General features: G+C 45.0%; 1 protein-coding gene and 1 long non-coding RNA gene across 4 annotated transcripts; both read right to left on the reverse strand.

Annotated features, from left to right (window-relative positions):
* Nucleotides 1–53,768: 53,768 nt before the first annotated feature.
* LOC144766731 (uncharacterized) lies at nucleotides 53,769–55,904 on the reverse strand. Its single transcript, XR_013597902.1, has 2 exons — nucleotides 55,801–55,904; nucleotides 53,769–53,956 (listed from the first exon to the last, which is right to left on the reverse strand). It is a non-coding gene; the product is annotated as an uncharacterized LOC144766731 (long non-coding RNA).
* A 26,546-nt stretch (nucleotides 55,905–82,450) lies between these two features.
* ZNF217 (zinc finger protein 217) lies at nucleotides 82,451–225,932 on the reverse strand. Of its 3 annotated transcripts, none has more exons than XM_078652053.1 (6): nucleotides 225,349–225,932; nucleotides 210,793–212,489; nucleotides 188,144–188,269; nucleotides 185,636–187,171; nucleotides 149,146–149,276; nucleotides 82,451–84,440 (listed from the first exon to the last, which is right to left on the reverse strand). In XM_078652053.1, the coding sequence occupies exons 2-5, from the start codon at nucleotides 212,210–212,212 to the stop codon at nucleotides 149,167–149,169; spliced, it is 3,192 nt and encodes a 1,063-aa protein (XP_078508179.1). In that variant the 5' UTR covers nucleotides 212,213–212,489; nucleotides 225,349–225,932; the 3' UTR covers nucleotides 82,451–84,440; nucleotides 149,146–149,166. The 3 variants fall into 3 exon arrangements, with proteins under 3 accessions (XP_078508179.1, XP_078508180.1, XP_078508181.1); XM_078652054.1 differs by lacking the exon at nucleotides 225,349–225,932 and adding an exon at nucleotides 224,232–224,364; XM_078652055.1 differs by lacking the exon at nucleotides 225,349–225,932 and having other exon boundaries at nucleotides 210,793–212,503.
* Between the last annotated feature and the right edge of the window lie 62,426 nt (nucleotides 225,933–288,358).

Here is a 288,358-nt window from a genome sequence, read left to right on the forward strand (position 1 = left end):
AAGAAAGACCACGTCCGCCTAGACAAGAACAAGTTTCACAGACTTCTCAGCCACAGAATGCACAACAGACAGTTCCAGCACCGCAGCCTATTGCTGCAACACAGCATGTTACACAGCAGATGTACCAGAATGCACAGTCCGAGTATCCAGAGTATCAGCCATATTCATGAAACAGCCTAGAGAGGGAGGTAGGCTTGCCTCTCATCGAGATACCTGTAGATCAAGAGGGTCCCTATGTTCATAGTCAAGTACTAGGGAAAGACAGAAAGTTTCTGATTGATACAGGGGCAAGTAGGACGACCATCAGTCACGCCGAAGTTCCAGGGGCTCCGCTCTCAGGCTCTAGAAATGTTTCCCTTGGATTTTCAGGAATGCCTATTGTAAACGAGATATCTAAGCCAGTTACTCTAGAAGTAGGTCCATTGTCCCGCACTACTGATCTGTTACTTACAAAGTCATGCCCAGAAAATTTGTTAGGTATTAAGACACTGAAAGAATTAGGTGCAGTTATTTGCTGCTCCCCAGAGGGAATACGATTGTTCCTACGTGACTTCAAGGGTCACTATGTATTACGAGATTTTGATCCGAGATTGTCAAATGTCCCGCCGCATCTATGGGCGCAAGGTCCGACTGATGTTGGTTATATGCAAATCACACCCCATCGTGTGACTCTCAAGCCAGGTGTAGTCCTGCCACGAATCAGACAGTACAGATTGCCACCTGAGGCTGTAGCAGCCTTATCCAAAATTATTGACGAGCTCATCGTTCAAGGAGTTGTTGTAGAAACTGACTCCAATGTATGTAATTCTCCGATCATTCCCGTCATGAAACGTACTGATCCAAATGCACCTCCAGTATATCGATTAGTGATTGACCTTCGAGAACTCAATAAATGTATAATTCCCCAGTACCCAGTTGTCCCAGATATTTCATCCCTATTGACAGCCATTGATTCCGAAGCCTCATTTTTTACAGTCATAGACCTCAAGAACGCGTTTTTCAGTGTCCCCATTCATCCAGACAGCCAGTTTCTTTTCGTTTTTTGTTTAAATGGAAGGAGCTATATGTTCACACGAGCTCCTCAAGGTTTCACAGAAAGTCCTAGTATTTACAGTCAAGCACTTAAGAGACAACTAGACAACATTCACATGCCAACTGACACTGCCCTGCTCCAGTATGTTGATGATCTACTGATCACAGCCCGTTCTGAACGTGCTTGCGAGCGAGCATCCCTTACAGTCTTGTATTTCCTTGCCGAGATGGGGCACAAGGTGTCCCCTTCGAAGCTTCAATTCTGTGTCCAGCAAGTGATCTACTTAGGCCACTTACTGTCCAAGTGGGGTAGGCAGTTGACACCAGACCGTATCCAGTTAATAGCGAGTCTTCCTCAGCCCAAGACACAGAAGGAGGTACGTGCTTTTATCGGCCTTACCTCTTACTGCAGACAATGGATTCCTCAGTATGCATTTCTAGCCAAGCCACTGATACAGTTAACGACACAGGAGGCAGCCGTATCGACTGTCCTCCCTTGGACATCTGAACATACACTTAGTTTCAATGAGTTAAAGAAAGCTTTATGTCAAGCTCCTGTTCTAGCTACACCGAACTACAGTAAGCCTTTTACACTTTTTGTCACAGAACGCGAAGGTACAGCATTATCTGTTCTCACACAAGATCAAGCAGGACAATACAAGCCCTGTGCTTATTTTTCGAGCACACTAGATCCTGTAGCCCAGGCTCTGCCTGCGTGCCTCAAGTCAGTTGCAGCCACAGCACTAGCTATCAGACAAAGTGATTCCATAGTGTTAGGACACTCCTTGACAGTACAAGTTCCACACTCCGTGGAAGTTCTTTTAAACCGAACACAGACTCAGCACTTGACAATTGCACGTTTAACAGGTTATGAATTGACACTGTTCCAGCCACACATAGAAATCAGACGCTGCAACGTTTTAAATCCTGCTACACTGTTACCATCAGTTAATTCAAATCCTGCCACACACGACTGTGTGGAAGTAGTTAACATTATGACAAAGCCAAGACAAGATCTGACAGATATTCCATTACCAGATCCCGACCTGACACTTTATGTGGATGGTTCATGTATGAGAACAAGTACAGGAGAACTAGTAGCCGCGTATGCAGTGACTACTGACACTGAAGTTATAGAAACACATCGTATTGACACTCTGTCTGCTCAAGCCGCAGAGCTAGTTGCTCTGACACAAGCCTGCATTCACGCCAAGAACCTGAAAGTCAATGTTTACACAGATTCACGCTACGCATTTGGAGTCGTACACGACTTTGGAGTGCTCTGGCAGGAGAGAGGTTTCATGACTTCTCATGGAACCAAGATTCAGCATGGTCTCCTTATTCAGGCTCTGTTAGATGCCATACATTTACCGACATCTATTGCTATCATGAAGTGCAAAGCACATACGAAAGTTACTGACACTATTTCTCAAGGTAATGATCTAGCAGATCGCACAGCCAAGCTTACAGCACAGACTCCAGACATTTCAGTTAACCCGACACAGACACATATTCCAGATCCGACTACATGTATGACAGTTAAGGACCCTACTCAAGATGTCATAGATATCCAGTCACATGCTACTCCCGATGAAATCAAGAAATGGTCCGAACAAGGAGGGGTCCAGACAGATCAGGGATGGGTAACGAAGGGAAAAGCCACATGGTTTCTCCCCGACTCTATGGTTCAAGTCATTATCAATACCGCACATAGTCCAGCACATTTAGGAGAAAAAGCTATGTTGGATAGTATCCAGAACATTTGGTTTAACAAGCATTTACGAGCTGCAGCCAAGCAGAAAGTCCGTACCTGTATGATATGTTGCCAGTTTAATCCAGGTAAAAGTGTCCCGGTGGAACAAGGTGGATTCCAGCCCCCTGACCACCCTTTTGAAGTCCTCCAAATGGATTATATTCAGATGGAGCGATGTCGAGGTTTCAAGTATGTCCTTGTAGTTGTATGCGCTTTGTCCAGGTGGACAGAAGCATATCCAGTCCCAGATTACACAGCCGCGACCACTGCCAAGCAGTTGGTTCGTGAATTCTTCCCCCGTTACGGACTCCCTAGGGTCGTATATTCTGATAACGGCCAGCCATTCTCATCTGAGCTCATGAAACATATCTCCCTTTTGTTAGGGTACCAGTGGAAGTTCCATTGTGTACGCCATCCTGAAGCAGCCGGTCTAGTAGAGAGACATAATCAGACCCTGAAAATCCGTATTGCTAAGATTTGTAAAGAGAAAGGTGTGGACTGGCTAGTAGCTCTGCCAGTCGCTTTATTTTATATGCGCATGGTCGCACATTCCAGATCAGGTCTGTCCCCGTACGAGGTCGTATTCGGCCGCCCCCCTAATATGTGGGGTACACCTAGACCTCGAAGTATTACCGATGTTTCAAGTAATATGCTGACAGATTACCTAGCTTCCTTGATGTCTGCCCTACACTCTTGTCGTTCACAGGTTGCTGCCGCATTTCCAGACAATACCGAGGTGGCACCGCATGAAATCGTTCCCGGATGCATGGTTCTTGTGAGGAACTTTGATCGTTCAAGTCCGCTGGAGCCCCGCTGGAAAGAACCCAAACAGGTCCTCCTGGCCACCCGTACTGCCGTCAAGCTGGAAGGCAGGAAGGGCTGGGTCCATTTGTCACATGTGAAAAGATTTTTTGGATTGAAGTCTGTTACCAAGAACATTACCGAGGATTTGAAAGACTGCCAAAGTACTATTCTTAAGGACTGTCCCGCAAAAGACAATGATACTGAACCCTCCCTGTTAGAGAAAACTCCGCAACAGGAGTATAAGCTCAAATTAAGGTCTAGTAAAATAAGTCAGCCAGTTTGATTGTCTAAGTCCTCCCCTAGGTGAAACGGTTAGACCGGTTTCTGACATGTATAAAATAGACCCCCAAAGTGAGAGAGTTAGTCAAAACTCAATCCGATGTATCGTTTTTCTAAGTTTCATATTGTTTTTCAGCCTTATGTTTACCTGCACAAGTTATGCATTTTATTTGTATTTTCCAGTTCCTCATGTAAATAAGTCTTCTATTGTTACAGTAGAGCACACGTTTAGTGATCTGCCTCCTCATGAACTATCTTATCGTCTTGCTATGCGTAATAATTCCTTTATCCGCATGTTACATTATTCACACCAGACCAGCAATGCCACTAATTGTTGGGTGTGTGGTCGACTCCCCCCTTTCCAGACACCGAAGGGAGTTCTGCCACTCTTTCCTTATCCATTTTCACATAACGGTTCATGTGGAGCATGGTCCACGTTAACGTCATCCTCAACAGATATGTCTTTTCTTAACAGTACATGTTTTCCAGACAAGCAAGGTCTTCCCCACAGAACAGGGTTAGATCTAGAAAATGAAGTTTATAATTTAGGTAATTATTCTTCGGATTTCATGGTCCTGAATGTTCAGTCTGATTCTACTCCAGACTACCCTGCTACATCAGTATTACCAGTCAAAGGTGAATTATGTGTCCGAAATAATGGTTCCGTACATGTAGGCCATAGTGATTGTACTACTATTGTCAAGTATAGTGACAGTAGGAAATCTATTTTCAGAGCTTCACGTCATTCTTATTTTGTTTGTGGTCAGACCGCATATGTTCGTCTGCCCCTCGAGTGGGAGGGAACCTGTTACATTGCCTTCCTACTGCCACCAGTTTTTCTAGCCCCACCTGACTATCATAGGAATTCCCACCTAGTACATACTAGACACAAGAGAAATCTCCCGATTGTCGATTATACTGAAACTGCTCTAGAGCAATACATAGATATCAATAAAGGTGTCTTCCCCTATTTAGGTACTGTTGTAAATAGTAAACTGATACGTAGATTAACGAGAACCCTTGAAGCAGTAGTGACTGAGACTACTTCTGCTCTAAGTAATTTAACCGAAGAACAATCCTTTATGAGAATTGTCGTGCTCCAGAATCGTCTCGTCCTTGACGTCATACTGGCCGATAGGGTCGGGGCCTGTAGAGTCATCGGATCTAGTTGCTGCATTTTCATTCCTAATAACGCGCCGTCTGTTTATTCAGCCATAACCAGACTCCATAAAATTGCCCATATGTTACACCAAGATCCAGGCACCTGGACATGGTCCGGTTGGTTCTGGAATATGATTTCCGCCTGGGGATGGAAAGTATTGTCATTTCTAGGTATTGCAGTAGCGATCATATTCAGTTGCTGCCTCTGTATACAATGTGGCCCTGCGATTTGCGGCATTTGTGCTACCTCTTGTATTCCTAGTCCCAAGTCCCGTTCTAAATCCCGTTCCAAGAAAATTCGAGACGAGCAAATGATACTGTAGCAAATGATAGATGGTATCATGAATATTGATGTTTCCTGATGGAAACGTAGTGACAAGGAGGGAATGTGGAAAAGTAAATTTTGCCATGTTCTGTGTCCCTACGTGTCCCCCATCTTATGCTATGTGTGCATGATTAATATGCATATGTATTCCCCATGTTCGATTAAAGACGCAATTACAGTTGTGTCCATCTCTAGTATGCCAGTTTCCAGTTCTCGTGAATACTACGAATATTAGGCCTATGTAAAGCTACGTTGCCACGTTTCTCAGTGTGCACGTGATTTCATTGAAAAGTCCCCGTTTCTAGGCCTCAAAAGGGCCCGGACACCAGATTCAGCTCCTGTCTCCTGAGCCCTCGCTGAGGAGCGATACAGCCCCCACCTGTATCCTCGACCCTTCACTTACTTCCTGCCTCACAGTGCCTGGCTCGGCCTGGCTCTGCCTCTGAGTCTGCCAAGAGTATGTTATGATTCTAGTTATCAGTCCAGCCCTCCTTCTCTGCATTCCTAAGCTACTGAATCGCATCAATAGTTTCCGTCATCGTCTAGCCTTTACGTCTCCATGTAAGAGAAATACTGCATTTAATGGTCATTTAATATTCTTCATCACGCACTACATGTAGAATAATGCATGCTCCAGTCTTAGAGTCTGTTAGCCTCTCCCCTCCTGACTCTTAGTTTATATCAACATGTTCTCTAAACATTAGATACTAGATAGGGTTTAGGTACATGTCGCCCTGACTCTCCAGACTCCAGTCTCTACTCCTAGCACAGAGTTCATAGCCCCCAGCTTCTCCTAGTAACACGTCATTGTCAGTTTGCGCGCACCATTAGGTTAGAGGTCCCGGCTCCTTAAGTAGCCCCCTCCATGTTTCCGCCCCATATATGACATATTCTGTTACGTTTACATCACATGTCTATGTACACGCCTCTTGTTACACCCACTTTCACCCTTATCTTTCGCGACTGCTATTGACCACACCCACTGCTTCAAATTTTTGCACAGGTTCTATCGCACTCCCTTGCATCTTCATCGCCTGGGGCTCACTCCCGAGGACTCCTGTACGTGATGTTCTGCACCGGCTGGGGACTTCGCACATCTGGCCTGGCTCTGCCCTAGGGTGCAGGTGTTCTGGCTGGAGGTCTGCTCTACGATCTCTGACATTAATGGTGCAGCATTGCGTCCGGACCCCCTTCTTTGTCTTCTAGGCTTCGTTAAACCTTGCCCTGACGCTTCACACCAACTGATTTCGATGCTCTAGGTGCTGGCGAGGCGCAGGGTTGCTATGTGTTGGGGTCGTCAGCCTGCCCCTGCGATTGCGAGTTGGCTGGAGGATGCATCCCGTTGTCAGACGTTCCTTTCTGAATTTTGGGACCTGATGCCTACTAGATATCGAATTATCGACATTTGGGGCCCCCTGGTCGCCTACCTCCTTTCCTGCTCATCTCTTAGTGGGGCTGCCTCCCCTGCGCTCCCCGCCGGCTCTGGGCCTGCGGCGGCCGCGGTGGTGGCCAGCCCCTGACCCCCTCTCTGCTCCTCCCCAGCGCCTTTGCTGCCCATGGATTCCTCCCGACATTGCCTCTCCTGCGTTCCTCGCCGGCTCCGGGCCCGCGGCGGCCACCGGTGCTGGGCTGTGCCGAGCCCCTAACTGTTTTCTTCCCGATTGTCCCTGCGCCTCTACCCCCGGAGCTTTCCCTTCCCATGTATGCCCGCCTGGGAGAATCTGTTCCTAAGAAGCACTGCACTGCCAAGATATTGTTTCAAGATTCTATTGCTGACGTTTTTCTGATCATTGTGTTTTCTATGACTATGTTGAAATGTATCTTGCTATTTAACACTGTGTCTCAGCATGGAACTTCTGTCTTGTATTGAACTGTCGTATTGCAACTTGAATAAAAAATTTATAAAAAATAAAAATGAAAATAAAACAATTCTGTAGGTCCAAATAGAGGCCAGCACAAGTGTAATGTGGGGAGTAAGTTGTTTGACTCATTGTTGAGGTAGTGAGAAATGTGCAGGCGTGGGAAGAGTCGAACAGGGTCTCTAGCCTCTGGTATTACTGGCATTGAGGAAGCGGCTGAGATTCCCAATATGGTTGGTTATGTCTTAGGTATTTCTTAGCACAACAGACTAGTCACGTAACGATGTCTCCTCTGAGGCACATCTGGCACAGGCAGTCACCATGGTACCGACATGGAAGGGACCGGAGCAAACCCTTTGGCCAGGTCGGTCTAGACCAGAGTCGGCACGAGACCTGGGCAAGTATTATGGGTCAGTCAGCACCAGGGAAGGACCCACAGGCTGAAAAGCTACTGGTGGCCCTTGCAGGCTGGTCAGGCCTGAAGGTGTTCTAAAGGGAGCTATTAGCGTCAAGAAATTTGAAAGATGGCCTCTATGAAGGCACCCAATCTGCAGGGTTTGTAACTAACATCTGCTTCCTGCAGTCACTGCAAGGCTTGAATTCTTTTTTGGGGGGGTGGGCATTTTTCCTCTAGGGTACACTGCCTTGTTGTTTTGAAATCATCTTGAAACAAACAAAGTTGAGAGCTGAATTCTGAAACCACATTAAAGAGTGAGAAAAGAAAGAAACTGACATCAGTGTACAGGGATGGCACCTATATGCTGTTTCACTCAGATACTTCTGGACAGCGCAAACCCATTCCTGATTCAGACAGCACAAACTTATTCTGCATGGAAGATATTGCCTTAATGATCTTCAGATCCAGGCTTGAACCTGGTAAAAAGCTACAGGCGAGGAATCTGCAGTTAGTCATATCCATCACAGTATACTTTCAGTAGTATTGGATTGCCATTTTCATTATGGTTGGAGACACAAATATTCCTTGTGCAAGGTCTGCAAACCCAGGAACCAATGCAAAAGTGGGCTAGGAATAGACCGAAGCAGCAATAACTCCATGACGACAGTAGTCAAGTCAAGTCAAAAGATTATGTTTATTTAGATAAAAATCTTTAAACAAGTGTAAAAGCATAGCTGCATGATTAAAAATGTTCTACAAAAATATAGTAACAGTCATTACAAATAACAATATTTCACTAGAATTTAGAAGACTTACACACATTTTATACATCTCTTATAAAACAATTATTAAAACAACCTTTTTTCTCTGAGACAAGTTTATATAAAATATTTTCAAATTTCTTTGAATTACTCCTGGCTATTTTGGGGATTCTGGACTACTTTTATGCATTTCCCTAAAGCAATGGCGATTTCAATTGAGGGCATTTCTGTTAGAAGGTTGACCGCCTGTGCCCTTGTTCTTATAGCATATTTTAGGAATATTGGGCGCAGCCACAATTTACGCTCTTCTAATATTATTAGGCAGTCAAGAATGATATGCATCAAATCTCCTTTGGTGCCCAAATTACACCTGCAACACCCTTTGTGATCTAACATTTTTAATTTAAAATCTTTATTTATTAGCCACGGGTTGATCCCAATTCGCATCCTTAATATCTCCTGTCTATACCAGCGATTTGGTAGAATGTCTAAGTAGGGGAACCAGTTTCCCATTGACCATGAGTGCATCATAAATTCTACTGATTTTTTCTTTGCAAGGTATCCCATGTCAATTTTTCTGGATACTTCTTGCCCTTTATTTTTCAGGTCACTCTTAGTACACACTATTTGTTGGGTCTTTTGGCACATCTCCACCTTTAGTCCTTCACAAGCCTGCATCATTATTTCCCTACAAGCTTTTGCCCATTTTAGGTGGTCACTGGTTTCGATCTCTTTCCTACACCACTGTGCAATTCTTTGCCCTTTTGTATTTTCCAATCGTTTCCAGAATCTAATTAACGCAACTTGTACTTCTACCCCCCAAGACTTAGTTCCTATTTCCATTCTTATGGCTTGGATCATTGAGGATTGGGGTAGAGATAAAAGGCTTTTCAGGCATTTCCTTCCTCTAGGTCCCAGACTCCTTTACCGCTCAAATAAAGGATTTCTGCGCCGTAGAGGATTTGTGGGGGTATCATTGCATTAAAGGTTTTTAATAATGGACGGTGTGACATATCTCCATACTCCCGATTAAACATTTTTATTCCACAGATTGATGTATGTGCTTTTGCTTTTTGGGCTTCCAGATGAGTATGCCAGTTTAATGTTTTGTCGAACCATATACCTAGGTAACGATATTCGTTGACCATTTCCAGTTTAAGATCACCTAATAACCAATTAAACTTAATTGCCTTTTTACCAAAGCATAAGATTTTCGTCTTGTCTAAGTTCACTATTAAAAATTTCCTAATGCAATATTCATTAAAAGATTTCAACTTTCTTTGGAGGCCGATCTCTGTCTGGTCTATTATTACCAAGTCGTCTGCATATAAAAGGCAGGGCACCTTTTTTCCGCCCATTCTGGGGCTTGCACTACCCTCAACCTCTAAACAGGCGGGTAGATCTGACAGAAATATGGAGAATAGCTGTGGGGCCAAAACACAGCCCTGTCTCAGACCGTTTGCAATTGGTATTTTTTGTGTTAATGACCCCTCAGTATCTCTGATTACCTGAGCCCAATTGCCTCGATGCAATTCTTTTATTATTGTCAAAAGGTCTTTAGGGATATTTCTCTTTGTGAGAGTTTCCCACAAGCAGTCCCGATCTACTGAGTCGAACGCTGCTCGGAAGTCAACGAAACAGCAGCACAGCTTGCCGTTTTATTCCGTTGACTTCCTCGCCATTGCCCATATTGCAAAACCATGATCTATCGTGGAGTGCCCCTCTCTGAACCCTCCCTGTTCCGTGGGTACAATTGAAAACTCCTCGACCCATGCGTTTAGTCGGTTTAGCACAATTTTTGAGAATACCTTCTCTCCTACATCTAGAAGATTAATCAATCTGTAGTTTTGTGGTTTGTCCATGCTGCCTTTTTTATGGATTGACCTAATTACTGCGCCTTTCCAGTTCGGCGGCATTATGCCTTCTAGAAGTATTACACAAAACATATGGGCAAAGAATCTTGCCCACCACTTTATCTCTGATTTTAATATTATTGCAGGAAGATCACCGGGGCCTGCCGCACGGGTTAGTTTCAGTTCTCTTATTATGTTTTCCACTTGCTGTTCATTGAAATCTAATTTAAAATCTTCCGATATTTCCTGCCAGGGTTGGGGCTCTGTATACTCTTGGGGATCTCGTGCCCTGTCGGAATAGACTGAAGCAGCAATAGCTCCATGACAATAGTAATAGTAGGCTGTGGAAATTTCACTAGCTTGTTAAGCTTTGCTGCTCCCCTCAGAAGAACCTCATGAAGGTGTTGATGTATTCTACAAGCAAAGATCTTGTTGCTGATGTATGCATACATAATGTATAAGAAGAATTGGATGAATGAGGTCTGGAAGTAAGATTGAGACCTTTTATGTCTTCCAAGAGAGGATTGAGGAACACTTGGTTGGGTGATTCAGAGCAGCAGAACAAAACAAAGGATGCATTGGCAGCAGAGGCATCTGCCTAATGGGAGGCATATCCCCAGCGAATCATGAGTGATCTGGATGAAAGGGCCAAAGGAACAAGAGGTTCCTAGATAAGATCCTCTGGATGAACGTTTATAGCGAACCCAAACGAATACTGGTCAGCTGTAGACCAGAGGTGGGCAACGACAGGCTGAGCCCTCACCGAACAGGTCAGTCAGTAAGGTAGGGGAAGACTAGAACCCCGGACCTCCACAGTTAAAGTCTTGATGGCAATGATAGTGGTGGAGCAAAAAAGGAAAAGTGGCCATAAGGTGAATCTGAGAAGCCCAATGCCATTGACTGCTTCAATGTAGATCTGCTTGATAGCAAATACCTAAATGTTGATCATGAAGTAACAAACACAACGAAAAGCCTAAAACATGCTTATTATGTCAAATGAAGATCAAATAAATCAATTTTGAGAAGGAATCCTCAAGAAATAGGAGGGGGAAAACCCAGACGTGTTCTTACAGTCACGCAGTAGGAGCCAGGGAAAAAAACTAAAGCTATAGAGTGGGGAAAAATGCCACTACTGTGCATTCTGGGAGATGAAATCTCCAGGCTCCTTAGTGAAGCAGTGTACATTATTCAACATTGTGCTCTTTACACCTGAAGACCCCATTTAGTTTATTTTTCCCTCTATCATATGCAGGTTTACAAGTTAGTCCTAACATTTATTACAGTTTCTTTCAGATGCATTAATGGCACTTTGCTATCAGACAAAAATGGCAATTCCCAGAAAGAATTCAGAAAATGATGGCCCAATTATACCATGAAGGTGGTACCTGCTGTTTGGAATATTGCAATGTTTACTACAAGTCCAGGACAAATTATTTTTGTTTGTTTTTGCTTAATGAAGATAAAGTATTCCAAGATCCCCACTCGGTGGCAAGTACATTCTACATTTAGGAATATCAATGCGCATATTAAGATGCAGAACTTTGCAACTCCCAATATAATTGTGGTGACTGTTTCTTACGGTGTCCTTTGCGGTTACATCTCTAGCGTCTCCATATGGGCTCCCAAACCAGTGTATGATTAATCTGTCCTAGTGGTCAGTGTGGGTATTGGATTTTTTAAATCTCTAACCTTCAGCATATTCCCCCTTGTAAAATACCACTTCATTTTATGCTCTGCAATAGCAAACAGATCTCTATCACACCCTTATTAATTGTAACTACAATTTCGTGATCCACTCTTGTATGGGTTACGTGTGATCTGGCCAATATTATCATGATACCATCTGTAGGAAAGAGCCCCTTTTTGTATCGTCATTCCCTCCCCCACACACACTTTTTGCTCAAAATGCTGATAGTTATGCCCAGACCTCAGTGCCTGTGCTCTTTCCCAAAAGTTTTGTTCAACTTGGTAATCCCAAATTGGCAAAGACTATACCCCCTTATAAGTCCCAAGTATATGGTACCAGGGCTACCCAGTGAATGTTTGTGCCAGCCTGGGTAACCCATGCAAACTACTGACAGCAGGCTTCCCACAGTAGGTGCACTGCAACCTACTTTAACTTGACTGAGCCATCACCATGAGTGGCACAGTCAAGTGCACTATCTCCAATATATGAAAGGTACCCCAAGGTAGGCCTTCTCAGCCTAGGAGGCAGCATGTAGTATATTAAAGGTGAGGGCATAAGTGCAAGCCTATATGTTCTGGTTGTGGAGTTCCCCATTGGAAACTACTAAGTGTTAACTGTCCATAAGATAACATGGGCTGCCAACTGGGCACTCGAGATTGGCTGTTCAATGATGGTATCACTAAAGCACACGTTACTACTTGTGTAATGATATATCTGTAAGAGACATTAGTTAGTGATAGATTCCTTACCTTAGAATATTCCCCAGGTTTCAGACTGGATCCGGAAAGTTTCTGCTTAGCCGTAACCCAGCGTGCCAGTAGGTGGCGTCGTGTGGCTCTGTGTCCTTTACTGGCGTCGTAAGCGCCGGGATGACGTCACGGAGGCTACTTAGGCGCCACCCATGCACGCTGACGTCAGTTCTGTATACGACTTTCCGCGCCGAAACGCACCCATGCAAGATACTGACCATTGGTGCATAAAACTAGGGCCCTAAAAGGGGATGACCTTAATCCTAGTAATCAGTTCGCAGAACGGGGAGGATGGGTGGGGCGGTAAGAAATCTATCACTAACTAATGTCTCTTACAGATATATTGTTACACAAGTAGTAACTTGTGCATCTGAAAGAGACACGTTAGTGATAGATTTCTTACCTTAGAATAGATACCCCAGCAATACCAACCCCGGTGGTGGGTCTGCGAACAAGATTACACCAAACAGTCACGGAGCACAGAACGGCCAGAGAAGCCATCTCTCCGGACCTGACTGTCAAGGCAGTAGTGCTTGTTAAACGTGTGCAGCGAGGCCCATGTAGCTGCCTGACAAATGTCCTGCAAGAGAACGCCACGTCTTAAGGGAGTAGTGGCTGCCGTTGCCCTGGTCGAATGGGCAAACAGCCCCGCCAAAGGCTCTGTTGTATGGCGTTTTAGATTCCAAATGGATTTTCCTGATTCATGCCTTATATAGGTACAATTCACGTTGCCCTTGTATAGGCATAGAAATCAAGACCTTATTTAGGCATAGCCCATGCTACCCAAATACAGGCATAGCTACTTCCACCCGTTCACCAAACGTCACAACGATTTCTTGGAAAACCAGCTTAAGCCGTTAGGGACTTGATACTTTCAGGGGGTTGGGAGTGCACCAGACACGCCCCAACGTAATTACCTCTTGCATGATGGTTCATGTAGTTCATTATTTCTCGCTCGATTCAATTCAAAGTGTTCATAGCCAGTGCTGTATTATTAGTTTCAATTCGTATCCCTAGACACGTGTTTCATGATTCCTCAATCGTCAGTAGGGAAAAAAAGCAAAGTTCATAGGTTGCAGGGCATGCTGCCTTATCTCTCAGGACCAGTTCCACTCACAGCATGAAGGCGCAGGCTCCCGAGCTCGTCAGCTCACAGGAATTTGATACTTTCAGAGGGGTGGGAGCGCACCAGACACGCCCCAACGTAATTACCTCTTGCATGATGGTTCATGTAGTTCATTATTTCTCGCTCAATTCAATTCAAAGTGTTCATAGCCAGTGCTGTATTATTAGTTTCAATTCGTATCCCTAGACACGTGGTTCATGATTCCTCAATCGTCAGTAGGGAAAAAAGCAAAGTTCATTGGTTGCAGGGCATGCTGCCTTATCTCTCAGGACCAGTTCCACTCACAGCATGAAGGCGCAGGCTCCCGAGCTCGTCAGCTCACAGGAATTTGATTCTTTCAGGGGGGTGGGAGCGCACCAGACACGCCCCAACGTAATTACCTCTTGCATGATGGTTCATGTAGTTCATTATTTCTCGCTCAATTCAATTCAAAGTGCTCATAGCCAGTGCTGTATTATTAGTTTCAATTCATATCCCTAGACACGTGTTTCATGATTCCTCAATCGTCAGTAGGGAAAAAAAACAAAGTTCATAGGTTGCAGGGCATGCTGCCTTATCTCTCAGGACCAGTTCCACTCACAGCATGAAGGCGCAGGCTCCCGAGCTCGTCAGCTCACAGGAATTTGATACTTTCAGGGGGGTGGGAGCGCACCAGACACGCCCCAACGTAATTACCTCTTGCATGATGGTTCATGTAGTTCATTATTTCTCGCTCAATTCAATTCAAAGTGTTCATAGCCAGTGCTGTATTATTAGTTTCAATTCGTATCCCTAGACACGTGTTTCATGATTCCTCAATCGTCAGTAGGGAAAAAAAGCAAAGTTCATAGGTTGCAGGGCATGCTGCCTTATCTCTCAGGACCAGTTCCACTCACAGCATGAATGCGCAGGCTCCCGAGCTCGTCAGCTCACAGGAATTTGATACTTTCAGGGAGGTGGGAGCGCACCAGACACGCCCCAACATAATTACCTCTTGCATGATGGTTCATGTAGTTCATTATTTCTCGCTCAATTCAATTCAAAGTGTTCATAGCTAGTGCTGTATTATTAGTTTCAATTCGTATCCCTAGACACGTGTTTCATTATTCCTCAATCGTCAGTAGGGAAAAAAAGCAAAGTTCATAGGTTGCAGGGCATGCTGCCTTATCTCTGAGGACCAGTTCCACTCACAGCATGAAGGCGCAGGCTCCCGAGCTCGTCGGCTCACAGGAATTTGATAATTTCAGGGGGGTGGGAGCGCACCAGACACGCCCCAACGTAATTACCTCTTGCATGATGGTTCATGTAGTACATTATTTCTCGCTCAATTCAATTCAAAGTGTTCATAGCCAGAGCTGTATTATTAGTTTCAATTCGTATCCCTAGACACGTGTTTTATGATTCCTCAATCGTCAGTAGGGAAAAAAAGCAAAGTTCATAGGTTGCAGGGCATGCTGCCTTATCTCTCAGGACCAGTTCCACTCACATTGAACATTTTGAGAACTTCGAACTAAAACTAAGAATACTGAACTACAATGACCATGAGGCAATGGGGTAAATCGGCAAGGACATGTTCTCGGCTCTCCCACCCCCCTTTGTGTTGTATAAAATGGCTCCCGCGAGCCTATGAGCTGACGAGCTCTGGGAGACGCCCGTGCACACCGGGAGTGGTAATAGTCCTCAGAAGACGACGGTGGCATGTCAAGCAACCTCTGCAAATATTTTTCCCTACTGATGAAGGTATTTAACCAGAAACACGTGTCTAGGGATATGATTTGAGAATACACGGGCACTGGCCATGAACTTTTTGAACATTTTGAGAACTTCGAACTAAAACTAAGAATACTGAACCACAATGACCATGAGGTAATGGGGTAATCCGGCAAGGACATGTTCGCGGCTCTCCCACCCCCCTTTCCGTTAGGGACTTCCCCTTGCTTGAATATTGATTTCTCCAAGAACTCAGTTAGTTTTACAATGAACAACTATTCCCCAGAGGTTCATTCATGACGTTCATATGCCCGACTTTACGTAAAACATGGCATTCCTAAACACCTTCAAGGTATACAAATACCTTCAATTGCTATAGCAAGGTACGGTGGTTCGGAGCAGTTGCCCGACACAGCTCGCTACAGCAAGTGCCGAAGGAAGCAGACTCTCAAGCTGACGCACAGATCAGGAAGCTGCCCTCCTATGCTGAGAAATCCAGTTCCAGTTTTTCTGACTCCCCTTGCGGGGTGTTGAGAAATCGAGTCCCGAGACAGAGATACCAGACCTCCTTCATTCTAAGGTATGGAGCTGATTAGAACCTAGAGAAACCTTTGGTAGATTCTTGGCAAAAACTAAACCTATGCTAAAGACCATACTTACTATACCCACATACTAGACCTAGGTTAGGTACATTGGGGTAGGCATATTTTAGAGGCACCAGTTGAGTATTTTAGCCTGTGTTATTTATGTATGTATTTTTATAAGGCTTACAAACCATACAATGCTATTACAGTATTATTTTATAATGCTATTCTCGACGTACACATTATACTTTGCATTCTGTCTAACAATTGTAGCAGTTCACTTCTCTTGCATGAGAAAGACGACTGTTCAATAACCATTTTATTGAAAATGCCTGTCTCTCTATTTTTCTGCAACTCTGTAGAAATGAAGCATGCACGATTGACTGAATAAAATAGTTATCTATTGTTTCCACGACTCTGAAGATAGTTATTCCAGTAATAGGGAAACAAAGTGGTCATGTTTATGCAGTTGTCAGAAACTAATCCCTTCTTGTGAATCCGAGAAAGTTTCTAATGACTTCTGAGCTAGCTGGCACTCACAATTAAGTTTAGTATATTCGATAGAGACCTATTGACCCAAGTCCTGCGTCAAATCTATAGGATATATTATTCCAATGCGCAGAGCCTATTAGGAATATAGGAACTACACTACATGGCGCCCAACGTTTGGTAAGGCACGAATTTAACGCTAAATACTAAAGTAACTCAGTTGTGCTTTTCTCAGAGACCCCTTTTTCCATAATACTCCAATAGACGTCTGGAGTGGGTAAAAGGATAATATCCGCCATAGCTGAGTAGGACGAAAATCCTACGTATTAGCATTTTGGTTTGTTCAAGGTTGAAGGATACAGTGTTCCAAAATATTGTGCACCTTATCTTTGTTTCCTTGAAGCTTGCTCTACAAACTTTCAGTCAACAAAATTTCGAATAACTGCAACAACACCGAGAACGGTGGAGCTGCGGCTGATTCAGCCGATGCAGCTCTTAACTTTTCAGGTTTCCAAGAAACCGACGATGATGCTATAATCATTCCTCAAAATTTAAGGAGAGCCATCACTATAAAACTTATAAAAAATGACCAAACATCAAGAAGTGGTAGGGCAGTTTTTGTGATAGAGGCACATAAATATCACCAGATAGAGGTATTCTATTCTTGGATAATCTTCCCTGAAGCAAATCCAGTAACAAATGTGTTTCACTTCTACAAAGAAGATGAACCACCAACGGAATACATTCCTTTCGAGGATATAGAACTTATTCTAACTTACCAGGAGCATGCGCTCTGGTTTAAAGTCACCCTAAAACATATAAATCACATTACCAGGCTTGGTCCACTAGGTAGACCAGGAGCAACGTGGCTAGCTTTAGCCAGCTACAGACCTGACCCTGAAGCAATGTCGGATGAACAATTACTTAGTAATATAAAAAATTTGATAGAATTATATAGTTAAAAGATCTTTACTAAAACAACTCCTACTCCTATTAAAAAGAGGTGGGAGAACACTAAAACTTCTAAAGAGAAGCGTTCGCAATCCAGAGGTACGTCTCCTCAAAAGGAGCCCTCTGAAAGGAGGTATAACCTCAGGAATAGGGATAATTTGAGAAAACCTGATAGATATCAAGATACCGATACACGTTCCTCTCGTACCTTTCAGACTTCGTCACAGAAATCCGAAAGAAGAGGACAGTCAGAACACAAGGAAGAACGCGTGAAGTCCAAAGACAATCAACACGTTCAGAAAAAACAAGAAACATCAATTCACCAAAAAGAAAGTAGCAGGTCTAAAAATCAGACATGCCGCGGATCTTGAGGACACAACTCAAGAACGGGGAATGGGCTCAGACAATGTTGGACAGTGCAGCAGAAGTCACCATAGCTCGCAAGAACTTGAAGGATCAACTGGAGACAGTGGACTTGAATGAATTCATTCAAGTTGAAACTGCAGATACCAGGGTTAGTTGTCCACAGAAGTTATATGACATAACACTCCGGATGAAGGGGGACATACCAAGAAAAGTGACAGTGCTCTTTTGGGAGAGACTCTCTAAGGGTTATGACATTCTTCTAGCTGAACAAGACTGGCCACCACAATTTGTCAGGGAGTGCCCACATGGCAAAGACATCATTATGCCAGCCTTCTCCAACCACATTCCAATTCATTTAAAATATACTTATGCCAGGAAATGGGCAGTGGCCCAAGCTCCTGCATTATTCACAAATCATGTAGGATGGGATGAGGATTCTCCTCACCATAAAATCCAGTTAAAAAATCAACCAACTGCACAAAGGCAATATCCAGTTAAGCAAGAAGCTAAAAAACAGATCAGGGAGATATTAGATCAATTTGAATACCAAGGGGTGATTGAAACATGCACCTCGTCCATGAACAATCCTTTGTTTCCTGTCTCCAACCCAGACAATGCATATTGTCTAGTTTTGGATTACAGACATTTAAACTCTTGTTGCAAAACTGTTTCAGTACAAAATGCACACAGTGCAGCATTAATGAATAACATTTTGTGCGTAAAAAATATAAAACCACATTAGATATTTCTAACGGTTTCTTCTGTCAAAACATTGCACCAGAAAGTTGGTAAAAAAAAAGGAAGTAGGCCGTTGGTACCAGCATCTTCTCGCGGCAGCAGATAAGAAAATTGAACGCCTATATCTGGTCTGGGAGAAGTACTTGCCGAGTGAAGACCTGGAAAAGTTATGGCAAGTATCTTTGGAAATTTTATACCCACTAATTAAATCTGCTGCACTCAGGAAAAATCATTTCTTCACACTGCACAGGATATACTGGTCCCCCTTGAAGCTTGCCAAAATAAGGGGAGGTGGAGAGGCTAATTGCACAAGATGTGGAGCCCCGAACGCGGATGATGTTCACATCTTTGTGGCTTGTCCCTGGTTTCAAGAGTTTTGGGGCAGTGTGGGTAAGACATTGTCTGATCTGTTGGGCATGGAGGTCGAGGTAAGCCCCTCTCTTATTATTTGTGGTATTATATTGAAGCCTGATGGTTTGTTGGTTCTCGGGGCTTTGAGAATAAATTTGTATACTACCTCATCCTTTTGGCAAGAAGGGAGATCTGGGTGGAATGCGGTATGATATTTTAGAGACTTGGATCAAAAGGTCAATCAGAATAGGGCGGATGTGGGGTTGTTTTGGAACCTGTTAGATGGTACTGTCGGTGTTTAATCTATCTGTGCTATCCTAGGATTAGACCTCTTGGTCAGCTACAGATGAGTGGTGAGGCCGGTGCCACTTAAACACCATCAGCTGAGTCTACACCCTTTAGATAAAACAACAAGGGTGGTAAAGGTTGAGAGGTTGTTGTATCTATGGAGGTCATATGAGGATATACAAATTTAAAAACAGAAAGAAGGTATTTGACTGCTTTCTCAATTATGGGGACACAGCATCACTTCTGTCGTCTCCCTCAGGGATTCAAGAATAGTCCTGGGTTATTTTCAGTGAGAATAATAGAGTTACTACAAACGTATGATGACGAAGCCTTATCATATGTGAATGACATCTATCTGACAGATGATGACTAGGATAGGCACATGAACAGGGTGAATACAATTATATTGGGATTCGCCGCAGAAGGGTACAAATTCAATTAAAAAAAATCTAGAATTGCCCATTTAAACGTCCTCTTTCTAGGATATGAACTTTCAAGTGAAGGCAAAAGCCTGGCAGCAAACTTTCTGGAGAAATGTGCGCTGCGCCAACCTTCAAAAACGCTGAAAAACGTAGTCGATTCTAGGTTTCCTGAATTTTGGAAGAGCTTACATTCAAAACTACACAGAAAGGGTTAAACCTCTCTATGAATTAATCAAACCTGATTTCAACTCAGGTAATTGGACACAAAAACACACAGAGATTTTGCGTTCATTGCAATCAGACATGTTAGTAACAAAATATGTGCAAACACATGTAAACATACGCAACTTGGTGATGAGAATCATTCCAGGACAATGCGGATTCACGTACTTAACTTTTAACAAAGGTGAAAAAGTACCAATAGCTTAGAAATCACACTTGTACATACAAGCAGAAATGAAATTCACTACAACAGAAAAAATTCTGACAGCGGTTCAAACTGCAATAGCAAAAGAGAGAGCCCTCGCACAGGGTAAACAAATTATGGTCCTTACACCTGTACCTACCTTAGAAGCAGTAACAAAGTGAGCATTCCAAATGCAAAAGCTTTACATCTGAGACGGATATAATGTGTTAATTATCTTGCTGCAACAAACAAATAAGTTTTTGATCCATATTTGAAAAGACAAGCATTTCTACAATACGAACAAGAATGTCCTCTGCCTGCTGAAATTCTGCCTCTAGAGCAGTATGAATGTATAATTTATAGTGACGGATCAGCTTAACCCGCTACGGAGGGTAAACGAGCCTATAGAGCGGCGTGCGCGATCGTTAAAGGTCGTTGGCGCGATGGCAAATTCCAACCAATGGTCACTAAGATTCAATCTCTAGGAGATTGTACAGCTCAGCGAGCTGAACTACAAGCATTCAAAACACCTCTGCACGCCTGATCCTCGTCGTACCACGCCACAGCCACATCACCCCTCACCTGAGAAACCTGCACTGGCTCCCCGTCAACAAGAGGATTCCCTTCGAGCTCCTCATCCACGCACACAAGGCACTCCACAAGACCGGCCCAGCCTACCTCAACAGACAACTCTTCTTCTACATCCACAACCGCCAGCTCCGTTTTGCCTAACTCGCCCTCGCCACCGTCCCTCGCATCCGAACAACCGTCGGGGGCAGATCCTTCTCCCACCTCGCCGCCAAGACCTGGAACACCCTCCCACTGAGCCTACGACAGACCCAAGACCTGTTGACCTTCAGGAGGCTACTCAAGACCTGGCTGTTTGACCAGTAGCGCCCCCCCTTTTTTTCCCCCAGCACCTTGAGACCCTCACGGGTAAGTAGTGCGCTCTACAAACTTTTGATTGATCGATTGATTGATTGAGCCATCAACGTGATGACGTTCACGTTTCAGGGACTTCATTGGCTGATGAAGCAGCGAAGGCAGCTGTGCAAACGGCTTCCGTAGCTTCAATCACTCATTCAAAAACAAAAATAGACAGCAAAATAATGCTAGCTATCAATGCTTCAAGCAAAGACAGTGGTAAAATATTACCGAAAGGCTTTCCACTTAAATACTCGTATATAACTGATGCGAACAATGTTCCATTTGCTCGAATCCCTGGAGTGGGGGAGAGTAATTCCAAACATGGAACATAGATTAGGACTAATATTAGCAGCACATGAAGGGCTTGCCTCTGCACATGCAGGTGTTTCTGCCGCAGTATCATTATTAAAACAGAGATACTGGTGGCCGCACATGAGGAAACAAACCAAAAACTATGTTTTAGAATGTGAAATAGGCCAAAAGATGAAAGTCTCTACTGTCAAATGTCCTGCGCAGACGCCCCTGTTAATTTCAGATAAACCATTAGCTTGCGTTTACCTGGACCAGGGATGGTAACTATAAATATATCATGGTCGCAGTGGATTTGTGTTCAAGGTTCATTTGGATGTGGCCTCAGCGCTCGGGTGAGGCTCAAACTGTTATAAAAGATTTGCGAGTCCTTATCGGCACATACGCAGTCGACACGCTACATTCTGACCAGGGTCTTGCGTTTAGCTCTCGAGCTTACAAGGAGGCCAAGGCCAAATTGGGTGTTGCATTGCGGTACTCTAGTCCTTTCCATCCTGAGGGAAATTCGGTAGTGGAGAGAAAAAAACAAGACATAAAGCAGTCTATAACAGCTAGGCTATTAGGCTCGGGTGACGGGTGGGTCAAACATCTAATAAGTGTCCATAGTAGTCTTGACAATCTGCCAAGAAGTTCTTTAGGGGGTATCACTCCATATGAAGTCCCTTTTGGGACCAGAATGTTAGTATCGGACCACAATTGTCAGACATCAGTGGTAGACCAAAAACCCTTTGATATCAAAGACCGTTTGGCTGTTTTACAGGACTTAAATGAAATAAGAACGAAACAAAGTAACGTGTTCCTGAAGCCAACCACCACTGAAGAGAAACCGACCGTCCCAGCAAGGCATGTCTGGATTTCTAAGCTTGGGGATCTAGTCAGAGAGAAGATCGTGGACAAGAAGGAATTTGGGCCTTCTTACAGACAACCAGTACCTGTCCTAGCAATCCATGGATCAAGAACAGTATTACTGACGCCCCTTGCTGGTAAAAAGGAGAACAGGTTTGTGCCCATCGATGTGGTCAGACCACATCAGGTGGCCGATCATAAGCAGTAGGTAAAGTGGACTCCGCCAACGTAGCAGAAGCCCTAATCTGGCTACTATCCAAGAGGTTCAAACTGAGAGACTCATCACCTTTGAAGAATCTGCAGTGCGAAATGAAGGTCTATGCAACAAAGCCACGGAACTTGTACCTCTTGAGCCCCAAATAACAGTTCGTCAAGAAACACCTGTCTACAACGAAGTAGCATCAGACTACACAAATGTAACACGTGATCAAGTGGTTCCAGCGATTTCAACAAATCCTGATGCAATTCCAACAATTGACAGAACTGCCTCTGGCTATTTCATTAACTTTGATACGTTTTCCGAGGATCCCAGAGAACCTGAAACAAAGCCAGTAAAAAGAACTTTCAAATAACAAGCAACAGACCTTTCTCATCACTTGGAAAGGACATATCTGGTTTCACCATGGATTGAACTTTGGATTGTGTTGGGTGTGCTTTTTCTTCTACTTTGGTTGACTCTGGTAATAACTTTGGGAATGCTGATAAATGGAAGATATGTTAAAAAAGACATAGCAGGTAAGAACATCAACTTACTACTCAAGCCACACAAATCATCTCATCGTGAACAAAGAGACTTATCAGTGAACATCACAGCCGTTCCTATACCTGGTGGTGTATCTTGGGACAGAACTGACTGACATTTTTGGCCCGTGGTAGCTGTTGAAGAGTCAACACCAGTTCAAGATTTCCTTGAATGACTTTGTTTAATCTAGTACCTTTTCCGATGATTGGGACTTCGAGACTGTTAATAATATGATGTCAGACTTAGAAATGTCTGCTGTATTTACATATCATGAATACTTAGAAGGTTCATCAGACTATGAACAAATGTATTGTTATAATCACTATGGTCATCATTTCTTGCACAGAACTGCAAATCCTAGAAATTTATTAATCTATAATCAATGGGAACATTGTCCTAAATCACCAAAGGGTAGCTCAAAAACATTTTTGGGAAAATGTCCATACTTTTCAGGTTTAATGTTTCTAATCCAGAATCATTTTACTTTAAACATGTTAATAAGACAGGAATGAAAAGTAGGTTGACAAATGCCAAGCAAATTTATTCTGCAGCCTTTTATGCTCAGCTGTCTTCACTAGGTTTCGACTTTTGGACAGACAAAAACTGTCAGGGGCACAAAAGATTGGCAGGTGCAGGGGATAGAAGCTTTATTTAGAGTCTGCATCATCCCAGAGCAAATTATGTTTTTGAACGACACTGTCGAACAGACATCTGTTCTTGGGTTAGGCAAGATAAAAGACCTAAACATACTATTTTGCATAACAACAGAACTGATCCAGATTGGAAAAAATGGTTAATCTGGCCCACAAACACCTGTCAAGATAGATTCCTGAATAAAACACGGGGTTCAGATACACTAGGCCAGATCCAAGATATGTTCAGAGACAGCATCCAGGAATAGTAACAACATGCAGTGTAGGGAAGCTGTGCCTTGAATGGCTACATAGATCCACACTAAAGGATGTAAAACAACACTTATCTTTACTTAAAGATGGCGCTGATCTTAGGGAATTCTTGCTAGGACCAAGAAAACCGGGTCATAGACGTTTTATATATGCTGGTATCTATGCTGCCTATAATGAAGCATGGAAGATTACGCAAGCAGAGACTGCAGAAAGAATACGAGAAATTGATCATATTAACTTAGAGAAAAATCTCTCTGTAGTTGACAATGGGTTAACGACTGTCGTCCAGGATATATTCTTTGGACAGCATAGTATCCTTTGCCATAGACATCATAGAACAGGACTTGGTCATGTTGCAACATGGTCAGTCGCAAATACTCTCTATCATGCTATTAGGCTGGACGTTACAAAACCTTTGTTCAGGCTATGTGCCTTGGCGTTTAATCAATACTACGTCACTGTTTTCAGAATTCAGTCTCACTGATAAACAGATCAAACTGGCACAGAGGAAAGCAGACTATACGGTGCTGAGCATTGAACAACTGGAAAGATTGAACAAAGATGGGCCTCTGTTAACTTAATCCAGAGGTCCTAAGGGATATGAGAGGGTATATGGAGTATGTCCTCCCTAACAAATACTTTATAACAACAAATACTCCAAAGGAGACCTACTCTGAGACCCACTGGATCAATGTAGGTAAAAAACCTATGAATAGGGTGAGATTAAACATAAACTCACTAGGGATGTGTATGATATGCTACCCATATCTATGTAATGGGAGGGGGCAACACTAGTTGTTTTTAGTTACCCTCACACACCCTAGTTGTGTCATGCTTCATCATTGGGTCACCCAGACTCCTATAGGTCGGGGTGGGCTCAACCACAGTGTTGGGAAGCTCTTGTGATAGTGAAGGCAAGTGGATATAAATAAAATACCTAAATCAGACCCCAGGTATCCCTTTATTCATGGGTCTGGTTGGGTTGTTAAAAATGAAGTAAAAATGGGTCCTACAAGGATTTTTATGGTCCTATGACCCTAGTGATGTGCCGACATGTTTCAGTCCTAAGGTGGCCATAAAGGTCCCGGACTTTCTTCAGGGCAAGAATGAGTTACCCCCTTATGTGTGGGGATATTAAAGTGGGGGCATTCCCTACTCTATTAATGTAGCGAGGGAAGAGTAGCTTCTCCTCGTGTTAATGTATTGATAGTGTTATGAGATGCCAGGCTCCATCCAAATTAAGTTGGGCGTAGGCTTCTCAGTCAGCAAGACAACGGGGCATGCTCACATATTGTGTGGACGCTCCCTACCGGAAACCAAACTGTCTCACCTCCCAACTGGAAAGATTGCCATTAACTGTCGCTGAAAAAACAGCCACAGAATGGATTATACACAGTACAATCACTCTGCCTGTTACAATTTTCTATTTTCAGCATTGCCTAAAACATATACCAGCAAGCACATATGAAAGGTTGGGTAAAGAATACATCAAGACATCCTGGGAATTGCCATACACACAGATGTTGGAGTGGGGGAAAAGAAGTGTTTCTTAGTCGTAAAAATTTTGAAAACGCACTAAGCGGTTCTCTCCTTTGTCAGGGTATTAATTTACTTGGGGCCTGCGATGGTTTATTTATTTGCAGGTTTGTACCGCGCTGGCTTCACTCCCGAGGGAGTATCTCCGCGCCTTTGGCTGCTACAAAAGAGTTTGAGAGAGGGAGTCTTTAAAGCTGTTCTAGTCTAGGTTTACTGTTCAAACAAAAAGGTCTTCAACCTTTTCCTAAAGGGGAGATGGTCTACACATAGCCTAAGAGATATAGGGAGGCTATTCCAGAGAGAGGGGCCAGCTATTGATAGAGTTTTGGTTCCATGTCTGGCCTTCTTAGCTCTGGGTACACACAGAAGACCTTGTTCACTTGATCTTAGTGTCCGAGTAGGAATGTAGGGCGTGAATTTTGTGGTCAAGTATGCGGGGCCCATACCATGGAGGCTTTTGTGTATGATGCAGCATACCTTAAATTTTGCCCTCTGTCTGACAGATAGCCAATGCAGTTTAGTCAGCAGGGGTTTGGAAGGCGTGCGGGGAGGAGCATTCAAAACCAGGCGGGCGGCCGTGTTTTGGGCTACCTGAAGTCTGTTCATGACTCCCTCATTTGCTGACAGGAGCAAGCCGTTGCAGTAGTCCAGGCGACTCAGAACGAGTGCCTGGACCAGTGTCTTCCTAACTGCATCAGGTAGGAATGGGAAGATTTTCCGTAGCATGCCAATAACATGAAAGCATGCTCCCACCACCTGGTTGCCATGTTGTTTGAGGGTAAGCTCCTGATCTAAACGGACCCCCAGATTCTTGACAGTTTGTTTAGGTTTGGGCACTGGGCCAAGATCTTGTGGCCACCAATCTGGGGTCCAGAGCATTTTTGCCTCACCAAACATCATGACTTCCGTCTTCCCCACGTTGCACTGCAGGTAGTTGGAGGACATCCATCGTGCCACCGCTTTCATGCCCCTGGAGAAAGAGTTTCTGACCTCGGGTGAAAAGATCTTAAAAGGGAAGAGGAGTTGAGTGTCATCTGCGTAAGATATTGGGATAAAACCATATCTTCTCATGATGTTCGCCAGGGGTGCCACATAGATGTTGAATAAGGTGGGGCTCAAACAGGAGCCCTGTGGCACCCCCTTGGTGATCTCAACTTCCTCTGACCTGTATGCACCCATAGCTACTTGTTGGGTGCGGTCCTTCAAGAAACTCTTTAACCATGCCAAGGCTTCCTGCTTTAGGCCGATGTTAGCCAGTCTGGTGATCAAAATAGAGTGGGACACGGTATCAAATGCCGCAGACAGATCCAACAGCACCAGGACAGCAGAGTAACCCCTGTCCTGGTACATGTGTAGATCGTCTGCGACTGACATCAGGGCTGTCTCCGTGCTATGTCTGGGTCTAAACCCGGATTGGGACTGGTCCAGTACTTCAGTGGATTCGATGTATTTAGACAATTTGTTGTTCACATGTTTTTCAACAATTTTGCCCAAAAACGGAAGCAGGTTCCTCTAACAACTTATCCTGCCACCTGCAAGGTACACCAGCTGCAGTGATTGATCCAATTTTTGGACAGCTTACCTCATGTTGAGCGATCACAGCTGCTGTGGCATTTTGCCAGGTTTACCTTACCTACTAACTGTGTCAGCCAGGGTCACTTGCTGTATGAAAGTATTGTTTCCAAAAACCAAGGCAGACCGGGAGTCTCCGTTGTGGCCTTCACTGAACATCTCTTCTATACGAATTGATACTCTAAGCAGAATGAAAGCCATTCTTTTACAAAAAACTGTGCCACTGACCTCGGCCAAAGAGATCTATGATCTGCAAGTCACAAGGACGTCTGCAGAGATACATGCCCTCTTAACTACAATTTGCCCTATACATTTCTCGGAAATGTTAAGTCGTATCTTAAACATGTCTGATACAAGTGGTATTGTACATGCATTTAAGACAGATTTTTTCGGGACTATTAGCACCTTTTGAAGCAGTCCTAGGAATATTTCCAAGCTTCGTGCACTCTGTTTTTGGCGGATTGCCTCTCATTTTGGGACTTGCTGCAGGGATACTATTTCTGCCCTTACTGCTTTGATATGGCAAGCCAATCCACAAGCAACACCCTGTTCACCATGGAGACAACTCTACTGGCGATGAAGTGTCTTGAGCGCATCGTCAAAATTTTGGGACTACCTCTTCTGAGAGAATTAAATATCCCATGGTTTCTGTCTTTCAGACCAATTTGGCAAGATTGAATCTTACCTGTTCTACGCTGGCTGCTATGCGGGGAAGAATGCGTGCTAGACACATGTCTGACACTCCCATTAGTCATGCAAACAGATGTTGATACTTTGCTTGAACCAGTAACGGCCCATGCACTGTGTTGTCCCCAGCGGCTACCAATTCTGATGACGGCATTCATTGAGATCTCACAGACGCAAGTTGCTGACGGTGAGGTACGAAAGGAAACAGGCACAAAGGTATCGTCCACTACGAACATTGCTTATGCGACCAATGCTGACAGCGATGCTTCACATCTAGGTGCGGTTGATCTTCATAATGAGGTAATCCAACTCTCACCTACAAGGGTAGACAAATTCTTTACAGACTTAGAAGATTTGATGTTGTCTCCAAACATTAATACTGACTTTTGATTTCGCACAGTGTTCTAAGAGACTCTGAATTCGACCTTAATTTTTTCAAAACAAAGTTCGAACTTTGGGACTCTTTTTCCTATGATTAATTTTTTTTCTCCAAATTAGTATTTTTATTTTTTTGGGCACAAAGTAATCTGCTTAAAGTAGAACTATTCATAGAGAACTAGAATTCTTTTAAACACTTCCAAAGACAATATTTGACCTTGTCCACATAACAGTTTTTTGTATTCTGAGATGAAATGGTTTCAGCTCTTTTTCTTCAGTATTTACGAGCCATTTCATAAATGTATTTTAGTGATTCATTCAGACAGCATTTACAAATGTCAACTTTATGCTTAGAATGAAACATTGCTTTGAATGTGTACAGCACCAATGCGCTTTTGTGTACAACCAGTACCATTGCATTTTCATGTGTTTTGGGTGGGTTTCCGGTCCTAGGAAGCTTGTTTCCGGTCCAGGGAAGGCATGGCTTGGCAGGTCGAGCTGGACTGTTCCAATGAGGCACAGGGTCAGACTGATTTGCATATGACCATGTCTGAACTGGGGTGGCAGAGTGGGCTAAAGACGGGTGATGGATTAAACCCAGATCTGTTGACTGGTGTGAGTGTTTGATTGGTTCAGATGCTCCGTCCATCACCACCCCCTTTTCAGACCCTCCAGGATTTTGCAATTTTGCGGTTTGCCGTGAAATCGGCACTTTTGTAAAAATGCAGCGATTTTTACAAAAGTGCCAGCGAAATCGGCACTTTTGTAAAAATGCCACGATTTTTACAAAAGTGCCAGCGAAATCCAGATGTCCATTACTACATCCGTGCTGCCCGTGACTTTGGACCCTTTCCACGAACATGGTTGTTTCTGCTGGGTGTTTAGTCCAGTCAGAGAGTGTCATTTTTGGGAGTTCGAGTTCTGGAGCTCTGTAGAGTGACTGGGATCTCCCAGAGGCCCTGTAATGGAACATTTACTGCAAAATGGCACATTTTCAACAGTTACCCTTGAGGTTGGAGTTAGTGGGTATCATCTATCTTGTTCTGAACTTTTATTTAACAATCTAATACGTTCTAGAAATTATAGTCCTGGATCACTTCGGATGAACCAAAATGAGCAAAGAACATTATTACAGTGGTTTCTAAAAAGCAAGCCCAGTACTTGAATCCATAGGCCACATGTCCCACCCCCATTAGATGGAGCACTTTATGTGTCAGCCTCTGTATTTTATTTCTTATTTGTTTGGGTTTTGGGAACAAACACAGTCCTGGGGTGGGTGATCTGAGTGCTAGAGTGACATAGAGTCCATCAGTCTAGTGGGACTCCTCAGAGCCGGTCAGCTACATGGAAGGCGCTGTATAACTGCACATATTTGTTTGTTCATTCATGGGTGGGGTGTCCTTCAGCGCGTCTGCCTAAAGACACACCCACAAATCTGGCATTTCGTCCCCAATTTACCCATTCACAAATCTATCTCCACCCTTTACTTTGCCTTCCTTCGCTCCTCCGGGTCTCACTCTCTCCTCTTGGTTTTGCCAACTCTACAGCAATCCTGACTGGCAGAACTCTATGTGCTGTGCTACTCCAGAGATCTTGCTCTGCCAATGCACCTCAATCCATACTTCATTGGCCTGTGCTGTTTCCATACCGAGATCAGCATACAGATCTCCCAGTGCACCTCAATTCATACTGTAAGGGCTTCTTTATATTCCACTTTTAAGAGCCACATACTACAGCTCCCATCAGCAGGCCTTCCATTCTAGTACTGAGACTCACACACAGCTCAGCCAGTGCACATCAGTACTGGCTGACTGCTAAGAACAGCACACCTCTTAACCAATGCCACCAGTCTTAATTGTAATGTTTCATTTCTGATACCCACAAAATGTACACTATGCCAACACACACCGTTTCTGATTGGTAGTACCCATGTACTGGTCCCGTAGTGAGACACAGTGCAGCCAGTGTACCTCCTTCCCGGCTAATGGTGCCTGACATTAGTCCAGTGCTGAGACTGAACCCCCACTTGTGTGTCTTGATTCTGGTCTACGGCGCCCCTTTGTGTACTCGAACGATGCCCACATGGACCCCTACAGTCCAGAGACCTGTCTTCGGGGGACTTTTCATTTTGACAATATGGTATTAAAGATTTGATCACATTGACGTGCAAAAGGTGTCTAAAATTAAGACCCTTCACTGTCCGCCATTTACAGCTCAGTGCCAGGCCTTAGGCGCAACAGGGAAGACTTTTGTGAGAATGTATCGGCGAGGCATCCCACATGCAGTAATGTGGGCGAAGCAGAGTGGACAGGGAAGGTTGGCCTTGAAGGTCTTCTGTGATGAGCAGGGGCAGTATCGACCCAGACACACCCTGCAGGAGAACTGGACATGGATGTTACAAAAACATCGTATGTGCAGACCTGGTTTTATAATACACGCACTAAACACAAAAAACTCAGTTAAACCATATATATTGCAGATTAGATTATGTTATGAATGAGCGCCATTTTACAGACCCTCCAGGATTTCGCGATTTTACGGTTTGTCGCCAAATCGGCACTTTTGTAAAAATGCCACGATGTTTACAAAAGTGGGCGCGAAATCGGCACTTTTGTAAAAATACAGCGATTTTTACAAAAGTGCCCACTAAGATATGTGTTTTTGTTGTAGGAAAAACTGCCAAATAAAATACCGCAAAATTGCCACTAAATTTCCATATTTGTGCCGCTAAATTTCCATTTTCGTGCCGCTAAATTCGCTAATCCATGCCGCTATATCCTGTAGGGTCTATACCGCTTTGTTCGCCATAAGTTGGCAGGGTATGCTCAGACGTGAGTCCCTTGCTCACTTTGCCTCTGGATTCAAGCAAGCCTGGCTGAAGACATCTGAAATGCCAGAAACCGGTCCTAGGAAGCTTGTTTCCAGTACAGGGAAGGCATGGCTTGGCAGTTCGGGCTGGACTGTTCCCATGAGGCATATGAACATGTCTGAACTGGGGTGGCAGAGTGGGCTAAAGAATGGTGATGGATTAAACCCAGATCTGTTGACTGGGTGAGAGTGTTTGATTGGTTCAGATGCTCCGTCCATCACCACCCCCTTTTGTACCGCTTTGTTCACCATAAGTTGGCAGGGTATGCTCAGACGAGAGTCCCTTGCTCACTTTGCCACTGGATTCAAGCAAGCCTGGCTGAAGATTGCTGAAATGCCAGAAAACGGTCCTAGGAAGCTTGTTTTCGGTCCAGGGAAGGCATGGCTTGTCAGTTCGGGCTGGACTGTTCCCATGAGGCACAGGGTCAGACTGATTTGTATATGGCCATGTCTGAACTGGGGTGGCAGAGTGGGCTAAAGAACTGTGATGGATTAAACCCAGATCTGTTGACTGGGTGTGAGTGTTTGATTGGTTCAGATGCTCCGTCCATCACCACCCCCTTTTCAGACCCTCCAGGATTTTGCGGTTTGCCGCGAAATCTGCACTTTTGTAAAAATGCCGCGATTTTTACAAAAGTGCCAGCGAAATCGGCACTTTAGTAAAAATGCCGCGATTTTTACAAAAGTGCCAGCGAAATCCAGATGTCCATTGCTACATCCGTGCTGCCCGTGACTTTGGATCCTTTCCATGAACATGGTTGTTTCTGCTGGGTGTTTAGTCCAGTCAGAGAGTGTCATTTTTGGGAGTTCGAGTTATGGAGCTCTGTAGAGTGACTGGGATCTCCCAGAGGCCCTGTAATGGAACATTTACTGCAAAATGGCACATTTTTAACAGTTACCCTTGAGGTTGGAGTTAGTGGGTATCATCTATCTTGTTCTGTACTTTTATTTAACAATCTAATGCGTTCTGGAAATTATAGTCCTGGATCACTTCGGATAAACCAAAATGAGCAAAGAACATTATTACAGTGGTTTCTAAAAAGCAAGCCCAGTACTTGAATCCATAGGCCACATGTCCCACCCCCATTTGATGGAGCGCTTTATGTGTCAGCCTCTGTATTTTATTTCTTATGTGTTTGGGTTTTGGGAACAAACACAGTCCTGGGGTGGGTGATCTGAGTGCTAGGGTGACCTAGAGTCCATCAGTCTAGTGGGACTCCTCAGAGCCGGTCAGCTACATGGAAGGCGCTGTATAACTGAACATATTTGTTCATTCATTCATGGGTGGGGTGTCCTTCAGCGCGTCTGCCTAGAGACACTCCCACAAATCTGGCATTTTGTCCCCAATTTACCAATTCACAAATCTATCTCCACCCTTTACTTTGCCTTCCTTCGCTCCTCCGGGTCTCACTCTCTCCTCTTGGTTTTGCCAACTCTACGGCAATCCTGACTGGCAGAACTCTCTGTGCTGTGCTACTCCAGAGCTCTTGCTCTGCCAATGCACCTCAATCCATACTTCATTGGCCTGTGCTGTTTCCATACCGAGATCAGCATACAGATCTCCCAGTGTACCTCAATTCATACTGTAAGGGCTTCTTTATATTCCACTTTTAAGAGCCACATACTACAGCTCCCATCAGCAGGCCTTCCATTCCAGTACTGAGACTCACACACAGCTCAGCCAGTGCACATCAGTACTGGCTGACTGCTGAGACCAGCACACCTCTTAACCAATGCCACCAGTCTTAATTGTAATGTTTCATTTCTGATACCCACAAAATGTACAATGTACACTATGCCAACACACACCGTTTCTGATTGGTAGTACCCATGTACTGGTCCCGTAGTGAGACACAGTGCAGCCAGTGTACCTCCTTCCCGGCTAATGGTGCCTGACATTAGTCCAGTGCTGAGACTGAACCCCCACTTGTGTGTCTTGATTCTGGTCTACGGCGCCCCTTTGTGTACTCGAACGATGCCCACATGGACCCCTACAGTCTTCGGGGGACTTTTCATTTTGACAATATGGTATTAAAGATTTGATCACATTGACGTGCAAAAGGTGTCTAAAATTAAGACCCTTCACTGTCCGCCATTTACAGCTCAGTGCCAGGCCTTAGGCGCAACAGGGAAGACTTTTGTGAGAATGTATCGGCGAGGCATCCCACATGCAGTAACGTGGGTGAAGGAGAGTGGACAGGGAAGGTTGGCCTTGAAGTCTTCTGTGATGAGCAGGGGCAGTATCGCCCCAGCACATCCTGCAGGAGAACTGGACATGGATGTTACAAAAACATCGTATGTGCAGACCTGGTTTTATAATACACGCACTAAACACAAAAAACTTAGTTAAACCATATATATTGCAGATTAGATTATGTTATGAATGAGCGCCATTTTACAGACCCTCCAGGATTTTGCGGTTTGTCGCCAAATCGGCACTTTTATAAAATGCCACGATGTTTACAAAAGTGCCCGCGAAATCGGCACTTTTGTAAAAATGCAGCAATTTTTACAAAAGTGCCCACTAAGATATCGGTGTTTGTTGTAGGAAAAACTGCCAAATAAAATACCGCAAAACTGCAGCTAAATTTCCATATTTGTGCCGCTAAATTTCCATTTTTGTGCCGCTAAATTTGCTAATCCATGCCGCTATATCCTGGAGGGTCTGTACCTCTTTGTTCGCCATAAATTGGCAGGGTATGCTCAGACGTGAGTCCTTGCTCACTTTGCCTCTGGATTCAAGCAAGCCTTGCTGAAGACGTCTGAAATGCCAGAAACCGGTCCTAGGAAGCTTGTTTCCGGTACAGGGAAGGCATGGCTTGGCAGTTCGGGCTGGACTGTTCCCATGAGGCATATGGCCATGTCTGAACTGGGGTGGCAGAGTGGGCTAAAGAACGGTGATGGATTAAACCCAGATCTGTTGACTGGGTGTGAGTGTTTGATTGGTTCAGATGCTCCGTCCATCACCACCCCCTTTTGTACCGCTTGGGTGGATTTTAACACATCATGTTTAGATATGTTTAACGTGTTTAGAATTTCGTAATGTCGTACATAAGAAAGTGGAGTGGGTGTTGTATGGAGTTTTAGATTCCAAATGGATTTTCCAGATTCATGCCCTTATATAGTTACAATTCACGTTGCCCTTATATAGGCATAGAAATCAAGCCCTTATTTAGGCATAGCCCAAGCTATCCAAATACAGGCATGGCTACTTCCATCCGTTCACCAAACGTCACAACGATTTCTTGGAAAATCAGCTTAAGCCATTAGGGACTTCCCCTTGCTTGAATATTGATTTGTCCAAGAACTCAGTTATTTTTACAATTAACAACTATTCCCCAGGGGTTCATTCATGACGTTCATATGCCCGACTTAATTGTAACTGCGATTTCGTGATTCACTCTTGTATGGGTTACATGTGATCTGGCCAATATTATCATGATACCATCTGTAGGAAAGAGCCCCTTTTTGGATCGTCACACCCTCCCCCACACACACTTTTTGCTCAAAATGCTGTTTTACAATGAACAACTATTTATTCCCCAGGGGTTCATTCATGACGTTCATATGCCCGACTTTACGTTAAACATGGCATTCCTAAACACCTTCAAGGTATAAATATACCCTCACTTGCTATAGCATGGTACGGTGGTTCAGAGCAGTTCGACAACCTACTTGCCCGACGCAGCTCGCTACAGCAAGTGCCGAAGGAAGCCGACTCTCAAGCTGACACACTGATCAGGAAGCTGCCCTCCTCTGCTGAGAAATCCAGCTCCAGTGTTTCTGACTCCCCTTGCGGAGTGATGGGAAATCGAGTGCAGAGACAGAGATACCAGACCTCCTTCATTCTAAGGTATGGAGCGGATTAGAACCTAGAGAAACCTTTGGTAGATTCTTGGCAAAAACTAAACCTATGCTAAAGACCATACTTACTTCTTCCCACGTACTAGACTTAGGTTAGGTACACTGGGTTAGGCATATTTTAGAAGCACCAGTGGAGTATTTTAGCCTGTGTTATGTATGTATTTTTATATGGCTTAGAAACCATACAATGCTATGACAGTATTATTTTATAATACTATTCTCGCTGTACGCATTATACTTTGCATTCTGTCGAACGATTGTAGCAGTTCAACTCTCTTGCATGAGAAGACTGTTCAATAAACCTTTTATTGAAAACGCCAGTCTCTATTTCTCTGCAACTCTGCAGAAACGAAGCATGCACGATTGAGTAAAATAGTTATCTATTGTTTTCACTACTCTGAAGATAGTTACTCCAGTCCTAGGGAAACAAAGTTGTCATGTTTATGCGGTTATCAGAAACTAATCTCTTCTTGTGAATTCGAGAATGTTTCTAGTGACCTCTGAACTAGCTGGCACTCACAATTAAGTTTAGTATTTCGATAGAGACCTACTGACATAAGTCCTACGTCAAATCCATTGGATATATTATTCAAATGCGCAGAGCATATTGGGAATATAGGAACTCACTACAGCTCCTTCTTGGCCAAGGAGTAACATGCTTTGATGCACAAAACGACCCACTGGGAGATGGTCCCTTTGTGCACAGCCCGACCTTTTTTGGCACCCATGTAGCCAACAAAAAGCTGATCATCCACCCGGAACTGCTGTGTAAGCTGCAGGTAGAATGCTAGCGCACGTTTTGGGTCCAGACGGTGGAGCCTCTCCTCTTCCCTGGAAGGATGCGGAGGCGGAAAGAAGGTGGGCAAAGTGATTGTCTGCCCAACATGGAAGGGCGTAACAACCTTTGGCAAGAAAGGACGGGTCCTTAAAACCACTTTGTCCGGATGAACAGGAAGGAAAGGAGGTTTGGAAGAAAGGGCATGGAGCTCACTCACTCTTCTGGCAGAGGTGATAGCAACCAGGAAGGCCGTTTTTAGAGTGAGAAGACATAAGGGACAGTTATGAAGGGGTTGAAAAGGAGCGCACATCAGAAAAGTCAAGACAAGATTCAAGTCCCACTGAGGCATTATGAAGGGCATGGGTGGAAACGTGTGCGTAATGCCCTTCAGAAAACGGTTAACAACCGGGGACTTAAAAAGAGAAGGCTGATCTGGAAGCCGTAGAAAGGCAGAGATGGACGAAAAATAACCTTTGATACTGCCCAGAGAAGAGCCCTGCTAGGCAAAAGAGAGAAGGAACAGAAGAACCTCAGAAAGAGGATCCACAGTCTTCGCTGCACACCCCGCCACAAATCTGTTCCAGCTGCAGGCGTATACCATCTTAGTGAAGGGACGTCTGGCTGCCAGAATGACATCACAGACTTCGGGAGGAAGATCGAAAGGTGTCAACTGTCACCGCTCAATCTCCACGAATGGAGGTGGAGGCTGGACCGGTTTGGGTGGAGGACCATCCCCTGCTGCTGCGACAGAAGATCCTCCCGAAGAGGCAGACTGATCGGGGGATTGATGCTCATACCAAGTAGCTCGGAATATCATACTCTTCGAGCCCAGTACGGAGCCACAAGAATGACTTGGGCCCGGTCGCACCTGATCTTCAGCACTCTGGGCAGAAGTGGCATAGGTGGAAAGGCATACAACAGATCACAACTCCACTCTCGCTGAAAAGCGTCTCTGTGCGAGTGCCGCCTTGGAAACTCCAACGTGCAGAACTGATGACATTGCACGTTCTCTACCGTGGCGAATAGATCTAACCAAGGCTCTCCCCACTGCCGAAAGAGACCTTGCGCCACGTCAGAGTTCAGACATGATTCGTGATCCAACATGCACTGGTGGCTGAGTTCGTCCGCGCTGGCGTTCAGAGAACCTGCCAGGTGTTGAACCACCAAGGTAATGCCGTGATGTTCCAGCCATGTCCAGAGGCGCGGAGCCTCCTCACATAGGGTCCAGGACCCCACCCCGCCATGTTTGTTGCAATACCACATGGGGGTGGTGTTGTTTGAACACCTGCACTGCATTTCCCCGGACAGAGGGAAGGAATGCCTTCAGTGCAAGCCGGATCGCCCGCAGCTCCAGAAGGTTGATATGGAGCCGGGACTCCGCAGGAGACCAGAGGTCTCTGATCTCCGCCTCACCCATGTGGCCTCCCCATCCCAGGAGGGACGCATCCGTCACCACTGTGTGCTCAGGTTAGGGAAGGGAGAGGGATCTGCCCCTGACCCAATCGCAGTTCATGAGCCACCACTGCAACTGTCGTGCAGCGCCCTGCAAGATCTGGACGTGATCGGACAGGTCTCCCTGATGCTGTGCCCACTGGAACTTCAGGTCCCACTGCAGAGCCCGCATATGCCACCTGGCATTTGTCACCAGCAGGATGCAGGATGCCATCAGGCCCAGTAGCCTGAGGGTCATCCTGACAAACCCAGGATAGAGGCTGAAAGATCGGAATAATAGCCTGAATATCCAAGACTCACTGCTCTGGAGGATAAACCCGAAACAGCGTCGAATCCAGAACCACTCCGATGAAGGGGAGCGTCTGAGTGGGACTCAGGTGCGACTTTGGCACATTGATGGAGAACCCCAGCAAATCGAGGTTGGCCGTAGTCTGGAGGTGGGAGACGACTGCCTGGGGCGAGCACACCTTCAACAGCCAGTCGTCGAGGTAGGGGAAGACTGACACCCCTGACCTGCGCAGATGAGCTGCGACCACCACCATCACTTTCGTGAACACCCGATGGGCGCTGGTAAGGCCGGAGGGGAGCACGGCAAACTGGAAAATGCTCCTGGCCTACCATGAACCGCCAGTGGGCCGGCAGGACAGGGATGTGAAAATAAACGTCCTGCAAGTTCAACGCTACCATCCAGTCTCCAAGGTCCAGGGCAGTCAGGACTGGAGCCAGAGTCAGCATCTTGAACTTCTCCTTCCGGAGGAAGCGATTGACGTCCCGGAGGTCCAAGATGGGGCGCAAGTCCCCCTTTTCCTTCTTGGGGACCAGAAGGTAGTGGGAACAACAACCACTCCCTACATCCTGATCTGGAACGCACTTGATGGCCCCCTTGGCCAGGAGGGCTGTGACTTCCTGACGGAGAAGAGCCAAATGATCCCCCGACATGCAGTGGTACCAAGATGGCATGGCCAAAGGGGAGGACAGAAAGGGGAGCAAGTAAGTGTGGCAGATTATCTGCAGCACCCATTTGTCCAATGTGATTACGCGCCAGTGGTGGAGGTGGTGACGGACCCTGCCTCCTACCGGCTTGGGGTGCAGCCTGAAGCTCGGATTAGGAAGGCTTAGAGGTGGAAGCAGCGGGGGGTGGAGGACGACTGACCCGCTCGCTGGTTACCAGACCTGTCCCTGCGGAAGCCACGTCCTTGGCTGCGCTGATGCTGGCTCTGCATAGGCTTCGTGGAAAGACCCAAGGACTTGGCTGTGGCCCGCGAGTCTTTAAAGCGCTCCAGGGTATTGTCAGCCTTGTCGCCAAAGAGGTGAGAGCCATCAAAGGGCATGTCCATGAGCGAGCTCTGAACATCAAGCGAGAACCCAGTAGACTGCAACCTGGCATGGCGCCGCAACGCCAGTCTTGGAAATCACCCTGCCCAAGGAATCAGCCGTGTCCAGAGCACACCTGATGGCAAACTTTGCTGCATCCTTGCCCTCCACAATCGCTTGGGAAAGGACGGCCTGAACCTCTTCAGAACACTGAGGCAGGACCTCTGCTAAGGAATCCCACATGGCGGGGGAGTAACAGCCCAATAAGCAGGCGGTATTAACCAACCGCATCCCCAAGCTGGCCAAGAACAACCTCTTGCCATACTGGTCCAGCTTCTAAGAGTCCTTATCCGGCGAAGCCATGGGAAAGGCACTCTGCGAAGTCAAGGCCTAAATGAGAAGGCTCTCAGGCGTTGGGTGAGTGGCCAAGAAGGCAGGGTCATCAGGTGCCAGGTGATAACCCCTAGCAACGTTCTTATCCACCGGTGCCGACGCCGGCCTCAACCAAGTGCCCTAGAGGACTTCTGTAAGAGCCTCAATGAAAGGGAGCAGTGAGGTAGATGCCGTCTGGAGCACCTCCGTAAGGAGGTTGATCTTAAGGGTCACCGTAGGGAGGTCGCTATGGAGAGCCTACGCAGCACCATAGTGAAGGAAGCGCCCTCCGCCATAGTAGGCGGAGGGGAGGCAAACCCCGATTCAGAAGGCACCTCAAATTCACCCACATCTTGAAGGTCATCCACCCAATCCTGCTCGGAATCACTGCCGCACAGGGGGGTCCTCGGAGCCGTCCCAGTAGACGAGGTAGTCATAGCGTCATGGCTCCGCACGCGGCGCGGCGGGACGTCACCGGAGCCATAAGAAGTCAGCTTGATGACGTCAGTTCCACCCATTTTTTCCATGCCACTGAGGCAAAACAGGCGAACCGACCATAGAGACAATGCATACACAGTACACAGTATTCACACAAACACACAGTGTAAAGTGAAATAGGAAATCAAGGAAAGAAAACATTTCCTATAAACCTAACAGGGTCATAACAGAAGCAATATAAATTTCAACATGAAACAACCATATTAATCAATACCTCTTTAAGGTATAAAATGGTGGACAATGAGGAGGCGGGTGGGTGGGTCAGTGAGGATTCCACAGGCAGATACTGTATCCACCAGAAAAAGCGTTACCAAAGGTAAGTAACTCGTTCTTCTGATGGATACATCTGCCTGTGGATTCCTCACCTTATGAATAGAATCCCACAGCAGTCCCACTCCTGGAGGAGGGCGTCCACCCTTCTATACCAAAAAGTCTTGTAAAACAGAGCGAGCAAAATGGCCATCCCTCCTCACCTCGCAATCTAAGCAGTAATGCTGCGCGAAAGTGTGGAGGGAGGCCTAAGTTGCAGCTTTACATGTGTCCAACACAGGAACACCTCTAGACAATGCTGAAGTAGACAATTTGGCCCTGGTGGAATGAGCTCTAATGCCTAAAGGAGGCTCCTTACCGGCCAGGAGGCAAATCTTGATGCACAAAATGACCCATATGGATAAAGTGCGCTTGTGCACCGCCTTGCCCTTCATACGACCAGCATATCCAACAAAGAGCTGGTCATCTTGACGGAAGTCCTTTGTTCTGTCCAAATAGAAGCTAATCGCCCTCTTTGGATCCAAACAATGAAGTCTTTCCTCCTCTTTGAATGGGTGAGGGGGGAGGATAGAAAGTAGGAAGGGTAATGGACTGACCAAGGTGAAAGGGAGTCACCACCTTAGGCAGAAAAGCAGCCCTGGTCCGGAGTACCATCCTTTCAGCATGTATGGTCAGAAAAGGAGGCTTTGAACTCAAAGCCTGAAGCTCACTCACCCTCCTGGCCGAAGTGATAGCTACCAGAAAGACATTTTTAAATGTCAAAAGCCTCAACAGACAACTATGCATAGGTTCAAACGTAGAACCCATTAAAAAAGTTACCATCAGATTCAAATCCCACTGGGGCATGATAAAAGGAGTGGGAGGAAAGTGGTTTGTCAGCCCCTTAATGAATCATAAGACTATAGGAGACTTAAATAAAGAAGGCTGATCAGGTAAACACAAAAATGCTGACAATGCCGACAAATATCCTCCGCGGAGGGAAGGGAGAAAGGCCTTGAGTGCCAAACGTATCGCCCGCAATTCCAGAAGGTTGATGTGAAACAACCTTTCCTCTAGAGACCAAAGACCCTTGATCTCCAGATCCCCTTGATGTGCACCCCACCCTAAGGTAGAGGCATCCATTTTAACTTTGGTCACTGATGGAGGAAGATGAAAGGACTTTCCTTGAGATAGATTGCCCTCCACGCGCCACCAAGAAAGATCCGCTGCAGCTTCTCTGGAGATCCTCACAGACTCCCTGAGATCTCCGTTGTGCTGATACCACTGCCTGCGGAGACACCACTGGAGCGCCCTCATTTGCAGCATGCATGGTTGACCAGCAGGATGTAGGAACCGAACAGACCGAGCAGGCGAAGAACCTTCATAACTGGAACAACCGCTCCATTGTAAAACAAGGGAATAATTTCCTGAATGTCGAGAATCCTTTGTGGAGGAGGCAAAGCTTGATACACAGTGGTATCCAGTACCGCCCCTATGAACAGGTTGCGCCGAGAGGGCACCAGGTGAGACTTGGGTTCATTTATCAAAAAACCCAATTTGTACAACAGCTGGATTGTAACCTGCAGATGACGACGCACCATCTCTCGGGACTCTGCATTCAAAAGCCAGTCATCCAGGTAAGGGAAAACCGGGATTCCTGACCTCCTGAGATGGGCAGCAACCACTGACATCACCTTGGTGAAGACTCGAGGTGCGGTAGTAAGACCAAATGGAAGGACTGCAAACTGGTAATGTTGTGATAAAACCGTAAATGGGAGATACTTCCTGTGAGACTTCAGGATTGGGATGTGGAAATAAGCATCCTATAAGTCAATGGACACCATCCAGTCCTCTTGCTGCAGTGCCTGAAGAACTTGCGCTAGGGTACGCATCTTGAACATCTCCTGCTTGAGAAACGGATTCAAAATTCTGAGATCCAGGATTGGACGTAACCTGCCATCCTTCTTGGGAATCAGGAAATACCAGGAGTAGCATCCCTGACCCCTTTCCTGCTTCAGAACTACCTCTATCGCACCTTTCTGTAATAGGGTAAAAACCTCCTTCTGAAGAAGAAGCAAATGATCCTCCATGCAAAACCCCTGACAAGGAGGGTACGGAGGGAATTCCCTGAAGGAAAGGGTGTACCTGTTTTCTACAAGATCTAAAACCCAAAGATCTGAAGTTATTAATTTCCAATCTTGTAGAAAAACGGTAAGCCGGCCTCCCACAGGACCCACACGATCCACCATGGTGGATCTAGGGCTGCTTTCCTGCATTACCAGTAGGGGTTGGGGAAGCAGAGGAGGAGGAGGAGGAAGAGGAAGGCTGCCATTCGGCTCCACAAAGGCGACCTCTGACTTTACCCTGTAGCTCTTATACAAGGGATTTTGCTACTATTGTTGCTGAGGCTGCCTGGATCCACGAAAAGAAGTATTCCCAAAGCCATGGTATCTTTTAAAACCATAGTCTCTTGAGTCTGCAGACCTAAAGATCTTGGGGTAGCCAGACGGTCTTTAAATCTCTGCAAAGCAGAGTCCGCCTTTTATCCAAAAAGCTTGGCACCATCAAATAGCAAGTTAAAAAGTGCAGCCTGCACGTCAAGAGAGAATCCCAAAGATTTCAACCAATGTGCCTCCTTATAGCAATAGAAGAGTGCATGACTCTGGCAACAGAATCCGCTGTATCCAGACCAAACTGGATAACCTGGCGAGCATCTGCTTGAGCATCAACCAACACCTCACTCAGATTCCCCTTGTCTTCCTCAGATAACTTAGGAAGAAGCGGTTTCGCTGAGTCCATTAAAGCGTGAGCGTACCTGCGCAAGAGACAAGTGGCGTTGGTAGACTTTAATGCCATACTGGCTGAAGAAAAGACTTTCTTTGCAGACTGCTCCAACCTTTTAGAATCCCTATCCGCTGGAGCCTGCGAAAACGCACCTGATGACTGCTTCGAGCAAGAAGCCTGCACCGCCAGACTTTCAAGAGAGGGTCAATAAGAAAGGAAAGCCGGATAACCAGGAGCAGGTCTATAGCTTCTCGAGACGGACCTCGAAACTGCCAGAGCCAACAGAGGATTGCACCACACCTCAAGTATAGGCTCTGTAATAGCATCATTAAATGTCAAGAGAGGCTCAACCACTGAAGGAGAATGAAGCACTTCAGTGAGAAGGTTAGGCTTATACTCCGCCACAGGAAGCTGTAAATACAAACGTTCCGCAGCCTTCCTGATTACTGAATGATATGGAGCAACATCCTTCGAGGGAGAAGCCTTTTCCGAAACAAAAACACACTCTGTAGAAGTGTCAAGCCCACTTGCTTCACACAAGTCTTCAAACACATCCTCCGTGTCATAAACTTCTCCTTCCTCCAACTATTTTTCCAGATACAGCTCTTTTTCCAACAACCTCTGCGCCTCTCTCCTCGAACGCAACTTTGGTTGCGGCATCAGCGGCGCCACACGCGGCATCGGCAGAGTCACACGCAGCATCCAAGGCTGTGGAATCAGCGTCGAAGGCGGATCCATAAACGGAACTGATCAAATCCGGGAAGCTTCACGGGATGGAGCCGGAGACTGTCCGTACAGCATCGACATCCTCGGAGCCGGAAAAGACCAAGACGACGTCAATGGCATGAACGTCATAAAGGGGGCTTGAGGATACCGATGAGGCACACCCAAATTATAAGCCAAGGGACCCATGGGACCGTGAAGGTGCTCCAGAGGGGTACGAGACCTGGATCCGAGCATGGTACCTCAGGAGCCGGAGCCGCTGAAGTCACAGGAGGATCAACCGGAGCAGAGGGGACCCTCATCATTATCCACCGGATTCAGGGGTGAGAATTTCAGCGTCGCAGCCTACTCTGGGGCCCCTTATAGGAAGGAGAATAAGCCGGAGCCACCTGAGGAGATACTGAAGGTGAGCGAGAAACAAAGTCCTTTTCTTGACGTCGAGGAGCTGTAGAAGGCGGCCTCGACACCACAGACTTCAAAGATTGGCGTCGAGAAGCATGTCTCCTCTTCTTCTTGTGTTTCTTCTTGGGAGTCATTTGACATCGAAGAACTAGATTTTGACCTTTCTCAACTATTCTTTTCTTTTCTACCTTTGTCCATGTAGAGTTTGGCTTCTCTCTCCTTTAACGCCTTCGGATTCATCTTCCAGCACGAAGAGCATCCCTCGACGTCATATTCCGAAGACAAACACAAAAGGTAATCCTCATGCGGATCAGTAATCGACATAGTGTAGTGTAGTTCCTCTAGTCCCAATAGGCTCTGCGCATTGGAATAATATATTCAGCAGTGTAGACGTAGGACTGAGGTTAACTAGGTCTCTACTGACTATATTAGACTTAAGTTTTTGCCAGCTAGCTCAGAGGTCACTAGAAACTTTCTCGAATAAGCGAGGAGGAGTTTAACCTCCCTGGATGGACAAGAAGGGATTTAGTTTCTGACAACCATAAAACATGACAACTTTGCTCTCCCTGATTAAGAGTATATCTCTAGAGTCGTGTGAAAACAAAAGACAGCTATTTCACTCAGTCAAAGGTGCGTACGTAGTTTCACCAGATTGCAGAGAAAAGAGAGACGGGCGTTTTCAATAAAGGTATTATTTATTGAACAGTCTACTTCCTCATGCAAGAGAAATGAATTGCTACAATTGCAATACTTATAGTAAAGTAAAGTGCGTACAGTAAAAGCAGGATTATAAAATAATACGGTAAAAGCATTGATATGGTTTCTTAGCCATATGATACTTTAAAATAGATAAAATATATACATACATATATACATTGACTAATCGTACTCAACTGGTGCTTCTAAATACGCCTACCCCGGTGTACCTGACCTAAGCCTAATATGTGGGAGAGAGTAAGTAAGTAGCAGTTTAAGTTAAGTTTGTTTTGCCAAGAATCTGACTCAAGAATTCTCTGTAAGGGTTTAGTCAGCTCCGTACCTGGGTAATAGAAAGCAGGAGGTCTGGTATCTCTCTCTCAGGACTCGATATCCCAGCAACCCGCAAGGGTAGGCTGGAAACGCCGGAGCTGGATTTCTCGGCAAGAGAAAAGACAGCGTCTTTCTCAGCGCATCAAAAGGGAGGGGCAGCGTCCGTGGGCTCTCGCATCAGCTGGGCTCTCGGAAGTAGATAGCTGCTCTGCTCCAGATTCACCACCGTGTGTTTGCTTATTTTTTTTTGAAAATCTGTTTATTAGCATAGTGGTCAGAGCAACAGTACAGAATTGTTATTTTATGATAAAACCAGCAGTAAGCGTGCTCGTCTAGGCTTAATAACAGCAGGTATAACGTACATTTCAATTTTTGTTGTAGTTCCAAGAAATTGAACAGACCCCTTGAGAATAGATAAACTCCCTCCCGCCACCCACAAGAATCCCACCCAGACACTCTCACTTTACGTATGCATACATCAGTTAGTACCCGGTTGCGCTCACAGAGCAGATCTAACCATATATGCTAATTCACACAATCAGTCAGTGACATAAGCAATAGTATCACGGGGTATTCCGTATCATAGTCTAGTACATCCCTTTTGTGCAAGGTACATGGAGCGCACCAAGTGCAAGACACATTTCAGTTTCAGTTTACGGGTATCTAAGCATTAGACTCATCATCATCACTCCCAGCTTCGAACCTCCCCAAAATGGTGAACCAATCCAGTGAAATCGGCGTTTTCCTAAGGCCCCTGCGCTCTTCACGCTGTAGCACTTCACCTTCTGCTTTGCCCCAACGTAACACTTCCGTTTTCCACAGTTCAGGGTCAGGTGGCTTGGGTGACTTCCACCTCATTGTAATGGCACGTTTCGCAAGTAGTATGGCTACGTCCGTAAAAAATGTGTTGCTACGCTCCTCTTTCGTGCTGCTGGGTTCAGACAGAGGAGAGCATATTCCAATGTGAGCATGTGGAGTAAGGCACCTGCCTCCGTGAGCGAGTCATTAATAGTGGTCCAGTAATAGCCTAGTTTGGGGCAGCTCCACAACATGTGTGTCAGTGATGCATCATCTACAGCGCATCTAGGGCACGCGCCGAGTACATTAGGGAACATAGCGTGCAAACGGTGAGGCGTTAAATACGCACTATGTAGGACCATTAGCTGCATGAACTTAAATTTGGGGTTCCTAGCTACTTTTTTGGGAAATTGAAGGATCCGCTCCCATTCCTTGTCCCTCAGTGGCCTCCCTATATCGCCTTCCCACTTAGTTCTGAGAGGCGACAGCGAAATTGCTCTCCCCGCTCTGATACCAACAGTGAGCCATTTAGTCAGATGACTTCCCGTCCCCATGAGATACTGCATTGACAGTAATGGGTTCGTGGGCGGTTCTATTCCCTCAGGCGCCCACCTCCCTGTAATATTGTGCCAGAGGCTAGCATGCATGAGGAAGGAACCCCCGGGGACCTCATGGGCGGTCCTGAAATCGTCAAAGGACAGCAGCTTCCCCTCAGCAAAAAGGTCTCCTATATGTGTCACACCAGCGTCGCGCCATGGTACAAATTTGTGAGTCGTGACCGGCCCCGACCCCAGGGGCATACCCAGTAGTGGAATTGTGGGGGCATACGATGACATCGGAGCTGTGTAGTGCGTCGCTTTCCGCCAGTATTGGACTGCTCACCGTGTGTTTGCTTAAGGCAGTGTTGGTATATTTATACCTGAAAGGTGCCGGGTTTGACGTAAGGTTGGACATAAGACGTCAATAAAGATGTCACTAAGAACTGGCCGTTCTTACAGTGCTTTACAGGAGTTCTAGGACGAAATCAAAACAATAGCAAGGGGGATTTCCCAGGTTGCTGGAGGCTTGGTTTTGTTTAGAGAACTTGGTGTGCTTACTAGGGGGCCGGAGAAGTAGCCTTGCTTAATGTGACAGCATGTGCTACGACTGAATTATGGATATGATTATTATGCAGTTGTATGGATATTATTGATTATAGCCGGACAAGGGCATAAATTAGGAATATCGATTCAGGTTTCCTAGATAACATACTACACCCACTCCACAAATTAATGTCCATCATTACTAAAACTAAGCAATAGTAAACATAAAAGTTGCACGTGTATATCAACCCACCCCAAAATACATCTTTGCATTTGAAATGGTGTATGCGAAATACATGAAAATGATTATAGGTACTGTACGCCTTTCAAGCAGTGTAATCATTCATTAAAAAAGGATGCATATATATATCAGCATGAATGATTTGCGAAATTTACACATGAAATGGCTCTTAATACAGAAAAAAGGTGCGAGACCATTCCATCACATATAAATACAGTTGCTGTAAATGTGCTAGAGGCTGACGTGATATATTGTCTTTAGAGTTCCTAAAATAGAAGCTCTGTTCTCTAAGAATAGTTCTACTTTAAGCAGAGTACAAGTGTCATAAAAAGGTAAATATTTTGGAATCGGGAAAAAATTATTTCGTTTTTCAGGGGAAGAAGAAAAAAATAGTTCCAAATATTTTCAGTAGCTTTTGTTTTTCAAAGCTGAAGGCCGAATTCAGAGTTCAGGGAACGCTGTGTGCTTGTTTGCTTTAAAGTTATTCTTTCTGTTCAGGGGCGAACATCATTTCAGACAGACTTTCAAAAAAGCAGTTTACCGCTTCAGGTGAAAGTTCGACCAAGTTGGAAAATGCTGCAACTGTGCAGTCGTGAGAATGATTGCTATCATCGATGTATTGATCAGCATTGCTCACAGAAGGTCGTACCTGGTTGATGCTGCTCTCATCTTGCACTTCACTACCCTTTAATCGCAGTGGTGAAGTTTCCACGAATGACGTCATCAGGATAGGTAACCGCTGGGGAAAACACGATGCATGAGCCGTTACAGGACTTAGCAAAGTATCTGTATCCAATGGTACTTCTGATTGTAGTGTGAGACAGACGTCTAACACGCATTCTTCTCCGCACAGCATACATCTTAACACAGGTAAGATACAATTCTGCCAGATGGGTCTGAATGAAAGAAACCAGGTCATATTCAGATCTCTTAGCCGGGCTAATCCAAGGACTTTAGTTATGCGGTCCCGATAGCGTATAGCTAGGATCGTTTCTTCCATTGTTGCTGGAGTCTTGTCTGTGACATGGCTTGCCATAACGAAGCAGGAGAATCAAAAATAAAATGCCTGCTACGAGTCCCAACAGGAGTGGTAGGCCGCCAAAGACCGAATGGACAAAATTAGGAAAGATGCCCAGGACTGCTTTGAAGGGTGTTAACAGTCCCGAAAAAATTGTCTTAAATACCTGTGGGATACCATTCGTATCGGACATGTTTAGGATTTGGCTTAGCATTTCCGCGAAATGTAAGGGGCAATTTGTTGATAAAAGTTTATGTATCTCTGCCGTTGTCCTTGCAACTTGAAGATCATACGTTTCTTTTGATGACATCAAGGGCACAGTCGTCTGTAGAAGAACAGACTTCATTCTGCTTAAAGTATCAATTTGAATAGAAGAGATATTCAAAATGGGCCAAATTTTTCCCTCCCTGTCTGGAGTGTTGTTCGGATACAATACTTGCATACAACAAGTGACCATGGAAGAAACGCTTACTAGATAAGCTTTTCCTGGCACCAAGCCACAACATCTGTGGTCCACTATTAGAATGTAGCTCCCGTTAGAAAGCCGTCTAAAAATGGCTCTATTCGAGTTGCAGGTGTGCCATGCTGGTGGCATGAAAGGTTATTTGAAGTCCCCTCACAGGCCCCATGTAGGTTTATACCCTGACACAGAAGTATACCACTTAGTGACCTTTTACAATTATCACCACTAAGAAATACATTCTGTCCTTTTTCACTATAACATGTGTGTGTGTAAGGTAATTTCCATGTTGACTTAATGTATTCTTTACCCAACCTTTCATACCGGCCTGCTCGTATATACTCTTGGCAGAATTTAAATTGGAAAGTAGTTATCGGAATAGTTATGATTCCGTGTATTATCCATTCAATGACAGGTCGTTCTGACATTGTCAATGGTAATCTCTCAAGTTTTTCAATGCTCAGAATTGTATATTCCGCTCCTTTTTGTGCCAAGCTGATTTGTGTATCAGTAAGGTTAAAGATGGAGAATAACGACGTTGTGTTGATTAAACGCCAAGGCACGTAGCCTGAACGCAGATTTTGTAACGTCCAGCCAAGCTGTACAATAGAACGTAGTTGGGACTGACCGTGTTGTAACATTAGTAAGTCCTGTTCTATTATATCAATTGCAGATGATACAATACTGTCCAGTGAATATATTCTGGAAGACAGAGTCATTAACCCATTGTCCACAACAGAAAGTGATTTTTCCAAATTAATACGGTCAATTTCTCGTATTTTTTCTGCTGTTTCAATGTGTGTTTCTTTCCAAGCTTCGTTGTATGCCGCATACATACTGGCCGCTATGAAACGTTTTTGACGCTGTTTAAGTGGTCCCATTATGAAATCACGCAAGTCAGCACCTTCTTTAAGTAAAGTCAAGTGTTGCTTAATTTCTGCCAGTGTGGATGTCTGTAGCCATTCGAGGCAGAGTTTTCCTACACTGTATGTTGTAACTATCCCTGGATGTTGTCTCTGGGAGTATCTAGGGTCTGGCCTGGTCAATTTGAACCCCTGTATTTTGTTCAGGAATCTATCTTGACAGTTATTTGTGTCTGTGGGCCAGATCAACCATTTCTTCCATTCAGGATGTGTTCTGTTTTGGTTAAAAATATAGGATACGTCTATCTCAACATCTATAGTTCTATTACTGTCAGGTGTTGGTTTTGGAATAGACGGTTTATTTAGGTCTTTATTTTGGCTAGGCCAAGACAGGTTGTCTGTTGAATGGTATCATTCAAGAATATAATTTGTTCTGGGATCATGCAGGCTCTAAATAATGATTCTATACCTTGGACCTGCCAATCTTTGGTACCCCAGATGGTTTTTGTTTCAATATTGTTTTTCCAAAAATCAAAACCAAATGTAGTCATTTTTTCAAAAAGAAATTCTGAATAGATTAATTTAGTGTTTGTCAGCATGGTTTTCATTCCTGTCTTAATTAACAGTTTGAAATAAAACGTTTCTGCACCACTTGTGTTAAACCCTGAGAAGTATGGGAATTTATCAAAAAATGTTTTTGAACTGCCTTTTGGTGGAGTTGCACAATGTTCCCATTGATTATAATTAAAAACATTTCTAGGTTGAGCAGATTTATGCAAATAATGGTTAGCATAGTGATTGTAGCAGTACATCTGTTCATAATTTGATGAACCCTGTAAATAATCATGTTCTGTAAATTTTGCTGACATAACTAAATCTGACATCATATCATTAATACTTTCAAAGTCCCAATCATCAGAGAATGTGCTCGGTTTTACAAAGTCACTTAATGAAACCTTGAATTGATGTGGATACTTCAAGAGCTCGACCGGGCCATAAATTTCATTAACTGTTTTTTCCCAAGCTACCCCACCGGGTATTGGATTGGCTGTGAAATTTACTGATGATAGTTTTCTTTTCTCAATGTGGGATGACTTGTGTGGCTTTAGGACCAAGTTGATGTTCTGACTTGCTGTGTCCATTGTATTATATTTTCCCTCAATGAAATGTCCCAAGCACAGTAGCATGATGAGCCAATGCAGGAGGAAAAGTACACCTAGCACAAACCAAAATTCAATCCATGGAGAAATCAAATAGGTTTCTTTGAGTTGATGAAAGAGTTCTTTTGCTTTGTCTTTAAAAGTCTTTGTTTCTGTTGGCTGTTCCTCAGGTTCGCTTGGATCCTCAGAAAAGTCATCGAAATTGATGAAGTAGCCTGATGCAGTTCTGTCAATTGTTGGAATTGCTTCCGGATTTTCATTTGCTTTGGAATTTTCTTTGTTTCATTAGCATAGTCTGAGGCTACATCGTTGTAGACAGGTGTTTCTTGACGAGCTGTTGCAATTTGGGTTTTAAGAGGCATAAGTTCTAAGCATGGGCGGATTTTGCGGATTCGCAATCCGCGAATTTGCGGATTTGCGTATTCGCGGATTGCGAAAATACGCGAAATCTGCGAATTCTCGCGGATTAGCGGATTTTTGGGGGGTGTGTGTGTTCGCACGGGTTTCTGCAAGTTCGCGAGGGTTTTGTACTATTTCGCAAATTGCGAACTTACTTGTCGGGTCGCCAGTTTAGCGAACTTGTTGTTTCTACGTGCCCAGCCTGTTTGCTAAGCTTTCTTCATCACTGCCACCCTCTGTCACCACTGGCACTCTCTTTGGTCACCCATGCCACCCTCTGGCTCACCCATGTCACCCTCTGTGTCATCACATCACCCTCTAGTTCACCAGTGTACATTATTGGGGCAAAGCAAAGCACTGCCATCCTCTGTCAACACTGGCACTCTGGTTCACCCATGCCACCCTCTGGCTGGCACACCCATGCCACCCTCAGTGTCATCACAACACCCTCTGATTGACCACTGAGTGAACAAACACCTGCTAAGTGCTTTAAGTTTTGCAAACAACAACACCTGCCCTGCCCCAACTGACATTAATGAAGGCTGGCACCTGCTTGTCTGCTCCCTTTCCTTTTTGTAGCAAATGCAATGTAAATAATTTTTTTTAACAGGATGCAATGGCATACTTGTAACTATTCTGTGACTGTCAGAGCAGGGTCACACAATAGTTGCAAGTAGGCAACCGGATTCTGGAGGGCCCCTTCAGGAAGCACTACAGGTAAATGGTTACAAATGATGAGCTCGAACTTTTGCACCTGCTCGTTCGTTTTGCTTTTGCAAAACTCGTTTTTCGGTAATTTCGCCCTATTCGCGGGGCGCGTCGTAGTGCGAACTAGCCCGTGGAGGCCGCGAACTCGTGCGAGTTACCTCAAGGTTGAGTATGGGCGCCGCCATTTTGTTTGCGTGACGTATTTCCGTTTCCGCCCGCTAAGTGTAATCTCGCGCGACTCGCGCCTTGCGAATACAAGTTCGCACGAGTTCGCGAGAGAAATCGCGTGCGAACTTACTTACGCGCACGTGATCGGGCCGCCATCTTGTTTTTCATTCATTCCTATGTGTCTGGGTATGGTGTTTCTATCCTCTCTATATCTCTGCCATCCTTTGCTTGTTTTAATATTTTTTTGATCTATTTAACTTATTTTCTATCCCTGTATTTTTCTAGATCTATATTTTTGTGTTTTAGGCTACTTTTGTTTACTTTTGAACTACTTTTTTAAACTTTTACTTTCCTTCTTCCCTACTCTTATTCTTTTTCATTTTGTCTCTTCTTTACTGCTCACACCTGCCCAGAACATGGTCAAGACAGCTGTGAAGCTGCCCAAGACGGGCACCGCAGCCCGTGCCCGGCTCCCGTGTGGTCGATTGAGGGCGGAAATGGTGGTGCCCCGGGAGATTTTCAGCCCTGAGGAGGTGGGCGCACTTGTTTTTTACGTGCAGCGCCGTCTCCCCAGGACCATCGCGGCAGGCGGCAGGATTGCTGCTGGTTACACCAACAGCCAGGAGCGACGGAAGCGGTGGGGGCAGGTGTGCCGGGCCCTTTTTAAGATCCCGGGGGTCCAGCGCACCTACAATCAGGTCACCCACCGCTGGACCGACATCCTTGACCGAGAGCGTGACCTGCTAGACGTGCTGGGAGTGGAGGTCCCCGGTCTTGGTGAGTAGTAGTAGCAATTTTTTCATTAATATTTCAAAATCTTCTGTGCATTTCAGGTGCACTGTTCTCCTTCTCTGTGCCGGTGCCACTGCTTATTTGTTATCTATTTTGTGTTCATTTAATTGGGCTGAGTATGAGTGTATTTTACAGAACTGCGTAATGCTAGACACAAAGGGGCAGATTTACAAGCCCCTTGTTCCACGTTTACACTGCCTTACCTGACGCACAGCGACGTAAACGTGGCGCATCCCTGCGAGTCATGTACAACGTGATGCATCTAAGGAGATGCGCCACGTGAATGCCTGGGCCTGCGCCTCAATGGGTGCGTTCCCACGCAGGGGGGGAGTGGGGGGTGGGGGGTGCCGGTCAGGCAGATGTGTGCCTCGCAAAAGTGCCTGCGTGAAATCTACAAGATTTAACGCAGGCACTTCCGCGACGCTGCTATGTCAATTCTTTATGCCTGCTTGCTTGAAGCAGGCGTAAGGACTGATGCGGTATGTAGAGTATTGGGCAGCCCTGAGCACTGCTATAGTTGCATTGCGCCCGCGACGCGACTCTAGAGATGCGCCCCTATTTCGTCACGAGATGCGTCACGCATCTGCCTACCCTTGCGCCAGGGTTTGCCGCATTGTAATAGCGGCGCATCTGCCGTGACGCAAGGTTAGTTTTGCGTTACGTATTTGTTCTGGTGCACATCTGGAGGTGTCCAGCTCAGAACTCGTAAGTATGCCCGTAAGTGTCAGATTAGCAATTACCTGCGCATCCCTGCAAAGTGTGTGGCACGGCAGCACCACCCATGGTGCGCCGTATTTACAATGCGGCACACCATGGTCCCAAAACGTCACCGAAGCGTTACGCATCGGTGCCGTAAAGGCGGCTCTTTGATGGAGTTGCGTTGCAACGATGGCGCAGCTCCAGCAATGCTGCGTCAAGCCGTAAGTCTGCTTCATGCAGGCGCAGGGTTTCAGTGACGCATCATTGTCCTAAATGACTGATTGAAATTTTATATATTCCCCATAGCCACTTTTAGCATGCGTTCCTGCGCAGGAACGCCCTCCCTTGCGATGGAATGCTCCCTAATGGCGCAGGGTTTTAGAATGGGATGCATCTCCCATATGCGTCACGTTGTTAATATACGCCACACCATGGCGCCTCTCTTGTGGCGCTGCGTCACAAAATTGACGCAAGAATGGAGCAAAAGAGCTGCAAGGGGCTTGTAAATCTGCCCCTAGAGTAGAGGCTCAGGTGCAGTCCTTCCTTTGTAGCCCTCTTTTTGGATGAAATAGTAGGTTCTTGTTCTTTCTAAATGTTTGATTTGGTTGACAAGGACATCGGCAAGCAGCAATCATCAATGTTTTCTGTTATTTCTTTCATGTTGTACGTCAGGTCCGCCCAGGGGCAAGCGGACCGAAAAATCTGATGCAGCAGTGGCTCCAAAGGAGGAGGATGCAGGCCAGGGCGGCGAGTGCTCCTTTGCTGGCCCCAGTAAGTTTTCATTTAAATATAGAGGACCTATTGTTGTCCAAGCATTCCTAATTTAATTGTTTCGAAATAGGGTTTAGATAGGAGCAAAATCAATAATCCAACTGTTGCAGGGACAATTCTCCACAAACCGAACTATGGACAGCAAAGACCAGAGTAATAATATTTCAGAGTGGCGTGTTTGGCACACTGTATAAATAAACCTGGTAGTGTCAGCAGCACAGACTCCTCCTTGCAAAAATTGCAAAACTTTTCGCTCAGTCACTCTAGTCTGGACTCTCTGGAGGACTAAAAACCACAGAGTCAATTCAAGTTTAAAAGCTTTATTAAAAGTTTAAGTAAACACATATATGAAAATAAAGTTAGTTGGAAATGGAAAAGTGCTTGGTGCTGAGTTGATGAGTACTGGATTGGTACACATTTCTTGTGGTCGAGCCGAGCTTTCACCTGGTTTGAAGTTGATGTTCCTCTTGTCCTTAGAAGTCCAGTTTCTGTCTGTTCAGAGAAAAATAGTGTGTGTTAAAATTAAGCAAGCATTCAACAATTGTGACAAAAAAAATGAAGCAAGACAACAGCTTTCCCTGGAAGGAGGGACATTTTTACTTTAGACTAGAGTAGACAGTCAATTAATTTTTCTGTTGTTTTCACATTTTTTCATTCATAGACCAAATACTAGTGGAGTGGTGTAATCTAACATTCTTAAATCTACTTTGTAGGTGGAACATCTGGTGGCGGGGCCAGCTCAGATGTGGTGGTCATCAGTGACTCGGAGTCCGAGGGTCAATCTGGGGAGGAGGCGGCGCTAGAGGAGTCGGATCAAGAGCAAGAAGTACAGACTGTGAGGAAGGAGACAGTGGCGGTGGCGAGTACAGGTAAGCTGGATCATGGAGGTACTATCTGACTCTTAGATAGGATATGATGTGTATTCAGTGGTGGCCCAGTGACAAATTACAATATGGTAATTACAGCAGGCTGGGACCGACAGACAGATGGAGGCAGAGACAGAGAGAGAGGAAGACAGAAGGAGAGAGAGAGGGAGGGAGCCAGAGGGAGGGTGAGGGAGGGAGACAGAGAGAGAGAGACAGCGAGGTAGAGGGAGACAAAGGGAGACAGAAAGAGTGAGACAGAGAGAGAGAGAGAGAGAGAGAGAGAGAGAGAGGGAGGGAAACAGACATATCGCCTGGGCCTGGTGCAGATGATACGGTTGCTGGTGTGGTTAACGGCTCAGAGGAAAAATCACTCACTTCTGCCAGATCTCTTTCATATGAAAGAGCACCAAACCAAGGATACAAGTGAGTTGTGGGAAGGGAAATGGTGATTCAAGCGCCCCTCCCTGCGGACGCCCATGATACTGGCCTGAATAGTTTTGTACTGCCCTGGCTAGTTGCTAGTTGTACTGTGACACAACTTCCTGCTGAATCATTTTGTGTTAATCATATTCTTAAAGAGCATTGGTTACAGATTATGTCTTTCTTTCTTCATGTAGTTGGCAATACTAAAACCTCCAAACCAACGAGGAGTATGCTGGCTGTACTGGCCCGGCAACGGAGGCTGGAAGCAACTGTTGCTGAATATCGGCGACTGGTGGAACTAGAGGGGGACGACACGCACTCCAGTGCATCAAACCTAACAACATCTACATCCTCCTCTGTTACCCCACGTTCTACCGGTAAGCACAGTGCTCCAGCAAACCGGAGCCGTGCCGGAAGACGCCACCGCCGAGCAGCAAAAGCTGCACCTCGCAGCACTGTTAAAGGTCGCTTGCGCCGTGCACTCCGCAGAGTGTCCGACCTAGAGGCGGAGGTCCAGAAATGGACCAAATATCAGAATGTGGTGGAGGGCCTCCGCCTAGATCAAGCCATCCTCCAAGAAAAATATGATGCCCTGGCCCTAAAGCATGATGCCCTGGAGGCCAAACTTAACAGCTTGCATCCATAGAGTGTCCCTTGCCCCTGTTTTTGAGACTTTTGGGGGGTGGGAATTGGGAGTTGGGTTTTTTGGGGACTTTTGAGGACTATTTATTTGTTGGGGTTAGGGAGGGTCTTGCGGGAGATTATTTTGTTAGGGATATAAATATACTTTTTCAAACTTTATCTGAGCATACCTGTTTTTTTACTACTTTTGAGCTGGGTGGGTGGTGGTTTTGCAGTAATTTCATTTAACTGAACACTGTCATCGTGTTGGTTCACGTGCAATAGGCCAAATGTTTTCCTAAGTAAATGCCTGTCACAGAGTTTGTTAATTCAAGAGCCCTAGGACTTTGCTGCTAGTACCACTGTCACTCTCTCGCCTCTCCAAATACTCCATTATACTACCTCCCATCCAAACGCTTATCTTACCTGTAATTTGTGTTTGAGGGCTGGCTCCACCTGGAATTCACAGAGTCCTAACGCGTTCTGCAGCAGGGCCACAACTGGAGTTTCCCGGCGTGGATTTTCTGCAAATCAAAAGCAATCAACATTAGAAATGTGGTAGCGGTGCTGACACAACCCTAAAACCTAGAAGCCCCAGAGACAGCACCCCTGAGACAGGCAAGCGAGCAATATAACGCCTACACGTTCACGTGCAATAGGCCAAATGTTTTCCTAAGTAAATGCCTGTCACAGAGTTTGTTAATTCAAGAGCCCTAGGACTTTGCTGCTAGTACCACTGTCACTCTCTCGCCTCTCCAAATACTCCATTATACTACCTCCCATCCAAACGCTTATCTTACCTGTAATTTGTGTTTGAGGGCTGGCTCCACCTGGAATTCACAGAGTCCTAACGCGTTCTGCAGCAGGGCCACAACTGGAGTTTCCCGGCGTGGATTTTCTGCAAATCAAAAGCAATCAACATTAGAAATGTGGTAGCGGTGCTGACACAACCCTAAAACCTAGAAGCCCCAGAGACAGCACCCCTGAGACAGGCAAGCGAGCAATATAACGCCTACACGTTCACGTGCAATAGGCCAAATGTTTTCCTAAGTAAATGCCTGTCACAGAGTTTGTTAATTCAAGAGCCCTAGGACTTTGCTGCTAGTACCACTGTCACTCTCTCGCCTCTCCAAATACTCCATTATACTACCTCCCATCCAAACGCTTATCTTACCTGTAATTTGTGTTTGAGGGCTGGCTCCACCTGGAATTCACAGTGGGGGACTCGTCAACGTTAAGTAAGTTTCTTCATTGTGCAGAATCCAGGCATCAGCATTATGGGTAATGGATAGGGTGAGTCTGGAGGAGGAGGACTCAGGATAGACGACCAGGACTGAGTTCGTGTCAACTAACTGTTGTGAACCTGAGGAATGCTGCGGCATCAAAATCAAGACAGTTCTGTTGATGGGCTTGTTGTTTTATTGGTTGATTTGATTACAGTTTTGTTGGGAATGTGATGAAGCACTTGCTAAAGAAAGACAGACACACAGGAATAAAAGTGAATAAGGAGGACTATTTACAATTAATGAATGAATGATTGAGTCATTTTCAGAACTCGCTGTCAGGGAAGCAGAACTCGTCCTCATACTCTGCTAAATCATCAGTCGGGGTTACTTCTGGTAACTGAGGAGAACTTTCCTCGGGTAGGGCGGTGTCCTCTTCTTCCTGCGTGCATTCTCGTACTCTGTAATCTGGTGGTATGAAGTGCTGGTTCATCTTTATCAAGGTGAGCCGCTCCACATTTGCGGGCAAGAGGCGGGACCTTTTGGAAGTCACAATGCCACCAGCAGAACTAAAAACACGTTCTGAAGACACGCTTGCGAGTGGGCAAGACAAGTAATTGATAGCCAGGTTGGTGAGCTCTCGCCATATTTTTCTTTTCCCATGCCAATACGCCAATGGGTCCTCTGTAATATTGACCTCTGTTGAGTCATCCAGATAGGCCTGCACCATTGAAAGAATGTCCTCCCGGATTCCTGTACTTTGCACTTCTGTGTCCTTTCTAGGACCAGGAAACCCTAGCTGAGTTAGCCAACTCGCTTCAGACATATCGCATGCGCCTGGTGCAGATGATACGGTTGCTGGTGTGCTTAACGGCTCAGAGGGAAAGTCACTCACTTCTGCCACAGGCACAGATGGTGAAGTGCTTTTTTGGGACGCCTGATCGCCTGCTGATTCACTAGTAGTACTGTCTTCTCCTACAGTTTCCTTCCGCTCTATTTCAAAACGAATGGCTGACTGAGCTAGCCAACCTTTGTACTCTGTAACATCCGATGTTTCAAAAGGAATTATTACTTTGCCAAACAATGGCTTTTTGTAACGTGGATCCAGAATAGTAGCACAAATGTAGTGCTGTTGTTTCTTGATATTTACAAGCCGTTCATTGCTAACTAGGCGTTGTAATAATCTCTGCGCCAACTCATGTGCTTCGTTCTTTCCAACGTCCTTTAATTGTGAAGACACCACCTTGACTTGGTGCTCGAGCTTCAGCAACAGTGGGATAGCTTTGCTCAAAGAACAGTCCTCCCTGCTCACGTCACGCGTGAAGACCTCAAAAGGCCGAAGCATGTCTGTCAGGCTTTTAACTAGCTGCCATTGCTCCACCGCTAGCATCATTCCTGTCGTATCACCACCCAGGTTGTAGAAATACTCATTGACTACTGGAAACAGCTCATGCAGACGCTCAAGCATGTAGAAGGTTGAGTTCCAACGTGTTGCCACCTCCTGGATAAGTGCTTTCACTGGCATTCTACGTTCATTTTGCTTGCGCCTCAGCTCCTTCCGGGCCTTAAAAGAATGGTTGAAATGTGTGCATATTCTTCTGCAGATGGTCAGTGTTTTGTCGACTGCAAGTTCTTTTTTCAAAAAATTTTGCACAACAAGGTTGATACAGTGCGCCAAACACGGCACTCTGAAATAGAAACCGTCCTCCATGGCCTTAACTACATTACTGCCATTATCTGTAGAAACATAACCAACCTTGCAATGTCTTGGGCGCAGCCATTTCAAGACCTTTTTGTTAAAGTCAGCCAAAATGTTGACTGCAGTATGACTTTTCTCCATGCCAAACATGGCTAATGTTGCATGTTTATGAGCACCCTTAAAAATCTCGACCAAGTCACCACCTGCATTTATCTGTTTAATAACCCCTGAAAAAGAGACCCAGTGTGCAGTGATGCACATGTAATCAAGGGCTTGGCAACTGGTCCACATGTCTGTTGTCAGGTGTATAGTGTGAACAGCACTCTTCTGCAAAGCTGCCCCCACCAACTCAAGCACCTCTTTGTGTAGTGCTGGAACAGCAACCCTGGCAAAATAGTACCGGCTAGGAACCTTCCATTTAGGGGCCAATGTTGCCACGAGTTCAAGGAAACCCACACCTTCGACAAACGAAAAAGGGAGAAGGTCCACCGCTAGCATTTTTGCCAGCTTAGTGTTATAGAGGCGTACAGTTGGGTGGTTGCGTTGAAATTGCGCATCTGAGGAGAACATGGCTGAAATGGTGCGCTGGACAAATTTACGGGATGATGCTGATGCCTTCTTGGACCCACTTCTGATCAGTGTTGACATTTTCCGCATTGGTGTGTCTCCCAGACTCTCAGTGTGCCTGCTATGTGTTACGGAGGGTGTGGTGCTGCAAGGGGTACTGGGTGCAACCGGACACATGTCTGACGCTTCTTCTACCTCCCCATCATCTTCAGATGAAACACCTACTATGGGTATATTTTGGCCACTTGCCCTTTGGGATCGCTTTCCCTTGACGTTTGCTAGGTGCGGAAACCATTCGACAGCGTGCTTTCTTTCAAGATGACCTATCTGGCCTCCGGTTCCATAGTTGGTACCAGTCTTACCACGGCTAACGCTAGTCTTACAAATGCAACAAACGGCTATGTTATCATATTTTTCATGGACACTAAAAAAGTTCCAAACTGGGGACTGGAAACTTCTGGTTTTGCCGCACGAGGTGATACTGCTGCCAATGCCAGATGAAGCAGTGGTGGATGAGCCTTGCAGACATCTACTGGGTTGTGCAATTATTGCAGCAACCTTACTTGAGGGAGTCGAGCTGGATGGAGTCCCCCTCTGGGGAGAAAATATGGGAGCTGTAGGTTTTGTTGAACTTGTGGTACTACTTGACTGCGTTGGTGGTGCTACCAGTGGCACGTCGCCAGGGTCACGCTCAGCATGACGTCGGGATAGGGTGTAAATGTCTGTCTGCTGCATGGCCGGTGTGGCTGGACTGACATGTGTGATGACTAGGTCATTGCTGTCATCCTCTTCAACAACATCAGAATGCACCACTTCATCAAGTCCGACGTTCGGATCCATAAGTATGAGCTTTCCGGGGCCCTTCCTTTTACCATGTGATACCTTTCGCAGCTCATGGTGTGCCTCCCTCTCAGACGTCAGAGATGGTTGCCAATCTAGATCCACATCATCATCTGATGGAGCGGGGCTTGAAGAGGAACTTCTACACACCCTCCTTGATCTTTTCCTTGCTGGGGAGCTGGGAGAAAATGAATCATCAGGAGGAGTGGCTTCGTCTTCCTGACATGATACCCCGGCTCCAAAGTCAATTTCCTCCTGTGCCCCTACTTCTGGAAGAACAACCATTGTGGGCACTTGCACCGCTCCATGGCCATCTTCACTGACCTCTACTTGCAAGTCTCCATGGACCTCTCCTTCTCGGCCTTCTCCTTCTCGGCCTTCTCCTTCTCGGCCTTCTCCTTCTCGGCCTTCTCCTTCTCGGACAGCTCCTTCTCGGACAGCTCCTTCTCGGACAGCTCCTTCTCGGACAGCTCCTTGCGCATGTACTTCTGCTTGTACTAGTAGCCCATGCAGTTGTTGTTGCGGCTTTGGTTGTTGAATAGTACTTGTGAGATGAGTTAAAACCTGTGTTGATGGCGTGCTGCTACTTTCTTGCGATGATCCAACATCACTGGTCGTTGGTGATTCAACAACTAAACAGGCTACCTGTGCAGCACTCATGGTGGGCCTTTGTTTTTTTTGTTGTTGTTGCCCAAAAAATGTCTTGGTTGAGCAACCAGTCGCCTTGGTAAGTGGTGCCACTTGCTTCTTCTTCTCCTTAGTAGAGACATCTTTCTTGGAAGAGGACCTACGGGCACCTCTTTTTGGAGCCATCTTCTTCAGATGTCGGAACAACAGGCCGCAGCAGCACTTCTTCCTGGCACTGATGCTCAACGATGATGCGTAGTTTTGTGCACCTAAACGCAAACGAAGACAGAGGAACATCAGTAAATATAAATGTTGCATATGTAGCGCTTGAATAAACAGTTAGCAAGTAGGCATTTATGAATACACACGTGCACACCACACAATATGGAATTTTCAAAATTAGGATTTGCTAAATTTTTGGGAAACAGGAATTTAACATTGATCCAAGAGAGCACACACACAGAGGGTTGTGCTTTCATGTACCCCTGACTCCGCCTGGGCACAATGGGTGAAAGCAAGGCACAATGGGTGCAGGCCTATGTCTCAAAGCTCACTGCCTGCCTTCAAAATGGCCGCTTGACCCCCCCATCCACATGGCCAGGACCATGCCTCAAAATGGCCACCACCAACATAGCCAGCACCCAACCCCTACTCCAAAAAGTGAAAACACACAACACAAATCAAATCACCACAATCCAATGCCATCCATCCATTTTCAGAAGGCTTATGCTGCCTGCTGGTGGTTTTCCGGTGCAAAATTGCAGTTTTTACAATTTCGCGAGTGCGAGATTGTTGCTTCACGGCGCGAACGTGGCAAAAACCCGCAAAATCCGCGAACAGACCGATTCTGGGCCCCCCTGGGCATAATGGATGACATCAGAGCACAGTGGGTGCAGGCCTATGGCACAAAGCACACAACTTACAAATGGCCCCTAGACCCCCACCCACACGGGACCAGACAATAAAATGGCCCCCACCCCCATAGCAAGCCCCCAACACCACCCCAAAAAGTCCTAAAACACAAAAAAATCAGCACAATCCAATGTCATCCATGCCCTGGCCAGAATCATGTTAACAAAAATAATTTCAACAAAACAGTTGTATCATCCATGCACCCATAAATAAGCCTGGTGGTTTTCAATTCATGTGCAGCAGAATTGTAATTTTTACAATTTCGCGAGTGCGAGATTGTTGCTGCGCGGGACACGAGCAGTGCGAACACAAGCAAAAAAATCCTCAGCTCGCGAACTTGCAGATTTTCCCCCCAAAAAAGTCGAAAAAAAAACAACACACACAAAAATCACCACAAACAAACAACATCAACTTACTTCTTTGTGAAATCAAAATTCGAATCCAAAAGTAATCCAAAAGGCCTCAAATCCAAATATCCAGCAGCAACCACAAAAAGTAATCCTTCCCAGTCAAGAATGATCGAAAAGTGGCCAGGAAATGGAGGAGCTTGCTGGACAGGAACAGGAAGTTGGAGACTGGGGCACTTCCTTCACCCCACCCCTATGGGAGGAGCTTGCTGGACAGGAACAGGAAGTTGGAGACTGGGCCACTTCCTTTACTAAGTAATTTTTGTACTTTCGCTAGTGCGAGATTGTTCCTGCCCGCGCCGCGGACCGCGAGCAGCGCGAGCAGTGCGAACACAAACAAAAAATCCGCTTCGCGCGGATTTGCGTATTCTCGCCGCATCCGCGAGAGTTCGCGGATTGCGGATTCCCCGAAAATACGAAAAATCCGCGAGCGTAACGGATTTTACGCCCATGCTTAATAAGTTCCATGGCTTTGTTGCATAGTCCTTGTTCATTCACTGTAGCTTTATCAAATGTGATTAGTCTCTCAGTTTGAACCTCTTGTTTTGTAGCAAACTTTGGCGTTCTGCTATTTCTTGGGAGTCCACTTGGCCTACTACTTATTATTGGCCACATGATTGTGGTTTAACCAGGTCGATGGATACAACTCGGTTCTCCTTTTTACCAGCAAGTGGCGGTAGTACAACTGATCTTGTTCCGTTGACAGCTAAGACAGGTACTGCTTTTCTGTAAGAAGGCCCAAATTCCTTCTTCACCGCGATCTTCTCTCTGACCAGATCCCCAATCTTTGGAATCCAGACAGGCCTTGCTGGGACAGGTGGTTTCTCTTCAGTGGCTGTTGGCTGTTGTTTTAGCTTTACGTTGCTCAGGTCTTTTCTTGTTTCATTTAAGTCCTGTAAAATAGCCAAACGATCTTTGATATCAAAGCATTTTCCTTCTACCACTGAAGTCTGACTATCAAGGTGCTGGATATGCATTCTAGTCCCAACCAATAGTTCATACGGACTGAAACCTTTTAGAGAATTTCTTGGCAGATTGTTAAGACTACGTTGGACACTTGTTAAATGTTTGACCCACCCATCACCCGTACCTAATACCTTTGCCGTTATAGATTGCTTTATGTCTCGGTTTTTTCTTTCCACAATTCCATTTCCCTCAGGATGGAAGGGACAAGAATACCGCAATGCAATTCTCATGCTGGTCATGGCCTCCTCATAAGCTCGAGAGCTTAAAAGCAGGACCCTGGTCAGAATGTAGCATGCCAATTGCGTATGTGCCGATATAGACTCGCAAATCTTTTATAACAGTTCTGGCGTCAGCCGAGCGCTGGTGTCTACATTTTAAGTGAATCTAGTCTTAAATAAAATACATTGGGACGCATGTTTCCTGTTTAATCATGCATATAGATCGCCTTATGCTTTCTATTAGGTGTTCTGGCACTATGTCGGCCGGTTCGCCACTGCGATCTCTGTTGCAGTTTTCACAATTTTTTGCAAATTTGTGATTATCCACGCTCATTCCCGGCCACCAGTATTCTGATTGTAATTCTGTCAGAGATTCTTTGATCATCTGATGCCTTAGACCTAATCCCATGTGTGTTTCTTGTATTAAGAAGATTCTCCTGTTCGTGTTTGGAATCACTCTATCCCCCACTCCAGGGATTCGAGCAAAAGGAACGGAGTTTGCATCGATTATGTATGTATAATTGAGTGGATAATTCACGGGTAGTGCTGCACAGTCGCCTTTTGAAGACGTTTTTACCGCCAGCATGGTTTCCCCGTCTATGTATTTTTCTGAACGCTTTTTTGTGGCTACGGAAGCCGGCTTAGTTGCTTCCGCTGTGGCTGTTTCAGCCAATGAATTCCCTGCAGCGTGAACGCCATCACGCTGATGACTCAGTGTATGGATCACGTGAGTCTTTTGTAGTTCTTTCTTCAAAAGAACTACTTGTTCCCAAAGCGATTTTTGCTTAATTGTGGCACCCGTGTCATCTTTGTAACCGTTTTGAACCCATTTCTGCAAGTCTTCATTGTATGATTTGACGCAGGAATGCGAATCGCACACTATTAGTGTCGGGAATTCGTGATCGGCAATGTCGAGCGCCAGATTTAAAGCTATTAATTCAGTTTGTTGACCTGAATTGTCTTTTACAGATTGTGACATTGTTACCAGTGGCATCAATTTACGTCCGCGCCACCGGCATTTGACAACCTCGCACGTAGCGTTATAAGCTTGTTTTTCCCAAACTGAGGGTTCTGCATAACTGTTTGTGTATATTACGCAGGCGTAAAGTTGTATGGGCAGAATGTCATCAGGCAGAGGATATACTTTTTCATATGTTAGATATTTAATTTTTTTCATTTCCGGGTCAAAATAGTATTTCACTTTTTCTGTAGCAAGAGAATTTCCCCATTGTATCCATTTTGGATCTAATGCCACCGTAGTTAAATTACATGGGCTTGTCAATGCCTCGAAGGCTGATTCTGCTGTTAAGACAGTAATCCGTCTGCCTTGGGCTTGGGCACTTTCTTTTGCTACAGCTGTTTGAACCGCATTTACAACATTTTCCGCAAGACTGAATGTTTTTTCAGTTTGTGAGTACAAGTGTGATTTGTACGCTATTGGTACCCTTTCTCCCTCATTAGAGGTCAGGTACGTGAATCCGCATCTTCCTGGGATGACTCGGATTACAAGGTTGCGTGTATTATCGCGAGTTTGCAATTTTGTTTTTGCTAACATGTCTGTTTGCAATGATCTCAACATTTCTGTGTGTTTTTGAGTCCAATTGATTGGTTTAAAATCTGGTCTTATTAGTTCGTAGAGAGGTTTAACCCTCTCTGCATAATTTAGAATGTAAGTTCTTCCGAAATTCAGGAAACCTAGAATTGATTGTAAGTTTTTCAGCGTTTTTGGTGCTTGGATTACAGCGCATTTTTCTAAGAAATTGTCTGCCAGGCTTTTGCCTTCACTTGATAATTCATATCCTAAAAACAGGACAGTTAGATGGGCAATTAGTGATTTTTTAAAGTTGAACTCGTAACCCTCTGCTGCGAACCCAAGTATTATGGTGTTCACTCTTTTCAAGTGAGTATCCAAGTCATCATCTATTAGATAGACGTCATCGACATAAGAATGCCTCATCATCATACAGTTGTAGTAACTCTGTTACTCTTGCTGAGAATAATCCTGGACTGTTCTTGAACCCCTGTGGGAGTCGACAATTTTTCTGCGAGCCCATTATTGAGAAAGCGGTCAAATACCTGCTTTCAGGTGCAATGTTTTCACAAAAGAATCCATTAGAGATGTCTAATGTTGTTTTGTATTTTTTGCGCACGATGTTATTCATTAGTGCTGCACTATGTGAGTTTTGTACCGCAAAAGTTTTGCAACATGAGTTTAGGTGTCTGTAGTCCAAAACTAGACGATATGAATCGTCTGGCTTGGAGACAGGAAACAAAGGATTGTTCATTTGTGAGGTGCATGTTTCAATCACCCCCTGGTATTCAAGTTGATCTAAAATCTCCCTGACCTGTTTTTTAGCTTCTTGCTTAATTGGGTACTGCCTTTGTGCAGTTGGTTGACATTTTAACTGGATTTTGTGAGGAGGAGAGTCCTCATCCCATCCTACATGATTCTTATATAATGCAGGAGCTTGGGCTACTGCCCATTTTCTTGCATATATGGATTTTTTATGATTTGGAATTTGATTTGAGAAGGCAGGCATAATCATTTCTTCGCCATGAGGGCACTCCCTGACAAACTCTGGTGGCCAGTCTTTTTCAGCTAAAAGGATGTCATAGCCTTTGGAAAGGTTATCCCAAAATAGACCCCTTACTTTCCTAGTCTTATCTCCCTCTATACGTAATGTTATCTCGTATATTTTATGAGGTTTGCTAATCTGGTATCTGCAGTTTCCACCTGAATGTATTCATTCGTGTCCACTGTCTCCAGATGATTCATCAGGATCTTGCGAGCTATGGCCACTTCTGCTGCGCTGTCTAGCACTGTCTGGGCCCACTCTCCGTTTTTCAGCTGTGTCCTCAGTATCCTCGGCATGTTTGACTATTTTAATGCTGGCTACCTTCTTTCTTGGAAATTGTAATTTTTTACTTTGATGAGCAGGATCTTTGTCTTTGGACTTGACGTGCTCTTCCCTTTGTTCTGACCGTCCTCTTCTTTCCGATTTCTGCGCGGAAGTCTGAAAAGATCGAGAGGGACGTGTATCAATATCTTGATATCTATCAGGTTTCTTTAGATTATCCCTATTTCTAAGGTTGTATCTTTTCTCGGAGGGCTCCCTCTGGGGAGACTTGTGTCCTTGGTCCGGAGATCTTTCTCTCCGCCGAGGACACCTTCCTCTGGACTGGAATCTTTTTTCTTTGGGAGTGGATTGTTTATTTCCATCCCAGCTCTTTTTTGGAGTGTTTAAATTATTTTTAATAAATATTTTTTCAGTATTTTCAGTTAGTTGCGGTTTTACTGGTTTCCCTCCCAAACTATCTCTTCCTAGTTCTTCATAGGATTTTTCTATGATTCTGGCAAGTTCAAATGGTTGTTCTGCTATATCTGTTTCTTTCAATTTCTGGAGGAATGTTATATCCTCCGTTGCCAATTGAACCAACTCTCTATATGCCTGTGTTAATTCTTTTATTTTAACTAAGAGTTCTTCACTTGACATTTTTTCAATGTCTGGAAGTGGTGTGTAGCTGGCTAGAACCGGCCACGTTGCTCCTGGTCTACCTAGTGGACCGAGCCTGGTGATGTGATTATTATGTTTTAGGGCGCCTTTAAACCAGAGCAGGTGCTCTTGGTATTTTAATGGGATTTCCACCTCCTCGAAAGGGGTGTACTCATCCGGTGGTTCCTCTATTTTGTAATAGTAGAATTCATGTGTGACAGCGTTTGCTGCTGGAACGTTTATCCATGAATAGAATACCTCTGTCTGCCGATATTCATGTGCCTCAATTACAAATATGACTGTACCACCTCTCGATGTCAGTCCATTTTCTATAAGTTTAAGAGTTATAGTTTTTCTTATGTTGACCGGAATGAGTATTGCATCCGGGTCACTCTGTAGGAGACTTGTGTCATCCTCTAGGAGTCGAGCTGCTATTCTAGCTGTCTCCCTTTCTTCTTCATTTTCTGACATTTTTACTGACAGAAAGGTTTTTGTTGCAGATCAGGTTTTCAAGGAAACAAAGATTAGGTGCACAATATTTTTGAACACTGTATCCTTCAACGTTGAATAAACCAAAAACTATACATAGAAATCTCTTCCTACTAAGTTCTGGCGGATTTTAACCTTTGACCCACTCCAGACGTCTTTGGAGTATTTACGGGAGAAAGGGTCTGTGTGAAAAAGCACGACTGAGTTACTCTAACGTCTTGCGTTAGATTTATCACCTTACCAAACGTTGGGCGCCATGTAGTGTAGTTCCTATAGTCCCAATAGGCTCTACACATTGGAATAATATATTCAGCAGTGTAGACGTAGGACTGAGGTTAACTAGGTCTCTACTGACTATATTAGACTTAAGTTTTTGCCAGATAGCTCAGAGGTCACTAGAAACTTTCTTGAATAAGCGAGGAGGAGTTTAACCTCCCTGGATGGACAAGAAGGGATTTCGTTTCTGACAACCATAAAACATGGCAACTTTGCTCTCCCTGATTAAGAGTATATCTCAAGAGTCGTGTGAAAACAAAAGACAGCTATTTCACTCAGTCAAGGTGCGTACTTATTTTCACCAGATTGCAGAGAAAAGAGAGACGGGCGTTTTCAATAAAGGTATTATTTATTGAGCAGTCTCCTTCCTAATGCAAGAGAAATGAATTGCTACAATTACAATACTTATAGTAAAGTGCGTACAGTAAAAGCAGGATTATAAAATAATACTGTAAAAGCATTGATATCGTTTCTTAGCCATATGATACTTTAAAATAGATAAAATATATACATACATATATACATTGACTAATCGTACTCAACTGGTGCTTCTAAATACGCCTACCCCGGTGTACCTGACCTAAGCCTAATACGTGGGAGGGAGTAAGTAGCAGTTTAAGTTAAGTTTGTTTTGCCCAGAATCTGACTCAAGAATTCCCTGTAAGGGTTTAGTCAGCTCCGTACCTGGGTAATAGAAAGCAGGAGGTCTGGTATCTCTCTCTCAGGACTCGATATCCCAGCACCCCGCAAGGGTAGGCTGGAAACGCCAAGGCTGGATTTCTCGGCAAGAGAAAAGACAGCGTCTTTCTCAGCGCGTCAAAAGGGAGGGGCAGCGTCCGTGGGCTCTCGCATCAGCTGGGCTCTCGGAAGTAGATAGCTGCTCTGCTCCAGATTCACCACCGTGTGTTTGCTTAAGGCAGCGTTGGTATATTTATACCTGAAAGGTGCCGGGTTTGACGTAAGGTTGGACATAAGACGTCAATAAAGATGTCACTAAGAACTGGCCGTTCTTACAGTGCTTTACAGGAGTTCTAGGACGAAATCAAAACAATAGCAAGGGGGATTTCCCAGGTTGCTGGAGGCTTGGTTTTGTTTAGAGAACTCGGTGTGCTTACTGGGGGGCCAGAGAAGTAGCCTTGATTAATGTGACAGCATGTGCTACGACTGAATTATGGATATGATTATTATGCCGTTGTATGGATAATATAGATTATAGCCGAACAAGGGCATAAAATAGGAATATCGATTCAGGTTTCCTAGATAACACACAATAGGTTTAACACATTCTCTGCAAGGTTTAAACCCGGACTTCCTCAGAACAGACATCGCTACAAAGAAAGGAAGAGATACAATAAAAGACAGAAAGTATCCAACGAAGTATGGAGAGTCCCAGAAAAAAACGTTAGCGTCGACAGCGCGGAAAAAAGGAAACTGACATCATCATGGCGACGTGGTATTCTTATGGCTCCGGTGACATCATGCGGAGCCGCGTGCAGAGCCATGACAACCTCGTCGGCACGGAGAGCTAGGAAACATTTCTGCAGAATGCTGGCGCAGGGGATATTCATAAGGTGAGGAATCCACAGGCAGATGTATCCATCAGAAAGCCCTCCACCTGCCCCAGGCACATTGGCACCCAGACAGGGGGGACATTAGCTATGCAGGGAGGTGTAAACCCCTAAATGGCTAGCCACACCTCCAAAGTTAGCTGCCTGGTCTGTAAACCAGTTTGATTTCTACCATCTTTAGGAGTGGTAGAATAGAGTTCTGTGTAGAAAAGTTAAACTACATCCCCAGGTGTGGTCACCTCAGGGGCAGATTAACACTGGCAACTAGCTCCCACACGCCTAAATCTAGGATTTTAAGGACACCCCTTTGAAATCAAATCCTCAGATCTGAATAACTTGCATTAACGAAGGAACAGACCCTGTCAGAAGGACCCATGCACTCCCTGGCAGAGGGACCATTGTGGAAGCCTGAAGCACCCTCCGACCCCTGGACTAGTGGCACTAGTCCCCTGCAACCTGTAGGAAAATAAACTGTCCATATCGGACGATTAGTTGGCCATTGGGCCCTCCGTGGGATTGTCCAAATCCAGACGGACTAGTGCATTGTGGGAACTGTAGTCCTGCCTTCCACAAAGTTACAGGTAGCTACCGCGTTCCCTGGGACCACCGGCATCAAAGTTACTTTTCGCACTACTTACACCTGCCAAGGTTTGTTGGTCGCCTGTCCGACAACAGACCACTTTACAAGACACTGCATTAAGAGGTAATTCCATTCGACATGTGACCATCGTCAACAACCGGAATCCATTTGCATCTTCATCCCCGCAGCATCATTTCAGTGGTAACAGCAGCTCTCCTGAGCCTCCGTCTGTACCATGGATAGAGAGGACAGATCTGCACCTGGGTTCCATGGGCAGGTAAAATTGAACGGACTGTTGTGGATTGGAACCGGGACCCAAATCACTTTTACCCTACAAGGGTACAACATAACTCGTCCTGCCAATGACGGATTGTCACTAGTGGTTTTTGTCATTGACTGCAATGTTATTTTTTCTTTTTTGCATTGATTTTCTATTGCTTCTAAAATCTATAACTCAGGTTATATGCATGCTATTCAGTTTGATTTGCTGTCTAAATGAGGATTAAATTACTATATTTTTATAAATTGGTGTCTGATTTTTCTCGAGTCATGTCAATTACTTATCGCTCTTGTTCATACTCTGAAATGCTTAACACATGTTCCTCTAGTAAAGCCAGACTGCTCTTTGCCACTCTACCAGGACTGAACTATGTATCTATTAGTGTGAATCTAAAGACCATCTTTGGGGTATTGTGATAGTATTACATGGTGAGGACTAACCCCCACACCACAATACACCAGTTTCTTACACCATCATTCCAATAATTCTCAATATGGTACTCACTGTCAGTGTCTTCACGTAAAAGTAAACCTGTTACTGCAATGGAGCCATTCTTTTGCATGGGACGCCTTTAGTCTTAACGGTGTCCAATTCTGTGTTAAGAAATCCTGCAAAGACCAGATTGAGTACAATTTCTTCACATTGAGAATCCCTACCCGAAAATGGTATGTAATCCGTTTCTTGATCATTTGGCATTGTTGGAATGTGTTTAGCTTCACTAATGCAATTGTCTAAGTAAGGGTCAACACAAATCATTGGCATCTAAGAACAAGTTAATGAACTTTTGTAACGCCTGTGCATGTTGATAGGTGGCGATTGGCTGCGCGTCTTCTGTGGCGGAAGTGAAGTGTGCAGCAGCTAAATACTCACCACCCCAGGGTGGTGCCATTACTTTATTTCTTGACATTTTTGTACCAGAAGCACAGAGCCACGCCAGAAGGCTGATGGACCTGTGTGCAGATACTAAGGATCTACAGGGGCATTTTAATTAGAAGAATCTCATTCCCAGAAGCCGAGAGTTTTGGGAGGGTCGGTAAGGAATCTGCAGCTAGATTGAGTGTCTACCCAATAAGGCATTACCGATGGCAAGTAAGGAATTCATCTGAACGACCTCTAGCCACAGATTTCTTACCTTAAAATAGATACCAAAGCAATACCTCCCTGGATGCAGGACTGCGAACTGGTTCAGACAACAGTCCTGGATAAGTTCGGCACGAGGGACCAACTGTCAAGGCAGTAATGTTTTGTAAAGCTCTGCAGAGAAGCCCCCCTAACAGGATGACAGACGTCCAGGACAAAGACTCCACTAGATAACAGTGGTTGCAGCCTTGGCTCAGGAGATATGAGCCCACAAGCCTTCAGGAGGTTGCTTCATGACCAGTGCGTTCAGACCTTAATGCAGTGCAAAAAAACGATGGATTTGGGCCCAGATCTTTTGACTGGGGGAGTGTGTGACATTGATCCACATTCAGTCCATCACTTGTTGTTTTTTGCAGACCTTAATGCAGAGCACTGCCCATTTGAAGATGGTCTGTTTCTGCACTGCTTTTCCTTTTTTCACTCGGGTGAACTCAAAGAGTTGCTTATCCACTTGGTATTCTCTGGTATGATCGATGTAGAACAATGCTCTTTGGGCCCAAGTGATGGAGTCTCTCTCTCTTTTTTTAGAGTGTTGAAGTGGAGCAAAGAAGGCCAGCAAAGTGATGCTTTGGACGACGTGGAAAGGTGTCAACACATCTGGCAGAAAAGAGGCACGAGTGCAGAGAACCAGTTTCACTCGGAACAAATGGTGTATGGAGGATGTTCAAAGAGCGCCTGGAGCTCGCTAACCCTTCTAGTCGAAGCAATGGTCACCAAGAAAACGGTCTTGATCATTAAGCGACAAAGAGGGCAGTTATCAAAAAAGCTCAAACCCAAGTTAAGGTCCCAACAAGGCATAATGAAGGGTTTATGTGGAAACCTGTCAAAGTCCTTCCTGAAAACGAGTCAAAACAGGTGACTTCAACCGGGAGGACTGACCTGGCAAACACAAAAAAGCTGAAATGGCCAAAAGATACGCTTTAACTGTGCCCAAGGTAAAGCCTTTTGGGGCTAAAAACAAATAATACCTTTAGACAAAGTGCAGAGAGACGGTCAATATGCACAGCAAGCCACAAACTTGTCCCAATGGCTTCCAGTATCTGTCAACTGTCACTGCACAATCTCCATGCAATTTCCACGCATGTAGGTAGAGCCTGTGCAGATTTGGGTGGAGAACCCTGCCCTGTTGCAGCGACAGGAGATCCTCCTGAAGGGATAGCCCGACTGAAGACTGCTGCTCATGCTCAGGAGTTCTGGATACCACACTCTTCATGCCTGATCCAGAGCCAGAAGGATGACTTTGGACTGCAAGTCCGGATGATCGAGGGAGAGGTGGTACGGCAGGAAGGCATACAGGAGTCCTGAACGCTACTGAAGACAACACAAGAGCCGCTTTGCAAACTCCAAGGTGCAGAAGTGCAGACACTGCATGTTTTTGTCGCAGAAAAGACCTTGCACCACCTCCGGATGGAGGTGCCAATTGTGATTCACTAGGCATCAACAAATGGGTTTTTCTGCACTTGTGTAGAAAGAGCCCGCCAGCTGTTGCATGACCAAGAAAATGTTAGGACATTGTAGCCATGTTCAGAGATGCTGGGCCTCTTGACACCAGGTCCATGACCACACCCCACCGGGTTTGTTGCAGTACCACATGGAGGTAGTGTTGTCTGTGAACACCTAAACTAACCTCCCCTTGATGGAGGGTAGGAAGGCTTTTAATGCCAGGCAGATCTTCTCAGCTTTAACAATTTGATGTGAAACTGAAACACCGCATGAGACGAAGGTCCTCATCTCCTCCCCCAGATTGCCGCCCAAACCACAAGGGATGCATCTGTCTTCACTGTGAAGTAAGGATGGGGAAGTGTGAGGCCTCTACCGCTGACAATTGTAGTTTGTCAGCCACCACTGCAGGTCTTTTGCAGTTCCCTTCGATATCTGAACCAGGTCAGAGATTTCCCTGATGCTATGCCCACTGGAATTTAAGGTTCTACTGAGAAGTCTGCATATGCCAGCGGTTATGGTTCACCAGCAGAATTCAGCAGGCAATGAGACTCAGCAGCCTCACCAAAGTCCAGGATATAAGCAGAAACATCAGAATCACAGCCTGAATATCCTGGACTTGTCGCTCCAGAGGGTAGGCACAGAAATGTATTGCGCCCAGAATGGCTCTGTTGAAAGCAAGTGCCTTGGAGTAATCAGGTGTGATTTGGTAATGCTTACAGTAAACCCCAGCGAATGCTGGAGGTGGGAGACAACTGCCTGGGGCGAACTCAGTTTCAACAGGCCAGTCATCAAAGTAGGAGAAAGAATTGAACCCCTGACCTCCGCAGATGGGCTGCAAACACCACCGGGAACCCCGGAGGGGTGCTGGTAAGGCCAAAAGGGAGCACAATGAACTTTAAGTGCTAATGGCCAACCGTGAACCGCTACAATCCAGTGTCCAGGGCACCCATAACCTAAGTCTATGTGAACATTGTGAATGTCTTTCAGTAAGTAGCTGAGAGGGCTTAGGTCTAATATAGAATGGAGGTCTGCATCATCCTACAGCCTCAAAAAGAAGCAGGAATAGAAACCACAACCTGCTTCCGATGTCAGCATCCTCTCAATAGCTCCTTTGGCCGAAGGAGCCTGTACTTCCTAAAGTAAGAGGGAGAGGTGGTGCTTCGTCAACTGATTTGAGGATCATGGATTGGGTGGCAGGGTTTCTGTAAATGGAAGGCCATTACCTAACTAGACAAGATGGAGCACCCAGTTGTCCAAGGTGATATGCTGCCATCGGGGCAGATGGTGCTAGATCCTGCTACTGAGCGGTTACCCATGATGGAGAAAGGTCTTATTAAAGGGGTTGGATACTGCAGTTGTCGCAGGGGAGGGCTAGTGTAGTGACAGGGCAGATTGCTGGCCTTTTGTCCCACAAGGCTTGTTGGCAGCCACAAAAGGACTGGGGAGTCTGTTGGCCGTGGTGGCTGGGCAGAAATTACGTGGCTGGTATTCCGACCTGTAGTCATAGAAGGCAGAGTGGGGCTGGTGTGGGGCCGAGGAGAGTCTCAAGGACCATGCGATGGCCCTGCTGTCACTAAAGCATGCCAGTGAAGAATCTGCATTATTGCCAAACAGTAAAATGCCTGAAGGGCATGTCCATAAGGGATGCGTGGACCCCCCCCAAAAAAATCCAGGTGGCCTCAGACGTGGCAATGAAGTATGACCAACTAAGCAACCGCTCTACTTAGTGAGTCCATTATGTCTAGCTAGTGAGTCGGTTGTGTGCAGTACTCAGCATATTGTGAACTTTGCTGCATCATTGTCTGGGCTAGGATGGCTTGGGCATCCTTAGACACCATAGAAATAACTTGCTCAACAGTTCCAAACTCTGCAGGACCTGAGTGAGGGCTTCAATAAAGGGGAGAAGAGGTTCAGGGGGAGCTGCCCTAGGTTGAGGCACATCTGTCAAAACAGTCTTGACTGTCACAGAGGGCGGTGTAAAGTACAGGACTTCAGCCGCCCTACTCACCAGGATGGCAAATAAAGCCCCTTCCTCTGTAGCTACACTAGGAGGAGAAACTAGGCAAGGGTCAAGAGGTACCCAGACCACTGGATCTGCTAGTTCCTCATAGCGATTAGCCTCTGCCAAGGGCTCTTCCAGGGAGACGAGATAACGATGGGGATCCTCAGATCTGCGCCAATCATTTTCCCCATAAGGCATGTCAGTAAAGGGAAGTACTGTCCCAGTCCCAGATTATCTTGGGCCAGTCAGTTGGCATTGGAAAATGCTGGTCTGGCTCCATATTCTACCCAGGCATAACTAAGTACTCAGAGCAGTCAGGAGCATGTGCGACTGAAAAAGACTCTGCGAAGGCTGCAGACTCACAACCAGAGCCGGTCTGGATACAGGAACAGATCAAAAGGGCTCGATTGGTGCCGAAGGCAACCCTTTCGACTGAAATTCAGTTTTATCATATGCATACCCCGTGGGACCCAAAGGCGCTAGAGGTTGGTCTATTCAAATAGGAGGTGCATGGCATCATAAAATAATTTTAGCTGGCCGCGGGTCGCTCGGCTCCCCAGCTAGAGTATGCGTCCTTGAGGTCTAGAGTAGCCAGGAAGTCGTTTTGTGACGAGAGGAAGGACTTACTGGAGTGTAACCATGTCAAAATGGTCTGACTGTATGTATATGTTTAGCGGTCTGAGGTCTAAAATAGGCCTTAGTGAGCCGTCCTTCTTTGGGATTAGAACATATAGAGAGTAAACCCCCTTGTTTTGCTGGTACAGAGGAACTAGTTCTATTGCACTTTTTTCTAGCAGAGATACTACTTCTTGCTTTAACAGTGACAGGGGCACAACGGATGGAAGTATTAGTGATATTTTTACCTTCCTGTAGAAGATCATTAGCCCTGTTTTTGTATTTGTCTGGTAGGTGCTGCATTAGGGACTCTAGTTCGTTGTAATGTGCCCTGTCGTATCTTGCCAGCAAGGCTTGGGTGTTGGCAATGCGCCAGATGTTAGCTGCTTGTGCCGCAGTTCTCTTGCCAGAAGCGTCAAGGAGTTTAGATTCTTTGGCTGGTGGTGAGGCTTCACCTGTTTGGGAATTAGCACGTTTACGTGCATTGGATACCACTAAAGAATCTAATTGTGCCGGGCCTTTAATATAAGCTGGGTCTGCAGGGGCAGCTTTATATTTTTTCCAGGACCCTAGCTCTAGCGGGGTCTTTAAAAACCTCTGTTGCGTGCTTGATGACACCCTTAAACATTGGTAAGATGGCCGTAGACCTTTGTGTGTTGTCAAAAGTGTAATAGGAAGTCTTCCTCCACTGCATCAGTGGATAAGTCCACCCCATGATATTGTGCAGCCCTCTGGACTAGCAGGTTAAGACCTATGGTGTCCTTTGGTGGGGAATGTCTGGAAGGAAAGACATCATCCTGTGGGACATAAGGCACATCAGGGGTGTTGTAATCATCCCATGGATTAGGTGACTGAGGGGGACTATTAGTGTGTGTGGTGGGTAATGTGCACCCCCACCTTCATAATCAGAATCTGTGTGTACATCATCGTCTGGGTTAGGAGATGGTGTAGGTGAATGCTGTGGTGGAGGAGGTGTATGAGTAGGAACAGTATGGGGAGGCGGAGGAGAAGGGACCCTTAATGGAGAGGTTGCAATGTCTCTTCTTTGCAGGGGGAGGAGGTGCTGGCGCCTCAAGTGGTCTCTTCTTGGAGCTGTGAGTGAATTGTCCAGTTTTGGAATCCTTTACAAGGGTTTTTTTGTTGATCTGGTGTAAAAAGCTCTTGTGAGCCAGGTAAATCCTTAGGCGTAACATTTTTCGGCTCCGTAGGCTTTTTAGGCATCGAGTCGGCAGTTGGCTTAGGAGTGTGCCCTTTCGAAGTGTCTTTTATGGGAACCCGTTTTTTCGGTTCCGAGGGTTTTTTCGGCTCCGATGCATGAGAGTCTGGAGCTGTGGTTGATTTTTTACTCGGCTCAGAGTGCGGTTTCGGTGTTGACGAACCGCTGCCAGTCTTCGGCATCGTATGCTTGGGTGTCGAAGCAACGGTCGAGGTGGAAGAGGAAGATGGCTTTTTCTTCGGTGTCGGTACTGGGTCGGCACCGAAGGTGAGGGTGTGACGAAGCCTTTTTAGATGGTGTCGAGGAAAGGGTGGGGTCGACGGTCTTACTTACGACCCGTTGAGCTGGAGTTACCTCCTCGACGTCGGAGTCTTCGGCATCTGATGATCCGATACTCTCTTCAGCGTGCTGGTGTTCTTGTACATCGTCGCCCTAATCGAAGATGTCGTCGGGAATCGGAGCTGATGAGCGAGCCATAGTTCTTTGAGCTCGTCGGTCCCGGATCGTCTTTTTGGAGCGGAATGAGGCACACGCCGAACAGTCTTTGGCCTCGTGCTCCCGTGAAAGGCACAGGTTGCACACCTCATGTAGGTGTGTGTGGGGAAACTTCGACCCACATTGAGGACACTTCTTGAATGGCGTCCTTTCCATGAGCCAGAAAGTGAGGCCTAGGTAGGCCCGAAAGCCTTCGTCGACGACTGGAATCGAAGACTTCGAAGTTAGTTGAAAATCGCGTGGTAGATCGCGATTGAGACAATACCGCCGAACAGGGTGAGGATTGCGTGCCGAAGGAAATCTGGTTCCAAACCGGAGCGCAGGAAATACATCTGAGCCCGATGGAGGAAAAAACCAATCTGGGTATGGAGCCGATGCCCATGCGCAATGTGGTCCTAAGGAGGAGTCACCTATCTCGTGACTTCCAAAGAACTTTTCAGGACAACAACAAACTGCAAACATCCGGGCCCAACACTAGATGGCGATCTATGCATAGTGTGTAATCTGCAGCTCATATGCCTCGAACAAATCTTTTGATAACATTTGAACAGGTTAGTCAAAAAAGGGCTGAAGTAGCTCTCTCCAGGTCTTTGCTGATGGTGCGAAAATAGAACTGATGTCAAAACACTAGGGTGGTGCCTGGGAAACATCCTCAACAACGACTCCAGAACGAGTTCCGGAGTCATGAAAGCCGAACGACGACTTGCACGAACACCGACTTAGCCTGAACCACACATGTGTGTGGTTCAGGCTAAGACAGTCTAGTGTTTGTTCAAGTCGTTTTTCGGAGGAGTTTCAAAACAGGAACAGGTAAGAGGGGTTAGTTTCTAGGTGTTTGGGGGGACATGTTAGTTTTTAGGGGATGTATTTGTATAAAGAAATAAAATAAAATAAATGTGAGTGAGGTGCTATGACAGATGAGGGGCGTCGACCTGAACACAAAGTGAAGGTAAATAAAAAATATATTACAAGAAGTTTTGTCACAGTAGATGTCTCACACAAGGTTCAGCTCAAATCACCATTCCATGGTCTCTAGTCCGTATAGGATTATATGACATGCTTAAAGCAGTGGCAAATTTGGAAAATCGCGCTATTGAGGGAGGCCAGCCCAGGACTTCATGCCCAGTATTCTAGCTAATTACAGAGTGTTGCTTCTTGCTCTTTAATTGGTGTGCAAGACCTCTGGCTCTGCACTTCAGGACTATAATGGCCACCACAATCATGGGGGCAGCTCAGAATTACATGGACGTAAGGACTCTACTAGAAGAACAAGTTGCATACCTTGGTAACGCTCTCTTGCAGAAACTCCATATAGCCATAGATTCATCACGTTTTGAATATTTCCCAGGGATCAGACTCGATCCTTAAACGTTTTTCCTCTGTGTGCCGGAAGGTGGTGCTGTGTGGATTTGCATTGACATTTCTGCTCAGGAAGCGACGTGCGTGGGCCTATAAAGGTGTTCCTCCCGAGTGCTTTTGAGACTATCTGGGTCTCCAGACATGGAGCCCCAAAAGCAAATTGGTAGGCCAGTGTGCAGATGACTAGCCTTGCTATCTTTATAATGTATAAAGTCCAATCACAGAATGTTGACAATGGGAGGTACACAGGGTCTCTACAAGAAAGAGCACTTAAGAAGGTAAATAAATTGGTCTTCTTATATAGACTTCTGGTGCACATTTCTCACCTTTTCAATATACACTAAATCAGTACCTATTTGGAAGCTGGTCTGCGAGTAGAAACAGAAAACCCTGCATGACAGAGGGCAAAATGCCCCTCTTGGGAAACCTGACTGTACAGACAATAGTGGCTCGTAAACATATAGAGGTACACCCATGTAGTCGCCTGGTTAATGTCTAGGACAAGGACTCTGTGTGCTATCGCACTGTTGTCAGCTTGGGCTCTGGGAGAATGAGCACGATCCAGCAGTAGATGGTCCGCTTTTGCCCTGGTTTGCCCCACAAAGAGCGAATAGTCCACCCAGTGGTCTTTGGTAAGATTGATACAAAAGCAGAGCTCTTTTGGGGTCCAAGTGATGGAGTCTCTCTATTCCCTTAGGGTCGGCAGGGTGATGGATTGGCTGACAACTTTAAGCAGAAAGTATGCTTGCATCCGCAGAACCAATTTTTCTAGGAAGGTGGTGTAAGGCGGAGTGACAAAAACAGCCAGAAGCTCACTTACCCTTTCTACTTGGAAGGTAGTAATAAGAAACACAGTTTTGGTGGTAAGTAGCTATAAGGGACAGCTGTGAAGTGGCTCAAACGGAATACACATCAGATAAGTCACAACCAGGTTAAGGTTCCATTGGAGCAAGACAAAGGGAAAAGGTAGAAACATTGCAGCCCTTTTAAAAACCACATCACAACCAGAGAAACACGCATGGATGAGCGGACAATAACGCCAGGCGGGCCAAAAGATAGCCCCTAAGTGTGCTTAAAGCAAGACCTTCCAGGGCAACAGACAGAAAAAACTGCGAAAAGTCAGACAGTTTGGCCTGAAGTGGGTCAATCTGAAGAGTGCTGCACCAAACCACAATTTTGCTTCAATGACAGGTCTATACAGTTTAGTAGAGGGACACCTGGCTGCCATGATAACATCAACCACCTCTAAGGAAGGTCGAAGGTGTTCCGCTGTTGTTGTTCAGTCTCCACGCATGAAGGTGGAGGTTGCAAAGGCCAAGGTGAGAATCCTTCCCTGTTGCTGCGACACTAGGCTCTCCTGCAGGGGCAGACGGACCGGAGGACCTATGCTGAAACCCAGAAGTTCTGGATACCCTACTCTGTTCCGAATCCAGACACACTAGGATGACTTGGGGCCAGTCTGTCCTGCTCTTCTTGAGAACTCTGGTCAGAAGTGGTATAGGTAGAAAGGCATACAGGAGTCCAGAGTTTCACTGAGGAGGAACGCATCTCAGAGTGAGAGACACTTTGGAAACACCAACGTGCAGAAGCGCTGCACGTTCTTGGCGGGGGCAAATAATTGAGTCCAGGTTCTATCCATTTATGTGGAAAAGACCTTGCACCACATCTGGCTATAATGCCACCTGTGAGCCACTAGTTGCTGATTTTTAACTTACACCATGGTGGCATTCAGTGAGCACACCAGGTGGTTCGCCACTAGGAAAATTCCTTGGGATCTAGCCATTTTCAGAAGCACAAGGCCCCCTGGCACAGCGTCTGACACCACCCCGTTTGCTGAAATACTATATGGCGGAAGTATTGTGCATGAGCACTAGCACCAGCCTCCTCTTAATAGATGGCAGGAAAGCTTTAAGCGCCAAGCAGATGGCCATCAGCTCCAGAAAACCGACAGAGCAGGGACTAGAGTCCTCTGATGTCCACCTTTCCCAGGTCGCCGCCCAGCCCACAAGCGATGCATCGGTAACTGAGGTTAGCTCAGAACAGGCATGGGAAAGAGGGTCTGCCACTGACTTAATCGCGAGCCAGTAGCCACCACTGCAAATCTTTCAGTCTTGTCCAAAATCTGGACATGGGCAGTTTCTCTTGATACTGGGCCCACTGCGACTTCAGATCCCATTACATAGCCTGCAAATGCCGCTGGTCGTGCTAGTCCAGCAGGATGTAGGAGCCCATCAGTCCTCAGAGTCAACCACACTGAAATCCAGGACCGAGGCTGAAAGATCCGATCATAGCCTCAATGTCCTTTACTCTCTCCTGTGGGAAAGGCATGAAACCAAATCATATGCGGAAATGCTCCAATGAAGGGGAGCATCTAAGGAGTCGAGTGTGACTTTGGTACGGTGATTGCGAACCCCAAAGATGACAGGAAGATGATCATAGCCTGGAGGTGGTTGATGTATGCCTGGTGAGAAACCACCTTCAGCAGCCAGTAAAAGTAGGGGAAGACTGGCATCCCACACCACTGACGATCAGCTACTACAGTCATCACTTTTGTGAACACCAGAGTGGCGCTGGAGAGACCAAAAGTGTGAACAGAAAATGCTCCTCTACCATCATGAATAGCAGGCAGTGTCTATAAGCCAACAATATGGGAATATAGAAATAGGCATCCTGCAGGTCATTGCCACCATCCAGTCTCCAGGGTTGAGGGCAGACAAAACCTGGGCCAGGGTGATTATTTTGAATTTCGCCTTCAAGGGAAGGCATTAAGCGGGTGCAAATCTAGAATAGGCCAAATATCTCAGTTCCTCTTGGGCACCTGAAAGTAGCAGTAATAACCACCACGTTCTTCTTCTGGTGCTGGCACAGTCGCAACCCTTTTGCACAAGAGAGCTTGCACTTCCTACCGCAAAATAGAGACATGGTCCTCCATCAGCTGCTGGGCGGATGATGGAATGTGCAGCAAAGACAAAAGGAATGGTAAAGTATAATCTTTGGGGACAACTTAGGACCTACCTGCCTCACGCGATTGCTTGCCAACCTGGATAGAATCACTGGATTCTGCCTCCCACAGGGTGGCTGTTACTCATTAACGGTACAATGAAGAAATTTGATGGGAGGGTGTGCGAGGGGTGGTGGACAGAGAGGCATGGTGTTCTTGGCCGCAGGTGCAGGGGGCACCTCCGCCTCTCCTGAAAAACTGCTGAGTTACCTGCTGATGCGGGACAGGCTGGTGGTAAGAGACGGTTGGGCAAAGCCAAGAAAGAACTAGTGGAATTGGAGTGTTTGCCAAGACTGGGCAGAGCGAGCAAGTGGTAGTGTACTCTCCTTGAAATGTTCAAGAACAGAGTTGCCCTTGACTTCAAACAGGCGTGTCTCATCGAAGGGCATGTCCATTAGGGAGGACTAGATGTCGCCAAAGAACAGAGTTGATTGCAGATACGTATGACCACGAATGGAAACCATGGTCCCTATAGCTCTTTCATAGCGGAATGGAATAAGTGTGGAGCCGCACAACACTACCTTCTAGCACAGAGGTACTAGGAAAAAAGTTTTCAGATCCAGTCGGACGCCTGGGGATCAGTCAAAAGGTGTGGAATCCGCAGGAAGAAAAGTGTCTGACAATAGCTCTTTGCTTTTCCAACTTAAAGCCATACAAAAGTATTACAAGCAAAACAACATGATAAAGCTTGCTGCAGTATAGATAGATATAAAATAAATTTTACTTTTCTAGACCATAACAGTGTCACTGACATCAAATGCAGATTAGAATTTATAACTTGAAAATGTTGGCATGGACAATTGATTTTTGACACAGAACTGTTCAGCTTGTGAGGTGAAAAGGCTCCACCCACCCAGTCCCCACCCCAATCCACTGAACTTATATATGCTTAGCATCAGTGAAAATGTGGAGGATGATAGGCTGAAGTATCTGAGCAAAGTTCCTATGCTATGCGGTTGGTCGATAGGAAAAACTGTGTACACATGGTACATAAGAGGGTGCATGATTTGTGCTTGATTTCTTTACAATTTAACTTTGCTATATCATCAAATATAAAAGGTAGGCAGTTGGGAGAATCCCATAGACCGGTCATTTCCTGTTATACAACCAATAGTTCCACCATTTACTAGTTGGGCTTTCAGTAATTATTGTGTCCTTGAAGATCTCGTTCCCTGCTATTCTTCACAAATCTCTAATTACCCTAAATCCAATATGGCTACTCCAAACATCTGTTTCAATGCTGTGTGAAAGTGGTCTCTTCTGAGAATTGTGATATCAGACAGTGGTGTTTTCAGCTAAGTATACTCGTGTTGCACTGGTCACACTAGACCATAAAATGGGGACTGTGTTGCCTCTTAAAGGTACATTTCCTGAATAAATAATTTGACAATAGAGTTATTTTGAAAATGTGTTTTGGAGTCCAGCACATGTGTTGCAATATGGTAGAGAGTGTATTAATGTCAGAGATTCCCCCCTATAAAGGGCAGCTCCAAAAGTTGTAATCATTGGATCAGACTGCCTTTCAGCCATCTTTCACTTAATTTTCACCTATTTTGGTATTCAGTCTTATAGAATACCTTTTGCAGTTTAAGAAACTGCATTAGTTTTACATTTCAATCATAATACATTCATGTTTAAAAAACACAATAAATCACAAAATTGAAAAACCTGAAATTTATATTTACATTCATATACACAAACACGTCCCTACTGAATTGACATACATCAAAAATTAAGAAAAATTGTCTACGGCATGAAAATCTCAAATCATTGTGGAAGTATATAAATACAATCAAAACAATAACTTGCATCTTTATACACTCAGTATTTACCAGAAACAGAACAGTAGCATTCCAAAAGTTAATACTGATGAAAACAATTATGAAAAACAGGTTTACAGAACTGAAACAAAACCTCCCGTAACATAAATCAATACTCATAAAGGAGTATGTTGTTTGGGAAGATAAAAATGTAGATTCTTAGTAGCTGTAAAAAAGGGAGAATAGGATGCTACTATTAGGTTTGGTATTTTCAAAAGATTTACAAATATTATTAAATTCACAATATTCATTTAAAGAACAGCCAAAAAACATATCAAGCATTTTCCCAGTGTATTAATCTCTGAAACACGGTATACAAAAGTGCAAAACCCCCAAAACAATCATTGGTATATACACTTGGCTCAGCCTATGAACAGGAAAGAGGCTAATCTAAATTATGACAAACTAACTAAGGGCAATAAAATATATGGCTATCTTCAGTAAGATATCGACATCAGGTTGCATTTAAAGGGGACAGTAAGAGAAGGCTTATCATTTTTGGTACCATATTGCATAATTAAAGTATTTTCAATTAGCTTTGCTACTTGAACTCTTTAATGTTTGAAAAATAGGAGTATGCAAACCAACAGTGCAAACTAAATGCTCCAGTGCCAACAAGTGAAAGAAATCTTTCAAGGTCTTCGAGAAACAAAGAGGCACTTAATCGTAGCAAACCCATGGTGGACCAGAGATACAAATGTTATTGCATTTGCTTATCAAAACCATGGTGCTGTCATTTTCAGACCAGTAAACTGCATAATTTGTTAATTATGCTATGTTATGCTATTTGTTAAAATGCAATGTTATTGCATTTGCTTATCAAAACCATGTTGCTGTCATTTTCAGACCAGTAAACTGCATAATTTGTTAATTTAGTTACAACATGAATTGAGTATGCAGACCTTAAGACTTCTAACTAAACTTGACCTTTTTTTGTTGAAGTGGAATGTAAGCGAAAGATGTACCGAATAGCAAGTTTTAAGTTTAAAAGCCAAAGCACTGTCAAGGGTTAGTGGAGTGCAAATTAATACATACAATAGGAGTACCAAAATATACATTTCCAAAATATTTGGCAAGTTTTATCACTGTGTAATGCACCAAATCGGTTTGCTCACTTGCTTTGCACACATACGCTTGATTTATTTTGTATGTCCACAGATGAATAAATGTAGCATGAATCAAAACAGCACACTAAAATAATGACGAATGTGTCGAAAAACATTCAATAACTATTAACAGTGTCAACACCTGTAGGTGAACAAGCTTTCAATTTAGAAACACCATACCGTGATAAACGCACAACATTGTGCTACGAAGGGGTTCACATCAATGTTTTCAAAGAAAACAATGTATTAAGAAGTGTCTTAATAGTATGCAACATGGAATGAATTTGGAAACAGTCTGCAAAAGGAAAAACATATAATTCAAGAGAATAAAAGTAAAATATCAAAACCTGCTCAAAATATTTGAGATAACCATTCACAAATCATTTTTAAATTATTCTGATATTTATAGTTACCTGAGATGCATACAATATATTCTTTCAGACAGTTTATCAGCAGCACTCAAGTACAAAAACACTATTTGCCTTACATTTGGTCAATTATAAATAAAAAGTCTGTCGAGGAAGGCCCTTATATACTCAGGAGTAACATCTCAGGAGCTCAGAACACCATTTATTGCCATACGGTAAGAATTTCAAAATATAGATTATAAAACTGTAGTGTTCTTCAAGTGTAGAGTACAATCACAGCTTATTTCTTGAGTTGTCCCTCAATATGCCATCTTGAAGTTCAGAACTCCTCTGCCAATACTCAGCATCCACATGCCTGAAAGAAAATACATTGATCAGCTGGAAATATTACAATGGAATAAATCATACTTTCCCACGTTACTCTAAAAGGCATGCAACAAAATCCAGTTTTGTAAACTTGCATGCAAAATAGTTTTTCATTCATCTAAATGAAGAGTAACTACAACTTGGTCATCAAACTGAGCAACCACTTCACAAGTGTACGCTGGCATCAATGACTGACTAATTGGATCTATGGCTCGCCAGGAACCCATCGTTCCCCGACTGTGGCAGTCAGGGGCAATGTAATATGCAGGTGGTGCCACTGCGGCACCGCCATGTATATTACAAGTTTTACGACAGCCAGCAGTTTCATGGAGGTCTTTCCTCCATTAAAAGGCAGACAGTGCTGAAATGTGTCCCTCAGTCTGGGGATGCATGCAGTGAGGCACAATGTGTGCCCCAGTGTGTGCATTCACGCAGTTTCCTGTGCAGGATCCCCGTGTGGTGTTCCCACAGCGGTGCCTCTTTCAAAAGGCACCACAGCCTTTGAAAGACACACTGCAGCTGGACCACCACACCGCCTTACAGCACACCACAAAATAGGTCGGAATTTGGCTGGCGGAAGGGACCTTTAGTGGAGCGGTGGTTGGCACAGTGGTGCCACCGCTCTGCCAAAAGTCGTAATTAGGCCCTGAATATCTCTGATCATTTTCTACATGCTGAAACACGGCTTGAAGGCAATTTTCCTTTCAAATATGTTACACAGTTTATAATTGGAAAAAAGGGCAGAATATGATATTTTCATACAGGCAAATAGAAAAAAGAAGGTAAAGCCATTATCTAGATTTAATACACTTTTAACTCTTCCGCCAACAATTCAAAAGTAGGAAATGTTACAGGTCTTAGGGAGGAACTCTGCACCATATCCAAGTAAGGCTTCTCCAATACAAAGAAAGCAGTAAAAAGGCAGGAAGGCTCAGTTCATTTTGACAAGATGATGATTTTGGATGATAGGTCTACAACACTTGTACAAACCAATGCAGATCAGAATCTGCAAGATAAGCAAAGCGGTAATAGTCACACAGTCTCCATACATTGTTGCTCAAAATCGAGAATAGTGATCTTTCCACCAAACCGGTATTTTTTTTTTATCTGTTCTGTCATTTCCAAATGTAAATGCTCTCAAACAAGCACAACAGAGCGTGTCCTGTGTATCTGCAAGGGGACAGTGTCTTCTAGTTAGTATGCACATGCAGAGGTATGGTGGAGGTACATCATTAGACAGAGAGGGCAATAGGCCATGGACAACAAAAGACCCTGAAGCAGGCTTTCCATCTGGGTAATGGAGCTTTGGAGAAAGAAGCTCCTTAGGAGACGTATTGCTAGAGGATCCACAGCAGAAACACATAAATCTGCTAATTGGTTCCCAATTGAGGATACAGCAAGACCCGATATGGAATCATTTTGAATGAAAAAATAAATTACAATTTGACTGCTGAAATCTTACCACCACAACTTAGGATGCCATCACACCATGATTCAAAATTTTGCCAAACCTGATGAACAAGTTACTTCCCTTCGGTAATGCATTCTCTCGGTCATGATTTTGCGGTCACCTATGTGCCGCCCAGTCGCGCAGACGTCAGTTTCTTTTCACTTTTCCACACAAGAAACGAATAGCTATGGAGTGAACTGACTTGTCGGGGTCACAATTAGGGCCCTGAAATGGGAGCAACCCTAGCCCTATCAAACAAGTCCGCAGATTGGAGAGGCATGGGTGGGCCAGCAAGAAATCTGAAGCTAGATATGGTATCTACCAGATAATATGTAACTAAAGGTAAGTAACTTGCTCATCTGACGGAGACTTCTAGCTTCAGATTTCCTTAACTTTGAATAGATACCCAAGCCATACCATCCCAGTAGTGGGCTGCAGAAAGATTTTCTACACTAAAAAGTCCTGCAGGACCTACAGGTGAAATGCCCATCCCTGCTGGCCTGACTGCTCAGCAGTAGTGCTTGACAAGCATGTGCAGAGACGCTCACGCTGTTGCCCGGCAGATGCCCGGGACTGGGACACCCTGCGCCAATGCCATGTTCACAACTTTTCCCCTGGGAAAATGGGCCCATAATCACTAGGAGGCTGATTCCTGTCAAGGCATTAAGAGATTTTAATGCAGGTCAAGACCCAGCGCGAAATGGTTAGTTTCTGCACTACCCAAACTTTTGTAGCTCCCACGTAACCCACAAAGAGTTGGTCATCCACCCGGAACTCTTGTGTGGTCACGGTAGAATGACAATGCTCTTTTTCAGTTCAGACGGTGGAGATGCTCCTCTTCCTTAGAGGGATGCGGGCGAGCAAAAAAAAGTGGACAGCGTGACCGATTGACCCAGATGTAATGGGGTCATCACTTTTGGTAGGATGTAAGCATGGGTGCAAAGCACCATCCTATCCACAAAAGTCATCAATTAGGGAGGCTTGCACAATAAAGCCGGTAATTCACTTACCCTCCGGGCAGATGTTGTCTCCACCAGAAAGGCTGTCTTGATGGTAAGCAGTCTGAGAGGACAGTTATGGAGCACACAAGAAATGCAAGGACCAAATTAAGGCCCCACTACGGATTACAAAGGGACTAGGTGGAAACACATGTGCATGCCCTTTTAAGAATCTAGTTATAAAAGGGGACTTGAATAAAGAGGGTTGGTCTGGCAGCCGCGAGAAAGCAAACCAAGCAGAAATGTAACCATTGAAAGTACCCAAAGCAGAGCCCTGCTGGGCAAAGGTAAGTATAAAGAGGAGAATATTAGACAAAGGAGCAGAAAGAGGATTGGTCTAATTTTTAAAAAATGTTTGCCAATGGCAGGTGTATACAGTCTTAGTGGAGGGCCACCAGAATAACATTACATACTTCGTGAGGAAGGTTGAAAGCGATCACTGTCACTGCTCAATCTCCACACAAGGAGGTGGAGAGCTGACAAGTTGGAGTGGAGGGCCCTCCCCTGCTGCTGCAACAGAAGATTGTCCCTAAAGGGCAAACTCATCACAGGATCAATGCTCATTCGAAGAAGATCTGAATCTCTGGGCCCAGTCCGGAGTCACAAGAATGACTGTCTCGGTGGTTCTCGACCTTCTTCAGAACTCTGGCCAAAGTGGTATGTGCAGAAAGGCGCACAGGAGGCCTGAGCTCCGCTCTCAACGATAAGAGTCGCCGAGCGATAGAGGTCTTGAAAAACTGCTGACATTGCACGCTCTCTTTGGAGGCGAACAGATCTAACCAAGGCTCTCCCCACCACTGAAAGAGACCTTGAGCCACCTCTGACTGGAGATGCCCTTCGTGAATCGATGGGCATCGACGGCTCAGTTCGTCCACCCTGGTGTTCAGAGACCTGCCAGGTGTTAAACCACCACGGTTATGCCCTGCTGTTACGAGACGTCCAGAGATGCAAGATATCTAGACAAAGGGTCCACGACCCCACCCCACCCTGCAGTAACACATGCACATGGTGGTGGTGGTTGTGGTGGTGTCCGTGAACACCTGCACTAACCCCCCTTGACAGAGTGAAGAAATGCTTTCGAAGCTAGACGGATTGCCCAAAACACCAACAAGTTGACGTGGAGCCCAGACTCCGCTGGAGATCAGTGTCCCCTGATCTCCACCTCTACCAGATAGCTGCCCAATCCCAGGAGTGACGCATCTGTCACTACTGTGAGATCTGGATCGGAAGGGAGAGGTGTCTGCCTCCGACCCGATCGCAGTGCATCAACCACTACTGCAGGTCTTTCACAGTTCCCACTGAGATCTGGACCACAGAGATTCCTCTGATGCTGCGCCCACTGAAACTTCAGGTCCCATTGCTGAGCTTGTATATGCCATCTGCCGTGATTTACCAAGAGGATGCAGGAAGCCATGAGTCCCGGTAGCCAAAGTCATTCTTGCTGAAACATCAGTATCAAAGCCTAAATATCCTGGACTCGCTGCTCGGGAGGATAAGCCAGAAACTCCACTGTGTCCAGAAAAGCTCAGATGAAAGGGAGCATCTGAGAAGGATTAAGGTGCGACTCTGGCACGTTTATAGAGAACACCAGTGAATGCAGGAGGTTCGCTGTAGTCCAGAGGTGGAAGACAACAGCTACCAACTGCCATCCTCTTGGTAAACACTTGAGTGGCGTTGGTAGGGTCAAATTAAAGCATGGTGAACTGAACGTGCTCGTGGCCTACTGTGAACTGCAGGTAACACCTGTGTGTAGGCAGGAAGGAGATGTGAAAATATGCATCCAACAAATCCAAGGCTACTAGACAGTCTCCATGGTCTAGGGCAGACAAGACCTGAGCCAACTTGAGCATCTTTAATTTCTCCTTTATGAGGAAGAGATTGATCTTAGTTCTTATTCGGTATCAGTAAATAACGCAAGTAGCAGCCACTGCTTACTTCTGAAATCAGAACCCATTCTATAGCTCCCTTGACCAGGAGAGCTGTAACTTTCTCTGGGAGTAATGATAGAGGATCCTCCGCCAGCCTTGCGTGAATTAGTGGTAAAGGAGAAGGAAAATAAAGAAAAAGAAGACTAGCCTTCCTGAATGATCTGCAAGACCCATTGTTATGATGTTATGGACCTTCAGCGTAGAAAATGGTATTAAAATTCTCCCTTTGATTGGTGTAACATGGCCTTGCAGAATCAAACTAGGAATGCTTGGAGGCTGCGGATGCAGAGGGCTAGGTAGCAGACGACTTCTGGATATCACGGAGGTCTGAAGGATTAGTTACTTACCTGTAATCCTAGTTCTCTTCCAGGGGTATCCTCATCAAAGTCATAAGCATTAGAATATTCCCGCCCATGTGCGGGACCCCAGAAACACTATATTATATGTGCCCCACATATATATACTCATATATATATAAATACATATATATATATATAACATGCAATAGCAGCCAATAAAAACAGAGCTGAAATATGCTGTGTAGAATTTCCACCATACATGTAACAATAATAAGCATTAGAAACATGAGAAACAACACAAAGTTTGTTTTAGAAACTGTTTTAATGCTCAGAAAGCAGTAGAAATTCTTATAACTCACTGGAAGCATAGAAAGCTCCCAGGCTGCATTGCAAACACACAGTCTAAAAAGACTGAAAAGCTAACCTGTAGCTACATAGCAATAAACTGACACCGTGCCTTTAAGGCACTCATGACCCCCAGTATCCCATCATGCCTCAGGGGTGACAGTTAGGTCAGTTGTTCTTTTCGGAGACTGAAAATAAACCCAATAACAAATAGGTTAACCATATCTCCTTATTAAAGAATGTCCTTTGCCCGGGGAGGCGGGAGGGTTGCTTATGACTTTGATGAGGATACCCCTGGGAGAGAACTAGGATTACAGGTAAGTAACTAATCCTTCTCTTCCAGGGGATCCCCATCAATGCTCATAAGCATTAGAATAGAATAGCGAGCCTCACCTCATCTCCCTGCGGGCAAAGGAGTAACAATACAGTAATAAACCATATTAAGCCTAGTATTCACTAAGCTTGTACAGGCCGTAGGCTACCCAAATAGATTCCTCAAAGAGGCTTGTCCTACTAGAGTATCGGCCCTGGAATCAGACTCGAGACAGTAATGTCTCGTAAAGGTATGAACTGATTTCCAAGTCGCAGCCTTGCATATCTCCGACATTGGAATGTCGTGCAAGAAGGCTACTGTAGCGGCCTTCCCTCTAGTGGAATGCGCTTTGGGTGACTGCAACAAAGGCTTGCCTGCAAGCTGATAAGCCAATTTAATGCAAGAGACAATCCATCTCGCGATGGACCTCTTGGCCGCTGGAAAACCTGTTCGCATTGAACCATAGTTCACAAACAGTTGATCCGTTTTCCTAATCCCTTTGGTCATTTCCAAATAGAACTTGAGCACTCTTTTAAGATCTAAGGAGTGAAGTGACCGCTCGGCTGGGGTCGTAGGATTTGGAAAAAATGAAGGGAGGGAAATGGACTGATTTATATGAAAATCAGAGATGACTTTAGGTAGGAAAGCTGGATGAGCCCTTAGGACTACCCTATTGTGATGAAAGATAGTGTATGGTTCTTTCGCACAGAGAGCTTGAATCTCGCTGACTCTGCGAGCAGAGGTAATCGCCACCAAAAAGGCCGCCTTCCAAGAGATGTTGCAAAGAGGCCTTGTGGATGGGCTCAAAAGGTGGTGACATTAACCTGGATAGCACCAGGTTTAATTCCCATGGAGGAGAAGGATTTCGCACAGGGGGATACACTTTCTTCAACCCCTGGAGGAAGTCCTTAACCACTGGAACCTGAAAGAAAGAAACCTGATCTGGAGATTTTCTGTATGGTACTATGGCTGACAAATGCACCCTAATAGAAGCGTATTTCAAACCAGCAGTAGCTAGGGAAAGGAGGTATGGCAAGATGACGTCCTCCTGTCCTGTAGTCGGATCAAGGTGATGATCCCTACACCATAGGAAAAACCGCTTCCACTTAAACGCATAGGACGTTCTCGTGGAAGGTCTCTTAGCCTCCTTTAAAATGTTCATGCACTCAGGAGGCAAGTTCAAATGTCCATATTGCAGGACCTCAGGAGCCATGCTGTTAGGTTCAATGATGGGAGGTTGGGATGCATTATCCTCCCGTTCATTTTGCTCAACAGGTCCGGCCTGCAAGGGAGTCGTCTGTGTGGACACACAGACAGATGTAGAAGGTCCGGGTACCACCACTGCCGCGGCCAATCCGGAGCTATCAGGATCATTTCCATGCTCGACCTGCAGAGCTTGGAAACTACTCTCGGAATCAGAGCCAGGGGAGGAAACGCGTAAGCGAACGTCCCTGACCAATCCATCAGCAGAGCATTCCCCTGAGTCCCTGGCCGGTGAAACCTGGACGCGAAGGCGTGGCATTTGGAGTTTTCGTCGTCTGCAAACAAATCTATGGCTGGATGACCCCAGCAACGAAAAAGCTCTTCCACCACATCGTCGTTTAGCACCCAGTCTGGCTGATCTTCGAAGTGCCTGCTGAGTGCGTCTGCTTTTACGTTCAACTCGCCTGGCAGGTGCACCGCCACTATCGTGAGGCCTCGAGAGAGGAGCCAATGCCAGATTGCCTGAGCCTCTCGAGACAGAGGGCGAGATCTTGTGCCTCCTTGTTTGTTCAGATAGAACATGGTGGTCGTGTTGTCCGTCTGAACTAGGACTGAGTTGGACTCTATCGCTGGTAAAAACGCTTTGAGAGCCAGGAATACCGCTCTGAGTTCCAGCATATTGATGTGGTATGTCTGCTCCTGCGCAGACCACAGGCCTTGAATCTGAAGCGGACCCATATGCGCTCCCCAACCTTGTAGAGAGGCATCCGTCACTATCGACTGGTTTGGAAGAGGCTGGTGAAACCGAACCCCCACCAGCAGATTCTTTCTCCGTGTCCACCATTTGATGGCGTCTTTCGTCGCTTGGGAGAGCTTGATGCGATCCTCCCAAAGTCCTGTCGCCTGGTCCCATTGATCCTCCAGGGCCTGCTGTAGAGGCCGCATTCTCAGCCTTGCGTTTGGGATGAGAAAGATGCAGGATGCCATGGAACCCAGCAGGGATGCGACTTGTCGGGCTGTTGGAAGCCGAGAGTCTATCAGAATTCCACATTTCTGGTTCAGGGAAAAAAGTCTCTCCTCCGAAGGAAACGCTTTTCCCACTTTTGTGTCCAGAACGGAGCCTAGGTAGTGAATGGACTGTGTAGGCCGCTGGACTGACTTCTCCAGATTCACATGGAGACCGAGCTTGTGCAATTGGAGAAGACACAGATGTAGATCGTGCTTTACCCGCACTGGAGACGGACCTTTTAGGAGCCAGTCGTCCAAGTATGGGTATAGGAAGAGTCCCTTCTTGTGCAGAAAAGCCGCCACCACCGCCATGCATTTGGTGAAGACTCGTGGTGCTGACTTGAGACCGAAGGTAGCACCGTGTACTGAAAGTGTTTGTTCCCTACGACAAACCTCAAGTACTTGCGATGTTGTTGTGCAATTGGGATGTGAAAGTACGCATCTTGCAAGTCCACCGAACACATCCAATCTCCGACTTGAAGATGTGGGCATATTTGGTGAAGAGCCAGCATGCTGAACTTTTCTCTGATGATCTTGTTTAGAAGTCGTAGATCGAGTATTGGTCTGAACTTGTCCTCCTGATCTTTTTTGGGGACAAGAAAGTATCTGGAGTAAACTCCCTTTCCTCTTTGAGCGAGAGGAACCTCCTCTATCGCTCGCTTTTGTAGTAGGACTGTTACCTCTCTTCGGAGCAAGCTTATTGGTGAGGGGAAGCGCTCTTTGGAGGTATGTTCTTTGGAGGAGCAAGGAAACGTAGTTTGTATCCATTGCGCAGTATATTCAGCACCCACTGATCCTTGGTGATGCTGACCCACTCTGCCAGGTGTTGTGAAGCACTTCCTCCCACTGGAGTGGGCAACTGCGTCAGAGGAAGCCACTGATCAGGCTTTTCCTCCTCTTGTAGTGGTAGAGGATTGTTGATGACCTCCTCTACCTCTGCCAGGTTTACCTCGAAACTGGGGTTTTCCTTGGGCTTTACTTTGGGACCATTGAGGGGTTTGAACCCTCTGTTGAGCCCCTCTCCCCCTGTTGGGCTTGAAACGACGCTTGAACTCTTTCTTCTTTTCCAAGCCCACCGCTTTCACTGTGTACAGTTCCGTCTTCATTTGGGTCATTTCTTCGTCCGCATGCTCACCGAAAAGAGCGGAACCTGAAAAGGGGAGATTAAGGATGCGATGTTGAGCATCCGGCTTCAGGCCTGTCAAGCGCAACCATGCCGATCTCCGGGCACAAACCCCATGAGAATATGAATGCGCCGACAGGACAGCACCATCCGCAGCCGTGCTTATCATCTGATTCGCCACCAGACATCCTTCAGTCACGGTCTCTTCAAAGTCCTGCTGGTCTTCTTTTGGCAGCTTGGCTTTGAACCTTTCCATAGAGTCCCATAAGGCTCTGTCGTACCGACCCAGAAGTGCAGCCGCACTAGAAACCTTAAGAGTCGACGCAGCTGAGTTGCAAACTTTGCGACCCCAGGAGTCTTGCGTCTTGCTGTCCTTGTCTGGGGGGACGGAAGAAGAACCTGCCACTGCGTGTGTCTTCCTCGCCGCCGCCACAATAACAGTCTGCTGGCGGGTCCGATCTTACAAAAACCGGGTCAGAAGAGGCCGGTTTGTATTTCTTTTGGATGCGGGCTGGCACCGCTCTGATAGCCGCCGGAGTTAGGAATACCTCCTTGACAGGATCTATAATCCCCGGAACTAATGGCAGTAGAGGACGGGTGATCGCCTTTTTGTGTAAAGTCTCAAAAATGACTGTCGTGGTAACCTGAGGGACAGACATTTCAATGTTCAGCTTCTGAGCTCCTCTTTGCAAGACGTCCAGATACGTGCCAATGTCATCCACTGGGGAGGATCGGGACGTAGGACTGTCCGTCAAAGTAGGGGAGTAGTCCCTCTTGGAAGACCTGGTAGAAGAGGTAGAGGAAGTAGACGGAGTTCGTCGACGTCTACGGTGGACACTGTGCCTCCTCTCTTCGGATCGTTTCGGACGCACTTCTCGCCTAGGAGAGCGCGACCTGACCCGCTCCTCTGGGTCTTTTCTGGGAAATCGGGTCCTTCTGGGAGATCTAGTTGGTGTTCTCACCGGAGATTTGTGCCTGGGAGGGCTATGCTTGTCCATCTCCTCCACTAGATCCTGAAGAGGAGACCTGTGCTGCGAGCTGGCGTAGTCCTGCATACGTTTTGCAGCCCCAGAATCTCTCCAATGATCCAAAGACCTATACCATCTAGGTGAAAGTCTGACTTTATCCGCCCACGGGTCCGTCCGATGCTCAGGTGACTTGCGTACTGGACTTCTGGACTTCGAAGAAGTAGTTGAGGAGCCAGAGGACCTTGAGGTGGAATGACGGGAAGCTGACTCCGTTACCATCACCACATCTGAACATCTCGACGCCGAGCGATCTTCCCTCGTGGTCGAGTGCTTTCGGGGAGTCGGCGGATCAAACAATCTGGTTTGCGAGGATGTATGGTCTCTCGACGTCGAGCGGCGATGAGCAGCTGCCGACGGAGTTCCACGTCTCGACGTCGAACGGTGAGTACCGGCCGTCGACGGAGCCCTCTCCCTCGAACGACGATGCCCAGTCGTCGACGGAAGTCTCGATGTCGAACGACGATGTCCTGTCTTCGACGAAGCACCCTGCCTCGACGTCGAGTGACAATGTCTAATCGTCAACGGAGGTCTTTCTCTCGACGTCGAACGGTGATGATCAGCCGTCGATGGAGATTTGCCACGACGTCGAATGTCTGTGCGACGACGGAGGGGTATTGGACACCCTCGACGCCGAGAGCTGACGAGACACCGATGGAGATTGCATCCTCGACGCCGATCGTCGCTTCTTCGACGACGGCGGAGTCACACTTCTCGACGCCGGTCGACGTCTGGATGACGACGGCGGAGGGGTGACCTCCCTCGACGCCGGTCGTCGCCTGGTTGACGACGGCGGAGGGGTCCTGGATCTCGACGCCGACCGTCGCCCGTTTGACGGCGGCGGAGTTCCCTTCCTCGACGTCGGACGTCGCCCGGTTGACGCCGACGGAGGGGATTTCGACGATGGAACTGGATCCTTCGACGTCGTCGACGTACCTGGTCTTCTCTTCGACGGCGAGCCCGCCGTCGACGGTAGTTTAGACGATGAATGATCCACCGGTGGTTCTTTTCTCAGCGCCGAGCCCGACGCTGAGGGTGAGGGGTATGAAGACTTCTTTCTGGAAGATGAATGAGTCTTCTTGGAGCCCTTCCTCACCGGAGATCTTCCTCTTGATGACCTATGAGCTAGGCCATAAATGCGAATCCTCTCCCTGTCTTTTAAAGTTCTTCCTGACAGGTGTTCACAATGAGGACAGGTGCCTGGATCATGTTCCTCAGGCAGACACAGGATACAGACGTCGTGGTTGTCTGACTTGGCCTTCTTGTTGCCACAAGAAGGGCATTTGTCAAAGAGTGAAGGCATTTTCAGGAGAAAATGCTCCCCAAATTGACTGAAAAAGACAGTATCTTACTTGACTAGATGTTAAATGTCAAGTAAGAACAAAAAATTGTCAAAAGTGAAGAGTTTTTCTGTCAAAAAACAGGAAAATTAGTGGAGCTGTGTAACCAGGGTCCTTCTCTGAAGGAGCCGGAAAGAACAACTGACCTAACTGTCACCCCTGAGGCATGATGGGATACTGGGGGTCATGAGTGCCTTAAAGGCACGGTGTCAGTTTATTGCTATGTAGCTACAGGTTAGCTTTTCAGTCTTTTTAGACTGTGTTTGCAATGCAGCCTGGGAGCTTTCTATGCTTCCAGTGAGTTATAAGAATTTCTACTGCTTTCTGAGCATTAAAACAGTTTCTAAAACAAACTTTGTGTTGTTTCTCATGTTTCTAATGCTTATTATTGTTACATGTATGGTGGAAATTCTACACAGCATATTTCAGCTCTGTTTTTATTGGCTGCTATTGCATGTTATATATATATATGTATTTATATATATATATATATGAGTATATATATGTGGGGCACATATAATATAGTGTTTCCGGGGTCCCGCACATGGGCGGGAATATTCTAATGCTTATGACTATTGATGAGGATCCCCTGGAAGAGAATGAACCGCATCCACATCCTCTCAACTTGGGAGTCATGCAGGACAGTGGTTGGCATATGGCTGACTTTGAAAACCCCTTCCACTGCCACGAAAGGGGAGAAAGCTAGACTGACCACGAGGTGTATTTGAGAGATCCAAGGATCTGGCCATAGACCAAGATGCCTTGAAGGACCCCAAGGACGAGTCCGCTTTCACACAAAGGAAGAGTCCAGTCAAAGGGCACATCCATAAGGTTAGCTTGTACATCACCTGGGAAGCCAGATCTTCTCAGCTAGGCATGGTGTCAAGGCCACAGTTGACAAAACCCCTCTGCCCAGTGAGTCAGTAGTGTCAATGCCACACCTAATGGTAAATTTTACAGCATCCCTCCCATCCATCACTGCCTGAGACAGCATGGCATGGGCCTCCTCTAGGACCTGCAGCAGCAGTTGGCCAACTGTTTCCTAAAGGGTGCGCGAGAATAGGCCCAATAATCATGCTGTTTTCACTGACCGCAATGTCAGGCTGGTAGAAGGACCTATCTTCCCAAATGTGTCCATACTTCTGGATTCCCTATCCGGAGAAGTGGAAGGGAATGAGCCATGCGACGTTGAAGCCTAAACTACCAAGCTCTCAGTGGTGGGGTGTATGCTGCGGAACCTTGCATCACCCGGTGCAGGGCGATGGCAGTGTGCAATTGTCCTGTTGACAGGACCCCTGAACTAGGCTTGGACCAAGTGACTAGAAGGACATCTCTTAGTGCTTCATTAAAGGGCAATATGGGTTCAGACATGGAAGCCCCAGGCTGAAGCACTTTGGTCGAGAGAGAGAGACTCCTGACCTGCACAGACAGCAGCTCCAAGCCAAGGACCTCTACTGCCCTTCTCACCACCATGGCATAAGATACCCCCGCCTCCATAGCCACACTAGGTGGAGAGAGCATACCAGTAGCTGAAAATGTGTCCAGTCCACTGGCTTCCTCAAGATTCTCATACAAGTCAATTGTTCCACAGGAATATTCAATTGTTCCAAAGAAGTCCATAGACCCCTACCAATCCGCACTCATACCCAAACTTCCCTCAAAACACACAGGCAACAACGTAGACACTCTAGGCTCGCTGGCGTCGAGCGACGTTGATCCGACTGTCGTCGGGTATCAAGATTTGGAGGGTGTAGTTAGGTGGGGCCAGCGGCAACAACTTCGGGCCAGATGTCAGAGAAGATCACGTTGGCACGACGGGCGTCGACCAAGCGTAGGTTCCATGATACGTGGGTGATGGTGTAGAATCTGGTGGGACCTCCTCAGAACCCACAGAGCCAGAAGGCGCCCCGTAGGGGTCAGCCTGCTGCAATACACAGCGCATGGCCTAGAAAAATGTCTTAATTTGAACGAGGGTCACTTCGGCACCCGGATATGGGGTGAGGCACACAGTTGAACCAGGCTCCCCAGAACCGTACCTAGAGCGTTGATGCACCTAACTGGTCTTGTCTGTTTAGACTTCTTTTTGTGACTCTTCCCAGAGTGTCCAAAGGACCTCGAGTGAGAAGATTACGTAGGGCTCCTGAAGCATTACCCCTACATTCTTTCTAAAACGGGACCGGGATCTCCAAGGAGCTGCGCTTGACAGTGTTGACTGCCGGGCCGCAAAGAGCTTCAAAGACTGCTCCCGCAAGGCTTTCAGACCCATGGACAGGCAATCAGAGTACGACTTCTTGTTGTGGTGGTGCTCAAGGCACCAAAAGCAGATGGCATGGGGTGGGTTACAGACGCCAGACGGTTTGAACCATGTACATCTAGATGACATCCTCGACACACAAGGGAAAATCTCAACAAAATGTTGAAAAAAGCGGAAGAGTGGTAGCTTTTTTGTGAATCAGCACTTAACTAGCACAGAAAGAGAACACACTTATGTCAGCATGCATGGGTAGTACCTATATAGGTGACTGCAACATCATAAACAGATGCCAACTGGGCCAATGTCACGTAGAGCCAAATGGAGCCACCTGATGGCGCGCCGATGGACCGCTCATGCAAAAGTTTGTATCACATTAAATGATCTGCGAGTTGATGGATGCCTGGAATTCTAAATGCATTCCACTACTTCAAAGGAGCAAAATGTGCTAATAGCATATGCCATTCAGCAGCCACACCCCCAGCTTGAGGCGCTTTAGGACCCCTTTGACATACAAAGTAGTCTCACTAGAGAGGAATGTAATGGGTAGTGCCAGGGATGCTGGGCCACGGTGTGAAGTAAGAGAGGAAACTAAAGTCTCCTCGACCAACTTGGTACCACTAAGAGCACTTTGGCTTAATCCTCTCAAATGTTCTTTAACCACTTGGATGCTAAGGTGTTTTATGGCTTTGAATGTAATTTCCATTGAAGTCAATGGAAACTCCATGACGAGCTGGGCTCGTCATGAGCGTCGAAGGGGTTAATACTTGTGGGATCAGTTGGAAAGTGGGAAAACCATAAAGAAGCATCAGAAGACACTAAGTTGGAAGAGTCTAATGCTCTAGCTGTTATGGAGAGAATCCGAGCAGAACTGTGCTAAAAGTGAGTAGGACTCCAGGGCAAAGAGGTTCAGCCAAGAACCAAACCTCTGAATAATCTTTCTTGAAGGTCTCTTAGAAAATGTGAGGTGAGAGACACAGGGATGCTGATATCGGGAACCTTCGACTCAGCTGGTCCATTTCTCCCTCCCCGGAAGATGCACTGCAATTGGAGAGCAGAGAATGTGTTCTGCCAACAAACATACCTCCCAGGAATAGAGACAATACTGCCTCTTCCCTCCCTGACGGACCAGGTAAGCTGTAACTACCCAATTGTCTGTTTGAACGCAAACTGCTTGGTTCTTATTTAGGGGAGGAAAATGAAATAATGGTGCTCAAACCGCAGCTAGCTCCTTCCAATAGGATTTGAGGTATTTTTGTCTGCTTACCTGTCCTGCACCTGAACCGATCCAAGTACAGCAGCGCATAACACTTTGCTGGCCACTTTTGAGTTGGTCAGTAGAAGGGGAGCTACTAGTGAATTAGCCTTAGCTAACAGAATTGATCCCCTATTGAATGTAAAGCCGGATATGACAAGTAACAGGGATCGGGGCTCATGATTATGAGATGGTGGATACCACTATTGGAAAATAGTGTGGACAATAGGATAGGGCGGAAGATGACTCCAAGGAAGAATTGACAAAGCTGAAGTAATTTCCCCCTGACTCAAGAGTCACAGTCAGGCCTTTAGAGAAGGGATGATAAGCGAGCCATTGGTCTGTTTTTTCTCCTGCGTGTGGACAAAACTTCTCCTAGGTCCATGTGGTAGTGGACTGCAATGAACTTTAAGGACTGGGATGGATGAAGACGTGGTTTGCTGAGGTTCAGGAGGAACCTGTGATCCTGTAGAAGACAGCACACCTGTTTGATGTCCTTCTCAGTCTTTAGGAAAGCAGACGGTGCATTCAGCCAGTCACTGAGATAGGGATACAATTGAATTCCTTTAGCATGCAGGATAACCACCAATGGGGCCAAGAGCATTTTAAAACCTCTTGGCGCTGAAACGAAACCAAATAGCAGAACACAAGACTGGTAGTGCTGATTCTGCACTACAAATCTGGGGTCCTACTGGTGGCTTGGAATCATTGGAATCTGAAGAGAGTTATCCAACATATCTTGGTATCATAGGTAGACTCCCATGTTCATGAATAGAATTTTGAAGGTGCAATGAGAGATTAAGAAATGTATACCCTTCAGATTCAACACTGGACAGTAATCCCTGAGGCCTTTTGTAGTATAAGGAACAGAATTGAGAAGAATCCTTGGCATTGTTCTTCTTGAGGAACAGGAATTAAAGCGCTTTTTTCCAAAGCAGCAACTGGATCTCCACTAAAAGATGTGTTGCCAATGTGGATTTCTTGGAAGGGGATCTGTTCTGCAAAAGGAGTTATTTGTAAAACTCTATATTATATGCCTGAGAGACTACTTCTAAGGACCATGCTTCAGTTACTGAATGATACCCAAATGCCCTGAAAAAGGTCACTGAACGATGCCAAGTGACCTGAAAGAGTCACAAGCGCATCCCACAAGGACGTCGTTCAAGTAATCATGCTTTTGGAGGGGAGAAATTGGAAGTGGAAGCAGCTGGCTAGAACTAGGTTTTAGGGTCCCCAGGCACAACCTAATTTGAAAGGGTTGGTAACTACCAGGTGGAAACTACCTGTTATATTCAAAACCTCTTCCTTTAGAAAAGGTTTGGACCGGAGCCAGTGGCGTAGCTAGGCCTTAGGCCGCCCGTGGTGCCCCCTGCGTTTGCCACCCGCGGCGGCCTCATTAATGAGCGGGGAGGATTGGGGTGCTGGTGATTCTTGCGGCCGCAGGTAGGGGGGCGGTCGTCCTCCTAAATTCATGCCGCCTGGGGTGGACCGCCCCATCACCCCCCTGCCCTCAACCCCCTAGGTACACCACTGACCAGAGCCATGAGATTTTTGATTGCTACCGATTTTTTCTTTAATCACGTCCTCAAGATGTTGCTCGAAGAGTGTGGAGCCATCAAATGGTAATTACATCAGAACCGATTTCTGCACTGTATCTGCCCTCTAAGAGCGCATCCACATATGACTTTTTGCAGCAGCAGCCACCAAGACACATAGATAATCAACTGTAATATTGCAAAGGAACCAGATTTTTTGCTGCATAATGGCCAGTGTTGCTAAAGAGTCAACACTCATTTATCGGACCTGCGAGATATTGAAAATCTGAGAAGAGGTTAGACAGTGCAGGTGGTATAGAATGCTTGCTCGCACATAAAAATGGAAGCTCCATATGATCTGTAAAGGACTCCCCACTTTTTATCAGGAGGCTAGGAAGCTCCTGAAATAATGCTGCCCTGCAATAAGACTAGACATGCAGTTGGCCTTGACTACTGCAGGGCATTCTTCTGTAAACTTAAACAGATGATCGCATCTGGGAAGAAATGGGAAATGTGAGAGCACCCAGCAAATGGCTCCAAGCAATGAAACTGATCTGGCTGTAAGCCGGTACTTGTGTTGAGAAAGGCTCCATCAAGCTTGTCTCATAAATGCTGGAAAATTTTTGACAGATCCAGACCCCGACTAAACCATCCTCTCCTCAACAGGGTCAGAGGTTGTATCCCCAGCCTCTTAAACCCTAGGAACCTTTTTTACTACACAACATGTTATTGATTTTATCTCAGACATCTCAATCAGGAACAAGGCCACATCCACACAGGTGGACCTCACAAATAATTTCCACACCGAAAGCAGCCTCGTAATCACATAATAAAGACTTATTGCATCAACACCAGCCCTCACCTTCTCCCAGGCGTCAAGAAGACAAGCCGTTATATAAGGTAGAGATGAAAACCTACAAGAATGTCAGTAAGAATGCTAGGAAACCCTATTTCGCGAAGCAAATAAACAATAACAGCAACTCTCCTAAAGAGCTTTAAAAATAGTAAAAGAACTATGCAAACCAGCAAGTATGTCCCAAACCTTGCCTCCTCCAGAAGAATGCTGCGAGAAGATAAGCAAATTCTTCTCTGATAAAATCAGTGAGATATATTCCTCCTTCAATAATCAACCCCCAACAGACAAGACTGATTGGGAATCCTTGGATCCCCACCCTTACGCTCAATCCCGTTTTGGACGTTTTTCCCCTTTTACAGAGGAACAACTTGCAAAGGCAATCGCAGGGGATTAGTTAAATGAGGGTCTCCACTTTTCCCATGACTGCACTTCCTTTTCTCACGGATCATACCGGCACCATGTCAACATGTAACCCAACTATTCACCCAATCTCTGGACACCGGTGTATTCCCAGAGATTTGGAAGAAAGCCATTGTGACCCCTCTGCTGAAGAAAGCAGGCAGAGATGTCCGAAATCCAGCCAACTATCGTACAATCTCCAGACTCCCTCACCTATCTAAAGTTATGGAGAAGCTGGCTTTTAAAAAAAAAAAAAAAAGTTTTTTATTGTTGTTTTACAGAAAAAAAGGAAACCTAGCAAAAAAACTCATTTCATACTGCTAAGTTGTGACTTGTTCCGGGAGATTATACAATTCCATATAGAAGGAAGCCGACATAAGAAAAAAAAAACAATTGTACATATAAACAGATACTATGCATTAATCATCTTTGAAAGAATCCATATTCAAGAACAAAAAATATGCCTTAACCTCGGAAGAGGGAACCAGTCTCTCCCAATACCCTAAGGAGACTTAAATATCGGAAAGTTAAAATTATGATCATAACACCATGAAGCTCCATGAAGGGGAGTTGTAGCATATTCACAGCTTGAAAATGCCTGGTAACTGAAATTCATTGCATTACTGTAACCATTCTGTTATAGGGGCCCACAACTTCAGCCCCTTCTCCTGCATCCTTCTTCCTTTCAAACAGTAAACTGAAAATTCAATATTATATATGGCTAAGAGCCTGGCTCGCCATTTACAGAAAGTAGAGGGGGTCAGGGCTAATCCACTGGGACGTGATACACAATCGGACTATAGCCATTGAAATAAAGACAAACCCAGTGATAGCTTGCCTCCAATTCATATTTCCCTCTACTCCCAAAATGACCAGATCTGCAGTAATAGATAATGGAAGCCCTAAAACCTTAGTCAGAAAACATTCAACATTCTGTAAAATTGTCACTAACCTAGGACAAGAAAAAAGCATATGAACTGTATCCGCTGATGGCATCCCACATCTGCTACATGAATCACCAACAGTCCCTCTCAACTTGGCAGTTTTTGCCGGTGTATAATAAAGATCAAAAATAGCCATGAAATGTTGGCTCCGAAAGTTTCCAGATAATAAAGTCTGGTTTGCTAATTCAAGTGAATCCTCAATATTGATGCCCTCCTTTCCAAATTTCCTATCCCATTTATCATTCTGGCTTAATAGATCATCAGGAAGAGCCTTCAATAGATTTGGATAGATTCCCACTATCCGAAACTTCTTTTGCATTAATTAAACTAATGGGACCTTCCTGTACTTTAAAACAGATCCTTGTGTCTTACTATCTAATAAACTACGAATCTGTAGATACTTAATGAAATCTTGTTTAACCAGACCATATTTTTCTTGTAAAAATGAAAAAGAGGCTATTTGGTCTTCATGGCCCTAGTCCCCCACAGTACTAATTCCAAAATTGCCCCATCTGTATGAGGTTTGAACTTGAAAAATTGAAGGCAGGATCCTAGAGGCCGAAAATGGCCTCCAAATGAAATAAGCTGCCTTAATTGTCTTGAATCTAGTTTTTTTTTTTTATAGTAACTGGGTTCTAAGATCTTAACCAAGCATTGTTTAGCATCGTCTCCCATGCCTATTTCATAAATAGTTGGTCTGACCGCCTCTGAGCATTGGGCCTTATCTCAGACTAAGAGTACCCCCATATGTTGCAACATGAATGCCCAATAATACAGCAAAAAAATTGGGGTGGCCCAACCCCCCGCAATCTTGGTAGGGTCAGCCACTTAACCGGTCTCCTAGATCTATGATCGCTCCATAAAAATCTGGAACACATACTTTCAATCTTGGCAAACCATTATGCGGGAAATTCTAAAGGAATAGTCTTAAACAAGTACAAACATTTTGGAAATACCATTATTTTAATGACATTACTTCGCCCGCACATGGATAAATGTAGATGGTCTAGCCTCTCCAAAGTCTAATTAATTGTATCAATCATGGGTCCTATATTTATGCCCGGGATTTGATCAAAATCTGCGGTAACCTTGACCCCCAAATATGTTGCCACGGGCACAATTGACATATCCATAAAAGACTCAGTGCCAGAATAGAAAATCAGTCTCTTGTGGAAATTTAATTTATACCCTGAGTAAATACCATATCACTCCGCTTGATCTTTAACTGCCGGGTATTCCAAGATGACATCAGATGTTAATATCGCGACATCGTCGGCATAAGCCAGTGTCTTATATTCCGTATCATTAACCTTCACTGGCTTGATGTTACTGCATTGTTCTAATTTATGAAGAAAGGCGTCAATATCTAGTGAAAACAAGAGGGGAGAACAGGGGCACCCCTGCCGAGTGCCCCTGATTCGACTGAATGTGTTGGATTCCTGTTCCGAAATATGAATCTCGGCCACCGGCAGTTGATACAAAGCCTGAATTGCCTGGAAACACTCAGTAGCCATCCACTTCCATCATAGAACGGACCACAGGAACCGCCAGGAGACCCTGTTGAACGCTTTTTTAGCGTCCAACAGGATCACCCCCTAGCGGAGACCCCATGGCCCGAGCCCACTCCAGAAGAGAGATAACTCTTCTGACATGATCAGTCGTGTCTCGCCCAGGAATGAACCCGTGCTGCCATATGGAAACCAAAGGATTGATAATATCACCTAATCTAGATGCTAACATTTTTTAATAGATCTTACTGTCAGCATTAATAAGTGAGAAAGACCTATATGAGGATGGGTTTCATTCTGGCTTGCCTTTCTTTTTAAATACAATTATAGTAGTCCTACGCCAAGAACCACGAATACAACCCCTCTGTGCTAATTGAAATAGAGATATTAGTTCTGGTCTTAATAAGGTCCGAAATGTTCTAAAAAAAAAAAAATCCAAAAGGAATCCCATCCGGGCCAACAGCCTTACCGGAAGCTAGAGAAGTTATAGCGGTTTCTATCTATGCCCAAGTAATTGGGGCTGCAGGGATCGTATTTTGATCTGATGTAATCTTAGTAGTTTGAAGATCTTCAAAAAATTCTTCTGAGGATTCCTCTCTGCTTACATCTAGTCCTTCAGCTACTTCCTCAGTATAGAGTTGTTGATAAAAGTTCTGGAATACCTTCAAGACCCCTGTTGAAGAGTCCTGAATTTGGGGCAAGATGGCGCCGCATAAGTGGCCGAGTGAGCTGACCACACATTCCCTCCCTGTTAGACCCCATCCTAGCTTTTTTTGGCTAAGAAGGCAATGCAGCATTGAATACTCACCAATCCCGGCTGCTAATGATCTGGCGTTCTGGGCCAAGGGCATGAACGTTCCTGTACAGATAGCCTCTCTGTCAAGAGCAGGGAAATCAATGGCATGACAAGTGTGCTCTCCTTGGAGCCGGTAGCTGCTACATCACAACAAGCTCCGTGCATTATGGGACATGCAGTCCTGTTGAATGGAGATCATGTAAAAGGGCCATTTGGCCAGGATCACAGAGTCAGGGAGGCTGACAATTTGCCAACTTGCAGGGAGGAGGATCTAGCTGACAAATTCTACTCCCTGGCAGACCAATCGCACTCTTCCGGTGATGACAGCTTTGCAAAAGATTGGGCGGGGGAAGAAAGTGACACCAGCAGCCTGCATTGGGAGGAAGAAAGTGACAAATCTCTGATAAGTCCAGAGACAGTTAGAAAACTTAAAGATCAATCCGCCTTATCTCTGCTGACCGGGGGTGCCACTGGGTCAATGACCTGGGATTATTTCTCATCAAACTTGGGAGGAAAAGAGGTAGTAACTGGGGTGCTATCTGAAACTGCATTATCTGGAGTTGCTAACTCTAACCCCAACGATCCCGAAGAAATCACACTCTCTACAATTTATCAGTCGATTATGGCCCACCGTGAGGAAACAAGAGCTGAGAGTTCTTGGACTCAAGGTGCGTGTCGGAAACTGCAGAATGCCATTCACAGGATCGCAAAGACATGCTATGATTTTGCGACAAGAATTGGAGAGGCGGAGACCAGAATTTCTCAGTTGGAAGATGAGCTGGCTGCACAGAAGATTCTGACTGAGTCCATGCAAGCCAAGAAGGATGACACACTTGTGAAACTGACAGACTTGGAAAATCATTCAAGGAGGAATAATCTCCGGATTTTGGGTATTCCGGAGAGCAAGAAGGGGGCAGATGCGCGCCAGACATGATTGAAATTTTCTAGGAGTCTTTCCCCGAACTCTGACACTGGGACTGGAAAACGCAACTGCAAATGGCCCATCGTTTCCCGTTCAATCAGCGAAAAAAAGGTGGGCAGGTTGATAGTCGACCACATGCAATCCTGATTTGTCTTAATAACTTCCTGGCCAGGGAAGCCTTGTATGACCTAGCCAGGCCTGATCGGTAAAGGGCTGGTAAGGGGTGTGATTTCTTCGTTAAGGCCAGACTTCTGTCAGCTTACCGTCGAAAAGAGATGGCTATTGAGGCAATTAATTCCGCTATTTCAGGCAAAGGGGGCTCAGGGGCTTTTTACGTAACCCGGCTAAATTAAAGGTGGTTTTTCACCTCCAAACAAAATAATTTATGCTTTCTCTACAGGGATCTGTAGTTTTAATGCCATTATATGTATTGTATCTTGTCGGATCCAGGGAGCCTCCGCGTGCGTCTCATAATTCAAATATGGGTTGCCCCTTCTTTTTTTTCCTCTTTTCTTCTTTGCTTTTTTCGTATCTTTGAGGGGGGCTCTTATTAGGAGAGGGGGTGGTGGCCTAGCTCTGCCTCCCTAGGGGCTGTCGGTCCCCGTGCCTCATGTGGTGGGTGCTTGAGGGGGGGGGGGTTTGGGTGGAAGGGGAAGTGGGTGGAGGAGGGGGGGTTGGGTGTGTAATGTTTTTTATATTTTTTAATTATTGCTAGTCAAAGAAACAAGCAAACACTGGCATAGTCAGGAACCTTTATAGGTATCATCTGTTCGTGCTTGGAGAAGAATATGGCTCTTTCAAAGATGGCAGGTAGAAGGGGCAGAATATCTATATGTTCATGGAATATCTGTGGCTTGAATGACAGGAAAAACAGGGTTACTGGCCAAGTGTGTACAATTCATGAAGATCGATTTGCTTTGTTTGCAAGAAACCCATATCCCTTATAGTAAAAGTGGGTGGCTGAAGGAACTCGGCCTTGATCTTTTGGCATATACACGGCAGGGAACTACCATCAGGGGGAGGTCAATTCTGGCCCGGCGTGGTCTTGGGACATGTCAAAGAGTTAAGGAGGATCAACTGGGACGCTGGGCAATTATCAAAATCATAATTATTGGTGCCCCTTCTTCAATCTGCTCCATTTACAGGTCAGATTTGGATGATCCTGAAGTTTTTAATTTTTTAAGTATTGAACTTGCTACGTGGCCACACCTGATAATTCTCTGTGGAGATTTTAATATCCATTTGGAGAGTAATTTCAATCTGTTTAGTGATTCTTTATATCAAGGGCGAAAAATTAGGACCTTTAAGGCTTTACAGGGACCAGTTGGGAAGCACGGGTTGGCTGATGTACGGTTTAGGCACAAACGGAAGGACCCGGGATATACTTTTTACTCAGCCCCTCACAATAAGCTGGTCCGCCTTGATTACTTTTTTGTTTCATGTCAAATGGCAGAGGGAATCAGTATTAATATTCCCCCTAGGGTTATTTCAGACCACAACCCTATAGTTGTGGAGCCATCCAGTGGTTTTGCAGAGGCCCCGTGGACGTTTGAACGCAAGCTATTGTTGGATCAGTTGTATTGTGAGCATATGGTTAAGTGGGTGGCAGAGTTCTTCAATTTTAATAGGAATTTGGCTTCAGAAACTATAGTATGGGATGCTTTTAAGGCGGCCGTACGTAGGGAGACTCTTAATTTTTCCTGTTATCGCCGGACAGTGGTTAAGGAAAGGCTGAGGGATTGGGTGGAACAGCTCAGGTTGGCAGAGGCTCAGCTGATGAGGAAAATATGTGGTGGCCAAAATATTGAAGAGTGTCAGCAGTTAATTGCCATCATTAAGTCTAAAATACGTCAGCACTTGGGCGAAGAAATTGCTATCAAATATGTGCAATATAGGGGGGCGTGGCCAAACGGGCAGCGAGATGGCCGCCTAACGTGCGAGCTCCGCCGGCTGCGATTGTAATCCTTGCATAATCCTAGACTTTTTCTAAACGAACACACGCCTGACCAGCACACAGCGGCGGTGGATGACCCGGGGCACAATCGACCAGAAAAATCGGCGCTCGGTAACGCCTAAAAACTCCGAAAACCGACTCCAGGGCTACGACCGGCCGGCACAGGGGGCAGGACCCGGAGGCGCTGAGGGCCGAACAGGAGAGGCGCATCACCTCAGGTCGCGGCTCCGAAGGCCTGGCCAAGTGTGAGACGCTGCACTGCTGAGCGGTCCGGGATGTTCACGGTCAACGGTGGGGTAAGGCGCTGAGGCAGCGAGGAATGCGTGGCAATATTTGGAGGTCATATGCAGGCTGATTGATCCTCCGGAGACCACGGACACTGTGCATTGAGAGCCAGCAAAACGTGCAGCCGCCATTTTGGATTGGGCTCGATAGTGGCGAATGGCGGGAGTTGGGAATCTGGTCCCGACTGCCCTGAGATCTGGACCAGAAGACGGGCACAACTGCGGGCCGCTGCACTACATGGTCGAAGTGGAGCTAGCACTGACTCGGAATCTTGTGCATCCTTGTCCCGGGGGCCACGCATGAGGCAGATGCGAAGGCCGGCTGCGGGAGAACACTGTCTGACTGTATGTTATTGTGTGGCTACCGCATGTGCTAGAATCTTTGCAAACACTGCTGACAGCGGGCGGCCGTCAGCCCCCTGTAGCTGAGTTGCACCTTTCTGCTCGTGGGACTTCCTTGCTGCACGTTGTGCATTGACTTAAGTGCGCTGAGACCCGGGCGTCATCTTCCCCGTCCCATTCACACGGGGCCTATTGGGCGGGCGTGCCCTTGGTCCTGGATATCTGCTGAAGGGAGTGCAGGCGTGGCACTTGGAGATCCCGTTGTCCTGCGCTTTCCCTGATTCTACCTGAGAAGCGAGATCGCCTTAAGTGGTGGGATTAGACACGTCCAAAGCTGCAGGCGCATTGACTTACATACGCTTGGGCATGGGGAAGGGCGATACTCGCCAACCGAGGCTCACATTCGAGCAAAAGAAGCAGTCCAAACAGACTGAGCATGACACCGGGGCGGCGGGGGGGACGTCCCAGGAGGTCTCACCTGACATTGATGTTGCTGTACTAATGCTGGAGGTGCGCTCCAGCCTGAAAAGCATAGATGCCAAGCTGGATAACATGACGGCCCAACTAAACAGTGTGAGATCGCAGGTGACCACACACGAAACTCGCCTAGATAGCCTGGAGAACAGACACACGGAATGCTGCGAATTTCAGCAAAGCACGAAGGCCCACATCACCAGCTTGGAAAAGACTATTGAGACGCTCTGCGCCAAAGCTGATGACCTTGAGGCGCGCTCTCGAAGATGTAACGTCCGTATAACGGGCATTCCAGAGACCACGGCAATGGGGAAAATGGAGGTCTTTGTAACTGATCTTCTGCACAAGCTTTTTGACCCCAACCTCTCCCCGGTCTTTACTGTGGAGCGGGCGCACAGGTCACTGGGGAAAAAGCCGCCGCCGAGACCTATCCTGGCCAAACTGCTCAACTACTAGGACCGAGACTTAATTCTGAGCCTGGCAAGGGAGAAAGGGAAGATCACGCACAAAGGGAACAACATAACCTTCTTTCCGGACTTCACGCCGTTGGTGCAGGCGGCACGCAAGGAGTTCCTTCCCGCTAAGAAACTGCTGCTCCAAGCGCAGATCCCATACTCCCTCATGTACCCTGCCAAACTACGGGTCGTGCACGATGGTACGACGCACCACTTTCTAGATGCCGGATCTGCTTTGAAATTCACGAAGCATATAAGTCGCCCCAGAACCAAGAGACTGTCCCAAACTGGGGTCGAGGCAGAAAGCCAAATGAGTGACATTGAGTGAGCCTCGGAGACCCAGACACTGCTGGGAATAGCCCTTGCCAATCTATGCTGTTGATGACAGTTAACTGGTGTTTCCGTACAATCCTTTTTGGGTTTTTGCTCTTTGCATGATATTACAAGCGGTCGAAGGTGTCTGCTGCTTGGGTTGTGTTGAGCTATTATCCTACTTTTGTCCGTTTGAGAAAGGTCTCATTTAATGCAGCCACCCTGTGTGAGCAGGGGTGTACGCTTGAGATGCCACGCCTCCTAGGGGTATCTCCCACAATTCAACTGTTCTATTGTTTGTGCGCCTTTGGCGTATTAGGGGGGCTATTGACACAACCTGATTGGGGGGTTCGTGTGGGTGGGGGGTGGCAGTGGGGAGTTGGATGTTTGGTATATCGTCAAATGTTTAGAATTAAGCATGCTTTCTGTGACCCATTTGGGCTCGGTGGGGGTCGGGCGGTGTATGGACACATGATTAGACAGCATGGACGATGGGGGTGACTAAAGTCCTAACATGGAATATAAGGGGCCTAAACGATATCAGGAAGTCGAGGCTTATGCATAGCTACCTGCTTAGACACAGCATAGATATTTGCTTCCTGCAAGAAACACACATCAACTCCACATGTTCGCCCAAACTCAAACACTCAAGGTGGGGATCCGTATACTCTGCGATATATTCCAATTACGCTAGAGGAGTATCTGTCCTCCTGCGCCGCGGGCTGGATTGGAGGGAACACACTGCATTTCTGGATACTGAGGGCAGGTATGTCATACTACAGGGGGTCCTACTTGGTAAAAACGTGGTGTTGGTGGCTGTGTGTGGTCCAAACACTGATGACCCAGAGTTCTACAGGGAGGTGTGGACGAAGGTCAATGTTCTTGACTGCTCTACGATCATATGGGGAGGGGACTTTAACGCGGTCATGGAAGACTCCCTAGATAGAAAGGGCACATCCAGACAACTACACCCACATGCCAGCCAAGCCCTGAAAGACATAATGAACAAGGGCTCACTTATAGACATATGGAGGTCCCGCAATGTTGATGCTAGAGTAGGCACATGCATATCCGCACATCACGCGGCTTGGTCAAGACTAGATTACTGGTTGGTGTCCAGGGACGTAGCCACTTGGACTGTGGAGGTCGGCATTTTGGCCCGTTCCTTGTCTGACCATGCTCCTTGTCTGTTGGCACTAGACGTTCCGGGAGTCCCTAACAGAGCCTTCGCCTGGCGCCTCCCGCCTGATGCATTTCAGGACGCCGCCTTCACAGAGGAGATTAGGCAAGATATTGTCGACTATTTTGCCACCAATACGGGCTCGGTCACCGCCGAGGCGGTACTATGGACCGCCTTCAAGGTCGTTATCCGAGGGCAGTGCATTGCGCGCAGGGCAGGGGTCTTAAAAGCTATTAGAAATTCCCTGGCAGCGGCTGAGAGTGAACTTAGGGTGTTAGAACAGTCATTCTGTGCGAACCCGACATCTGACTTGGCAGCCTAGATTAAGGCCAAATTTCTAGATTTCGCAGAGGAGGCACAACGCGAGTTGAAGTTCCTAGGGAAGCAAGCTGAGGCGCGCAGATATGGGGAGGGAGACAGACCTAGCCGCACGCTAGCCAGAATGATCAACACCATCCCTCCACCCACACAGGTGCACACGATAATAAATAACGCAGGAGAAATGACAACGGGCCAACAAGACATACTGCAGTCCTTCACCACTTATTACACTGCTTTGTATGAGTCAACACATACTATATCAAAGGAGGCCCTGGAGTCCTTTTTGGAATCCATAGCCCTAGTGTGGTTCAACAATGCACATAGGCAATATATGGACCGCCCCGTGACAGTGCAGGAAATCGCCACCACCATAAAAGCCCTACCACACAACAAAGCTCCGGGTCCGGATGGGCTTACGGCAGCGTTTTACAAGACATATGCTGAGGAGCTTGCTCCGCGCCTGCACACTGTTTTTGTTGAGGCGCAGGAGGTGGGAGTGCTGCCAGAGTCGATGAGAGAAGCCCTCATTATCACATTACAGAAACCGGGCAAAGATGAAAAAAATATGGACTCTTACAGGCCCCTGTCATTAATTAATGTTGATGTCAAAATATACGCGAAAATAGCGGACTGCCTCCAACCCCTGCTCCCGATGGTGGCCCTCCCGGACCAATCGGGATTCATACCAGGTCCTGCTACAGCACACAACCTCAGAACGGTATTTTCGGCACTGCACTACTTACATCCTGATACACACGCGGCTGTGGTATTCCTAGACGCCACGAAAGCATTTGATTCCCTTGAGTGGTCTTATCTGTTCACCATTCTGGAGCGTATGGGGTTTAGCCCCTTGTTTGTCAATTTGATCCGCCTATTATACACCGCCCCTAGAGCCAGAATTAGAATGAACGGTATGGTCTCGGACTCGTTTCCGATATCCAGGGGCACTAGGCAGGGGTGCCCGCTGTCCCCACTCTTGTTTGCCATAGCTATGGAACCGCTAGCCGCCCGGATTAGACAACATCATACTGCAAGGGGCATAGCATTCAGCACACGTAGCCTACTCATCTCCCTATACGCCGACGACGTCACTCTATATGTAAAAACCCCAAACGAGAATCTCAACCCACTACTGCGCGAATTTGTTAGGTTTGGGGGCTTGTCTGGCGTCTCCATAAACTGGTCCAAGTCGGTCATATTCCCTCTAACTGACAGCACCACAGAGGTACACTCTGACTACCCTCTAAGGTGGGAGGCTGACGAGGTTAAATACCTGGGTATCTGGATCAGCCGCAAGGTCCAAGAGATCTGGAATTTGAATTTTGGCAGGGCGGTGACCTGGCTGGAGGGCAAGGTGGCGATATGGTCCAAACTCCCCCTCTCTTTAGCAGGGAGGATCGCACTAATAAAAATGATTGTACTGCCTAAATTCCTATATCTATTCACAAACATCCCAATTCGACTGACAAAACACTTTTTCGCCTGTCTGCGATCAAACTTGCTGGCGCTGGTTTGGGCTGGGAGTCAGGCTAGACTGTCGTGGGCATTGCTGACACTCCCGCTCAGGCAGGGGGGATTGGGGGCTCCGGACATGCACTTGTATGTGCTTTGTGCACAGGCCCAGTACCTACACTTTTGGGCTTACCCCACGCCTTACCAGCCCCATGTGGCAGTAGAGATTGACATGGTCGCTCCGCTCCCACTGAGTGTGGCCCTGTATCACAAAACCCCAGGCCGTCACAAGACATAAACTCAGCTGATATGCTCCGCTGGACATGGCGGGAAATGCTACGGCGAACTGAAGTACCTCTGCTATATGCACCTGCTATACCCCTCAAACATAATCCCATGCTCCCGTGTCTTGGGGACGGCGGAGGCGAGGTGTCCATTGCTGGCACTTCCTTGCGCACTTTCGCAGACATTTACCCTGCAGGCACGTTCCCGGAGTTGCCGGCTGCAGATGAGGAGAACCCGCTGCCATTCAGAGATAAATTCGCACACCATAGGCTCAAATCTGCATGCAAGTCACTGTGGGACCGGTTCCCTGAGGAGCCACCACACTTACAAGCGCTACAAAACATATTAGCTAGGGCCTCCCGAAAAAAGCTTGTGACACGCCTATATAACTCCATGCAAGAGCAATCCCCCATAGTGGTGCCCAAGGCGCAGCAATTGAGGAGCGACAAACTGGTGGCTCCCCTGACTGATGATCAATGGTCGTTCTGCTGCAGGCAGCTATTGGAACTCTCCCCAAATTACAAACTCAGACTCATACACTTCAAGTTCCTCCACAGATTCTACCGCACCCCGCTGTCTCTCCATCGCATGGGCATCAGGGATGATGATAGATGTTGGAAATGCGGGGAGGAGGGTGCTTCCTTTTTGCATGTGGCCTGGCACTGCCCGACTCTATTTGGCTACTGGACTGAAATCTTTGTTGCTATAAATCAAATCCTGCACAGGGAGGACGCCCCATCACCGCTCCTAGGCATTTTGGGCTGGGTCGAAAACACTGCGCCCAAGGGTCGTAAGTTACACGCATTGCTGTTGCTATATGCTAAGAGACGAGTGGCCATGAACTGGGGGCGGAAAACCAAGCCCAAATTTAATGACTGGCTGGCAGATGTTACATATGGCCATACTCAGCTGGGAGCCTACTGGGAACTCATGCCGACTACTTCACGTCCCAGAGACATTTGGGAGCCCTTCCTGCAGTGGACACGTGACAGATCGGTCTCCCCTGAGACCACGACTGTGAGCCCTTCTGCTTCACCCCAGGATGTTGCTGTGAGCCCATCTTGACCTGATTGTATGAATATGTCGTATTGAAACCTGGGTGAATGTTGAGATGAGGTGGGCCTGGGGTGACTTCACTTACCGCCCCGGCGAGTCACAAATTGTGGAAAGCATGGTCGCCCACTTGTCCAAGAATACAACACAATCTTAGATTTGCCCAGAAGCTGCTAACTGACCCTAGAGAGCATGATTGTACATCATACTTTTGATAAGTAAATGCTGCAATGTTTGATCTGATTAACAACTAAACGGACGAATACCTAGTTACTGGTTAGTTCTGTTAAAACGAAAAATGCATCCTTTTTGTAATGTGAAACAGCAGCGTTATACGGATTTGTCTGTTGTAAATGTGTCATTACAAGATAAACATGCTGCGATGTTACTATGCAATTTCTAATAAATACAGTTTAAAAAAATATGTGCAATATAGAACTGAAGTGTATGAACTCGGAGAAAATACGGGCAGGGTTCTGGCTAAGCGCCTACAACAGAGGGAGGTGTCAAATAGAATCAGAGAAGCTGGCTAATAAACAATTATCAATCTATCTCGAAACAAATCAGCTACTAGACCCATTTCAGACTGGCTTCAGAGCCACTAATAGTACTGAGGCTACCTTATTGGCTGTCCTGGACAATATAAGATCTCTAGTCTATCAGGGGAGAGCTGCAGCCTTGCTCCTGTTGGACCGGTCGGCGGCTTTCAACACTGTCTAACATGGATTTCTGTTGAGCACCCTACATGAAAAGGGGTATACACGCCAAAGCCCTTCAGTGGTTCAGCTCCTTTTTGAGCAACACAGCGCAAACAGTACGAATGGAAGCTTTTTCCTTAAGCCCAACTCACTGAGCCCTACGCTCTTTAATGCCTATGTATTATCTTTGGCTAAAAGCCAGTGAGAAATTTGGATTCAGTATCTGCTCCTACGCGGATGACACACAACTAATGATAGCCCTCGCAGAGAGGCACGAGGACACCAGGATCAAACTGAACAACTGCCTCTCAGAAATGGCGATCTGGATGTCAGACCACTGTCTGAAATTGAATGCTGATAAATCAGAGATTCTACTGTTTGGGGGAGCCCACCTAATTTGGGATGCATCTTGGTGGCCCCAATCGTTGCGATCCGCCCCCGCACTCAAGTAATTTGCAAAAAACCTGGGCATCCTTATTGACAACACTAACAATGCAGGACTATGTCCAGGCTCTGTGCGGGAGAAGCTTCGCTACTTGAATCCCTTTGGAATGTAGGTGAACAATCACACAGGTCATACTCCTAAGCAAACTGGATTACGGGAATGCGCTGTTTGTGGGCATGGCGGACTATCTTTTCCCAGGCCTGCAGATAATCCAGAATGCAGCCACAAACTGATATGCAATAAAAGTAGGTATAGCTTGGCGTCAGAATGGATGAGACTGCTCCAATGGCTGCCCGTGTGTCAAAGAGCCAGAATCAAGCTCCTGAGCCATGCACACAAAGCCCTACATCACTGCGGTCCCAGAATTCTCGAAAACAAAGTTACATTTCATGCACCTACACAGTGTCTAAGGTCATGCTACCAGACGCGGGCAAAGACAAAAAGTATCAAGAAAGCCAGGGCGCCTTCTCCCACCTGGCTGCAACTCAATGGAATGAACTACATCTTACTGATGACCATATGTCATTTAGAAAGAAGCTGAAAGCCCATTTGTTCCTTAAGGTCTAGTTCTGGATACAGTGGCATCAATCATCACCTCACACCTATCGTAGATCTCGCTATTCCAGCGCTGTGATATCCTAATCGGATGAATGCTGCGCTCTATAAATAAATACAAATAAACTTTAGTAGGTCTGAATTTCACCATCTAGAGAATGGAGTGCGTTTCAATGTCATTTGAGGAAAACTCCTCTGGATTGGCACCACACTGGCCATATTTTGTAATGTTTCTGTGGACACCCACTGGCCACACACAAATGTAATTCCCACTCTGTGTAGTCCGGTTTCCCATCCCTCTAAAGACAGAGCATCTTTTAAACCCTTGGAACCTAAGCAGGAAGGGGGACCTCTTGATCTCTGAAGGCCGTCTCAACTGCTGCTTTAATCATGCATTGTAAATTTGCCATAGTTCAAACCTCTGCGGGTTGCCCAGCAACTTCCCTTGCTGAATCATCTAAGAGTTAGTAAGCCAAGAAATAATTTGCCACTACACAGCACAGTTTTCAAACGGTCCTCTCCCAAAACAGCTGCCAGCACAGAAAGCAGAATCTCCCTTGTGAATAGAGCACTCAAAGTATCAAAAACCAACAAAATTTCCCGCTTCAGCTGATTTTCTATGCAACTCAAATATTGTGTCTAATGCTGCATGAATCGCCTTCTTTGATTGGGCAGGCAAAAGTTTTGTGGACCGAGCCTATACAAAGTATTGGCTAATTCAGCAAATCTCCAAATGTTCTGCGCGCTAGGGTTATGCTGAAAATATCGGCATTATTGGAGCCGGCTTAAACAACTCCAATAAGCTGCTGCATATGAAGCTCAAGGGTTGACAATGGTTTCTTCCAAACCTCTAAAATAGGATCTCTAAGGGCATCATTAAGGGGCAGCAATGGTTCAGTCACAGATGAGGGAGAGTGAAGAACCTCTGTGAGCAGATTTGATTTGAACTCAGCAGTAGGTAAAGCGATGTTTAACAGATTTGCTGCTTTTTTAATTAAAACGTGGTAAGGAGCCACATCTTTTGAGGGTTCGTCTGTCACTAAAACCAAATCCCACTCAGGGGACAGTTCAAGACCACTGGCCACCAAAAGATCCTCATAAGGGTCCTCAGTATCCTGCAGCTCACCCTCCTCCAAATACTCCTCACGATAGCTCTCTTCTTCCATCAGTCTCTGAGCTTCACGTCTCGACCTATGATTTACCTTCGAAGCCGTCGGATCCACTATCGACTCCGTCGAAGCCGGAGCCGGCGCCGAGCTAGACGTCGGTCGAGGAAGACTTTCACGACGTTGTTCGGGATTCGGCATCAAAGATGATGGAATCGGCGTCGAAGGATTCGGTGTCGTCGACTTCAGCGTCGATGGCTTCGGAGTCGAAGGCCTCGCCGGTGTCGGAAGATGCCAATGCGGCGCTGGAGCCGGCATAAAGGGCGCAGGGGCATAGGTTTGGTGGACACCCAGACCAAATGCCATCTGACCCGTGGGACCAACAGGAATCCCAGAGGGGTACATAGCCCTTGAGTAGATGCCATACATCGCATTCAGAAAATGCGTCGGATCCTGACCTGGAGCTGGGAAGGTTGGGTACGAACTCTCAGGTGGATCACGAGGGCGCGGAGTCGATACGACGTCGACCTCTTTTTCAGGCTGGTGCACCGGAGTCGATAGACCTTCGGGCAACGGAGCCTCTCCCTCTATCTCCTCCTCACCTTCATCCTCCCGATCCGGAGAATGCGATGGAACCGGAGACGGATTCGCTGTTTGTTTCGGTGAACCAGGCGAATTCGCATGGGACGCCTCACCTCCGGCGTCATGTTCTTCCGAAGCCGAAGATACCATTTCTTTTTCCACCAGCTTCACTTGCGACTTTGGCTTGGAACCAGAGTCCTTCTTTGAGCGATGTCGGGATTCATGAGATCTTTTCCTATGCTTCTTTCTTGATGATCTCGAAGCATGGGCTGATGACGAATCCGAACGCGACCTCGAGTGAGATCTTGACCTCGAGCGTCGAGTTCGCGAACTCGATTTCTTCTTTTCTTTACTTCCTTAAAGCTTTGCAACAATAAGCTTAGCTTCTCTCTCCCGGAGGGCCTTAGGTGTCATCTTTCTACAAGACTGGCAGTCTTTGACGTCGTGGTCGGAGCTTAAACACCATAAGCAGCATTCATGCGGATCCATAATGGACATGGTTTTGCCGCATTCCCCACAGGCCTTAACCACTTCCACGCTAATGACAAGCCTTTTTCTACTTCTCCAGCGCACAGCGGGAAAACGCGGTAGCGCTGAAGCAGTTAAAACCCGTCTTCTTTGAAGACATGTTGAAAGAGGAGATAAAGGAATACTAACAAATACAGAGTAACAAAGTTACAGTTAAAGCTACGGACGACCCCTAGAAAACCGTTAGCGTCGACGACGCGGAAAAAAGGGAACTGATGTCATCACACCGGCGTGGGCCTATTATAGGCGTCGGTGAAGTCAGCGGAGTCGCGTGCAATGCCGTGCCTCTATGACGTCCGAGTCCACGTCGGCGCGAAGCTACGAAAAGAATTTCCGAATGTTGCTGACGCAGGGGGATATTCACAAGGTGAGGAATCCACACGGCAGATGTATCTATCAGAAAATCATGACTACAAGTCAGGATATTAATTAACTACAGCAATCTCCTGTTTTAAAAAAGGAAACATTAACATATTAATAGAAATACAATGCCTAACTTCTCTTTAGCATCAGTTGAGGCAAGGGTCTTTCACATAAATAAAAATAAAAACCTTTTTTTTTTTAAAACCACAGGAAGCACTCATTAAGTGTCTCCCCTTTTATGGACTGCTGGTTAACAGCAGCAATGTTGGGGGAACTATTTTTCAGCAGCTGGGGTAAAACTTTTATGGGAAAGATATTTCTCAACTTGTAAGTACAGCTTTGAAAAGACAGATGGGTGAAGGGGGAGGTAATGTTGGGAATCCACCTATAGAACAAGTTACTTACCTCAGAATTAGCCCCAGGCGTCAGACTGGATCCGGAGAAACTTATTCGTAGCAGTACCACTGCGCGTCGATAGGTGGTATTTATCGTCCCTGCGTTAGCCAGGAAGACGGAGTGTCTACTAAGCAGCCTCCCCTGTGCATTGACAACAGTTCGGACCCTACTTTCCATGCCAGAAGCACAGAGCCATGCAAGACACTGACCACTGGTTCACAAACCTTTTGCCCTGGAAGGGAGTCCCTATCCCTAGAAGTCAGTTCGCAGAATGGGGAGGACGGACGGGGCAGTAAGGCATCTATAACTACTAAAGTCTCTTATGAATGAATAGCGATTTGTAATGCGCAAACTTAGCCCAGGGGCATCAAGGCGCTTGAAAAGATGGTATAGCTGTTTATGATGTGAAATTGTGCCAAACTACGCATAGGCTTCTACAAAGAGCCAGGTTTTTAGAGCCTTACGAAAAAGCACAATCGATGTTTGCCCTTTTAGCTCGGCAGGAAGTGCGTTCCACAGTCTTAGAGCGAGGGAAAAGAAAGCCCTCCCTCCCCATCTGGCGTTACAAACTCGGGGAACAGACAGGAGGTTTTTATTCGAGGAGCGTAGGGCTCTGCTCGGAGCGTAGAAGGAAAGAAGGGACCTGATATCTTCTGCACCAGATCCATGAAAGGTACCGTAGTCGAGACATAGAATCTTAAAATTGATCCTAGCCTGAATGGCAAGCCAGTGGAGGTCTTTTCTAAATGAGGAGGCAGCAGAGAGTCTAGGCGTCAACAACAATCCTGGCCGCTGCGTTTTGCACTATCTGCAGGCGTTGAACCAGCTTTTTATTAATGCCAGAACATAGTGCATTGCAGTAGTCCAGTCTTGAGGAGACGAGGGCCACCGTTACCTGCTTCTGGGCTTCGGGGGAGAGATAGTGTGAGATCTTTCTCAAAATTCTAATAGCACCACAGCAAGTTGATACCGTCCTGCTGACTTGCCTGTCAAAGGAGAGCGTGGAGTCTAACAGCACACCCAGGTTACGGGCGGATTGAGAAGGCATGGGGCAGGCTCCAAGGGAAGGAGGCCACCAGTCACTCGCCCAGATATCCTGTTTGCCTCCGAAGATCAAAACCTCGGTTTCCTCACCGTTTAATTTCAGGAAGTTTTGAATCATCCAACGCAAGACTGCCTCCATACAGTTCCTGAAGAACAAGTTACTTCCATTCGGTAACGCTTTTTCTGGTAGATACAATATCTGCCTGTGGATTCCTCACCTTGTGAATATCCCCTTGCGTCAGCAACATTCGGAAATTCTTTTTGTAGCTTCGCGCCGACGTGGACTTGGACGTCATAGAGACACGGCATCGCACTCGACTCCGCTGACGTCACCGAAGCCTACAATAGGCCCACGCCGGCGTGATGACATCAGTTTCGCCCTTTTTTCCGTGCCTTCGAGGCACACTGACGGAACAATGACAGTAGACATACACAGTATACGCAGTACAAATATCAAGATAACACACACAGTGTGAAGCAAATGCAATAAAACATTTGAAATAAACAACTCCTTGACAATAAAATAAATACATTACAGAAACTCTGGTATAGAAGAGTGGACAACGGGGAGGCGGGTGGGTCAGTGAGGAATCCACAGGCAGATATTGTATCTACCAGAAAAAGCGTTACCGAAGGTAAGTAACTTGTTCTTCTGATAGATACATCTGCCGTGTGGATTCCTCACCTTGTGAATAGAGTCCCACAGCAGTCCCCACTCCCGGAGGAGGGTGTCCACTCTTCTAAACCAAGAAATCCTGGAGAACAGAGCGTGCAAAGTGACCGTCCCTCCTCACTTCGGAATCCAAGCAGTAATGCTTCGCGAAAGTGTGGAGGGAAGACCAAGTTGCCGCTCTACAAATATCCTCTACAGGAACACCTCCAGCCAACGCTGAGGTTGAAGACTTAGCTCTTGTAGAATGAGCCCTTATTCCCTCTGGTGGTTCCTTACCGGCCAAAGAGTAGCAGATCTTTATACAGAGGACGATCCACCTCGACAAAGTTCTTTTATGGACCGCTCTTCCTTTCTTGCAGCCAGCAAAACCAATGAAGAGCTGGTCATCCAAACGAAAGTCTTTAGATCTGTCCAAGTAATAGGACACCGCCCTTTTGGGGTCCAGACGGTGCAACCTCTCCTCATCCTTAGAAGGGTGTGGGGAAGGATAAAAGGTAGGGAGGGTAATGGATTGACCAAGGTGGAAAGGAGTCACCACCTTAGGCAGAGAACCTGCCCTGGTCCTAAGAACCATTCGATCAGCATGAATGGTCAAGAAAGGGGGCTTGTAACTAAGAGCTTGAAGCTCACTTACCCTCCTTGCCGAGGTTATTGCAACGAGGAAGACTGTTTTAAGAGTCAGAAGCCTCAAAGGACATTTGTGAAGAGGCTCAAAGGGAGCACCCATTAAAAAGGTCAATACAAGATTTAAGTCCCACTGAGGCACAATAAAAGGAGTAGGAGGGAACTTATTTGTGAGGCCCTTCAAAAACCTTAAAACTACAGGAGATTTAAAAAGAGATGGCTGGTCAGGCAAACAAAGAAATGCCGACAGCGCTGAAAGATAGCCCTTCACTGTGGCAACAGCAAGCCCCTGTTGCGCCAGAGAAAGGGCAAACGGGAGAACATCAGACAAATGGGCTCTCAAAGGGTCAATAGACTTCTCCCCACACCACATGACAAATTTTGACCATCTATAAGAATAGATGAACTTAGTGGAGTCACGCCTGGCTGACAAGATGACATCCACAACGTCAGGCGGGAGGGAAAAGGAAATCAGGTTGCCCCGTTCAATCTCCAGGCATGAAGGTGTAATGTCTGGAGGTGGGGGTGCAGAACCTGCCCCTCCATCTGAGAGAGGAGGTCTGCCCTGAGAGGGAGACGGAGAAGCGGGTGAGAGGAGAGGTGGAGAAGATCTGTATACCACACCCTTCTTGGCCAGTCCGGGGTGACCAATATGACTTGGGCCCGGTCTTGGCGAATCTTCCTCAGAACCCGAAGAATCAAAGGTATGGGGGAAAACACGTAAAGGAGTTGATTTCCCCAGCTCAACTGAAACGCGTCCCCCAGAGCTCCTTGCATCGGATACTGTAGACTGCAGAATGAGAGGCAGTGAGCATTCTCGCGAGTGGCGAACAGATCCACCCGAGGAGTCCCCACATCTGAAAGATGTCGTGAACAACCTCCGGTTGAAGCCTCCACTCGTGGTCTGCAGAGAACTGCCGACTGAGAATGTCTGCACGAACGTTCAGAACTCCGGCCAGATGATTTGCCATCAGACAAATCTGATGGTCCTGAACCCAGGACCAGAGACGCAGAGCCTCTCTGCAGAGACACTGCGACCCCACTCCTCCTTGTTTGTGGATGTACCACATCGTGGTCGTGTTGTCCGTCAGGACCTGGACCGAACGACCGCGAAGGGAGGGGAGGAAGGCCTTGAGCGCCAAACGTACCGCCCGCAATTCTAGAAGGTTGATGTGAAGCAACCTTTCCTCTGGAGACCAAAGACCCTTGACCTCCAGATCCCCCAGATGAGCACCCCACCCGAGAGTGGATGCATCCGTTATCACTCTGGCCACCGGAGGAGGCAACTGAAAAGGCTTCCCCTGAGACAGGTTGCCTTCCACGCCCCACCAAGACAGACCAGCCGCAGCTTCTCTGGAGATCCTCACTGACTCCCTGAGATCTCCGTTGTGCTGATACCACTGCCTGCGGAGGCACCACTGGAGCGCCCTCATGTGCCAGCGTGCATGGTTGACCAACAGAATGCATGAAGCCATCAGACCGAGCAGGCGAAGGACCTTCAGGACTGGAACGACCGCTCCATTGTAAAATAAAGGAATCATTTTCTGTATGTCGTGAATCTTTTGAGGAGGAGGGAATGCACGACATACAGTTGTGTCCAATACAGCACCTATGAACAGGTTGTGCTAGGAGGGCACCAGGTGAGACTTGGGTACATTTATCGAAAAACCCAACCTGTACAACAACTGGGTTGTCTCTCGCAGATGATGCAGCACTCTCTCTGACGACTGCTTTGATCAGCCAGTCGTCCAAATAAGGGAATACAGGAATCCCTGACCTTCTGAGATGCGCCGCCACCACTGCCATCACCTTGGTGAAGACTCGAGGCGCAGTAGTAAGCCCAAACGGAAGGACCACAAACTGATAGTGCTGCGATCCCACCGTAAAACGGAGATACTTCCTGTGCGACTTCAGGATGGGGAAGTGAAAGTACGCATCCTGTAAGTCGAGCGACACCATCCAGTCTTCTTCCAGCAGTGCCTGAAGAACCTGAGCAAGGGTGAGCATCTTGAATTTCTCTTGTTTCAGATAAAGATTCAAGATCCTGAGATCCAGGATTGGACGAAGCCTGCCATCCTTTTTGGGAATCAGGAAATACCGGGAGTAGCATCCCTGAACCCTTTCCTGCTCTGGGACCACCTCTATCGCACCTTTTCTTAACAGAGTTTGAACTTCCTCCTGTAGGAGCAACAGATGTTCCTCAGAGCAATATCCCTGGCAAGGAGGGTAATTGGGAGGGAATTCCCGAAAGGGAAGGGCATACCCATTTTCTACGAGATTGAGAACCCAAAGATCTGATGTAACCGATTCCCAATCCCGTAGAAAGTGGGTAAGCCGACCCCCCACCGGACCCACATGATCCTGAATGGCGGATCTAGGGCTGCTTTTCTGTGGCTGGGGGTTGGAGGAGGAAGAGGCTTGACGCCCTCGAGGACGTGCCCTTTGCTTTCCCCTGTATGACCTATACAAGGTATTTTGCTGCTGCTGCTGTTGTTGTTGCTGCTGTTGACCTTGTCTATAGGTACGAAAAGAAGAGCGTCCAAAACCTCTGAACTTTCTGGCCGATGAACCTCTTACTTGAAGACCAAGGGATCTAGCAGTTGCCCTACTATCCTTAAATCTCTCTAAGGCTGTATCTGCCTTCTTGCCAAAGAGTCCTTCACCATCAAAAGGCAGATCTAACAACGCAGACTGCACATCAGCAGAAAAATCTGAGGATTTTAACCAAGCTGAACGTCTTGTGGCAGCCGCAGTGCCCATGATCCTTGCAACAGAATCTGCAGTATCCAGACCGCTCTGGATAACTTGACGAGCTGCCGCTTGAGTATCAGATAAAACTTCCTCAAAGTCACCTCTGCAGTCTTCTGGAACCTTTGGAATCAATAAACGCATTGAGTCCATAAGTGCGTGCACATATCTTCCCATAAGACAAGTGGCATTCGTTGTTTTAACGCCATACTTGCGGAGGAGAAAGTTTACTTGGCCACTTGATCCTGTTTTTTTGCTTCCTTGTCACCAAGCACTTGGGGAAAAGCACCAACTGACTTTTTTGAGCACGCAGCTTGAATCATCAGACTTTCAGGAGAAGGGTGAGATGATAAAAAAGCAGTGTCTTCAGGAGCCACTCTATATCTCCTAGCCACACCTTTAGAGACAGCAGGAGCAGAAAGAGGCTTTTTCCACACTTCCATAATGGGTTCAGTTAACGCCTCATTAAATGGGAGTAATGGTTCCACAGCTGAGCTCGGTGAATGGAGAACCTCTGTAAGCAGATTTGATTTAAATTCAACAGTAGGTAATGTTAAACCTAAAAGTCCTGCTGCCTTTTTCATTACCTCGTGATATGGCTGAACATCCTTAGAGGGCGCATCCGGACCTGATGGCAACACCCACTCTGGGGGAAAATCAAGACCACTAGTATCAGCTAGCTCCTCGAAATAATTCTCATCCAGTTCACCTTCCTCCAAATCTGAATGAGACTCATAATACCTCCGTTCTTCCAGGAGACGTTGAGCTTCTCTCCTAGACCTCTGTTTAACACGGATTGCAGCCGGATCCACTTTCGACTCAGACGGCGCCGGAGCCGACGTCGGTACCGAATCTGAAGGCTTAGAAGGATGCTATAAAGATTTGCTTGGAGCAGGCGACGCCGGTGCTGGAGTCGTCGACTTCGGTCGAGCCGGCGTCGGTGGAGCCGGGTACTGCCACAGCGGAGTCGGGCCGGCATATACAGCATGAAAAGTGCCGGGGCATAAGAGTGAGGCACACCCAAATTAAATGCCATTGGACCCATGGGACCCGAAGGTGCACCAGAGGGGTACCATGACCTCGAGAATACACCATACATAGCGTTCAGGAACGCTGAAGGATCCTGACCTGGTGCTGGAAAAGGTGGATGATCACCTTCAGGCCGATCTCGAGGCAGATTCGAATCTGGTTCATCAACAGGAGCCGATTCCTCTTCCTCATTAGGAACTTCACCGACCTCTTCTTGAGCCGGAGACGGCGTCGGAGTCGGATCGGAAACCGGAGTCGGAGATTGAACTTGCGACTCCGAAGGCGAGGCCTTGCCTTCTCGATCCGAAACCTCTTGCGGTGGGATCACCTTCGATTTAACCTTCTTGGGTGATCTTGATCTCGATTTCTCACCAGAATGACGTCGAGATTCATGTCTCCTTTTCTTATGCGACCTCGAAGCATGATCCGATGAAGACTTCGAAGCAGACGCCTCTCGAGATCTTGATCTCGACTTCCTCGAGCGGGATTTTGAAGACTTCTTTCCTTTATCGGCTTTCAGTTTAGCCACAAGAAGCTTGGTCTCCCTTTCTCGTAGAGCCTTTGGGTTCATTTTTTTACACGACGAGCATCCATCTACGTCGTGGTCGGAGCTCAAACACAGTCCTGGTGTGGGTCCGTAACGGACATCATCTTCCCGCACTCCCTGCAGGGTTTAAATCCAGTCTTCTTTGTCGACATTATAAGGAGACAAAGAGGCAAGATAGTAAAGAAACGAAGAAAAACAGTAACAGAGTTGCCAAACGCTACTGAGTATCCCGAAACCGTTAGCGTCGACGACGCGGAAAAAAGGGAACTGATGTCATCACGCCGGCGAGGGTCTATTGTAGGCGTCGGTGATGTCAGCGGAGTCGCGTGCGATGCCGTGTCTCTATGACGTCCAAGTCGGCGCAAAGCTACAAAAAGAATTTCCGAATGTTGCTGACGCAAGGGGATATTCACACGGTGAGGAATCCACACGGCAGATGTATCTATCAGAAATTAAGAGCGGCGATACTCACCGATTGGGAGAGGGAGACCAAGATCTGAGTGTCGTCAGCGTATGACAACACTTCCAACCCAAAAGACCTTACTAACCTGGCAAGTGGGGCCACATAGATTTTAAAAAGTGTGGGGCTCAAGGACGATCCTTGAGGAACCCCACACTGAACAGGTTTAACGGGGGAAAGGAATTCACCCAGCTTGACCCTCTCTTCTTGTTGATTGAGAAAGGAGGTTAGAAGGCTCAGAGCTGGGCCATCTACTCCCATCTCCCTAAGGCGTGTAGCCAAGATGGAGGGAAACAGGGTATCAAAAGCAGCTGTCAGGTCGAGAAGGACCAGAAGAGTAGTCTTGCCCCTGTCGACCTTAGCGCGGATGTTATTGATAACCACTGTGAGGGCTGACTCAGTGCTATGTGCCCTCCGGAAGCCATGCTGAGAAGGATCCAGCAGGTTGGAATTATCCAAGAAGGCACTCAGATGGTAGTTGAGATGAGCCTCAAGCATCCTAGCTGGAGCGGGGAGCAAGGATATAGGGCGAAAGTTCTTCAGAACCCCGGGGTCTAAAGTGGCCTTTTTTAGGAGGGGCTTTACCACTGCCATTTTCCAAGAGGCAGGGAAGGTACCTTCAGAGATTGCTAAATTCATCACCTCCAAAAGCGGAGGCAACACTACCTCCCGACATTCCCTGAGAATCTTAAGAGGGCAGGGATCCTGATTTTATTTTATCCAGGAGCAGATTACGCTGTTCGGGGGAAAGAGGAGGGAAGTTAGAGAGGCTACTACAGGGTCCATTAACCTGGCCTTCAACTAGGGGGGGCACAGGGGGAGCAGAGGCCTCTAGGTCTCGATTTAGGAGCTCCAGTGCAGTATAGATGTCCACTATCTTAGTATGAAAGAAAGTGGAGATCTGATCACATAGCTCCTGAGATCCCACTATGGGATCTGCAGACTGGAGGGTGGACATGGAATCTATGATTTTGAACAGTTCCCTAGGAGAGCTGAGGGTGGCGTCAATTTAGCAAAGTGGGCCTGTTTTCCCTTGATCACCGCCGCTTTATACTCCTTGAGGAGATTTTTATGTTTTTCCTTCTCCTTCAAATCTAGACGAGATTGCCAAAGTCTCTCTTGTTTCCTACAACCCTGCCTTAACAGTTGGAGTGTATCGGAGAACCAGGGAGCTGAGAGTCTCTTTCTGGCGGAATAATGCTGTTTCATAGGAGCCAGAATATCCACAGCGCTCACAATGGTGTTAAAGAGGTTGAGGACAGATGAATTTGTGTCCCTCAAAGTAGGGGGACTGATACTGGACATATATGGGGCAAGTGTCTCATTTTTAATCCCTCTAATTCCTTTTCAACTCCCATTTCCTAAGGTCAGAGGGGGGGCGAGTAAGAATAATGAGGTGTGAGCGCAAGAGGGACGGTCATATGATCTGACCATGAAAGGGGAATAGGGGAGCCTATCTCTAGCCTTGGGTCATTTGTAAAAACCCCATCCAGTGTATGCCCGGCTGTGTGGGTGGGACTCCCCACACGTTGCAGTAGTCCACAAGAGGCCAAGGGGTCTACCAGGAGTGACGTATCACTAGAATTTGTATTTTCAAGATGAAAATTAAAATCTCCTAGTATGGTCATATTGGGTCTATCAATGAAAGGTTCCAGGGATTTCAATAGATCGTGGCTAAAAGCAGGCCTGGGGCCTGGGGGCCTTTAGATCAAGAGGCCAGAGAAGGAGACAGTGGGAGAGGAATTGAGGGAAAAATGCATGGCCTTAAAAGAGACTGAAGAGGAGGAGAGAGAGAGAGAGAGAGAGTCGGTGCGGCATTTCAAAGAGCTCTTATATAGTATGCCCAGTCCACCTCCCCTGCGTCCAACTCTATCCATTCATGCTAAAGCATATCCCTCAGGAATGGCATTTACCAGCTCAGGGCCTGTGGATTCCGATGCCCAGGTTTCCGTAATAAAAGCCCAGGCGGGCTTCCTGTCAGAAATGAAGTGCCTGAAGGCAATGTTATTCTTGACTAGGGACCTAGCGTTAATAAGGAAGCCAGTTTCCACATTCAGTGAGGGCACTTTTTCCATCTCTGGCATGAGCTGCTTTTTTATAGGGTTAGAGATAGTGGAGCAGCTTCCTGTGTTCAAACACCTACAGCTGAGAACACCAAGAAACGCTTCAGGAGGAGATACATAATGGCAGGGCTACCAATGGGGTTTTAGTGCCGATAGCTCATGCAGGGAATAGAGAGGACTTACTTGGGGGTAGGTAATAAGGCCAGCCCCCCTGGCCCCTGGCGCATCCTCGGCGCGGATGGGCGCAGATGGGCTGGACTTAGGCGTGACTTCGGCGCGATGACGGTGCGCCCGCTGATCGCGTCCGCTAAGCGGAGGCATGTCTTTCTACTTTTATGCTGGCGCCTAGACCGCTACCCTGCTACCCTCCCCCAAAGATGGCCGCTCAAATGTCCCACCGCTCCGTACCCGTGATAACTCAGCGCCTAACTCGGCTGAGCAGCAAGCAGCTGCGGGGTAAGTTTTAAAATCCGGCGATTTGACAAGGTGAAAAGTAATATTTAAAAGTATGGCACAACAAAGGAACAAGTAAAAGTTAGGAGTAGAGCACACAACACATCTCCCGCCTCAGGAGAAACAGCAAAGTCCGTCAAGTCTTACAGATACATGGTTACCGAAGGTAAGTAACTTGTTCATCTGAAAGAGACCGCAGTTATAGTTTCCTTACATTAGAATAGATACCCCAGCAATACCAAACCCAGAGGTGGGTCTGCAAACTAAATTCACACCAGAAAGTCCTGGAGAACAGAATGGCCGAAAAAATAGTCTCTCTGGACTTAGCTGTCCAGGCAGTAATGCTTAGTAAACGTGTGCAGGGGGGCCCACAAGGCAACCAGCGGAACTCCACATCCAAAGGCAATAGTAGCTGCCGTCGCCCTAGTAGAGTGGGTGTGCAGTCCTACTGTAGGTTCCTTTTTAGCCAAGGAAAAAACAGATGTTAATGCAGAGTTCTTCAATCTGTGGGGCGCGCCCCACTGGGGGGGCGCCATACCGTCCCAGGGGGGGCGCGCATCACTGTCTAAAATGCTTCCTTTGTTTAACTTGTAATGTCCTATGATCGCAAGTTGTCACCCGTTTAAAATGGGGGTTGTTGATAGGAATACTATGGAGCAGCAGCAGCTAATCAGCAGGTTGCAGATTGCAGGAAGTGCTGTGAAATATGCGTGCCTAAAGTTCCTGCATTCCGCTGCTTGCTGCCTTTTCTTCTTCGATTCCTGACGTCGCCTGGCTATGAAGGACTTTTCTGGAATAAAATCTACATAGAGATAAGAGGGCTTTTTGGAAGAGGGGTGGGGGCGTGATGGCCAGGGGTTCGGCAGTAATGAAGGGTTGGAGGGAGGGGGGGGAGGGTTAATCGATGGGGCATGACGTGCTCCTTTTCTAATTCTAATCGTCCTAAAGCAGTGTAATCATCTTCCAGATCTTAGACTGGCAAAGTTACGTAGTAAATCGTCAGAACATGTGGGCACAACCAGAGCAATTACGGCACTGAATGTACAACCATAATAATTTCAAACACCAGAAAAGAAAACGCCATGTGTGGTTTAAAGTACCAGCAAATTACTTGTCTTGACACTAAATACAGTGTTAGAGATAAAGACGTTTGTATTCATTTGTAATGTTACTTTTCTGTCTTTGTTCCCTTTAATTATCAGTCAAGGATCATTCAGGCAACCCTAGAACAAAATGAAAAGTGCTTTCTATTTATATTTGCTTTTCAGAGTATGCACAGATAAGTACTGAAAATATAGCTTTACTGGACTGCTTATTTGTGTACCGCCTGGGACATAAAAAAAATGAGCTGGCAAGCCTAATCGTAAAACTGAAAGTTTGTTGCAAGATCAGCACATTATTTATTTCCTCCACCCTCAATCCCTGGTTAATGCCATAATAGCAATAATTTAACTTGTATCTGAAACCCTTCACCGCTATCAATAACATGCTGAGTTACCTCAAGTGTCTGGGAATGCACCCAGCATTCAGACAACTCGCTCCGCATTCTTGCCCTTCACTTTCATGCTAACCCTGCTCTCACAGCGATCACAATGCCCTCACATTGATTCCCATGCACTCACAGCATTCACCAGCTCAACCTGCACTCACACTGATCACCCTGCACTCACAGCATTCACCAGCTCAACCTGCACTCACAGTGATCACTCTGCACTCACAATGCACTTGCGCTGTTCGCCTTGTTCCTCACCCCGCAGTCACAAGAGCACACTACTCAACCTGCACTCATGTGACACTTCACTCACCTGTCTACAACACTGCTCAATCTGCAATTTCACTCAAGCAAGCCCATCACTAACCATACATTCATTCATCCCACTCTGCACTTAAATCCGCACCCAAATTCATATGATCACCTCACTCACCGTGCAGTAACTCCTCTCACCTCACTCTCACACTGATGCTTCGCTAAATGTGCACTCACATGTTCACTCCTGCCACCCACACAGCACAGAGGGATAAGGTGCCTGCTACTATTAGCGGTGCTATAAAAAAATGAAATGTTTGTCAGAAAGGTGCTATAGAGAATGAGGTGCACTGTTGGTGAGTGGCGGTGAGGGAAATCATGGAGGAGGAAATGGGAGAGGGCGTGCCAAAAATACTACTGCACTGTAAGCGACCAGTCCTATGGCCATCCCTGGCTGAGAGTGTTAGACACCCCCTGAAGTTTCGGTCTAGTTGCGCCCCTGTACACAAGTAAGGGCATGTCGTGCCCCATCAAGTTTTCGTCCCAAAGTACAAAAGTACACATTTACATGTACTGCAATCCAACCTTTCAGGTGGCTCCTTCATAGAGACAGCTCTGTTGTTTTTACCCTGATGGCCTGGAATAATTCCCAAACAGATTCTTGTGAATACCGTTTTATCATTTCTTTTGAATGTGATTGATGTGGGAGAGTCTATTACTATTTGCAGAGACATTTGTTTGTTTCATGCAACAACCATAAAAAAAAAATTTTTTAAATCAAAACGGGGCCTCCCAAATGAGAAATTGGAGGATTTCACAGATAGTATTTGCTGTAAATTTAGTGTATGTGGAGAACAGCCTGAGGATGGCAGTAGCATAAATCCATCCACAGATTGACCGTCTCTGTGGCGAAAAATAGGCACACCTTTCACATTAATGTAGGGGGTGTTAATATCAATATATGTCTTGTATAAAATAAAGCTTCCTAGTAAAAACAATTTACACACATTTTATCTGGGAAAATAGTTTTTGGGCTGTGTAAAAAGCCTCTGTCATTTAACCACACCCACTCACAAACCTGCAGTTTACTAAACGCTCGTATTGTGTTGAACCTTATTTGCCGGATATGGGCTGGGATATGCGGGTGGCAGTTGAATGTGTAGCGTACCAAGGTCCAGAAATTTCTGTCAGGTGGTGAGGGGGCCCGACATCTAAAAAAATTCCGCTGGGGGGGCTCAGCCTACAAAAGTTTGAAGACCTCTGTCTTAATGCATAGGACAACCCATCGAGAGAGGGTACCATTGTGTGCTGCCCGACTTTATATAACCCACGAAGAATTGATCATCCACTCGGAAGTCTTTGGTGCGGTCAAGGTAGGAAGACAGCGCACGGTCTGGGTCCAGACTGTGGAGTCTCTCTTCCTCTTTGGAAGGGTGCGAAGGCGGGTTGAAGGTGGGTAATGTGATGGTCTGACCTATGTGGAAAGAGGTAACCACTTTGGGCATTAAAGAGGGCCTAGTACGGAGGAATTTGTTGTACGGATGGACAGCAAGAAAGGGAGGTCTAGAAGATAGGGCTTGAAGCTCACTCACCCGGTGAGCAAAGGTGATGGTAAGCAAGAAAGCAGTCTTCAAAGTAAGGAGACGAAGAGGACAATTATGTAGTGACTCAAACAGGGCACACATAAGATAAGTAAGGAGAAGATTCTAGTACCACTGGGGCATTATGAAAGGAGAATGAGGAAAAAGAGGAGTAATGCCCTTCAGAAATCTACTGACGAAACAGGACTTGAACAGAGAAGGCTGATCAGGAAGGCTAAGAAAGGGCGAAAGATGGCCTTTATAAATGCCCAGAGCAGAGCCCTGCTGGGTCAAAAATAATGAAGAGGAGAACCTCTGAAAGAGGGGTAGAAAGGGGGATCCACAGCCTTTGTTGTGCAATAAGGCCACAAATTTGTTCCACCTACAGGCGTAAGTTGAGGGACGCCTGGCTGACAAAGATAACATTACTGACTTCGGGAGGAAGGTCGAAAGCGGTCAACTCTCGCCGCTCAATCTCCAAGAAAGGAGGTGGAGACTGGACAGGTTCGGGTGGAGGACCAACCACTGCTGCTGCGACAGACAATCCTCCCGAAGAGGCAGTCTGATCGGAGGATCGATGGCAATGATCAAGAACTAGGGGTACCACACTCTTCGTGCCCATAACAGAGCCACAAGAATGACTTCAGTCCGGTTGCGCTTGATCTTCACCACTCTGAGCAGAAGTGGTACCGGCTGAAAGGCGTACAGGAGACCGCAATTTCACTTGTGACGAAAAACGTCGCCAGGCGAGTGCCACCTTGGAAACTCCAACAAGCAGGACTGCTGACATTGCACGTTGTCTTTGGTGGCAAATCGATCTAACCAAGGCTCTCCCCACTGCTGAAAGAGACCTTGCACCACCTCAGAGTGAAGATGCCATTCGTGATCCATCATGTACCGGCAGCTGAGTTAGTCTGCCCTGGCGTTCAGGGAACCTGTCAGGTGTTGAACCACCATGGACATGCCCTGATGTTTCAGCCACGTCCAAAGTCGAAGTGCCTCTTGACATAGGGTCCACGACCTCACCCCGCCCTGTTTGTTGCATTACCACATGGCGGTGGTGTTGTCCGTGAACACCTGCACTACCCTTCCTTTGACAGAGGGAAGGAATGCCTTCAGTGCAAGACGAATCGCCCGGAGCTCCAGGAGGTTGATGTGAAACCCAGAGGCCTCAGATCTCCACCTCCCCCATTTTAGCCACCCCATCCCAGGAGTAAAACATCCGTCACTACTGTGAACTCTGGTTGGGGAAGGGAGAGGGATCTGCCGCTGACAAAAATCCTGGTTCGTGAGCCACCACTGCAACTGACTTGCAATCCCCTCCGAGATCTGAACGACATCGGAAAGAGTCCCCTGATGCTGCGCCCACTGGAACTTCAGGTCCCACCACAGAGCCCGCATATGCCATCTGGCATGATCCACTTGCAGGATGCATGAATCCAAGCAGCCTCAGGGCCATTCTCACCGAAATCCTGGATAGTGGCTGAAACATCGGTAGGTATCATAGCCCAAATATCTTGGACTCGCTGCTCGGGAGGATAGACCCAAGACTGCGCTTGTCCAGAACTGCTCAGATGAAAAGAAGCTACTGAGAGGGAATCAGATGCGACTTTGGCACGTTGATAGTGAACCCCAGCGAATGCAGGAGGTCCGCCGTACTCTGGAGGTGGGAGACGACAGCCTGGGGCAAGCCCACCTTTAACAGCTAATCATCAAGATAGGGAAAGACTGGAACCCCTGATCTGCGATGAGCTGCGACCTCCGCCATCACTTTCGTGAACACCAGAGGGACACTGGTAAGGCCAAAGGGGAGTACGGTAAAAAGAAAATGCTGGTGGACCACCGTGAACCGTAGGTAATGCCGGTGGGAAGGCAGGTCAGGGATGTGAAAGTAAGCATCCTGCAAGTCCAATGCTACCATCCAGTCTCCAGAGTCGAGGGCAGACAAGACCTGAGCCAAGGTTAACATCTTGAACTTCACCTCCTGAAAGAAGTGGTTGATGTCCCGGAGATCTAAGATAGGACGCAGGCCATGTCCTTCCATGAAGTAGTGGGAGTAGCAACCACAACCTACTTCTGCACAGGGACGCATTCAATAGCTCCCTTGGCCAAGAGAGCTGTAACTTTCTGATGGAGAAGATCCAAATGATCCTCTGACATGCAATGGAATGTTGGTGGCATGGAGGAAGGGGTAGTAGCCCGTTCAGACTATTTGCAAAACCCACCTGTCTGACGTGATGCTGCACGATTGGGAAAGGTGATGGCGGATCCTGCGGCCTACTGGAGGCCCTGAAAGGTCGGACTAGGAAGGCTTGGAGGCTGCTGCAGGGGGGGCATTGGTGGGCTGGCATGCCCGCTGGCCCCCAGACCCACATCCCCGGCCATGCAGAGGGTGGGTAGCTTGCACAGGCCTGAGGCTCTCGGCGAAATGTGGTGGGGTACCCCTTCCGTAGCCACGAAAGGCAGACTGCATGGGGCGAGAGGTGGTAGCGAGGCCCAAGGATCAAGCCGTAGCCCTAGAGTTCTTTAAAAGCTCAAGCGTGTTGTCAGCCTTGTTGCCAAAAAGACGACGGTCATCAAAAGGCATGTCAAAAAGAGTCGATTGGACATCCCCACAGAAGCCTGTAGACCTCAGCCAGGCCTAGCACCTTAGGGCTGCGGACGTTGAAATTGTTCTACCCATCGAGTCGGCCGTATCCAGTCAACACTCGATGGCAACAGCGTGGGTGAGCACGGCCCAGGCCTCCTGCAGGCACTGTGGTAGCACTTGCGCAACCGTGTCCCACATAGAGTGTGTGTGTAATGGCCCAAGTGACATGCAGTGTTCCCTGACCGCAGTCCTAAGCTGGTGGAAGAAAACATCTTCCCAAGAAGGTCCAGCTTCGTGGATTCCCTATCTGGGGAGCTGTAGGGAATGTGCCTTTTGAGGTTGAGGCTTCGACCACCAAGCTCTAGGGATAGGGTGTTGGGAGAGGAAAATCGGTTCGCCTGGGGCCGAAGGTGGCGTCAGACAATCATCCTGCCCACAGGAGCCCCTGTGCTGGGCTTGGACCAAGTCCCCAGAAGCATGCCAGTGAGGGCCTCGTTAAAAGGCAGCAGCGGCTTCGAAGAGGCTGCTGCCGGCTAAAGCACCCCAGTCAGGTGGTTAGTCCTGACAGCCACCGTAAGAATCTCGAGGCCCAGGGCCTCAGCCCCCCAACGCAACACCACAGCTTATGAGGGTCCCTCCTCTGTAGGCACGGTAGGGGGAGAAAGCATACCAAGGTCTGGGGAGGTATCCAGTCCACTGGCATCACCCAACTCCTCTCTCCAGTCTGGCTCTTCAAGTTGGTCTGCAAGAGGGTCAACAGACCCCTCCCACTCCTCATCACCCTCCAGTTGCTGCCATTCAGGGAGGTAGGCGACGCCAGGGATGAACGGTAGGACAAAAGTACCCTCCGACCCCGGTACCGACATCGGTCCAGTGCCATATCCAAGTCGGGGGCAAGGCTGGAGGCGACGCTGACTGGGGAGCGCAGCCTGCGTCACCACTGGAATCGGCGCCGGGTAAGGTACCGTGGGGTCGACGGCACCGATGTGTATCCAGGCCTGGATCCAGGGGGGCCCTGCAGCACCGAGACCAGAGCCACCGGCATCGAAGGCCTAGAGCCCCCAGATGAGTCTGTGGTGTCCGAAGGCACGCCGGCAGAGTCGGGCTGCCCAAAGATGGAGTGGAGGACTTCTTAAAATGCACGAAGCTGGGCAGTGGATGCTCCGGCTCCCAGAAAGGGAGGGAAGAGCGGAGTCGTCCGACGGAGAGCGGCAACGCTCCGGGTCCCACGTCGCGGCAGCCAACGGACTGCGAGAAGACGAAGAGTGGCAAAGCTTCTTCACCTTCTTCTTGTGCTGCGACTTACCCAATGAGTGCGAAGACTTCGAGTCCTTGAGACCTTGAGCAGAGCGAACTGCTGGACCTCCAAAACCTTTCAGGACCACTCCTGCAAAGGCTTCGGTCGTGGTCGAGCTCCAGGCACCTAAGGCACATGAGGTGCAGATCGGTGACCGGCGTTAACTTGTGACAGGATTCCCAGGGCTTGAAACCAGGCTGACTGCACATCCCTCGTGCACCAGTAGCTGCAACACTGAAAAAATTTGTCGACAAAAGTTGAAAAAGAGTTAGTCAAAAAGTGACTAGGGGCACACTCTCTTCGGATCTGCGCTGGCTGGCGGGGAAAAGGAAGAACTGATGTCAGTGAACAGGGGCTGCGTCTAAGTAGAAACTACTCCATCATCCCAGTGACCACGACGCCGACCGCGTAGTCGAACGACACCACCTACTGACGCGCAGGGGTACGGCTATGAAAAAGTTTCTCCAGACCCAGTCTGAGTCCTGTGGGTAATTCTAAAGTACGGAATCTGTAACTAGGGTCTCTTTCAGATGGTAATGGTTTTCCACTCTTCCAGGTGAGACATCACCACTTTCCCTACGGGAGTGGGTAACAGGAAAGAAGGGTTGGGATATTAGTGTCTATTCTTTGAGAAATTTCCCATCTAGAGTGTGATGTTTTTGGAGGCGTCCTTTTTTTCTCTTCTGATACATTCAATGGCATTGCAGTTTTTGGCTCCGTTTGGTTGATGAGGTTGATATGGCCATTTTTGGTTTGGGTCCCTTTGTCTATAGAATTTCTTTTGCACATTACGTTCAAAAGCCTTTAGTGTCTCAGCTTCGTTTTTACCACCAAAGCATTTCCTTTTAGGTACGCGGACCCAAACGGTGTACCAGAAACCGGAAGACTGGCTATTTCCAATCGCTTTTCAGGTTTTAAAGAGAGCAGCCATAGTCAGGAAGATAGTTTTGCTTAAAAAAATCTTTATTTGGTCATTAAAATGACCATAAAAGCAAAGAATAAAATTAATCCAGTCAACAGGCTTAAGAAATTTGGTAGTTTCATCAAGCATATCTTCTTCATTTGATAGCAGCACAAATGCAAGTAAGAACAGAAATACAGCAGTCAGGAAAACAAAAGTGATTTTAAAAAATCCATCTCCTCCTGATGGTGCGAAATACTCAAGATTTAAAAGTGGGTGTATAAAGGGGACTCTCAAAATGAAGTATAAAGAGCAAAACAGCATAAAGTGCACAGTAGTTTGAGTGACAGAAGCATCACATGAACAGCATGGTAAAGATACAAACCAAGTTCCAGGACAAGAAAATGCAACTAGAAAACGGATTGTGTTTAATCTTAAACTTATTAATTAAAATCTATGTTCTGGATTTACTATCCATTTTAAATCAAGGCTCCATTCCAGAAGTGGTAGAAATTCATATAGAATTCAATACTGAAGCCATAGCTAAAGCTTTCACCATTCAAGCCTCCTCTCTATACAAGAGGACATTTCACATTACTAAGGCTTTTGTTTGTGGTCCAATACTATCTGGAGAATCAAAAAGTGTTTTTAATTGTAAGGTAGAAAGAGTATTCCTAACATAGGCCAGCAATGGGATGGAGCTACTGTTTCTTAAATTTAAACAGTCCTTCAACAGACACCTAGAGAAGGCGTATTCTGGGGAGCTCCAAATATTAACCCACAATAAGAGTGTACTCATTTTAACAACATCTCCCAAAAACCTCCTACTCAGTTCAAGGTATGAAATGAAGCTAGAGGTAGATTTGGGAATAGATAAGAGCCTACAGAGAAATGTATTCTAAAACCACGTTATCTGCATGGAGTAATACTGGGACTGGATTAGAGCAGATTCTAGGGCTGTCATTACTACAAGAGCCCAGGGCTATATCCAAAGCATTAAATAAAAATAAAAACAAATAGGGCTAAAATGCAGGCCTGCCTTACCCTATCGCCACCATTATTGGACATGTACACTCTCTCTGCTGTGTATAGCAAACACTGTAGTGGTATCCTACTGTAGGCCCCTGTAAAAAGTTTCAAAGATGTTCGAATCCCACAAGCTCCTTCAATTACCATAGTTTCCCCCTATCTACCAAATCAAAGGCACAGGAGAGGTCCATAAAGGCCAAGTGGAGGGAACCAGTCCTGGCCTTGACGTACTTTCAGGGAGAGGTTTAATGCTTGCTCAGTGCATCAGAGACAAAATGAAAAAAATTATTGAACCTTGGAAAAAAAATCATGTCGGCCAATTTTTCAAGTTTTCCCAGTATGACATGCCCCAATACTTTTGCTGTAACGTCCAACGATAAAATAGGGAGGTAGCATGCTGGGAGGTTCCGGTCTCCTTTTTTGTACATCGTACTGTGATGGATCCTCGCCACAAATTAATTGGGGCTTCCCCAAAGTCTGTTCTAAGAACATTCCTACCTAATTGTCATCCAGAGTTCTAAATTACTCTTAAACAGGTCTATTGGTACGCCATCGGGCCAGGAGCTTTACCTAGTGCTGCAATCTTTATAGCCTTAGCGGCTGTTACTAGATTAATAAAGTCATTGAGCCAGTTCTCATTAAGGAAGAGTGGGTCAATTGCTGGTTGTACAGTGGGTTCAGCTGTCGAATTACAAGGGTTAAAAACTTCTGTAAAAGGACTGATCTAGTGTTCTAAAATGTTGCAATCCATGCCACTGGCTAGGTCATCTGAGAAAAAGGGATGGTTTATAACTTTACGCAAAACAACCTATCTTTTAGGCTGGCTGCCATTTCAAGATCTTCTCAGGCTTTAGCTTGAATTTCCCTTTTTCTTGTTTCTATTGTCTGGTTATAGATTTTCCTTGCTGACCTTATTTGCTCTACATTTTGTGGGATGGTGTTAGTGGCCTTCTTGAGAGATTTAAGTGCTAATGTACATTCTGAATTAAGCCAGGAATGCGAGAAGGGAATATTAGATGGCCTGTTGCTTCTTAACAAACAGGGAGCAGTGCCGCATATGGCAATAAAGCTTTCTCGAATCACACTAGGCTTGGCGTTTGGAGAGAGGCAGCAGAGAACATCCCGACCAGCTTCAGTAAAAAGATCTTTGTGAAAAATAAGTGGCTCAATACGGTCCCACTTTATTCCGACACCCCCTCAAAAAACTTACAGGGAAATTAGGTGAAGTAAAAGGGCCAGTGTTCAGTGATATATCAAAACCAATGATTATTGATTGGATTGTGGTCACTATAGGGGTAAAGAAAATAAGTTGAACTGTAGCTATGGTTTTCCAGCATTGGCATCTTTCATAGATTGACATGTTTGAATCATTCTCAGTCGTCGAGATGGGTGTCCCATTGTCACATAATCAAGCAATTGTCAACAACTGTCATAGCTATAATGGCATTAGGCCATGAATTTAATAGCCTATCTATGTCCTTGTTTAAAAAAAGGACCACACCTTACATATAGCCAAACAGCACCCTCTAGAACAATCCAAGCCGAGGCAGTTTCCCTCATATTTTCCAAGCTCAAGTGGGAAGTAAATATCCCATCTACCAAAGAAGGAAGCCTATACGAGGAGAAGGGGGGGGTTGCATGTGAATCTATGAAAACTAGCAATACTGGATAACCTAGTTAAAAAGGACCTTATTTTCTTATATTCAGTATTGGGGTATCAGATTCACATGCTTGAATTATAAAAACAAGCAGTAATATAAAGGATCCAAATGTCTGTAGTGGATGGGGGAAGACATCTAAAGTATACACATGTTCCTATAAAACAAAACAGATACCGTTGTAGATGTCCTTATATGTTTCCCATGTTAACAATTTCATTATATATCTAGTCTGAAGAAAGACAATAGATATGCCCGAGCACACACTAAAATAGAGAATATGAGGTAACATAAATGTAGGGTTAGCAAAGATGCTTACGTTTACAGTGTTTTAAAATTTTCACTTTATTAACACTGAGCACTAACAACACAGAAAAATAAAAATAAAAAGTTGTAAAAACTGATTAACTACACTATCCGTAATGCACGTGGTCTAAACACAGGAAGTAACTGTGTGCTAAAAATAAAATAAGTCTGTTTGCTAGGGCTCAACCATCCTGTGATCAAGTCTTGTGAGAAGGTGAAACGCGTTGAGCTAAGGCAAGCGTCTGAAAATAAAGCCGCTGTGATTTCCTAAATTCACACGAGTGAGTGTGTTCTTATTTACTAATCTGAGAATTGGACTTTGATAGATCTATATCTATCTATCTCTATAGATATTATATATATATATATATATATATATATATATATATATATATATATATATATATATATATATATATATATATATATATATATATATATATATACACACCCACTGTAGAACCAGCAATTGACCCACTCTTCCTTAATGAGAACTGGCTCAATGACTTTATTAATCTAGTAACAGCCGCTAAGGCTATAAAGATTGCAGCACCAGGTAAAGCTCCTGGGCCCGATGGCGTACCAATAGACCTGTTTAAGAGTAATTTAGAACTCTGGATGACGGCCAGGCTGCCGCATTAAATCCAACAATAACTGCCTTGATGCAAAAATACGGCGACTGCAAGCTCGGTTACAACCTTTTATTTCGGAACACAGGCCTTCACAGTCCGTATAAAATATTTTTTTGCATCAAGGCAGTTATGGTCCTGCAGCCCACTGGGGCAATACTGTTGGAGTCACTATTGCAGCGTTTACTGAAGCCACTGGGGTTTTATTTTACTCCATGAATCAAACTACAGGTACCAGCATGCTGGTTACTTTTTTGCACCTGGAATAAATAGGTGGGTGGAACGAGAAGATAAATATATATAGATATATATATATATATATATAGATATCATATATATATATATATATATATATATATATATATATATATATATATATATAGATATATATATATATATATATATATATATATATATATATATATATATATATCTATATCTATAGATATATCTATATCTATATCTATATATATATAGATATATCACAGAAACCAAGGTTGCCCTCACGGAGTTGTCACACACAAGGAGGTTACTGCACACGCACCACCGGCAGCCGCCGTCACCAGCCTGCCCTCATGCCTCGTCTGTTTTGGCCATACGCGTTTCGAGCGCTGGTATGCTCTTGATCACTGGCAACAGAAAAGCAAGGATTAGCGGATTTCAGGTGAAACTTTTCAATTTTATTCATGATACAGTCCCGCCCTAATGGGCGTCAACCACTGAGGCATGATGGATATAGTAGTCCATTAAATTAGTACCGGACTGTAGTTTCTTCCAAGCCCAAATGGGTACCACTGAGACCTGCAAAGTTCGTATAGTTTCCAATCTGAGAATTTAAGCAAATACCACCACAGTGGGTCAAGGTTCATCGGGGCAAGCAGTTAGGCGCACCAATGTAATCCGATGGCGAGGCCCCCCTCGTTCTTTTACGGTGCTCGTATTGTCCAAGCGCCAAGATCCGCCATTACAGCAGCGGGACTCCTCCGCGGCTGGACCAGCCGTATATATCACAGAAACCAAGGTTGCCCTCACGGAGTTGTCACACACAAGGAGGTTACTGCACACGCACCACCGGCAGCCGCCGTCACCAGCCTGCCCTCATGCCTCTTCTGTTTTGGCCATACGCGTTTCGAGCGCTGGTATGCTCTTGATCACTGGCAACAGAAAAGCAAGGATTAGCGGATTTCAGGTGAAACTTTTCAATTTTATTCATGATAACCTCCTGCTTGCCCCGATGAACCTTGACCCACTGTGGTGGTATTTGCTTAAATTCTCAGATTGAAAACTATACGAACTTTGCAGGTCTCAGTGGTACCCATTTGGGCTTGGAAGAAACTACAGTCCGGTACTAATTTAATGGACTACTATATCCATCATGCCTCAGTGGTTGACGCCCATTAGGGCGGGACTGTATCATGAATAAAATTGAAAAGTTTCACCTGAAATCCGCTAATCCTTGCTTTTCTGTTGCCAGTGATCAAGAGCATACCAGCGCTCGAAACGCGTATGGCCAAAACAGACGAGGCATGAGGGCAGGCTGGTGACGGCGGCTGCCGGTGGTGCGTGTGCAGTAACCTCCTTGTGTGTGACAACTCCGTGAGGGCAACCTTGGTTTCTGTGATATATAGATATATATATATATATATATAGATATATATATATATATATATATATATATATAGATATATATATATATATATATATATATAGATATATATATCTATATCTATATATATATATATATATATATAAATAATCAAGGCTCCTCCTCAGCACGCTCTGCGCTCGCAGACACCGCTTCCACGCCAGCAGAAATGAGGAACGGACCAACGAAGTCAGCAAAAGATGTTTTTATTACCAAACAGAACCAGCGACGCGTTTCGAGCTAGAAAGCCCTTGTTCATGCTGCATATATATATATATCCATATATCCCAACAGGTAATTTGCTGAGTTCATATACTGGAGCAGCACGCTCAGCACATTTCACTTGGTATAAAGAAATCTTCTTTACTACAAAGAGGCTCACCTCAGGTGCACAGATGGCGTAACACCGCCTGACCAAAAGATGCATCTCCGCACTGCACATAATCCATGCAGTAGTGCTGTGTGAGAGTAAGGGCACTTTTTCAGGTTGCAGCACGGCAAATTATCTCCAATGTCACTCGAGCGAAAAGAGCTGCAAATGTGGACACCAATCTGGTGGAGTGTGCCTTAGTCCATCTAGCGACAGTGGCTTTTGTAACTGCAGTTCTCCAGTATTGGTGTCTTTCATAAATTCACATGTCTGAATCATTCCCCGTCGGAGTGAGAGTCCCACGGTACATAAAGCAATATAATGCCATAATAACCTACAAAAAACCTGGTAATAACCAACCAGGAAGTAAAGTAGCCCAAGCTACAGGAGAAAAAACTTCCACACTCATGACTATCCTAGTCATTTTGTATAGTCCAAACAGCAGCCAATCAGGCGACAGCACCCACCAGAAAGCCCTGCCCAGAGGCTCAGGCTCTCAGATTTTCTTCTTGCACAGGAGTGAAGGTAAAACCAACCTAGCCTATGAGCCTCTGAGGGGAGGTGGGATGGTTGCATGTGAATCTATGAAAGACACCAATACTGGAGAACCACAGATTACAGGTAAGTAACTATTGTTCTTCTCCAGTATTGGGGTGTCTTTCATAGATTCACATGCCTGAATCAGAGTAGATAGCAGTATATAATAATGCTTGGAAGACGCTATTTGTAGCATAAGTTTGTGCATATGAAAAACCCATAATCATAATGAAATGCCTCATTCCTAAAAGCATGAAAAATGTACAGTTACATAAGAATGTACATAATAATCGGCATGAAATAAGTGTCTGTAAAGCAGTAAAGAGGAGGAGGGAAACAGAGGCTATCCTTATCTGAAAAGATTACACAGAACTGCTTGACCCACAGAAGCATCAGTTTCGCTGGCTCCATCCAAACAATAGTGCTTGGTGAAAGTATGCCTGCTGGACCAGGTTGCTGCTCTGCAGATTTGCTGAAGAGGAACTCCAGCTAAAAGAGCAGTCGAGGAAGACACAGCTCTTGTAGAATGAGCCCCTGGAGTTGCCTGTAAAGGTCTTCCTGCTTGTATATGGCAAAAGTCAATAGCTGCAGAGATCCATCTAGCTATGGTTTGTTTAGACACTGCATGTCCTTGTCGTATCCTTCCATAAGCGAAGAACAATTGATCAGATTTGCGTACTGCAGAGATCCTCTGTAAATAGAACTTTAAACATCTCCTGATGTCAAGTGTATGCAATGCCCTTTCCGCAGGGGATTGCGGATTAGGAAAAAAAAATGTCCTTAAGATGACTGGCTCGTTCAGGTGAAAGTCCAAAGGCACCTTAGGCATAAATTTTGGGTTTGTGCGGAGCACTACTGAATTAGACGTGAACTGTAAGAAAGGTGGATGGACAGTGAAAGCCTGGACATCACGGACTCTTCTAGATGAAGTCAAAGCCAACAATAAATATAAATAGTGGATTGGTGTGCAGCACCAGAGTCATTTGGAAGTTGAAGGTAAATATGTTTGATAGTAAAAGCTTGATTAGGTCTCACACGTCGGAAAGACGTGAGAGCGAGTAGGAGGGAAACTTTCCATGTTAGAAATGTCGAATCCGTGAAATGGATTGGTTCAAAAGAAGCTTAGTGAAGCTGGGTCAATACGACGTTGAGGCGCCAAGTAGGTGGGGAAACGCCCGATGGGCCGGCACATCCTGTAGAGGCCCTAAAAGAACTTGCGAATAATCAGGGAGGAATAGAGAGACCTGAATCCGTCATGGCGAAAACGAGAAGTGCAGCCAGTACTTTTCAAGACGAAATGAGAAAAAGGGCTGACTTTGCCATAAGGAGAAAAACAGGTAGGATTTGCTCTGGTGTAGCGTGCACGGAATTGATGCAGACAGACTCGCACCAGATACCAAAGCGTTTACATTTTAGTTTATATACCCAAGTAGTGGAGGGGTTCTTGCGTTCGCGAGAAACCTCCCTTCAGTCTGAGGCAATGCACAAGTGAGGAAGAGTGCTCAGGTTGAAGCCGCGAGCTTGAGGCCTGAGGAATGTGGATGGCGAATCCGTCCATACTGCACTGTCAGAAGGTGCGGCAGAGGGCTAAGCGTGATAGGTTCGCAGCAAGGTAGTAGGAGGAGACCCGTGCACCACGGTCGGCGAGGCCGTCTGAGCACAAAGAGTGGGATGTGACATGGTTAGAACCTCATTTTCAGCTGGAGACGAGGCATAAACAGAATCGGCGGAAAAGCGAATGCAAATACTGTTGACGAGTTCATCTAATGCAGTTCCGCACGATCTTTAGTGGGGAAGCCAGATTGTATAGTATAGGCATTTGCGGTTGAGAGGCGATGCAAACAGATCCAGGTCTGGTTGGCCCCCCCAGGCATAAGATGTGGTCCAGGGTCTGTTGGTGGAGATCCCACCCGTGGTTGTCCTAGGCGGATCTGCTGAGGGACTCAGTCATGACGTTCGAGACCCTTGGAACATGTATTGCAGAAATATCAACGCGATGGTGAATGGCCTATTCGCAAATGTGTTGTGCTTGTTTAGGCGACAATGATCGCGTACCTCCTGGCTTGTTGAGATAGTGTATAGCGATAGTATTGTCTGTACACGCTAACACGGATTCCTCTCGCACTAGGAAGCGGAAGGCTTTCAGAGCCAGGAAACTGGATAACAGCTCCAAGCGGTTAGTGTATGACGTGCGTTGGAGAGGCGTCCATCTGCCTTTGATGGAAAAAACCCTGAAGGTGCGTTCCCTAACCTTCCAGAGAGGCATCGTTGGTAAGGGTGAGCGGTAGAGCGTCTGAGGAGGGAGCGGCCTGCTGCGACACTGGGAGCGTGGGCCAACCAGCCTAGCGGTGTCCTCATTCGAAAGGCAAATAAGATGTTGTCGTTGAATGAGCCAGATAGTTGTCGCCACTGCTTGTCTAGCTCCTCTAGCATTTTCTCATGTGTAATCTGCAGTTGGGAACCAACTGGATGCAGGTGGAGGCAGTGGCCAGGAATGACTGAGGATCTACTGAAACTGACTTTTTACGTAGAAGAACCATCAAGTGGGAGATGCAGGCCTGTCGTTCGTGTGACACAAAAACCCATGCTAGGTTTGTATTGATTGATGCTCCGAGAAATGTTCATATCGGAGCTAAGACTAGTAGGGACTTGTCATGATTTTTTGAAAATCAGGTTTTGAAATATTGACTGACAAGTCTGGGTGTGCTGGACTGCTTGTTGATAAGAGCGCGCCCTTCTTAAACAGTCGTCTAAGTAATGATAAATTTGTATGTCTTGCAGACGTAGACAGGCTGCCACTGGTGCCAGGATCCACATAAAGACACGTGGAGCGGACCGAAGTCCAAAAAGGTAGGACCTTGAATTGAAAAGGTTTGTACCTATCGTAAAGTGTAGCCACTTCCTATGCTTTAGAAGGATTGGCACATGAAATTAGACATCCTGGAGGTCGAGTGTAATTATAAAGTCGTTCTGGCAGTAGAACTTTAGGACCTTCTTGAGGTACATTTGAAAAGTTTGCACAAAGTTCTAAAATCGGGCACTTTCTTCCTGACTTGCTTTTTGATGAGGAACTGAGAGTAAACCCTAACTCTGTTGTTGGAGATTCGGAACCACTCATCAAAATCAAAAGTGTATCATCAAAAGTGAATCAAAATAGACACTTGTGCAAAACGACTCGCGTAGATGAGGAGGTACAGGTCCCCTTTGAAGGTGTAGCAAAAGGGAATTTGCCAAAATTCTAGAGGGTGCCCTTTCAACACAACTATTAGAACCCCCAACAGACAAATGGCATCATTGACCAAATGGAATAAAAGAGAAAAATTCCACCATTAGTCTTTTTGGGATGGATTAAGGGTGGGTTCTAAGGCAAGTCATTGTTTCCTGGAAGAATTACCTCCTGTATACGATTTAGAATCAAATAATGCAGTTGGTTCCGATTGTAGGAGTGATATTGGGTGGAACTCCTTGGAAAAGAGGATGTGGAACAGTAACCTCGGGCACCACGAAAGGGCTGCTTTCTGTACTGGAGAGAACCGAAGGCGCGGGTAGTGACTGCAGTGTCCGCTCAACATGTTGACCAAAGAGGGATTACCCATAAAAGGTATGTCCATTATTGTTGTCTGCAACTCTGGGCGAAAAACCGAGCATTCTGCCAACCTTGTCTTTGCAATACTGCCGCTGCTGCGAGCGGTCTAAAAACTTGGAGACGCAATGTGCACTGCACGGTCTATTGTTTCTGATGCATTTCTTCCATTCTTCTGCAGGATCCTTGAAGCCTCAGCCGAGGAGGATTTGGGAAGAAGGGCTACCTGTGCCATCATGCCAGACTACCTCTGGCAGTGGTACCTGCCCAAAATGGCTAAAGAATTGCCTGCTGAAACTGTGGTTCCAGCTATTGTGGAGAACTTTTTCCCCCCAATAATACGAGGCATCGACCTTCCCGGTCGGGAGAAAAACGTCAAAGGAGAAGCGGTATTGCGAGGACGCCGCTGGGCCGCCCGAGCAAAAGATGAGTTAGGTTGTAGTTGAGAGACAAGACAAGCAGGTGAATTGTCTGGCGTTTTAAATGTGTTGGAGGCGTGAAAGAACCGCCAGCGCAGATCTTGGGCTCAGGAAGAGTCAAATACCTCTTGTCAAATAAAAAGGTATCAGAGGAACTGAACAAACTTGTGTCCGTAGTTAATTGTAAAATCAAAGAGAAAAACGATCTGCTTCTTTCCTCGTGACGAGGGGAAGATGAAAGCGAGTCGCCGTTCTCTCCATGAGGAGGTTTGATCTTCCAATATCCACCGGAGGGTAATGTAATGGAGATTCAGGTGTAAGAGAGGGTATAATTTCGCCATGGAACAGGACATGGCAGCCTCGTCGTCTGAAAAACATAATTCTGGTCTTAAGGCCCCAGAGGCTGAGAGTCTGGCTAAGTTTTTAGCCAGGCCAAGAAATGATGGCGTTGAGTAAGGAGCCATCACATTGATGTAGCGGAAAAGCAGTTTACGACTAATAAATAGGCTACAAGAGCACTGTGCATATAGCCAACTGCCCACTGGGTTAACTGTTGACGAATCCAACCGTTGACTGGGTCAACCGGCGATGAGGCCAACCGTAAAGGAGGCCATCTGCGTCAACACAGCTAACTGTTGACAACGACAACCCTTGACAAAGCCAACCGTCGACGAAGCTTTCCATCGTCGACAAAGTCAATTGTTGGATAAAGTTGATATAGTCGAAGTAATTGCTGAAGTTTATCGTCTACGGAGCTGACCGTCGACGAGCCCACCATCAACGAAGCCAATGATCGACGAAGTACACCGTCGACGAAGTACACCGTTGACGAAGTACACCGTCCGCCGCACACCGTCCACGAAGTACACTGCCGGCGAAGTACACCGTCCACCGCCGATGAAGTACACCGTCCACCGCCGACGAGCCCACTGTTGACGAGCCCACTGTCGCCAATGGGCCAACTGTCGACGAGGACAACCGTCGACAAGGACAATCGTCGACAAGGACAATCGTCGACAAGGACAACCGTCGACAAGGACAACCGTCGACAAGGACAACCGTCGGCGAGGCTTATTTGACGGTCGTCGACGGAGCCACCGTCTACGACGCGGCCACCGTCGACGAGTCCGTCGACTAGGCTTAAACGGTCGTCAACGAGCCTACAGTCGACGAGAGGGCACTGTCCTCAGTCGTCGACGGAGCCACCACCGATGACGACGAGGCCACCGTCGACGGCAACTTAGAAGTTGAAGATGGCCTTCAGACTCGTCGACACACTCAATGTCGTCCTCGACAAAGTGACGACGACGGAATCTTTCATCGTCGACAGGCGTGTCGATGAACTGGCACCTTTCTATAGTGTAAAGGTGGCAGTAAGAGTCTGAAACGCCAGAGACCATGTCCAGTAGGCGTGGAGGCCAGCAGACTCCGTGGGGAAACAATATCCAGAGGATCCTGCTTTATCCTTGGAGGCCAAAAAGAAGAATCTCAGTTCCACACCCACGCTTAGAGAGGACTTAGCCTGTCCAGAACAAACACTCAATGTCAGAGACAGGAGTGTCAGAAAGTCTACAACTCGTGTAGCCACAGAAGGAGACGGGCCTCTCCGTTCTCAAAGGTCCTTTGAGAAATGGGTTCCACAGAACCTGCGACACCTCACCTGAATTCAGAAAAAAAAAAAAAGACAGGAGTATCGTGAGGGTCCTTAGAAAAAGAGCAAAGCTTTCCACAGGCGAAGCAGAGTTGAAAATAAAGACTTCTTTGAAGAAAAGTGAAAAAAATACTTGCAGAATGTAGAAATTTCGAAGAAAAAACTGAGCAGAGCTCAGGGAGACTCCCTTCACACGACGTGCGGTAGAAAATCTGAGAGCCTGAGCTTCTGGGGAAGACTTTCTGGTGGGTGCTGTCGCCTGATTGGCTGCGGGTTGGACTATACAAAATGACTAGGATAGTCAGGAGTGTGGAAGTTTTTTCTACGGTAGCTTGGGCTACTTTACTTCCTGGTTGGTTATTACCAAGTTTTTCTAAGGATATTATTGCATATTATTGCTTTTTTATGTACCGTGGGACTCCCACTCTGACGACGGGGAATGATTCAGGCATGTGAATCTGTGAAAGGCACCCCAATACTGGAGAAATGGACCATCTCAACAGGAGTGTTCTCTGAAATGGTAGAAGAACATTTCAAGTTGATAAACTGCAGATTACTTTATGAGGCTCAGATCAGGCGTAAACTTATTTCAAAATGGTTTGTAATGAAGGTACCCCTCTTTTGCAGTGAAAGCATGAACATGAAATCATTGAACAATGTCCACAAGAGTAAACTCTTGGTGAGGTAATTATTTGCACTGGATAAACTTTTAACTATCACACAAAAGACAGAATTTGGTTTGGATGAAGTGACACGGCTCTCAAGTTTGAAATAAGTGGAGCTAAAAACACAAATACTCTTAGCAGCAGACATAAACCTATTACATACCATTGTTTGAGAAGAAATTCATCACGTGTTTTTATCATTTGTTCCATAATGTGATTTACTAACAAGGCCCTCGTAGTTTCGCTTTGGCAGCATACCATGTGGTAAATGTTGATAAGCATTTGTCATTTTTCCTGAAACAAGAATATAATTAAATGAAAAATATCAAACACTAGGAAGAAAGGTCATGAAATTTTGACTTTTAATTACACAAAAACAATGACTTCATATTTTGAAACTGTATTAAACTCTAGTAGCACCATAGCTTGCAACTGAAGGAGCAATTAAAAAAATAAACAAACTTTATACCATTATTAACCTTTTGCATGCTGATGACGGCCCCCATCCGTCATGCACTACGGTGCTCGTGTGCTGATGACGGCTGGGGGCCGTCAAACCCATCCACTCGCGATTTTGCAGCACACGGGGAAAATCGCTGCAGCATGGAAGGGGTTAAAAGATGCTCCTGAAATTCTGCTCCAGTAGATGTTTAATAATACCACATACTGTCCTCGAAGATATTTGCCTACATTTGGCGGGGCGGAGCCAAGATGGCCAACTGAGCAGACTTGCTTGATCGGGACTCCGGCAACCAGCAGTTCGTGTGACCCCCCCCTCTGACTCACAGATTGGCCACCACCCAACGAGTTCATTGATGCCTGCTGGGAGCCTGTACTACGGCGGTTTATAGGGGTGAGTGAGCGGGTCAGATGGGGCATGCTGATCCAAGCAGTTAGAGCGGACTGGAGGGAGAAGCCAGACTGAGGCAAAGAGGAAAACCCGGGAGCCTGAAAAGAGGCAAAGAGTTGGAGAGCGAGGCGGCAGCAAACAGCGGCAATAAATGGTGCTGGTGTGCAACTCTACTGCCAGAGACCGTCGCAGGGAGTACCCGCAGACTCGCTCGGAGCAGTGAAGCCACACGGACAGAGCCGGGGAGTAACCGGACGGCTTCAGCATTGAGAGATCGGGGTGTGTTACGACCGCCAGTCATTGCACTTGTAATCATAAATAACAATGCCCCTGCTCTTACCCAGAGACAAGAGCCAGTCAATGTGCAGTAGTGCCCCAGGCCCTTAAGACGACTGACGATACGATGACTGCAGGGCCCATTTACTGCATGGCCTGCGATAATAACTGCTAGAGGAATATGCAGTGAGCACGGACGGGCCATACATAACGGATTTCTCCAGCTGACTAGGGTAGTATTTAGCCCTGGGAACTGCAGCAGCAACCAGGCAGCGGAGTTGATCTACTGGCTGGGTGGACGGGGGTGGGGGGTCCCTCCTTGCTCTCTACTGTTGGTGCATTATTTTTCCTTGCCCTGTGGTGAGAGGACATTAGGGCCCTTACAATTGCAACTAAGAGTACCCATTGAAAGATACTGAAGGGCCAAGGGGGAAGTGCCCTTTACAACTTTAAAGAATAGCCCTGGGCTAACTTGTGTATAGGAGGCCTGGGCAGAGTTTGGTTTTGGACCGAGCTCTGGCCGGTCGCTGTGTAGAAGTTAAACGGAAACTCAGAGCTTAAGGGTGGGAATATGCTTTGCTGCCCCCAGCACATTTAAGAGTTGATTGGCAAGGGAAGAGATATTTCTCCTACGGAGGCCAGGCAGTTGCTGGAAAGTCATTGATGTACAGACGATGGTGAATGTTGATTCAGTTCAATGTCTAGAAGATGATAGATGAAGCTGGGAATGCAGATACCATCTTAGGTAACCGGGGAGGGTAAGCTGCAAGCGAATGAGAATAGTACATGTGTTGGCAGGTAACTGGGATGGGTAAGTTATATATACACTTCACTCTTGGTAGGCATGCTATCAATGGCGTTGTTGCACCCAAGGGATCCTACATTTGGAACCACGGGGAGCATCGCGCTATACACGGGAAGTTAGGTTGTGCTATTGTAAGGTGGGGAATGACACCTATTGTGTAGACTGTGGTCAGCAACTTCGAGAGGGAGGACGAAGACTTGGCACTCCCAGAGGGGTGCCCGGACCTTCCTTTCAACTGGTACCGTGAATGAGACCTATGGGGTGACCGAGGCAGTGCCAAGCGCAGACCTGCAAGCAGCTTTAGGGACCACTCACTCAAAGCTTTCGGAGCCATGGCCCAGCAGTTGAAGCACTACTTCGAATCGTGGTCATGTTTCAGGCACAAGAGACAAACCAGGTGGGACAAGTCAAAGAGACGGCATGGGGACAGGCGCTGCACGGCTTGAATCCAGACTTCTTGGACATGAAGGAAGCAAATCCTACATGGCAAAAAAAGTAAACAAAAAGTCGAAAAAAAGCCTTTCTAGAAGTGATAAAGGATAGCTCTCTTCACACAGCTGAACTGGTAGGCGCGGAAAGAAAAGAGCCAACGGGCTGTTCTTATAGCCCATTGGGAACCTTGTGTATTTCAGTTGAAAACCAAGAGCGGAAACGCTGTCCAATCTCTGCTTTCAAGCACTACATTGCCACTGGAGACATCCAAGGTTCTTTTGTAGTTTTTACTGATTATATTGTTTATGAGTGCCGTACTGTGTGTATTTTGTATTACAAAAGTGAGTGTATGACTATTTAAACATTTGTAGTTAGGAATGATCCGGTTTTAAAAAAAAACGGATAAAGTGGATTATTCATTTGAGAGACACCGTGTTCAGTTACTCCCTGGCACTCCAATTGAGAGAGTATTTCTTTAACAGGTGCTTTAGCATCCTGTTTAATAGGATACTGTGGTTGCACTTGTGGGCTGGATCATAAAGGAATTACATGATCAGGAGAATCCTTATCACAGCCAATATGATTGTGATTTAATGCAAGGGCTAGTGCAAGAGCCCATTTTGCCCAGCAAGCATGTGTAACTTGGCCAGGGAAAGAGAGCAGAAAAGGAAGATTTATGTGGTGATGTTTATACAGACTGTAGGGGCCACTCAACCTCCGCAAGAAGAAGGTCATAATATAACATTTAATTTTCACAGAATATGGTTGGTGCGCGGTATGTCACCCTCAATTTGAATGTCTAGATCATATAATATACCTGGAAGGGATACGTGGCTGTCTGGGGTCTCAACTGTAATATAAGTATCGGTTGCTTGCACTACCAAAAACACCTGGATATTATGGCGCACTATTGTGACTTCTGCCACATGGTGGATAGTCCCCTCCCAATTCACATTCAGGAGGAGGGTTTTCAGTGTCTGTGGCATAATTAGAGGTTATAGACGCTACTTTCTTTTTCTGAGAAGAGGCTTTATATTGAGGAAGCTTTTCCTCCTTTTTTACCCTAACTACAGATGAGCGTTGTGTCTCCCTATTAGGTTTCACGTATACTTCTTGTCTGTGTTCAAATAGCCCTCCTCAGTGGTAGTGCTTGTCAGACGATTACTGAAAGGAAGGAGGAGAACGTCTATCAGGAACCCAACACCTATCAGGAGTTTTGATTTTTTGCAGTTATGAAAATCGTACGGCCTCTCCGAGGACTCTGGGGGTGGAGAACCTCCGAAAGGTATACCCTTCAGTGGTTGGTTGAATTTATCCCATGTTTTTTTTAACGGACTCACAGGAGGGCGTGGCTTCCATATGCGTGCTAGGTTTGCCAAGAGGAGCTTTAGTAGTTTTGGTTCCCAAATCATTGTGTCCAAAGGATGTTTAGACATCAGCAATAATTATGGGCAACTCGCATTTATGGTCGGCTACTGCTACAGTTGTGAGCTACTCTCGTATAGCCAGAGAACCTGCTTCACCTTTAATGAAGAAACATCACAGACACTACGGGAACATTAGCCATTAGCTTCATCCCCAAATACAGGTCAGCAGCTGTCCAGTGTCGGTGTGTAATTGTTTTAAAATGTGTGGTAAGACTGACATTGAGGGAGTGCCATGACTGAGTGTATAGACAGATGTGAACACTGTCCCCTAGCTGGTAGTCTCCAATAGCAGGACGTATTCCATGGGGTAATCACATCGTAAAGATTATGTGTTTGTCTTGTGGTCCCATAAGAGTAAACACAGTTTCAAGTTGATCTACATATGGAGTGATACGAATTTCCTCACGATTAGTGGATATTTTGACCATAACTGAGTGAACAATTATAGGACTTATTGTAGGTACTGTAGGCACCTGGGTTTGTCCCAGTGGGCCAATCCTTGCAGGTTGTGCTAGCAAGGTGTGTTAACCATCTATATAACTAGAGATTTGTAAAAAGTCTGTGTTTGCATAAGGATAAGACATATCCAGCTTTAACCAGCCAGGTCACCCCATCATTACTGAGGGCACTCATGTGTACAGGTGTGGGAGGGTGCCAAGCAACCAAGTACTGTGTTCCAAGTAAGATAGTGGTATTTCCGTGAGCATAAAATGACTATATAGATCTGATGCTGCAGGTGTGGTGTATGCATTTACAATTTTTAAGTTCAGGTTGGGGTACATGTGCATGGACAGCAGGTCTGCAATTTATAAGAATAATAGGCTGTGGTAAAAATCGGAGTTATTATTCTAAATTGGTCTCAAATTTATTCTAGAGTGTGCGTCTCATTTACTAACTTTGGGTGTACAACAAATGCTTAACTCTACCCTCTGATAAGCCTAAACTGCTCTACCACACGAAAACAAATAGATCACCTGAGATTATCAATTTAACCCAGTAAACCAATAAGGGTTGTCTGTACGTTTTCAATGGTGTGCCCTTACATTGGAACAACCACATTAAAAGCCAGCTTCCTACAGTAATCTTAGTTTGAATAAGTAGTCTTCTGCCACGTTCTCTCCAAACACCAGGACATACATAATTCAATTTTGTTAGGCTATACATAGTTTGCGAACCATATTCACTTGCTTCATCTTCCTGATCAGATTGCAAAATCTAAGTCGGTTGTAATGCGGATACCTTCAATGGTGAATGCAGAGGTGTGATAACTGCATTTGATCACTTCGACAGAATGGTCATAGAGGGTATTGTAGTCATCAGCATAGTTTCTCCAGTCAACGGCATGGTCACTGTTGCAATGCTGCGCGGGTTTCTATATGGAAAGCACGCACTGGGTCTATGTCTATGTGGGGTTATTTAAATAGCGCAACTGTTACTCCTGGGAGTGTCCTGGCTCTACTGCTGAAAGGGTGACAGCAGGGGAAGAAAGGAACTAGCAGCTGGAAAAAAGCCATGTATTAGGTCTTAAGCTTTTTCTGAATTACAGGTGCTGTCATGATACATCGGAGGGTCAAAGGCAGTTTGTTACAGAGGGAGGGGCCCAAGAAAGAATGGGCTTTGACCAGAGACCATGCCTTCCTGATTGGCGGGATTCTGTCAAGGCGGGGATTCGCAGAGCGAAGGATACCCTGGGGGGCATAGAAAAGCCTGGGCTAGTTCCGTATAGGGCTTTCTGGGTCACAAGAGGAGTCTTACCGGCAACCAGTAAAGACTCTTAACCCCTTCCATGCGCATGACGAGCTGAGCTTGTCAGGAGTTGCACCGCTCGCATGCCCATGACGAGCTCAGCTCATCATGTAACACGGCTGTTCGCAAAAAGCCGCACAGCGCAAAAATAGCGGCCGCACGCATGCGGTTAAGAAGACTTGACACATGAGTCATGGGAGAGCCCAAAGATAGTCCACACCGCTGCATTCTGGACCAGCTGCAGCCCAGTAGTCAGGTATTTGGGCATGCCTGAACAGAGAGTTCCCATAGGCAAGACCAGACATGATCAGGGCTTGATTCACTTGTCTGGCCACAAAGGACAATAAGAACAGAAACTTCCGAAGAAGGGCAAAACAAGTGCCCACCACAGAACTTACTTGAGAATGGAATAGCAATTGACCAGATAAATTTAAAGCCAGGTTTTTCACCATCAGATAATTAGGGCATCAGATGGCCAAAAGGCCTGCCAAGGTGTCTCAGCTGCTGAACTAAAAAAAAAAAAAAAAAAAAAACAGCTGTGTCGACTGATGGTCTAGTCGTTGACGGTTTGGTGGGACCCAATACATTTGTTTATAAGATTTATTTTTTTTGTTCTTTTTAGAGGCAGATCTTCAGTCTATTTCCTGGTTTAGGGGCAGATGGGATGGCTGCAAGAGCTGTTCCAAACAAGTCCAAATCTGGAAACTAAATAAATTGTGCAAGTGCTTGAAGGAGCACTTTTCACTGAATCTTGCATGAAGATCGGGCATCTCCTTTAGAAAGAGATATATTTTTTTTGCCCTCAGGTACTATTAAGGAGAGAGAAAGGAGGTTTGGTCCTTAAAAGTTTTAGATAAAAAAAGTCCCCCAAATGTCACATTTAGATTTCTTCTATTTCGGATACAGACAATAAACACACTGTAAATGACTATCTTCAATTTACATCTTTTTTCAGACCACGGTATGAATAGGCCTTGAAGAGAATTCTCGTCTGTCAGGTATGGTGACAGTTGGCTTTCCAGTAAAAAAAGATCTCCCTGGCCTAGACATTTATACAATTCCCCAATACACAACTGGGTGTGCTTGTGCCCTAGATTTGAACCAGCCTCATCTTCAGCACAGATCAAGAAAAGTGCATTTAAGGTTCAGTGAAAGGTCAGAGCTGAGCACTATCAGAGGATTCCCTCACACACGGCATGTGGTAGAAACCCGAGCTATGGTGGTCTCTAGAGTTGTAGGAGATCTTAAGGTTCAACCTCATTGACTTTTGGGTGATTTCAAATAAGGTGCATGTGCTAACAAAAGTACAATGCTGCTTCAAGCCGCGGGCCATTTTCCACTGTATACTGCTATTTTAATGTATCAGGACTCCCAGAATGATGACCGGGAATTATTCTATGCAAAAACAACAGTTGATGGACAGAATGCAGAACAATGACAAAAGTATGGCACACCTGAAGTCATCTTGATTGGAATAAAGTGGTAACACTTAATACATTTAATTTAAAAAGGAACAAAATGGAGGGGTTTCATTTTGCCATAGAAATTTTATTATATATATATATATATATATATATATATATATATATATATATATATATATATATATTCACTGAAAAAACCATAGGTTTTAAACACGTTATAGTTAGGAAGTAGCATTTAAAAAACCTATGAAATTCACTGAAAAAACCATAGGTTTGACACCAGTTATATAGTTAGCTGGAAATTTTACTCGCATAAAACCAATGAAATTCCCACGTTATAGTTAGTTGGACTCACTATAACTTGCGCGTGCAATGCACTGCTGATGACGTCACATATTACATCACTCATGACATGGTCAGTGACATAAGTCATGACATCACTGATCACACCATCCTTGTGACAGAGTGACAGACCTCTTTTCACTGTAATGTAACCCTTGAAACACATATTCAAAAACAGAAACTAAAAATTTCAAAAAAATGGATACCCATACCAGTTACAACAACCAATTCAATAATTCCACCATCTATATACACATCCACTCATTGATCAACAGTTCTATATAGTCACTCGTACATATAATCACTCATGATATGTAGTGATACACCTATACATCCTGTTACACACCGACAGTCATCCAAAAGATACTCACACATGCAAATAAACTATTGAACATCCATTTATTTGCATATACAGCTATACACACACACAACCACCTTACTTCTATGGAAACTTACACATACTTACTCTCTTAAACAATCACTTATAGAAACACATACTTATCTAAACAGGAACTCTTACAATCTCTTTCTCTCACATATACTCACTTATATACATCAATATTCACATATATTAGATTAAAACATATGTAGTTACTGATAAAGACACTAGTGAGATAGTCATTCACTCACTAAGACACACATATACACACTCTTCCACCCATACAGTCCTGCACATATGCTGTCTTCAAAACACATACAAAGAGAGTCAGTCATTCATGCATCTATGTGTTAAGTAATACCCCCACCAAACCATACAAACACTCATACTGATACTAACAAAAACATCTAATAACATATATACATACACATGTAGCTACTCACCAACCCATGCAACCACTTATACACAAAGTGAAACACTAATACATATATTTAAATATTTAAACATTACTCTCTAATATATGTATTCACTAAGATACACTTAATAAACCAGTTAACCAATCCATTTTTTTTTTAAAACATCCAAGTAATCACTTATTTAAACATTTATTCTTCCATCAACTTTTACATATACATGTATAACACATATTTATTTTTTAAAAAGACACACATTCACTGGATAGTGTCATCAGTGATGTCATGACTGATGTCACTGACCATGTCATGAGTGATGTAATATGCGACGTCATCAGCAGTGCATTGCACGCGCAAGTTATAGTGAGTCCAACTAACTATAACGTGGGAATTTCATTGGTTTTATGCGAGTAAAATTTCCAGCTAACTATAACTGGTGTCAAACCTATGGTTTTTTCAGTGAATATATATATATATATATATATATATATATATATATATATATATATATATATATATATATATATATATATATATATATATATATATATATATATATATTACCTACTGGCAGTCGCCAGTAGGTATATATAGTTAGGATTTTTTCTCTATGGGTTTTTTGAAAATTCTATGTCTAATAACTTTGGCGTTTGTGGACGGAATTGGCTGAAATTTTCAGGAAAATGGCACATTTTGTTTCTGAGCAGCCCCTGAAAATTGGGGGGGGGGGGGTTCGTCCAGGGGGGGGTCGAGAAAAAAGGGGGGTCCCAAAACGTGTTTTTAACATTGAGTTTTCCATAGGGCGGTTGGCCTCACTTTTAGCCCGAACGGCTGAATGGATTTGCACGAAACTTGGCAAAATTGTAGGGACTGGTAGCCCGATGTGCCTTTTGTAGGTCTCAATATATGTGCTACAGTGGATTTTGAGAAATTAACGTTTAAAAAAAGATATACATCTGTAACAGCGGACCGGGCAGCGCTCCAGGACGCGTACTTTTCGCGCAACGGAGCTTTGTGAAGCGAAGCTGATTGGTTCTCCGGCGTCTGTCAACATTCCAAACAGTCCGTAGCGGCCGCCATCTTGTCTCTCGGTAGGATCGAGAGACAAGAGGAGGCCAAAGCGAAGGGGCAAATGACCATAAGGGGGAATAGTAGATCCTCGCTGACCCCCTAGGTTTGATGTGGAGGTTTTAAAAGGGCCCCGCGGGGCAAAAAAAAAAAAAAATAATAATAATAAAACGGCTGAATGGATTTGCACGAAACTTGGCAAAATTGTAGGGACTGGTAGCCCGATGTGCCTTTGCTAGGTCTCAATATATGTGCTTCAGTGCATTTTGAGAAATTAACGTTCAAAAACAAGATATATATCTGTAACAGCGCTCCGCTTCGCGGAGATAAAATTATATCTGTATTACCTAGCTGTTGCTAACACCAGTTAGCGACGGCTAGTAGGAGATAGCGACCATCTTGGGCCCCACTTTGCATGTGAGTGATATTTATCACTAATGACATGCAAAGTGGGCATGCCAAGATGTTGCGACTGGAAACAGTCGCTAACATCGCTATCTCCTATTATCAACTTTTGGAAATATTCGAGATAAGCGCGAATATCTCCAAAAAGAAACAGCTGCCCTGAGCAGTTCTTAGCCATGTTATCCAATGGGAGGTGGATAACATGGCTAAGAGCATTAGCTCGGTAATGCATGAATATCGCTGAGTTTTCAGCGATATTAATGCATTGCGGTCGTTTTTTATCGTATTTGCGATAAACCTTGATAATAGCAAGGTTTATCTGCGATAATTTCTGACGGTAAAAAAATCTTTGCAATGCATCGTTAGGGATAAATATCGCTTAACTTTGGTAATATGCCCCAACGTCTGTTAACGTTCGATTCGAAGGAAATCAGGAAGTGTTGAAAAACATTGTCTGCGCCATCTTGTCTTTTTTCAAATGCCACACTTTTGTCGTGCACGGCAGCCATTTTAGATGCCTTGACCAGACCCACTCTGTGCACGCTGTCGATCCTTAGCATGGCTCCCCACCCTCGCAAGCATCTCACCCAGGCAGTGGTCACCCCCGCTCTCTGTCTTATGCATGGGTAATAAACCTACCCCCATCTGCGCTGCTCTTCCCTGAGAATCACACCCTGTGCCCGCCCGACACCTCCCTTTCGCCCTATTCACTACCGCACCCTCTGACACTCCTTTTCCTCTGTGTCCGATTGTCCAGGCCGGTCCTAGGCTATCAGCTAGCCCTGCAGATGTAGTTTATGGCCACAGCTGTAAAGAATCACCCCTCTTCAAAGGAGTTATAGTAGATCAAGGCCCACACTCGATGAGATCCGTCACAGCAGAAGCGTTGCTATTATCTGAAAACCATCCTGTATTGTGATTGGGGAGGGGACCGAGCGTGAAGCGGAAGATTCCAGGGATGACTCTTTGTACATCAAAGTTTTTACAATTATGTGTCACATTAAAAATATATAGCACTCCGACAAAGTAGTAAGATTATAAAACTTTAATAATTTATAAATATATACAAGAAAACAAAAATAGTAATAACATATAAACATTTTTAGGGAAAAACAACGAAGTAGCGGTCGGCTGTGCGAATAGTCCCAACGCAGCACAACGTCCAGATTTCCGGCGTGGGGCGTCGCGGGGGGTGGGTCATCAGTAGCAAACTGTTGTGCGAATAGTTCCAAGGCAGCAGAACGCGCCGAAATCTAGATGACACGAAAGTGATGTCTAGTAAGTTGCCACCCAGCAAATAACGGCGTGGGGCGTCGCGGGGGGTGGGTCATCAGTAGCAAACTGTTGTGCGAATAGTTCCAAGGCAGCAGAACGATGGCACCAAGGTAATGTCCAGTAAGTTGCCGCACTGGTTTTGGTATCCTACAATGCTGCTCCGAATAACGGCGTGGGGCGCCCCGGGGGAGGCGGCGTGAACGGGCCTCTCCAGGTGGAGTGTCATCTGTTGTAGTGGGGCGCCCCTTTACCGTTTCAGTTGCCATTCCGTCCGTTTTTGGTCCACTGTGTCAAAAGCCGCAATTCAGCTGAGTTGCGCCCACTCTTGCGGTGCAGCGATAGGCGGCTGTCACAGGACTCTCAAAATGGCGGCAGGCTCTTTCCTTTTTGGGCCTGGTCCACTGAAATGGCCCTGGGACACCTTGGAAATCGGACGCTTGTCTGCTAGGTCTTGGACCCCATTCTCGAAAGCGTCCCCTCCGCCTTGAGAATTCATCAAAAGTTTTGGGGGCCCGACTCCTGCAGGCTTCTGGTGGGGAGCGGCTGCTATGATTGCTCGCGGAATGACCACGACGGAGCTACGAGATGGTGGTGCTCTCATGCTGACGCCAGTTTAGTCTGAAACATCCAGAAACAAGGTGGGGCTTTCATCGTTTGGGGAAAAAAAAAAAGTTTTCATCCAATGAAAAAAGTGTTGTTTTTAGGTCATATGATCAAGCCTTCCATCATTAGGAAACCAAAAGTAAAATGAACCAATGAAAAGTTTTATAAACAAGTCACATGACCTGTTATGCGGCATAGGGTATAAAATGCGGAGAAAATACGTTGGCACGTGAGGCGGCGTCAGTAGCGGACCGATGTGCGAATAGGCCGAAGGCAATACAACGCGCCAAGATCCGGATGGCACCGAGGTGGTGTCCAGCAAGTTGCAGCACTGGTGTGGCCATCCTACAATGCTGAAAGTCGGCGTGGGGCGCCCCGTTGGCCTGTGAGTTTGCGTCAGTAGCGGACCGATGTGCGAATAGGCCGAAGGCACCACAACGCGCCAAGATCCGGATGGCACCGAGGTGGTGTCTAGTAAGTTGTCGCACTTCTGTGGCCATCCTACAATGTTGAAAGTCGGCGTGGGGCGCCCCGTTGGCCTGTGAGATGGCGTCAGTAGCGGACCGATGTGCGAATGGGGCCAAAGGCAGCGCAACAATATTTTCTGATTTGAAGACACCACAAGGCGCTGAGATGCCAAGATCCGGATGGCACCGAGGTGGTGTCTAGCAAGTTGTGGCACTGGTGTGGCCATCGTACAATGGTAAAAGTCGGCGTGGGGCGCCCTGTTGGCCTGTGAGATGGCGTCAGTAGCGGACTGATGTGCGAATGGGGCCAAAGGCAGCGCAACAATATTTTCTGACTGACACCACAAGGCGCTGAGATGCCAAGTTCCGGATGGCACCGAGGTGATGTCTAAGTTGCGGACTGATGTGCGAATGGGGCCAAAGGCAGCGTAACAATATTTTTTGTATGGAAGATACCACTAGGCGTTGAGATGCCAAGATTCGGATGGCACCGAGGTGATGTCTAGCAAGTTGCTGTACTGGTGTGGTCATCCTACAATGCTGAAACTCGGCGTGGGTCGCCCCATTAGCCTGTGAGATGGCGTCAGTAGCGGACCGATGTGCGAATAGGCCGAAGGCAGCACAACGCGCCAAGATCCGGATGTCACCGTGGTGGTTTCATAGTTGAGAGGCACTTCATCTGCAGTGGGGCGCCGAGATCCGGATGGCACCGAGGTGATGTCTAGCAAGTTGTGGTACTGGTGTGGTCATTCTACAATGCTGAAAGTCGGCGTGGGGCGCCCCATTAGCCTGTGAGATGGCGTCAGTAGCGGACTGATGTGCGAATGGGGCCAAAGGCAGCGCAACAATATTTTCTGAAGAGAAGACACCAAAAGGTGCTGACATTCCAAGATCCGGATGGCACCGAGGTGGTGTCTAGCAAGCTATGCAGTTGAGTTGTGTGCGCACTTGCGGCGAATAGGTCGAAGGCAGCATAACAATGTTTTCTGAATAGAAGACACCACAAGGCGTTGAGATTCGGTTACCACCGAGGTGATGTCTAGCAAGTTGCCGCACTGGTGTGGCCATCCTACAATACTGCTCCGAATAACGGCGTGGGGTGCCCGAAGGGGGGGGGAGCCGGCGTGAATGGGCCTTCCTAGGTGGAGGCTCGTCTGCTGTAGTGGGGCGCCCCTTTACCGTTTCAGTTGCCATTCAGCTGAGTTTCGGCTGCTCTTGATGCTACAGCGACAGGCGGCTGCAAGAGGACTCTCAAAATGGCGGCCTGTTCTTTGGATTTGGGCCTGGTCCACTAAAATGGCCCTGGGACACCTTAGAACTCGGACGCTCGATTTTTTTTTCCTTTCCTGTACATGCAAAAAAAGGTAAATGCCCGGTACGTTACACGCTTCATCTGCCACGATGAACTCTCCAGAGGAACCGAAAAAAAATATAGTTGTGGTAACTATACCATGCATCGTCATATGGAGAGGTGGCACCAATTAATTATAGTGCTGCATAAAAGAGAGATTTGGAGGAGAACCCCTGACCTGCTAGTACATTCATCAAAGAAGTGGCACTGAGAGCTTCAGAGGCAAGGGAAACGGTCCCAAATATTTAGAAGAACTTTGGAAAGATTAAAATGACATGTTTAGATTGTGGCAAATTAATTTCATGTGGACAGATGAGTGTTACTCTAATAAATACAGCATATGAACATCATCATAGTCGATGGTTGGTAGAGACATTTTGACTATATCCTGGACCTGCCCGTCCTCGCCCAAAATGGCGCCGGAATAAATGGGACTCGTAACTCCTTGTTGTGTACTGGTTGCAGAACCTTGAAATCACGAGATACGTATGCAGTTTTGAAGCACATGGCGGGCGGGGACGAGAATTGTTGAATATTTCGACATCCCTATTGATATTAAGTTCTGATGTGTTATTGATTACTGTACTGTTGAAAGTTCGAATTAACGTCACCCATGGTACTTGCCCGCAAATGTATATCTAGATAATTTTATTGTAACTGGCCCTGTCGTATTTTAATTATAAAATGTACGTCCACCGATTCCGTAACGGTTAGACACCTTAGTTCTTGCAACCTAATGGCCCGCCCGTTACGTTCCTCTACAGTGTAAATGTCTATTCATCATATACGATTACAGTTTGCTCCGTGGCAGGCCCACGTGGTTATAGGCTCGTATTTGTATAATGAAATTTTCACAATAAAGGTTTTTAAAAGAAAACATGGTAGTAGTATATACATTGGTAAAGTTTTTAATAATAGTGACTGTTTTAGAATCATTAAAAGGCAAGTGAAATAAAGCAGACCAATTACATGAAGGGTAAAAGGTATAATACGAAGGAACGCAGTAAAGATAAATGGTCAAGGGCTGTTGTGTTTTCTATTCCTGCAACATAAAGTGATCGATAAGAATCTCATATTCAGGCGTATCGGCGACTAAGACAGCAGGTCGACCCTCTTTTGCTCAACGGCTCAGTCATGGGACGAAGAAACGCTCTTTTTCTCGAAAAAAGAATATATTTTACTTGCAGGACAGTTGTAAAATTTCCGGGAAAGTACATTAGCCTGGAACATTATAACATATATTTAAGAAAAAATAATGTTCGGAAGTAATGAAAAGCGTAATTTTTAGGTCATATGACCAAGCCTTTCATCATTACAATAAGAAAAGTAAAATGAACCAATGAAAAGTTTTATTAACAAGTCACATGACTTGTTATGCTTACGTTATGCGCTGCGCGCCCCGGATGACTTCCGGATGCGCTAACGCGGCGCGTCATATGACACATTACGCGACAACGCAGGTACAGAATATAGTCAAAATGTCTCCACCAACCAGCGGTCGGAACACAACCCCTTTCAGCAGGCTAAATAGTTCTGTTAAATGACAACAGAAGGGACAGGCAACAAGAACCATCAGTCAAAGAGGGGAGGGCTAGTTCTTCTCTACCGGGTTACATTGGGGCGCTACCGGAACTGATCGAATTGGTAGTCTACAGTGTTTCTGGATGTTTCAGACTGAAGCTGGGGTTAGCATGAGAGCAGCACCATTTCGTAGCTCCGTCGTGGCCATTCCGCAACCAATCATGGCAGCCGCTCTTTATCGTTATTTTGGGCGGGGTGGGTGGCGGAGCCGAGCTGTTTTGCAGCCATCATTGTGTGGAGTTCAGTTCATCTCACTAGTTTTGTATTTGTCATGAGGGGTTGTTCCTAATGTTTCTATTTTAGCGAGGTCAAAAAGAGATCCCATTAGTGGCCTACTGATTTTGCTCGATTCCTTTTCTTTTACACGATTTTTCGTTATCTGCAAAGACTAAACAGAGTATTGCGACTCTGTGTTTGTTTGTAAATAGAGAATGAACCAAAGAGAACTAATTCTAAAACAGTAAATACTTGGATAACAATCAATCAAATGGAGAGAGAAGCAGGCACGACGGATTACAACGGGGGCAAAGGCCTGCGTTAACTACCTTTCACTATCTGCAAAGAGAGAGTACTCCTAATAGAAATGAGGGGGGGGGGGGGCACCATTCAAAGCAGATCAGTGTGCATAAACACGAAAATGTTTTCACTTACCACGTACTTGACATTCGACAGCTTATGATATTTGCTATTAAAAAACCATTGAAATTCACTGAAAAAACCATAGGTTATAGACCATATATAGTTAGGAATTAGCATTTACAAAACCTTGAAAATTCACTGAAAAAACCATAGGTTATAGACCATATATAGTTAGGAATTAGCATTTAAAAAACCTTATTTTACTCACACAAAACCATTGAAATTCCATATATAGTTAGTTGCACTAACTATATATCGCGCACCCGCAATCCACTGCTGATCATGTCACATATTACATCATTCATGACATGGTCAGTGACATCACTGATGACATCACTGATGACATCTCAAATGACATCACTGATGACATCACTGATGACATCTCAAATGACATCACTGATGACATCTCAAATGACATCACTGATCACATCACTGATGACATCATTCATGTGATAATACGATGAACCTCTTCAGACTCTAATATAACCTTAGATACACTCAGTGTAAACAGACACTCATAGACTGTCACTCATCCATGGAGTTACTCAGACACTTAGTCAGTCATGCAAAGAATCAATCACACCTCCATTTCCTCAACTATACAGTTATACACACCTTACTTATTCAAACATATACTAAAACATATTTACTCACTTATACAATCCTGGATACAAGTTCACAATGATCCATACAGCCACTCACACATTCACTGGCTCTTATGCACAGTTATTTATATATGTCAACTCTGACATGTACTGTGTTTTACATATGTACTTACTTTGACATGTAGCACTGAGATATCCATTCACTCACCAATACACTCATGCACACAGTCAACCGCCCATACAGCTGTTTCCACATGCACTTTTGAACCCATACATCTAGTCAATCAACTGCTCACACATCTATGCAGAGAGTCATACACCTCCCAGCCACCCAGACACACACGCAGTCTCCCATACAAATGCTTGGGCAACCAATCAATAACCCATACAGTTAATCATATAGCTAATGATCAACACATGCAGCAGTTTACAGAACAACAGACATAATGATGCACAAATTAAGACAGTTTAGTCACTAACCCATGCACTCAGTGAGACACATTTAATCAGTCACTCATACAGTCAGCCATGCCCCTACTAAATCCTTCATCAAGACACTTATACATCCACTCATTCTCAATATGTAAGACATATTTTAACTTTACATAATTATACAGTCACTGGATGTAGTCATCAGTGATGTCATCAGTGATGTCATCAGTGATGTCATTTGAGATGTCATCAGTGATGTCATCAGTGATGTCACTGACCATGTCCTGAATGATGTAATATGTGACATGATCAGCAGTGGATTGCGGGTGCGCGATATACAGTTAGTGCAACTAACTATATATGGAATTTCAATGGTTTTGTGTGAGTAAAATAAGGTTTTTTAAATGCTAATTCCTAACTATATATGGTCTATAACCTATGGTTTTTTCAGTGAATTTTCAAGGTTTTGTAAATGCTAATTCCTAACTATATATGGTCTATAACCTATGGTTTTTTCAGTGAATATATATATATATATATATATATATATATATATTTTCCAGGAATTTCGTCTGAACATCCTTTACACCGGACACAAAGCACGAACCGGACCCAATCAGGTGAATTTGCTGATTTTTATTTAGTGCAACCTTTCGTTCGCCATGACGCGTTTCGGGCCCTAAAGCCCTTGATCACATGGCATGGTCATTCTGTGCTCGTGATTTAAAGTGCATACATGGGTCACATGACCGCGGGCCTAGGGACAAAAACAACAGACTTCTGCCTAATCCACACCATTGAACGATATCAGCGGGATGACGCATAAAATATAACATAACAATCATCAGCAATGTTGCTAAAATGTATACATTACATCATTCTCACATTTGTTATTCTCCCCTTAAAAAAACCATGGACTATAAAGCATTTTGTTAGTCCTATCCAAACTTTGCATTTGATCTTGTGCAAATTTCGCAATAAATATTTTAATAAATGCATATATAAATGTTGAATATTATATATCCTATTTTGATTTATAATACATAAAATGTAAAATCAAGGTTCAATATTTCATTATATAAATACACAAAAAAATGAATATAAGTAAACATTTTACATTTATTAGTGCAAAAAAGTCAAATATGTTCAAAGTCTGCTCATATCTGTGCAAAGATGTGCAATGTTTCTTTCCAAATGGGTTTAAATATGAAAAGAAGGGGGGAATACAGAATAAAAGCCCAAGTGGGCTTGATTTGTGTGTGGATAACTGCGTCTATACTGCCCATATGGTCTTGTTTACCCAATGCACCTGTTTATGAGAGTAATGTGATTCCACCTATGCATATAGAAAAAATAAATCCTAAAAGCAGTTTTCTGTTTAACTGACACACCCCGTAAGGGTTCCTCCCGAGCATGCCTTTTGGTCATACTCATGCCGATATATTAATCATCATATCTCAGTTTACAGGCATGTGTACAAGTCCTCTGTTGCATTAAGGCCATTTGGTGTCTCGGTATTTAATTCAAGGATATATCTGGTCTCAAGTAATCTCAGGCGCGCTTCCCTATCACCTCCTCTGCGGAGCGGCTGTACCATAATCTATAGCATAATAGTTGAGGCAACCCAGATCACCCTTGTGGCACAGGTTGACGTGTCTCGCCACTGGGTATGCTTCATCCTTGTTGATAACTGCCCGCATGTGCTGGAGAATGCGTTTGTGGACCTGCAGCTTAGTGCTGCCCACGTACCGCAGCCCACACGCACACTCCAGCACATACACGACGAAATCTGATTTGCATGTTATTTTCTTAGTGATCGGTTGTGGTACCTCACAAAATGGGGACATATAGGTCGTCTTGTTCTTCCCCATGGTGCATGCCTTGCAGGTGGCGCATTTCAAGAAACCCTTACTTTGCATGAGCCAGTTGTCTCTGCTCACCACTTCCGGGCTACTTTTCACAAGCATGTCGCTCATTGACCTAGCACGACTATACGTTATGGCTGGGTGATCAGCCAGTGTTTTACCAATCACAGGATCCCCCCTGACAATTGGCCAATTTTTACCAAAGATCTTTTGCAACTGCTTGTGTTGGCGACTATATGCTGTAATTAGTCTCGGTTGGCCACCCGCACTTTTTTTCCCCTTCAATGTTTCATTAGGTTTCCCCTCGGTGCTAGGCAGAGTACTCATCCTGTTAGCCCTTGTCATGGCTTTTACAACCAAGGCCTCCGAATAGCCCCTTTCCAGGAACCTTGTCTTGCTACTCATTTGTGATGCCAGGCATGGCTCATCTGTGCTACATATTCTTCTGATCCTCAGCATCTCCCCGTATACACATACATATACACAAACACACACAATATATAAGGCTCCATTGCCATTGAAGCCTGAATTTCACTAATACGTCTAGCAAACGTGATGACTACGAGAAAAGCCACTTTCCAAAAAAGTTATTTCAAATCACACTTGTGAATAGGTTCAAAAGGTGTTTTCATGAGATGAGATAAAACTATGTTCAATTGCTAGAGCACTGGAGGAGGTCGAACTGGCGGGTAGCGTCTAAAAAGACCTTTCATAAATTCTTTCACTAGAATGCAGGACCACATGGACAACTGATTTGAACGCCTCCTACACCTCGAAATTGCAGCCACATGAACTTTAATCGAAGAGTGGGTAAAGACAGCCTTGATCAGAGATACGGCAAACGTCCTCCAGAGGAGAAGAGAGTGGATGGCAAGAATGGCTTGCACACCAGCAGATTCTTTTCCATTTAGCCGAGTAACACTTGACAGTGGAGGGAGCACAGGCCTTGTTAAGTATGGAACCAAACTCCACGTGGTTAGGAGCCAGGCCAACAAGTGGAGAGTAAATCTGTGGATGAACCACGTGGCCTTGGTCCATGGAAAGCAGGCACTCCGAAGGATGAAGGCGTATTGGAGAAGCCTCTGATAGGTGAAACAACTCTGTGAACCAGAATTGCCTTGCCCACGCCGGGGCAATGAGAATGATGCAGCAAGGCTCCCGTTTAATGTTTTGTAGAACTTTTGGTATTAGTGGGAACGGAGGAATCCGTAAGCAAACGCCTCTTCCCAGGAGAAATGGAAGGCGTCCCCCAGAGAACCTGGCTGAGGAAATCTGCTGGTGTAGATTTAGCATTTTTTGTTGAGTTCTGTAGCGAACAGATCCAGGGTTGGAAATCCAACATTGAAATTTTTTTCCCAGCTGAACGGCATCCATCTCCCATTTGTGACACTGCTTGGTATCTCAGCTAAGCGCAAGTTGGGCTTGTAACTAAATATTGTGGTGAATCAGTCAATTCCAAATTCGCAGAACCAGACTTGAGAAAGCAGGATATCTTGTCCCCCCCTTGTTTCGGCAGATAGAACATGGTTATTGTGTTGTCCGTACGGACAAGAATCGACAAACCCTTTATCCTTAGTAGGAAGGAACTGAGCCCTAGGAAGACTGCTTTCAGCTCCAACAGGTTTATGTGGCATAGAGACTCCTAATCCAACCACCTCCCTTGGACCTGAAGTTCCTGGACGTGAGCTCTCCATCCTTCCATGGAAGCAGCCGTTGTCATTATCATCAAAGGGTTCGCTGGGAGGAAGGATAGGCTTTGTGAGAGATTGCTTCTTAATGTCCACCCGGACATTGCCCTGATCATCTCTGGCGTGATGGACAAGGTTCGTCTAAGGAGCCTCAAGCTTGGATCCAATGGGAGTCGAAGTGCTCCTGAAGGTCTCATCCACAATCGACAGCGGGGAATCAACGGGATGCAAGATGACATCATCCCCAACATTGATTTGTAAATCCTCACAGAAACGCACTTTCTTGAGGAAAGGGACTGAATCATCCGTTGAAGACGAGAAATTCTTTCCTCTGTGGGAAAAGCCATTGAGCGGCTGGTATCTAACATTGCTCCCAGAAACACCACAGACTTGGAGGGGAGGAGAGAAGAATTTTCTCTGTTGAGATTGAGAACCAGAGAGCTTAAAAGATGAAGACAGGGGCTTGTGGACTCCCTTGCACCCTGAAAAGGTGGAGCCTTGACCAACCAGTAGTTCAGGTAGGAAAAACCGATTGGCCGGAATGCAGGAGATATGCCGCCACTGGCGCCAAACACTTGGTGAAAACCCTGGATGATTACTTTAGCCCGAAAGGTAGCACCTTGAATTGGTAGTGGCATCCTGCCACCTGGAACCTGAGGAAACGACGATGCTTTGGATGAATGGGAATATGGAAGTACGTGTCCAAAGATCCAGGGGGCTCATGTTATCTCCTGTATCCAAGAGAAGGAGAATCTCCTGGAGCTACAACATCCTGAACAGCTGGTCTTTGATTAACTTGTTCAACAACCTGAGGACCATAACCGGACTCCATTTTCCAGTCTTTCTTTATTGGAAAACAGTGAGAGTAGAAGACTAAGTGGCACTACTTCGACTGCCTGTTTGTCGAGAAGGAGCTTTATCTCCCTTTTGAGGAGCGCCAGATGACGGTGAGCAGTCTTTCCTGGAGAAAAATTCGGAGGATGTTTAATAAATTCCAGGGTGTGAGCATCGTTTGTTGACGTCTAACACCAACCTGTTGGACGAAATGGAGTTCCAATGAACAAAGAATTCAGAGCAGTTTTGAACCAATTGAAGTGGGACTGGGGTGGTGGGTGCCTGACTGCATCATGGATTTTCCTCCAGAAGTGGGGCGCCTTCGTGCCGGAGCACTCGTGTAAGCTGGTGTGGGTGCCTGACAAAAGGAGTGTGCAGAATATTGAGGCCGGAAACCCTGTTAGAAGTAGGGCTGAAAATATTGCGGGAGCTGGGCCGGAGATGTAAATTGGCCACTTCCTAAAAAAGAAGACAACTTCTTCGGTTGTAGATTGGATAACGATTTCGCTGTATCTGTGCCAGATTTGCTAGCTTGTTTACCGAAAAGGTACTCTCCGTCAAATGGCATATCAAGCACCTTAGCTTGGACTTCTGGACGAAATGTCGCCGTCAGCCAGCCCCGTCAACACAACACAGCAGCGCCTGCCATCTGCCTAAAGGCGGTAGAAGAGATGTCCAGCGCCACATTGATGACTTCCAATGCGGCTCGCTCTCCCTCTGAGCATTTCTTTCAACTCTTTTCTCTTCCGCAGGCAGAAATTCCAAACAAGCATTTACAATTCAATGGTTTTGCCTTTGTTAAAGTTAGAGCTATTGGCATTGCTCTTGACATTATTTTTATTTATGTTTTTTTTAACATAAATAAATGGCATTGTCATTTACAATGCCACTAGCTTTATCTCTCGCAAATGACACACACAAACACACAGAGCCCCCCCACACACACACACACAGAGCCCCCCACACACACAGCCACACAAAGCCCCCCACACACACAGCCACACAAAGCTTCCTACACACACAGCCACACAGAGCCCTCCACACACACCCACACAGCACAAGCGGGCAACAGGGGCACAAGCAAACCACTTCATAAAGATATACTGAACTCTAGCTACAAACTTTAATAGAGCCACCCGCGACCAACTGCATCAAAGAGATTAAATACAACCCAGCGTCCAAGGCAACCAATTTCTACGTACTGCAGATTTAATCCACAGCATCAAATAAAGCAGGTTCTCTCCCATGTCCAAGTTGAAAACCTTATTACAAGCCAGCAATGAGACAGTACAATTTAAGAGAACACTGAAATTTACCTGCAACCAAATTTCAGGAAACCATAGCTAAATAGTTTAATTCGGTAGCAGCAGATACAAAATAGCATGGCCAGTCTAGCACTGTACCTCAGGATACATGTAGGTCTCACACTATAAATTTGAGGGATTCTGTCCCCCTTGGACACGGCCGGCATGGTGCTGGTGGGGAACGACGGAGACGGCAGCGGGGCTAGGGCTGTGGAATGGGGCCGGGAAGCAGCGGAGGAAGATGAGGGAGGCAGGGGGGCGGCGGTTACAGCAGAACGCGCAGAGCTTCTGAGAACTGTGACAGGAACTACACAAACCAGATTGCACATATGGACGTGGATACGCGCCACCGCTATAACCATGTTAGAGTCAGGCAAATGCTTTCTAGTTTGTCATTTTCTCCGTTAGTATAAGGGCGTGACCAATTAAACAAACAACCCGGCAGTTTTACCGCCTGACCTTGAGATGGCAGCCATCGACGATAGCTTGCACAGGCAACAGAAGAATGTTTATATAGAACAAAGAAACTTGCAAATGCCTTCCATCAGCGAGGCCAACCCAAAGCAACGACCGCGTTCCCGGCCAATCAGACACATTAACAGGAGGATGCATACCTCGCACTAGGCTCGCCAAGCGCTTCGAAACGCGGCCTCGGTTGAAATGCCCCGAACGCCAGCGTCTACACCACCCGGCCCGCTCTCCCTCCCAATGTCCCAAAAAACCTCCGCTCCTCGTCTCCTCCCGCCATCGCAGAACACCCGCAAGCAGACCCCCGAGCACAGCACTCACCGCAAACCGAGGGAAAAAAGGCAGCCAATCACCGCGCAGGTCGCCCGGCGAGCGTCCCGCAGCCTGAACCAATGGTAGCGCGGCTCCCGGGTGACGTCAGCGGTTGTTCCCTCGGCTTCTCCGCGGCCCCGGGGCTGCGGCGGTGATTTTCACGGGCAAAACGGCTGTGCACACGACGGCCGGAGCAGGAAGGCGGGCATCAGGAAACAAGCGGGAGGGGGCGGGAAAGGGGGAGGAGAGACGCAGCGCCATTGCGAGGCCAGCATCAGGAAACAAGCGGGAGGGGGCGGGAAAGGGGGGTGGAGAGACGCAGAAGTGCCGGCAATGCCGGACCAGATTCGGGGGCGTTCCCGGCTTTCGGCTGACGTCGCGTGACGTCGGCAAAAGCCAAAGAATCTCGGGAACGCCCCCGAATCTGGTCCGGCATTGACGGACAGGCCCCTCGTCCAATGGCTATGCTCCATTTATGGAGCCAGCCAATAAATGACGAGGGCCGACCCAAACCCACACTACAGTTCTCATTAGGTTTTCGCCTGCGCGAAAAAGCTGCGCAGAGCGCAGCTTTCGCCAGGCAAAACCTAAAAAGGAACTATCTGAAACCCACTCATGCAATTCTCAACTCTAGGGCCCCTATCAAATGAAATTATGAGTCTCCTCTCTCACTAATAGCCAGGGAACTCCCTCGTATTAATTAGATTAATCTTCCTTGAAATGAGCACCCTAGCTTCCAAAGACAGAACTATCCGCTTACACCCAATGAAAATACCTTATCTGTCCTTCTGAATTATCAGCACGCCTCTTGCTTCACTGTATTAATGCCATCTGACCAACTTCCAGTATTTTATGAATAGTGACGTGTATTTTTCAGACCTATAGGGAAACCTCTTTCTCCCCATCGACCCAGATCACCGAAGGACCCCCTTGCCACGACCTATAACGTTTCCTTCCATAACCCAACAGTCCCATTTAATACTTCTGCCACACTAATCACGTACATATGGCTGCCACCCTCCGCAAACAGGGGGACCCTTGTCCGTTCCACTCCTTCGACTCTCTTCCTTCCGTTCATGAATTGTCTGGCATCCACCCCCAGAAGCCTCTGCTTCACTACTCCCTCCGTGAATTAAGCAGCCCTTCTCCTCTCCATGGATCTCCTGCGCTCCCGCTTTACACCAGGGTCTACGTTATGGTGTATCCCTCTTGTCTATTCGTTGACTGACAGCTTCTCCAGGCCGAGCAGGGGAAACACCTGAGGAACAGCCGCTAAAAGGAACTAGATTTTAGGCTGTGGGCGGGGCATGCGCAGCGTAACCCACTGGCCTTTCGTGCACTCCGGGGGCTTCGTGCTCACCTGCCCGGAGCCGCTAGCCCCCGCTTCCTGATCAGGTCATCCAGGGACAGGTCGGCCATGTCGGCACTAGAAAATCGCAGCTCCGAACCGGGGAGCTTTCTGTGCGTCTCCTCACCAACGGCCAACGAGTATTTCCGGGCCACGCGGCGCTTTCCGGTTCCTCGTAGCCAATGCAGAGCGCGGAAGCCCCGCGCCTGTAGAGCGAGGCTTAACACGCAAACAGAGGCCCATTATTTCAAACTCAATGCGGCCGCCATTTCGGAATGGTACTAGAATAAACTTGAGATTTTATTTGCTGGCAAAAACATGCGGAAGACTCTCCAAATTTAAAATCCTTTCAGTACAAAATGCATGGCTTCTCGTACACTCGAACTATAAGAGGCAACGAACATCGAAGTAAGTATTCGGAACTAAGATTTAAAGAAACAGATAGCAAAGCGGTATGAACAACAGTGTCAAGTCGAAGACCTAAGGAAGCCTCTGCTCTATGCGATTTGGCAACGATGGTTCCCGAATGAAACATTGGAAAATGAGGAATTTCCTAGTTATCACGAAGGAAAGTTTCAAAGGGGGGTGGAGAGACGCAGAAGTGCCGGCAATGCCGGACCAGATTCGGGGGCGTTCCTGGCTTTCGGCTGACGTCGCGTGACGTCGGCAAAAGCCAAAGAATCTCGGGAACGCCCCCGAATCTGGTCCGGCATTGACGGACAGGCCCCTCGTCCAATGGCTATGCTCCATTTATGGAGCCAGCCAATAAATGACGAGGGCCGACCCAAACCCACACTACAGTCCTCATTAGGTTTTCGCCTGCGCGAAAAAGCTGCGCAGAGCGCAGCTTTCGCCAGGCAAAACCTAAAAAGGAACAATGTCTGACCACATCTGCCTATCGTACCTCCCAAGGAAGGCCATGGCATTTGAGGCTCTGATGGCCTTTGCCACCAGCGCAGTCTTGTCTGACCTGCGCCCTTCCTTTTCTGGTGGAGCGGTACATGGTGAAGCAGGGTTCTTAGATCAACTTTGAGCAGCCTGTATTCTTTCAGAATCAGGCTTTGGATGGCCAATGAGACATGCAGGAGAGTCCTCGGGTACCCAGTACTTCTTGTCTAGTGTTGGAATAACTGCCGGCACAGAAGCAGGATTTTATCAACTTAATGTCTTCTTGCCGATCTGCAGATCGGACCCCAGTCCTGGTCAATTACCCCATTGCCGCCATTTTGTTGGTTTGTTGTTATTTGTGCCTCCCTGCCCATAGCTCCACCCCGCTCCCGCCTCCCAGCTGACCCCCCTCGCCCCTCCCCCTCCACTACCCTTATATGACAGATGCACTTTCGCGCAGCGTTCAAGCGCAGCGTTCGCGCCCCAGTCGCGCCGAAGGTGCGCCAAAGGTAAGCCCGTCTACGCCCGTCCGCGCCTGGACCGCGCCCAGCGCCAGACCCCCTGGCACCCGTCCCTCCCAGCCCTCCCGCATTACCTACGATGCCGCCACCCTCCTAGCCCTTAACCCCGGCCGTCCCCCCAACTGCGTCCAAGCCGCTCCTGTACACACCCATGGACCTTTCTCCTGCTACTCCTGCAAATTCAGCGGCACTGACAACATCTCCGCTACGACCACACCACAGATTCCCGACCCCAACCACCTACAATGCATCCTTCTCAACACCCGCTCGGTCCACAGACACGCCATGGACCTTTGGAATCTACTAGACACCATCTCTCCAGACGTCGCCTTCCTAACGGAAACATGGATGAACGCTTCCTCCGCCCCAGACATCACCATTGCCATCCCTGAAGACTATAAGATCACTCGCAAGGACCGCACCGGCCACACAGGAGGAGGAATCGCTATCGTCCATAAGAAATCAATCCGCATCTCAACCAGCTCTGACGCCAACCTCGCCAACTCCGAACACCTTCACTTCCAGATCCACATCGACCCCAAGACCACACTCAGAGGCACCCTCCTTTACAGACCACCAGGACCCCGCGCAAAATTCAGTGAAGACATCACGGACTTCATCACTCCACACGCACTCCCCTCCAAAGACTACATCCTTCTGGGAGACCTCAACTTTCACCTTGAAAAGATCAACGACCGCAACACCACCACCCTCTTGGACAACCTCGCCAACCTCGGACTTAACCAACTGGTCACTTCCCCCACCCACATCGCAGGTCACACACTCGACCCCATCTTCACCTCCAGCAATCATGTCTCCTTCAGCCACACTACGGATCTCCTCTGGACTGACCACAGCTGCGTGCACTTCACTTACAACAAGCCAAAACCCATCAACCACCTCCAACCAACTCTGCAAAGAAACTGGAACAAAATCACCATCGACCAGATCTCCTCATCGCTCCTTCTAAACACCCCAGCCCACTCTTCTAACCCAGACCAAGCCGCCGCCAACTTCACCCTATGGCTATCCAACACCGCCGACACCTTAGCACCACTGAAAAAACGCCAAAGCAAACCTGGCAACAAGAAGGCCTCATGGTTCAACGATGATCTTAAGAAGTCCAAGAAACTCTGCCGCTCCCTTGAAAAGGCCTGGAAAAAAGACCCAACCACTAGCACCAAGGACGCCTTCAAAAACGCCACCCGCACTCACCACCAACTAATCCGAAAAGCCAAGAAAACAGCATTCAAGGATCGACTCGACAACAACGCCCACAACAGCAAGGAACTTTTCAACATCGTCAAGGAATTTTCCAATCCCTCGGCCAACTCCAACGACATCACCCCCTCTCAAGCCCTCTGCGACTCCCTAGCCTCATTCTTCCACAACAAAATTGCAGACATCCACAACAGCTTCGACAACCAACCCGGAGACCAACCCACCCAACCATATGCTGAACATTCTCCCCCCGTGAACACCCTTAACGACTGGAACCCAATCTCCACTGAGGACACCATCCGCCTGATGAACTCTATCCACTCAGGATCCCCCACAGACCCATGTCCTCACCACATCTTCAACAAAGCAGACTCCGTCATAGCACCGCACCTCCGAGACGTCATCAACTGCTCCTTCAACTCCGCCACCTTCCCGGAAAACTGGAAACACGCTGAACTCACCGCCCTTCTGAAAAAACCCACAGCGGACCCCACCGAACTCAAAAATTACCGCCCCATTTCGCTCCTTCCATTCCCGGCCAAAGTAATCGAGAAAGCTGTCAACAACCAGCTCGCCGCTTTCCTCGAAGCCAACAAATCCCTCGACCCCTCACAATCTGGCTTCCGAGCAAAACACAGCACTGAGACCGCCCTCATCGCAGCAACAGACGACATTCGAACTCTACTGGACAATGAAGACACAGTCGCCCTCATCCTCCTCGACCTCTCTGCAGCATTCGACACAGTCTGCCACAGCACCCTTTTACAACGCCTCAGTAACATCGGAATACAAGGAAAAGCACTTGAATGGATCACCTCGTTCCTCACCGGAAGAACACAGAGAGTCCGCCTCCCACCATTCAAGTCAGAGGCCACTGAAGTCATCTGCGGCGTACCACAAGGATCCTCACTCAGCCCCACCCTCTTCAACGTATACATGAGCCCCCTCGCGGCCATCGCCCGCCAACACAACCTCAACATCATCTCTTACGCGGATGACACTCAACTAATCCTTTCTCTCACCAATGACCCTAGCACCGCCAAAACTAACCTACACGAAGGAATGAAAGAAGTTGCCGAATGGATGAAACTCAGCCGTCTGAAACTGAACTCAGATAAAACAGAAGTCCTCATCTTAGGTACATCCCCCTCTGCATGGGACGACTCTTGGTGGCCGGAAGCCCTTGGAAAAGCACCCATCCCGACAGACCACGCACGGAACCTAGGCGTCATCCTGGATTCTTCACTCTCAATGAACAGACAAGTCAGCGCCGTCTCCTCATCCTGCTTCAACATTCTTCGCATGCTCAAAAAAACATTTCGCTGGATCCCAACCGAAACCAGGAAAACAGTCACCCATGCTCTGGTCACGAGCCGACTGGACTACGGAAACACCCTCTACGCAGGTACTACCGCAAAACTCCAGAAGAAACTCCAACGAATCCAAAACGCCTCAGCCAGGATCATACTAGACATCCCGCGGAACGAACACATCTCTGGTCACCTGAAAGACCTCCACTGGCTACCCGTCAATAAGAGGATCACTTTCCGAATGCTAACCCACGCACACAAATCACTCTACGACATCGGACAAGAATGCCTCAACTCACGACAGTCCTTCTACACCCCCTCCCGCCAACTACGTTCTTCCAGCCAAGCCCTCGCCACTGTACCTCGCATCAACAAGACCACCATGGGAGGCAGATCCTTCTCATACCTGGCTGCTAAAACATGGAACTCACTCCCCACTTACCTTCGCCTTACCCAGAACCACCTAGCATTCAGAAAGCAACTTAAAACGTGGATATTTGACAAGTAATCCTCCTCCCCTCCCTAAGCGCCTTGAAACCCTCTGGGTATGTAGTGCGCTATATAAATTCTTTTGACTTGACTTGACTTGCCAAAAGAAGTCAACAATAGAGATTGCCCTAACAGAACGCTGCGTGGCAACCTTGAAATCATAAGAAGCATTCCGCTTGCTTTACAGGCATGGGAAGGTCAAAGCGTTTCTATGCTCTTTCGAGAAGGTCATGGAAGAGGCAGTTATCTGCTGGAGGATAATCAGCTACTGGCAGCGTGGGAGAAAGAGCTGTGTGTGCCACAAAGTCCATCTATTCATCATGGACATCAGAATCCACTTGTAGCTCCCCTTCTTACAATTATTGGTCACCACTGTCTGATGCTCGGGCAGGAATCTGCAGGGGAGGTAAGGAGTTCTGTTTTTGTGAATCAGGTGGCGTTTACTGTTCTGGTACAACAGGATCCGCCTGTCGAGGAACTGACTTTTGAGCTACATTAGCCTCAGAGAAATGTTTATAGTAGTCACTGAGCATCATATGGCAAGTCTGTGACCAGTGACATCATAACGTTAATGGAGGGTTCCTGTTGACAGTCCTCTTCCTGCTCATAATAGGGGTAATGCTCTTGAAGTGTCCATGTGCTGCATGCCTGAGCATCTGTCTAAGAAAGAATATTCACCTTCCAAATACGCAGAAGGGTCATCTGGTTGGTCTTCTTCCTCTGATTCCTGGCACTTTACTTTAAGTTGAGAGGGGCTGTAAGCAGGGCCAAAAGGACCTTCATCCTCCGATTCCTGGAAATCCAGGAGGCGAGAAGGAGGCAGAGGAGAAATCTTAGAAAAAAGTCCTGCAACAATGAAGGAATTGTTTTAGAGATTGGCATGCCCATTTTCCTTGTTGACGAGATAGACGACGGGACCGTCATTAGAGACTGCATCGACGGCGTGAAAATATCCATAGAAGGGGCGGAGACGCTCATTGACAACGTAGCTTCCAACTGAACTGCCGAAATCGAAGCTCTTGACGACGCTGAACTCTTCACAGAACCGCCGACATCACCAGTTTTTGTCACAGCCGTCATGGTCAGTCGACGTCGTAGAGGTCGCTGAAGAAACCGCAGACGGAGCCCTCGCTTCAACTGTCGTAGGGGGAGAATGCATCGCCACGGGCGGATTTTCTGAGAGGGAGTATGTGGCGCAGAAGGAGGAGCAGAACCAGATCTTTTTGGGGCCTGAGATGAGTCAGATTGCTCTTTTTTCACCCTTTTTTTCCACAGAAGGGTCCTTGCTATGAGATTTTTACTTCTTTGTAGCTCTCCGGATAGAAGGAGGATCAGAATCTTTTACAGATTTTCTCTTTTGAAGCCAGAGTAGAAGTCTTCCCTCCTGATCTTTGAGGGTTTTTGAAGAAAAAGTCTGCCAGTGCTTACAGTCTCTAGGCTTGTAATCTGTAATCTGGATAAAGGCAGTATAAGCACTCTTTATGAGGATTTTCAGAGAAGAGCCTGAACTTTCCACAAGTTTTGCAGGGTCTAAACAGCCCTTTTTAGGTATCGCCTAGCGACGCAGCGAATGCGCGGCACGCCTTGACGAGATCTATTGTTGTCGGTTTCTTGGCCAAAGGGGGGATAGGACATGTGAACGTGTGCAGAGGACAGGAGTTGTGCACGCGTACGTGCATCTCCTGCCCCGCGCTTTCAAATATTTCGTTGTCGTATTTTGAAAAGTAAAACTTGCACTTGTTTATCTCAGGTTCTGACTGCAGCATTGTTTCTTGGGCACTTTTCAAAATGAGACAAAACAATACGAGACCCTTTGCTCGTTAACTTAATTCAAGTTACTGCTGCTTGCTTTTCCGCTTCTATTTTATTTTTCTGGGACTTAAGTAGTATATTGCCTGTATTTAGTAAGAGTTCATCTGAAATGAAACCAGAGTGGCAAACTTTGTGCCCCAGTAGTGTACACCGTGGCATTCGAAGAACAGCACCTCATGCATAAAAAAATTTGGAATTCTGTTGAACTGGAAAAGTATACGAAGATTTTCCACTGCTTTGAAAGTGCGGTCTATTGTTAACAGTTGGAGGGAACTCTGAAGGTTAATTAGTCATTTTCTACCAACACATCACTCTCACGGATAAAGTCCTGTGTAGTTTGGTTTCTTGAAAATATATTAAGCTTCCATTGAGACATTTAAGAGATTGAAGCAGTGTTACCTTTTATTGTGCTGTAGCAGTGTTGCTTTCCACCGCTGGTGCATTTATCCACAGAAAAGGATGTGTAGAGTATGTGGGATTCATTGTGATTTTATGATAACATCAAAACAAACGGCTGTGAAATGTTGCGGCGTGCGAGTGCTTCTGTCCCTTCCTGCCCCTCTCTCCTTAATCAATTAGTAAAGGATTTTGAAAGGGTTCTTGGTCCTTTCACCATTGGCAGTGCACCCAGTAGACAGAGGGATTATTGTGAGCATTTGTTTCTTTGGGTCTAATACAGTATATTACTGTACGGCCCGGGAACCGCAGGCATCCAACGCGACCCCCCCAAATTAGATGGTAGTTTTATTGCACGGAAGTGCCATTGACTTGACCTTTGAGAACTGATTCAACCTCCAATGCAACGAGACCAAATGTGCGAGCTGTACAATTTTAGGTTTGCACCATAACAAAATTCCAGTCTGCTTTGTTAGTAAGCCTCCATTAATTCAGAGCAGTCGTGAAATTGCAGGAATTTGCTCCATCAAATGCAGTGCTTCTCACCCTTTGTGATCAGAGTCATAATGGTGTCCTTTCGTGTCTGTTACCTCCTTGAAAAATCTCTGCCACTAGCTGCTCTCCACAGATTCGCACACTGCTTCGCATACCAGTGGTGGCAGTTTCCTCATAGCCCTTAAGTTAGTATTTGAAAGAAATGTGTTTTCTCTGGCACGGATTCATTGGTTACAATATAGGTTTGGTCCTTTCACATACTCCTTGCAGTTTTCTAAATCAGTTTCTCAATTTTGGTTTTTTGGCTCCTTTTCTGCGACTCTCATATGCCGTTGCTACATAGACTTAGTGAGATTTCTTCAAAGGTATAGTGATTTATTTGCAGTCTCTTCCTTCAGTCACTAAGACTTCTACACATGCTTTTTTTGTTTTCTCAAAAGCAGAGGATTATCTGCCAATGACGAATTCATAACAGAGTTTGATGAATTTCTCAGTGGCTTATAAGTTCTCAATCCATTACACCAGTCTACTTACTAACTTTGTTGCAGAGGAATTTTTTCTTTTCAGGGCTTCCCTCCCTTCGCACTGAAATAATTCAGCGTTCACCACCTTGAATTTAGAAAAAGTATACAAAGATGAAAAATAAAAACACGCTCAACATTTTCGGAAAGCCAATCTTGGATCTTTTCAAACTTTTGCAACATTTCATGTCTAATTCCAGAGGTATCCTGTTCCATCTTGGCAACAGGAGAGAACTGAATGTCCTAGTTTATTTGCTTTTGAAGGAGTACCATGATTTGGGCAACCCGTTTAGATCACAACAATGGTTGCCAATATGTTTGCTAGTATGTCTGCAGTTGAAGGCATTATATTTCCTAAGCAAAACACACAAGATGATGGACGGAATGTTGCACAATGGCAAAATAATTACCCCCAGTCACAGATCTGGGTTTAATCCATCGTTATTTTGCTCACCAAGCCACCCCAGTTCAGACATGGCCATATGCAAATCAGTCTTGACCCTGTGCCTCATGGGAACAGTCCAGCCCGAACTGCCGAGCCATGTCTTCCCTGGACCGGAATCAAGCATCCTAGGACCGGTTTCTGGCTATCAGCCGTCTTCAGCCAGGATAGCTGGACTCCAGTGGCTTGGTGAGCACAGGACCCATGTCTGTGCATACCCTTCCCACATAGGGTGAACAGCAAAACACACAAGATGGACGGAATGTTGCACAATGGCAAACCATTCACCCCCAGTCACAGATCTGGGTTTAATCCATCGTTATTTTGCTCACCAAGCCACCTCAGTTCAGACATGGCCATATGCAAATCAGTCTTGACCCTGTGCCTCATGGGAACAGTCCAGCCCGAACTGTCAAGCCATGTCTTCCCTGGACCGGAATCAAGCATCCTAGGACCGGTTTCTGGCTATCAGCCGTCGTTTTGCCATTGTGCACCGGTGTTTTTGCTTCTTGCATGAAAAGCAGAATCCCTTCCAATAGAAGGCACAGGAAAGTCTAGTAAGTGGGTTTTTGGCTTCCTTTAAATATCCATATAGTCTTTGGAAGGTTTAAATGTACATAGTTTAGTAGAACAGGAGCTATGCGGTTAAACCCAAGGATTTTAAGTTGCAGTATAAGGATCTGGCCTGCTAATTTGGGACATCTGGTCCGCACAGAAACCTTCTCTGTGATTTTACTGGCAAAAAAATGAAGATTAGTGAACAACTAATGATGTGGCTATTCTGATCCTATGAGACTATCGCTGCATTGTACTAGGACAGCATGATGGTGGAGAGAAGGATTTGTGGAAACGCGTACAGAATCTTTGACAGGTCGACCAAACAGCATACCCTTCATCTTTAGTTGATCGTACCAGAGGGTGAAGCCTAGGCATTTCCTGAGTTTGTGAAAACATCCAGTTAAAGATACCCGTAGGTATCAAAGTCATCACGCAGTACTTTGTTGTTAATGATCCATTTGTGGGTTTCTTGGATAAATCTGCTGTGATAGATGCTTTTGCATTTTGAAAACCAGAAAAGTGAAGCACTGTAATTTGCAAGTCTCTGGTTCTGTGACATTTCCAAACTGCTTGCACTTCTAGAGACTGTAGTTTGGATCTTACCCTTCCCTGCTTGAACATGTAAAGCATTACAGTTTTAATAAGTAGCTAATTTATTCTTATTGCTGAAAGGAAAACATTTTAGTGCCAGGCAGAAGGCACTCCTTTTCACCAGATCACATGGTACATACTTCCTTTGTGGGGCTATGTGTCTTGTAATTGGAGATGATCCAAATAAGGCACCCCGAACGATTAGGGAGACATCTTTTTTGATGCAAGTTGGAAAACCTTGAACAATGGACATCCCTGGAGAAGGTTTTCTGAGTTGTACAACCACAGAGTGATTCAACTGTTGCTGGGGTGACTGTCCGTTTGTATTCACAACTGTGAAGGGTACTGGTACCACTGATCATACAGACCCTGCTGACAGACCTCATGTGCAGATGAGAAAATACAGTACAACATGGATTCCAGTGGTGAAGGGAGCTGGAAAACAGTCACTGGAGTTCCTCAGATGATTGACACTTTGTGGAAAAAATAAGTCTCTCATCCAAAGGTTACAGGTTAGTCAAGTGCATGTCAGTACCCACTGTCTAGTAGTGGATAGAATTAACTTGATTTTGTGTGACTGACTATAAGGGACAGTTTGCTTAGAATGATGAGCGAGAAGCGACACTTCCCACCTCAGATAAGGGGAAGTCTTGATCCTTAATTTTCTGTAGCCACAGAAGTAGACGCCCTTCCCGATCTCTGAGGGTTTCTGAGGGAAGGTCCTGCATATTTTGCACTCTCTCTCACCTGGTGATCCGAATATAGGCAATAAATACACTTCTTGTGGGGATCCTCAGAAAACAGCCAGAGCTTCCCACAAGATTCAAAAGGTCTAAAGAGAGATTTCTTTGAAGACATCTTGAAGTGAAGAAATTCCTGAAGAATTTAGAAGAGTACTGAGCAGGGCTCAGGGAGACTCCCTTCACACGATGTGCAGTAGAATATCGGAGAGCCTGAGCCTCTGAGGAGAACATTTTGGAGGGTGCTATCGCCTGGTTGGCTGCAGTTTGGACTGTATATAATGACTTGGACAAGTCATAAATGTGGAAGTTTTTTTCCTTCTAGTTTATGGCTACTTACTTCCTGGTTTTATGTTACCTATGTTATGGTTATTATGTGCATAAATATTGCTTTTTTATGTACCGTGGGACTCCCACTCAGACGATGGGGAATGATTCAGGCATGTGAATCTATGAAAGATACCCCAGTACTGGAGAAGGTAGATTACCAGCGAGCATTCACACTGTAGAATCTACCTGCAATACTTGCATATTTTCAGTTATCCATGCATTAAAATGTATGCATGTATACGCTTTGCTCCTTTTTTTCAGAAGTGTGTAGAGTACACAATGTAAGCAACCATGTCAGGCAAGTCATCAATTTGAGTTACGTTGTTTTGCTGTGTTCACATAGATGTGTACGACAATGATTTTAAAAGATATGGGAAAGTGAATATTTTGGATCTACTTCACAGGTTCCTTTACATAAATAATAAACAAGTATGAAAGCCTTATATCTATGCCTTTGAGTATATGCTTCACACTAATGTGAAATATTTAGGCGGGAATTAATAGACCCCGAAGAAAGCTGAAGACACACGTGGGCTGGTAAAGGGGTCCAACATGTAAGCAACTACGTTTTTATGCTGATGCAAGAATCATTGGTGTCTTAATAAATACCCTTTTCTGTTTTTAAAGTATGACCTGTGTACCCTTAGAGTAAGAGATATCTTTATGATATATCAAGAGGTTTTTTTTTTATTTTAGAAAAATCAAACCGGATCACTGCACCAGAACAAAAATGTTATACTACGCTCCCAAATTACAGCTGAGCCCACAGCAAGGTACTTCCCCCTTTCTGGGGGACCAACTCGCCCTTTTGTGTGTGTAATTAGAGATGACACAACATTCAAGGAGACAGCATTGGGGCACCTGGTCAAAATCCAATAGCAAAGAGGTCAATACAGTTATTTATACAGTGATCGTTGACTCTAAGGAGCACCTTGGCACACAGACTATGGTGACCAAAAAAATACAACTAGAGAGCAAGAAGATAAACACAGTTGTGTCTTCAGAGCACTCATGAAGGCTCAATGTTCTAGAATGCAACAAATACATTCAGGGCGCTGATTAGACACATGAAGCCAGAGTGTATATGAAGAAACGACCATCAATTTAATCCGGGGCACAGGCACTATGGCAAAAAATTTGTACTAAGAGTTTTTGAAATAATGTGCCAGGAAAATCGGTCATAGATTCCAGACAGTTCACACATCTAATAACTCCTGTGGATTATGCACAGGACCATGACATACTCTCTTCCTTATAGGGAGCATGCAGTTATCTTCTAGCAGTCCCGAAACTTTTCTGCCTGCAAAATTTAGAAGAAAACGGATCACAGAAAGCTCAATTATCAACTATTATTGGCCTTTATGAGATGAAAGAATTCAGAAAATAACTTAATAGAATAATTATAACAACAATACATACCATGAGGCCTGCCAACACAGATGGGTCTATTTTCTATGTACCTTCTGTATAATGGAGATGAAATCCCAAGTCCTTAAGTTTCCCATCATTGCACATCTGCTGGAGGCAAATCTGAGGCATAGCTTTACACTCTGGCACAAGGCAACCATGCACTGAGTTGGTCTCTCAGACTCTATACAGATCACTTACAGAAAATGAGATGTAGCTTGAAAAACCCATATATAGTGTACCACTAAGGAAACTCTCCAGAAAAACAGTGAAGTTTAGGCAAACACACTTTATTGCAATGGAATGAATGATGCGTGCAAAGCCTCAAGAATGTTAGGTGCAGCTTGTATTTTTTTTTTTTTTTGACAGGAGCATTTTCCAGGTGTGACAAACCGTGGCGTCAGGATCCCATCCGTAAATATTTAAAGCTGGTCGGAAAAAGAAGAGGGGGGGGGAGGCACCATTGGAAATAAACCAGCAAATCTATATAACCACGCACCCAATGCACATTTCACTTCAATTTTTGTTCTTAAACCAAACGTATTACAGATCTAAAGTCATGACAGTTTTAATTTAATAACCAAGTGCATTACCTTCTATAGCTGGGCTGTACATCGGACTTCTGCCAGTTACATAACTGCTGTAAAGTTGGCCATTACTGTGTGATCCAAAGGTCTTAAACACATCCCAACGAGGATCAACAGAACTTGTGTTGATAAGCCCAGACTTCGATGTTAATATAGATGCATTTTTTGAGGGTACATTTTCGCGTTGTAAAACACTTGGAGTTGGATGGATTCTTCCCATATCAACTCCTCTTCTAACTGCCCCAATTTCTAAATTACCTCTTTCATGACCCACAAAGCTTGGTTTAACTTTCTTAGATGAAGGTTCACCGAATTCGAAATTACTTTTATCAACAGCTTTATCATAAAAGTATTCTCTGTGTAGATCACCAAACAAGGCAGGCCCATTTTCAAAGGGATACTCAAAGTGGCAATTCATATTGCTGTAGATGTTAGAAGACGGTATGTTCACAGGCTTTATGTCTGGCCTGATTATTCTGTCGATTTGATTCATGGTTCCTCTGTGGTGCAATTCTGCTTTTTGATAAATGGCCATTTGTGAAGTATTGTTCCGTTGCAATCGGTTAGATTTAGAATTACTGGAGTCTAAATACTTGTTAAAGTCTTGCCCTGGTACTGAAGGAATATTACTTTCCAAAGTCTTGAACTGCTTAGCCCTTTCAATGCTATGTGATTTTGAATGTGCTGCTATTGGACCCTTGGTCTTGAAATCTGAGAATAAAGGAGAGACGTCCTTCCCAAGAAGAGATGGTGGACACCCAGTACGTCGGATTTTAGTTGAATCACTCTTATTTTTTAAACCATTTTTACTGGTCTGGCAGGGATTATATTTATGCAACAATTTTTGATGCATCATTAAAACTTCAGGATAAAGGGTTTTGTAAGTACAAAATGGGCATGTGCTGATTGCCAAGTGTGCCCGTGTGACAGTAACCGCAGAACCCTCTTCCCCAGTCCGGATACAGAGGTTCAAAGGCACTTCTTGTGCGCAAACAATAGCTCTTTGATTGCAATTTACAAGGTTGATTATTGCATCAGCAGTATTCGCAGCCCTTGGAATTAATTGTTTTTGGTCATCTTTTATTTTAGTCTCCATACAAGCATCATGTGTAATTCCACTTGTTAGTATATTTTCAACTGCCTCCACATTTGGCTCCACTTGAGAAACCGCTAATATATTTCTATTGTTCCGATTGGAATGTTTATTATCAATCTGGACCTCTTTTCTCACAGCAGTATTAACAGCAACTTGCTTAGAGCCTTGAACAGGAAAGACATCCTTTTGCCATTCAGCAGATGAATAGTCGACTTCTTTGGTGTCATATAAATGTCCCGGAGAAGTTTTGCTAATTTTAATATTTTGATTTCCTTCTGATGAGAGGTCTTCAGAGTCGTGTAGCAAGACTAATTCTCTATTCTCGCACTTAACTTCTCTCACTGCATCGGTCTGCTTCTCTTTGTGATGTCTATCCAAATGATACCTCAATGATGTTTTTTGAGCAGCTGCATATTCACAAAAATCACACTTGTATGGTTTTTCACCTGAAAAGACAAAAAAAGTGTTGTTGATTAAACATTAGAAACGTCTTTTAAAAACAAGACTATATATTACCGAATGGCCATCTGTATATGAATCAATTTTATCAAAGCTTTCTTCCAATCATTCTGTGACCTTTTAATGGCAACATAGCCCAAAAATAACGCTACACCTCGAAATTCAAAACTTAGGGGCCTATTATGATGGCGGACGGACCTGCGTCCGTCCGCCACCCCCGAGGTGGAGGGACCGTCCGCAGGGGCAGCGGCAGTCCCTCCGTCGATGTGCATGCTTTGCATGTGCATGCACAAAGCGGCAGGCACCGCGCGGTTCCTGCAGCTTTGTGCATTCACATGTGCACCTCCCACCCCCCCCCTTCACCCTGGGGGCCCGCAACGGGCCCCCAAAGGAAAGACCGTATCCGCCGTGGAAAGGCATGGGACCGCGGGCATCATAATATGGCTGGCGGTGTCTCGTAGACACCGCCACCATATGTATGCACTATTTCCGCCGGTCGCGAAGGCGACCGGCGGAAAAGCGGCAGACGGTCTTGCCGTCCGCCGCGGACCCCCCAGCCATCCTAATGTGGCGGGGTGTCTTTTCAGTCACCGCAGCGGTGAATCCGCATCCTCCGGGCCGGCGGTGGCTTCCGCCGTCCCGGAGGATGCGGATTCACCGCAATCCTAATCGGCCCCCAAATGTGTTAAAGTGAATTAAAAACAGCTAATGCAGTGGTTCACATTACAACTAAATCAGGGCAAGATTTAATCAATGTATAATTAAAGATGCCAAATAGGTCCATGGCATGATCATTTAGTGCCAAATCAGGGAGTGAAACCTGAATTTACATTGTTCACAGGAACATAAATTGAAAACAAATGCTCCACCAACTCTATGATGAAGAGCCAACACTAAAAGTCTAATTACTTTCTTTAAAAATGGTTCTCATTATCTAGGAAATCAAATGCATTACTTGCCTGTATGAGTACGGAGATGAATATTGAGGTAATAATTTGAACGGAAAGACTTTCCACAATAGCTGCACTCTTTGGAACATACCAGGCTTCTCATTTTGCTTTTTTCTGAACCGTCTTCACTTTTGTCTTTTATGTGGAAAAAGGAAAAAAAACACTATTTGAAAAGATCGACATTTGCCCCGTCAAATAATAAACAGGTTCTTTCACTTGTTGCATCAAGGAGTAATAAACAAGGGAATCCTTACATAGAACTCTTCATACAGTCCAGAATTTTTTTATTTTTTTAAATGCTTCAATTGGTCTTAGTCTGCATCCACAAAGTCAGATTTTGGTCCAATGCATAATAAAAAAACAGTTTGTTGCTTTGATGAAAAGGCTTTCTATGGGTTTCTTCTGTACTGCATATTTATCTTACACCGACTTTTACTTTAAGAGTCTATGTTCAAAAGCAATAGAAAAACCGCAGCAATCTGCAGCTGTCAAATTTCATTGCTGCTTTGATAAGAAGGTGGTCACTTACATCCCATTCCTATCTTTAGCAAACGTTGAGTCAAGGATGCACACAACTGAAACAAACTATGTACTAAACAGGAAATCAGTCTTACATGAATGCATTGTTTATTAATAGTGCAAATTCATTTGGTCTACAAAGACGCTTTGGGGGCCAGTAACCAATTTTGCCCACACAATTCACAGACTTTCCACGTATACATAATTTATCTGAAAGTACCCATTCCCTTTACTGCAGATCTGCATAAAGCCATAATTACCATTCCAGGGCATTTACAACATAGACAACAAAATAGTTTAAAATGAGATGTCTGAGGAATGATCTATGCTGCACCAGTACTTCTTGTACCTCAATCTCTAGAGTAAACCCCCTTATATCAATGAGCATGGACTCACTTATGATAGACAGTTTTAAAATGTCATAAATGAAAAATTCAAGCAGGCCACATCAATACCTTTTTTTCTGGATTATATTCTATCTATAAAAATGTTTAACTAGCTTAAATACTGGTTTGTGAAAGTCTGCTGCAAAACATTCGAAATTCAACCTACAACTTATGGATACTCCACTAATCTTTACTAAAATGCGTTTCTTATTGAAATTGTTTACCACAAGTAGCCAGGTTTGCCAGATCGCATTTTATGATTTTATTTCTAGTGCCAGCATATCAAAGAAGGCAAATTAATACTGGTCTTCCATTTCTTCAAAACTATATTTTAGTATTATAAGGTAAATCCACTCGGATGTCATTACTTTATCCCATTACTTCTGCTCATTGAAGATTGACTGATACTAATATTCTTAACAACTGTTCTTGGGAATGTGCAAACATAAATGCACAGAGATATTATTTTAGATTGCCTCAGCTGTGATAAAGACATGGAGATCCCATGGCTTGCACGCACTGAACTGAGCCTGCGTACAGTTAACCTACAGCAGGTTTTTACTTACCCCAGTAATAATTTAAATCGTAATGAAAAACAGCTGAATGCTTATGTTGAGTCATGAGGCGAGCGTGGCCACATTCATGTTAGCTCCACTAGATAATACCACTGGGTATCTGACCAGATCAAGGGGCGATGGGAATGAAATATTTTGTTCAGTTACAGGGCTGGCACAATGAACTACCTCTAGCGTTTGCCACTGGGTTTGAACATCAATCTTCATTCTATGGTAATTCTGGGCAAACAACGTCACATTTTTAGTTACTATGTAAATTATATATTATGTTTTCAAAGAACTTTTGATTTCCCTTCTAAAAGAAATTGCCATTAATAACCTGAGAACCGCCTTGAACTTACTTTTTCAAAGGACGAACGAGGAGGAGATTATTTACATGGGCGCTTTTTTTTTTTTTAAAGCAGCAGTGTGAGCCCATGGCACCAAGAACACTGCATAAATCTACTGCAATGATTAAACCTGTATTCTGCACTTCTAACACTTTATGCTGGGGTTGTGCAATTTAATTTTTCTATATTTTTACTTATGCAAAGTTTTAAATTATTTATACTATATGTAATTTATTTTATTGCACTGCACTTTAATGAATACATTCTGTATTTGAAAAACGTTTTTGAAACCTTTGTCAATGAAAACCACCCATGTCTGTCACCTATTGTGGTCCCAGCACGAGATCCCAGAGATATTAAAAAGAATATCTTTTCCCTTTAATGCAGCAAGTTTAAATTCGGAACTGTTCCTACTTTGTTTATATTGTTATTCCTTAGGGGACTAGGAGTAGTACCGTAATACCCTTCCTCTCCTGGTTTTATTCTCACCAATGTCTTTACTACATCACGCAGGTCTTTGGACATTCAATTTTCCATTGTATTTTCAGCAATACCCTTCATGTTTGCACCTCCAAGTAGTTATATAATATTTTGGAGCCTAGTTGTTCATGGTTACTTTGCCTTCCATTGTGTTCTCTCAATTGCCATCCCAGCATATCTTAGATAGTTCACATCCAATTTCAATATTTCTTGTTGGCATTATCTTGACTTGAATCTTAAGACTAAAATGACATATCACCTTCGCTTTGGCTGCCTCTATTCAAAAGCACTAATTGGTTAAGCGACTTACGACAAAGCTTGGCCAAAAACATCAGAAAAGGCAAAAGTTGCAAGAACCTCTGCATAGGCTGAGTCTGGGTACATTTCAGGCCCATTCACAAGAGAAAATATCGAGATATTGCTGTATGCAGTAACGGAGAAGAATCAGATGCATTACGTGTACAGACAGCACTACAATTGTATAAAAATACAACAAATTAAAAGCACAATAGGGCAAATATTAAAATGAATATGTATGTGCATTTCAGTACCGAGAGGGCTTGAATTGGAGATTGCAACTAATTTAAACTTTCTGCATAAATTTGTGCCTAGGAAAACCATCAAAGACATTCTCACACATTATGAAAACAACAAAATTATATAGAACAGAGGTTGCAATTTTTCTGACAGTTAAGAATATCCAAGTAAGAGTGAAACAAGTATAAGCTTCTGATGCTATTTAGTGGTTTCTACTAATGACCACTGGCTGAAAATAAATGCAATTACAACAAGCATTTACAATGCAATAGGTGTCGCATTACTAAAAATTTGAGCTATTGGTGTTGCATCATTATTAGGAACGCCAAAAGCTCAAACATTTATTAATGTGAGACGTATTGCACTGCAAGTGCTTGTTATCAGTTGCTGCTAGAACACAACCTCTTCTACTCTGGCACAAGACTTCACCTCAGAAGAGAGCACTTTCAACCAGGAGATTATCAGGAATTCCCTTAAATCATCCTTGCCCCTACAAATCCTTTGGCTTAACTGCATTCAAAGCTGTGCTCTGATTTAGGGCGCCAAGAATATTTGAACTCTTACAACACATTACCTCATATCAGTACAAAAGACCTCAAACAGGCTCATGTCCGAGTTATTAAAACCCAGTGTTCCCAGTACCCATCGGACACTGGTCCCTTATGATTTTCGACCCTACGTAGTTTTTGTCCAGAATGTTAGACATAAATCTTGTGAGTAAAAATCTAGGTTAAACACATTTCATCGACTGATAACCTATCCGTCCGTCAACGACTGGTCAACGTCTCTCATTAAATGCCCTTGTGATAATGTGTCTAATCAGAGCACAACGCACACTGTGAAATTTCTATTACCTTGTTTACGTAAGCACAATGTCGTCCAGCGTTTGTTTTTACAGTCCCTGTCCACCCCTTTGCTCTGTTGTACTATGTCCTCTTATCTATCAGCAGTTTTTAATGGGCTTTTCTGAAAGTATTATACAATTTGAGTAAAGCAGAGTTTGGTGTAATGCATTCTGACTTTTTTGCTTCCATTGAACTAATCACACAAACATGCTGATAAATGTGATTTGTAGGTGAACCGTTCAAGACTGAAGACAGACTTACCAACCTCAAAATTAAATTTGCTGCATGAGAAGGAGGTGGGGCTTGATGCTGAGAACTGCTCGAGAGGCACTCCAGCCCCATCAACCTCTATCCCCTCCCACACAAAAAAAAACTTTGCAAAGGCTGTGCTGATGTCCTGGGGTGGTCTCACAACCCATTAATGGACACAGACTGCTTCAAGCCTCCAAAGGCCAGCTGGAAACCCAGTGAGCGCAGGGGTTCCCAGTTCGCCTTGGCTGCCTCCTTGTGATATTGAATCTTCACTGGGGGACCGTGGGAAGGGAGCTGATATCAGGTGGAGGGCTAAGGAGACATTACCCGTAGCAATACCGGTTCAACACCTTCCAAGCCGCAGCAACCGCTCTTACAGGGAGGCCCTGCTCAGCTGCCAGTTTGTCCGTGTATCCCTTGCTGCTAATGTGTACAGTAAAGGATGGTGGCTCGCCAATGAACGTGGCTTCCTCATTGGCCCACGAACCAGGCCACAACCAGTCTACAGGTGCTTCTCTCTGATATTTGATTTCCTTGATAAACAACGGCACAGCAGTGCAGAAGTTAAGGACTTGTTAACAGTGGACACTTTTCCTTGTGGCACAATCCGCTCTCACCGTAAAGGTTACCCAAAAGAGCATGTTTGCAAGAAGCTTCAGAGGAGACCGTGCAGTGCCTTGCGAAGTGAGGAACTGCTAGCTGTGAAATTTGTGGACAGGAGGGATTTGTACATGCTGACTACCATCCATGATGAGTACTTCGCCTGTGCTGTTTGGGGTAAAATTGCGCAAACCAGTGTGCATTGTAGACTACAATAAGCACATGGGTGGTGGCGATAGAGTAGATCAGAGGTTGGAACCTTACACTGCTGTTCGTAAGGCTTACAGTTGGTATAAGAAGTTGGCCATCCATCTCTTCAATTTAGCAACTTTTAATGCTTTTGCTGTTTTCAAGGAGTGTTGTCCTGCGTCAATGATGACTTTTGTTCAGTTTCAGGAGTCTGTGATAGGCAGCCTTGTTGTGGAACAGGCAGGTGTTCCTAGAGTTGGAGTGGTGGGGGATGTGGCTAGATTGAAACAGCGCCACTTTCCAGATTTAATTCCTCCCACACCCAAAAAAAACAATCCCTGTAAGAGATAGAGAGTCTGTTTGCAGAGAGGTATGCAGAAGGAGAGTCGTATGCCCAGTGCAGATTGTCTTTCTAATCTTGGGCGGTGTGCGCTTGACTGGCGGCGTGCGCTTGACTGGCGGCGCACGCTTGACTGGCGGCGTCGCGGGCTGGTGCTTAGCCGGCGGCGTGCGCGGGCTGGTGCTTTGCCGGCGGCGTGCGCGGGCTGGCGGCGTGCGCGGGCTGGCGCTTGGCTGGCGGCGTGCGCGGGCTGGCGCTTGGCTGGCGGCGTGCACGGGCTGGCGCTTGGCTGGCGGCGTGCGCGGGCTGGCGCTTGGCTGGCGGCGTGCGCAGGCTGGCGCTTGGCTGGTGGTGTGCGCGGACTGGCACTTGGCTGGCAGTGTGTGTGGGCTGGCGGTGTGCGTGGATGGAAGCTTGACTGGCGGTGTGCATGGATGGAAGCTTGACTGGCGGTGTGCGAGTAGTGACTTGCTGCTGGTCACTACACACACTGCTAGCCAAACGCCACTCAATGCAATCTGTGAGCTGGTGTGGTTACTGTGTCAGGAATGTGAAAGTGATGGGCCCTTGAATGGCGCGGTCTGCTGGTGTGAGTGCTGGGCCCACGGTTGGCGGTGTAAAAGGTTTTGTATGTCTCACCCTCGTGCCAGAGTGCGAGTGTGAGTGTGTGTGTGTGATAGATGGCTGTGCAATAATCTTTCGCCCAGATTCATCATTGTCATGTTTTGCGAGTCCTTAATTGCGATTATTAACACCTTGGCTGTTTGAGCGATTCTCCTGTTGTGCTGGGCCATAATGTTGATAAATCTGATCATGACGAGCTCAGCTCGTCATGAGCATCGAAGGGGTTAAGGAATCGCTATTAAAGACTCGCAAAACGGGATTCATGTAGAAATCGCAATATTATTTGCGATTTCTACTGCTTCCTTATTTGCGATTAGCAAATTGCTAATCGCAAATAAGGAATGACTCCCCATTCTTTCCCATAGGAATGAATGGGGAGTTATTCCTTATTTGCGATTAGCAATTTACTAATCGCAAATAAGTAAGCGATTTCAAGGGTGCCAGGGGTGTCCAAAGGACACCCTGTAGCACCCCTGAAATGAAAATGTAGACTGATGTTGCGCACACACATGTCCAAAGGATATGTGTGTGTGTAACATACAACTTAGAAAAATGCACTAAAGTGCATTTTTCTAAGTTTTCGCTATTTACCACGAAGTTACACTTCGCGGTAAATAGCGGCCCCATATTGCGAATTCGCAATTTCAAAGAGGTTCATGAGTAGCATTTAAAGAATCTCTAATTGAGATTCCTTAAATGCGATTCTTCGCAATATAGCGATTTCTAGTATAGCGATTTTTGCATTTGGGAGGATGAATCCCAAATCCAAAAATTGCGCTCGCAAAGGGCCAGATTCTCAGAATCTGGCCCATTGCGAGCCGATTTTAGTATGATGAATCTGGCCGTTTGTCTTTTTAGTCTCTCTGCCAAGGTGTACATTCCATCTAAGAATAACCTACCAACTGTAGATATGGCCTTAAACTAAAAACCCATGGGAGTACATGGTGATGTCTCTCTTGTGGATTCCAACATCGTACCCACAATGTCCTGCAAACCTCAAAATGTCAGTCACATTTTCCTTGCATTATTGTGCAAAAATGTTCATGCTGCAGAAAGAAATAACAAATGTTCCTACGCCCGCCTTTCTCAAAGTATCCCAAAAGAAATGGTCCCTCACTCGTGTGGGAGGCCCAAGTACCCGCGACAGGCAAGGGCCCAAAACATAGTGAGGCGACATCAAAATTGCCTATCACAAAACAAGCTGGTTTTGCAAGGGGGGTCACCTGGGTTTTTGGCCCCGTGCTCGGTAGCCATCTAGGGAAACCTACCAAACCTACACATTTCTGAAAACTAGACACCCAGGGCATTCCAGTGAGATATGGCTTGAGTGGATCCCCAACGTTTCCTTACCCAGAATCCCCAGCAAACCTAATTTAGCTGAACAAAAATCTTTTTCGCACATTTTTTGTGTGGGAAAGTTTTGGCATCACCGGGCTGACACAAATTTCCTACCACCCAACTTTCCCCTAGGTCTCCCAAAAAAAAAGGGAACCACACTTGTGTGGGTAAGCATTGTGGTTGCAACAGGACATGGCCCAAATCTTACTGTGGAGACTTCAAAATTCACAGCAAACAACAAAAGAGTGACAACCAGTGCAACATACTTCAAGGATTCATAACGTGAACCGTGAAAAGGTTAACTTAAAATACCGGGTGAATGAACTTCAAATCCGAAAAGAACCCTCATGCACCAAACAAGCTGGCGACTGGCTTCATCATTGGGTTCATTTGAGGGCGTGTGAATTTGTGCCCAAGTGTGTGATAGTGAAGATTAAAAGAGGACGTAGCTAAACCCTATAGAATATTTTAATAGAGGAATAGCCCGCCCACAATAAAAACAAAGTGAAGGTGGACACCTGTAGGTTAAGCAAATTTGAACCAGTGTGTCCTAAAAAGTCAACCTGGTCGGTCAATCCAACATAACATTCATTAAATACAGCTTTGCAATAGATACTTCCAAAAGGGAGCATGCAAGTGTCAAGTATTAAAAGTATGTGTGTTTAGTTGGAGCACCAACTCAATATAGAGCTTCATTCAAACAACACCCGATTAGTTGGAGATAGTTAAATAGACTTGTAAAATCTCCAGGGAGGGGCATTTACAGACTCCATATAGTGGAGACACTCCTAAATCACTCGCAATCAAACAGTTTGACACCACTCCATCAGGTGCTTTCCAAGAGCCCACTGTTAGGCTGTGTAGAGTAATTTCACTCTACCAGCACCTGCTCTGCATATTAACTAGAGCATACTGAAAAAGTCAATACCAGAATCATGATAACAATTAAATCAGAAAAAACGTGCCAAATTTAAGTAAAACATACTTGTAAAAACAATGGAAGATTCGCTGCTCTAAAAACAAAGACAAAAACCCTTTAGGACTCACTGTTTACTAATGGTGAACTTTCACCTTAGGCGCGTGGTGGGGGAAACCTTCACGCCCGATTCTCTATAAGCAAAAACAAGGGAAAAGGCATCAGCTCATCTACAATATTTAAAACAGTTCTATGGTGTGAGAATGATTATATCACACCACGTAAAATTTTGTACTCGGTATTCAGTCTGACGAACTAATTACATCGGACCGATGTCAAAAGTTATTAACCTCCTCAGAAATGCCAGTTTTACTTAATAGGTCAAAGTAGAACTCGTTTCCATACTGGCATCAAGACACCGGTAAAAAAGCGGGGCATTCACACTCACGTGTTATCAGGCGACTACCCGCTCTGGACCTGCCAACATCAACACCACAGCCCGGATTGTAAACTCTCCGTGAACGCGGAAGTTGATAAAGGCTCAACTCCCCGCCTCACGTGATCGGAGCCTTTCTTTGTGGCTTAAAGGGACAGGTCTATTTTTAAGGAGTGACGTTAATACCTATATTACATCTTCGGGATAGATAGTTTTTTTCTTTTTGAAAAAAAGGTTTAACTGGCTCGTGTAAGAAACCGTACATACGCCTCAAAGAAGGTGTCAAATTATTTTCTGCGCAAGGATTGTCCAGGACATTATTTTATTTATTAAATAAAATTAAGAAAACATCCAGTTTGATTATTTTCAACTTTATCAGTCGCACAATGAAGGTAAACAATGCGCGAACATGGCTCGACAAATCCACTCGCCCGCTCGCATTTGCGAGGGACAATGGATGAGGACGAGCTATTTTTAGGTCCTACTCGCCCTTTCTGGCGAGTAGGAAATCAAACTAACTTTTGTCCTCTGACTTTAAAAACAGAGCAAAAGTGACAAGATAACACGATTTAAAGGCATTTTTATTGCTCACAAAGGAAATGAGCAATAAACATGCCTTTAAATCTTGTTATCTTGTCACTTTTGCTCCGTTTTCAGAGACGGAGGTCAAGTGGGTTGGAGTCAGGTCGAGGGGATTTTCAATGGTACTAGACCTGCAGGACTAGTACAATTTTTCGGATTTGTCGAGCCCTGGCGAATCATAGTGCCATGTTCCTCAAGTCACTGTAAATTGGTAGTGTCATTGTGACCAAACTAGGAGGAATCGAATGGTGTTTCTTAGGAATAAGGGGACATATTTGGTTCACCGTATTTTGTAAAACACAGTCTCCTATGTCCTTTAGCTGATGACCAAAAACACAAACCATCGTTAGATGAATCCCCTCAGTAAGGAAGTGCTGTGTCTTAACAACGGCAATACGTCGTTCAGTGGTATTGCGACGCTTATTACTACTAGTCAATAAAGCGCCAAAAAGGTGCATGAAATCTTATCGTCTCAACACAGAGCCCCATGGGATGGCATAATTATGACCAGAGAGGTGGGTCGAGAGACGATAGACCCACCTCTGTTCCTTTTCAAACAGACTACCCTCCAAACCAGGCTTCAGATGTTCAATTATGGTCCATCGTATATCGTTGGAGTGTGTTTAAACTGTGCGAAGTGTGTCGTCGATTTAGTAGTAATCTTGTGGCATCAACATTGCTGCGATGCTCGCAGATACGTTGTTTGACTTTCCTTGTCGTTATACCAACGTACCTCAAGCCGCACGGGCACACAATTAAGTAAACAAAGTTGCTTGTATTACAGTTGGTGTGGCTTCTTTGGTGCCAAATCTTGCCTGGTTCCAGATCTAATGTTTTAGTACTCGTTGTCAGGTGACACACACTACACCCTCCACACGGAAAATGTCCCGTTACCGGAAGGAGATCCCATGTTGTTAAACCACTCTGGTCATTATCTCTGCTCGTAGTCTTTGGGCGAGTATGTACCAGACAGTCCTTCAGACTCCGGGCACGTTTGTATGAGAAAAAGGGGCTTTTCCCAATCATGCTTATTGCTAGTCAATAACTTCCAATGTCTATTTATGCAGCGACTCACGTTGTTGGAGATATTACTATACGTAGTCACACAAGTTAAAGGGACTTCAGTATCGGTTGCTTTAGGATATTCTTCCAATAGAGCCTCTCTGTGTTGATTTTTGGCTCTTTTGCAACTCTTATTCAGGATATAATTCGGATAACCCCTTCTCTGAAGTTTCTTAGTGAGATCTTTTGATTGTTCTTTAAAGACTGATTGGTCGCTACAATTCCTACGAATACGTAGGTGTTGGCCAAAGGGAAGATTTTCCCTTAGGGAGCGAGGATGAAAACTAGAATAGTGTAAGAGGTTGTTTTTGCTTGTGTCTTGGGGGGGGGGGTTTGGACACCAGAGATTTTGGCCCCGGGCTCGGCGGCCATCTTAGGAAAGTACCAAACTCGAACAGTTCTGAAAAATACTTTACACGTAACCACACTCACGTGGGGTGTCAACTCTCTCATCAACTCTTTGCCAAACACCAATTGTACTCTTATCGCCATTATAGAATAAGAACGATAGTCTGACAGTCATAGTTACTAATAACACATCCTAATCACAATGTGAATCCAGCCAGTCACCTATGCTTTCCCTTAAGCATGATATCACCATCAGAAGCATGAGGATGAGAGAGTTGACACCCCACGTGAGTGTGGTTACGTGTAAAGTATTGCCATTTTCTAGTTTTTAGTTGTTTTCAAAATCCACCTGATTTTGATTTATGTACAATTTGTACATTACTGTGTGTCTCCCAACCTCCCCAACCCCTATATGTATGTGTGTTAATTTTCCCTACAGGTACAATGCGACCTCACTCCAACTGAAGAAACCGGTCACAACTTTACCTATTTCTATTAATTCTTTTCACCACTTCACTTATTTGCACTGGTCCTGAAGAAACCTCACTGACCTATAGAGGCGAACAGAGCTGAAACATGTCGACCGTATTTTAAAATCACCTTCATAGTGCGCTCAAATTCCATAAAAATTCCATAGCTGCACATCAGTATCCTCTTACCATTTGGGCTACCCGAATCCAGACCCATTAAAGTTCTATTATCTGGCTGTCCGGGTATTTTAACCCCTTCTCCTAACCACACACTACCCTTTATTCACGATCGCTACTGTTTTTAACCAAAGGTTAACACCTCCTGGCGGAGGTTGCATGAATACTGACCCAAGGATTATGCACACACGTGTATATAAGAGCAGGGAGACAACATATACCGCTACGATAACTTTACCTACACGTGCATGAGGGTCTTTTATATGAGAGACACCACACATCAACCTGCAAACCTTGGTTATGCAGGACCAGTGATCCTTCCCCCATGATTTTTTGAGTAACCACAAGGAGACTGAATGGATCAGTACTCTTCCTCCCCCCTTTTGATTTTGTGACCTTCAGAGATCCCCTCATGTCACAGACCGCACGTTGAGTCCTCTTTTGCTCTTCCTCGACTCCAGCAGTGATCTGAAGTGGATGCCTAGAAATGCTGCTTTATGCCTGGCACTCGCCAGGGGGTGGGAATGACTACTGGGCATGCTCTATCCACCGATTTAAAAGGCTCACAGGGCCAACCCTACCAACTTGCATGACAACCCGCTATGGTAATACATACTATTGTTCTCCTACGGTAGCTATTGTTCTCATACCAGGAAACCAGAACACAGCATGCCATTACAACGCGGTTGCTACAACAACCGCATTGTTACAGCGCAGGCCATTACTCCGCAAGAAGGAACAATGACTTGCTCTAGGGGTCAGAAGGTGTTGGAATTAAAATCCAACACCTTCCCTACTGTTACACAGACTGGAGTTGGAATAGTAAATTATACTACTCCATCATCCAGCTCCCCCCCTAGAGCAAGTCGTTGGTCCGACTTGCGGAGTAATGGAACTCCTGGATCCACTAAGCATTATCAGCGTAGTTCGTCGGCCCTGGCGTTTAGAGAACCTGCCAGGTGTTGAACCACCAGGGTTATGCCCTACCGTTCCAGCCATGTCCAGAGACGCAGGGCCTCTCGACAAAGGGTCCACGGCCACACCACGCCCTGCTTATTGTAGTACCACATGGAGGTGGTGTTGTATGAACACCTGCACTAACTTCCCCTTGACAGAGGGAAGAAATGCCTTCAATGACAATCAAATCGCTTGAAGAAAACAGACACCCCAAACATGCGCAGATGAGCTGAGACCACCGCCATCACCTTGGCGAACACCTGTGTGCACTGGGAAGGCCGAAGGGGGGGCTTGGTAAACTGAAAGTGCTTGTGGCCTACCTTGTATCACAGGTAGCCCCTGTTGCCTGGCAAGATGGGGATGTAAAAATATGCATTCTGCAGGTCCTTCCTTCTTGTTTTAGGGCAGAAAAAGACCAGAGTTAGAGTGAGCATTTTGAACTTCGCCTTCTTGAGGAAGAGATTAACGGTCCGAAGATCTAAAACGGGTTGCATCACTGTCCTTTTTTGGAATCAGAAAGTAGCAGGACGAATAGCCACTGCCTACTTCTGAATCTGGGACCCTCTCTTTAGCTCCCCTGGTCAAGAGAGCTGTAACTTCCTCCTGGAGCAATTAAAAATTTTCCTCCACCAGCCGCTCTTGATTTGGCAGACTGAGAGGAGAATAGCCCTCTTGAATGATCTGCAAGACCCACTTGTCATGTTATGGACCTCGATTAGGGGGAGATGATGGATTTGCCCACCAACTGGAGTGGTGTAGTCTTCCAGGGTCAGACTAGGAGTGCTTGGAGGCTGCGGCTGCCAAGGGCAGGGTGGCTGACCACTTCTGGCATCCATTCCTTGGTCGGAATGTGGTATATAAATAAATAATACCGGATCTATTTTTGAATGAATGAATGAATAACAGATAGCTCAATAAAATAAGAGTCAAGATTCGAGGTAGTAGGAGTTTCTGCAGGTTTATTACAGCATAAGGACAGGATCAGGACAACCTGCATAGGAACAGAGTGACAGGGCCCGGCAGCTGCCGGGGCTAGGTCTGGGATGAGCGCGCTAACTTTTAATAACAATACATGGACTTATATACATAGCGCAAACACATAGCATTACATTGCAGTAGGCGTAGCAGTGGGTGGAGCAGAAGGCGTGACGCGTAGCAGTCGCGAAAGATAATAGTAAAAAGAGGTGTAACTGGGAGTATACATAGACATGTGATGCAAACGTAACAGAATATGTCATGAAATGGGCGGAAACATAGGAGGGGGCTACCTAAGGAGCCGGGACCTCTAACCTAATGGTGCGCGTAAACTGGCAATGACGTATCACTAGGAGAAGCTGGGGGCTACGAACTCTGTGCTAGGAGCAGAGACTAGAGTCTGGAGGGTCGGAGCGACATGTACCTAAACCCTATCTGGTATCTGATGTTTAGGGAACATGTTGATATAAACTAGAAGTCATGAGGGGAAAAGCTAACTTGATTCTAAGACTGGACCATACATTATTCTACATGAAATGCGTGATGAGGAATATTAAATGACCAGTAAATGCAGTATTTCTCTAACATGGAGACGAGAAGGCTAGACAATGACGGAAACTATTGATGCAGTTCAGTAGCTTAGGAATGCAGAGAAGGAGGACTGAACTGATAGCTGGAACTATAACATACTTTTGGCAGACTCAGAGGCAGAGCCAAGCTGCACCGGGCACTGCGAGGCAAGAAGTAAGTGAAGGGTCGAGGATACAGGTGGGGGCTGTATCGCTCCTCAGCGAGGCTTTTCAGGAGACAGGAGCTGAATCTGATGTCCGGGCCCTTTTGAGGCCTAGAAACGGGGACTTTATAATGGAATAACGTGCACACTGAGAAACGTGGCAACATAACTTTACATAGGCCTGATATTCGTAGTATTCACGAGGACTGGAAACTGGCATACTAGAGGTGGACACAACTATAATTGCGTCATTAATCGGACATGAGGAATAACATATGCATATTGGTCATGCACACATAACATATGATGGATGAGGCGTAGGGACACAGAACATGGCAAAATTTACTTTTCCACACATCCATGCCCCCACACGACTTGGGAAGTATGCACAGGACAGTGGCTGGGATATGGTGGACGCACCTGAAAACCCCTTCTGCTGCCTCGAAAGGGGTGAAAGCTAGACTGGCCACGAGGTGTAGACGAGCGGTCCATGGATCTGGCAGTAGCTCGAGAGTCCTCGAACCTCACTGGGGCAGAGTCTGCCTTCTCCCCAAAAAGACAGGTTCCATCAAATGGCATGTCCATCAAATTTGCCTGGACATCGCTCGAGAGCCAGCTGCCCTTAGTCAGGCGTGGCGCCTCAAGGCCATGGTTGAAGAAATCTATCTAGGCTACACCTTTCGGTAATTTTTGCGCATCTCTCTCGTCCATAACCACCTGAGAGCCCACAGCCGGCCGGGCCTCCTCCGAAACCTGTGGCAGCACTTGCGCCACCGTCTCCCAGAGGGAGTGAGAGAAACGGCCCAATAGTCATGCGGTTTTCACCGACCGCAATGCTAGGCTGGAGGAAGAAAGATCTTTTTACCAAGTGAATCAAGCCTCTTGGATTCCCTATCTTGAGGGGAGGATGGGAACGTGCCCTGGGATATTGAGGATGGCCTGCACCACCAAGCTTTCAGCGGTGGGTGTTGCATGAGTAACTTTGGGTCGCCCGGAGCTGGGCGATGGCGGAATGCAATTGTCCTATTCACAAGAGCCCCTATGCTAGGCTTGGATCACGTACATAGAAGGTCATCCGTTAGTGCCTCATTGAAGGGCAAAAGGTGTTTAGAGGTGAACGTGCCAGGCTGAAGCAGGAAATTAGTTTAGACCTGCACAGAGGGCCACTTCAGTTCAAGGGCCATGGCCACCCTCTTAACCACCATGGAATAAGATGCCCCCTCTTCCATAGCCACAGTTGGCGGAGAGAGCACACCAGTATCTGGGGACGCGTCCAGTCCACTGGGCTCCCAAGGTCCCCATACCAGTCCATCTACACTACAGTCATACTGGTGTTCCAAAGGGTCCATAGATTTCTCCTGTTCCTCTCCAGAGGCTAAAACATCTTTAAAGTGTTCAGGAAACAACATAGACCCCCTGGGATCAATCGGTGGCCGAGTCGGCGTTGAGCAACGCCTTTCCGACTCTATGTCGTCGGGGAGAAGGATGGGGCTTGCACCGGCAGCAAAGACTTTGGGTCCAACGACAGGGTAGGTCGCGATGGCACGACAGTCGCCCCCCTGGATCCCCGAGGCCCCGCCGGCACCGTGGGCGGAGAAGACCGTGTCGAAACTAATTGGGCCCCTTCCAACACCACGGGTCCAGAGGGCTCACCAGAGGGGTTGGCCCGCTCAAAATCACAATGCATGGCCTCGTAAAATTCTTACATCTGAGTGGGGGTAAGTCCGGCTCCCGGAAAGGGAGGCGCAGAGTCGACCCTGGCTACAGCTCCACTTAACTGTGCCTAGAGCGTCAGTGCGCCTTACCTCATTCGTAGACGGACGATAGTCGAGGCGAAGATGAAGTCCGCTTGAACTTCTTATACCAATTTCCAGAGTGTCCCGAAGACCTAGAGTGGGACGAAGAGGACTTGAGGCTCCAAGAGCGGTCCCGTGACCATCTCTTCTATTGAGTTTGGAACCTTCGTGGAGTCTAACTGGATGGAGCCACCCAAAGGCATGCGAAAGTGGTATTGCTTGAGCAAAAGTTTCCGAGTCCAGCCTGACGCCTTGGAAATTCATAGGTATGGAATTTGCAGCTAGACGTCTCTATCAGATCTTCCTGTACTGTTGGTGAAACTGTTTGGCAGGAGACAAGAATCCCAGAGGTCAGGCTGTGGCTGACCTGGCCATAAAGTGTATGAGCACCAAATCATTATTCTTCTCAAACAATCTAGAACCATTAAAGGACATGTCCATGAGGGACGCCTGCACATCTCCTGAAAAGCAAATTGACTGCAACCAGACATGCCTCTTAAGCACCAGAACGGTGCCAATAGCTCAGCCCACACAGTCCAAGCCAGCAAGACATCCTTCACGGTCCTGGCCATCATGCATCAATTGAGCCAGAAAGGTCCTGAGATTTGCCAGGATGGCTAGGAAGATTTTGCCAGACAAGTCTCATAAGGCATCCATGTACGCACGCAAAAAGCAGACCACATTCAATAAACGTGAAGTTAAACCAGTCAAAAAAAACAATCTCTTTCTGAAGATATCAATAAGTTCTGACTATGGAAGATTGATCTGAATGGCATATGGGGTGACTTTACTTGTTAACATCTGTGCCAGCTTGGACCAATTGGCCATAAGGGTGCGTGTAAGAGTCTTGTTGGGCGGTTCAAACAACTCAAATGAAGATGGACCTGGTTGAAGGATCTCAGTTAACAAGCTTGACTAGGCTTTAACAGAACACAGCTACTGATGCTCTTTACATAACTACTGCAAAAAGAGGAACTTTGTCCTGTTGGTGGCCCAGGTGTAGATTGTGCACCAGTCTCTGGGGAAAGCATCCAGTCCACACCTAATTTTTTTTTTTTATACAGTCATTCCATCATCAGTATAATGATGGGGGAGAAGGTTGTCCACTTCCGCGTGATGGGGGAACATATTGCATATTCTGAAACAAATGAGATTTGGATATAATTAAGGCCGCCAGCTTCTAATAGTAATGGTGTTCAAGCAGATGATGCAAAATGACTGGTTGAGGCTTTCTGCTCTCATAGAGAAACAAGTCTGGAGTGAGCAGACAACAGCTTACTGTCAGATACAGGCATCAGGATAAGGACGTAGGCTTGTGCCAACAGTTTATGGACTGTTATGGATCCCAGGGTTCCCTTGTGTTGTGAAACATAAGTAACTAGGTAAAATATCAATGTTATCAAGAAACTGCCATTCCAAGTATTTAATAAAGAACAGCTAATGGATAAAAATAAAATATATATATATTTTTTTAAAGGTATATGTAGAGCTCTATAAAGATATACATTATACCATTTTCAGGATTTGCTGTACCTCCATCGAGTACATTTCCAGATATACATATACATCTTATTTCTTCCAAAAACAATATTTAATAAAGGAAAGTAAGAATACAATTTAAGCACATAAATGAGTTGGGTGCAAAAAAACGTGCAAGGTGATCAGGCAAAAGTAATACAAGTACAAAACGAGCTTATCACAATTTACACATATCAGTAAGTAGCCTGTATATCCAATATACTTATTAAAACAGGTCTGCTCAGTTTCTCAACAGCATTTCGATCCACAGAAATTAAGGGATCATCAGAACTTAAATCAAAGGCTGCCCGAAACAGTGAAAAGTAAACTACAAAATTATACTACCTACATAGCATTACCTGCAGGCAGTTACTAGTAGGAAGTTATAGTTACGACCTAGTTTCCATAGGAAAAGCGCTTTTTGACCTGCTTATATCTTTGGCACCATTTTGATGACTCTTCAAAATTTCCCCCAAAAATGTTAATTCACAGAGATTTTAGATACAACTACAGCCCGAATTGCTTGACAGATTTAAACCAAATTTGGCAGAAAACTAGCTCTTGGTCTAGAAAGAGCCATTTTTATGGTTTGCTGTACAACCGTTGAGTATTTTTTCAGATAATAAAAGGAAAAATGAATTGGTACATCTAGAGGCGCAAACCCATTGTGACACTCCCCGAATCCATGTGCCAACGGCAATGATGTGATTGGCCGGCCACAACCCGAGCAGATAGTTGCACTTCAAGATATCAAGGAACAATCCCTGGCTGCACAAATGGAGTAAGATTTACTAGAAGCGGTCAGGGTAGACGTGCCCTGACCCAACAGGTGCAATACGAGGGTCTGTGAATCCTGTGCAATGCTCAACACTCCATAGTGTACATCCATGACTTATTTGCAAAATTGGGTAAAATAAAATTAATTATATACACATACACAGTCACTCATACACTAATTTGTCCACTCACTCACACACACACCCACTGAGACACAGACGCATCCAGTCAGACCCACTGAGACACTTATGCACCCACTGACAGACCCACAGACACCTACTAAGACACACAAACCCACTCCGAGACATAAACACACCGAGATGCACTCAGACACTGATGCATCCACTCAAGCCCAGCCATTCACACCCACTCACAGACCGACTCAGATCCTTATGCACCTAGTCACCGACTCACCCAGATAATCATGCACTCAGACCCAGTCACAGACACACTCAGACACACACCCAGTCAGTCACAGACTGCTTCAGACATCGACACCCACTGAGACACTGATGCACCCACTCAGACACTATCAGATCATTGACAGACCAGATACTTGCACCCATTCACAGACATTCTCATACCCCACTCACAGATGCACCCAATCACCCATCCACTGAGACACTGATGCACCAACTCTCAAGACCCCTCAGACACCATCAGACCCACTAACAGACACTCTTGCACCATCTCACAGACCCATGCAGACACTCCTACCCACTAAGACCCAGACATTCAGACACCCACTCTACACAAACAGCGACCAACACACACATCCTCTATGGTAACAGGTAAAAAAATTAAATTTACAAAAACCTTAAAAATTCACTGAAAAAAACAAAGATTACAAGGACGTTAGTTAGGCTCAGATTTGACATACACAAAACAGTAGAAATTCAGTTGTTAAAATTACCTGAGCAAACGATAACTTATGACCTCACATATTGCATAACTCATGACATGGTCAGTAACATCACCAATGACACCATCCACTGAACCACTAATGTACCCACTCACACAGCCACTAACGCATCCATACAAAACAGTCACACAACCACTCTCACACCATTACAAGTACTCACATCCTCAAACACCCATACAAACACTCACAAACCCAATCCCTCATACAGCCACTCACCCGTATAGCCACTCGCATAACCAGTCAGTCACTCAAACAGCCACACTTATACAACCACTCGCACACCCACCCACCCATTCACATAGCCACTCACAAACCCAGAAAAACACTCACTCTTTCACACGCCCAGAGCCACACACAACCACTAAGAAATCTATACAGTCACTAACACACCCATTGAGATCCATTTGATATTTATTACATTTGTATAGCGACCAAATCACCCCGTCAGGGGTATCTCTGCGCTACGACAGGATGTAAAGTAAGACAAGTGGACCTTAGTAGAGATACGTTTTTAACAGTTTCCTGAAAAGGGGATGGATCTGGCAGTTGCGTAAATGGTGGGGGGAGTTTGTTCCAGAAGGTCGGGGCAAGGTAGGTAAATGCTTTGCCACCCGACCTGGCCTTTTTGATTCTTGGAGTAAAGAGAAGTAGCTTGGAACCGGATCGAGGGGGTGTATTTTAACAGTTTGTCCGATAGGTAGGTTGGCCCCAGGCCATTAAGGGCGTTAAAGATTGTGCAGTAGATCTTAAATTTCACCAGCTTTCTCACGGGGAGCCAATGGAGTTTGTTGAGAAGTGGTATGGAGGCCGTTCTGGGGGGAGCATTTTCTACTAGACGGGCTGCCGTATTCTGGACTACCTGCAGCCTGTTTAGGGAAGCCTCAATGGCTGAGGCAAGCAGTGCATTGCAGTAGTCCAGACGGCTTAACACTAGAGCTTGCATCAGTGTTTTTCTCATGGAGGATGCTAGCATGGGAAACTCTCTTCAAAGAAGACTAAGTGTGTGATAGCAGCAACCAGCGGTGCTAGTGGCATGTGCTTCAAGTGTGAGATTCTGGTTGATCCAGATAACTAGGTTCTTGACCACTGCTTTTGGAGTGAAAGCCGATCCCAGCTCCTCCGGCCACCAGCTGGGAGACCAGTTTATTGCTGCACCTCCAAACATGACCTCCGACTTTTCGGCGTTAAGTTGCAGGAAGTTAGCTCTCATCCATGGCAGCGATGGTTTTCATGCCCTCAGAGAAGGGGAGTTGAATATTAGGATTAGACTTATCAAAGGTGAGAAAGAGCTGGGTGTCGTCCGCATAAGAGATGGGAATAAACCCAAGGGTCCTCATTAGTTTTCCCAAGGGAGTAACATAAATGTTAAAGAGGGTAGGGCTCAAGCAGAAGCCCTACGGTACTCCCTTGGTAACTTTGGTGGTCTTGGATCTAAAAGTACCCAGTGACTGTCTGGGTTCTACCTGTTAGAAAGTCCAACAGCCACTTCAGAGCAATCCCATGAACCCCAATGTCCTGGACTTTCTCCAGTAGGATTTGGCGAGAGATGGTGTCAAACGCTGCAGATAGGTCAAGAGGCACTAAAAGTGCTGCCTGAGCCTGGTCCAGGGCCATTCTGAGGTTATCAGTTACCTCTATCAGGGCGGACTTGGTACTGTGCTTGGACCAGAAACCAGACTGGGAGACATCCAGGCAGTGCGAGGTTTCCACAAAGTTCGACAAGTATTGTTTAAGGAGTTTGCTCTGAAGGGGAGCAGAGAAATGGGGCGATAGTGCGACAGCTCGGAGGCGGGAATTTGTTTTTTCTTTTTACGAATGGGGACGAATTGTGCTGTTTTCCATTCTGGGGGGAGTCTGCCAGCTCTCAGAGAGCTGTTGAGGATGGTGCATATGGCTATGGCTAGCTGTTGCGCTAGGCGGGAGGATATTTTTGCGGGAATTACATCTAGGGGACCCAGATTTGACTTGGGCAAGGAGAGATTCTACCTCTTCCGGCGTTAGCGAAGGAAAGAAGTGCATCTGCGCGGTGTTGATGGGGGTGGTAGGGCGCTCTATCGGGAAGTTGTTGGGAATTCAGATGGATGTGATAACTTATGGTAAATGGCGCCAACTTTCTTGTTTAGAAAGGACGCTCTATTATCACATAGCAACTTTGAGGGAGTTTCTGCTGTGTTGCAAGCCTTTGGGTTAGAAAGGATTTTCAGGATTTGATAGAGGGTCTTCGAGTCGTTTCCAGCTTGTTCAAGTTGGAACCAGAGTGATGTGATGTGTGGTCATAAGCAGTGTGGTCATAAAGCAGTGCATTGCGGGGGCGAAAGTTTTAGTTCGCTCAGGTAACTTTCACTGATTTTGTGAGTGAAAAATCTAAGCTCAAATTGTTTTTTGTGTGTGTGTCATATATATATATATATATATATATATATATATACACATACATACATACATACATACACACACACACAGAGTTCGCCGATCTCCTGGCCACTTGAGTGGTGGCGGGCTCGAGCGGGGAGGCGATCCCCTTTTATTCTTCGCACCAGCTTTTATCTTTCCAAAAGAAAGCAGACTCGAGCCCAAATCCGTAAGCGTGTTATTTATTTGAACAAAATGACAAACACTATATATATATATATATACACATATATACATACACACACACACACATGCACATACATACACACATATACATGCACATACATACACACACACATATACACACACATACATACACCCACACGTTAAAATTGTAAAAAGTGACAACAATTGGTCGAATACACGGATTACTAAAATCCTATTGAGGAATATACAGTAATCTCTGTAAGGGAGGATGCAGGTACATGTGCAAGAATAAAAGGAGAGCGAGAAGGGACATTAGGAGGATTCAAGAGAAGGATTTGCGGAAGCAAATGATGTGCACTTTTTCAAAGTAGGCTTACTGAGATGAGAAGAAACTAGTCTGATCAAATTGAAATGTAGAGCGGGACACGGAGCAATATGCTATACAGAAAGAGGGGGGGGGGGGGGGAGTATCGGGGAGGTGAAATCTCAAAAGAATATTAATAATCATCCCCAGAAATAACTTACACCAAGCCAGTGCGGCTGTGACGTGAAGGTAATCCGGCAACTAAGGCTCTCAGAAGAAATAGAGATGAGACTTTTAAAAAGGCACTGCCGCCATCTTGTGATGAGGAAAATGGTGGCCATCTTGTAATGACAAAAACAGAATAAAGGGCTGCCAGCCTGATGCAGATGGCTCAAAGTCAGGGGTTATCCCAGCAAGTGATGAAGTGCAGCAAAATCCTGAAAGGCAGGTTATCAGAGGACACCAGGGAAGACAGTCACCGGAAAGCAACTAATATACCTGATACGTAGATGACACCCAGACAAACTAGAGATAGGACTTTAGAAGCATGGCAGCCACCTTGCAATATCAGAAATTCAAATTTGTCAAGTCATAAAACTGCACAATGGTTAAAACCGGATTCACAGTGTATTGTGGAATCCTGATACTTGAGGCACACAAATGAGAATGAGGGGGAAATCATGTGGTGCATCAACATCATGTAACACCAGGGAAGCATTATAAAGGCTGTAACGGGCAACATCCTTAACTAGTTTTCTACCACGCACCATAAAGAAAAGTCTCTTGCTTGCATTGTGTTCTGTTTCAGGAAAATGTGACATATGGAACAGGGTCCACAGCATGCTTACGGACCCGACACCTGCTGAACAGAAAAGAGAACAAACTGGAGCGCATCCGGTGTGGTCACATTATTTATGCAATAGGGTCTGCAATACCTTATAACTCCACTGTTATGCTAGCAGTAAGAAAGTTTAATTTTAGTCTAGTCCTGCGTCAGGTTTACAAGGACTGGCACAGATAATTTGGAATGAGAATTCATCATTACAGTGGAAGAAAAACCTGGAGTTTACTTTAATAGTAGGTTTTATATAAAACTCGTTAAATGGGTTTACCTGAAAAAATATGGAGTCCGTCGTCTGATCCATCTTCGGAACCATCCTCGGTCTTATCAACTATACTTTGGTTTTCAAATGAGGTGGTCTCAGGGGAGCCTGCACAAGACGGTTTCACCTCAGTGGTATTAGGGGACTCAGAATCGTTTCTTCTGTCTTTTTTATGAACCCTTGAGTGAAGGACTAGTTGGTGGTATGTTCTAAAGGCTTTCCCACAATCTAAACAATGGGTTGGTTTGTCAGTACTTTGAAACAACTTTTGATCTTCCTCCACTGAAGGAACATCACCACTGGTAAGCTTGATCTTTTCTTTCTCATGAGATGTCTGGATTTCTGTATAATTATTACTTTTGATTGGCTTTACTTTTCCTATGGGCTCCAAATGTAAAACTTGACAACCATTTTCTTCTATCCAAATTTCACTTAATTCTTCTTTATCAGAACTTGAATCGTCATTGTCTGTACTTCCATCTTGTCCTGCTTCCTTAACTTGACCATGAGCAACAGCAACTTTGCCTTTGGTAGCCAACTGCCAGGCTTGATATGTGTTGAATGGATCCAATTCCCCAATCCACTTACCAGATGTTTTAGATTTTTTGCTATTTTCTAGTACCCGAGGCCCAAGATGTAAATAACTAAAGAAGTCTTTTTGAGCCAATGACTTCTCTTCTGTACCTTCCTCTACGTTATTTGTTTTGTCTTCAATAGAAGCTTCTCCTTTGTTGTGTATTTTACTATGCTCCATTAAGCTATCCTGGTTGGGAAAAATAAATCCACATACCATACACATTTTATACGGGGATGTCACATTAACAGCTGCATGGTCTTGGACAACTTCATTTATAGTAACTGGACTTTCAGAACATTGCTGTGACTTCTGCTTTGCTCCAGACTTACTGACGTGTGTTCTTCTGTGATTTTTAAGGAACCATGGCTCTTTAAATCTTCTCCCACAAATGTCACAACGGTACGTAAAAGAATCTTTATGCTTCTTCATATGGGTCTCGAGAGTAAGTGTCTCAGGAAGTGTTTGACCACAGACTTTACAGTTAAATAAGTCTTCATTGCTGATGCCATCTTCCATTACAGGAATGTCTGTCCTCATTTGAAGTTTATCAAGAGGGCTGAGATACTCTGCCTCAACGCAGAGCACTGTTGGTTCACAAAGTGTTGGTCTATGCTGGTTTAATACATGTTTGCCAAGTTCTTCATGATGTTTGAAGGTTTGATCACAAAACATACAGTCCATAGACATGCATCCCTCAGTAAGCATTAAATATTTGTCCTGATGGTTCATGTGTAAAACAGTATTCGTACCTTTTATTGAAGTTGACAAATCAACATTTTCTATCTGAGCACCAACAGTACTGGCTAACTCTTCAGGTCCGTCCAAGTAGGACAAAAGTGGCTGAGTAGGCATTTTCCTTATATCAGTATTTATTTCAGAGTTGTGCTGTGTTATCTGGAGCTTCAATGGCAGTTTGTTGCCAGATGTATGAACAGCAGATTGTTTTACCGAGGTCTTTTGATGTTCACAGTGACCAGTCACAGTAATTTGATATTCATGTGACCACTCGGAACAAGGAATAATAATCTTCGTTTAGACATTCTGCTCTCTCCGTAGCAGAAACAAAGCCACAACCATGCTTTTTTTTCGATTGTGAAATAACTGCAGCATGTCCAAGGAGTGCTGGTACCTAGAATAGAAAAACTATGAGTTACTTAGCTTGTCAAGTCTTAGTATGGACAAATTACAAACTAACACAATTATTCTCTTTCGGCTCCAAGTACCTAAGGGTGTGACAGGTACTGTAGCCAAGGAAGGGAAGCAGCACACAAACAAATGACTCAGAAAACAGAAACTTAGATGGGTGGAGAAGCACCAGCAGCTTATTAAACATCCTGGTACTTTTTTGCCATCCAAAGTACGTATTTACCGAACTGTGCAAAAGGAAGATGAATGTCAAAGAAGTGCTCTACAATCAATACACTGATGGCCAGGAATACCTATTTGAATCTGTATATAGGGCAAGACAATACTAAACTCAAACGGTTACCAAAAAATCAGCAGTGACTGAAGGCAGTAAATAATTGTCCCCTATAAATTTCTGCCCATAAGTAGCCGGGACAGATTAAAGAATGCTTCCCTCAAAAAGCAAGGGTGGAGTTTGCATTTGTCAGTTGCTATCCGTGCTTGAAAGCCACTATCATAGATAACATAATAATCATGCCTCATTCTATTACACCACAATGGATTTAAAAACAAGCATTGGCAAAGGCAATAGGTCTTGCCTAGGCAAGACCTATTGGCTTTGCAAATATGTTTTAGCAAGGTTGTACACCCGAGTGACTGCTGTGCAGCATGGCTAAAAGTTAGTATGGTAAAGGAGAGTGAAGTGTTGTAAAGTGGAGTAGAGGGGAGTGCTAAGGAGTGGCGTACAGTAGAGTTGTATGACATGGAGAGGAGTGTCATGGGGTACCGCATAGTGTTATGGAGGGAGTAGAGTTTTGTAGAGTGAAAAGGCGTAGAGCTGAGTGGTGTAGAGTGGAGCATAGTGTCTGAGTAGAGTGTCATGGAATGTCGTGGAGTAGAGCAGAGTGAAGTAGACGGTGTTGCATAGAGTGGAGAAGAGTGTTGTAGAGTAAAGTGGTGTATAGAAAAATAGAGAGTCATACAGTGGAATGGCAGAGTGTAGTGGAGCATAGACAGAATAGAGTGAGGTAAAGTGGCATGGAATGGCATAGAGGGAGTTGGGTAGATTCGTAGAGTGGAGTAGTATGGCAGAGTAGAGTGCTGTAGCGTGAAGTGGCAGAGTAGAATAGAGTGTCAGTGAAGCACAGTTTAAAGGAGAAGAGCATCATAGAGTGGACTGTCGTAGAGCGGCCTAGAGTGCAGTGGTGCAGAGTAGATTGGCGTAGAGTGCAGCAGCAGAGTGTACTGGTTTTGAGTAAAGTAGTGTAGACTGCAGTGGGAGAGTGGAGAGGCGAAGAGTGCATTAGAATGGTGCAGTGTGGAGGGGAATTGAGTAGAGTGACGTAGAGTGGTGCAGAGTACAGTGCAGTGGCGTAGAGTATAGTGCATTGGCATAGAGTGCAGTCATGTAGAGTCATACAGTGTTGCAGAGAGCAGGGAAGAAGAGTACAGTGATGCAGAGAACAAAGTAGAGTGCTGTGGCATAGAGTAGAATGTTGTAGATTTTAATGCATACTGTGGAGTGGTGCAGAGTAGAGGGGAGTGGGATAGCGGAGTATGCATGGTATGGTAAGATGCTGCCATTACATACAAGACATTTTCGAGTGAAACCACCATTGCATTTGCACTCACATTCAGTTAAAACTGATAAAAGTATAGTGTGCACAAACATTTATGTGGAAATGTCATCACCCAATGCATTGGTTTGATCAACAGCATTTTATTTACAGACATGTAATTTATTTTGTGTGCTAAAAAAACATATGTACAGTCTTCCTCAAGCAGACCTCCAGTAACTGGCATGATGGTCACATAAACCCTCTAACTTTGTAGTCAGAGAAAGAAAAATTAACCCCAAGCTTCCTGGAAGATACAGCCTGACATTTGACCTGTCTTTGAATGCACAGCAAATGTGACAAGATAAGATCAAGATTTTAAGGCCTGTTTACAGAAACCGAATTTATGGAATAAAAGAGTAAACAAGGTTTGGGCAACCGGAGGGACTAACTCAACAACCTAAAGCAAATAAGGTCAGAAAATCGAAAGCTCAGAAAATGGAGAGAAAATCCACAAAACCCAATGGTAAGCAACAGGCGGAATGTGTTCCTATGGTCAACTTTCTGAAAGTCCCCAAGAAGTCTTTAACGAACCAGACAGCTGTGCTGTCTCGTGGGCTGCGACATAAAAAGGTAATGCACCTAAGTTAGAAGGATAAACATATAGCAGTAAGACACAGGTAAATTCTCCCAAGCAGTAAATTCTCCCAAGCATCAAGTACAAATATGACGGGCTCTTCCACCACAGGCTGCTTTGCCCTCTTTTTTGCCAAAAATCAGTCATGTTTATTATAGTTATAATGCACAGAAGGAAGTGGAAAAACTATGATGCAGTTTAATGAACATGAAAAATTGTTCTAGAGAGGTCTGCTTAGGTTTGATGTGGATATGTGCAAAAGAATGCACTCTGGACCAGATTTTTTTACACATTGTAGTACCTTATCACTTTAATAAAAATATAAAGCAATCCCACGCATACCGTTTTCTGTTAATTGCTCCTTGTGCACAGAAATTCTTATCAACTAATACAAAAAGAAACAAGCCTTTGCAATGCAATAGGCTTTGCATTTACGAGAGTTTGAGCTAGTGGCATTGTAAATGACAATGCCTTTTATTTATGTGTTGTTTCTAAAACAGATAAATAAAAGGCATTGTCATTTACAATGCCAATAGCTTAACCTCGCAAATGCAAGACCTATTGCATTGCAAATGCCTTCGCGCCCTTGCTATAAAGATTTTTTAGGTCTCGCCTACGCAGCGCACATGCGCAGTATTGGCAAAAAGACATTTAGCTATCGCTTTGGCTTTTCAGCCAAAAAAATGCACGCGTTCCATTGCCTTCAATGGCAACGAGTGCACGTCTGGCGATTCACTTGCGGGAGCAAGCGCCGCAATATGGTAGCAATTATCGCTCTCGCAAGTGAATCACGCAGCCCCCCTCTTCCCCCTGCTGCCGGCAGCCTGCCACGCTTGTGTTTGTTGGCTCTGGCAAGGAATTAACACATTCCCTTGTGAGATAAAACCTCCTTCTCACTTTATACTAGCTCTAACATTAAACCCACCTCTTTCGCATCTCAGATACTAATACAGTGACTGGTAATGTTATTAGTGATGTCATAAGTGGTGGTCGGTGCGATGTAATGCTTGAGGTGACGTCATTTTAATGTGTCTTTGTTATCATACTTTGACTGTCACAGGTGTGCCTCAATGAATATCCATACATACAGAGTTGCGCTCTGAAGTTGGTGACGGTTCGTCACCCCTCTCTGTAGAGAGGCGATGGTGATGCCCGAGTGCCCGGTCCGGCTTGTCCCGCCGCCCTGTCTTTGTGCTCAGTGAGTTCCGATCTATTATCTGCGCTGCAGCTGTTCGGCTCGGGCTCTTTTATCTGCGCTTGTGGAAAAGTTTCTGTGACACCCTCTAATACTTCTGCTGAAAAGCCCTTGGATTAGCGTGCGCCCCAAGTAACCCAACAGTGGGCAGACTGTGGATGACTCACTGTGTCCAACTGAGAGTCGGGTTTCCAAGATAATGCGCCGTAACGTACATGGATATATTTTATTTCGATTCGACCTTGAACCCTTTAAGTGTGTTTGTATCAGGTAACGAGGTAAGGAACGCACACACTGGTGCCACTACAGCCAGAAAGCCGGCGGTGGGGTGGTTGGGGAAGGGGTGTTTGTTCCTGAGAATTGCCAGTTGCCGCATTCCTTTCATCACCTTGTTTTGGATGCATTAAATGTATTGCAGTAGTGCTCAGAAGTGCAGGTACTCACTACCGAACAGTACTTACCTAGATAGATAGCCAGTCCCTACAGACACTGTGTGGACAAAGCATTTTCACTCTTCAAGCTTTTGAAAATGTTCATGAAATGTTCGTTAAAATACCCTTACAAGTTAGTTGGGAGTGCCTTAGCTGGAAGCATGTTAACGTACAATCCAGAAAAGAAAGCCCCTTAAATTGTGCTATGCAACAATAACTCACATGCTGGCCTGCTCGCGAACTCACATATGTCGTCATGCGACGTCCACACGATATCACCAGAGACATGACGGGTGATGTCACTTGACAATACAAAATGTAATGATGTGTGCAGTTTTCACTTGGCCGTAATTCACACAGAGGATGTATTGAAGTGACGTGCTGCGTGTACATGGCCAAGCCAGGCGGAATAGATGCAGCATAGCCGGAGTTCAGCCGAAGTGTTTAGTATATGTAGAGCCTTTCTACAAAAGCAGTACACACAGGGAACGGCTGCCACGTGCACAGTACATGCAGGGCAAGGCAAAGTCATGTTCATGTGCAAATACAAATCATGGTGTGCATGTGTGCCCTTTGCAACATGTATACACTGCATGTATTGACGTCATATGCTTTGTCTGGATCCACAGAGCTGCAGAAGTCTTATCTGAAATAATCAGTGATGTCATCATTGATGTGTCTGTTAAAGGCTAGGGCCTTTGCTCAGCACACGTGTGCATTGAAAACAAAGGGAAGAAGGACTGAAACTGTGCCCCATTGTATGCACAGGACAAAGTTAATACACCTGCACGTGGTATAGGTATGGCAGGTAAACATCCAACCCCAGAACTGACAAAGTACCGTACATACGCTACGACAGAGGCCTGTGTGGAGTAGTTGGACTCTCAGCACAGCAGGCCGAGGTTCCATTGTTTATTACTCATTACATGAGGTAGAAAGGTGGAAAAACATGCAATCTCATACAGTGCTTAACCAAAAAGAAACTAGCATTGGCATAGCCAATAGGTCTCGCTTTTAGGACCTTATAAGTATTTAGTTACGTAGCACAATATCCTTGGTGCAACAACATCAACTGTTGCATGGCTAAACACTTATAAGGTCCCAAAGGCGAGACCTATTGGCTATGCCATTGCTTGTTTTTTTGTGTTAGGAGAGAGCATGTCCTACCTGCAACTTCAGGCAGGACAAAGCTATTTGAGAAAATAGTACCCTGAGCCTGAAATTAAAGCCTACCGAGTTACAACACACATAACGGGGGTTGTCCTCATGGGAGGTTACAAAATGCGACAAGGCGGTACTAAGGAGGGACTACTAAGCCTATTGACCAAAGTGAACAGTGGACAATGACACAACAACAAAAATCATTGATGGGACAGACCACAATATGTTGTAAAATAATTACAAATATCTTGGTGTAATCATTGATAACGGGGGACAATTTTCCACTCAACTTGAGTCAATTAGAAGGAGAGGCTAGGGCCTAGCAACATCTTTGAAACAGCTAAATACTAAGCTGACAGGTCCCAGGATCTCTCCCTTACTTCAGGTCATTCAAGCAAATATTCTACCTACCATCTCGTATGGAAGCGTAGCTTTAAGGGTGAGGGACGCTAAGCATCTCGATAGCCCTATCATCAGAGCATACAGGATCCTCTTTAACATACCGACTTACGCGTCGGCAGTGCAGATCAGACTGGAATTTGGGCTTACCAACTGCTTGCAAGACAAGGGGCTTACCTGACGAGCTGGCATAAAATCAGGGAGGCCACTGAGCGCTCCCTAAACCATTTACTATGGAATGGGATACAGCTTAGCTCACAACAGCAGGCCTATTATTTAAAAAGCAGTTTGGCAACAACAGGTCTCTCCGTGCTCTGGGAGACACCGATCTCACATACACTTTTAAAGAAATCAGTACGAAAGACAGTCAGGACCCTATCGCTAGTTGAGGATAAAGCTGCATTTGCAAAACGGAGCCCTGCATGGATGACCATCAATAGCTATAAAACCCTCAAACATACTTCGGTCTGGGGTATGCAAGGCGCATTAAAGAAACATTTCTCAAACACCGGTCAGGGAAGCTGCCATCTATCTTGCACCTTCCACCATGGCAAAGGGAACAAGCTTCAACTGACTGTAGTCTATGCAGGAATGGAACGGAGGACATGGCCCACCTGATATGCTCATTCAACAATTGCAGTGGGTAAAACTATTAATATACATTTTTGCAGTGGGCAAATCTATTAATACACATTTTTCATGTTAAATTGTCTCAGAACGCTAGTGAGGGAATTCAAGTTTAAGTAACAGATGGCGTGTTTAAATAATTGTAAGGGTTACTGCAGAGCGAAAGTTGAATGGATTTTTAGGTGTCTCCTACAGTGCGCATGCCCCGTCACCGAAAGCTATTTACAAATGAAAATGAAAGCGTGCTTAGAGCACACCACTCTCTAGTTTCTTTACTTACCATTCTTCTGCACCTTCTTTTTGCCTCTGGCTTCTGCCTCAGCTTTGAGTCTTTGATGGTGCTGTGGAGCAAGGACTAAGTAGAGTTTCCTATGGCCAGTGACCTTACACTGGCCACAGGCTCCTCCTGCAGGTACGGTTGTTACTTTTGGACATGGACTATTATCGAGTGCATGTCCAGAAGTAACTTTCCTTCATCCCCCGCCGGTGTTTGCCCCAATCCTCCACTGTTTTTAACCCATCCCACCCTTCTCCTGCTCTCCTATGTGTTGCAATCCCCCAAAAACATCCCCACACTGTTTTTTTTACATGCTGAACAGCAACGTGAGCTGCAGTGCAACTTGGCTTAAAGAAAAAAGCGATAGGGCACAGTCAATGCTGGCAGCATCTTAGAGTTGTTTTTTTCCACTCTGCCCAAAATGTTAAAAAAACCTGGACAAACCCAATACATTTTGCATAGGCGAAACCTAATAGCTTTCCCAATGCTTGTTACTTAAGGAAGGAGACACCATGAAGGGACGGGGGGGGGGGCTTGTGCTTGTATAGCTGTGAGGGCAAGCCACTGATTTTGCATCAAGCACCTCCCTGAATGGGTGAAATGAAATGCCACACCCGTAAAGCTGGGATGGACATGCTAAGGAGTGAAACTGTTTCTGTGTTCAGTTGTACTTAAGCTACAAAAATACAATACAAAAAGTGATGAGGTCAAGGAAAAAAATAAATGATGTTTTTAGAATCAACGTGTATAATAACAAGACTGAATTTGAGAAAGTGTGACTTCCTACAGCTTTGGAGAAGTAATGGGTAATAGAAGGGATACTCCTCAGAAGCCAACAGTATACGTCCATTAGAAGAGAGGTGGCAAAAGTTCAGATAGAAAGCTGTGCTATCAAGTTAGACCATAAAAACACAAAAAATAATAAATAAGTAAATGTTAAAAAAATGAATAAATGAACACACCATACATGCCACAGTACATGCAGCCATCAAGGAAATCAGACAAAGCCACACAAGACATAGCAATATTATATTGCACAAATTAACCATATGCATTTCGCCTATAGGCCTAAGCTAACACATTTTAGAGTACTCCAGTGCAACATGGTGACTACATGTCAATGGACCATAGTCTGACACTCCTGTGGACCACAGTGGATATTCCAAAACACTGAGTGTCATTTTGTTGCAATAGCCCTTTTACTAGCATAACAGCGGATAGCGATCTCTTAGTTGAGCAGAACAGTGCCCAAAACAACATGTTGATTTTGAGGCGTACAGTAATACTTAATTTAATGCATATACTGAAGCATTGCACCCTCAGTATCGGTCTAGGGATTTTTGGGGGCCTCACAGATACCACCTGATATTGCGAGAATCCCAGAATTGATCAGACACAGAGCGGAGGCCCCAAACACCTAATAAGCTGGCACCTGGTTGGATCAATACATGATATTTTCTAGACTCAATGTTGAAATGATGGACCTGCATGTCTCTTTGCATTCTATAGAATCTTGTCTCTGATGTCAATATCATACCTGCTGTATTGTCAGTTCCTTTCTCCCAAAAATATTTTTTTTAAAAAGACTGTAAACTGTTACACTAACGTAATGTTTAAATCAACTCTATATATGGACCATTTGGGCTACAACTGAACAGAGGCACTAATAAGTTCTCCAAAACGAATTTCAGCTCAGGCTTTCAGCCAGTTCTAGCATATGCAAGAGCATATGAATTATGAACATGGTCAAATACACCTTAACCAATGGTCGCAGTTTTCGTTATGCTAATAATAAAGGGTTCTTTTTTAGGTCTCGCCTGTCGATGCGCATGCGCATCGAGCAAGCGAGACTATGGGGGCTTATCCACTCTTTGTCCAACTTGCAAGGAATCGTGGCGATTCCTTGCAGTGCCCGTGACTTTTAAGCTCAATGCGCATGTGCATTGAGCTTAAAAGCGCGTGCACATGCCCCCAGCCGCCTGCCTTGCCTACTCTCCCGCCCCCTCACTTCTTGATTGCACGGCCGGTAGGCCGTGCCTCCCCTACTCCTCCTCCTACTCTCCTCCCCTCGCCGTCTGTTCCCGCACTCCTCCCACACCCCCGCTCCGCCCCCTCCCCTGCCTGCCGCGTCGCATTTCTCGAAACTGGTGAGTCTATGTCTGTGACAGGAGGAGCCACGTCGTCTGTGTGTCTTTGTACCCACAGGTGTCCAGAAGTTTGGCCATGTTGTTTTTATGTCCTCGGAACCAAGGCCTGCTTCGATTCAGAGATGCTCGATCCCAAGTGTTTCTTCGGAGCCAATGCGGGGTTAAAGTTTGTTTGGTAGGGCTGTGACGTACCGTGGCACGGTGGGGAAAGTGTTTGCAAGATTTTCTTGGCACGTGAGTGAGCGCAACACTTCAAAGTCAGTCACATCAGCAGATGTTACGGGCACCCGGAGCTCACAGCCACTCTCTCTGCCCGCCCGCTCTCCACTCCATCAGGCAGCCAGCTTCAGGAGAGCAATCTGCGGGGTGCCGCCATTTTGTATAGGGTAAAGGCTCAGGCGCCAGCATCTAAAAGTTATATTTAAACAGCCCCCTCTCGCAGCAATTGTGTACTTGCAATGTGTAGATCTGGCGCTCGAGGCAGCGCGGTCTGCCAGCCCCAGGCACCTTTGCGTGCTTTGGTTCGTTCTCCGCAGTTTCCCACAGCTGCGGCCTTCAGTCTCGCTTTCCGCCTCGGGCTCGATTTTAGCAGCGAGATAATGGTGCTCGGCTGCGGCTGGTTCAGTGTCTCCCAATCGGGTCCCACCTTCCTCCGGATCTCGCCCAGCGGGACACTTTTCGCTCCGTTGTTTTTCGTTCGTGTGGCCACCAAAGCTTACCCCACCGTGTAGAGTGAACAGCACGCCAGTTACAGCTTGTATTGCAGGATAAATTAAGAGGATTAATCCCCCGGTCGGCGGAGCTCGCTCACATGGCGGCCATCTCGCAGCTCGGCTAGCCACGCCCCCCCAATGAATCACCGAACTTAGTGGAGAATGAATCAAAATAGAGTGGGACATCACAAGAAAAACACACTCACACTCACGCAACGTCACACACCCGAAGCCTCACACCCCCTCACTCACACTCACCCTCACACCCCCTAACCCGCACACCGCCTAACGCTCACACCCCCTAACGCTCACACCCCCTAACAATCACCCCCTAACCCTCACCCCCTCACTCTCACCCCACACCCTCACCCCCTCACCCCTCACCCTCACTCCCTCACCCTCACCCCCCCACCCTCACCCTCCACCCTCACTCACCCTCAACCCCTCACCCTCACACCCTCAACCCTTCACCCTCAACCTCTCACTCACCCTCAACACCTCAGCCTCACCCTCACTCACCCTCACCCTCACTCTCACTCACCCTCACCCACCCTCAACTCCTCACCCTCACTCACCCTCAACTCCTCACCCTCACTCACCCTCCCTCAACCCCTCACCCACCCTCAACCCCTCACCCTCAAACCTTCACCCTCAACCCCTCACTCACCCTCACTCTCACTCACCCTCACTCAGCCTCAACTACTCTCACTCACCCTCAACCCCTCACCCTCACTCACCCTCAACACCTCACTCACCCTCACCCTCACTCACCCTCAACACCTCACCCTCACCCTCAACCCCTCACCCTCACTCACCCTCAACCCCTCACCCTCACCCACCCTCAAACCCTCACACAGTGCAATAGGTCTCAGACCATTTCAGTTAGAGCTTTAAGAAATGTTTATGGCTTTTTTTATTTGTAATTCTTTAGCATTGGCTACAGGAAACAAAAATGCTAAACATTTACAAAAAAAAACCATAAACAATTCTAAAAGCACTAACTCTAATGGTGCGAGACCTATTGCATTTCCAATGCTTGTTGGATTATGGTAACAAGTAATAGAGGGAAAATAATGTCTGGCTGCAGCCCCCCCCCCCCCCAGAATGACCCACTCATTAAGAGTTCCCGTCAATAAAACTAAAAATAAATGGTCATCTACAAAACATTAAATATACAATGACTTTCTTTAAGCTACGATAATAATGATAGTTGAATAACATGCTTTTGCGGGGGAGGGGGGCACTCAAGTGTACTTGACCGCGAAAATAACCCATTTAATTGACCAATGCTATACACCCAACAAGTAACTCAAGACCACTTGGTAAAAAAGAAAAGTTCAAAATGTTGTCATATAGTAAGTATACTTCATTTTAAACTGTTCCACAGTCAAGGAAAATTGCCAATACATTTGCCTTCAGCGACGTAGTCCTTACACTAAGGAAGTGCATCTACTGTAAACGAGAACAATGGCGTAACTATGAAGTACAACGAGACTGCTTATTGCGAATCATGAACAACGATTGTACACAGAATGAAAGGCAGTCAGAGCTGGAAGACAAGAGGCTAAATTATAGGTTCAGTAAGAGTATGGATCAATCACAATAAAAATTGGAGTGACCAATGTGTAATAAGCGCCTTGTAGATACAGTGGCTCGTGGTTTCCATTAAAAGTTATCCACACATGTACACTTTAAAAAGTGTGCATTTGCTAATAGGGGATATTCCTTTTAAACGACACAGCTTGTTATCCAGTTAAAACAAAAAACAGTAGTATCAACACTGCCCCCCTCCCTTAGGCCTAAGTAAATAAAAATAGAAATTCTGAATACACAGAATGTGTGCGGCGCCTCACATGAACTAATGGGAAATACAGTGGATACGAACTGTTTACAAAGTCGTCGGCGCCCCCCAAACATGGCGTGAAGGCATGTTGCCACCTATGTCAGGCAGCTTCCACCTCGCCCTTAGCAGACACCAGCGCGTAATCATTAATCAGCAGCAGTTCAGTGGCTGCTCATCAACGCGCCCCCCTCCCCCGGTCGTAGCTTCCATAGAACGGACTGCCTGCTCCTGGTCAACAGGGGTAACATACAAAAGAGAAGGTCGCTCCCCACTACGTTACCTAGTTTTAAATGCGTCATCGTATAAACGGCGCATCGCAGAGTTCCTGTTACGAGGGGGATGTTCATATGCCTTCATCTACTAAAGATTAATGTAAAATCACGGACTTCAAGGTCATCTACGGACACATCCGAACAGCCGCCCACCAATCCACTGTAGAAATTAAACAGCTGTTTCAATAACAACAGGCAGGAACTTCCAATCCGGATTCTATCAGTGTGAAGATGCAAAGCATTGAACTCGGAATGAACACCGAACAGCGAGCCAGTTAATTCTACACGTAAATCGCTTCCAAGAAAAGAATAGCCAAACACGTTAATGAAAAGGCCCCTTGTGGTTCTCGTGTGTAAGTAAACATGTTACTGATCATTCTGCAAGCTACATGGCAAACGATAATCCACGTTTGAGCAGGTCTCAAAAATCTCCCTTTACACCAGAAAAGATCGCCTATCAAAGTTTGCATTAAAAACCTTCCCCTCACCATATCCTCGTTATCGGGGCTTGGGGAGTGTAATCCAGCTGGTGAAGGGTCGGTGGTGCCAAGGGTTCGTGGGAAGGATCGGGGCTTTTGGTAGCAGCCACTGCACCCGCGGATGCAGCAGCTAACAAGTGTCCAGGGACGAGAACAATGATCAGGCAGAGGGGAAAAAAAACTGGCTTGTGAAAGAGGATCTGAATCACTGAACTTTGAATAGCTGTTTTGCATAATGTAAAGGCTCCTGCCCTCAAGGTCCCAACATCCCATCCTACCTCTGCGAGATCGCACTCCTGGGCAGGCGTGGGGTTTAAGAAGGAAGTGGGGGAGGGGCATGGCGGATTGGGCATTTTAATAAGCACGGGGGTGTAAAAGAAAGACCTGTATACCGATTGTATTGTCATTAGAAGGGCACGGGCAAATGCACGGAGTAGTTGGAGGCATCTGATTATTTCATGAAATTGGCATTTGTCGCATAACTTAAGGTTTTTTGGGAGGGGGGGGCGTTGCCTACTTTAATGCGGATTTCAAATCTATAATGCCATGTTTGTGTGATAAGAGCATTTTCCAAACGGTGCATTTAAAAGGCTTTGACGGCTTTATGATATTTATATATATATAAAGGAATACAGGGGAGCCGCACGACAGAGAAGGCACTAGTACATGTCACAAATCAAATGGGTGAGGTATAAACATGGTACGAGTCTAGATAATGAGCGTTTAAAACCGGAATCCTCAATAATGTTAATTGCCTGAAGTTAGATCATTCGTACTGAGTGGTGTTCTGGCATCGAATAATAGGTTGGGTTCGGCAACAAAAGCGCTAAGTGGAGATATTTGGGACTGCCTGGCATCAAGTTCATAATCTACCCCTGCTGCACGTGTCACCCAACCCCCACCCTTTCTAATGTTGGAACAATTACTCGCTGCCACCGCCCTCACGCACACAGGATACCTCCCACACACACTCCCTCGCCTTCCAAAGAGCATGGGTTCCCGAGGTATCTGACTACTCATGCCTCGTGTATACTCCCAGCACATGCCTCATTTACGTAAAATGCAAAACAATATCCCCGGATAGACTCGCCCCCAAAACTTGAAAACAAACGGCGTCCGATTTTACCTGGATTCTGCACTCATGCCACCGGCTGCTCAGCCCCGGTGGGGGGGGTGTCGGGAGTCCCCGGCGGCGACTGGGTGCAGATGCATGTTCCGTCCTCCCGCAGCTGTTGCTTCTACCTCTCTCCCCCCTCCCTCTCTTTCTACGGGGCGCGCTCCCGCCAGCCCGCTGCGCACGCGCTCGTGCAGGGCCTATCTCTTGACAAACTGTCTCCCAACGACTCCTTTGCTCAGCTAGAGCTGGAGACGGCGAGGTGACGTCACGTGACCTGCCCGAGCCAAGGCAACTTCTTCTTCTTCACCCGAATAAAAAAAACATTTACGAAAACTCCAGTCTGGTCAAACGCCTGTTACACAGAATAGCCACACTCTAATGCAGGCCACCTCAGACTGCCAAGGAAATACCCTACTCGCCGATTATAAAGTTTTAGTTCCCTTGGGAAGAAGCGAGAAATGGGCTATGAAAAGAAGAGTTCGTTGAGGCAGTCGCGCGCGCGCCCCCTGCGGCGGTTGCTTGGAGGCGGTTGGCCGTGCGCACCTCCCTAGCCGTATTCAAGTGCCGCGAAGGTGAGGGAGGAGTGCACGGAAGGCAGGTAGAGGGAGCCGACTCTACTAGATCAGGAGCCTCGTCAATATCTGCTCCCCACGTGCAACCGATCTGCAGTCAACAAGAAAAAGAAATGCCCCGTTTAGAACTGTTCTAATAATTTCCCTTCTTAGTGCTACGTTGCACTGTATTCTAAGAGCGTGGATAATGCTCAAACGTTTGATAGGATGTCCAGTAAAGCCAGAGGGCGTTAAAAAACACCTACATCGTGTCTCTTTAGGCATATGGAAAAACATCGATGTATTTCTGTGACCTTCCAACTTGAGCATGTGACCCAATGCATAAATGACAATATCAAATTGGGTCATTACCCTCAACTATAGGGAGAGGTAACACATTCACGCGCGATGGTACATGTATTTCAGTATTTCGAAAAATGAAAGAATCTTATCATGTTTACAGTCAAAAGAGTTTTGCAGGATTCCCGTTTTGCACATTAGTAGAAACACAATAAATGAAAATCCAAAACTGTCTTGAAGCTATTCTTGTAAAAAAAAAATTTTTTTTAAAAATATATATATATATATTTCCGTCACATTTAGAGTGAATCTCGGCGAAATTCGATGTTCATCAGCGATAGAAAACAAATTACATTTTGTGTAAACACATTTAGTGAATGTTCCTAAATAAAATAGTTGTTTGACACCTGTTCTTCATGAGGTTTTCACCAGTTCTATTGATTATACATGAAAGAATCATGTTTTTGTGGGGTGTAACAAGTTACTTATAGAAGCAGCAGTTGTCATCAGCCAAACCACCCTAAAATGAGTTTTCCCCCTTTTTCATTTCTGTGTGGTATCACATAGCTTGTATGATGAAAGTAACAGACAACTTGCTGCTTTGTAACTGAAACCAATAAAATACAATGTGGGTCTGTTGATATCAATGGAAAAATCGAAGAACCACCAGATTCAGAACAATCATTATGATTTATCCATTTTCAAAATGTAAACAGAGTATCATGTTTGCATGCCCCCAGAGTTTGTTACAATATGATGTATATATACATTGGAAGATATACAGATATTTTGGAGACATTTTCAACATTTTCTAAATGATGGATATGTGAGGAAGGGTGTATACTTAATTGTAAACATATTCCTATACACGAGGAATGCACAACAACATCTTTGCCATTGGCACAGTCATGATATACATCCATGGGCATATTATGTAGGAGCCTGGAAAGGAAGGAGAAAGAAAAAGTGATTATGCAATGTTACACAGTCACCTTTTCATGTGTTTTTGAGGAAATTGAAGGCTAGCCCAATCAGCGTAAGTCGCACCTCCACTTTCTCACAAACTTGATTCTTCTCACGAATCATCAGAAACAAAAGGTCACTACTCAACTCTTGTCGCTCATACCTCAACATCGCAGTCAAGTGCTGATGGGTAGCACTTCAGTATAATATCTGGGTAGCCCTAGCGTCTCCAACCAGTTGATTGTGAGCTACCAGTGGCTCGCATGAAAACCTTCAGAGTAGCTCCCCACATTGAGTTCATTTTTAACTAAGAACTGCAATAAATAGGTGTTGAGTTTTATTTTAAAAGTTAAGGAACGATTATGTTTATTTTACATCATTATCAGGCTGCAGATAGCAGAGCCTGATTACGAGCAGTGCTCCAATCAGATTTATGACCTATGTGAGTCACAGAGGTTCAGAACTGAAGCATTGAGGTATTTAACTTTTAAATCATAGTTGTTCTCAACTCAATATCGAAGCATGAGAACAAAATTATATTTCTGAATGCTTTTAAATGTGAACAAAATTAAAAGAAAAGTTTACTTATAATTAAGTTAACTCTTCATTTTAACTTTCTCCCTTTCAAAGTGTCACATTTATAAACAACAGGCATCTTGCTTCCAGTGGGTGGTAGACACAGTGCCTGGAAACTATAACTCAAAATTACAGTCATTTTATTTTAAATTGGAGAACTTTAAAGTGAAGAAAAATTTGTCTATGAAACGTTGTCTTGATGTTTTTCTCTACTTTAAATTAAGCCAATTAAGTGCTAATGTTTTATAACGCATGTTTCTTCACTTTAAATTCCTCACATTTAAACAAAGAACTCTATTTTCCTGTAATAAATATTGCACAATTTCTTCAGGCCACTGAGAGAAATATGCCTGCTGTTTGTAAAGACACTTTGACATGGGAGAAAATAAAAAGATGATGAGTTTTTTGTAATGCATATAAGATAAACTTAACTCTTCCTTTAATTTTTTCCCGTTTCAAAGTATTGCATTTACACACAGCAGGCATCTTGCTCCCAGTGGCTGGTAGACATGCTGCCATATATATAACTAAAAAATACAGCAATTTTTTTTAAATAGTAGAAATTTAAGGTGCAGAAAAATGTTCCATCAAGTGCAGCAAAATGATCTTTCTTCCGAACATTTTTGCATAACTTTTATCTGCACTTAAAATTTCTACAATAAAAAAAAAAGTATGTTTGTGTTGTACATGTAATGGTGCCGCATATGGTGAAAAGTATGTCCTATGCCATAAGTACACACAACACAGGTTTTCAGTCACCCATACACATATATCCCATTCCTTCACAAACATATTCATACATTCCCTCGGACCATGCATTCACTGACGCTCATGGCAGCCTATCCTAGTGTCCCTTGTCACATTAGTTCTTCAAACCATAGTATCAGGCTCCATAAACATTAGGTTTAAAGTCAATAAATGAATCTGGGTGAGTGAGTGTCTGGTAACAATGCACATGTTACTTAGCCGTCAGTAGCTCACAACGATTTTCACTGATCAGAAGTAGCTCTCATTACAGAAAAGTTTGGAGAACCCCTGCCCTAGAATTTCATATATTTAAAAAAATAAGGAGCCATTAAGGTAACTCATGCACATACAAATGTCTATTTTCTGAAGCTCTACTTCATAGCCAAAACTGTTTCTTGCTACGGAGAGTAGATGCATGTAGAACTCAACGTAGAAGTGCTCGCTTTCTTCTGATTCAGATTTTATGATAACTCACGCTTTTGCAAAAAAAAAAGGCAGATACAACACTGAAAGCACACTCCCAGGTATAGAAATAGGAGAAGCTTGCACTTCCAAAAACATATGTTACTACAAAAACTCATGCAAACAATCAAAATCTTAACTCTTCACATGCCGTTTTATCCACTTTTCCTCAGATGGAATGCCCCTAAAATTAAGCCTTTGTCTGTAGTTCCTCTGATAACATTTCTGTAGTTCAGCTACAGTGAATTGTTTATCCAAATCCTACTCATAGTAAACATAGTAGAAGGTTCAGTCAGGTAAGTGCATTAAGCTCAACAGAGGTAAATGGAAAGAGGTTGGGCATGATTTCAAGATTTAGACTTGAGAAAAGGGTCATTCTCAGAGGCAGCATGGTGTGAAAATTGTAGAATCTTCCCAGCCGGGGTACGCCACAAATGACAACGCCACACACAGAGTATTACACGTCTTTATTTGTCTGCGTCTAACTGAGAACTGAACATTCAAAATCAACCTTCACTGCTAAACACTCTAGCCATTACATCATAGCTCTACTGAGTTCATCAGGAGCCAAAAGGGTTACATCATTGTTAACTCGCAAGACACTATATCTCCCCTTATGTTAAACGAAAAGTATACATTTTCCAAAATATATGCACATATCTTAGCTTAATATACTGTACCCCCTTGTCCTCGCACTGCCTGCTGTCTCTGGCCTGTGGTCCCTGCTGTCCCTGCACTGCCTGTACTAGGATCACCACCTTGACCACTAATGGAGGCTACAGTTCAACCAAGCAGCAGACTCGTGCAGCAGGCGCGCCACCAACACACCGTTGGTGGTACAACATCCTGCGCCCGGACCCTTGGGCCTCCAGCTACCTGACGGTACAGCACCAAGGATCTCCTCGACCTCGACCCTGGAAGTTGAACCAGCTGTGTCTCCTTCTCCCCACAATCCACCAAAGGACCATTTACCTGCCGACACTGCCACTTCTCCTGCGACACAACCTACGAAAGATCCAGCACCATTCCAGCCCACAAGACCAAGACCCCCCGAGACCGGTTCACTGTATCCTGCTCAATGCCCGCTCACCCCGCAAACACGCCACAGAAATCTCAGACACCATCACCACCCTCTCCATGGACGTTCCCTTCATCACCCAAACATGGCTCAACCCCTCCTCGAACCCCAACATCCCCACCGGCACTACCAAGGGTTACACGATGATACACAGTGACCGCACCAACAAACAAGCCGAAGGCATCTCCATCATCTTCAAGGAAACCATTAGATGCCCCATCACCAGCGATGACCCTACACCTCTCATGGAACAGCTCACCTTCCTACTAAAAATAGATACGAAGATGACAGTAAGAGCCACCTTCCCCTAAAGACCCCCGGGTTCCCGAGCAACATTCTGCGTCGCCATCCCCAACCTCATCACCCCTACATCAATCGACTCACACTACTACCTCCTACTCGGCGACCTCAACTTTCACTTTGACAACCCCAACAACGTCCCAGACCCCTTCGCCCTCCTGGAGAACCTGAACAACATCAGTCTCACCCAACTGGTCACTAAACCCGTGCACAAAGCTGGAAATACTCTTGGCCCCATCATCACCTCCAGCAACAGAATCAAATTCCGCCACACCAAAGAACAACATAATCTACTGCACAGACGATGCTCAACTGATCTTTTGCTCATCGTGGACCCCGCAAATGCCAAAAACAACTTCTGCAACGCCATGACAAACATCACCAAATGAATGAGAGACAGTTGATTCCAACTCCACTCCAACAAAACTTAAGTACTGATCTTCAGGAAGAACACTTCTGTATGGGACCACAGCTGGTAGTCTGCAGAACTCGGACCCACACCGACCGATCATGTACACAACCTCGACATCATCCTTGACAGCTAACTGACCATGAAACATCAAGTTAATGCAGTCGCCGCCTCCTGCTTCCTCATACTTCACATGCATCGCAGAATCTTTAGATGGATCCCAACCAACACCTGAATGACCGTCACTCAGGCCCTCGTCACTAGCTGCCTCAACTGCTAAACACTCTCTACGCCGGCATAACCATCCAGCTCCTCAGAAGACTCGAGACCTTGCAGAATGCCATGGCCAGACTCATCCTGGACCTCCCCAAATGATGAACCCACATTTACCCCCACCTTAGAGACCTCCACTGGCTCCCTATCCAGAAAAGATGCCAGTTCAAGATCCTCACGCTCACCTACGAAGCCCTCCACGACCTGGGACCTGCCATCCTCAACCATTGACTGAACTTCCACCAACCCACCAGACACCTATGCTCCTCTTCACTTGTCCTCGCACCCCCTATTCGCCACAACTGCAGCTGCGGCTGTTTCTTCTCCTACATCGCAGCCAAGACATCAAAACAACCTCCCCCTCCGTACAGCCCCCTCGCTGGCAGACTTCAGAAAGAGACTCAAGACCTGGCTCTTCGATGGAGACACTGCACCGAGATACCCCTAGGGGTGACAGTGCTGTGCTTTACCAATGCTAATTGATTGATTGACATACATACATATGTATATATATTTTCAACGCCAAACCCCACAATACTCAGGATTCTTTTTCCAATGAAGAGCACTCAGAGCCAATGTAGCGTAGTTTCGCCGAGTAATTTATTTACAGAAACTTATCGCCGTTCAGTCAAGTTCACAAACGCGTTTCGGCGTTGCCGCCTTCGTCAGTGTAAACTGGCATTAGTTTGTTTGGTGAATTTAGATAAAACCATAGTGACACCCTGTCACGTGTTCTAAAAAATAAACATAAAAAACGGCACATCAGTGGTAATTTCATCATTACTCGTGGCAGCCATCTTGTGATGGGTTGTATGCAATTTTACGATAGTCATTGATATAACATTCAAAACCATCACGTTATACATTCAACAAAATTGTTCACTGATATAGTCATTATAATATTCGTAATGATTACTGTTTTATATTCACAATGTGGGGCGCCAATTCAGACAGTGCCATTATTTCAAAAAGCCCGTTACGATCCCGTTTTGGGCTGTGACAAATAATTCACATATGTTCACAGTGTATGGAACAATTCTCTATCCCGAATTTTCAGTACAATCAAGCCCTGAATGGGCAATTGATTTTGACCATGCTGTGTGCTCACACCATCTTCAGTTGAGTTTGTTCCTAAAAAAAATATATATATATATATATATATATATATATATATATATATATATATATAGTCACCAGTACAGCATCGGTGGAAGCAGGTACGTCCAGTGTACGCACTGAATCATATAGCGATGCATCTGGACAAAGCGACAGTACCGCATCCGAGATGGAACCAATCACCAAGCAGGCCGATTTTTTAGACGAGTTCAGGGTTCTCAGAACAAGACACAAAAAAGTCCAGGACCCAACCCCGATATTCCAGAAGAAACCAACACGAGGGCGCCCAAGGGGCAGAGGAAAAGGAAGGGGAGGTCCTTCAGACGACGACTCAAGTTCCAGCAGAGGAGACGAAAAGAAACAACAAAAACCAGTGGGAAACAAAAGAAGTGGTTACAAAAACAAAAAATAACCATGGATGCACAAATGGTAAATAAAACTATAATCAATCTCTCCTCTAGAACCGTCACATACTCTGAGAAACAAACTCTTTGTTTAGGTCTCACTTTTTGTCCCACAGAATTGTTCAATTACCCTGACACAAGAGTGGATATCTTTAAATTTACTAGGAAATTGAAACTTATGAAATGGCACTATCTCAAACAAAACCAAGGAGTGGTATACACGGCAGGTGGAGGTGACCCTTTGGATATTAGTCCTGAGGAAATATCCGCTGATATCATGGATTTGACTATTTGGGAAAGCCAACAGGATACCTATAATAGCAGCATGGAAGAGAATAGAACGGACAAAGCGGCAGGTTCTTCCTTTAAACCCAAATCTGTGTTTTGTCCCATCATGCCTCACGATTCTATTGATACATTTCACGATGTGGTTACTAGAGAACTGAAGAATCTCAAACACGCACCGAGATCTAGCAGAAAGGGTGATTTCAATCTCACCAAAAATCAGAGGGAATTTATTCTCTCATTAGCAGAAGACAAAAGTGTTGTTCTGCGTCCTGCGGATAAAGGGGGAAATATTGTCCTATGGGGCAGGGATATGTATGTAAACGAAGCATTGAGACAACTCAACAGCAGTGACTTCTATGTTAAAAGCTCTATGGTCCAGTATAATGAATGTATACTTGAAACCTGGGAATCACTTATTGAGTGGCGGGACAAGGGCTTACTGACATGGCATGAATTCTGCTTCTTGAAGAAAGATTATCCCAAGCTCCCCATATTCTACCTGCTCCCCAAGGTCCATAAAAATGCTCTCAACCCCCCGGGCAGACCTATCATCTCCTGCCTGGGTGGTGTTAATGAGAATCTTTCGCAATATGTAGACCATTTCCTGAGAGAATATGTTTTCAAACTTCCGGCATATATCAAAGATACCACTGATTTTTTGAAAAAGATTGATAATTTACAATGGGTAGAGGGCTCTCTTCTCATTACTATGGACGTCAATGCATTGTACACGATCATTGATCATGTACAAGGCATGGAAGCTAGCTTGTACTTTCTTAGACAAAGGGACAATTGCTTCATGGACCATACCCACATGCTCATAAACATGATGAAAATTTGTTTACGGAACAATATTTTCATGTTCGATGGAGCAATTTACAAACAAGTACGTGGGGCGGCCATGGGTTCAGCATTTTCGCCTAGTTTTGCGAATCTGTTTCTAGGGAAGTGGGAGGAAGAAATCAGATCGGACATTGACCTCAAAAAATACTTTGATAAAGTCACTACCTGGATACGTTATATCGACGATCTGTTCGTCGTTTGGCAGGGTACACGTGAAGAAGCTGTCACGTTTATTGATACATTGAATCGGAATTCCTATAATATACATCTCACTCATAACATTAGTGAGAAATGTGTGGAATTTCTTGACACAGAAATAGAAGTCAAGAATGGGCATCTCACGTCTAAACTGCATAGAAAGGACACCGCAGGGAACACCCTCCTCCATGCCCTCAGCGCTCACCCGGACCCTCTTAAATGGAGCATTCCGTACGGTGAGCTACTCAGAGCAAAGAGAAATTGTAGCGATGAGTTTACTTTTTTAGCTGAAAAAGATTGCATGTTGAACAGATTTAGAGAGAGGGGATACCCCGAAGGTGTATTGAACAAAGCTGTTCAAAAAGTTGGGAGTGTGGATAGAACGAGAGCTCTCAACCCAACACCCTCAGACATAGGTAGTGACACCCAGAATAACGTGAGAGTTATAACCACCTTCAATCAGGAATCCGATAAAGTACGGAAAATACTTGCCAGTAATTGGAAAATCTTACGTAGTGACAATATCGTAGGTCCCCTCCTCACTGTTAGACCACAAATTACTTATCGACGAGGCAGGAATCTGAGAGATATGCTAATTAAAAGCGATATAACTGACAACAAAAAACGCACTCAAGGTCTTAGAGGGTTTTACCCCTGTGGGCATTGTAAGGCGTGCTCCAACAGTACCATGGTGAAGTATATCAACATACCAGGGAAGAAGGAACATAAATCCATTCAGCAATTCCTCACCTGCTCCACCACGTACGTTGTATATATACTCGAATGCCCATGTAACAAAAGGTATGTGGGTAGCACCACATGCACAGCCAAAAAGAGAGTAATGGAACATCTCAGGGCCATCACTCATGTTGACAGTCACTATCCTATTGCTAGGCACTTTAGAGAATTCCATAACTCAGACAATTCTCAGCTCAGGTTCTTTGTGGTAGAACAGGTAAATGTTGGAAGACGAGGGGGTAACCGTGAACTGGCGTTGAGGAAGAAGGAATCACGCTGGATCATGGACCTCGAGACTAAATTTCCGGGAGGGCACAACTGGGATGAGGAGCTTGCCACTCATTTACATGAGGGATAATGTCTCCCTCACCTCCCTCTTTCATCTTACCTCAAACCCCCCCCCCTCCCCCTCCCCCCCCCCGCCCCTCCCATTTCCTGGGATCCCTTAGTTCTATGAACAGTATCAATGTTAGCTTCACAACAAGCTGTGCAGAATGAATAAGTTAAAAAAGATATAATCATTCATGTTTTCCTTTGCAGGTTTACATTGATTTTATTTGATTTTAACTGTATGTTTTATGTGTTTTTTCAGGATGTGATGGAGAATTCCTGTGTTCAATCCTGTCACATTTATTGTCACGGTCCTCTATCATATGGAATTTTGGATGAATGACACTACCACAAGAATGAAAGTAGAATTTTCACTTTTTTTGATTTCTTCGCACTCTCCCTGCTGTCCGATGTATACATATTCGTGTTGTTTACAAGACTTTTTCTGGTACATGGCTAGACATGTCTATTGACGAGTCCATGTTTTGATTATTGTTCCAGACCGCCTTAACCAATGTACCTAGTGAATCTGACTTACATTCACATCTATGACGGAATAACTGGTTCAGTTGGAAGGGCACTAGTCCTTATCCTTCCTTACAATGTTGCATGACAATATCTTGCATGGTAATATGAATTTGTTTTGTAGGTACTATCCTACTACGAGATACAGTAATATTTACTCGCATTTTTTCATTTGAACAATTTTAAAGTTTATAAGGGCACTTGTCCTCACATGTTTAAATGTTCAAATATTTGTGTATGCGGTTGCAGTAACTTGTGCTGCATCAAGTACTTGTTCTCAGGCACTGTCCGAGTAGGAGATACCATGGTCATTTTTTACCATTTCAAAATGGCGGTCGCTTTTCTACATTAATGTAGTGGAACTGCTGGTATGTCCCTTGTCGATGTTTACATGATCGAAATGTATAACTCATTGTCACCACCAGGGGGTTTTCACGTGTGATCAAGACAAATCAGTTGTCGAAACGCGTAGCGTGTTGCTGGATAAATAAACCCGCTTTGCTGCAATTTCCTGAGTGCGTCCTTATTGCTTTGTAAGCAACCTGTGGTTCTAATATATATATATATATATATATATATATATATATGTATATATATATATATATATATATATATATATATATATATATATTGAAGCTCAATCCCTCCCCGGTCCCGGGTCGGAAAATAAGGACTGCACACACGGGATTAGTAATTTCCAGCAGCAACTTTACTAGCACAGACGCGTTTCGGAAGCTGCGCTTCCTTCTTCAATGTGGTTACAACGTTCCGCGCTTGTAGGCGCCATTTTATTACCCAAGTGCACACAGATTGAATTCAGGGGCATAGAGAGAGGACTATCGTGCAAGCGCCATATTGTTAGTACAAAAAAGAAAATTCAGAAGTACTAACGCGTTGTACACAAATTTAAACCAAATAGCAGATCTAAATAGAACGTGCATATTTAGAAAGCAAAGAGAAAAATCATCCTCAAATTACGCCGCGGATCGGCAATTGCCCTCCCATTATTTGCATTATGGACCAGAAACGAAAAAATCTTGCCGTGGATCGGCCTCTGGCAACCTTATTCGATTGCCCAATTGTAAAGTTTCAATGCCCATTTATGCAATAATGCCCCCCTCAAAAGTGCTCATAAATTGATCATAGGGATAATACAAAAAATACATTTTCTTCAGTGTTACCAACAAATTCATGTAAAAAATCCGCAAATCTACGTACATTAAGCATTATGTCCAATACATGGAAGGAAAACATGATTATTCTTTATACATTTCTACAGTGTCTAAAAAGCCATAACGAACTACTGATTTACATAGATTCATACTGATTAGCTGCCCAGATGCACCGCCAATTCCTCCCCACAATTTAATCCATCCGGATTTTTTGTTTGACAGTCTATTATGTGCCGTGACTCCAATCTTCGTAATTTCTGCAATTTGTCTCCTCCCCTGATGTTATCGGGTATGGCATCCATACAGAAATACTGTAGGAGATTCCTGTCACTATTATGTTTAATGGAGAAATGTCTTGCGACTGGATATGAGAAGTCCCTATTAGATATGGCCCTCATATGTTCCAAAATACGCAATTTAACTGGATTGATGGTGCTCCCTATGTACTTAAGCCCACAGGGGCATTTCAGACAGTAAACCGCAAAAGGCGTGCTACATGTTAGAAACGTATTAATCTTCTTTTGCCTATGCCCTGTGATCTCATACGAATAAACCCTTTTGCTATTGGCACACGCCTTGCACCGTCCACAAGGAAAGAATCCTTTAGCATCTTTCAACTGTCCAGTCTTGGGGGGAATCGGTGACAAGTGGCTGTGTACCAAAGTGTCTCTCAAAGAGCGGGCTCTTTTAAAGGTGATAAGTGGATTCTCAGGTATGTCTCCTCCTATAATGTTATCTAATCTCAGGATATGCCAATGCTTTTTCAGAATCATTCTGAGTTGTTGACTATCCTGTGAATAGGGAGTTTATGTTTTTTGCAAAACAGGGTATTCCTTGGAGGTATCCTAACCCTGTCCAGGGTATTCTTGAGGAGTGTTTTATTATACCCCCTTGCCTCAAATCTCTCAATGCTCTCCTCGGCCGCTGACTCAAAGTCCTCATTTGTAGAGCAATTGCGTTTTAACCGCAAAAGCTCACCATAAGGTATTGACTGAATAAGTTTACGGGGATGATTACTAGACGCGTGAAGCGTACTGTTTCCCGCTGTCGGCTTCCTATATAGGGAAGTTATGACCTTGTTGTTTGTTATTTCTATTTTCAGATCAAGATATACAGCTGCGCAAGTACTGACCTGGCCTGTGAAAATCAAATTATGAGTGTTATCATTCAATACCGCAATATACTGGTGAGCTGATTCAACTGAGCCGTTCCATACAATGCACAAATCGTCGATATAACGATACCATGTGACGATATTTTGGGACCATTGTACATTTTTTGGCGCCCACGCTTCCTGCTCCTCCCACCAGCCCACGAATAAATTCGTGTAGCTGGGGGCGAAGCAGGAACCCATGGCCGTACCCGAGAGCTGTCTAAATAAAGCATCCTGAAACAAAAAGATGTTATTGTGTAAACAAAATGCAATTAGCTCCATCAGCATGTCATTATGTAGGGCATATTTCAAGGATCTTTTTCCTAAAAAATAGGCAATCGCCCTCAGTCCTTGTGCATGTTCGATGCTCGTATAGAGACTTGTGATGTCAAGTGTCAGTATGCAGTAACTCAAATGCCAGTCAATGGATTCAATCTTCTCGATAAAATCTGCAGTGTCGCGGATATATGATTTCAAATTCAGCACTATTTCAAAGAGAAAATGATCCAAGAATTTCGAAAGATTTTCCGTGAGGCTGCCCATGGATGAAATAATCGGGCGTCCTGGTGGCTTCTCCATCCTCTTATGTACTTTAGGTAAGTAATAAAAGGTAGGTGTAATTGGATGTAATGTTTTCAAAAAGAGATATTCATCGGTCTCCAACATATGTTTGTCATGCCATTTCTTTAGCAGTTCGTATAGCTCATCGATACTGGATTGATATCATTGTCTAGTGGTTGGTTCATAGCAGGTTTTGTCTAGCAGTTGGCGCATGGCTTCTTCCACATAATCCTCACGATTCAGTATTACAACGTTCCCACCCTTATCTGAGGGTTTGAGGATAATGGTGGTGTCCGCAGCCAAAGTTTTCAATGCTGCGAGTTGTTCTGCAGTCAGATTTCTATCTCTACCATATCTTTTGTTTTTCACACGCAATTGCCTTAAATCCTTGATCACTAACTCCGAAAATGTGTCAATCATATCCGTTTGTGTTGGCGGTACGAATTTAGATTTCAATTTCAGACCACTATTCGGAGCCTCTTGTTCCACATCTACCACCCTTAGTCTTTGGGATAGAGTTTCCATCGGAATTGGTGTTATCATCGCTGCACCCTCATGTCTTAGCTCTTCCAATAGTTCCAAAGATGTTAAATCATTTACTTTCAGGAGGTCTGTGTCTTTAAAGCGTGATCGGATTAATCTTGCCTCCTCTGAGGTAGGTTTAGTTTTGAAGTATTTATGTAGACGAAGTCTTCTAATGAACTGAAACAGGTCGATTCTGGTCTGAGTGTACTCTAAGCTGTTATCCGGGCAGAAAGTTAGTCCTAATTTGAGAACAGATTCTTCCTCGGACGAGAGATTTCTAGTAGATAGATTGACGATGGTAAGGTGATCTGTGGATTCTGCTGATCTTACCATTTCGCTCCTCTTCTGCCCCTTGTCTTGCGGGCTGGGGCCTCCGCTGTTGCCGCTTTGCCCCTTCCTCTTCCTCTTCCGACCGCCCCTCCTTGGTTTCCTGCGTCTTCCGGGGGCTTGTTCTTCCCCCCACGTAACCAATTCATTCTGATTACTTGGTCACTGATATAGTCATTATAATATTCGTAATGATTACTGTTTTATATTCACAATGTGGGGCGCCAATTCAGACAGTGCCATTATTTCAAAAAGCCCGTTACGATCCCGTTTTGGGCTGTGACAAATAATTCACATATGTTCACAGTGTATTGAACAATTCTCTATCCCGAATTTTCAGTACAATCAAGCCCTGAATGGGCAATTGATTTTGACCATGCTGTGTGCTCACACCATCTTCAGTTGAGTTTGTTCCTAAAAAAAAAAAAAAAAATATATATATATATATATATATATATATATATATATATATATATATATATATATATATATATATATATATATATATATATATATATATATATATATATATATTCAAATCCAACACTCAGCATTCGCTTAGGGCCCCTGCCTCTTGCAATGGCGGGCCTCGGCTGGGATAGCGAATCCCTTAACATCAAACAATACTTCTCCTTAAGAAAAGATAGTCCGGGCCACTTGCAGTTACAAACGTGGTTTATTTCAGATAAGCTTCGCTCGACGCGTTTCGCAGGCAGAACCCGCTTTCTCACGAGAACCAGAAAAGGTTTCCAGTGCAAATTATACACACAAATCACATGGTATTTGACGTCATACCGTTGCAATAGACAACAGACTCGCTAATCACGCTGTGGGCTAGGTACATATTTCACTAAGCGGTGGATGCCAAACTGCATTAATCAACATATTTAGACATTATTTACAATTGAACATACCAAATAATAGCGTATTCATTAAACAACAATGAACTTTATCCTGTTGCCCGACATTTCAAGACACACCACAACCAGAATGACAATCTGTTGAAATTCGTGGTACTTGATGCAGTCAAAGAAAATGTAAGGGGTGGTGATAGGTTGCGACAGCTGAGAATCCTCGAGTCGAAATATATCATTGACTTCGAGACCTTACATCCAAATGGGATGAATTGCAGTGAAGAAATGGCAGTCCACCTATGATAATGTGTGTAAATGTAATCAGGTTCAGACATCTCTCTCTAGTTTTAACATGTAAATATGTTGAATTTATGAATTTTAAAAATTACATCTTTTTCATGCAGGAACATGTAGCAAGATCTGGAGGACAAACGTAACATTTTTGTGGATAAAAGGAGAGCCACTCACAAGTAGCCCACTGGGGCAAGACTTTTGACAATTGTGGAGTAAATCAGCTCAGGAACTGTTACTTGGTACACCAGCCCACTGGGGCATGGATTGAGCCAAATCGGGCGATATAATTTGTTGACTTTATGAATTTTTGGAATGCAATTGCCCACATCGGGATTATTGATTATAAAGTTTATTTATAAATATATGTTTAACAGGAGCCCACTGGGGCGTAATAAGAGTATAAGCTCTGTGATTTAATTTGTTGACAAATTTGACAGTGTATCATGAAAAATGAATTGCCCACTTGGGCGATATTAAGCTAACTCCATGCAAATATTTATGAATTAGCAAAACGCTGGAATAATTTAATTTTTGTAAAGTTTGGTGGCAAAAAACGAAATTATTACACATTCAAAGATGGCTACTACAAGGTAGTCTGTGAAGTCTAACGAAAGTCCTCTGTTTATGTTAATGATTTAAGATGTAAATAGCACTTTGTAACCAGGGCCGGACTGGCTACCGGGCAGTTGTGTGTGCTGCCGAGCTGGGGGCTAATTTATTTGTGGTGGGGGCTTATTTCGTTGACGGTGACCTGCGTGCGCATTGAAATAGAAAAAGCTAAACGAATTTCGTTTTTCACACGCAGGTCCCTTTCAACAAAATCAGCCCCCAGCTCGGCAGCACACACAACTGCCCGGTAGCCAGTCCGGCCCTGTTTGTAACTGACCACATTCACCGTGACCAAGCCTTAAGTGGCGAAACGCGTCGGTAGGGAGCTGCTGACTTCGTGTAAATAAATCACTGAAGCATCGTGAGTAGTCTGTGCAATTTCTTCAAACTGGGAGGAAAAGTTGTTTGTTTATATATATATATATATATATATATATATATATATATATATATATATATATATATATATATATAGTCACAAAGGTGGTCCAAGGCCGGGTAATGACGGCGCACTTACTGGCGGTGCGTAGCTCTGCGGCAGGACCAAGCTGCTACACATTACAACACTTTCTCCCCCTTCAAGGAAACGGTGAGGCGCACACGCAACACGGTACTTTCAAAGCATTTATTCGAGCATTTTTGGGTGATCCTGACGCGTTTCATTCCATCTTGGAACTTCTTCTGAGGTGAGCCCTGGCAAAAAGAAACTGATTGTGAGTCCCCAAATGTACAGATCTTTAACCATTCTCGGCCCTCTAGTGGGCATCAACATGATAATATTTTACAGTGCATGATGGTATGTGTGGTTTTCACAATTCAGTCCAAACATTACGAACCCTCCAGTGGGCTGCCTTATTCAATTTTAATGTCTCGATGGAGACAGTCTCCAATTCCGTGTTGCTCCACACTGCAGACCCACTTTCAAGTCTGCTGCGGAACCATGCCAAATTCCAGTATCTGGCAGCGTCCGTTACCCAAGGTTCGATATTCACGAGTCACAAAGGTGGTCCAAGGCTGGGTAATGGCGGCGCACTTACTGGCGGTGCGTAGCTCTGCGGCAGGACCAAGCCGCTACACATTACAACACTTTCTCCCCCTTCAAGGAAACGATGAGTCGCACACGCAACACGGTGCTTTCAAATCATTTATTCGAGCATTTTTGGGCGATCCTGACGCGTTTCATTCCATCTTGGAACTTCTTCCGAGGTGAGTATATATACTTACTTAAATCTCTTCAATCAATCTCTTTGGCGCTGTAATGGTTTGACCCGATCATGTCGTGGGAAGTTGAGACCTGCCACTATCAAGATACAAGATCTGATGCGAGGGTGGAAAAGCAACAGCACTCACTGGTGCTTCAGAATCAGTCCCTCTTTCAACCTGTAGATCTGGTGAACGACAAGTTAAACGCCAAAAGTAAGAAGAGTCTCTGGTAATAGACTTCCCAGGGTGGCCTTTGGTCAACACTACTATCAAAGGTTCTGCATTAAAGGGAGAATCAGATTTTCTTTTCTGCATCTGATGTGCGAGCACTTTATCTCCTCTCTGGAAGACAATGTAATTTACATGTTATCTAGGGTCAGCGTATGTCTTCATCTTTTGTTTATGAACCAAGTCCTTCATACGAGTTGCATAGCCAACTCTTTCTCTCTGATTGGTCCACTGAGGTATATTGGTTGTGATTGCTCTTCCGAACATCAATGTTCGCTAAACTTTCACCAGTGGCCGAGTGAGGTGTTGAACATTAAGCTCTCAATGTAGAGTTTAACACAGTTAGTAAATGGAGATTCTCAAGGGTAACACACCGCACAGCTTTCTTCAGTGTACTCATAAATCTCTCAACCAGTCCACTGGCCTGCGGCCACCGAGGTGTGCACTTTTGATGCTTTCTATTCAGATGCTCAGAGAAATCTTTGAACTCCTGACTATTAAAAAGCAGGCCATTTTCTGATTTTAGTATGTCTTTAACACCCCATGTCGCAAATATGCCACCCAATCTCTCAATGAATGGGCCTTGAGCGGTGGATGAGAGATCCTTAATTAATGTAGTTTGTGAGTATACGTCGACAATCACCATCAGGTGATGTCCGTTGTATAGTGGACAGAAAAAGTAAATGGCTATTCTCTCCCAGGCTTGTTTCAGGAGTTTTGACATGTTTAGGGTGTGTTGAGTATCAATTAATCGTAATACTTTATTCGGTTTGCCAAGAACCATCAAAGTATACATACACAATTCATTAACAATATGCATAAAAATATAAAACAGCATAATCCGCTTCAGTTTATAGTTTCTAAAACTGTCTATTCAACCATAAAATTCATAATAAATACAAAATTTTATTTCATGATATAATAATCAAATTTGAGATTAAAAAAGGCATACTTGAAAAGATCAGTGCAAACATGTCCAAGGACTATATGCAAAAGAGCAAAATACACATTATTTTAAGATCTCGAGAAAATCTAAAAATGCAATGAAAATATACACTAGTTGGTAATCAGAAAATATTAAACGACATACACAATACATCACAAAGCTTCTACTGTTAGGAGTTTGCTACACATATACCAGATGTTCTGTAAAAACTTGCTGACAGCAAAAACTATTAAGGGAGAAGTATCCCTTAAAAACATTCTCTCGGCTACAAGATATCTGGTCAGTCCCAAGTTCCGACAGATTGGGCGAATCCATTTGCGGCGAGACCCAAGATACTCTAGGCAAAAAACATAATCTGTGCCTCGGTCTCACAGTCCAGGCTGTAAATGTTCTTAATGGAAGAATGCTGAACCTAAAGTGAACATACAAGCTTTTAGTTAGAGGCGGAAGTACTGAATCTGGAAACGGCGCAAAACATGGATAAGAATTGAATTCCAAAAAATGGTGGGCTAGAAGACCCGTATCCCAGCTTGCTCGTGGAGCCAGGGGAAGGTTCCCTCTAGAGAGGAAAAAAGATGGCGTCCGCATAGGACAAGTGAGACACTAGCTCCGATACGGCTCCTCTCTACTCGGCACGGAGACACGGAGAAAATGCTGTGAAACCGCACGGAGGAAAGCACTGAGCGGCATCGATATCTGGAATAAAAACTTTACCACAATTCTGTCCCAGGCTGAGCTTTGGACCTGAATTGACCTGGAGCATTGAAGCGCTAGAGAGCGGAGCAGGCTGGGCTAATGCAAACTTCGTGAACTCCGTGAACTGCACGGGTGCCGGCGCTTCTCTCCCTAGAGCATTGGAGCCGTAGCGGACAGCGCTGCGGTAAGAAAAGCGAGAAAAGCCAGACTTGCAGAAGTGCAGGCAGTATTCAATACCCAGAAAATGTGGAGCAGCACAGCACAGCAACCGGATTGATGGATTATGGTCCCAGGGAGCAGGGACTACAACGCTTGATGCCCTGCTGAAAAGCAGACCCCGGACAGACTGCAGGCAGTATTGTGGTGAGCATCTCAATGCATAATAATTCTTTTAGTCTCCAACTGACTATATAAACTACCGTGTAATATAAAATCTAGGGGGAGCAATCTGTTTTTGCATCGGGTCTGCTGCACTGATATATAGTTAAATAGTGCTCAAGGAGTGAGTGCTGAGCGTGGATAATTAAATCTGGAACACTGTGGCTTCTTTAAGAACTGAGAGTTAAAACCTAGGTGGACACTGGGTACAAGGAGGCACTGTATGATCTAACTCATGTTATATTAAAAAAGAAAAACAAAAACCCTAGTTAAAAGTGCTTAGAGATGCCACCAAAAACAGCACGAGGTGGAAAGAGCAGAGGAATGATGGATACCCCGCTGGGTAATCGGCTTCAGGACCCCCAAATAGGAGCTAGTAGCAGAAAAAGAGCTCTGGAAGGTGTGGTTGGGGAGATGGACTGCCCAAACGCCAAAATGGATTTGAGTGAGGGGAAAAATAAGAAAGTCCCTTAAATGTTTTCAACTAAGAAGGATAAAACTAAAAAAGCGCAAAATGAGGAGAGTCAGCAAAATCTCCTACCAAAAGTAACAAGCCAATTGAAAACTGTGAAAATAACAGAGAAGGAACAAACTGGAACCCAAGCAGAAAAGGGGGATCAGAAGACAAAAGGAATGGCACAACCCACTGAATTGCTGGATTCCTGCAGTACCCAGAATAAAATGTCTGGATTGAGCTCAGAAAAAGAGATGAAATTAATCTGTGAGAGCGATTCTAGCGAGCCCTTCCTCTCATTCTCGGATCATACAGACACCTCGGATGAGGAGCGCAATGAAGGACAAAAGGTTGAGTCCTTAGATGGCTCAATTACTAGCCTGGCAAGCGAATTGAATGAGTCAGTTATGGATTCAACATCTGAAGAGAGGACCCCGAATGCCACTATGGTTTACAATAAAACGGCGGCTCATGGGACCCTAAGACCAGACATATCGCAAGTTGGAACAGACAGAAGTTTGGCCTGGGAAATATCTCTATCCCCTGAGGCTCAAGCTGATCCGGAACTTACTCCTGGGACAGTAGTGGTAGTAACCGGGGGAGACCTGGCAGGTAAATCGGTAACACCTAGTAATCCCCGTGAGATATCGCTAACTACAATCTAGCAACTAATAGTAGAACACAGAGCAGAAACTCGCTCAGAAAGCCAGAAGACACAAACAGCTTGCCGCATATTGCAGAATTCAGTGAGGAGAACTGCGAATACCTGTAATGAATTCTCGGAAAAGATAAACGCAGTGGAAGAGCGGATATCAGCAATAGAGGATCAAATGACGACACAAAAGGCTGATATAGATATGATCTCGTCTGACCGTGAGGATATGCAACTAAAGATAGTTGACTTAGAAAATCGACTCTGGAGAAATAACCTTAGGATCTTGGAAATACCGGAAGGGCTGGAAGGGACTGATGTGGGCAAGTTTGTTCGGGAACTTTTTATGGAAGCCTTTCCGGAGGTAACAATGTGGAACGGGGCCAGTGAGATACAGAGAGCCCACAGGTTTCCATTTAAGCTCTCCGAGGGGAAAAAAGGCTCAGCAACAAAATACCCCAGAGCCATATTGATCAATCTGAATAATTTTCTAACACGGGAGGCACTATATGATCTGCGAGGCCTGATAGGAAACGACAAGGGAAAGGTGTTCAATTCTTCATAAGACCTGATTTCTGTCACCACACGGTGGAAAGGAGGTGGCACTTAAGGCGACTAATCACTCCCTTTCAAAAGAAAGGTGCACAGACTTTCTTATTGAATCCAGCAACATTAAAAGTACTGCACAAAGGCCGCACAAACTTTTTTATATCAGAGATACAAGCTCAATAATACTTGAATACACTCTGAGATCTGAAATATGATATACTAATGTGTTTAAGATAGGAATGTCTGAAAATAAGAACTATTGACATTATACAAGATAAAGGTATCGATATGTTTAACAGGAGTAGGGTAATGAGGAATCCACAGAGGATGGAAAATGAATAATAATATAGCGGTATCTTTGATGTTCAAAATACGGCAATTAAGATTTAAAGTGACGGAGTAGAGCGGAGACTGGAACAAGTCTCTTCCCATCAATAAGGGCCATAAGCCCTTTTTCCTTAGTTGTAGAGTGGAGAGTGGGTGGGGGAAGGGGAGAGAGGTCACAAGGGTTGGTGGTGGGGGTGAAGGGGGAGATGAGAGGTGAGGTCATGGAAGGGTGGGGAAGGAGGGAGGGTAATAGGGGTAGTCGGGGTAGGGGGTGGATGGGTAGCAAAAGAAAAAGACGAAAATCAGACAGATACAGATGAATGTATAAAAGGGAGTGTTGCACTAGGCAAATATGGCATAATCAATGGCAATGGGAATATAAGATATGCCAAATAGGAAAATATGGGTAAATTTAAGATCTACTCATCAAACGTTGGTGGGCTGAATAATAAGGCAAAATGGGCAAAGGTCTTTGAAATAATCACTATGTTGAGCCCAGACGTCCTGTGTTTACAAGAGACAAACATTCCATGGGCCAACAAAACATGCCTAGAAATTAGAGGGTATAATCTAGCCGTGTGCTCCAACCAAACAACAATAACGAGAGGTGTGGCTACGTATATTAAACATCGAAGCGGTACGGTCCATCGAACAAAAGCAGATAAATGGGGCCACTGGGCCATAATGGAGGTATCATTGGGCTTTACCGTTGTTAATATATATGGTTCAAATCTAGATGACCCAAATATTTGGGAGGAGCTAGAGGTGGAATTAGCACAGTGGTCAAGCTTATTGATTATTTGTGACGACTTTAACATACACCTGGGTGGAAGCGGTACTCCTAATATATATACAGGGAGGAAACCTAAGGTATTCAAAGCATTTTCCTCGCTCAAAAATACCCCTGGGGTAGCTGATGTTTTGATAGAGAAACAACAAAATGACCCGGGCTTTACATATTACTCATACCCTCACAAAAAATGTGTTCGCTTGGACTATTTCTTGGCTTCTGTACAATGGTTAGGTAATTTGGATATAACAAAATTACCACAGCTCTATTCAGATCATAATCCGTTAATTTTGGAAATCAGAGAAGTTCAGGGTTTGAATAGACAAACCTCAACGACCTTTGACAGAAAGCTATTATTAGACGAATTTTTTTTGATTGCAATAGATTTAGCTCATCCCGGGCAGTAGTGTGGGATTCATATAAGGGAGCGTTGAGGGGGGAAATAATAGGGTTTGTTGCTCATACTTAGAGGGAACGTAAAGAACAGATGGATCAATTAATTAACAAACTCGGTAAGCTGGAAGTAGAGCATGTACAAATAATCTGTAATTGTGCGGCAGAAGATATAATATCACAACATTTATGTAAGATAGCACTTGCTAAAGCTGAAATTAGTCAGCATTTCCAGGAGAAAGTGGCCCAAAAATTCCGGACATATCGTAAGGAGCTATATGAATATGGAGAAACAACGGGGAGACTATTAGCTCTTAGAACGAGACAAAAAAGTGTTAGAAATATAATATCAAAAATGCAAGATGTGAATGATGTATTGGTATCAGATGCTGAGAAGAATACCAAAATCTTCGAGGAATTCTATAGTAAACTTTATCAGGCAGAATATGCGGTAGGGGATCAAGGGGAGCAAGATGATTTAGAAGATATTGATAATTGTGGTATATCACTTCCCAGGATAAGTAGCGAAACAGCTCAAGAATTAGAGCAGGAAATTACATTAGAAGAAGTACAACTGGCATTATCGTCTCTCTCATCTGGTAAAGCAGCTGGGCCAGATAAAATTCCAATTGAGTTACATAAAATACTGGCACCACAAATAGCACCTCTTATGCAAGATTTATTTCTAGATGTTCAACACCATGGAATACCCCCAATGACATGGCAGGACACAGATGTGGTAGTTTAAAAAAAAAAAGGATAAACCCCAGAACTTCCCTCGTCATACCGCCCGATTTCACTTATGAATACAGACGCAAAAACATATTCGAAAGTTATGGCCACCCAATTACAAAAGGACATAACTGCAATTATTTCACCATGGCAACACAGCTTTGTACCTGGCCAGGGGACCACAGACCACACGTGACTAGTAATATCAATATTAGATATTGCTGAGATAGAGAAAAGACAGGTGGCTGTGGTCCTCCTAGATGCTGAGAAGGCCTTCGATCGGATGGCCTGGGGCTATCTGTGGGATAAGCTCGCTGAGAAAGGCTTTGGTCCAGGATTTATCCAGGCAATGCAGGCTATGTTCTATAAGCCACATGCTAAGATTTAGATAATGAGCTATAAATCTAAGAGGCTGGATATATAAAGAGGTACTCGCCAGGGCTGCCCGTGCTCCCCAATCCTTTTTGCATTTTATTTGGATGCATTTTATTTGGATCCTTTTATCTCTCTGATTTTGAATTACCCTATAATCAAACCAGTAGTTTCTCATAGATATGAGACGAAACTATTGGCATATGCTGACGACATTGCCCTGATAACACCAGCTCCGCAAGACGCAATTGCAGAGGTAGAAAAGCTTGCAGAAAAATTTGGGAAGAGATCAGGATATCTGCTAAAAAGCTCAAAGACGCAAGTTATCTGCTCCCCTCATTGTATATTACAAGATTCTCAGGTGAAGGAGTCAGCAATATATCTAGGAGTCAGATTAACAGTGAAAGTTGGTGATATTTGGACAATAAATATAGATCCAGTGATGGGCTCAATTAACAAAGAGCTGAAACGACTAGACCATTTACACCTCACAATAATTGGCAGAATAAATGTAATTAAAATGAAAATCTTTGCTAAAATTATATATCTAATTCGTGCCATCCCATTCGAATTAACGGTAAAAAAGATACGGAAAATTGAGGGGATGTTTACAAATTTTATTTGGAGCTATCAAAAAACTTGTCGGGGTTATAAATATCTGATTCAACCAATTGATCGGGGAGGCTAGAATGCTCCTAATATACAGCTATATTATTAGGCTACGGCCCTACAACATTTAGGTATTCTTTATTATCACAACAATAGGCAAAATGATAGGATTGAAGTGCCCAGCATCTATCAATTGGCGATTGGGGAAGCCGCAGGAGGAATATTTCAACGCCAAAGTGATTTGACAAAGTACCAAAAGAAGGGCTACAAATGTATCGACTGTGTAATTAAAATTTGGAGAAAGGTAGGGAAAACCTGTATGATAAACAGGTTTACCAAATATTCATCACTTTGGCATTCTGACCTCTTGCACACAATCATATATGATGACATGGCCAGAAAGTGGGAGGAAAAGGGAATTGTAATGTTGACAGATGTTTATTCCAATCAAGAAATGGTGGCGTTTATAGGAATTGCAGAGAAATTTGCCCACCATAGTGATTCGTGCTTTAAATATCTACAAATTAGGAACTGCATAAGAGGTATTTCAAAAGACAGAATCAGCTCTGGGTCGGTACCAATACTCCAGCTCATGAGTAATCCTAAGAATAGAATAAAAGATTTTTATCAGGAGCTCTTAAAATGTATACCTAATGATCTGGAAAGAACAGAAACAAACTGGTCAAGCAAATTAAGGAGGTTGATATAGATAAGGTGCTGGAGATGGGTAAAAATGTTTTTATGTCATCTAACTTAAAGACTCAACAATATAAAACGGTGTATAGCTTATACTATACGCCGTCAAAACTCTTCAAATGGGGAAAAAGAGAATCGGATTGTTGCCCTAGATGTCAAGACGGACCAGCCGACATGATACACATGTCTTGGGCAAAATTAGACAACTTAAAAACGGGGCTTGAGTCATTTATGGCACAAACATTGGGGAGAAATGTCAAGATTTCCTCTACGTTAATGCTGTTGGGTTATGATGCAAGGTTGCAATTTGATGTACTACAAAGGGATTTTGTGTTTTTAAGTTTATCAATAGCACGTCTCCTGATTGCTACTGTATGGAAGGACTCTGAACCACCAACATACTTTCAGTGGCTAAACCGGTTAATATTCATTGGGAGGCAGGAAATTGCTTTATACAAATGTAAAGGGTTAAAAGCTATGAAGAAAGGTATGACAATCTGGAAACCACTAAGGGTTTGGATGGAGGAACAAAATAGACAAGGGGTTGGATAAAAGAAAAGATTGCATTATGCCCATAATGAATGGCAATGAAATGACAATGTTATAACTTTATGTTTGTTCTTCTTTTGCTTATATAAGTAGATCTACTGTACAGCTTTCCTATTCAAGATATCCTACAGTATCATGTCTGATTTTTAATTAAAAAAATTAAAAAAGAAGACCCGTTATCCCACTATTTATTTATTGTTCATGAATATATTCCCAGTAACGTGATTTCAAATCATGCATTTCAGCTTTACAAAGGGTATTCGGTTCTTCCCATAGCCTTTGAAGCCCCAACCTACTGAACCAATCAAAAACAAATTTAACCCAGGGGACTACCTTAGCACCAGTAACATTTAAAAAATCCCTGAGGGAATCTCTGCAGTCACTAAGGGGCACACTATGATCGCGGTTTTCCCGCATCCTCTCGTCCGGCGGATGCCACCGCCGGCCCGGAGGATGCGGGAAAACCGCCGCGGAGCCTCAAAAGACCCACCGCCAAATTAAGATGGCTGGTGGGTCTTGGTTTATGTCTGCCGCTTTTCTGCCGCGGTCGGCTTACAACCGCGGCGGAAAAGCACTTATATGGTGGGGGTGTCTCTCAGACACCGCCAGCCATATTAGGATTGCGTATCAGATATGCTTTTCCGCGGCGGGTTCTCTGCCGTGGAAAAGCATACGGATGTGCACTTCGGGGGCCCGTTGCGGGCCCCCAGGGTGAAAGGGGGTGGGGGGTAGCACATGGGGGGTACCATAGCATTTACATGCAGACAGCGGCAGGCACCGCGTGGTGCCTGCCGCTTTCTGCATGTAAATGCAATGCGTGCTTTTTTACCATTGCGGCGGGTGCAGCTTGAAGCCGCACCCGCCGCAATGTTAAAAATAGAGGATGTGAGCGCCAGGGTGGCGGTCACATCCTACTTGCCCAGGCGGGAACGCCGCAGCCCATGCGGACGTTCCCTCCTCCTCAGGGGTCGCGGACGGACTCAAGTCCGTCCGCGATCCTAATGGGCTCCATAGTTTGGGTGTCGACTAGAGAGAAACCCAATACACAAGAGGTTTAAGTGCTGACAAGTCAGTAATCCTTTTAAACCCTAGATCAAAGTATAAGGGAATGAGAGGGGTGCTAGTTGGTATAAAACTAACTTTTGCACAAAATTATTTTCTGCGCTAGTTAGTGGATGGACATCAGTGCATCCCCAAATCTCAGAAGTAATCAAAACTGTTTACCCTCTCTAGTACTTCACCACCAATATGGATGGCAGAGTTTTTAACCAAACGCCATATATTGAGTCTTATTAACATTGAGCTCCAAACCCCTGGCCGTACAGAACCCTAGAAACATTAATTAGGAGTTGGAGCCCCATGGGTGTTTTGGAAATAAAGAGAGAATTATCCATGAACAAAAGAATCAGAAGCGGCGGACGGTCTTCCCATCCGCCGCGGTACCCCCGCCATACTAATATGGCGGGAGGGGAATGGGTGGTGGTCGGGGAAGGATGTAGGGCGGATCCGCCAACATCATAATGGACCCCTATGTGTGATTCCAAGCCCTGGATTATCTAGTTGCTGCAACATTCTCCATTTGGTCATTCCAAAGTTTTTTTTCGTTACTACGTTGCCATACAATTGTAAACCTGGCATTTTTTTTGTTGGTGTCAACTTGTATTTAATTTTTTGTTGGGTTGTTCTGTTTTGTTTTGTATTATAGTTTTTCCTATTATTGGGGAGGGGGGCGGTTGTGGCCTGTTCTTGTACTTTATGCGTTCATGTCTCTTTATGCATGATGCAACTCTTTGGAGTCCTGTGTGCATAATCTGTAGAATGGGTGGCTGCCTTGGCAACATCATATGACTGGAGGGCGTAAGGTGTACTGGTCACCCTTGTTGTGGTGGATGCAATAAAGAGAACTTATTCACAATTTTAACCCGGGCCTGGTGTGTTTGCTTAACACTGCTGGATGAAGCTGAAGGAGAAGGTCTTTGGGATTAAGTTGACTAAAGTTCTTCCTGGAAGACCAACTAGAAACTGAACACAGACAAGACGGAAGTCCTCATCCTGGGATCATCACCCTCCGCCTGGGACGACTCCTGGTGGCCCCCTGCCCTGGGCACTACTCCCAAGCCAACGGACAACGCACGTAACCTGGGCTTCATCCTGGACTCCTCCCTCTCGATGACCGGACAAGTCAACGCCGTCTTATCATCGTGCTTCAACACCCTGCGCATGCTCCGAAAGATCTTCCGGTGGATCCCCACCAAAACCAGGAAGACGGTCACCCAGGCACTCGTCCCAAGCCGACTGGACTACGGAAACACCCTCTACGCCGGAACCACAGCCAAACTTCAGAAAAGACTCCAACGCATCCAGAACGCCTCCGCACGACTCGTCCTGGACATCCCCCGACACAGCCACATCTCCGGACACCTGAGAGACCTGCACTGGCTCCCCGTCAGCAAGAGGATCACGTTCAGACTCCTCACCCACGCACACAAGGCTCTCCACGACCTGGGCCCCAGGTACCTCAACAACCGCCTGACCTTCTACACTCCCACCCGCCAGCTACGATCGACCAGCCTCGCCCTCGCCGCCGTTCCACAATAGGTCTCCACCTGGGCAACAATATCGCCCCCCTCAGACACGAGGGCCCCTGAGTTTCAGCCGTGGTTAGACATCCGAAGGCAGTGCTCCAGGCCTGTACACAAAGTTCAATTGGGCTACACAGTGCGGCACCCTCGGCGTTCTGACCTTCGTTTGGGGGTGGGTGAGGGGACAATCAGCTCCACATGGGATGACACTTTTGTCCGGATGTCCCTTGGGCGCACCTCCCGGCAGCACTCACTGCACTCCAGAAGTCGCGCTCAGCACGCCAGTCGATCAGTTGGCCGCCATTTCCATATGGCAGCTTGAAATTTTATATTTTTGTAACCGCAGGTATTCTGGGCTATTTTCCATCAATCTTACACGATCTTGTACCCATAGGTGTCTGCAGTGTTGGAGACATAGATTTAAGGCATGATGAGCCCAGATGAGACAGGATAATGCCGAATTTTGGCCCGGACAGCAGGAGACTCACTGTAGTGCGCTGGATCTCTAGCTCCCCCATGACGAATTTTCATTTATGATATATAGTAAGCTCATCCATGGATCAATCCTTAGAGCATACATTGACTTGGTCTCACATGTTACTAACTTTATTCCTTATTTGCAGAACAATGTTTATTAAAGTAGTGTGCTGAGAATTTACAAAAAAACTGGATGTGATGTTCTTCATCTGTTGAAATCTTTCAGGTACAGGGGACATTGAGCCGGACAATGATGCTGAACCATCTACAAGTGGAGGATGGTGGACAATCCAAGGAGAGAATCTGATCCACCTCCAAACAACAATATCTTCGGCCAGTACTGCTCACGAAGAAGAGGAGAAGGATCTGGCCCAAGAGGAGAACTTCAAAGATGATGAGGGCATTTTTGTCCCCACACATGAAACCTTTGAAAAAGTCTACTTCAAGGACAGGCAGCAGTGTTCATCCTAAATCCCTTTTGAAGATTGCTGGTCCCCAGCCATTAGCTTATCATCTAAGGATGCTACATAAGCCTATGCAGCACTTACCGCCACATAGTCCTCATATCACAGATCTCTCTGTACAATCTCCTACACACACCTTCACTGAAGGTGCATCTCTGGTCTTTTTGCAATCATCTGAGGGAAAGCACACCTCTGGTAAGCCCTTAAGTACCCTAAGGAAAGGGTTGGGGCGATTCAGGGGACCCTCCCAGGGGAGAGTCTGGACAGAGGGGAGTTTACTCCCATGTCCTTTGTCCAGGTTTGCGCCAGAGTGTGAGCCAACGGCTCCAGGACTTGTTTGAACTGGACTATACACAGGGACACCTAATGTGCCCGCATGCAGACTTTTAAGTGCTGACACACGCACCCACCCAGCCCCAATACACTAAATCCTGTCTGGGAGGTGGTCACAGCTCCCTGTGATAGGATGCCTATTGTTCCACCTTCTTCTGCTCGAGCTTGACTGTGTCTCTGGTCAGCAGTAACCATTTCGTGCTGTCCCGGTCAAGAAGGCTGGTACTGGGAACACTGAGAGCCTAACGGAGGGCTCTTCAAGTGCTTGGAATGAAACCGGTGTGGGAGATCTGATTCCAACATGTTTGATACCAAACATGATAGGATTCGTTGCAGCTAGTTTCGAGATGATCTTACCGTCATTATGCGGTGCCCCTCTATATAGTATATGGCTGCTTCACTGACAATCCAGGAGAATGGACTCCGTAGCCTGCAGGGGTGTCCTGGTCATGCAGGGACACCCTCTCACTTAGAACCAAACACCCTGCCCTCAGGATTGTAAAGGCCTGCTATAGGGATGACATATAGGTTTTAAGTGGGTTGGAGGTACTTAATGCCTCAATCTCCACTAACACGATTCCACCAGCATGGAAAGAGGCTAGGGTGAGGGCACTCGTGAAGAAACCCAACATGGACATTAACAACTTCAGTAATTACCGTCCCATTTCCCTGCTCCCTTGGGTCAGCAAGATACTGGAGAAATACATCAACAGTCTTCTGACTAATTTTCTAGAAAATAATCAGTTGCTTGACCCTTCACAAACGGGTTTCCGCCCCAAACATGGGACGGAATCTGCAGTTCTGGAGGAACCAAGAGGTATCTTAGATCGGGGAGGATCGGTGGCAGTCATCCTCCTCGATCTGAGTGCCGCTTTTGACACTGTAAATCATGAAATCTTATTGCAGCGTCTCTATGACATCGGGATTCAGGGAGAAGCATTGAAATGGCTCAGGTCATTCCTGAGCAATAGAACTTTTCAGGTCTTTGAGGGAAATACCATCTCCACTAGCAGACCTTTGGGCTGTGGAGTCCCGCAGGGCTCCTCGCTTAGCCCGACGTTGTTTAACGTCTATATGAGGCCGCTGGCGGGGATCGTCCGTCCATTTGGTATTAAGATCGTTACCTATGCGGACGATACCCAGCTGGTGGTCTCTCTGACGCGGGCCGAGGGCTCTGCGGCCATGGTGGATCTGGCGGGTTGCCTGAGTGAAGTGAACAGCTGGATGACCCTGTCTTGTCTCAAACTTAATGGAAACAAGACAGAGGTTATGCTGTTGGAACGCTCGGCTCCATCCTCGGTGGGCCCGATTTGGCCAGCCTGTCTGGGTCCCCCTCCAACTCCCAAGAATGCCATTAAGAGCTTGGGCATTTGGCTGGATAGGTCCCTAACGATAGACTACCAGGCTGTCAAGCTATCTGCCACCTGTTTTGGCGTTCTTAGAATGTTAAGGAGGATTTTCCCCCTGTTACCATTCAAAGCCAAACAAATTGTCGTGCAGGGATTGATCCATTCTAGGCTGGACTTCGGAAACACACTCTATCTTGGAGCCCCTGACTTCACATTGCGGAAATTACAAGTGATTCAAAACTGTGTGGCCCGGACCCTACTTCAAATTCCCCATAGGCTCTCTGCCAAACCTGGACTAATAACACTGCACTGGCTCCCTGTTAGGGACAGGATTAGTTTCAAGTCCCTCTGTATTGCCCATCAGTCATTCTGGGAAACTGGTCCAGCAATCAATCGTCCCTTAATCACCCCCTACCTCCCCAGCAGACAGCTACGCTCCGCCAACGCGTTTCTTGCTGTCGTGCCCAAGGTTAAACGGACCCGATCGGGAGGCCGTTCTTTTACCTTGAATGTTGCCAGGCTGTGGAACACTCTACCCCTCCACTTAAGGTCCAATTCAGACCTAACTTCCTTCAGGAAACATTTGAAAACTTTTTTGTTCAATAAATAGGTCCTTTTCAACCTCTGTGTCATCCACCCAACTGTAAGAACACCTTTCAGTCACAGCGCTTGGACGCCTCCGGGCAGCTATTCGCGCTTTACAAAACGCATTTTCATTTCATTTCATTTCAAGTGCAGTGACCCTTAGATATAGTAAACCTATATCTTTAGTAAGTGATGCAAGCACCAACTTACACAGGCTGCAATGGCAGGCCTGTAGGTCCATTTTGAATGGTCCCTCATGGGTGGCATAATACATGCTTCAGCCTATGGGGTACCTCTGGGGTACCTATGCCCTGGGTACATGGGTATCACATACTAGGGACTTACAAGGGTGCCCCAGTATCCAATCAGGGATGTACCTAGGTACTGAACACAACAGTTTATGGAGAAAGCAGATAGACTGGGGTTCTGATTACCAGGATCCCAGTCAAACTAGTCAAAAACGGTGTCACATCAAGCAACAACTAGGGGTAACCGTAAGAAGCAGATCCTTCTTTCCTACAAGGCCCTGATGTTTTGGTCTACATTTTAAATAAACATGTGAATTTCTTTTAGAATTATATTGAGCAAAAAAATATTTTACAAATGATTTTTTTGTCATAATCTTTTTTTACTTTTACTCCCTTTACCATACGGAGATATCTACCCAACAGAAAAGCATCCCTTTGCTAAAATATAGGGAAAAGTAAATACATTTATTAAACTAGTAAATAGTTTGTACAAATACTTTTAGTATAAATATCAATTAAAGTTATTCAGTTATTTTATATAATTATTTTAAATGCTACAGCAATATATAAATAATTTCCAATTAAATGTGTAATTAATGTAAATATATCACATTTAAAATCAATTTCTCAAGTTGAAATAAAAAAGTCGAACGGAAAGTAAAAAATTACAAAAAGTTATTGAACATTATTAAAAGTGATGAATACATTTATGTACAATTAATTTTAAGCATATTTAATAAAACTTACGAATACATTAATTTTAAAGTTGAAAAAGTTATTACATTATTTTATAAATAAATAAAAATAGGTACTATTTTTATATTTTGTAACATTATATGAAATGTATTTATATTTTAACTATATAGATGAATATAAATTGTAATTAATTAAAAAATCTTTTGTGTGGGGTTTTAAGTCTCTGACTCCATTAATTTCTATGGCAGGGTGTTGCAGTACCAGTGGTTGGCCATGTCTAGGGCTTTACTTACTTCAGCACTGCGAAGAAGTACATTACTACCGTTTATGGTCTCTTTTTGTCACGACTGTTGGATTCCTACCCAAGATGGCGGCGTCCCACTGCGCATGTGCGCGAACGTCAGGCAGGCAACAAAAGCCTGACTCTCGGCATAGACTGTGCTTCGCGTTCTAGTGACAGCCTCAGGACGGAATTCTGTTTCCGGATTTCTCCGTCCTTTGTTTCTACCCAGAACTTTGAGCTTAGCGTCTGGAGTTAAGACGCTCTTACCGGCATTGGTGCCCCTAATCTCCCCTGGAGGATTCAGCCTTTGGAGTTCATTAGCGTCTGAAGTCAAGACGTGCTTACCGGCATTTGGTGCCCCTACCTGTGTTCATGGTTCCCTACCACTTGGATGCTAGGAACCTCACCTTCGAGGTTCTTGGTTGCTCGGCCGGATGGCCAAGTGTGGTGTTCCGCCCGTCGACCGGAGTTTCTCCCGCCGGCCGGCCGGACACGGCCTGTTCCATTCCGCCAGCAGCGAGACCTCGAGAGCGTTGGGGTTCCACTTCCCTCCTCCTTTGTAAGTACTCACCCTCACTTGACCCCTTATCCTTTTGGAACCAGCTTAAATGACCCCTTATCAGTTCGGAACCAGCTTTCATTCACCAAGAATTTGGATCTGCTTGTCAGAGAACAGTGCCACACTCTCCTGGGTCCCGGTAACAGCGTGCAGCGCTGCATTTATGTATTACCTTGCTATTTGATATGGCTCATTACTAAGACTGTCTTGTATATGTTTCTAGGCATATTATTCCCCTATTGCGGACTATCTGTCTCTCCTGACATAGGATCCCTAATCCGTATCAGAGAATATATTGGTGAGATGGCATTACATACCTCCTTATTCCTGTAGTTTATCAGGTTGTTGTTTACTGAATGTGTTTGTATTACCTTTTTCCAGACATTAGATTTTGTGGCTCTTGTTTTCCCCCCACGTTAAGAGAGACATAGTTACAGAGGAAAATAGGTGAATATGTAAAGATATTGAGACATTTCTATACCAGTCGAAATCTTGTTGCAAGACGTATAACATATTCTTCCTTTACAGTATCCGAGTACATCCAGCTGGTTGAAGAGAGGTGCAGAAAGCCAAGATTCCATCCCCTTCTTTCCTTGTTTTGTTTCCCTTCTTTCCCTTATGTACCTTTTGCTCTCTAGTGTCTGATAGAGTCAGAAGATCGTAGCAGAAGGTTGAGGACTTGTCTTCGGATTCCTGGCGCTCCTGCAGAATAGACCTGGTGAGTCTTGTACAGAACGCGAAGCCCACGTGGTGTGTTCTGCCCGAGCGTCATGGAATTAAGTCAGGTCTCCTTGGCAGATGTTGCCAATATGATAGGCAATCTCCAGGCAGAAACCCAGGCATTGGCTACTAGGGTAGATGCTCTCCAGCGAGAGAGAAGTACAGGTGCCGTAGGAAGGGGCCCTAGAACTGCTCCACCGGGGGTGCATGTCACCATCCCTCCTTCCATACCATTAGCTCCACCGGAAAGATTTTCTGGTGATGCAGCTAGCTGTGCCACCTTCATTAGTCAATGCCAGCTCCATTTTTCATGTAAGGCCAATTGTTTTCCCACAGACCAGTCCAAAGTAGCTTTTATGATATCTTATTTAAGTGGTACCGCAGCTAACTGGTCCATTCCTCTAGTAGATAGAGATGATCCCTTATTGAATAGTTTTGTGGCCTTTAAGAGAGAGTTTCGTAAATTGTTTGACAAACATACTTACACACACTGCTGATACTGAATTGCTCACTCTTAGGCAAGGAAGTAAGGATCTCATTACGTATATTACCATCTGTGCCTTCTTTTGATTGCCCCACCCCTGCGGTAGCCGATCTTGTTCAGGACATACAAGACATACACAAGAAAACACTAGATAAGCTAGAGCAGCTTAACACATGTAAATATTTGAATGGACATTTGTACATTTCATAAAACTGCCAGGGAAGCAATCTTGCAAGGATGGCAACTAGATCCACAGTCAAACGTTTGTGGTTTTTACACTGCTGAATTTTCACCTAACTCAATCAGGAGTAAGTCATTTAGGTGCACATGCATCAAAATAGTCAATAGCGATTCTTTAATTGCGACTTTTAAGGAATCGCAATTAAAGAATCACTATTGCCTATGTATGTAGGAATCGCAAGAAAAATTGTGATTCCTACACATACCTTAATTGCGACTCCCAAATTGCGAGTCGCAATTTAGGAATTGCTTCCCATTCATTCCCAAGGGCCCTAGAGGCCCATTGGAATGAATGGGAATTGCATGCGCAATTTGTGAGTACCCAATAGGTACTTGCAAATTGTGCATGCAATTTCAAGGGTGCAAGGGTGCCAAAAGGACACTCTGTTGCACCCATGAAATTTCAATTTATCCACATGTTGCGCACACACATGCCTCAAGGGCTTGTGTGTGTAACATGGGACTTTAAAAAATGCACTTTAGTGCATTTTTCAAATAAATCGCAAATTACCATCAACTTTAGATTGACTGTAATTTGCGATTCCTATTTGCAAAATCACAAATTTTTACTGGTTAATGCATTGCGTTTAAGGAATGGCAATTTGTGATTCCTTAAATGCAATCAAAATTTGAGTAATCGCAAATTTTGTTATTACTTAATAGCGATTTTTGCATTTGGGATGATGCATCCCAAATGCAAAAATACCGGTGTCTAAGGGCCAGATACTGCGAATCTGCCCATTTGCATTTATTTTATTTTATTAACCATAGTTAGGAATATCCTGGAATTATTCTTAACCTTAATCTTAGTCTTTTAACTAAGTTTAACTCTTTTTATTTATAATTTTAGTTTAGTATATTAATATTATGTGCTAACCTAATCCCAATACTACTTATTTTTTATAGCATTTAATTTGTTTGTTTTTATATTATTTGTATTAAGTTAATTATATAAATAGTAATTGAACTAACCCTAATACTGATACTAACCCTAATGTAAATGCATTATAATTACTTTTATTATTGTGTTAATTCTAGCCATATTCCAATTAGAAATCCTAACACTTAATTAATATTATTAAATGTAACACACTTCCTTTTCTTCCTTATACTAATAATATTCCTTGAGCTTTTTCAATTAAAATAAATGTTCTAATTAGCAATGGAAAACCGCTAATTCTATATCTCATTGGAACCAGTTGAAACAGTTTTCTTTTCTTTTTATTTATTTCTAAAAGTAACCTATTTTTAGTTAAATCTATCAAAACAAATGATTTCTCTATTTATTTTGTGTGGATACCCTGCGACCTCTATTGCATTCCTTTATTTGTTGAAAATAATGTATTTAAAATATTTTATTTTGAATGGTCTCTGCTTATTGTTAATTAACCTACACCCTTAATATATTTCCCTACATGTATTTGTAATACTTACTGGCATGATGTGTTTTTGCACTGTGGATTCATAGATAATCTATTGGCCACTGTGATATATCACCACGATGCAGTGGTCAACTGATATAGCACACTCAGTGCAGTAGCGGTGCACCTTAGGCACAGTCCTAAAAGAGTACATTCGCAGTCTCTGGGTCCTTTGAATATATAACCTGAACAATGAGATCTTAGCTCTATCTCTTCAAATACCATAGAAGGGGAGAGTGAATATCTAATATTTTTGGAACACTGATTCTTCCACTGCCACTTATGAAGTATTATGTTATCCACAGGACCTGTTATACCCTTTCTTGCTCATCGAAGAAATGAAAGAGAACACTTCCACAGACCAGAAAAAAAGATCTGTTAAACATTTGATCTAAAACAATTCCAATAGCAGATATTGTCTAAAGTGGTTAGTTCCCATTTTGGGTATAATGGATGAACATTTATTGACTTATGACCTTTTGTACACAAGCAATGAGGAATGTGTCCTTACTCATATAATACACTGACTGTATACATTCTTTTCAGGATCTTGTTAGATGGAGTAAGATTGCTGAGATTAGAGCCCCTTTATGTCCTGAAAGTGCATGTAGCGTATTGCAACTAAACTCTAAGATCCAAATTAATTAATGTTTATCCTCTTTGTGATAGAATATATGCTGGTAGATATTTGCCAGTGTATTATCTAAGCAGCGGTGTTGCAACATTTTATAGAGTTAGATCTCTGAAGTCATAGAGTTGTAAAGAAAAATCCTAGCATCACACAAAAAACAAGTGTAGGAAATGTATTCAGCAGGAGAGTGGTAAGGGTGTTGCATGTAGGTAGTGATTCATTTTGTAGCACACTGTCGCAAATATATTTCTAAAGCATGCCATGACAGTATATTTGCCATTGAAATGGGTTTCAGCAAACATTTCATTTTTTCATTGCCAAGGTTATTGATTTGTTTTGTTCTTATTAAAATTTGACTTCATCACCATCCAAAATGACAACAAATGTACCTTGTGTGTGATTTCTTAAATGTACATATATTCTGAAATATGTATACACTTCATTACAGCTAATTAAATGTTGTTGTGTGCTAGAAAAAAATATTTCCTACAGCCATTCCTTTAAACTCCTGTCCCCATCAAAATTGTCACATAGCTCACTTTACAAAGTCCTCTAACATTGCAGTCAGAGAAAGAAAAGGAAGTAGCAATCCCCATGTTAAATAAGTAAGCTGCAATTTGTTGAACCATTTGACCTATGTTTGAAACACAGCAAATGTTACAGGCATCTTTATTGCTCATTCAACTTCTGAACTCCAGCATCATTATTTTGGGAGGTCTGCATCACCCACCCCTACCTCTATTTCCAGTGCCTATGTATCTAAGCGGGTTTACAATAAGTAGCAACTACATTATAAAGCCTTAATTAGATTGATACCTGTGACTACTTGCTGGTGTCAAACTCTGGGGAGCTGTGCAAAAGGGAAAAGATGGGCCTACCTTACAAACTATCCCACTGTATCTTTTGTTGAGGCCAAATGTGCCATAAAATCAAAAGAGGGAAAAGTACAAACGCAACAGGAAGAAGGGTGTGGAGACGAGAATGTAGGTCTTGAGAAAAACGAACAAGCATTTGCACCACAATCGGTATTGCATGTGTGAAAGTTAGAGCTATTGGGATTATAACTGAAAATGTTCTTTATTTATGTTTTCTGGATGCAGTGGAGTGAATGTATTTTGTTTGTAGTGGTATTATGTGGGTTGTATTGACATTGTTAGTTGTGTGGGGTGGAATTGTGTGGTGTGTAGTGTATTTGTGTTTTTGAATTATGTGGAATGGTGACCTGATAGTAGCGAGAGTTGTATGGAATAAATTGAAAGGAAGATTGAGAGGTCTAGGTAGATTGTGCATGAAGTGGTGAATGAACACTAGAGTAGCGGAAACAGTTTGTGTGAAAGAAAGAAAGAAGGAGGAGCTTTAGGGTCTTTATGAATAAAAAGAAAAACTGACTTAAACCAAAAGATATTTTTTGTAAAACACACACATTGCCATAGTAGTCTCTTTACTGAAGGGAACTACTTGGTGTGTGGATGTGTGTAAAATCAATTTGAATTAAATGATGAAATTAGATGCAGTTCAAAGTTGTTTCAGATTTATTGAAGATAGTAATAAGATCCCACCCATCAGGTATGACAGTCAGCTGCAACTGACTCATTACACATTTCACAGTATTCTATTACCATGGAGCTACTCATACAACAACAAGCAAGAGCATGAGGCCATGCTTAAAGGAACAGCACTAACGTATATATAAATAATATATGAAAGGTAAATAAGCACATTGCTACACATCTTTACCCTACATAACATAATGAGACACCAAAAACATAAAGAGGAATAATATTATGAAGATGAAAAACAATTATTTTGTAACAAAATCTTTAAACTTTGAGGGAACTTTAATAACTCTTCCACTTTTAGCCTTAATAGAATGTGGAGGAGACTTCTTTGACTTTGAACAAGAATCAGAAGTAGTACCTGAAAAAGACAGTATTCTATTACCATGGAGGTACTCATACAACAACAAGCAAGAGCATGAGGCCATGCTTAAAGGAACAGCACTAACGTATATAAATAATATATGAAAGGTAAATAAGCACATTGCTACAATGTGCTACTTGTGAAAGTACAGAATACCATAATTGAAACTGAAGGTAGCCAATGGATGAAGAGGTTTGACTACTGCCCATGCTGTGTACTATAGCGGGCAGATTAAAAATGTGAATGACACAGCAACAGGTCAATGTATGAAGAGGGTTGGCTGAAGGACCCTCCAAGTAGGTACATTATATTTGTAATTTTACAAACATTAAAAGGGCTTGGCTAATGCCAGACCAAAAAGGCTGGCCTTGGAGATGTGGTTGAAGCAACAGACAACCTGGTGCAAGGCAGGCAGCATAGTAACACAGAGAACTCAGGTTTTGAGGTGGGAAGCACTACACAAGAGAGAGAAAGAGTGCAAGAAAACGTATGCACTCCATTGAAGGGACTTTAAGCAAAATTAAAAAGTAATTCCCTGATTGGCAGTAGTGAAAAGATTCAAGTCATTAAATAAAAACAATAGCAAAGAAGTTATACTAAGGGAAGGGACAAACACAAGAAAGTAGAGGGAAAACCATGTAATAAGCATCAAGCAAATGTCCTGGCTTACAGAACAGGTGGTGCTTGGGGACCTGTATGGTGTAGCCAAAAGCAACCCTACTCTGGCTGTAGTGGGAGGGGCTATTGCCATTTTCCACATTCTTTAGCGATATCTCTACTTAACTTCCTTTTTAATATGCCACTGCCACCAATACTTGGATATTGGTATAGCGCTTCATTGACACAAGAACTTAAAGCGCTGGGTGGGGTAAAATGAAAAAAGTGATACAGGACACTCGTTTTAGGGGTTTACAGAGAAAGAAGGGACAGCTTCACAGGAAATATAATTAGAAGTGGGTATAAGGCAAAAGTTGGCCGTTTGGACAAAGCGTGAACTGAGGCACCAGTCCCTACATAAGCATCTTGCTGTTAATGGGTGGCAGAGATATGAGTTATTGGCAGTGTTAATTTTAATATGCATGCCTTTGAAAAACAGGAAATGACGTTGGAGGATGGGTTGATGGAAATACAAAGTAGATGCGGTTTACCTATAAATGGCGGTGTGCTCTTGGACAAATTTGGCTTTGTTTACTCTTCATGTTAACAAGCCGAGCTTAAGTGCCTGCAGTGAGATCAGCACTTTTAGAATTCCGTATGGTTTTGTGTTCCAGTTGCGATAGCAAGAGTGAGTAGGTGTTGTATCAGTGAGATCAGCAGCTCCACAGTTGTGTGTGGTTTCTGTGGTCATCTTGCGGAGTTGCTGTGGGCTCATACTACCCCGAGGCTGATGAAAGCCTCTCCGGTCCCAGGAGGCTTGGGCTCTGGTGGATACAATTACAAATCATCCACATGCCGGTTCTCAGTGCATGGGGGTTAAATTATGGGAGGCTTTTGGGAAAGAATGGCAATGATCACAAAGGTGGGGTCGGGCAGGTATTAAGTGCCTCCAGGGGCAGGGCTGACACTGCAGCGAGAGCGTGCAGCTCTGAAGCAAGGCTGACACAGACACTGTAGTGAGATCTTGCAGCTCGAAAGCATGGAGAAAAGTTCTACATGGAGCCCGGGCGGACGCGCCCCGCAAAGGCAGCATGGGAAGGGGATGTGCTGGGAGTGCCGGGACAGGAGAGTTGATAGGAGTCTTCCATTACCCCCCTCATTGGTCCTTCCCGTTCCAGTCCTTACTACATGAAGCAGTCCCGCTTCAATCCAGCCAATCCAAACGCTAGAAATTCAAAAGTTTACATAAGCCCCTCCCACCTACCATGCCTGATTTTTTTTGCTCCGACAGCGGTCGGAACGCTGGTGCTCCCGGTTCCTATCCCTGTTTCCAGGTTTCTTTTGGATGGTTTGGCGGTGCCGTGAGTGTTTTCTTTGCAATTTTGTTGAGCTTATTTATTTGACATGGGCTTTCTCAGGGCGTGGCCGCTCCGGTCCTCCGGTCCGCCGCGCTCCTGTTTTGGGGTCAGGACACTCCTGCTCATGTGCTGGGCTGGGGCCGGGAACTCTCCTGGTGTCCTGGCCCCGGGACGTTCCAGCACTGGTGCTTTAGTGCAGTGTACGACCCCGTGGCCATGTTCTTCATTATGTGGTTCTGGGTGGAGACTGCAGGGCTGCCCTTTTTTATTTTCATTCTCCGGTCTCACGTTATGAGACTTGGTGTTTAGGGGCAGTATTTATTGGAGGTTACTGGGCACTTCCTTTGTTGTGTGGTGAGTTCCTGTTTGGTTTACTCCGGTTTGCTCACCATGAGTGAAGGGGTTTCTTCTCCTGTGCCTGCCAAGGCAGTTTCCAAGCAGCATAATGTTCTGAATCTGTAGGTGGATAAAGTTTTGCCGATTTCTAGGGCTGATTTACAAGAGTTGATAAATTCAGCTGTCCAGTCTGCGCTGATGGAGCCTGCAGCGAAGAGGGCTAAGGATGATGAGGAGGACATGGACAATTCCCCTAACGGAAAGTACGTCCAGGGCAAGGTTTTTTCTGATCCATATTCAGGAGGTGCTTGGTTTTGCTCCTAAATCCCTGGCTGATAAGGGGTTTTACACACAGTATAGTTCCTCTGTGGTGGATGACCTTCCCTTCCATGATGTCCTGAAGGATATCCTGACTAAAGAATGGCTTGAGGTGGATAAGCAGGGTATTTCGCACTCTCTGGGGAAGCGGTATCGCCTGGCAGACTTTGACTCCCAGTTTCCTGTGATTCCGAAGGTCAATTCTCTTTTGTCCTCTATGGCTTCCACCTCCTCTTCCTCTTTGTCATTGGAGGAGGATTCCCTGACAGATCCGGTGGAGAGGAAGGTGGAGTCTGCTCTCAAATGTTCGTACGCCGCTTCTCACTTTGGGGTGCGTGCTAGCACTTATGCGGCCTATGCCTTGCAGGTCCTGCTGATGGATTTTGAAAAGTTGTTTGAGTGTCTTCAGGATCAGGGGGACCCTACTCCTGTGTTGGCTTAAATGGAGGTCTTGGCGCAATTCCTCTCGGATGTAACTTTTGATTCCTTGTGGGCCTTCTCCTTGGCTGCTGGGGTGGAGGTGTCTGGTAGGAGATCTCTCTGGACAAAACCTTGGCGCCTTGAGGCTGTGCAGTAGGCCTTGGTCAATAAGCTGCCTTTTGAGGGTCCCTGTCTCTCTGGGGACGCTTTGAATGAGATGGTACAGCGCTCTGCGGAGGAAAAGAAGTTGTTGAAACCTTTTCAGCCTGCGCCTAAGAAGAAGTCCTTTTTCCATAAGCAGGGTTTTTAGGGGGCTTTGTCTTCTGAGCCCTTTCGTCGTCGGGCCTGTGGTCGGAGGGCAGCGTTCCATTATAAGTCTCGGCCTCAGCAGCAGAATCCCTCTGGTGCTGGACAGAAGTGACTATGCCGTTGTGGGGGCTCGACTCAGATTGTTTCTGGACTGTTGGTCAGCTCTGATTTCTGATCAGTGGGTCTTGTCTGTCATCAGGTGGGATTACCAGATTCCTTCTGGGGCCCTCCCCCTCTGGATTGTTTTCTGGTTACCCCGTTATCAAGAGATCCTGTGCGGCGGTCTGCCATGTTGTCTGGCTTCGCCATGTTGGTGCAGAAGGGGGCGGTGTGCCAGTTCCAGTGGAGGAAGTGAGCCTGGGGTTCTATTCCCATCTGTTTCTGGTGCCAAAGCCAGATGGTTCCTTCCGCCCAATATTGAATCTCCAGTCCCTGAACAAGTTGGTGCGGTTGAATCATTTTTGGATGGTCACGTTACAGTTTGTCATTCCCCTCATCCAGGAGGGCGATTTTTTGGCTTCTCTGGACTTGGAAGACGCCTATTTTCACATTCCAGTCCATCCTGCCAGTCAGCGGTTCCTGAGGTTTGCGGTCCAAGGAATGCATTTTCAGTTTCAGGTTCTGCCGTTCGGTCTCTCCACTGCTCCCAGGAATTTTACAATGGTATTGGCTCCTGCTGTGGGAATTTTGCAGCATCGGGGTTTCTCAGTGTTTGCCTATATTGATGATTGTTTGAACTCTGCTTCCTCTTTTCCTAAGGCTCTTCTGGTGGTGGAGGCTACGTTGACCCTGTTCCAGGATCTGGGGTTCAAGGTGAATCTGACCAAGTCTCATCTAGATCCTGTTCAGAGACTTCAGTTCATCAGGGGTCTGTTTGACACCTCTCTGGGGGCGGTGTTTCTCCCTCCACTTTGGATCCTTTCCCTGCAGACTCTGTTGTAGGATCTGCTGAGTCGTCCCTCTGCCCCGGCTCATGTTTGGCTGCATGTCCAGGGATTGATGGCTGCCACCACTTCTTGGTTCTCTGGGCTCGTCACCATCTCAAGCCCTTGGTGACTCATCTGTTGGCTTGGTGGGACTCCTCCCGGGCAGTTTATGAGACTCTGGTTCCTCTTTCTCCTGCTCTGGTTCGTGACTTGGACTGGTGACTTTGCACTCCCAATCTGGAGAAGGGGGTGCAGTTTTGTCTTCCTCCTCCACTTTTGTTGACGATGGATGCCAATCTTTGGGGTTACCAGGTGAGTCCTGCACTGCCAACAATGGCATTAAGTGGGCCCTTTAATTCTATTGTGGGCTTTTAATTTCTCCGCCATTTCAACTTTTATTTCCATTATAATTTGTTTCCCCTTTCACACGTTGAAATTACGTATTGGGCATAGGTAGCCTGTCCTAAGAGCCAGAGGTTCATCACTTCCTTCCTCTAATGTAGAGACCGCTCTGTAAGCTTTGATAGCAGGAGAAACACAAGCAAACTGAAGGAAAAGGGGTTTGGTTCTCATGTCCACTTTCTCCCTCTCTGTCCACTACGCTATCACTGGGGAAACAATAAAGGGAGTAGTCATAAGGAAATGAAGGATTTGCTTTAAAAAAATAAATATCTAGCAGTAGAAATTAATAAAATACACCTTGTAATAAAAACCTTATATGGTGATGCTGTAGATAAATCCAGGTAGACTTTGTTGCTCGAGGAAGATTTGAGAGCATTCAGAAAGAAGGTTTTAAGGAGAAAACACTATGAAAATTATTTTCAGCGTTAGAAGAAGCAAACACTATGACTGAACTACTTGAGGACATTTTAGGTCAGCGCTTTGAATATTTAAGAAATTTATTAGGGTATGAGCTTCATCCAGGATTTGTGTCCAGAAAGGGTGGTGCCAGAATTAAGTATTGGCTAATGGCAGCAGCCTCTCTATTTTCATGTGATCAATCTTTTGCTAATTGTGTCATATCCACATGTCTATCACTGACAAGCACCTGTGAAACCTGGTGATAGACAAGTCAAGTTCTTTAGTGACTTCCAATTAAATCTGTGTGTTGTCGTGATACATAAAGAAATTCTAGCCAAAGGACTGGATGAGATGAGCCAAGTTTGAGATTGACAGGTTAAAAGAAGTGGGAAACAATTTGCAGAGCAGGTAGCGAAGTGATGAAGTTTAGGCCTGGAAAGCAACTTGCTAGATCCTTAAATATAGGAAATCCTGAAACCAGACAAGTGTAGTACCCTGAGTGCTGAGATCACAGAGTCTAGAAAATAGAGTCTCTTGGTTAATGATGTGAAAAACCTTTGATAGATTCAAATAACTAAAAGAACTGAAATACTCTCATCTGACTAGCACTAGAATTCGTACATGTCTCTAACCACAACCACCTCTTTAGTACAGTCTCAGAGAAATTGTGCCTGTATTGGGTGGAAATTGTTTTTCTTCATATGCTTCTGTAATTTGGTTGCAGGATGATCTTGCTAATAGTTTAGATAAATAGGGCAGCTGACAGATTGAATGAAATTGTCTGGATTCAGTGAAACCTTCTTTAATAGCAGGGCCAACCCAATAGTTAATTGCAGTAGTACCTTCTCTGTGGTAAGTGAAAAGTTATTTATGTTTTTCCCATCATAGCTTTCATGTGGCATAACATCTTTAAAGAGGCTGACAAAACATTCTTGGGCTAATAGATTGTCTGCTATTATCTACAATAAGCATAAAGCCCCGATCATTTAAAGGGGAAAAGTGATAGCTGTGAAGACCTCCAGTCTGGAGCATGAATTAGGACTCACATAGTTGATAGTTAAGTTAGCAATTCAGTTGTGGGGGCTCAACTCTAATTGTGCCGTGAAAATGGTCTACAAATTAATTATCCTTTCTTTAAAACCACTGATTAAATAATTTGTTGATTAGATCTTAGCTCAGTCAATGTTGAATTAAGGCCGCCAGAAGATTTGGAGCAACAGTTTCTCATTGTTAATGTATATTCACGGTTTTGTTGGTGCCGCTATGTTCCGACTTGTTTTCATTCATGTACGTTCAGCAGTAAACAAAACCATGACTTGGTCTTCATGGGATTTAAACAACCTTGCATTTAAGTACAATCATACAGAGAGTACTCTTTAAGCAGCTAGTAAGGTCAATTAGTAATGGCTGTGGAACATGTGTGACATGTCCGACTGGAATGTACCACAGGTTACATTTTTCCATCTTCAAAAAGGTTTTGGAGAGGTCTTACCCACTGACTTAGTATTCGTAATGGAAAACTTCATATCATTATGGTCTGCTCATGGACAAACAATATAGTCAGGTTGTACAAAAGAGGATGTTCCTAGCATAATTTTCCATTGCATTTCAACCAACCCTTCCGTTTGCAGTGTGAAGGATCTACAAGGTAAGAAATCTCCCAACACATTAATATTAATGAGGTGGGGATCAGCTTGCAATTCCTTACAGCCTGTTGCAAATGCTGGCATGGAGGCCTCCATGGGACAGCCCACCTCCATCATTGCATTTACTTCCGAAGTATTCATACTTATATTTTTGATTGCAACTCAAGTCCCATGGTACCCTGTATGCTCCTCACACTCCCACAATGTCTGAGATCAAATTCACGAAATAAAACCTGCCTATCATGAACAGCTTCCATTTGCAAATTCAATAACGACTCCTTTGAAGAGGCAGTACTGCCTCACATATTTGTCTTTAATTAGTGGTGATGATTAGCCATCCAAAGCACAACCCCAAATAAAATAGCAGAGCAGTTGCTTAAGATGGTATGTTTCCTTATTCATCTGCAAGATGATTGCCTTCTATCTTTTTCTGTGCAAAAACAGTTAAAAGAAGCACACAGCTTTGCTTGTGTTCATTTTGCAAGATAAGAACTAAGGTCTAGGGAGTACTGAACAGTGTAAAATAGTAAAATGTGGGTGATTAGTCGCTACAACAATATTATTTATTTGATGTCTCTTTTTTACTTGCACTATGGATATTTTGGTAATAGGTCAGTAGGGTCCTTTGTAATGCCCTATCCTCTTCTAAAATATTCATTAAACATGGTTTCTGAGCATAAACAGCTACTTTTGAGGCCTGTTAAGGAAGTATTGACTATGGGGTTGTTCCTGCACCCATCCATGCCAATCTTTAATTACAGTATCCTATTGCATGCTAGCAGTTGTAGAGAGCTGTAACGTCTCCACAGAAGGTCTTGAAGTGCTAGGTAACCCTTAGTATGGAGAACATTAATGCTTGAAGGAATCTTTTCTTGATGTTTCATGCTGAAATTCCTAGATCTAGAACATTGTTTGAATCCACAAGGGGCGCTATCCTGTGGATTTATTATGGTGCATCATTAGAACTATCTTCAGTATGGGTGGGTCTGCTAGTGATTATACTCTTGGTATTATTGGACAGACCACCCCTTTGTCCTCTGAGTAGTATTGTGCTAGGTATATGTATATTTGCTGGTGAGAAATCTAAACACTTGCCAGGATGCAGCAAAGCACACTGTACCAGAAATAGCAACACATGCACCTACAAGGCATCAAACACAACTGGACACCTTAGCTGAATCTACACTACTCTTTCATGCAGTTTCTACAAAGCTAAGCCCATGCAGGTGTGTGGTAGATTAGTTGTATAAAATCCAAGAGACTTTGTGTCTTGATTTATGTAGATTTATTAAGAGAACTTCACCCACCCAGAGCTCGATAAGCCACTGAAGCAGCTCATCGAACTCCAGAGGACACCAGATCTTACATTTAAAGCAATACATTCTTTATTACACAATAAACCTTCCATATTACATATAAAACATTCTCAATAGAATTACATCACCACTACATCACCTTTCCCTTTTTCATAACATAAACAAATTACATTTAATTAATATGTAATAAATTCATTGTACCTCGTAGGAGCTCTCCTAAATCTACCGCTACGACTGCAAGAAGGAATGGATGGATTGTTAACAGAATTCAAATTTTCATTGTTGTGGATTTGAATGTTATTCTTGTCCTCAGACTGCAACCAATGTGTCCATCCACAATTTTCTGAACTTATTTTGTTTTTCACTTTACTAACGAACATGGCCTGATCTTCAGACATTTTAACCAATTGTCTTAAATTCCACCAACCTTTCTCACCCAAAAACACAGCACCTTTGCTAATTTTGACCACTTGAACTGGATTTGAGAAGACTGAATTACCTTTTGAAACCTTAAAAGGTTTTTTAATCATCACCCAGTCACCAATTAAAATTTCCACATTCTTCAAATTATTTCTTTTGTCAAAAAGTTTTTTCATCTTTTCTTGTTTCTGTTTAGCTGTGTTTGACAACTTTTCCTTGTCATACCCCTTTTTTATGACATTTCGATTCCTCTTGTCTAACCAAGAGGGAAAAGAAGTAGAATGAACATTTCTACCTCTCAATAATTCAAAAGCTGTGACCTCAGTGGTACAATGTGGAGAAGTAATATAGTTCCAAATTTTTTCTTCCATAAACTTTACCACACCAAGAACAGAAGCAATAGCTGTTTGAATTCCTTCTTTCATCATTTTGTTACCGCGTTCCACTAACCCATTAGAAGAAGGAGAGTAAAGTGCTACTTTGAGTTGTTTAATGTCTTGCAAATCTAAAAACGTACGCATTTTCTCTGACACAAAATGCGGTCCATTATCTGTTACTAGCACTTGTGGGGCCCCTTCTAATAAAAATACTCTTTTTAAGAATGAAATGGTATTATCTGAATTTGTAGAATCTACAAACTTATAGTACATCCATTTAGAAAAGTAGTCCATTGCCAAAATTAGGTATCTCATTTCTTCATGCAAAACATTATAGGGACCAGAGAAATCCAACCCCACTTTTTCCCATGCCGAACCAGGAAACTGAGTAGGATGTAAAAGAGAATTTGATGTTTTCCAATGTTTGTCTGAAACTAAACATTCCTCACAGTTATTCACAACTGATCTGACCTGAGCATCTAAACCTGGCCACCAATAGTGTAACTTAATTCTCATACAAGTTTTTGTAACACCTAAATGACCTTTATGAGCCACTTTTACAATGATGTTCCTTAGGTCACTTGGAGGAACACATTTATCACCTCTTAATAAGATGTGGTCTTTTACTGAAAGTTCATCAGTTACTTGAGCAAAGTTTCTCAATTCACCTGATAAATTTCTTACGTCAGGCCAAATTTTTGTTGAAAATCCCATTGCTTTAGATAAGATGGAATCTTTCGAACTAGCTTCTTTCCATTCATTTTCTGAGATTATTGGACTCCATTCATCAATAGCATCGATCACAGTCACACATTCAACATCCTCTTCTACCAAATCATCTTCATCATCCTTTTCCATTAACATCCTAGACAAGCAGTTCCGCTCTGAAATTTTTTCCACCAGAAATGTGTTTCAACTTGAAATTATACTTGTGGAGTTTAGACACAAGTCTAGTTAGTCTCGAAGACAGATTGTTATTCCCTGCCACTTTGCTGAAAATCAAATAAAGAGGTTTATGATCTGACAAAATAAAAAATTTACGTCCCCAAATATACATTTAACATTTTTGAGCCGCCCAAACTCAAGTCAATGCCTCCTGTTCGATAGTACTATAGTGGCGCTCAAATTGTCTAAGTGATCTCGATGCAAAAGCTACTGTCTGCTCCTTGCCATCAACTTCTTGACTTAATACTGCCCCTAAACCGTTCATGCTTGCATCCACTGAAATGACTGAAGTGCAGTCATCTCTAAAAACGTAAAGTGCCTGAGCTGAGATATTTAATTCCTTCACTTTGCGAAACGTTTCATCAAGCTTAGTGGACCATACGAATTTCTGTCCCTTTTTTAGCAAAGTGCGGAGTGGTTCTACCACTTGAGCATAATTGACCACAAATCTTGCATAATACTCAGCTAGTCCCAAAAATGACCGTAGAGAGTCTTTATCACAGGGAGCTTTTGCCTCTTTCAGAGCCCTTACTACTGAAAATTTTGTTTTAATGCCTGATTCAGAAATTGTGTGCCCTAAATACTCCAACTCAGTCACACCAAATTTGCATTTGACCTCTCTTACTATCATGCCATGTTCCCCCAATAGAGACAGAACCTTTCTCAATAGAATATTATGTTATTCAAGACTTTTGGCAAAATTAAGATATCATCCAATTAAGCCTAGATTCCTTTCCGTTCTTTAAACAAAGTACCCATATGTCTTTGAAAGACGCTGGCCGCCGATGCTAACCCAAAAGGAAGCCTTAGAAATGTAAAAGCTACAAATGGAGTAACAAAGGATGTCAGCTTGTGCGAATCCATGGACAAAGGAATTTGATGATAGGCAGATTTTAAATCTATTAAAAAAACATTTTGCCCCTCCCAAATTTGCTAACAGTTCATGGATCCTGGGGAGGGGATGACAGTCCACTTTAATGTTTTTATTGAGGCCCCTGAGATCCGCACACAACCTGATCTCGCCGTTCTTTTTTCGAGTGACGACAATGGGGGCAACCCATTTAGAAGACTCAGATGGTTGAATAATCTAATGAGCACACAAATCATCAAGCATTTTTTTAACTCTCCTCTTATGCTGAAAGGTACGGGACAGACTTTATGTGCCACAGGCGACGCACCAGATAATAATCTAATCCTGTGCTCAACACCTTTCACCAAACCTATTTTATCATTAAAACATTTTTGAACTCATTTACCAGGTCCGAACGATCAATTTTTGATTCTTCCATATAGCAAATAGGCAATTCTCTTACTTTTATAGGATTATCATCACCAGGTACCAAATACAAACTCATTTTCACTAAGTCTTTCCAACCTACAATGTTTTTCCCTTTAATTGCCACATACATTTTTGTACAAATTGTTCTTTTTAACACTTGCAAATTGGCCATGAAGAACCCCAACATGTCAATATCTTTTTCCCCAAATGCTTTAGGGTTCACATCTGTTTGTAACAAATTAATCTCTTTGCCCCATTTTTCATAAAAAGTTGAGTCCCGAAGAATGGTGATAGGTGAACCGGAGTCCACCAGCACTTGTAGCTCAATTCCGTTAATAGTAGAATCACATAAAGGATCTTTAATCTGTATTGGAGCCTCTTCTGAATCTAGAGTCAATAAAAGGTTGTCTAAAGACTCTAAGCATTCATCCATGTCCACACTATTTACTTTAACAGATTTCTTTTGAAATCTACAAACTTTCTGAAAATGGCCAATTTTAAAAAAAATAGAACAACGTTTGCTCAAAGCTGGACAGCCTTTAAAATTCCCTATATGAAATTTAGAACCACAACTGTAGCAATAGTTTTGCGTTTTCGTTTGAGAAGATTTCATCAATTTGTCTTTACCCCCAACTGCATATAAACCTTCTTCATTATATTCTTCAGAAATTACATTTACCTTAAGAGTTGAATCTGACATCATAACCTTAGTCGAAATTATAGACCTTTCAATACTCAGAGCTAAATCTATAACTTCTGAAAGTGAAGGATTTTTACAACTAAGGATCCTTTCTTTAATTTTAGGTGAAGAACAATTAAATACAAATTGATCTCGGATATAATTATCTAAAAGTGGACCAAAATCGCATGAAATTGCTAAAATTCTTAATGCAGAAATATTTTCATCAACTTTGTCATCTTCCTTCTGTTATCGTTCATAAAAATTATGTCTTTCCAACATAAAATTGGGAGATTCCTCAAATAATTTTTTTAATCTAGCAATAGCTTCTAAATAAACATTCCATTGACCATATCCAGATTTCCTAAAAGGTGGAGGAATTGGTCTTAAACTGTTGAAAATACGCTGGGCAGCTAAACCGAAGCTACCAAACAATAATGCTAATTTACGTGGTGGGGAATATTCAGCAGCGTCTCTAGCTAATATATGGTTTTGAAATAACCCAAACCATTCTGCCCACAACATTACTGGTTTTCCTGGCTTATCCAAGAATGGAGGTGGTTGCGTGGCTTGACTTCACGCACTGAAGACATGTTAACACAAGGATGAATATATCCCCAGCACACTTAACTTTGAATACAATTAAATAATCAGTTAAACTGTCACAAAGTACTTCAAATAAACCACTGAAGACACGCTTCTCTTAAGGTGTGCGTGTCACCGAAGAAATAAATATCCTTTATGATGCTTTAAATAAGTTGCTCCTTGACAGAAGAAAAATGAACCAAAGAATCCTAAATTGACTTTATAAATATCTTACTTGAAGATGTCCTGAAAATTAAATAAACCGAATAAAGACTGAAGACGATTCCTTACTTTGTTAGTTCGTTATGTAAATAATCCAATTTCAATTGAAGCACACTACGTGGTTGGCAAACGAAGAGTAAAATATGAACGATGCTAAAACCAAAATGGAGGCACGTTCACTGATGCTTAGCCGGATGGCTTTCGGCACGCATAAGCATCACAACGTCTTCTAGCAAAGTCAAGCATTCCGTCGTAGGCGCGTTCGCTGATACTCTGCAGGATGGTTTCCGGTACGCTTAAGCAACACTACGTCTTCCAACAATCTCAAGCGTTCCATCGTATAGAAGATGAGAATTTAGTTTCTGTCATTGACTATATTCATGTAGGTTGGCGATAGTAAGCACATTTAAGTGGTGCCTTGCTTCCTTTAGGGGAGGTCAGGAACGAATTATCTGTTGAAAATGGTCTTCTACTCATGAGTGGCAGATTGATTACACCCCCGAATTTCCGGGACAAAGTAATCAATCTCTGCCATGAGGGTAATCTTGGTATTGTGAAGAGCAAAAGCAAGATAAAGCAGTCTTACTGGTGGCCTGGCATGGACAAGGACATCAAAAGAGTTGTCAGGCATTGTGTCGATGGGTGAAGTAGCAAAATCCCAATCGTCGCCAATATGTGGTAGATTAGTTGTATAAAATCCAAGAGACTTTGTGTCTTGATTTATGCAGATTTATTAAGAGAACACCCACAAAAGGAGTGCCTCTTCAGCCCAGAGCTCGATAAGCAACTGAAGCAGCTCATTGAACTCCAGCCTCCAGAAGACTTCATATCTTACATTTAAAGCAATGCATTCTTTATTACACAATAAACCTTCCATATTACATATAAAACATTCTTAATAGAATGACATCACCACTACAAGGTGGTGACCCCCTCTGTGTAACATGTAGTGAAGCAATCCTCTGAGACAGGAGTATTTTAGGTCCACTTTATTGGTGACTTGAATCCAGAACCAGCGTTGAGGCGACACGTAATTAAACCTACTCACAGCCCAGTGCTCTCTCCTCTGGTGACCTCATAGCATTCCACAGCCCGAGGCAAGCCCTAGCATTGGAACCCCATGAGCTCACCAGCAGGTTTGCCCTCACAAACACAACACTTCCATTTACCTACAAAACAAAACAAAAAACCAAGCAAAAGAACCCCATAATTACGAAGGGGTGTAAGACCCCACCCTACTTCAGTACGTAAGGTAAAGGGAAAAAAATAAGCAACAATTTCAGGCAGCAAGGAACTGCCAGAGAGGTTACACAACCACAAAGTGTGATAAGCGTAATCAAACATAACCTTTAAACTTGACATATGTAATCATCCAAACTTTTTAGTTTGACACAGGTTTTACCAGCTCTAGTGACCTCCCAACACTTGGTACTACTTATCTGTCCATTGCACACACAACTCTCCCCATCTGTAACATTTGAATTGGCCCCTCGTGAAACATGAAGAGGGCATGCAAAGGTCCCTGAACCTTGAGGTGAACAGACAAGTAAAGGTGGGACCTCGTCACTGGTTTCTAAAGATGAGCCATTGTAACTGACTACAAAAGATGGCCCATGGTGACAAGGACTTCAGAGGAGACAACATCCTCAATCCAATCATACCTTAATGGACAAACATTTACCTCCGGGCCAAAACTAACATCTCTGTCATTCACAGCCACATCTGGAACAATATTGCTATTACCTTTAAACAAAGCTTTTCTATTGGCATGCGACAAATTGCCATCGCTGAGCAGAGAAGAATTGCACAAAACTCTAAGTACTTTAAGAAGAGATGAAAATGTACTTTCCCCTTTGTGTGTCAACCTTCCTTTCTTGCCTTTGACCATATCACCAACACCTAAGCACACCTTCTTAGCCCCATGTGACTGGTCATACCTGTTTTTATACTTAGCCTGACTCACCACAAGAGAATCTCTCACTTTCTTGGCAGACCATGAGACAGTTTTAGTGCCACTTAACCACCCCATGTTGTCCTTAGTACAAGGGAATCTCCCTCCTTCCAACTCAAAAGGGGAATGCCCAGATGATTCACATTGTGTATGCACTCACAGTTTCCCTTAATTCATCCTCACAAACCATGTGATTGCTGATAGACAATTCAATAATATCCTTTGTGACCTTGTTAAAGCATTCAACGCTTCCATTTCCTTTTGGATGATAGAGGGGGGTAGTGCTATAAACTATTCCTGCTCCTCTAATAATTTTTTTTAAATGTCACTCACAAATTGTCCTCCATTATCAGAAATTAGATCCTTAGGTAAGCCTTCTCGTCCAAAACCCTCAGCCAAGAAATGCAACAAGTTTTCCGAATCAGCCTTTTTAACAACCTTGACTTTTGGTCACTTAGAGAAGTGATCAACTAAGACCAGAATGTACTTCTGTAAACCATTTATATCTCTCACAGGGCCAACAACACCAATTCCCACTCTCTCACATGGTATTCCTGGGATGACAATGGGGCGTAACGGTGATCTGTGAGTGACTAAACTCTTATCAGAATCGGCACACTGCACACAATGCCTGACAACTCTTTTGATGTCCTTGTCCATGCCAGGCCACCAGTAAGACTGCTTTATCTTGCTTTTGCTCTTCACAATACCAAGATTACCCTCATGGCAGAGATTGATTACTTTGTCCCGGAAATTCGGGGGTGTAATCAATCTGCCACTCATGAGTAGAAGACCATTTTCAACAGATAATTCGTTCCTGACCTCCCCTAAAGGAAGCAAGGCACCACTTAAATGTGCTTACTATCGCCAACCTACATGAATATAGTCAATGACAGAAACTAAATTCTCATCTTGAGACAGACACTTGATCCACTCATCATGCGCAGTACTGTGCAATTCTTCGCCAAAAATAGTCACCACCAGCCAACCATCCCATTCATTCTTAGCTTCACCCAAGGCTGGTAACGGGCACCTGCTCAGGATATCGGCAGTTCTGTTTCAAACGCCAGGCACGTACTTGATCTCGTACTCAAAGTCCATCAATTGCATAGACATGCGTGAAATCCTAGGAGACACACTGCTAAGCCCCTTAGAAGTAAGCACTTTCGTGAGAGGTTTGTGGTCCGTTCTCACAGTGACACATGTGTCCCATTGATACTATCTAAAATGCTTGATTCCCCAAACAAACTCTCAATAATGGAGTACTTTTCCTCCGTTGGAGTGAGGGCTCTGGAAGCGAATGCAAGCACACACTCCGTGCCATCCTCCTGCGCTTGGGATAGAACTGCACCTAGACACTTCCCGCTGGCATCCGTGGTGATGAAACTCTTGAGAATAGGTTCAGAACTCTTAAGTGCAGGAGCTCAGCAAATACCTTTTTTGATACCATCAAAACTGAGATGGCACTCTTCAGTCCAAACACATTTGTACCCCTTCTTTAGCAGCTCTCTAAACAAAACATTTTGTATGAGAAATTATAGACAGATTCAGAATACAATTTGGCCAGACCTAATAAGGATCTGACCTCTTCTTTTTTCTGAGGAACGGGTGCTTTCCTGATAGCATCCACCAATTTGGACTTCGGGGAAATCCCTAACAAACTGATCTCATGCCCCAAGTACGTTATGCTTTTCCTAGCAAATTTGCATTTGGACTCCACCGCAGTCAAACCATTCAGCTCCAGAGTCTGAAGCACCTCAAACAGAACCATGTCATGATCAGCCATATTGGACCCCATGACAGGAAGATCATCCTGGCAGAAGACAACATTCTTCATGTGCTTACAAATTAGGTGAATGAGCCGTTAGAACATGACGGCAGCAGATGCCAACCCAAACGGAACCCATTCAAACTGAAACATGCCAATGGAGGTGACAAAAGCAGTCAGGTGTCTGCTGCTCTTATGCAAAGTTACCTGATGGTAAGCAGAGGTCAGGTCTATTGTAGAGAACCATTGCATGTTTCTAGTAACAGACAATAATTCTGAGATCCTGGGTAGAGGGAATACATCTACAAAGATGTTTTTATTGAGCTCTCTCAAGTCCATACATAAACTGATCCAGCCATTACCCTTGCGGGCGACCTCAAGTGGGGTGACCACATCTGAGGACTCAACACGTTCAATTAGCGCATTGTCCACCAATTTCTGTATTTCACCAATCACCTCTCCCTTGACACCCACAGGGATATTTCTCACCTTATGGATACAAGGACAATCGTCAATTCTTCAGAATTATTTTGTGTGAGCAACCTTTCCGCTCACCCGACACTGAGAGAATACCTTGGGGAACTTAGTTACCACCTCAACACACACATCATCCTTCCTTTCACCCACACTTAGAACAGGATCTGGGCTGTTGGGATCAAGTAGAATATCCAATTGCCCTTGGTCCCACCAATCCAGGATACACAGTCCTGAAGCCAACACGTAAATGTTTGCATTCTAAGCACCTCACATTAAACTCAAAAGGAAGCTTGCGAACACCCAATAAATCAACTCGCTCATCTGTGTAACTCACAGGATGTACATCAGGGGTTTCCAAATTCTCACCAATTTTCTTCTTGAAGGAATCAACCCAGGTGTTGTTATTGATGATGGTGTAGGTTGAGCCTGAGTCAGCCATAAGGGTTACTGACACACCACCTGCAACAATCTTGCATACAGGCTCTTTCCTTTGTCTCCCCTCTGCTCCGTAAAACTCCTCATGAAAACACAGAACATGTGAATCTTCAACATCAGATTCCAAACTGTCCTCCCCCATGCTCCAGTTCATCCACAACATATTTCACAGATTTAGTTCTGTGACAAACACGTGCATAATATCGTTAACTTGCACCTCTGCCTTCATGCAGGACACCATTTGTCATGTGCCAAATGTGAAGAACTACCACACCTGTAACATTTGCCTTTTAAGTCAGAAAACTTGTCCTTCTGGTTTGATTTGTACCCCCCTTTCTCCTTTCCCTGATCATTTTCATTTTTCTTCTTCGCCTGTTTGTTGACACGTAAAAAGCTCCTTTGCACTAATCTGACCATCTCTCCGCTATTATCAACTTTGCTGGAAGCCACAACAGATTTGGCACACCTAGAGGTAAGTTCAGCCTTGGTGATGATAGCAGTAATTTCACATAGACTAGCATCCTCATTGCTCCAAAGTTTGTCCTGAAGATGAGGGTTGTTACAATGCATAACTACCTGGTCACGGATTAACTCCTCTTCTGTAACTCCAAACTTAGAGGATAAGGCTAATTTCCTTAAGCAGCCACATAATCCTCAATTTTCTCGTTATGGGGATTGCTCATGGTGGTAAAAATTAAAGCAATGCACTGCTTTGCAAGCAGTGGGCTCAAAATAAGTATCCAAATCTGCTATGGCTGGTGTAAAAACATTGCCTTCCTCACCTGCTCTAGGTCTCCTTTCAATGCGATTGTAAACTCGTAGTCCACCTGGACCCAAACATTGCAAGATCATTTTTTCTTCTTTTCAGGAGACAGTTCTTTACTTTCAAAAGTGTCAATGTAATTAATAAGATAATCTTTCCATTCCTCCCATTTAAGGCTACTGACTTCACCGTCATTCACCATAAAGGATTGTGGAGCAGGAAGATTCATTGTGGTCATAGGTGCTCACAACAGAACAGCTGAAGCAAGTACGAGTAATGTATGCTGTATGCTGCCCTATGAGAACAGTCAGGAATGCTTACTGTGGATAACACAAATAGAAGAAAAAAGAAAGTACCTTGTACATATGTGCCCCTCAGCAATACAAATGACACACGTGGCTGTAGATGTGCTTGGGATACTACTGTTGTAAAGAAGAACTCAGTTCTCCTCAAACCTCCACCAGAGGTGTGATAATGTGACACACTAGGTGTGCGCGTCACAGTGATCAGAAACAATAACAGCTTCCCTAGTGCTTCTGCCCGTTAATACGTGACACGCAAGGTGTGGGCGTCACCGTGTCTGGAAGCGAGGACTGCTTCCCTTTAGTTTCCTGCTGCTTCTGTACAGGATGGGCGACTTCCCCAATAGGAGCACACAAGAGCTTACAGGTATCGGTCGCCTCACCTAAGATGGCAGCTCTGACGTCCACGTTACATGCGTAGCGTGCGTGAAGATGTTGCACGCTCTTGGAGTTACCAGTACAGGAGCCGCATAGTTCATCGTTTTTCCTCAGCACGAAGACTTGAAGACGTCACACAGAGTATGATGAAGGGGGGAGCCTCGTGCATATCACTAGAAGTTCCTCATGAGCCCAACGGTCAAAGTCCATTAGTAAAGGTAATAAATTGCAGTATTTTGATCATGCACCTTTCCTTAAAGTCCTGATGCACGGAGAAGGGGTTCCCACAGTTCGTAGGCTTGAATTCTCCTCATGCTGTCCCTACTAAAATTTCCCTTGAATTCATGGGAAGAAATTGACGATCTTAATAATTCCTTGCTGAGCACTCCAAATTCCACAGTTAATATATAATATACAGTATCAATCCAAGTCACAAGTAAATGTCCAGGTAATCCAAATCAAGCAAATTGTATCTAAATCATGTCCATTTAGACAAAGAGTCACTCCAACTGAGACACCAATGATCGTCGTTGGTCACAGTGTAGATCCGATTTTATTATACACTTCTCCCAATCAATAAAGGGTTGCCGCAGCCAACACGTGTTTCGTCAGGCATTTATATAGTGCAAAGTGACGTGAGACTCTCTATTAGTGCATTCATACAGGTTTAATAAAACAAGGTTGCAAACCCATCTGGACCTGAGTCCTTGTGAACTTGTAAGAAAGTAGGTTATTATTTGAGAGAGGTGAATTATAATCACAACCATGTCAGGATGAACTACTGTCATGGAGATGGGCTTTGCCTTTACACTGTGTTAAGTTAGCATGAGCTTATTAGAAGTTTAAACACCATGTTTCCTCTCTGCTGCTTCTGCACACAATATTATAAATGTTTAGAGTCTAGCAGAATATTTTGCTTCACACGAGAATAATACGTTTTCCTATAGTATCAGCCCTGCTTGGTAAGCTATATCTGAGCAGTGAGTGCCGAGTCCTTCAAGGTTATTTCAACACAGTGGTTGTTGTTCGGTCTGATCAGCGCACGTCCTAGACATAACACATATGCAGCTGTGGCCACCTCTCATTTTGGCGCGTTTAAGAATGCACTGCGCAGAGCATGCACACACAGTTTGGAGAACATTTGCATGCAGAGAGCTGGCGTAAATGATGTGATCCCTTTCTACTAGGACCAGAGGTATGGGGCCGCCCTTGTAAACCCAAAGAGACCTTCTGTAGATATAATATAATATACTAGCAAGGGAGGGTAAGACTGAGGTGCCATTTAGCATTCTTCCCTTTAGCATTTTAACATGCTTTCTCCCTTTGTATTTTATGGAATAGTAATTATGCTGATAACCTTGTTGCTTATAATATGTTTGCTTATATTAGCTAAGGTACTGCGCTTGAGAACACGGCATTAGAAATAAATATTTCAAACTTGCACGTGTCTTCATTTATTCCTCGTTTTGGACTGGTATGATAGTATAACGAAAGAGTGTTCATGTGTTCCACGTTACCTGAGGTGTTCTAAGTCCATGTTCTGGGTTGTCTTATCATTGGGGGGTATGGAAGAACCAATGAGACACTGATTGCTAGTCTGGTAGGGTATTTTGGATACTAAGGTGAGTTTTGGTACACCCTAATTCACTGAGGTTCCAAGTCTCTATGCACAGTTCTGTGTAGGAGCAGAATCCCTGCGACACTACTAAAGTCACAAAATAAACCTGAGCTCAACCCCATGGTAGCTCTGGCACAGAGCAGATAAGCTTAATTTAGAGGCAATGTGTAAAGTATCTATGCAGTATCAAAACAATAATAATGTCGAAATGCAAAACAATAAAAATCCCAACCTGAATTAGAAAAATTGAGTAAAATGTATTAAACAAAATGACAAAATTCAAATAGAGGTAACCGAAGATATGAAATTTTAAAGTTTTAACCAGAAATAGCACAAAGAAGCACACATTGTCAATTATAATAAATGGTTGCAGTAGGGCAGGCCATAGGCCCAATTTGACGCTGACCGATAGGGCGTGTGGGTCAGATATACTAAACAGGTTTGTCAGGGTCAAAGATTTTAGCTTCTGACTTTATTCCTTTAAGTCCCAATCTACAACAGGAGTACTCCCCTAAAGCACCCCAGGAACTCAGGGGACTACTTAGAGACTCACTGGGTGTCAGACAGAGTCTATTCAAGGTCTAGTTGCCACTGATCAGCTGAGCAGTTTCAGAAAAAGACCTCTTGTAGCTTGTCTTATCCCTGTAGTTGAACAGGTGAGCCTAATATCAAATGGATTCTACATCTTTGTCCTGGGTACAATAGGAAGAACAGGTCCAGTGTTTTAGGTTTTTCTCAAGTCCCAGACAGCAGGTTCCGTCCTCTTCTAATCTTCCATGGGTCATAGGTGTTTTGAAGTGGGTGCCTAAAGATGCCACACTTGTGCCTGGCACGAGCTGGTGGAAAGGACCCCTGGGGGTGTCCTAACCAATGGGGTAAAGTTTCCCTGGGGAAACCCTACCCACTTTGTTTATTTTTAGATGGCTGAAGTCTCCTGGCACACTAAACCTGGGCACTAAGGACTGGGTGAGTTTGTATGAAGATGGTAATCCTAGTGTCCTCCATAGCTGGGGTTTTAATAACCAGACAGTGGATACACACAAATTCTTTTTTCACCTGATCTACCTCCTTTGAAGTGCACCCCAAATGTTCTATGTAAACCCAGCGGACCTGCAAAACAGCGTTTGACACTGTAATGTCAAAAAGAGACCCACTGTGAGTGGAGCTTGTGTGGCTGGTTGGGGGCCTCCTTAAGCGTCAGCTAACATTTGACTGTGATAGCGGAGGCCTCTTTGAAGTAAGCCTCAAGTGTCATATGAAAAGAATGCAACAAACCTGTCAAGCAGGATATGACATTCAAGCAGGATTTGATACTTTATTGTCGGATAGAAGCCTCAGTCACAACCCCAACCTGAATATTTTGATAGGTTCAGAGGGGTATGCAAATGCCAATTACTTCCTGGCAGAAGCGGGAGAGCAAAAATGTAGATTTGCCTCCAGCAATTGCAATCAAGGAAAATTTTACTTTCTAAAATTTACTTTTTTGTAATATTTAAAAAAAATCATATTTCATCAGTGAGCTATTAAAGCTATTAAAATAGTTGTTTCATTATTTTCCTAGCAAGTCCGATTCCTGAGATACAATATTAATATTTATTATTGCATCAAAGTGTTTGTCTATGGAAAAGCCAGCCTTGCTTGAGTGGAAATATCTTTGAGGTTCTAGTAACTGAACGGACATGGTTAACATTAAACTTGAACACCTCCTCCTTTTAAATACCATGCACAAACTCTTCACTCGGCTGATTACCTTCCAGGACTTCTAGGACCAGTGTGCTGGGGGGGCCGGAGAGGAGCAGGAGGAGGTGCTACAGATATCAACACACTCACCCTCTGTATGGGCCATACTCTTCAATTGGCTGACTCCCTGCCAGGGCTTCCAGGACTACCAGGACCCATTGGCTGTGGGCCCAGAGAGGAGTGGGAGGCGCTATAAAATCAACATGCTCTCCCGCAGTGTGGGACATGCTCTTCGCTCGCCTGACTCCCTGCCAGGGCTTCTAGGACTGTCAAGACCAGAGTGCTGTGGGGCTGAAGAACAGCAGGAAGTGCAACAAAACTTAACGTGGTCCCCTGCTGTGTGGGATGTGCCCAAGCCAAGAGCAGGCCTTTCCACATCCAAACGTTTCAGGGCTGGCCACCCCTCTTTCATCTTCCATTGACACTGAGGGAGGTAATTGAGGATGAATGAGGACAGTCCATGAAGAGTAAGCATAAAGCTGCATGTACTCACCTCCCAGTAGCAATCTCACCTTCCAGTAGCAGCACCATTGATAGATTAATTGTGCAGGGTGTTGGCGTGCTAAACAAAGAGATCAAATTAGCCGAAAGATGCCTTGCAAAGAAGGAGCTGACCAGAGTGAGACATTGGACAAAGATTGTTTCGTAGCCTCTTCCCCACCCTTTGTGTGCACAGCTGTGACAAATCCTAACTTCCCCTTTCATCTATTAACCACAGTTCTCATGAGCCGGTGGTCAAGCACCAAAGAAAGTTACTATCTTCCTCCTATGAGGTAGGGATCGATACAGAAGGTGATGAGCTTTGCTCCAGCCCAATGGAGTCAGTGCTTATCAAAACATTGTTTGATAAATTGTACACCTTAATAAGAGAACTTGTTAAACCATTAGCAGAAAGATTGGCACATATTGAGACATTCTTGATAAAGTTGGAGGATTTAAGGACAGCTGTGTCAGCCAACCCCACCACACTGCCCCGATCAGGTCTAAGGCTACTATGCATGTGGTAGCTAGAGACGCTTCAGAGATGACAAACATACCCACTACCATCCTAACCACTAATGTTGCAGAAAGGGATCCTGTATAATGTCTTACATAAGAGCTTGTCAGTGTCCCAGATGTTGCCTAAAATAAACCTTCCCCGAAAGTCTTGTCTGTATATTCTAAATCTGGCTAACATTTGATGAGGGGGTAACTGAGAATCCAACCAAACTTGGAAATAAGGTCATCGCATTTTGAGATGCAGGGCGTGCTACGAAATTCGTTTTATTTATTAAAGTGTTTACATACCTCACATTATCCGTATTTTGGTGTTTAGCACCCCCCACCCTGCCCCTCCCTCGCCCCACCTTTCTGCCCCACGGAACTCACTCCACCGGCCGCGGCTGGTTGTAATGGATTTTGTGTTGTAAAAAAATGCATTGTAATGGCACGCATTGTAAATGCATGCGTTGTAATGTGTTCTATTCCCCTATAACATGGTTTGCAGTAGGATCTTTCCTAAAAGTATAATTTGATGTTATAATAGCATGAATTCTTAATGCTTTATTGTAGTTTAAATCGTTTATAGATTTTATTGTTACTTGTATTATTGTGATTACGTTTTTAATTTAATAAAATATTCTTGATGGTGATGAAATTCCATGCAACAGTCAGGGGTACTGCAATGGTTGTCCCAATGATTGCTGCAGCCCACTCGTAGTGTTTAATTTACAGGTGCTGGGTACACTAGAACTGTGTACATGGGGTTTGCGAATAAATTAAATGTACCAATCAGGAGTATACCAATCTCATCAAGTTAAGGGGGAGCACAAACACTTTCCTTCTGGTTGGCAAGAGAAAAGTGTGCATAGTTCTAGGGTAAGGTAATAAAACTGGGGGGATACCACACAAAAGATGGCCATTTCCAAAAATATTTTGAGATAATGGCATTCCAGATTGTATTACTCTCTATTGGGAAGTTTAGTCTCCATCTTGCATGTTTTGTTGGCAGATTTAAGTCTTTCATATAGGTGCTCCACAGTTCAGTACATATTGGGTCTTTGGATGTGTACAAAACGGTGTAAATTGACTGGAAAACATTAATATGTCCTTTTTTGTGAGTATATCCAGTTAGTGTCCTAACAGCTGTAATATTCACCATTTTAAAAACAAAATTGAGCGAGTAGCCATCTACTTCCCTGCTCCATTTAGTTTCTATATCTAGTTTCATTTACAATAACAAACAAGCATTGGAAATGCAATAGGTCTCGCAATAGAATAGTTAGACTTTTTTCTTTTTGCAAATGGAAGAGTGGCGTTGCGTGGATGAGTGGCGTTGCGTGGATGAGTGGCGTTGCATGGATGAGTGGCGTTGCGTGGATGAGTGGCGTTGCGTGGATGAGTGGCGTGTGTGAGTGGCGTTGCGTGTGTGAGTGGCGTTGCGTGTGTGAGTGGCGTAGCGTGTGTGAGTGGCGTAGCGTGTGTGAGTGGCGTAGCGTGTGTGAGTGGCGTTGCGTGTGTGAGTGGCGTTGCATGTGTGAGTGGCGTTGCGTGTGTGAGTGGCGTTGCGTGTGTGAGTGGCGTTGCGTGGATGAGTGGGGTTGGAATGCAATAAGTATAGCATTAGAAAAGTTGTAGTTATTGGTGAGGGTGAGGGTGATTGAGGGTAAGGGGGTGAGGGTGATTGAGGGTAAGGGGGTGAGGGTGAGGGGTTTAGGGTGAGTGAGGGTGAGGTGTTGAGTGGGGGTGAGTGAGGGTGAGTGAGTGTGAGGGAGGGTGAGTGAGGGAGAGGGGTTGAGGGTGGGTGAGGGGTTGAGGGTGAGAGGGTGAGTGAGGGTAAGGGTGAGGAGTTGAGTGTGGGTGAGGGTGATTGAGTGTGAGGTGTTGAGGGAGGGTGAGGGTGAGTGAGGGTG

Source organism: Lissotriton helveticus, chromosome 7, assembly GCF_964261635.1.
Source record: "Lissotriton helveticus chromosome 7, aLisHel1.1, whole genome shotgun sequence".
Classification (NCBI taxonomy): Eukaryota; Metazoa; Chordata; class Amphibia; order Caudata; family Salamandridae; genus Lissotriton; species Lissotriton helveticus.

What these genes read in the sequence shown, in the direction of transcription:
- ZNF217 (XM_078652053.1), bottom strand. Translation starts at nt 212,212, where the DNA reads ATGCCTACTCAGCCACTTTTGTCCTACTTGGACGGACCTGAAGAGTTA. An exon ending in CGGACTCCATATTTTTTCAG is followed by an intron (nt 188,270 to 210,792) that starts GTAAACCCATTT and finishes TCCACATAAAAG; the next exon opens with ACAAAAGTGAAGACGGTTCA. An exon ending in TCATCTCCGTACTCATACAG is followed by an intron (nt 187,172 to 188,143) that starts GCAAGTAATGCA and finishes TTGTCTTTTCAG; the next exon opens with GTGAAAAACCATACAAGTGT.